Source organism: Vulpes vulpes, chromosome 7, assembly GCF_048418805.1.
Source record: "Vulpes vulpes isolate BD-2025 chromosome 7, VulVul3, whole genome shotgun sequence".
Classification (NCBI taxonomy): domain Eukaryota; kingdom Metazoa; phylum Chordata; class Mammalia; order Carnivora; family Canidae; genus Vulpes; species Vulpes vulpes.
The window spans coordinates 64,843,722-65,122,776 of record NC_132786.1 but is presented as its reverse complement, the minus strand read 5'-3'; the positions used below and the strand labels follow the sequence as shown (position 1 = coordinate 65,122,776).

The window sequence follows — 279,055 nt, the reverse complement described above, 5'->3', positions numbered from 1 at the left end:
TAGAGAATACGCGATTGAATAGAGAATAATCGAATCGAATCAAAAAAGGTTGAATCGAATCGAAAATACTTGAATCAAATTGAAAATACTCGAATCAAATCGAAAATACTCGAATTGAATTGAAAATCCTCAAATCGAATACAAAATAATCGCATCGAACCCCAAATAATCGAATCGAATTGAATCGAATCTACAATAATCGAATTGAATCAAAAATACTCGAATCGAATAGACAATACGCGAATCGAGTCGAGAATAATTGAAATGAATCGAAAATGCTCGAATACAATCGAAAATACTCTAATCAACTCGAAAATAATCGAGAATACTCAAAACTAATTGAAAATAATCAAATGAATCGAAAATACTATTACTGAATCGAAAATACTATTATCAAATCGAAAATACTGGAAACAAATTGAAAATAATCGAATCTAATTGAAAATAATCGACTCAAAACGAAAATACTCGAAACGAATTGAAAATATTTGAACCGAATCCAAAATAATCGAATCGAATTGAAAATAATCGAATCAAATCGAAAATAATCAACTCAAAATGAAAATACTCGAAACAAATTGAAAATATTTGAACCGTATGGAAAATAATCGAAGCAAAGCGAAAATAATCGAATCGAATTGAAAATACTATTATTGAATCGAAAATACTCGAATAGAATTGAAAATAATCGAATCGAATCGAAAATAATCGACACAAAACGAAAATACTCGAAACGAATTGAAAATAATTGACTCGAATCGAAAATGCTCGAATAGAATTGAAAATACTCGAATTGAATCAAATCGAATCAAAATACTCGAATCGTATTGAAAATAATTGAATCAACTCGAATCGAATAGAAAATACTTTAGTCGAATTGAAAATCCTAGAATCGAATCAAACATACTCGAATCGAATCGAAAATAATCGAGTCGAATAAAAAATAATCGAATTGAATCAAATCGAAAATACTCGAATCGAAAATAATCGAATCAAATACAAAATACTCGAATCGAATCAAACCGAATCGAAAATACTCGAATCCAATCGAAAAATTGGAATCCAACCGAAAAATCAAATGGAATTGAAAATACTCGAATCGAATCGAAAATATCTTGTATCAAATTGAATCGAATTGAAAATACTCGAATCGAAAGTGCGTGAATTGAATCGAAATACTCGAATCGAAATGAAAATACTCAAATCGAATTGAAATGCTCGAATTGAATGGAATATACATGATCCAATTGAATCGAATCGAAATACTCGAATCAAATCGAATTGAAAATACTAGAATTGAAACAAAAATAATCGAATCCAATCATTAATAATCAAATTGAATGGAATCAAAATAATCGAATCGAATGGAATAGATTAGAAAATAATTGAATTGAATCAAAAATACTCAAATCGAATGGAAAATACTCGAATCGAATAATAAATAATTGAATCGAATGGAATGGAATCGAAAATATTCGAATCAAATCAAATCGAAAATACTCGAATCGAATCAAAAATACTCGAATCAAATTGAAAATACTCAAATCAAATAAAAAATACTCGAATCAAATTGAAAATCCTCAAATCGAATAAAATAATCGAATCGAATCCCAAATAATTGAATCGAATTGAATCGAATCGAAAATAATCGAATCAAATCAAAAATACTCAAATCGAATAGACAATACACAAATCGAGTCAAGAATAATTGAATTGGATCGAAAATGCTCGAATACAATTGAAAATATTCTAATTGAATCGAATTGAATTGAAAATAATAAAAAATACTCAAATCTAATCGAAAATACTCAAATGAATCAAAAAAACTATTATTGAATTGAAAATACTGGAAACGAATTAAAAATAATCAAATCAAATCGAAAATAATCGACTCAAAACGAAAATACTCGAAACAAATTGAAAATATTTGAACCATATGGAAAATAATCGAATCGAAGCGAAAATAATCAAATCGAATCGAAAATACTATTATCAAATCGAAAATACTCGAATCGAATAGAAAATAATCGAATCGAATTGAAAATAATCGACTCAAAATGAAAATACTCGAAACAAATTGAAAATATTCGAACCAAATCGCAAATAATTGAATCGAATCGAAAATAATTGACTCGAAACGAAAATACTTGAAACGTATTGAAAATACTCAAATCTAATCAAAAATAATTGTATTGGGGATCCCTGGGTGGCGCAGTGGTTTGGTGCTTGCCTTTGGCCCAGGGCGCGATCCTGGAGACCCGGGATCGAATCCCACATCAGGCTCCCGCTGCATGGAGCCTGTTTCTCCCTCTGCCTGTGTCTCTCCCTCTCTCTCTGTCTCTCTGTGACTACCATAAATAAATTTTAAAAAAATTAAAAAAAAATAATTGTATTGAATCAAAATGAAAATAATTGAAAATACTCGAATCGAATTGAAAAAACCCGAATTGAATTGAAAATACACGAATCGAATTGAAAATAATCGAATCGATCTAAAATAATCAGGTCGAATCGAAAATACTCGAATCGAAAATACTGGAATCGAATAGAAAATGATCGAGTCAAATCTAAAATAATCGATTCGAATCGAATTGAAAATACTCGAATCAAATAGACAATATGCAAATCGAATTGAGAATAATCGAATCGAATCGAAAATGGTCGAAACGATTCAAAAATACTCGAATCGAATTGAAAATACTCGAATTGAATTGAAAATCATCAAATCGAATAGAAAATAATCGAATCGAACCCCAAATAATCAAATCGAATTGAATCGAATTCAAAATAATTGAATCAAATCGAAAATACTCGAATCGTATCGAAAATAATCGAATCGAATCGAAAATACTCGAATCGAATCAAATCGAATTGAATCAAAACGAAAATAATCGAAAATACTCGAATCGAATTGAAAAAACCCGAAATGAATTGAAAATACACAAATCGAATTGAAAACAATCGAATCGATCCAAAATAATCAGATCGAATCGAAAGTACTCAAATTGAATCGAAAATACTCAAATCAAATCGAAAATGATCGAGTCAAATCTAAAATAATCGATTCGAATCAAAACGAATCTTAAATAATCAAATCGAATCGAATCGAAAATACTCGAATCGAATAGACAATACGCGAACTGAATCGAGAATAATCGAATTGAATCGAAAATGGTCGAATCGAATTAAAAATACTCGAATCGAATTGAAAATACTCGAATAGAATCCAAAATACGCGAAATGAATCGAATCGAATCGTTAATAATCGAATCGAATGGAATCGATTTGAAAATAATCGAATCGAATTGAAAATACTTGAGTCGAATCGAAAATACTGGAATCGAATCGAGAATAATCGAATCGAATCAAATCAAATCAAAAATAATTGAATTGAAATAATCAAATCGAATCGAAAATACTCAAATCAAAAATAATCGAATCAAATAGAAAATACTCGAATCGAATGGAAAGTAATCGAACTGAATAGAAAATAATCGAATAGAATAAAAAATAATCGAATTGAATCGAATCGAATAAAAAAAAATTGAATCGAAAATAATCAAATCGTATCGAAAATACTCGAATCGAATCAAAAATAATTGCATCGAATCAAAAGTACTAGAATAGAATCGAGAATAATAGATCAAATCAAAAATACTCGAATTGAATCGAAAATAATCAAATTGAATCGAAAATTATCAAATCGAATCAAATAAAAAATAATCGAATCGAAAATAATCAAATTGAATCCAAAGTACTCTCATCGATTCGAAAATACTCGAATCGAATCAAAAATAATCGAATTGAAAATAATCAAATCGAATCGAATTGAAAATAATCGAATTGTATTGAAAATAAATGAATAGAATAGAATCGAAAATAATCAAATCGAATCAAATATACTCGAATCGAATCGAAACTACTCGAATCGAATAGAAAATAATCGAATCGAATGCAAAATAATCTAATCGAATCGAAAAAACTCGAATCTAATCGAAAATACTCAAATCGAATCAAAAATAATCGAATCAAATCCTAAATCCTCTAATCGAATTGAAAATAATTGAATCGAATCGAATCGAAAATACTCGAATCAAATCGAATATAAGCAAATCAAATCGAATCAAAAATAATCGAATCGAATCGAATCAAAAATAATGAAATCGAATCAATTCAAAAATAATTGAATTGAATCGAAAATACTCAAATAGGGTGGATTCAAATCGAAAATATTCGAATCGAATGGAAAATACTCAAATTGAATTGAAAATTATCGCATCGAATCAAAAACAGTCGAATGGAATCAAAAATACTCGAATTGAATCGAAAATAAATGATTCGAATCAAATCGAAAATAATTGAATCGAATCAAATCGAAAATACTCGAATCGAATAAAAAATAATCGAATCAAATCGAATCAAAAATAATCTAATTGAATCGAATCAAAAATTATCGAATCGAATAAAAAATACTCGAATAGAATTGAAAATACTCGAATCAAATCTAAAATACTTGAATCGAATCATAAACACTCGAATCGAATTGAAAATAATCAAATTGAATCGAATCGAAAGTATTTGAATCGAATCGTAAATACTTGAATTGAATTGATAATAGTAGAATCGAACCGAAAATACTCGAATCGAATCAAATCGAAAATACTCGAATCAAATCATAAACACTCAAATCGAATCGAAAATAATCAAATCGAATAGAATCAAAAGTATTCGAATTGAATCAAAAAAAATTCTTGAATCGAATCAAAAATCCTCGAATTGAATCGAAAATATGTAAATCGAATCGAAAATACTCGAATCGAATTGAAAATACTCGAATCGAATCGAAAATAATCGAATTGAATCGTAAATACTGAAATCCAATTGAATTGAAAATACTCGAATCGAATCGAAAATAATTGAATCAATTCGAAAATACAAGAATCTAATCGAAAATACGTAAATCGAATCGAAAATACTTGAATCGAATTGAAAATCCTCGAATCGAATCGAAAATACGCGAATCGAATCAAATACTCGAATTGAATCGAGAAGTCGAATCGAATTGAAAATACTCGAATCGAATCAAATCGAAAATACTCGAATCAAATCGAAAATACTCAAATCGAATCAAATCGAAAATACTCGAATCGAATAGAATCGAAAATTATCGAACGAATAAAAAATACTTGAATCAAATCGAAAATATACGAATTGAATGGAAAATAATCGAAATGAATCAAAAATAATCGAATTGATTCGAAAATACTCGAATCGAATCGAATCAAAAATAATCGAATAAAAAATACTCAAATCGATTCTAAACTAATAGAATCAAATCGTAAATACTCGAATTAAAAAAAATCAAATCGAATCAAAAATACTCGAATCGAATCAAAATTACTCGAATCAATTCGAAAATAATCGAATCAAATCAAAAATAATCGAATCAAAACAAATCAAATCAAAAATAATCAAACTGAATCGAAATTCTCACATCAAATCGAATTGAAAATACTCGAATCAAATAGAAAATACTCCAATCGAATCGAAAATAATCAAACCGAATCGAAAATAATTGAATCGAATCAAATCAAATCAAAAATAATTGAATCGAAAATAATCGAAATGAATCGAAAATACTCGAATCGAAAATAATCGAATCACATAGAAAATAGTCAAATCGAATGGAAAATAATCGAACCGAATCGAAAATAATCATATTGAATCAAAAATAATCGAATCGAATCGAAACAAAAATAATTGAATCAAAAATAATCGAATCGTATTGAAAATACTTGAATCAAATCGAAAATAATCACATCGAATCAAAAATACTAGAATCGAATCGAGAAAAATAGATCGAATCAAAAATACTCAAACCGAATCGAAAATAATCGAATCGAATCGAAAATACTTGAATCGAATTGAATCCAAAATTATTGAATCGAATCGAAAATAATCGAATCAAATCGAATCGAATCGAAAATACTCGAATCGAATCCAAAATAATCGAATCAAATCGAAAATAATCGAATCGAATCGAATTTCACAGATATCTACACAACTTTCACAGATATCTACATCCAAACTCAACTGAATGCCCATTCTTCTCAAGTGCACATGGAACTTTCTCCAGACTAGACCACATACTGGGTCACAAATTGGGTCTGAACCGATGCCAAAAGATTGGGATCATCCCCTGCATATTCTCAGACCATAACGCCTTGAAATTAGAACTGAATCACAACAAGAAGTTTGGAAGGACCTCAAACACGTGGAGGTTAAGGACCATCCTGCTAAAAGATGAAAGGGTCAACCAGGAAATTAAGGAAGAATTAAAAAGATTCATGGAAACTAATGAGAATGAAGATACAACCGTTCAAAATCTTTTGGATGTAGCAAAAGCAGTCCTGAGGGGGGAATTACATCGCAATACAAGCATCCATTCAAAAACTGGAAAGAACTCAAATACAAAAGCTAACCTTACACATAAAGGAGCTGGAGAAAAAACAGTAGATAGATCCTACACCCAGCAGAAGAAGAGAGTTAATTAAGATTCGATCAGAACTCAACGAAATCAAGACCAGAAGAACTGTGGAACAGATCAACAAAACCAGGAGTTGGTTCTTTGAAAGAATTAATAAGATAAACCATTAGCCAACCTTATTAAAAAGAACGTGGATGGAACTGGAGGGTATTATGCTGAGTGAAGTAAGTTAACTGGAGAACGACAAACATTGTATGTTCTCATTCATTTGGGGAATATAAATAATAGTGAAACGGAATAAAATGGAAGGGAGAAGAAATGTGTGAGAAATATCAGAAAGGGAGACAGAACATAAAGACTCCTAACTCTGGGAAACGAACTAGGGGTGGTGGCAGGGGAGGAGGGAGGGGCTGGGGGGTGAATGAGTGACGGGCACTGAGGGGGGCACTTGATGGGATGAGCACTGGGTGTTATTCTGTATGTTGGCAAATTGAACACCAATAAAAACTAAATTTATTATGAAAGAAAGAAAGAAAGAAAGAAAGAAAGAAAGAAAGAAAGAAAGAAAGAAAGAAAGAAAGAAAGAAAGGAAGGAAGGAAGGAAAGAGTGGCACCTGGGTGGCTCAGTCAGTGAAGCTTCTGCCTTAGGCTCAGATCATGATCCACGTCCCAAGGCAGGCTCCCTGTTCAGCAGGGAACCAGCTTCTCCCTCTCCCTCTGCCCCTCTCGCTCATTCTTTTTCTCTCCTCTCTCTCTCTCAAATACATAAATAACATATTTGAAAAAGAAACAAACACCCAGAAGGAAGAGAAATCTCCCATGTAGAAGAATTTCAAACAATTTGTGCAGACATTCCACCCTAAAGTTGATGAGCATAGCTTCCCACTCTTAGGTGTGGAATACACATAGTAACTTCCTTCTACAAAATATATTATGAAAAAGTTAAAATAATAATAATAATAATAATAATAATAAAGAATCACTTTACTATGGAGAAAGCTGACAAACACTACCTCAGCAAGATGATCAGATCGGTACCAAGACTGATAAATCATGTTGATAGTATCTATCCTTTATATGATATAATAAAAATGGCAGTATATCTCTGTATATAATCCACAAAAAACAGTTCAATCATGAGATAAACGACAGACTTGTCCCAACTGAGGGAAATTTTACAAAATACTCTACTTCTCACAGTGTTCCAGTTCAACAACAACAAGGAAAGGCTGAAAGACTGTCACAATCCAGAGGAGCCTAAGAAAACATGAGGACAAATGGAATGTGATATGAGGGATGGTTACTTAGCAAAAACTAAGGAAATCTGAATAAAGAATGGTCTTTGGTTAATGCGAATATTTTAATATTGATTCATTAGCTAATATTTGTACCGTACTAATATAAGATATCAATAATTGGAGAAATTGCGTGCAAGTGCATGAGAATTCTCTGTACTGGGGTGGGGGCAGTAAGGGGCCCTGGGGGCCAGGCAGCATGGCAGTGGCTGGAGCAGGAAACACATCGATCCGATGAGGGTCAGACGGGTCAGGGTGACACCCACCCTCGGTGCTTTATATATTTCTACATTCTATGCATTTTATTTGAGACAATTTGCAATTTGTAAACATACATAGTATCATGACCCCCAGATAATGCCCCCGGTCCAGCCAGGGCCCTGCACTGACCACATGGGGCCCCAGGGGCAGGTGTCACAGCAAACCCCAGACTGGGGTCGCCTTTATCTGTAGACGTCTCCGTGGGCATCTTAGAGAAAGGGGATGCCCTGTGTCCGCAGGCCCCCCACGCCATCCTCTTCATTCCCCACCCCCACACCATCCCCCTACATCATCATCCCCCATGGCATCCCCTTTACACCATCCCCCTCACACCCATACAGCCCCACACAATCCCCACCCACACTATACCCCAACACCATCCCCCCTACACCATCCCCCCACACTCCACCACCATCATACCCTGCCCCCACACCATCCACCCCCACACCATTGGCCCCCAGCAAGGACTCGGTGCAGCTGCCCCCTGTGGGACATGCTCAGCCTCCCCGGGGTTCTCTGGATACCCTGCTCCCATCAGAAGCACAGGTGTCCCATAGAGTACCCAGGGGTTGCAGGGAGGAGGGGAGGCAGGGAGCCCCCGACAAGGTGGGTGCAGGTGGGTGGAGCAGAGGATGCACTGTGCCCTGCCTCCTCCCACAGTCCCTCCTGGAGGGCAGCACACCCTGCACAGGACACCAGCCCCTAACCCACAGGGACCTGGGCTGGCTTGGCCCCGGGCTCTGTAGGGGCTGGGGGGATTTGAGCCCCCCACAGGCTCAACACAAAGACTAATGGGATCCAGCCCCCCATGGCGCTGGCCAGGCCTGGATTCTGGCCCCGGGCTGAGCAAGCCCTCTCACAGCTGGATGTGGCCTCCTGGGCCCTGGGAGTGCCCCACAGATCCAGGTCGCTGACTGAGGGCAGCCCTAGGGAACTGGGATACCCCAGGGTGGGGAGAGCAGGGGTAGGCCTGTGGGCCACACCTGCACCCACACCAGGAGGCAGGCTCCTCCAGGTGCTGCGGCCCCAGGGGGCCCGAGGCCGGGGTCCAGCTGCCCTGCGGGGACCCAGTGCAGGAGCCCATGAGCTGCAGGTCCAGGTCAGCTCTGCTGTCCTCAGAACCGTCTCTCAGGCTGAAACCTCAGGACACACGTCCCCACCTGGAGTCCACACATGCACCCAGGTGGGGGACTCCAGCACCCGCCCCCCCCACCCCGTGTGATTCTTGCCCTCCCCTAAAGGACAGAAAGGTCTCCCTCCCCAGGGGAAGGTGTGTAGCCTCGGCTCTGAGCCCGTTTGCTGTAGAAAGTCAATAAAGTGTTGTGCAAAAATGCACAGCCAGCCTGTTTCTGTGTCTCCCAGAACTCTGTGCACGGGGCATGGAGAGACCCCCAGAGAGGGGGGGGGCACCACCCAGGCCCCAACCAGCCCCTGCAGGGGCACCGCCAGGCACACACAGCTGACGTCCCCACATGCCTTCCAGGGGCGGCCAGACACCAGGGTCAGGACCCCACTGACTTTACTGGGACTCAGCCTGTGCCCCAGGGGCCAGGAGGGGCTGGGACAGAGTGATAGCCAGGGAGCCTCAGGTCACCAGGGTCTGTGCAAAGCGACCTGGGTGGTCTGTGCTCCCTCTGTCCAGGGGGCCGGGGCTGGCCGGGTTCCGGGGCACTTCCTCCCCTCCCCGCATCCCCATGCCTGTGTGCCTGGGGCACAGAGGGCCTGCGGGGCGGCCAGCGTGGCCCTGGAAGGGATGTCAGGACAGCAGGCCCTTGTGTTGTGCCCAAGATTGCGAATCCGAGAAACCACCAAGGAGCCCACACCCATGCAAACACATGAGAGTTTCTTTACAAGCTCGGGCTTGGGTCCAAGTGCACCCGACACAGCGGAGCAGGGACTTGGACCCCGAGACTAAGAGGCATAGCAGCTTTATAGGGGCCAGTGGCCCATGGGATACACAGAAAGTTGCACAGTCATGTCGGTCCACATGCAGGTGGCCGATTGAATTACACCTTACCCTATTGTATCCACTTGAGCTGGCCTATTACTGTGGTCAGAATCGGCGCGCAGTTTCAGCAGGCATAAGCAGGGTTACATTGTTATGAGCCGATTTCTGATTAGGGTGTGCCCAGCGGCTTGACTAAGGTGGGGCAGCGCCCTAAGCAATAAGCAGGTCATGTGGGGGTCATAGGGGAGGTGGCGGGTGTAGCACAAAATGGAATCAGTCCTGCTCAGCTTGTCCTGGGGTAGGGGATTTTTGTTAATTTTCCTGGGTCCCACACTTGCAGCTCACACCCCTGGGCCACCCTCACCAGGTGGACTCAGCGTGCACACCTTGTGGTGCTGGATCTCTCACACCAGCGTGTGGAGGGCACCCTCCTCGCCCTAGTGAGTAGGGGCTGGGTGAGCATGGGGCTCGGCCTGAAGGCCAGGCAGCACAGGGGACCGAGGAACCCCAGCCCCATTCCCACCCCAACTCTCACACACAGGCAGCCCCAGGGCTCCCCGCCATGGGCAGCCGGATCCTCAGGAGCTCCCCCCAGGGCGGCCCGAGGTCTGGCTCCCTGCTGGAGAGGCATCGGGGAGAAGACAAGCAGCCAGCGCTTGGCGGGACCCACTGCCGGACACGGGAATGTGGCCGAGCCGGACCTTCCAGCTCAGCTGACCCTCCAGCGGAAAGTCAGTGCATGAGCGAGCCCCGGGTCGGCCAGGAGAGCCCAGCTAGCTGCCCAGCGCCAGCACCAGAAATGATGTTGTGCCAACCATTTCGGCGTTTGGGTGGCGCAGCCAGAGGATCAGATAGCTGCACGTGATAGCTGCATGTGATAGACACACACACATCCCAAAACCAACAAAAGTCAGAATCCCCGCCAATGTTGTCAAACAGCAGCCGGATGGTTACATACACGATGCTGTGGTCCTAATAGGATACATGGAAGACGCTATAAGCCATGACTGCAGAGGTGCTGAAGGCACGGAGATGTGCCTGCTGGGTTCCAAGAAGGAGCTCAGAGGGGCAGGAAGCATCCTATGGAAGGGGGGGCCCCTCCTAGCAAAAGACACCAGGTCCCTGTGAAGGCTACGGATGGTGAAATCTGTCCTCCTCTCTTTCAGCTTCTGGTTTTCCTCCTAAATGGCATTTTCCTCAATCATAATAGCAAAAAATTTTTTTATGTTTTTAAATTTCTTTTTATTGGAGTCCAATTTGTATGAATTCTTTCTTCAGCAAGGGTGTCATTCAGGATAGAAGGAGAGATAAAGAGTTTCCCAGACAGGCAAAAAATAAAGGAGTTCATGACCCCTAAACCAGTCCGGCAAGGAATTTTAAGAGGGACTCTTCTAGTGGGGGAAAAAAAGAGACCAAAACCAACAAAGTCTAGAAAGGACCAGAGAACGTCACTAGAAACACCAACTCTACTGGTAACACAAAGGCACTTAGTTCATATCTTTCAATAATCACTCTGAATGCTGATAGACAAATGCTCCAATCAAAAGATATAGGGCATCAGAGTGGCTTAAAAAACATGATCCGGGATGCCTGTGTGGCTCAGGGGTTGAGCCTCTGCCTTTGACTCAGGGTGTGATCCTGGAGTCTGGGATCCAGTCCCATATTGGGCTCCTGGTGGGGAGCCTACTTCTCTATCTGCCTAATTTTCTGCCTCTCTCTCTCTCTCTCTCTCTCATAAATAAAATCGTTATTAAAAAAAACAAGATCCATCTCTATGCTGCCTACAAGATGCTCACCTTAGACCTATAGACACCAGCAGATTGAAAGTCAGGGGATGGAAAATCATCTATCACGCTAATGGACATCAAAAGAAAGCTGGAGGACCCATACTTATATCAGACAAACTAGATTTGAAACCAAACCCTGGGGGACACCTGGTGGCTCAGTGGTTGAGCATCTGCCTTTGGCTCAGGGTGTGATCCTGGGATCCCAGGATTGAGTCCCACATCGGCCTCCCTTTGGGGAGCCTGCCTCTCCCTCTGCCTATGTTTCTGCCTCTGCTTCTCTGTGTATCTCTCATGAATAAGTAAATAAAATATTTAAATTTCAAAAAAGAAAAAACAAATACTGTAAGAAGAGATGGAGAAGGGCATTATTTCATAATTAAAAAGACTCTCTATCAAGATCAAACAACTAAATATTTATGCTGCCAACATGGGAGTACCTAAATATAGAAACCAATTAACAACAAACGTACAGGAACTCACTGATAATAATACAATGACAGGGGATTTTAACACCCACCTATGGCAATGAACCGATCGTCTATGCAGAAAATCAACAGGGGAACAAAAGCCTTGACACACTGGACCACAGGGACTCAACAGATATAGTCACAACATTTCATCCTAAAGCAGAATGCACATTCCTTTCAAGTGCACATGGGATACGCAGAAAGTTGCGTCTGGGACGCAATGTCTGGGACATTCTCCAGAACTGATCATATCATGGGCCACAAATCAGCCCTCAACAGGTACAACAGGTACAAGAAGGTTGATATCACACCCTGTACATTTTCGGACCATGACGCTATGAAACTAGAAGTTGACAGTAAGAAAAAATTTGGACAGACCAAAAATATGTGGAGATTATGAACATCCTACTAGAGAATGAATAGAGCAACCAGGAAATTAAAGAGGAAATTTAAAACAAATGAAAGTGAAAACATGTTTCTCCAAACCTCTAGAATGTAGCAAAGGCAGACCTAAGAGGGAAGTACATAGCAATCCAGGCCTACCTCAAGGAACAAGAAGTCTCCAATACACAACCTAACCCTACACCTAAAGGAGCTGGAAAAGGAATAGCAAACAAAGCCTATGGCCTACAGAAGAAGGGAAAAAATAGAGATGAGAGCAGAAATAAACAATACAGAAACAACAAAACAGTAGAATAGAATAATGAAACTAAGAGCCGGTTCTTCAAAATAATTAATAAAATGGATCAATCCCTAGCCAGCCTTATCAACAAGAAAAGAGAAAAGACCTAAATAAATAAAATCACAAATGAGAGAAGAGAGATCACAATCAACACCAGAAAAATAAGACAATTATAAGGCAATACTATGAAAGATTATACGCTAACAAACTGGGAGACCTGGAAGAAATGGACAAATCCCTAGAAATGTGCAAACGAGCAAAACTGAAATAGGAAGAAATAGCAAATGTGAACAGACCCATAACTAGCAAAGGAATTGAATCAGCAAGGCACCTGGGTGCCTCAGTGGTTGAGCATCTGCTTTGGTTCAGGTCATGATCCCGGGGTCATGGGGGATCAAGTCCCACATTAGGCTCCCTGAATGGAGCCTCATTTTCCCTCTGCCTATACCTCTGCCTCTCTGTGTCTCTCATGAATACATAAATAAAATCCTTAAAAAAGAAAAAAGGTAAAAATATGAGAAAGGACCCAAATAGAATCACAAATGAGAAAAGAGAAATAACAACCAACACTAGAGAAATACAAACGTTTATAAGAGAACATTATGAAAAATTATATGCCAGCAACCTCGAACCTGGAAGAAATAGATCAATTCCTAGAAATATATAACATAGCAAAAATGAAAAAGGAAGAAATAAGAAACTTGAACAGACAGATAACCAGCAAAGAAATTGAATCAGCAATCAAGAATCTCCCAACAGGAGACGCTTAGATCAATAGAACAGAATGGAAAGCCGAAACAAGATAGAAACCTGTAACTCTATGATCCATTAATCGACAACAAGGCAGGAAGGAATATCCAATGGCACAAAGACAGTCTCTTCAACAAACCCTAACCCTGAACCCAGGATAAGAACAAATGGTGTTGGGAAAACCAGGCAGCCACATGCAGAAGAATGAACCTGGACCACTCTCTTATACCATATATATAAAAAATAAATTCAAAATGGATGAAAGACCTAAATGTGAGACCTGAAACCATAAAGAGAAGAAAAGATAGGCAGCACCGTCTTTGACATTGGCCATTGGATCTTCTTTCTAGAAATGCCTCTGAGGCGAGGGAAACAAAATCAAAAATACTCTTGGGACTTCATCAAATTGAAAATGTTCCACAAAGTGAAGGAAACAACCAAAGCTCAAAGGCAACATACAAAATGAGAGGAGATACTTGTAAACAACACATCCAATAAAGAGTTAGTATCCAAAATACATAAAGCAAATATAAATCTCAGCATCCTAAACACAAATTATCCAACTGCAGATGGGCAGAAGACATGAGTGGACTTTGCCTCTGACAAGACATCCAGATGGCCGCCAGACACACGGAAAGACACTCAGGGTCACCCATCATCAGGGAAATGCAAACCAAAACCACAATGAGATGTCACCTGACAGCCGTCAGAATGGCTAAAATTAACAACACAAGAAACAACAGGTGTTGGTGAGGCTATGGAGAAGGGGGAGCCCCCTTACACTCCTGGTGGGCATGCGAACAGGTGCAGCCACTGTGGAAAACAGTGTGGAGGGTCCTCAAGAAGTTCAAAGTAGAGCTACCCTACAATTCCAAAACTGCACAGCTAGGTATTTACCCCGAGGATACAAAGTAGTTTAGTAGATTCGAAGAGGGACACGCAGCCCACTGTTTGTAGCAGCGTTATCAACAACAGCCAAACTGTGCATACAGCCCAGATGTCCATCGGCAGACGAATGGGCAGAGACGATGTGGTAAATATACACACTGCGACATCACTCGGTCATCAGAAGGGATGAAATGAAGCCATTTACAATGACGTGGGAGAAGTGGAAAGGACTTATGCTAAATGAACTCAGTCAGTCAGAGAAAGATACCAAATACCATACAATTGCATTCACATGTGTATTTTAAGAAACCAAACAAACTGGCAAAGGGGAGGAGGGGGGGATGAGAGAAGCAAACCAAGAAACACACTCTTCACCACAGAGAATAAACAAATAAATACCAGAGGAAGGGGGGGATGGGGAATCAGGGGATGGGGATAGTGGAGGGCACCTGTGACCAGTACCAGCCGTTGTATCCAAGGGTTGAATCACTATGTGGTAAACCTGAAACGATTTCATACTGTGTTTACAAACAGGAATTCAATAAAACTTTAAAATGATAATTGGTAGTATTGACGAAACATGCACGCACAAGAGATAAAATCAGAAAGGCAAGTGAAAATCCAAATAAAGAGTATTTAGAGCCACAAATCCCCTCCTTAGCTCAGCTCAGGAGAAGCCTGCCATGTCTATTCTGACCCCAGCAGAGGCCTGGATTTTGATTCTCTGGGGAGGCCACTGACTTGGTGGAGTCAGGCTATCTTTGAACCCAAAACCTAAATAAAGTGCATAAAACTAAACTGCCCAAGATACTGGGAGTCCCAGTGCAGGCACATGCCAAGACTCAAACTCTAACCATACACAGACATAACCCTAACCCTACACTTAATCCTAATGTTAACCTAACCCTTAAACAAGACCTATCACTAATCGAAAACCAAACACAAACCCCAAGACCGAAACACATTCACTGAACCTTCCTGCCAACCCTCACCCTAACTCCTAAACCTATTCTAAACCTTTAACCCTGACCCCTACCTTAAATCTAACCCTAACCTTAACTTAATGGACTCAAATCCTATTCCTAACCTTAACCTTTACCCTAACCCTAACCCTCTAATACTATATAACCCTATCTCATACCCCAAACTGTACCCTAACCCGTGCCCTAAAAGCAACCCCTAACCCACTCCCTAATCCTATCTCTTACCCATTTCCAAAACTGTACCCTGACCCTGACCTGACCCTAACCCTAAACCCTAACCAAACACTAACCCTAACCCTAGCCATAGCCGTAACCCCTATCCTAACCCTAGCCCTCACCCTAACCCTAAACCTAGCCCTAACTTTAACTCTAACCCCTAACCCTAACTCACACCCTAACCCCTAACCCTAACTGCAAACCTGAGCCCAACCCTAACTCTAACCATTACCCTAAGACCAACTCCTAACCTCCTGCCCTAATCCCTAAAGCCTAAACCCTAACCCTAACTCTAAATCCTGTCCCTAACCCTTACCCCCATCCTAACTCCTAAGGACTGACCCTTACCCTTATCCCTCCCCCCAACCTCTAATCCGTAACCATAAGCATAATCACTAACCCCTAACATCTCACCTAACCCTAACCACCCACTGCCTCCCCTCCTCTGACCCTACCATTCATTCTACCCATTCACTTACCCTGTGGTTCTGAGGATCCCTCCTGATGTGGACGTGGCCCCCAAAGGCTCCTCCAGGGTCCTCCAGGGGGTCCTGAGGAAGCCGCGCTCCTGTGAGTGCGGACGTGGGCCCACATGTTCCTGAGTCATAGTCAGCGGGTCCTGAGGACGCCAAGTCTCTTGTCTCTGTGGACTCTGCCTCACATCCTCTGGAAGTCTCGCAGCAGGTCCGCAGGAGGCCGGGGGCTCCTGTCAGCATAGACGCAGGCCCATATGTCCCGAAGCCAAGGGCAGGTCCTGAGGAGGACGGGGGTCCTGTCAGTGTGGACGTGGCCCCACATTGTCCTCAGGCCTCACCATAAGACCTGAGGAGGCCGGGGGCTCCTGTCAGCATGGACGCGGCCCCGTATGTCCGGAAGCCAAGTGCAGGTCCTGAGGAGGACGGGGGTCCTGTCAGTGTTGACGTGGCCCCACATTGTCCTCAGGCCTCACCATAAGACCTGAGGAGGCCGGGGGCTCCTGTCAGCATGGACGCGGCCCCCAATCTTCCCAAACCTGCACAGTGGGTCCTGAGGAGGTCGGAGACTCCTGTCAGTGTGGATGCGGCCCCACATCTTTCTTAGGCCTCACCACAGCCCTGACAAGGCTGGGGGTCTTCTGTCCGCATGGACGCATCCCCATATTTCCCGAAGTCTACACCGGGGGTCCCGAGGAGGTCAGCGTCGTGTTGTGTGGACGTGGCCCCACGTCCTCCCGAAGCGTCGCCACGGGTCCTGAGGAGGCCGGGGCTCCTGTCACCGTGGATGCGGCCCCCAGCGTCCAGAAGCCTCAACTTGGGTCCTGAGGGGCCCGGGAGCTCCTGCCAGAGTGGACGCGGCGCCACACCTTCCTGAAGCCTCCGCAAGGGTCCTGAGGAGGCTGCGGCTCATCAGCGTGGACGCTCCCCAGCACCTCCTCAGGCCTCCCCCAGCACAGGCGGGCTCCTGTTAGTGCAGGCGGAAGTGGCCTACTGCGCATGCGCACCCCCTGGGCGGGGCTTGGGCTCGGGCGCCCCCTGCGGGACGCTCAGACACTGCAGGAGGCGGTGCAGGAGGCAGCGTTCCCGCGCGGGGCCGCACCTGCCTCCTTCCAGGCTCCAGCTGAGGCCTGTGAGCTTCGGAAACGTCTCACTGACACGGAGCCCAACACCCGCTTCCCCAGAAATACTTAAGTACGATGAATTGGAGCCACAGGACGCAAAATGAAATGTGGACCAGACTTTTACCCCGTCCTGCAAAACTCACTCAACCCTCTTCCACTGTGGGCGGGACCGCGGGCTGGTGCAGCCGCCCTGGAAACAGTGTGGAGGCTCCTCAGGACGTTACAAATAGATGCCCTGGGACCAGCAGGTGCACGGCCTGGAGCTCACCCCGAAGATAAAGATGCAGTGAGACTCGGGACACCTGCACCCCAATGTCCACAGCAGCCGGGTCCACAGAAGCCACACTGTGGGAGGAGCCTCGGTGCCCACGCAGATGATGGATAAAGATGGGAGACAGGTGATGGTCATAGAGAGAGGAATGGTACTCAGCTATCAAAGAGAAGGAAATCTTGCCATTTGCAATGACGTGGTTAGAACTAGAGGGATCGTGTTAAGTGAAATAATTCAGTCGGGAAAGAGAATGACCGTGTGGTGTCATTCATAGGAGGAATTAAAGAAGCAAAGCAGACGGACATCTGTGAAGGGAAGGAAAAACAAGATGAAATCAGAGATGCAGGAAATACAGACTCTTAATGATAGGAAACAAACTGAGGGTCGCTGGAGGGGAGGGGGTAGGGGAGGGGATAACAGGGGACCAGCATGAAGGAGGGCACGTGACGTCATGAGCACTGCTGTTATCTCCAACTGGTGAATCCCTGAATTCTTCCTCTGAAAGTATAATACACTATATGTTAATTAATTGGGTTTAAATTAAATTAAGTTAAAAAAAATCAGTTGCATCAGAGCACATTTCCTTCTGGACTCTCTGTTCTGCTCCTTCAGCTTATGCTGGAACCACCCCCTGTGTGTCTAAGTAGGCGCCACGCCTCGTCCGTGGCCCAGCCCAGGGCTGGAACTCACGACCCCGAGATCAGGACCGGAGGTGAGGTCGGGAGTCAGATGCTTAACCCACGGAGCCAGCCGGGGACCCAAGAACCACACTGTTTTATCCTGTGTCTCTGTGATGTCGTTTGAAATAGGAAAGTGCTGCGTCCTGCTCTGTCCTGCTTCTCCAATACTGATTGGATGTCCGGGGTCATTTGTGGGGGCGGACGGATGTTAGGGTTTTTTTTTCCTATTTCTAGGATCTGCCACCATGGTTTTGCTAGGAATGACATTGAAACTGAGGCTGGCTTCAGGAACTGCGGACATTTTCACAAGATGAGGCTCCCATCCCACGAGCCCAGGACGGCGTGCCAGGGCCACAAGTCTTGTGCTCCTTTGGTTCAGTCTCATTATTTATTCTCTGTGATGCTCCTGAGAAGGGAGTCACGTCTTTCATTTCCTTCCTGAGTGCTCATTGTCGGGACGCAGCAAGGCTACTGAGCTCTGTAGGGTCAGTTTGTGTCCCGTGACCTTACTGAACTCACTCCTTAGTTCTAACAGGTTTTGGTGGAGCCTCTCGGGTTTCCTGTTTCTAGTACCGCGTCTTCAGCAAATAGGGACAGTGTGACGTCCCCCTTCCAGGTGTGGAACCTTTGCTGTTTCCTGTCTGTTGACTACATTAGGACTTCCAGCACTGAGAGGGGACCTCCTTGGCTTGTTCCTGCTCAGGGGAGACGATTTCAGGTTTTCACCCTTGAGGATGACGTCAGCTGCGGGCCTTCCTAGCGGCCTTTATTCTGTTGATAGACATTTCCTCATAACTCACTATGCTTTTGATGTTGTATTTTGTCAAATGCTTTTTCTGCAACTCTTGAGAGGATCATATGCTTTTTGTCCTTTCTCTTGTTTTTCTTTTTTAAAAAGATTTTATTTACATATCCTTGAAAGACAGAGAGAGAGAGGCAGATAGAGAGAGAGGCAGAGACACAGGCAGAGGGAGAAGGCGGCTCCATGTAGGGCACCCAACATGGGACTCGATCCCGGGACTCCAGGATCATGCCCTGGGCCGAAGGCAGGTGCTAACCTGCTGAACCATCCGGGCTGCCCCATGTCCTTTCTCTGGTTAATGTGATGGATCCTGCTGACCGATGGACAGAGGGGCCGTGGGTAGGACATGGGCAACATAGATGAACAATAGTAACAGCTATAAGCATCTTGTTCTCAAATAAATAAGTTACAGAAATTTAGAAAGTACAGCCTACGGAATAGAGTCAGTACTGTTGTGACAACTTTGTACGGGGACAGATGGTGATGCCACTTCTCGTGGGGGGAGCTGAGTAAGGCACAGAATTGTCAAGTCACTAGTTGTAGCCCTGAAACTACTGTCACATTGTGTGTTGACTGTACTTCAATAAATATCAAGGAAAAGGGGTTTCTGGTAGGACTCCCGGTGGGTCCGTGAAAGGCATTTACACAGTCGTTACACACACGATGGCACCTCTGCAGAGGGGTTAAAGATGCTCACATGTCTTCATTTTTAGAAGATTTACTTGAGACAGGGTGCAGTGAGGAGGTGCGGAGGGAGAGGGAGAACCTGGAGTGGACTCCTCACCCACCAGAGCCCAAGTCCCACACGAGGCTCCACGCCACAACCTCGAGATCCTGACCTGAGCCAAACTAAAGAGTTGACGTGGAACTGACTGAACCACCCAGGAGCCCCTCAAATGTTCCTAACTGCAACCCCACGCTGTGAACCCTGGGGGGCGGGGGGACATCTGTGACCCCCAGTCTGCCTTGAAGGGCGGTTGGCCTGCAGGGCCCGAGGATGGGAACTGAGGATGCGGGAGGCTGCCTGCATCACCTTCCCGCCCGGCGTGGGGACAGGACCCTCCCCCGGGACCCTCGGCCTTCAGGGTGAAGGGCTGAGTGCTGATTGGACCCCACCTGCCCACAGTCATGATGCGGTACCCCACACTGTGCAGAACTGTGGTGCCCCCGGGTTCCACCGCTGCCTGGTGCCCACTCTGCATCTGCAGACCTTCGGAGGCATTCGTGCTCCGGATCTGGCTCGCAGCGACCCGACTCTCCTGCTCTCCCCAGTAGCCCAGTACTTCTCTCTCCTCAGTACCCCAACTCTCCCACTCTCCCCAGTACCCCAACCCTCCCACTCTGCCCAGTACCCCACCCTCCCACTCTCCTCAGTACCCCAACCCTCCCACTCTCCCCAGTACCCCAGTGCATAAAGAGGAGGAGCTCACACAGCGACAGGGTCACAGGTGAGTGGCAGCTGATCCCTGATCCCCGCGGGCCACAGTGGGGCCTGTGGGTCCGGGTGGGGGCACAGGCCTCCGGGGCTGGGGTCCACAACACCCCGACCCCCCATGCGATGACCGTGAGCAGTTCCTACAGCCCTTCCACAGCCCCACGGGGTGAGAGCGGCCACCCTGCTGCCCCTGTCCAGGGAAGGAGGCTGCAGTCGGAACTCAGGCAGCTCCCCCGGGACCCCCATTCCCCTGTAAGCCCTGTGCTGTGCAGGCACCCAAGCCATGACCTTTCCAGCCTGTCCTAGACGCATGGACCCCGACAGGGGTGACTGACACCCCCCCATCCCGCCCTGTGCCCGCTGGGTCCCCCTGGCCCGTGAGCAGGCTTGCTCTTCACGCACTGGAATGTGGAGTCCCTCGTGCTCCCCCAGGCCCCCCTCAGGCCCCCTCAGAGTCACCAGGTCAGGTGAGACCCAGGTAGGGATCAGAGACACCAGGTCCAGCTGAGGCCCAGGTGGGGACCACAGTCACCAGGTCCAGGTGAGGCCCAGGTGGGGACCAGTCACCAGGTCAGGTGAGGCCCAGGTGGGGATCGTCACTGATAGATAGAAGCAGGTGAGGCTGTCAGGCTGCGCCCACCGGGCAGACAGGCCCTTCCTCTGGTGCCCAGCCAATCTCAGAGGGTCTGTGCTCCCTCAGGATTCAGGGGAGGGAGGAGCCCTTCTGCTCCCTCCTGTATGTCCCCAATTCTCTGCTCTGATCGGTCCCCACCACGGAGCCCCCTCTGTTGCAGGCACACCGAGCAGGGTCTCCGCAGGACCTGTCACTGTGCAAGGTCACCGACCACCAGGGCTTTCTGCAGTGAGTCCCCTGGACACCCCTCATCCATCTCAGGGGGGTGGCATTTGCAGGAACACCTCTCTGGAGGCTTACCCCCCCCCCCCCCAGGTCGGGACCTCGTCCCCTGGAGCCCTCTGAGGACCATGTCTGTGCTGGGCTGCAGCTGACACACCCCGGAGGACGACCCGGGACGTGGGCAGAAAGGGAGCTGGGCCCAGTGGAGGCCCCTGGACACTCAGAGGGGCCCCCACGCCTGCTTCGGGCAGGCCCAGGTGTCTGCCTCCTGCATCTGGGGGTGGTGGTGGGGTGGGGTGTCCAGTCCCTTCACCAGGGGATCCCGCCTCTGAGGGGCTCTGGGGCCGGAGCGTGCTCTCCGTAGGGGGACGGCCTGGTCTGGGGCGAGTCCGCAGGGGTGCTCTCACCCACACCCCCCAGCCAGGTCCCCCACGGTCCCGAAGGCTTCTCTGGCACTGCAGGTAGATGCTGAGGACCAGGCCAGGGCAGGGAGGTGGGGGGCCGCAGAAGGAGGGCCCGACCAGGCAGGAGGAGGGAAGAGGAGGATGGGGCTGCCCTGGGTGGGAACGAGGGAGGGGACAGCCCAGTGGCCTAGGTTGCAGGGGACGAGGCTGATGGGTCAACAGCCCCATGAGAACCTGACGGACCCTGGAAACCCCAGGTGGGGCCCCCTCAGCCCTGCTCACGGCCCAGTGGCTGCTGGGATGGTCGTGCTCAGGGGCTGGTCGTGCTCAGGGGCTCCGACAGGACAGGAGGTGAAATGGGCCAGGGTGGCAGAGGGGACAGCAGAGGGGTCAGCCAGGGGGCAGGGGGAGGCCGGCTGGACGCTGGGCAGTCAGGCCCTGGGGAGGCGGGGGGACCTCAGCGGGACGGTCACGGGGCACCCGGGCCACGCTGACAGCTCTCGGGCTGGTCTATCGAGTGGGGGGGCAGGTCACCCCTTGGGGGCGCCGAGGGGTCCCCGCCCAGCCCACCACCGGCAAACAACCTTCTCAGAACCCCCAGACGCTGCCCCCGCCCACCCTCAGGCCGCTGGCAGCCCCTGCCCTCCCTGGAGGAGCCCTGCCCTCCCCAGGCCCCTGGGTGCAGACGGGGGTGGGGGTGTGTGTGTGTGTGGCTGTGGCCTCAGGGCTCTGTGTCTCTTGCCTTCCAGGGACAAGGAGCTGCCCGGCCCCAGCCCCCGTGAGGCCAAGGTGAGAGCCCGTCCTGGGCCCCGGGCAGGACGTTGGGGGGGCTGGGGCCAGCTGTCTGCACCGCGTCCCCCAGGACATCCGCGGGCGTCTCCCCAGTCCCCCATCCCAGCGCTGCACGGGCTGCCGGGAACGCACCCCAGACCCGGAGCCATGGTCCGCGGGGGGCCCTGTGTCTTCCTGGCTCCTCCGGGTCCCATGGGGGACTGGACGCGGCCCGAGCGCCCACCTCCTGCGGCTGGAGCCTCACCTGCGGCCCCCGCTTGTCCTCTTCCAGAAGACCCGGCGCGCGGACAAATGGATAAAAATGCTCAAGCGATGAGACCACTACCTCCCCAGCGAGAAGGTGGGGTGCTGGGTGCCACCGAGGGTTCTCCGTCCTGACGGGGCTGGGGGGCCAACCTCAGTGCCCTCCTGCCCCGTCCTCGGGGGAGCCCCCTGCCTGGGGAGAGTCTGCTGGGAGCCCGGGCCTCCCCAGGCCCCGGGACGGTGGTGGGGGAGCGTCAGGTCAGGGCCACGGTCCCTGCTTCTCGTGGGGGACAGGACCCAGCTCAAGAGAGACCCAGCCTCTCTGCAGACACCCTGGAGCTGAAGCCGGAACCTTCTATTTTTTATTTTTTTAAATTTTTTTTTATTATTTATTTATGATAGTCACAGAGAGAGAGAGAGAGAGAGAGAGAGAGAGAGAGAGGCAGAGACACAGGCAGAGGGAGAAGCAGGCTCCATGCACCGGGAGCCCGATGTGGGACTCGATCCCGGGTCTCCAGGATCGCGCCCTGGGCCAAAGGCAGGCGCCGAACCACTGCGCCACCCAGGGATCCCAAGCCGGAACCTTCTAGATGCCTCACGCTCCCTGGGCTCCAAGGGGCCGCCCTGGGCGCCTCTCACCAGCACTGCCTTCCTCCCTGCAGCTGCGACGCTGGGTCTACAAGGGGGTCCCGGCCCAGGTGCGGGGACAGGTGTGGCTGCGATTGCTGAACGTCGACCAGGTTAAGGCCAGGAATGCCGGGAAATACCAGGTGGGACCCGTCCACTCCCCGTGGACTCTCAGTCCCCTCCCTGCCCAGGGCTCACCCTCCATGTCCCCTCCCCACCTGGGCTGATCCTCCATGTCCCCTCCCTGTCCAGGGCTGACCCCCTGTCCCCTCCCCTCCAGGCTGAACCCCATGTCCCCTCCCCACCCGGGGTGAACGCCCGTGTCCCCACCCCACCTGGGCTGAACCCCCGTGTCCCCTCCCCACCCGGGCTGGCCCCCCATGTCTCCTCCCCACCTGGGTTGATCCTCCATGTCCCCTCCCTGTCCACGATGGCTGGGCACAGGCCCTCATGCAGGCCCCGTGGGCACGGTGGGCACTCCCACCGTCCCTGGCCTCCCAGGGGAAGGGTGGAGGTTCCTTCAGGACACACTCCCATGGTGGCCCCAGGGCTCCCTGCCCAGGACGGCAGCTGCTGACAGGTTGGGGTCTGTGTCCCTGACGCCGGCTCCTCCTCCCGGTTTTCCCGCAGGCAATGAAGGAGGCGCCTGGTCTCCTCCCGGGACATCGTGCAGATCGACCTGGACGTCAACCGCACGTTCCGCAGTCACACCATGTTCTGGGACGGCTACGGGGTCGGGTGAGGCTGCTGGGCCAGCGGGGTTCGGAGGCCCGGGAGAGGCCCGGGGGCTTCTGTGCAGGGGACATGGGGTCTCCGAGGCCGGGGGGGAGCGACAGCAGCAAACAACACACTGCCACGTGGTAGGGTGCTGGGGATGACCCCCGTGCCCCCACCCCCAGGGTCTCGGGGATGGGGAGGCCCCAGGACGGGGCCTCCAGGGATCACCATCTGAGCTGAACCCCAAGAGGGTGAGGGGTGGCCCCGTGAAGAGCAGGGGGCCGGGGTGGGGGCGTGCGGGGCAGGAAGGGGACCTGGGGGCCAGGGTGCATGGCCGCGGCTGGACCGGGACACATGGACCCGACGAGGGTCGGAAAGGTCAGGGTGACACCCACCCTCGGTGCTTTATGTACTTCTGAATTCTGGGCATTTTATTTTATTTTATTTATTTATTTTTTTAATTTTTATTTATTTATGACAGTCACAGAGAGAGAGAGAGAGGCAGAGACACAGGCAGAGGGAGAAGCAGGCTCCATGCACCGGGAGCCCGACGTGGGATTCGATCTCGGGTCTCCAGGATCGCGCCCTGGGCCAAAGGCAGGCGCCAAACCGCTGCGCCACCCAGGGATCCCGGCATTTTATTTTAGACAATTTGCAGTTGGTGAGCACACACAGCATGACGACCCCCAGATGCCGCCCCGGTCCAGGCAGGCCCTGCGCGGAGCACACGGGGCCCCAGGGGCAGAGGTCACAGCAAACCCCAGACTGGGGTCGCCTTTATCTGTAGACATCTCTGTGTGCACCTTAGCAAAGGGGGTGCCCTGTGTCCGCAGCCCCCCACCCCATCCCCTCAACCACCGCCCCCACGCCATCCCCCTACGTCACCCCCCACACCATCCCCCAACCCCCAGACCCCCCACCCCTATATTATCGGTCCCACCCCCATCCCTCCCCACAAGGACGCGGTGCAGCTGCCCCCTGTGGGACATGCTCAGCCTCCCCGGCCACCTTGGGGTTCTCTGGACGGCCTGCCCCCGTCAGAAGCCCGGGTGTCCCGTAGAGTCCCCAGGGGCTGCGGGGAGGTGGGGAAGGCAAGGAACCCCCGACAGGGGGGTGCAGGTGGGTGGAGCAGAGGGTGCAGCTACCTCTGTGTGCAGCGGGTGGGGTGTGTGGGAGCCCGGGACCCCAGAGGTGACCTGCAGGGGCGCCAGGGGCGGGGCTGGGGAGACGCCAGGCATGGGTGGCTGGGCTTCCTGGGGGGCCGCTCGGACCGTCTCCCCACGAGAACTCGGTGCTCCTCCCTGCAGGGAACCTGCTGCCCCCCGGGGCCCCCGCGGCCCTCAGAGCGTGGCCGGGTCAGGCTGACCTGTGACCCCCGGCCCAGGGGGAGCCGGCCTCCAGCAGCCCGGGCCCGGGGGCCGCGGAGCCGGGGTGCAGACTCAGGCCACCGTGTGGGGGGCATCGGGCGGCTCCTGGCAGTGCTGAGGGGGCCGCACCCCGTACCCCCCGTGCTCAGATAGTGACCCCAGGGGTTCACAGCCTGTATGCGGGTCACACCTGCACAACGTTCCCTGCTCTCCTCACGGTGGCTAAGACCTGGAGCCCCAAGATGTGCTGGGATGGGCGGGCCCGGGGTTCCCCCCACAGAGTCCAGCCCAGGGACACCTGGGAAGGCCTGGGGGTGCGCTCAGGGCCACGGACGCCCCAGCTGAGTGGCCTCGGGGCAGGGGCCACGTGGGGCTGGTGGTGTTCCCGGGACACGGGGCCAGGCCAGGCCAGGGCAGCGGAGGAGAGGCGTCAGGGGCTGCGGGGACCGGGGCAGGGGAGCGCTGGCTCCCATGGGGGCGTGCGGGGGGGGCGCCGCTCCAGGGCTGGAGGGGGCGCTGGCGGCGCTGGGGGAGCCCGGAGCTGCACACCCCCACGGCGGGAGCCACTTGGAGGCATCGGACGCCCCAGGGTGCACTTAACCCCCGGAACGCTGCACGTGTGAGGTCGCTGCCTGTCCCCGTGCGCAGACCTGACCCCAGAGATCGGACCCCGCAGAGGGGCCCTGCGGCCCGCGAGGCCTATGGGGCAGATATCGGCACCTCGGCGGCCTCTCTGGGTGGGGGCTGACTGAGCAGAGCCCCCCCGCTGTCCCCCCTCCTAGGCAGCGAGCCCTGTTCCATGTGCTGGCAGCCTACTTGGTGTACGACACCGTGAGTGTCCCTGCCCCCGCCTCCTGCCCTGGCCCAGCTCCCCTCGTGGAACCTCCCAGGGGCCACAGTCAGGCCCCCCCCCCCCCCGACCTGCCCTCCGGGGGGTCTCCAGACCTGGCGGGTCCCCTGCAGCCTGGCACAGCTCATGGAGGCCCCTCCTGCTGGTCTGAGGACGGGGGCCCTGGCATGGCGGCTGCAGGGCTCGGTAGTGGGGCCCGCGGTGCTGGCACCCGAGCTGGTCCAGGTGGCCCTCACCTGCCCCCCCCACCCTCTGGGAGCCCCCTCCGGGAGCCCGGGCTGGGAGGGAGCCGGGGGAGCCTGACGCCCGCGGGGAGGGCTCAGAAGGGGTCTCGGGGCGCACGCCCTCCGTGGGGCTCTGGCTCTTGCAGGAGGTGGGCTACTGCCAGGGCATGAGCGAGATCGCAGCCGTCCTCCTCATGTTCCTGCCTGAGGAGGACGCCTTCTGGGCGCTGGCCCAGCTGATGGTGGGCGACCGGCACGCCATGCACGGTAGGGGCCCGCCGGGCCTCCGGGCAGGAGGGGAGCTCAGGAGGGCCTCCCTGCAGGCTGCTGCACCGGCGGGCAGGCGGGGACCCCCCAGCCCGCCCCCCCACGGGCAAGGCCCCCGCCTCCCCGGTGGCCTCGGGGTCCCGGAGCCATGGCCACCAGCCCCACCGTCTGCAGGCCGGGCTCGCACTCCTGCTGCTCCCCCAGCCTCCCGCCCGGCTGCCTGCTTGCCCCCCAGACCCCCCTGCCATCCCACGGCCACACGGGGCCCAGGGGGCAGCGTCTCCGCCTCCCAGGGGCCCCCAGCCTCACTCCCAAGCCCCACAGAGGGCCGTGCACGCCCATCACCCTCCCTGTGGCCTGCACCCGCTGCCCCTCGGGGCTGGGGACCCGCCTGTCCCCGCGGTGGCCCCTGCAGGAGAGAGGGTGCTGGGTCAGCCAGGCCTGGTCCTCAGCCCCCAGCCCACGCCCCACGGGGTCTCTGTGAGGATGAGGGTCCCCGGGCCCCGCGCCCCCGGCCTGGGAGGCAGCCCTGCCCTCTGGGAAGAGCAGGTCCAGTCAGGGCTCCGAGGGCGGTGAGCACACGGGGGTCAGGGCGTGGGGGGGAGGCCCCTGCCCCGACACCCCCCACCCCGCCTGGTGCAGGAGGAGGCCCTGACCGTGGTGGCCTGGGGCCTTCTCAGGCTTCTTCGTCCCGGGCTTCCCAAAGCTCCTCAGGTTCCAGGCTCATCAGGAGTGCGTCCTCCAAAGAGCTCTCCCGGACCTGAGGAAGCACATGGCGAGTGGGAGCTCCTGAGGCTCCATCCCCGGGGCCCAGGGCAGGGGGTGGGGGGCATGGCCCCCTCCCTCCGAGCTGCCCAGAGTTGGGATCACGTTCCTCCCCCTGGGGCCCGGGGGCGCCCTCGGGGCTGGGCTGGGCTGGGCTGTGGGGAGCACGTCCACCCGGCTCCAGGGGCCGCGGCGTGGGGCCTGAGCACCTCCTGCCCTCCCGCCAGGATGAGGAGCAGATGTCCACCGGCATCTACACCCCAAAGTGGTTCCTGCAGTGCTTCCTCGGCCAGGTGAGGCCTCCCCAGGACCCCCACTCCCGGACCTGCCCCCTGCCCCCAGGGAGGGCCCAGCTCAGCCCCACCATCCAGACGAGCCAGGCCCGACCCCAGGGCCCTGAGGCTGAGGCTGAGGCTCGCAGCCCAGCCCATCCTGGAGAAGCCCAGAGGGTCCCTGGACGAGGTTCCGGGGGGCAGGCCATCTCTGCCTCAGCTCCCCCAGGGGAGGCCAGGTCAGCCCGGGGTGTGGACAGGCCCTCGGCCCATTGGGCGGCCAGCCTAGGGTCCTCTCGAGGCGTGGTGTCATCAAGTGCAGGCAGAGTCTGTGCCCCCAGGGGTGCGGGAGGTGCTGGCCGTGGTCGGAACCCGGAGCAGCCGGAGCCTTGATCTCCCTGGGAGGAGGGCACACACAGGGGGGCTGTGGGGCCTCGTCGGAGGCAGCCGGGGGCCAGATGGTAGGCCTAGCCTAGCCCCAGCCGAGCCCCCCAGGGGCCCTGCTCAGGCCGCTCCTCCCACCCCGCTGTCCCCTAGACCCCCTTCTCGCTCACCCTGAAGCTGTGGGATGCCTACGTACTCGATGGGGAGAGGGTACTCACGGCCATGGCCTACACCATCCTCAAGGTGCACAGGAGTAAGTGAGCCCCTGGGAGCCCAGGAGTGCCGGGGGCGGGGGGCAGGGGTGGTGACCCTGTGCCCTGAGCAGCACCCAGACCTGGGGCGGGGGGACAGCGGGGCAGGCGGGTGCAGCGGGGCTCCCCGAGTGGAGCAGCGGGCAGCGGCCACCCCGGCCAGCGCACTGCCCACGGCGCTCCTGGGCACAGCAGGACCCCAGCCACTGGCCTGTGGGCACCGGGGGCCCCAGGGCGGGGCCCTCTGGGTCTGACTCTCGCCCACCGCCCAGAGCGCCTCCTGAAGCTGCCCCTGGAAGGGCTCCGGGAGTTCCTCCAGGACTCTCTGGCCCAGCCCTGAGCCCTGGAGGACGAGGCGGTGCTCAGACACCTTCAGGGCTCCATGACCCAGCTCCGGAGGATGCGGTGCGACCTGCCCCCCCCAGGTGGGCTCAGGGCCCCGGCCCCTCCTGACTCGGCCTGCTGGGACCGCCCACAGGGGACAGAGCCCCCGGGGCCCCCGTCCTCATCTCTGGGGCTCTCCTCTTCTGCTCCAGCCTCAGGGACCCCAGGCCAGGGCTGGGCAGGCGGGCACCCACTGCAGGGCCCGGGCACCAGTGTGGGGGGCTGAGCACAGGGTCAGGCTGGGGGGCCACGCGGGAGCCATGAGGACCCCTGGGGCCCCCAGGGGGGGACACACAGCCTGCTGGAGACGCTGACCCCGTCGGCCTCTTTTCAGTGGGACCTGAGGAGTTCCCCACGAGGCCCCTGGGCCTGGAGCGAGTGTCCCCGGCGCCCGGGCCTCTCCTCCCTTCTCCGGCCTCTGAGCCACCACCCAGGGTGGAGGAGCTGGCCTCCCCCGGCCCAGCCACCCAGCCTGAGCCGCCCCGACCCCCTCCCGGCCAGGCCATCGTCCAACTTCCCCCCCCAGCCCCAGCGGTGGAACTCCCTCCCCACCCTCCCGGTGCAACAAGACGGTGCAGGCAGGCGGCCCCGGGACACAGCGGGCTTCAAGACAAAAAACAGGGTCTCCTTCCATTCGGCACCTGCCTGGGCCACCCCAGAGGCCCCACGACGGACCGGGCCCTGGAGCACCCCCGGGACTCCCATCACGGGGTCCCCCCAGCCCCCTAGGGATGACGCTGTTGGGCCCAGGACACCCTTCCTGCCCCGCGGCCACTGCAGCTCGTGTCCCTCGCTGGGCAGTGACGGGCACAGCCAGGGCAGAGCCAGGGCGGCGCTGAGCCCGCTGCCCCGAGGCCCCGCACAGGCCCGGGACCCTCTGCCCTCCGCGTCCACGGGGCAGCTCGATGCTCGCGGGCCTCGGGGGCAGAGCGTGGCGGTGAGGGCGGGGGCCCGGAGGCTCCGGCCCGCCATCACCGTGCCCTGCCTTGTCTTGCTGTCCCTCCCGGAGGGCGGCACCCCCAGCACGGGACACCAGCCCCTGACCCAGAGGGACCTGGGCTGGCCTGGACCCGGTCTCTGTGGGGGCAGGGGCAACTCAAGCCCCCCCAGGCCCAGCATTAATGGGATCCAGCACCCCCAGGCCCTGGCCAGGCCTACATTCTGGCCCCGGGCTGAGCGAGCCCTCTCACAGCTGGATGTGGCCTCCTGGGCCCTGGGCGTGCCCCACAGATCCAGGTCGCTGACCTAGGGCAGCCCTGGGGATCCCGGGACACCCCAGAGCAGGGCAGCAGGGGCAGGCCCGTGGGCCCCACCCGCACCCACACCAGGAGGCAGGCTCCTCCACATGCTGGGGCTCCAGCAGTCAGTCACCCGGCCCCAGGGGGCCCGAGGCTGGGGTCCAGCGCAGGAGCCCATGGGCCGCAGGTCCACGTCAGCCCTGCCACCCCCAGAACCGCCTCTCACCGCCCCGACCTCAGGACACGCGCCCCCACCCGGAGTCGAGTCCGCACAGGCTCCCAGGCGGGGGACTCCAGCACCCGCACCCCTGTGGGCTTCCCGCTTTCCTCTAAGGACAGGAAGGCCTCCCAGGGGAAGGCGCGCACCCTCGGCTCTGAGCCCCTGTTTGCTGTTGCAAGTTCAATAAAGTGTTGTTGTGTGAAAATGCACGGCCGGCTCATTTCTGCGTCTCCTGGAGCTCTGTGCACGGGGTGCGGAGACACCCCCAGAGAGGAGGAGGGGGCACCGCCCAGGCCCCGACCAGCCCCTGCAGGGGCGCCGCCAGGCACACACAGCTGATGTCCCCACGTGCCTTCCAGGGGCGGCCAGACGTCAGGGTCAGGACCCCACAGACTCTACTGTGACTCAGCCTGTGTCCGCGGCCAGGACGGGCCTGGGACAAAGTGACAGCCGGGGAGCCTCAGGTCACCAGGGTCTGTGCTAAGCGCCCTGGGAGGTCTGTGCTCCCTCTGTCCAGGGGGCCTGGGCTGCCCGGGCTCCGGGGCACTTCCTCCCCTCCCCGCCCTGGGCCTGTGCGCCTGGGGCACAAAGGGCCCGCAGGGCGGTCAGCGTGGCCCCAGAGGGGACGTCAGGTCAGCAGGCCCTTGCAGCTCTCACACCTGGTGCTCCTGGATCTCTCGCACCAGAGTGTGGAGGGCACCCTGCACGCCCTGGAGAGTAGGGGCTGGGTGAGCATGGGGCTCGGCCCGGGGGCAGGCAGCACAGAGGACCGAGGGACCCCAGCCTGACTCCCACACACAGGCAGCCCCAGGGCCCACCCCCATGGGCAGCCGGCTCCTCAGGAGCTCCCCCCAGGGTGGCCCCGAGGTCTGGCTCCCCGCTGGAGAGGCATCGGGGAGAAGAGAAGCAGCCGGCGCTCGGTGGGGACCCACTGCCACCCACGGGAATGTGGCCGAGCCGGACCTTCCAGCTCCGCTGACCCTCCAGCGGGACAGCACGGCACGAGGGAACCCGGGTCAGCCAGGAGAACCCATCTAGCCACCGAGTGCCAGCACCAGAAATGATGGTGTTTCAACCATTTCGGCGTCAGGGCGACGCAGCCTGAGGATCAGATCGTGGCACGGCGACAGACACACACACACCCCTAACCCAACAAACGTCAGAATCCCCCGATTGTTGTCAGACAGCAGCCAGACGGTTACAGACACGACGCTGGGGTCCCCGGTAGGACACACACAGGACGCTCCAGACCACGGCTACAGAGGCGCTGGAGGCCCGGGGATGTGCCTGCGGGTGCCCACGGGGAGTGCGGGGTGGTGGGAAGCACCCTACAGAGGGGGCCCCCCCTGGGAAAGGATGCCAGGTCCCTGCAAAGGCTCCAGATGCTGACATCTGTCCTCCTCTCCTTCAGCTTCTGGTTTCCCCCCTATTTTGTTCTTCCTGATTTTCCTTCGGCCTCCACCCTGCATCCGAGCCACTGACCACACGGGCTTCTTTACGACGTCGGGTCCCAAAAGGAGGCCGAGCTCTGGCTCCTGGGATTGGGAAGGACCATCGCCGAGGTTTATGCTGATCCCCCAAGCTCGTGCCTTCCCGACTCTTCTGTCCTGCAGAATGAGGGGAGGCACGGGCCTTACAGGGAAGGAGACCCACTCCCACTCGGGCGGACCATCCCTCGTGGAGGACGTCATCTGGGCCAAGGAATGCAAGCGGGGCAATCAAGAACAGGTCGCATGTTAGACATAGTCCACTTTGAGGTTTGTCCTGAAGCGAGCACTCACCTTCCATGTCATGCTTTATTACTTCATCCATTTATTATTTGTTAAAGATTTTATTTTTATGTCCTCTCTACACCCAACATGGAGTTCAAACTCACAGTCCTGAGATCAAGGTCCCCTGACCAGGCCAGCAGGCACCCCAGGGCCATGTTTCTCATCTCTTTGCTGGCTCGCCTATCTCTGCACCCAACTAGGACATCGAGTCCATGACGGGGGAGCTTTAGCTACCTCCGAACCCAGAACGTTCTCGCTGTATCCCCATCCTAGAACGACCTTCGCCATTGAATAGCAATTTAAATAAATCGGCATCCAAATGACTCCTGGTCAAGGAAATGGCCAACTTATCACGTGTGTGGGCCCCGCTCCCTGGGCTCCCGGGGAGGCTCTGCTTTCTTTAACATCGATCAAGGTCCCAATGACTCCACCGCACCTCGACGCGGGGGCTCAGTTTCTGCCCTGACACAGGCAGCACGTCGGCTTCAATTAATACCTATCAATCAGTCAAAGGGAGCCTGGCCGCTCGGTGTGGTTCGTAAGAACACACGACTCTTGTTCTTGGGGCGGAGAGTTCAAGCCCCATGTGGGGGCAGCCACAGTGGCGCAGTGGTTTGGTGCCTCCTGCAGCCTGGGGTGTGATCCTGGAGACCCGGAATCAAGTCCCACGTCGGGCTTCACATGGAGCCTGCTTCTCCCTCTGCCTGTGTCTCTGCCTTTCTCTCTCTCTCTGAATGAATAAATAAATCTTTAAAAAATAAAAATAAAAAAAAAGCCCCATGTGGGTGTAGAGATGACAGAAAAATAAAATCTTAAAAAGAAAATCAATCAGTCGGTCTGGGGGAGACACAGCCCCGGATCCCACAGGGGCAGGGAGCCAGCTGACGGGTCTACGCACAGTATTAGAAGCAGCAGAGCACAAAGTCAGAACTTCCAGAAGTCTGCTAGAGGGGGGGACACGCCGGCCTCGACGGTGCTCGGGAGGCGAAGTGGGGGGCGGCCCCTGGAGCGACGGGGTGGGCTCAGGGTCCCCGGGGTCCCAAGGACGGTGGCGCCAACAGTTCCCAGGCCCAGGAGCGGGGACCCCGGCCGAGAGCCGCGGGACTAGGCCAGCTGTCTGCCCTGTGTGGCCACAAACTGCAAACCCCTGTGCAGTCACGGGGCCGCGTCCCTGGGCCGGGCCAGCAAAGGCCAGAAGTGGGAGGAGACCCTCCCGGGCGGGAGAAGCACGGGTCTCCCCCAGGGCAGCCCCTAAAACTTGGAGGTTTGAAACTCAGTCACTTGTCCGAGATCAAAAAACAAAACAGAAGCTGGGACACAGGCAGGGTGAACGCAGGGTCTGCAGAAGCGGAGGAGGCCCGGGCCCCGGGGGGTTCCTATGCGGAGGCCCCTGCAGACCGGGGAGCGGGATGCTCAGCCCCAGGCCCAGGGGACCCGGCGCCCCCGCCCGCATCCCGCCCTCAGCGCTGAGGCTCCGGGGCAGCACAGCGCCGCCTGCGGGAGGCCAGACCCCGCCTCTGACCCGCAGGTGCATGGCCCCGGAGGCAGGTGCATCGCCCCCGAGGCAGGTGCGCGCCTGAGGTCAGCGCCGCGGCCCCGCCCCCAGATCCCGCCCCGCCCCCTCGCTGCCGCCAGGTGGATGGACCGCAGAGGCTGCAGAGCTCCAGCTCCGTGGGGAGAGCTGGGTCGAGCTTCCCCTGTACTTTGTGCATGCTTTATTTTCATTTCTTTTCTTCGATTCTTTTTTATTAATTGCTTGATTTTAATTTTTATGTATATACCTTATATATTACTTATTTTTGTTTACTTTCATTGTAGTTTGATTTTCTTTCTTATTTTGGAATTTAGATTCTTTTTTTTTTCCCAAGCCAAAATCACAACTGTTTAATTACTACGATTCTGCATACAAGTTAAATGTTCTATTTGCATTTAAAACTGGCATTGCACAATATACAGATAAATGGTAAAATATATGCTAATATACATTAAGTTTTCTTTGCTTAGAATGACATCAAATATCACAGCACCATAGGCAAAAAAATCAATGGCAACAATAAAAGCAAAATAACAACAACAACAACAACAAAACACCATATCAATTAAGAAAGAGAGCACAGAGGAAAGAAACTTTATATTTAGTAACATTAATGGGCTTTTATCCCCCTGCTCTTTGAACAAAATATTCTGTGTTTTGGTTTTCCCCTGGACTCCACAAAGATTTAACCACTCCTGGGTGTATGTAGTTTCTTAGTCACCCCAAATCAGAGGGGTGGCTAAGAAACGAATGTTTTCAGAGGTTGTGGAATAAACTTGAATGTCCAAGCTTAATTTTCTGTGGATGAGAGCCCTGTCTGTAGAATCTAGCAGGGTGGGGGTGAAAACAGGAGGAGGCAGGCTAAAACCTGGCAGCTATGGTCCAGGGGCAACAACTTGGGTCTTTCTTTGCCATCATAATTTACTTAACCATATTTAGAATATTTTAGATTCTTTTAACAAGCAGGCCAAAACACACACAGGATCCAGTGGTCTTTTTTGGGGGGTGAGGGGGCGGTTGCTGTTGTTGTTTTTCTTGTTTTTTTCTTTTTCTTCCTTCTTTTTGGATAAAATAATGAGATGGAGAAATTCACCTCCAAAAAAACCTCCTGGTACTCACAGCTAGGAAGTTCATCAATACACATATATGATGTCTGACTAGAGTTTAAAACAATGATTATAAAGATAGCAGCTGGGCTGGAAAAAGAGCACAGAAGAAAACTTGAGAATCCCTTACTGTAGAAATAAAAGAACTAAAATCTAGTCAGGCCAACGTTAAAAATGCTATAACTGAGATGCAGTCCCAAGTGGAAGCCTTAAAAACAAGAAAGGTTATGGACCACAGAGGCAGACGTAGGGAACTCAGCCACTTATTAAAACAATAACATCCGTATCATAGGAGACTCAGAAGATGAAGAGAGAGAAAAGGGGGCAGAAGTTTTATTTGAACAAATTATGTAAACTTCTCTAACCCGAGGAAGGACACAGACACTGAAAACGAGAGCACAGAGAACTCCCACTAAATTCAACAGAAGCCGACCATCGCCAAGGCACATCGTAGTCAAATTCACAAAATACACAGACAAGGAAAGAATCCTGAAAGCGGCGGAGGCGAGGTTTGTGTGTGTGGGGGAGTCCTTAACCTACAAGGAGGATGAATCCAATTTGCAGCAGATCTGTCCACAGACTTGGCAGCCCAGAAAGGAGTGGAAGGAAATATTCAATATACTGAATGGGAAAAGTATGCAGCCAAGAATTCTTTCTTCAGCAAGGATGTCATTCAGGATAGAAGGAGAGATAAAGAGTTTCCCAGACAGGCAAAAAATAAAGGAGTTCATGACCCCTAAACCAGTCCGGCAAGGAATTTTAAGGGGGACTCTTCTAGTGGGGGAAAAAAGAGACCAAAACCAACAAAGACTAGAAAGGACCAGAGAACATCGCCAGAAACACCAAATCTACCGGTAACACAAAGGCACTAAATTCATCTCTTTCGATAATCACTCTGAATGCAGATGGAATTAATGCTCCAATAAAAAGATATAGGATATCAGAGTGGATTAAAAAACAAGATCTGGAAAAAAAAAAAAAAAAAACAAGATCTGGGATGCTTGGGTGGCTCAGGGGTTGAGCCTCTGCCTGCGGCTCAGGGTGTGATCCTGGAGTCAGGGATCCAGTCCCATATCGGGCTCCTGGTGGGGAGCCTGCTTCTCTCTCTGCCTAATTTTCTGCCTCTCTCTCTCTCTCTTTCATGAATAAATACAATCTTTAAAAAAAAAAAAAAACAAGATCCATGTATATGCTGCCTACAGACGCTCACCTTAGACCTATAGACACCAGCAGATTGAAAGTCAGGGGATGGAAAATCATCTATCACGCTAATGGACATAAAAAGAAAGCTGGAGGACCCATACTTATATCAGACAAACTAGATTTGAAACCAAACACTGGGGACACCTGGTGGCTCAGTGGTTAAGCATCTGCCTTCAGCTCAGGGTGTGATTCCCGGGTCCCAGGATCGAGTCCCACATCGGCCTTCCCTTGGGGAGCCTGCCTCTCCCTCTGCCTATGTTTCTGCCTCTGCTTCTCTCTGTATATCTCTCATGAATAAATAAATAAAATCTTTAAGTTAAAAAAAGAAAGAACAAATACTGTAAGAAGAGATGAAGGGCATTATTTCATAATTAAGAAAACTCTATCAATCTCTATCTGATTATCAGATCAAATAACTGTAAATATTTATGCCACCGACATGGGAGAACCTAAATATAGAAACCAATTAACAACAAACATACATAAACTCACTGATAATAATACAACTCCAGGGGATTTTAACACCCACTTACGATCATCTATGCAAAAATCAACAGAGGAACAATGGCCTTGACTCTCTGGACCAGAGGGACTCAACAGATAGAGTCAGAACATTTCATCCTAAAGCAGCAGAATACATATTCGTTTCAAGTGCACATGGGACACTCTCCAGAACAGATCACATCATGGGCCACAAATCAGCCCTCAACAGGTACAAGAAGATTGAGATCATACCATGTACATTTTCAGACCACGACACTATGAAACTCAGTCAAGAGCAAGAAAAATTTGGACAGACCAAAAATACATGGAGATTATGAATATCCTACTAGAGAATGAATGGAGCAACCAGGAAATTAAAGAGGAAATTTAGAAAATATATAGAAACAAATGAAAATGAAAACATGTTTCTCCAAACCTCTGCAATGCAGCAAAGGCAGTCCTAAGAGGGAAGTACATAGCAATGCAGGCCTACCTCAAGAAACAAGAAGTCTCCAATACGCAACCTAACCCTACACCTAAGGGAGCTGGAAAAGGACAGCAACAAAGCCTAAAGCCTGCAGCAGAAGGGAAATAATAAAGATGAGAGCAGAAATAGACAATACAGAAACAACAAAACAGTAGAATGGAATAGCGAAACTAAGAGCCGGTTCTTCAAAATACTTAATAAAATGGATCAAGCCCTAGCCAGCCTCATCAACAAGAAAAGAGAAGGGACCTTCTCTAAATAAAATCACAAATGAGAGAGGAGAGATCACAATCAACACCAGAAAAATAAGACAATTATAAGGGAATACTATGAAAGATTATATGCTAACAAACTGGGAGACCTGGAAGAAATGGACAAATCCCTAGAAATGTGCAAACGTGCAAAACTGAAATAGGAAGAAATAGAAAATGTGAACAGACCCATAACTAGCAAAGGAATTGAATCAGCAAGGCACCTGGGTGCCTCGGTGGTTGAGCATCTGCTTTGGCTCCAGTCAGGATCCTGGGGTCCTGGGGAATTGAGTCCCACATCAGGCTCCCCACATGGAGTGTGATTTTCTCTCTGCCTGTGTCTCTGCCTCTCTCTGTGTGTCTTTCATGAATAAATAAATAAAATCTTTTTTTAAAAAAAGAAAGTTGAGAAAGGACCCAAATAAAATCACAAATGAGAGAAGAGAAATAACAACAAACACCACAGAAATACCAACGATTATAAGAGAACATTATGAAAAATTGTATGCCAGCAACTTAGAACCTGGAAGAAATAGATCAATTCCTAGAAATAGATAACATAGCAAAAATGAAAAAGGAAAAATAAGAAACTGGAACAGACAGATAACCAGCAAAGAAATTGAATCAGCAATCAAAAATCTCCCAACAAACAAAGTCCAGGACCAGATGGCCTTCCCAGAGCAATTCCACTGGACATCTAAGGAAGAGTTAATATCCATTCTTCTCAAATTATGCACCCCCTAAAAAAAAAAAAAGAAGAGGAAGGAAAACTTTCAAATTCATTCTATGAAGCCAGCATTACCCTGATACCAATACCAGATAAAGATCCCATTACACAGAGAGAGAGAGAGAGAGAGAGAGAGAGAACTAAAGGTCAATATCCCCGATTAACAGAGATCAAAAAGTCTCAATAAAAAGCTAGCACAGTGAATCAAACAATACATTAAATAAATTATTCACCATGATCAAGTGGGAGTTATTCCCGGGTTGCCAAGATGGTTCAATATTAACAAATCAATCACGCGATACACCACATTATTAAAAGAAAGGATAAGAACCAAGTGACCATTTATTTTTTTAAAAGGTTTATTTATTTATCTATTTGTGATAGACAGAGAGAGAGAGAGAGAGAGAGAGAGAGAGGCAGAGACACAGGAGGAGGGAGAAGAAGGCTCCATGCCGGGAGCCTGACATGGGACGTGATCCCGAGACCCCAGGATTGCACCTGGGCCGAAGGCAGGCGCCAAACCGCTGAGCCACCCAGGGATCCCCCAAGTGACCATTTCAACAAATGCAGAAAAAGCACTGACAGGGGATCCCTGGGTGGCTCAGCAGTTTGGCACCTGCCCTAAGCCCGGGGCGTGATCCTGGAGTCACTGAGTCCCACATCGGGCTCCCTGCATGGGGCCTGCTTCTCCCTCTGCCTGTGTCTCTGCCTCTCTCTCTCTCTCTCATGAATAAATAAGTAAAATCTTAAAAAAGAAAAAAAATTTAAAAAGCACTGACAAAACATAACATCCAGCCATGGTGAAAACCCTCAACAGGTTAAGTTTAGAGGGGATGTATCTCAACATAATAAAAACCTTAGATGAAAAACCCAGAATATCATCCTCAATAGGGAAAAACCAAGAACTTTTCCTCTATAGCCAGGACCAAGACAGGGATGTCCGCCCTCATCACTCTGATTTAACACAGCCCGGAAGTCCTAACCACAGAACTGAGACAATAAAAAGAAATAAAAGGCATCCAAATCAGCTAGGAAGATGTCAAGCTTTCACTATTTGATGATGAATGATTTTCTGTATAGAAAACCCAAAAATCTCCATCAAAAACTGCTAAAACTGATAAATTCAGTAAAAGACACAAAGTGAACTTGCAGAAATCCCTTGCATTTCTATGCGCCAATAACGAGGCAGCAGGAAGAGAAATTGAGGACCAGGGGGCTTTTCGTCCACAGAGGGGGTCACTTTTCAAAATATCACGTGAGACATGCTTCTGGGTGCAGGCGGTTCATCGGGAGGTGAGTCCAGGTGGAGGAGCACCAGGAATGGGGGGAAAGTTGATCAGACGCATTACCACGCTGGCCACCCCTGTAGACCGGGTGCTCCGCCTGGCTGGGGTCCCTGGAGGAACCGTGTAGACCTCACCTCAGAATTGTTTGAGGTTTGGAAAGCAGGACAATCTGTTCATGTGACTTCACCCCCTATACCAATCGGTGTCTCCCCACCTGCCCACAGCGGGTGCCTAGTCTGAGCAACACCTGTACCTTCTAGAGGCTGGCCAGCAGGGTTTGGGGTGCCAGCCAGTGAGTGGGGCACAGGGCAGCTTCTGTCAGAGCCCTGGAGAGGCACTGGGATTTGGGGAAGGGGATCTAGGAAGAAGGAAGACCAGTCGTGAAGCTCCAGGGAGACGGAAGGAAGGGCAGGTGGAAGACCCACCCTTGGTGCTCTGCACGGTCAGGGAAGTGGAACAGAGCGAGCAAGGGACAATGCGGCCAAACATGTCTGCAGAACATGGGGCTTACGTGAGAGTTTAAGGACTCCAAGGTGTATCCTGTATTCAATACAATTTGATGTAGGCATTGAGCGCGGAAGTGAGATGTCCTACATGGACCATCATGACACTTGTGGACAAAGATCTTTTTACTTCTCCCTTCCCAAGCTCCATTCCTTTCATTTCCTTGTGCTATTCTCGCGCCAGGACTTCCAGTGCGTCCTGGGAAGGAGCGCTGGGAGGTGATACCACTGAGACAGGGTTTTTGTGGGTGCTCCTTATCAAGGTGACGGAGTCCGCCTCTGTCCTAGTCGGACGTGAGTTTGTGTCATGAACACGGTTGGGTTCTGTCTAACGCCTTCTCCGCTTCTATTGATATGTTCACGCGATTTTGTACTTAGCTTGTGACAGTGGTGGATTAGCTTCACGGATTCTGACTGGCAGTGGATTTTTAAGACATTTTGGCTGCAATCCGAAGACTGGAGCGGAGTGGGAGTGAGGAAACGAGAGTGGAGGTGGGGAGCTCAGCCTAAAATGCCTGGAGGGATTCTAGGGGGATGACGAAGGCCGTGGACACTAGGCATGCTGCAGGTGTTCTCACAGCTTTGTTGGGTTTCTGTGGGCAGGTTACGAGGGGAGAGAGAGGCAGGAGAGGAGGCACAGCGGTCCCACGTCAGGCTCTGTGCCTGGGCCGACAGCACTTCTGGGAGGGCACCAAGAGGCAGGTGCACATGGATCAATCTGCCCTGGGCCCCAGGACACGACGTCCTGGGACTCAGGAGCAGGTACTGAGGGCGTGGGTGTAGGACACGTGCTGCGGATGACAAAGTGGGTGCTGACACCCTCCTCGATTCTTTCAGCTTTGGGTGTGAAGGAGATTAAGGATTTAGGGCAGCAGGAAAATCTGTGGTTTCTGGGAAGATTTGTGATAAAGCCAGCAAGTCCAGGGTGGGCTTGAACTCTGGTGGGATGTTGTAGGGGAGAAGGAACGTTCACCATAGGCCTCATGAGGACGTTATTCCAGCAAGCATCCCCTCCTTCTCCTGCACCGTGTTTTAAAGAACTTGACTTCTTAGAGCACTTCCAGGCTCACAGCAAAATCGAGGGGAAGGTGCAGAGACCTCTCAAGCACGGCCTCCCTGCCAGGCCTCCATCGCCACATCCCCGCCACACGGCACCTTTGTTGCAACAGCGGCCCACCCTGCCCCAGCGGCACCCCGAGTCCACAGGGAGCCCCGCCGGGGTCCGCCCTTGGTGTCGCACCTTCTGGGGGTTTGGACGAGCGAGTGCTTGCCTGCACTCTCCCGCCCCTGGGCTCTGAGGTCCTACCAGCTGTTTAGGGGATGCCTGTCAAACTTCACGGGGGTCCGCGGGATGAGCCTCTGGGGGCTCCCCGCCTCCTCTCCGGGCTCCATCCCTCCGGCTTCCGGGGCAGCAGTGGACACGCGCCGCTTCTCTGCTTCAGGCCCACGCGGGTCAGCGTGGAATCCCGGGACCGAGAGCCCACAGGTTTGCGTCCGCGACCTCGGGTGCCGCCGCCCGGCTGCTGCCACCACGGCCCTGGGGGTGCGGGACGCACACTGCTCGCCCGGCGTCCTCAAGGGACCTGGTCCAGAAGGTGACGACTGTGGCTGGTCACTGGGTTGCCGTAACCCGGGGGGGCCATCGCCTGCTCTGTGCTGGGCGCCGGGGCCTTGCGCCCTGTGCGGCCTGCGCCTGGCCCGGGGACCTCCCTGCGCACCCCCTGCCCCCCGCACTCCCTCAGACTTCGCGGCCCGCCTGGTACACGGGCTCTGGGCTCCGGCAGGCAGACAGATGCCCCCGAGGCGGCTCAGGAAAGGGACGGGGACGGACGGGTAAGTCGAGGCCCCCGGAGGGGGTGGAGCTGGGTGGGGTGCGGGCGGGAGAGCAGCCAGGGGAGGCGGGCGGGGTGTAAGGGGTGGCCGGAAGTCTGGGTCCCCGGGTCGGCGCCTTGGGGCACGGGGCGGACGGGGCGGACGGGGCGCACGGGGCGCACGGGGCGGACGGGGCGGACGGGGCGCACGGGGCGGACGGGGCGGACGGGGCGCACGGGGCGGACGGGGCGCACGGGGCGCACGGGGCGCACGGGGCGGACGGGGCGGACGGGGCGCACGGGGCGGACGGGGCGGACGGGGCGCACGGGGCGCACGGGGCGCACGGGGCGGACGGGGCGGACGGGGCGCACGGGGCGGACGGGGCGGACGGGGCGCACGGGGCGCACGGGGCGCACGGGGCGGACGGGGCGGACGGCGGCGCTGCACTGCGGTGGGGCCACGGGACTCCAGGCGGTGCCAGGGCGGTCACCCAGCCGCACACCCGGCAGTGCCCCCGCGCCCCACTCCCCCCTGCCCTGGGGCCGCCTCCTCAGACCCGTCCCGGAGGACGCAGTCACTGATTGGCAGCAGCCAAAGCGCGCCTGGCCCGGATTGGGCGCCGGCCCGGGGGGCGGGCCTCGGAAGGCGGAACCGGAAGTGCCGCCGCGGGCCGCCGGGGCGTCGGGGGGCGCGGCCGGGGCGGGACGCGGTCGTGGGCCCGCCCGGACGCCTCAGCCGCTCTCCTCCGCCAGGAACACTCGGCCCCGCCCTGCCCGCTGCGCTCGGGAGCCCGGACGCAGCCCGCCCGCCCCGGACCGCCGCCCGCGGGCTTCCGCTGGAGGGGGGCTGCTCGTCGCTCGCCCGCCCCGCCCCGGCCCTGGGAGGGGGGGGAGGGGCACCGGCGGCGCGAGCGGCCGCGGCGGTGCAAGCTCCTGGGCCACTGCGGCCCCCGCCCGCGGCCCCGCCCCGCGCCCCTGAGCCGAGGAGGGACGGATGCGGGACACCGGGCCTGAGGGCGATGCCCCCGGGTGCCGCTGCGGAGGGGAGCCGCGGTCAAGGCCTTGGGGCTCTGCCCGCCGGGAGGGAGGACGCCCCCGCCTCCGCGCCACGGAACACTCAAGGGTCCTGGGGCCCAACACCGGGCCACGACCTTGACGTGCCCTCTGCTGCCGCAGCCGGCGCCGTGCGCCTGCCCAGCTCCCACGGCCCGCGGCTCCCCTGCCTTCCCCGCGCCGCCCCAGGGCCGCCCCCGGGGCCCCCAGCTCCCGCGGTCACCGGGGTCACCGCCCCAGGGGCCCCCCAGCTCCCGCGGTCACCGGGGTCACCGCCCCAGGGGCCCCCCAGCTCCCGCGGTCACCGGGGTCACCGCCCCAGGGGCCCCCCAGCTCCCGCGGTCACCGGGGTCACCGCCCACCGGGATCACCACCAGGCGCTGCTTCTGGGTCACAACCCCTGTCACTAGGAACGCACATTCCCGTGTGTCTGACCCCTTTCACTTGGCATAATGTTTGCAGATTTATCAATACTTTCCATTTCTGTTACTGAGTAGCAGCCTATTGTATGAATAGAACAGGATTTATGTGTCCACAGGCGGCTGCGTTGTCTCCAGCTGCGGCTCCTCCAAAGAAAGTGGCCAAGCTAATGCTCCTGCAAGACTTCAGTGGACTCACATTTTTATTTAGTTGGGGTGAACGCCTGGGAGTGGAAACCCTGAGCCAGATGCTCAGTGTCAGCCCAAGGTACGAGACACTGTGGACTGTTCCGGATAAGACCCCCGTAGGGGCTTATCTGCTGAGGGCTCAGTAGTGAGCCTCTGCCTCCAGCCCAGGTCGTGATCCCGGGATCGAGTCCCACATCAGGCTCCCCGCGTGGAGCCTGCTTCTCCCTCTGCCTGCGTCTCTGCCTCTCTCTGTGGGTCTCTCATGAGTAAATAAAATCTTTAAGAAAAAACCAAACTCACAGGTGCTCCCATAACCAAGGCATGAAGATTCTACTTTCTCCACAGACTTGTCAACTCCTGGTATTGCAGGCTTCAGTACATCTTCATTCTAGTGAGTAAACACCTCATCCTACAGTATTTTTTAATGATTTATTTATTTAAAGAATCTCTACACCTCACGTGGGGCTTGAACTCACAACCCGAGATCAACAGTTGCCTGCTTTACCGACTGAGCTGGGCAGGCACCCCCGCCTCATTTAACTAACTTAACAGTAGGGCTGGAGGGTCCCAAACAGAAGGAAGAGAGCCATACAGGGACATACGGAGTCCTGGAAGTCACTGGGGGAAAGGAGGGCGAGTGCTCCTCGGGTGCAGAGGTCCCTCTGGTGGACACACAAGTCCTGGGCATCCGTAGGGCCCGCTGCCCCGCAGGCGGAGGACGGGTCCAGGAGCTGGAGCTCCCTGGAGCAGGTGGGATGAGGGGCACCAGGGGTGAGAGAACACCCTTTGGATGGCAGCTCAGGTGCAACATCTGTTGGGACTGTTTGGCCTCATCTCATCAACTGCTGGCCTTTCTTGCTCTGCAATGATCTGCATCCTAGAAGTCTTTTACAGGCAAGCTTTAGGATTGCTCCAGTACTTAAACTGTAGTGTGATCGGCTGCCACAGCCAAGTTTGCCTTGGTCTCCACAGCCTGCAGATAAAAGCTGGAGACAGAGTAGCAGCCACAGGCTCGGCCCTGCTCCTCCCGTGACCTCGTATGCCCACGGGCAGAGCCCCGGCCTAGATTTCACGGCAGGCCGGTGGGAGACCCGTGGGGTTCTGAGGGTCGGGCCGGCCCACCCCCGCTCCGCACACGGCCTCACCACTGGCTACACCGGCCTGGAGCACACATTTAGGAAGGAAACCGCCCCGTGAGCCCGGGGGCTGGCACTTGAGGAAGCGTCGCACGATGCAGGAGAGGGCCTGGATAGTGGAGGGCAGATCCCAGGAAGCGTTCAGCAGAGCAGCACTCGGCCAAGGCCAAGAGGGAAGCAGTTTCAAGCAGAAAGGAGGAGACCAGTCCCACCCAGGCCCGTGGGCCAGAGCCCCGGACTCCACGGGTCCTCCGCGGGATGCTGCCTCGGAGAGACGTACCAGGAGCAAACGCTTCCTACTCCCAGCACCTCTGACACCAACTGTGCAGATTCCCTGCACCGGCCAATCTCTGGGGGCAGCTGGGAGTCCCACTGTGTGGGGGGCAAACGCCACAGCCCCACAGGCGCCGCCCACACGCCAGCCGCATGTCCAGCCCCTGTGCTGTTGACCTGGTGGCTGTAAGTTGGGGCTCCTACCACCCCCTCCTAGGGTTCAGTGACTTGCTCTAGAGGCTCACGGGAAACCCTCACACATACCAGTTCATGCCATGATGCAGGTTATGAGACAGGATACAGATGAACAGCTGGATGAAGATGCACATGGGGTGAAGTCTGGGGGGACCCCGTGGAGTTGGGGTGCCCCCACCTGGGAGCTCCCCGAGCCCTGACTGCTGGGAACTCTATAGGGGCTTCCTCACGTAGGCACGATGCATCACTAACTCCATCTCCAGCCCCTCCCGCCTCCCGGAAGATGTGGGGTAGGGCTGGAGGTTCCAAGCTTCTGCTGACCACACCGCAGCCTGAAGCAATGCCCAGTCATCTTATTCCAACCAACATGGTCTTACCACTCTAGAGATTTCAAGGGATTTCGGGGTCCCGTGTTGGGAATTGGGAGCAGACGAATGAATGTTTTTTATTATATCACAAATGTGTGACAAAAACCATGCTTCAGTAGGTGGAGGAGTGGACAGGGCAGTTTGGGAATTAGAAAACGTGAGCACGCAGCATTCCCTGGAAGGGTCCCCGGGACAGAGGAGAAGCCCCACCTGCCCTCTCTGTGTGAGTGTCTGCCAGTTTGAGTGGGGATCTGCGGGAGGTCAGCAGAATTGGCCTGTTTGATGCACCGAGATAAAGGTGTGTAAGAAGCCTGAATTCTGGGGAAGAAAGTTGCCAAGATAGGGTTGAGCAGCAGCAATGGCGCCCTGTCCCGGATAAGAGCCGAGGACTGCTGGTCCTTCTGCTTGCGGATAGGAAGGGGCCAGGGGTAGGTCACCCCCAGCCTCAGGATTTCTAGATAAGATGAGAGGGGAAGGGAGCTGTGTGTGGAGGTTGGAATCACCGTGGAGAGTGGGGTGGGGGGAGGTTGTGTGGTCCCTGTGGGAGTGTGCAGGCCTCCCAGGGGCCCTCAGGAGCCAGGCCCACCCCACCCCTCCCCCTGCACTCATGCTGCCGCTGTTTGGTCCTGGAGCGGCTGGCTCCCCTGACAGCTCTCCCCCTCCGCGTCTCCTTCCACTGGACATGCAGCAGAGCAAGAAAACAGCTTAGTCCTTGTTGTGAGGGCTCTGGGAACAAAAAAGCCCCTGTTGCCCGCTTGGAACAATGCTTCCTTCTCCTCAGCAGATTCTGGTGATCTGTCTGAAACAGAGGGGCAGTGTGAGCCCCTGATCGTCACCAGGCCCCCCCTCCACTGGGCTCCGGGCTTTCATCTCCCCCACCCTCACTGCAGCGCTCATCCACTCGGCCTGCCAATCTGCCGAGGGGACATGGGCGGGCGGGGTGGGGGGACGCAGTGACCAGGGCACGAGGGCACATGGAGAGAGTGGCCTCTGCACTTAAGGCACCCACGTGCTGGTTCCCCTCTCCCTGCCCTCCTGCATCACCTCCCGGCCCAACACGCCTTTCCAGTTCAGTGGGCAGGATCCTGGGCTGGGGTTGCGCCTCCGTGGACACACTGCCCTGGTCAGTTATGTCCTGTTGTCCATCGGGGGCAGTTAGCAGGTCAGGGCCAGGGATGCTTGACGTCCTGCGGCTCATGGGGTGGCTGCACCATCTTGGAGGCCAGTTTCGTCCACACCCCACACTGCCGACCAGAGCTCTGCTGGGCTGTCATAAATTTATATCTGACTCTGAAACCCAACTCTGCCCAACATGTGGGCACTGGAGTTCCCCGGAGTACAGCCCCGAGAATCAAGGCCGGATGGGCAGCCTCCGGTGAAGCCTGGGCAGCCGCGACGCGGGACTGTCAGGAACTCTAGCAGCATCACAGCCCAGGCTCCCGCTTTCCCCAATTCATTTCTCTCCCTTTTCTTTTTCTTTTCTTTTTTTAAAAGATTTTATTAATTTATTCATGAGACACACACACACACAGAGGCAGAGACCCAGGCAGAGGGAGAAGCAGGTTCCATGCAGGGAGCCCGATGTGGGACTCGATCCCAGGACCCCAGGGTCGCGCCCTGGGCCGAAGGCAGACGCTCAACCACTGAGCTGCCCAGGGGTCCCTCCCTGATTCATTTCTAACAGCTCTGTGGCTGTATACCTGCCCTACGACACACGGGGTGTGATCAAAGTCGTGACTCAGTGGGTTTGGACGTCTGCGCACACGTGTGAAGCCATCACCCAAGTCATCTCCACCCAGGACCCCCTGCCCAACCAGAGCCAGGCCTGATTGATTCTGGAATGGCGTCCGTGGTAACATAGTTGCTTTTGTTTTACTGTAGAACTTTATAGAGACACAAGCTGATGAGTTGATAGGACATGAGGTCACAGCAGGAAGTGAACCGTGCCCCACCTCAATGTGTGTCTTTGGCTCTGTCCTCAGGGAGCAGGACACACTTCCCCAGCAGTGGCGGCCCCAAGGCCATCTGCAGCCCCTTCTTATCAGCCGGTCCGTCCCCTGGTGGCCCACGGCAACTGGCCCACCCCCTAGTAAGTCCTCTGTACCCACCGTGTGCCAGGCACATCGGCAAGGATCTGAGGGTGTGTGAGGGACTGGCACAGAAACACAGTGGGGACTGTCCCTGGATCAGGGCTTCCAGGGTCAAGGCTGGCATAGGAGGAGCCGGGGTTATAGCGAACTTGCTGGAGGAGATGGGAGGAGGTGGGGCTGTGGTTGGGGCAGAACGTGAGACAGGCCATTGTTGTGGTAGTTCCACCACCTGAACTCGTGATGTGTGTCTGGCCCTATATTTGGTGTTGGGAGGCCCAGATGAAGCTTGAGGACCCTTGGCTCAGAGCCTGCTATGGAAGAGCCAGGCACACAAGAGCCCCGGTGGGCCAAGACCTCAGAGCGGTCTAAGCACAGCTGGAGGCATCGGAGGGACTTTCCTCGAGCCAACAGTGTGGCGTCCATGTCTGCTGTCCATCTGAGACCCTGGAACTGCCCCAGTGACCGCCCTCACTTCACTGGGGTGCTTGAGATGAGAGGCACCGGCTGTGATCCTCCCTGTTTGACTCCTCTCCCATCACACCATGTACGCTGTCACTTGACCACTGACATCACCTTTAGCACACACTCAAATTTTCAGCTCTGGGCAGAGTGCCAGGCAGGTGTGTGCCCATGGCCACATTTAATCTCCTCCCCAAGGGCATTCTGTGCTGAGGGTTGTAGCTAAGCCTGTCTACATAGAAGAATAATGGGGCCTAGTGAAGGGTCATGGCGTGTCCAAGGTCACCCAGCGGGGAGGTAGCAGAGACCTGGCCCTGGGGAGTTTGGCTCAAAAGCCCTTTCTGTCCTCTTACCCAGAACAGTACTCGCCAACCTCAATTGAGTTCCCACCCCCAGGAGCCAGTGCTCTATCCTTGTGGGCCGCTCACCTCTCTTCTAGTGACAAGTTTCTGTGAGTAGGTCTATTGACAGGGTCAGCTGGTGAAATGGGGCCACTAGGGGAGATGTTAAGAGACCCATTGCAGGTGGGATTTCAGGGACAGCTGGGGGTCAGATATCCTCAGGGTGGGCTGTGAGGCAGCTGACTGGGGCTCAGGCGTGAGCTGAACCTCTGCTTCTGCAGAGGTGTCTCTTGAGTTCTCTGTCTCCGGAGAACCTTGGCTATACAATCGTTCCTGCTGCTCAACATCCTCATTAACACTTCCTATGGTCAGTCTAATTTTAGCCATTCTTGTATGAGTGCGATGATATCTCCTTGTGGTTTTCAATATTCCTGAAAATTATACTGCTGAGCACCATTTCCTGTTCTTATTGACCATCAATAAATCTTTTGTGAAGTATTTTTTTTAAATACACTATCTTTTCTCATTGATCTGTAGTAATTCTTTGTTAGCAAGTCCTTTGTCAGTATGTGTATTGCAGATCTTTACTCTCAGTGCGTGCCTTGCTTTTCATTTTCTTAATCATCACAAGATAAGCAGGAATGTCACATTTCATTGAAGTCCAATTCAATCCTTTTAAATTCTTAGTGCATTTGTGTCCTACCCCAAAACTGGTATTTTCTACATTTTCTACATTTTTTTTCCAGGACTTTATAGTTTAAGGCTATGATCTATCTCAAATTTCTAAATTCCATTTTTAATTCTAATTATTTGTAGATTATTTTATATTTCTTATGTACACAATCCTAGTATCTGTGATTAGTCACATTTCCCTCCCCTCACTCCTCATGCTTTTGTTTTTCTTATAACATTGGTTATAATTTCTAATATAATTTGAATAGAATAGTGATGTTTGAAGATTTTAACACAGCCCTCTCAGTATCCGTTAGAAAAAGTAGACAAAACTGGTACGACTGAATTGACATATATAGAACATGACATAAGTGCAAATTCATTCTTTTCAAGTGCTCATAGAACATTTACCAAAATAGACTATATGTTGGGCCATGAAGCAAGTCTACAAATTTGCAAAGCCTGAAATTATATAGATTATATTCTTAGAGCAAAGGAGAATTGAGCCAGTCATAATGGAAAGAAACCCAAAAAGTCTTTCAATGTTTACAAATTAAACCTAACTTTTCTAAATTTTCTAAGGGTCAAAGGAGGAATCACAATGGAAATTCTCAACCTTTCCCATATCAGGGCTCACAGAAAATGGCACTGTATCTGTGAAAAGCACTGTCATGAGTTGAGCCTTAAATCATATTTCCACCTGCCCTGGCTGCACGGGGCAGCCTTGGTCTGTGCATCCCCCCCCCCACCACCCAGCTACCCTGTCTGGTGGCCTTCAGTTACGGGGGTCAACATTGCCAGATGGGAAGGGAAATCTCCAATCTGTACTTCTAGTTCTGATGGTGCTCCTATATTGTCCTCATAGGTCTAAAACCACAATTTCAGAGTGAAACATGACATTTTTGTGTCCTATTTCACTTTGTGATTGTCCTTAAGTTTTTGAAAACAAGCCTGTGAGCCATCTATTAGAAGTATTGATTCAACCTGGGAAAACACACTTCTGGGAAAACAAATAGAGCCAAATATTTATTAGGATTTACTCCTGAGCACCTGCTTTTGCTGGACATCACACTGGCTCTTTGTGGAGTTCTCTGTTCTGTGATACGGATATTATTAGCCACATATTTATATGGTTGGAGACTGTGTAAGTTACATGGGATTAGATCAGTGTCAGAAACCAAAGTGGGATCCCGAAATGGATTCCACATCCCTTGTTTATACACAGTACTACTCCCTTCTGAACTCTGGTCTACTTGATCTGGAAACATAACAAGTATCAGGATTTTCTTGTTATGTTGCAAACTAAAGGATATCAGCTGGCCTTTTTACCTTTGTGCACCATGACCATTTTAATTATCTGGATAGAAGACCGTTGAGGAAGGTACTCAGAACCCTAGGAATAGAGACATAATATTTTTTCTTTTTTAAAAAGATTTATTTATTTACTTATTTATTCATTAGAGACAGACAGAGAAAGAGAGAGAGAGAGAGAGAGAAGAGAGAGAGGCAGGGACACGGGCAGACGGAGAAGCTGACTCCCTGCAAGGAGCCTGATGTGGGACTAGATCTCAGAACTCTGGGATCGCGCCCTGAGCCACCCAGGTGACCCTGTTTTTCTGATATTGAAGTCACGAAAGGAAATATGCTTTGTCATTGATTCAGGCACCAGTATCTTCACAGCCAGCAGCAACACAGGTCTGATAGAGTATGCTCAGCCTGTTCCACACAATGAGCAAATGCTAATAATAAAAATTGCTAAAATATTCCCTTCCCTACTATTACTTGTTTCCCAACCATGGTAGTGTTTGTGCGTCATGACTGTGGTTTACATCAGTCACAACTGGCAGGACTTAAATAGAGCATCGGAGCTTCAGGGACAGGTAATGTTTAATTAATTGTGACAATCAGCTACTTGGTTTTATTCTAGAAGCCAAGTGAGTGGGGCCAGAGATCTCTAAGATGTCTGGCAGCTAGTTCGACAATTCTGACTTTAAATTACTTCTGTGATTCAGAGCTTGGGCGGGAGAAGGGGAGGCCGGCTCTGGGAGCACCTCTGTTCCTGTAACCAGGTAACATTCTGTAGGTGTCATTGTGGTTTCTTTGTATTCCTGTTATTAAAGCTTTTGTGCCACGTTCCTCCCTTCAGAAGTCATTATAACAAAAACCCGTCTTTTTAAATTATAAATGCTGCCTGTTAACCCCGCCAACAGCACAGAGGGGCGTTGTCCACTGGACGCCGGTGGGGATCTGAGCCTGTGCTGCGTCCTCGCCACAAACAGACCCGGAGGCCACGGTGCTTTGGGAGCCCGGCACCAGCCACTCGGGGTGAGCCCGCAGGTGAGGCTCTCGGTCCCAGAGCACTACTCTTTGGCTCCCCAAATTGCCTGGGAAATGTGTGAAATCACTGCATCTCCTAGAGGCCAAGCCTGGGCGCCTCTGAGAGCAGCTGACCTGCGGAGCCAGGACCGCCCTGCAGGCAGGACCGGTTCACCAGGGAGGGGCGGTGCTCTGGGGGTGGCCTGCAGCCCGCGGGGGCCTGACCCCGACCCCACCCGCCAGCGTGTCGGGGGTCCTGCCCACGAACCCCCACGTGTGCACAGCTCCAAGGTCGCGAGAAGGTCCCCCTGTCTGGGCAGGGCGGGGGTGGTGGTCCTGCCCACGACCTCCCACGCGTGCACAGCTCCAAGGTCGCGAGAAGGTCCCCCTGTCTGGGCAGGGCGGGGGGGGGCCGTCCTGCCCACGACCCCCCACGCGTGCAAGCCCGAGGGTCCGCGGGGTCGGGGGGGGGTCCTGCTCACTGCGCAGCCCACGCAGGCAAGCCCAAGGGTCCGCGGGAGGGCCGGGCGTGGGGAGGACTCTGCCCCCGGCCCCCCCACGCCTGCGCAGCCAGGCGGGGCGTTGGGCTCCGGAGGGGCCGCGGGCGGCCACGTGGCCCCTCAGGAATGCGCGGGCGTGGGGGCAGAGCGCGGCCGGGGACGGGCAGGCGCGCGGTCCAATGGGCTCGTGGCGGCGTCGGGCCCGGCCAATCAGCGCGCGGGGGCGGGACGGCCGCCCTGTGGGCGGGGCCGGGGCGCATCCCTGGACGGCGGCGGCAAGGCAGGGCGCGGGGCGCTCGGAGGGACGGCGGGCGGGTCCCGGCGGGTGAGTGCGGGCTGCGGGCGGGGCGCCCCGGGGCTCCGGGGGTGCTCGGGCGGGAGCCGGGAGCCGGGGCCCGGGTGGGGCGGGGGCGGGGGCGGGAGTACGCGGGGCCCCGACGAGCGCTGCTGCTCCTCCCAAAGCCCCTTCGCCGGTGACTCCCGAAGTCGCTGAGCCCCAGGGACCGGTGGCTTCTGGGCTGCCCGCCCCGACGAGCGCGGGATGGGGCGCAGACGGCCCGGGTGTCCCTGGTGCCCCGGGAGGAGCGCAGGGCGCGGCCCCGCGGCGCCCCAGCGGCAGGGGGTGCCCGTCCTCGCCGCAGCAGGCAGGGCAGGCAGCAGGCCCGGCGGCGCCCAGGACCGTGCGGGTGAGGCCCGGCGGCGCCCAGGACCCTGCGGGTGAGGCCCGGTGGCGCCCAGGACCGTGCGGGTGAGGCCCGGCGGCGCCCAGGACCGTGCGGGTGAGGCCCGGCGGCGCCCAGGACCCTGCGGGTGAGGCCCGGTGGCGCCCACTCCAGCACTGCGCCCCCCCCTCCCCCCGGTGGTGAGCAGGGGCTGTCGGCTGTGCGGGAGGTCCCCCAGGTGGGGAGCTGAGCTGTTGGTAGGAGGCCTGACTTCTCTCCTGTGAAGACAGTGTCGGGTCTACTTAGGAGGAGGAGTTACCGCTTACAAGCAAGCGTTTGCCCTTCTCCCAGAGCATCACTGCTCCAGAAACCGGAGCAGGTGTGCCGGCCACAGGTCAGGAGGTGGGTCACTCCCACCCAAGGACACTCCCCTCTGGACCCTAAATTCTCAACATAAACACCCGATTCCGCTCGTCACAGGGAATCAACAATCAGAAAAAACAGATGTATTTGGTTCGGTGTGCTATTCATGTCCGTGACTCACTTTTGCTGGAGGTAAAACTTCTCATTAACCCCAAACCTCATGGGCTTTTGTCTTTTCTCTAGTTGAGCCGCAGAGTAAAAAGTAGCTGCTGGTGTTCTGGGTTTGGTGCAAGGGTTACATAGTTTCCCTGCAGGTGGAACATGGCAGGGGATAACTTTTTCACTGTTCATTTATTGCTTACAAAATACATTTTGGACATTGTTGCATAGGAAATAAGTATCAGAAAGCAAAGATGAGATTTACTGTTTCTGTTTTTAAAATCTAATTCGCAGCATTTCTTTGGCCCTCAGATAGGATTTGGTGGCCAACATCTGGGGTCAGGTGTACGGTCACTTTCTGTCATCAGATACAGACTTTGGTGATGTCGTGTGAGATGCTTTTTCCTGATTCATTGGTCTTTCCATTAAACAAGTGACAACTAGGGAAGAGGGCAAATTCAAAATTATTCAAGATGCCTTCCTACCTTTTAAAAATTGAGCTTGGCTTTCTAGTTGGACTAAATGCATGCTCTTGATATTTTGAGGTGCCCTGTTTTCTCGGTAGTTTCTTTAGTGTTGAAGTCAGAAGGAGAGTCTTTGGGAATTCTGGATAGAGGCGTGCTGGTGGATCAAAGGGCTTGGGGTCAGGAGCCCTGGTTGAGTTCAGGAACTGCTTGCCTGACCCTGGGTGAGTCAGGGTATCCTACAGAGGTTCTGTTTACTCTTTATGAAATTGCTGGAAGGGAATGTCTGTGGAAAGGCTTTTTTTTTTTTTTTAAGATTTGCTTTATTTATCCATGAGAGACACAGAGAGGCAGAGACCCAGGCAGAGGGAGAAGCAGGCTCCATGCAGGTAGCCTGACGTGGGACTCGATCCCAGGACCCTGGGGTTACACCCGGGGCGGAAAGCAGTGCTAAACCACTGAGCCACCCAGGGATCCCCTCCTGGTTGTCTTACAATCACCCAAGTGAATCGTACCTGCTGGTGGGAGGGGCTATCTCTGGGTTTTAATTTCCTATTTTAATTAAGCGATGGGAAAACGAGTTTTTGAGATATTATAAAAACCTTTTTGAGTGTTAATATTTTTCTCTCCCAGGCACCACCTTGTGATATTAGAAATTACTTTTTAAAGTAGAACACAGCCTCCGAGCTGCCATGGGGTGCGGTAGGTGTGTGTTGGAGCTCGAGGAGTAGTGCATCATGGTCGCCAAGGAAATCAGCCCCTTTAGCTTTCCTGAGAGGCTGCTGCCCTGCTGGCCCCTCCTAGGCTCTGGAAGCTTCACCCGGTGAGTCCCTTGCCGCTTGACTGGGCAAGTGATGAAGGGAAGAGAAGAAATGGTGAAGGGTGTCTGCGTCCCTGTACTCGGACAGCTGCACGTGGCAGGGGAACTCCGCCGCCGTGAGGAGAGTGGGGATCCCTGGGCTTTGCTTCGGGGGCTGAGGTCATGTCTTCATTCTCCATGGCCAGAGCCCGACCCTTACCCGAGGGTGTTACTATTTTTAAGGAAGAACTAGGACACTTGCTCTGAGATGGGAATACCAAGTGGAAGGCTGCAGAGTCTGATGGAGGCGTGATGATTGACCTTCGGCCTCGCTGGCGCGGCTCCTGTAGCTGCCGGGGTGGGGAGGCCCCGGAGCCATCGTGGATCACAGCTTGCTGTGCGCAAGGAGCCTTTGCTTCTCTTCTTCGCCCTGTTTCTCGGAAGGGGAAGTGGCGGGGTTCTGTGAGCTTGCTTTCACGTGCGGAGAGTGTGGTGGTCACGCTGACGCCAAGGTTCGAGGCAGGTGTTGGGGACCACCTGGCCCGAGGCTCCGGCACATCAGTCCCTCGCTGCTCTGCCATCAAGCTGGGTTCTGCCTTTCTGAACAGCTGCTGGAGGGGCGAGGGGCCCGGAGGCTTAGGGCGTTGGCTGAGCCGTCGGTCCTGAAGGGGTACGTGTGGGGCCGGTGGGACGAGCCCAGGGGATTCCAGGGCTACGAGGACAGCATTTCTGAGGCCGTGAGAACATGCACGGGCGGAAAGAACTCCCTGGCTCTTTTCCCTTCCTGGGTGAGCGGGTCTGGGCCTGGTGCGGCCAGTTGATCGGAGACTGGAGCTTGCAGGCTGTTGCTTGCTGCCTCCCATGGACGGGGACCACCCCCCCACCCCCCCCCCCCCCGCCCACCTCGCTGCACAAGTGATAAGAAGGTTGCTTCGTGTTTGGTTCTGGAGAGCCCGGCTCGGCAGGGTGGTGGGGAGTGGCCTCCTCCTTGGAGGCGCGCTTGCGGTGTGCTCTGCGTGGGCCTGTGAGTTCTGCCAGCACACTGGCCGCTGCAGTTCCCTCTGCGTGGAGCAGGCCACGTTTCCCTTGGAGCTGAAATCTCTGCTCCTGCCTGTAGGTTCCGAGGATCACATGGGGCTGGGTCTCCAGGGTCTAGTTCAGGTCTTGTTCCGCATGGGCCTGCCGTGGGAGGGTGGGTGAGTGGCCCACTGGCACTGCTGCATGCTTCTTCCTGAATTATCTGCGGACAGAGCCTGACTTGCGATGACTTAGCGGAAAAGAGGGACAGGTGCGCCTCCCCGCCCCCCCAGGAGGATGCGGGGCAGCAATCCCCGTGGCTGGAGCCAGCGGGAGAGGAGTGTGCTTCCCGGGACCTTGGCTGGACGGAGATCTGGATGCTGGGATGCCTCTCAGCTCAGCTTTCTCGGGTGTGGACGGCAGGCAAGGAGAGGAAGTGTAATCGAGGCAGGTGTCTGGTTTCATGTGTAGGTGGATTCCTTGTATGGCTCATTTTCTTGGGGGGGGGGTCAGGATACAGAGGGCCGACCCGCTTGTCCCGGGCAAGCCTGCTCTCAGGCATCCTGGCTGGGGCACCTTTCCCCCAGGGCTCAAGTCCATGCTTAGCCATGCGTTTAGGCCATGTCTCCTCTGCCAAGATGACATGGAAACCGATAACTGCTGTACAAATAGCAAGAGACAGGGCTGCTGAAGGTGAGGGGGTTGTAGTGCTTGTTCTTCACACGGGTCAGGTAGGACTTCATGGGAAGGTGATTCTTGAGTCGAGATCTAAAGAAGGTGAGTGATAGTGCAACAGGAGCATTCTAAACAGCAGGACAAGCATGTGCAAAGGCCCTGGGGCTGGAGCATACCAGATATGTCCAGGAGCAGCAAGAAGGAGACAGTGGTAGGACATGAGCTCAGGGATGTGACAGAGGATGATAGCCATTGCAGGGCTGTGACCACGTGGGCCCTGTTTAGCTGGGCCATCTTGGCTGTAGTGTTGAGAAGAAATGACAGAGGGTTGAGGATGGGTGAGGGGGGTTGCTAATGGAGCTTTTACAGGAACTCAGTTAAGAGATGGGATGCAGCATGGACCAGACTGGTGGTGGTAGGGCTCATGAGGGGAGAGAGGAGGGATCGGGGACCCCCAGCTGTGGTTGCTTTGTCCTGAACGAGGGGAAGGGGTTTCTGGTGGCAGGAGGTAGTGAGTGTGGGACATGCCGAGTAAAGTGGCTTTCACGCTGGCTCTGCTGATGTTCTGTTCGGGAGAACATCGAACCTCTGCTCCCGTAGCGGCTTTCACGTACCCGTACCCCCGCTGTCGGAAAGTCCACGGCGAGCCCCATGGCTCCTGTGAAAGATCTATGCCGTCCCCTGGTTTCCCTAACCAGAAGGAATCCGAACAGGACTGCCCTCCTCAGAAACAGTGGCCAAGTGGAAATTGCGACGGGGTGTTCTGCAGTGCGCCAGCCCCGGGGGGGGGGGGGTGGCACCTTCCGACTCCTCCCTGGGAGCTGTGCTTGGCCTCTGGCGCGGAGCTTTGCCGCGTGTCCCCAGCCTCCGCCGTGTTTTAGCTCCATTCGTTTCGGGCTCCTCTTAGCAAGTTGCATCCTGAGGCCTGAGGGAGGCCAAAGAGAAGTGATCTTGGGGTCACTGATTCTCCCGCATGAATGAATGGGAATTCCTGTTTGGCTTACACCATTTCTGCTATGAAAGGTTTCCGAGGAACACGGCACTTTCGGATATTAGGGGAACCTGCTGTCATCCCGCAGGGTTAGCTTGAGTCTTGTGCTGCACAGAACATTCCATGACTTGTGTCTCATACCCGTGGAATTTCGGCTCTCTCACACCCTTCCCTCCTTTGCCCAGCTGCCACCCCGGCCCCTGGCACCGCCAATCTGTTCTTTCCACGTATGAGCCCGTTTTCATTCCACGTAAGATGAGATCTTATGGTACTTGTCTTTCTCTGTTTGTCGGTCACATTCAAGTCGCTGTCAGGTCTCTCCATGTTGCTGCAAATACCAGAATTGCTCTTTTTACAGCAGAATAATATTCCACTGTGCTTGTATTATACTGTATTGTCTTTTTCCACGGATCCATCAGCGGCCCCTTAGGCTGATAGCCACGCCCCTTAGGCTGATAGCCACGCTGTTGGCTATCGTGAATAATGCTGCAGCGACCCTGGGGGTGCAGATTGTCTTTTTAAGGTAGTGTTTCGTGTTTTAGGATAAATACCCAAAAGGGGGATTGTTGAATCACGGTAGTTTTTGTTTTTGTTTTTTGAGGAACCTCCATGGTATTCTCCCCCAGTGGCTGCAGCAGTCTGCATTCCCCCCAACAGGGCTCCTCTTTCTCTGCATCCTTGCCGACACCTGTTACCCGTATCGTTTTTGACACCCGCCATTTCAGTAGGTGGGAGGTGATTTCTCACTGTGGTTTAGATTTGCCTTTCCCTGATGGCCAGTGATGCTGATCATCTTTTCATGTACCTGTTGGCCACCTGTATGTTTTCTTCAGAAAGATGTCTATTCAGAGCCTCTGCCCATTTTTAAATTTGTGTTTTGGTTGCTGTGGTATGAATTCTCTATGTATTTTGCATATTAACCCTTTATGAGATACATGATTTGCAAATACTTTCTTCAATTTGGTACGTTGCCTTTTTGTTGATAGTTTCTTTAGCTCTGAGGAAGCTTTTTAGTTTGAAATAGTCCTACTTGTTTTTTTTTTCTGTTGTTGCCTTTGCTTTTGGCGTCAGATTCAAAAAGTCATCACCAAGACTGACGTCAGGGAGCTTACTGTTTTCTTCTAGGTGTTTATAGTTTCAGAGCTTATGTTCATGTCTTTAATCCATTTCAGGTTAATTTTTGTGTATGTTGTGATGTAATGGTTCACTTTGATTCTTCTGCACGTAACTGTTTAGTGTTCCCAGCACCATTCGTTGAGAACACTGTCCTGTCTGCATCCTTTGTCGTAAGTGAAGTGAACGTGTGTGAGTTATTTCTGAGCTCTTCGTTCTGTCCTGTGTCTGTCTTTGTGCTACCACCAAACCATCTTACTGATTTCCATAGTTTTGCAATGTAGTTTGATGTCAGGAAGTGTGAGCCTCTAGCTTTGTTCTTCTTTCTCAAGGTTGCTTCAGCTATTTGGGGTCTTTGTGGATTTCTACAAATTTTAGGATTGTTCTATTGTGAAAACGCCATTGGAATTTTGATGGGGATTGCGTTGAATCTGTACATTGCTCTGAAGTCAGTGGACATTTTAACAATGTTCTTTCAATCCATGAACATAGAATATCTTTTTCTTTATTCATATCTTTTTCAAGTTCTTTCATCTGTATCTTAGAGATTTCGTTGTATAGGTTTTTAGTTACATTGATTAAATGATTCCTAGACTTTTTTTTGGATGTGGTTATAAATGAGAGTATTTTCTTAATTTTTCTGATAATTTATATAGAAATGCAACAGATTTTTGCACATTGATTTTGTGTCCTATAACTTTACTGAATTAGTTTTAACCTTTTTTTTTTTTTTTTTGCTGGAGTCTTTAGGGTTTTCTTTTTTTTCTTTTCTTTTTTTTTTTTTTAAAGATTTTATTTATTCATAGAGACACAGCTAGAGAGAGAGAGGCAGAGACACAGGCAGAGGGAGAAGCAGGCTCCATGCAGGGAGCCCGACGTGGGACTCGATCCCGGGTCTCCAGGATCACGCCCTGGGCTACAGGCGGTGCTAAACTGCTGCGCCACCGGGGCTGCCCTCTTTAGGGTTTTCTATATATATAGTGTCATATTGTCTGCATATAATTACGGTTTTGCTTCTTTCTTACCAATTAGTTGCCTTTTATATCTTTTCTTGCCTAATTGCTGAGGCTAGGGCTTCCAGTACTATGTTGAATAGAAGTGGCCAGAGGACATTTTTGTCTTGTTCCTCATCTTAGGGGAGAAGCTTTTAGCCTTTCATTGTGGGCTTATCGTGTAGGGCCTTTATTATGTTGAAATAAGTTTCCTCTAGATCCACTTGTTGAGAGCTTTTTTAAAAATCATAAATGGATATTGAATTTTGTCAAATGGTTTTCCTGCCTTGATCATAATCCTATGATTTTTATCCTTTTTTTTTAGTGTGGTGCATCTCATTGGCTGGTTTGCAGATGTCGAGCCATCCTTGCATCCCTGGAATAAATTTCGTTTGCTCATGGTGTTTGATCCTTTTAATGTGCTCATTTTGGTTTGCTACTGTTTGGTTGAGGATTTTTAAATCTTTGATTATCAGGGCTGTTAGCCTGTGATTTTCCTTAATTGTATTGTCTTTGTCTTGTTTTAGTATCAGGGTAATGCTGGTCTCCTAAAATGCATTTGGAAGTGTTTCCTGTTCTTCTGTTTTTCTTGAAGAGTTTGAGGAGAATTGGTATTCTGATTTTAGTGTTTGGTAGACCTCATCAATGAAGCCATCTGACCTTGGATATTTGTTTGTTGTGAGGTTTTTGATTATCGATTCAGTCTTCTTACTAGTAATTGGTCTGTTTAGACTTTCTGTTTCTTCATGATTCAGTCTTTGAAGGTTGTTTATAAGAATTCTCCATTTCTCCTAGTTTGTACAATTTATTGGCTTATAATTTTTCATGTTAGTTTCTTGTGATCCTTGGTATTTCTGTGGTGTCCGTTGTAATGGCTCATCCTTTACTTCTGGTTTTATTTGAGTCCTCTCTCTTTTTTTCTTAGTAGGTCTAGTGAAAGGCTTTTCAATTTCATCTTTTCAAAAAACTGGCTCTTCATTTTATTGATGTTTTCTATTGTCTTTTTGTCTTTATTTCTCCTACCCCATCTTTGTTAATTCTGTGCTTCTGCTAACTTTGGGCTTAGTTTGTTCTTTGTTTTCTAGCTCTTCAAGTATAGAGTTGTATTGTTCATTTGATATTTTTCTTGTTTCTTAACATTTTTAGCATTTATTGCTACAAATTTCCTTTTCAGAGTTGATTTGCCTGCATCCCATAGGTTTTAGAGTGTTGTGTTTCCATTTTCCTTTGTCTCAAAGTATTCTTTAAAATTTTCTTTTGATTTCTTCTTTGACTCATTGCTTAATCAGTAGGATATTGTTTAATCTCCACATATTTATGTTTTTCCTCATTTTTTGGGGGATTGATTTCTAGTTTCATACCATTGTGGTTGGAAGAGGTGCTTGACAGGATTTCAGTCTTTTTAAATTTATTGAAACTTGTTTTGTCACCTAACATGCACTCTCCTGGAGAATGTCCCATGTGTACTTGAGAAGAAGGTGTATGCTTTTGAAATGAATGTCCTGTGTATGTTGAGCTCATCTTGTCTAATGTGCCACTTCAGGCCGATGTTTCCTTATTGATTTTCTGTCTGGACCATCTGTCACACCTACTCTACCTTACGATTTGGTGGGGTTCAAGAAGATGCCCACCACTTTGGAGGGCTGCAGGTTAAGGAGTCTTTAGTCTTCTAATCATCATCATCTTCATGGTCATGAGCCTTTGCTCTTGCCTTGTGGCCTCCCGAGTCTTGCCCTCCATCCCCTTGGCCCTCTGCCCCAGTGCCCCATGCACCCTGATTCAAGAATAACCTTTTCAAAAGGCAGCTCTGAGCTCATCAGTCCCCTGACCAAACCCCGCTGTGGATCCCCTCTGAGCCAAGGATGAAGCCCTGTCCTGAATGGGGGCTGCCGGTCCCATGGCAGGTGAGCTGTCTCTCCTTCTGTACTGGGGCCTTCCTCCCTTCCTGCTCCCCTGCTCTCAGTCTTCCTCTGGGAAGTACTCTCTTCTCCCCAGCTCTGGGCTCCTTCTGTCCTAGCAGAGTCTTAGCCAGCTCTGTTTCTGACTCCCTGCTACAGGACTGCTGTGTGGGCAAAATGACAGTGCCATCTGGATGCCCTCTTCTTCCTCTTCCCGGGGTCCACAGTGTGGCTTCAGCCAGTGTTGGGCGGGTGGGCAGCCCTGACATCACGGGATGGGGGGGGTCGTGTCTTGGAGGGAGGGAGCAGGTGGGGCTGAGCCACCCCCCAGCAGGCTCCCCTGCTGCCCCTTGGTGTGTGAGGAGAGAGGCTCACTGTGCTCTGGGGTGACGGTACTTATTCTGGATCTGACTGATGTAATAACACATTTGCACGGGGCCTATTCTTCTCTTTGGGAGCCTCATCAGGACGACGCTTCCTGTGGTAACACCCTCCCTGCAGGACTGGGAGTCTGGGACCAGCCCCTCAGTGTTAGGCTCGCCCCCTGAGCTCAGTGGTTGCCCTGCGGGGAGAGCGGGCACAGACTCAGGCTCCAGGGGCTTCCCAGGGGACTGCCATTGGAGGCTTGACGTCCCTGTCAGAGAGGATGATTTTTAAAGTTGGAGTTTACTTTCTGCAGGAAATCTCTAGGCATGTGGGTCTTTTTTTTTTTTTAATTTTTAATTTATTTATGATAGGCACGCAGAGATCGAGAGAGGCAGAGACACAGACAGAGGGAGAAGCAGGCTCCATGCACCGGGAGCCCGACGTGGGATTCGATCCCAGGTCTCCAGGATCGCGCCCTGGGCCAAAGGCAGGCGCCAAACCACTGCGCCACCCAGGGATCCCTAGGCATGTGGGTCTTAGTGGAGGGACTTGGGGTTTCCGTCTGGGTCACGTCCTGAGCTGACCCTTTCCTGGGATGCTCTGTAGCTGTGCTTGGAGCAGGCACAGGGTGATGTGGGGGATCACAGGGAGCCTGATGAGCTGAGGAGGGGGATCAGCCCCAGAATTAGAGAAAGGGATGCTTGTCGGACTGTGGGGGTTGGGGGGCACAGAATGTTTTCAGTAGAAGCAGAGACAAGTGTAGCGTTTCTTTCTTTCCAGGAGTAACTTTCTGTTCTTTTGTTTTACGAACGTAATATTAATGAAAACATTTCTCAAATACATTGTGTGTTAAAGACAAAATTACTCCTCCATGCATTTGTCCAGGTGACTTTGAGGTTTAGAGAAAAGTGGATTGTTCCAACTCGGATGACCCACGTTTGTGCGTTCACCGTGGGCAGGCCTCTAGGAGCTTTCCGGGGGATGTGCTCTCTGGTGGTGAAGCATTTGCCCTCTGTCAGTCTCCTCTTGGTAAATTGATCCTCCGAGGGTAGGAGGATCGCAGCCTCGCTGCTCCTGGCAGAGCCGTGTGGACCCCAAGCAGGGCAGGCCCCCATCCATCCTGTATCCCAGACTCCGCCAGTCAGCAAGCAGCCCATCCAGTTCTGTGGTTTGGGTATTTAAGAGACAGAAGAAGAGGCCAGTGGGAGTGAGCGGCAGGGGGAGGAGGCATTGTGCACCCTGGAGAGGTGAGGGCAGGAGGGGCAGCAGAGCAGGGTACAGGTCCTTAGTGTTCACAGTCCTGTGACCTCCCCACCTGCGTCTCTGGCTGCCCACACTGACCAGCCAGGAGCTCCTGCTGCACCCAGCTGCTGACTGCTGCCGCTTCCTCCCCCCACCCTGCTTCCCTGCTTCTTCCTTCCTCTCTCCTCCGTCTTCATAGTTTTGTTGAAAGTGAACTACATTCTGGATTTTGTTCCGGTAGTAGGCCCTAAATAATAACTAGGTGTATGTTTTTCCAATTCCATACGTTTGCAGGGTATGGCTCGGGCATTAGCTAGAGGTTACGGGCTTTCCTTCTTTAGAAACCAGCGTGTAGTGGCCGGCAGCTTTTATAGTGAGCCCCTGTGGACAGGCTCCGTGGTGGTGTCTGTCCTGAGCCGTACTCCTCTGGGGTGGGCTCAGTGGGGGAGGGCTCCTTCACTTGCCTTTCTTTCTCTCTCTAGAAAAAAGTGATGGTGCTCTTGTCCTGACTCTGGGTTAGGAGGAGTGTAGAGACTAGAGCAATAAACAAGAAGGTGGACATACAGAAGAATTCATCTCAGCAGGTGTGGAGGGGGAGGTGGGAGGCAGGGGTGCAGAGGTCCCGGGGGTGGGGGGGAGGAGGCAGGGGTGCGGAGGCCCCTGGGGGCGGGGGGAGGAGGCAGAGGTGTAGAGGTCCCTGGGGCGGGGGGGCGGGGGGGTGAGGAGGCAGGGCTGCAGAGGTCCGGAGGGTGTGGGGGAGGAGGCAAGGGTGTAGAGGTCCTGGGGGTGGGGGGGAGGAGGCAGGGGTGCGGAGGTCCTGGGGGTGGGGGGGAGGAGGCAAGGGTGCGGAGGCCCTGCAGGGGGACATGTGTGCTGAGCTACAGGGTCCAGGCAGTGGGGCGGGGCGGGAGGGCCTGGAGGATGGGCAGGGCCTGAGAGCACAGGTGTGGGAAGCGCCTGGGCCCAGTGGTACCCGTGGCTTCCCTGTCCTGTGAGCTGGGCTCCATTTCTGAGGCTTTGAGGCAGGCCCGTCCCTGCTGGATGGCCTCTGCTCTACCCCGGCAGCCTAGGGGCCTCACCAGGTCATTGCCTGACGCCCCAGGACTCTGTTCAGGGTGGTATTTTGTTTCCTGGAGGCTGGATATCGTCATGCTCCACAGCCACTTGCTTCCTGGGAAGAGGTGTCCTTTCCCTGTGGCTGGGAGGAAGCAGGGCACGTGGGAGAGTGGGTTTATGCAAATCTGCAGCCAGTGTGGTGATGGCAGGACCACGAGCTGGGGACAGCCCATGGGATGCCCTGTCCCAGCTTCTGGCTGGAGGAGCACACCCTCTGGGTTGAGGGGCGGCGGGGGCGGGGGTGGGGGGTTCTCACACGGATTCCCTGGACTCTGGCTGTTTGGGAAAGAGCTGGTTGACAGCTGGTGGCCGGAGGTTTCCTAATGGCCCTTGACACAGAGTGAATGTGCTTCTCTTTTAATTTTTTTTTTTCTTCTCGGGCCTGGGTGAAGGAGAGGATGAGATCTGGGCATCGGCGTCGGTCTGACATGAGCACATTGCTTATAGTCAGACACGGACACCAGACGCCCCCGTGTAGCCCTAGTGACATGATGCCTCGCCACGGCACCGGCAGTAAAATCCGGTGACCACAGGTAGAAGTCCCAGATGGCTAAGTTCCCTGCACGCATCTGGGAAGGTTCTCTTTCCTTCCTTCCTTGCTTTTGTGAGCACTGCCTAAATCTCTGAAAATGTTCAGTGCAGGGGGTCTGCCGTGGAACTGGATTAAACTTAGACGGTGCCGTCCCAGCAAGGTGTGAGCCCTGAGGCCTGGTGTGCTTTCCCTTTCGTGGTCTCTGGATGGCGAGCCTTGCTGATGTGGTGTTGATCTAGAGGCTCTTGCTTTTAGGTAGGCCCAGACTTGTGCACCTGCTGTGGGTCCTCGGGAGTTCCTGGCTCACACTGACTGCTCAGCATCCAGCTCCCTGCCCCCTCGACCCCAGGCTCTGTCCTTGGCATCATCCCCCCTTAGGCATGAGGACTGGGGCCCTGAGGCTCCTTGCTCTAGCAAGTGTCTTTGCTGAGATGCTCCAAGCCAGCCCCTTGGTCTAGGCCACAGGGTGCCGTGTGCCTCTGACACGTCTTTGCAGGTGCTCTGGTTCTGGTGCAATCCATGGTGGTGGGTTTGGGTGGATCTGGGCCGCGCATAGGCCCAGCCACCTGCCACCCAGATTGTGGGGGGTCTGGAGGGTGGATGTTAGGGAGCCATCCGGTGCATGACATGCTGTGTGCTCCACAGAACTGAGCCTGATGTGCGGTGAGCATGTCCCCTCGGGGTGCTGGCCTGGCCTCAGGGACGTGGGGTCCTCTCCCGCCCAGCAGCCCTGCAGGAGGGTTGCCAGCTGAGGACACAGACACGGACTGCAGGCAGAGGTTGGGAGAACAGGGTGTCCCCAGCGTCCAGGCCCCCGGCCCTTGTCAGTGGAAGGGACTTTGGTGGCAAGTGTCCTGCCTCCCTCAGAATCCAGAACTCAGAGTGCAGCTGTGGTCCCAGAGAATGGGCTGTGAGAAGCACCAGTCCTCCTACGCCTCAGCAGCCGGCTGCACGCCTGCCCTGGATGTGCACCTTGCACATCTCCATGCGTGTGCGAGAGGCAAGAAAAAAATGCCGTGAGAGTAAAGGTCAGCTCTCTCTCTGTGGTGTTGTGAAAAGCACAAAACGTGATCTGGGGTGTTCAGCAGCTGCCCTGGCCTTGGAAACCATCTTATACCAACCGGAGCCTCACAGCCTCCAGACGTGTCCCACGAAAGCATCCTGCAGTCCTCAGCCTCTCGGCTGCTGCTCTGACCGTGTGCGTCATCTTTTTGTTTAAAACCACAATCTGGGTGCATAATGCAATCTTTCATTAGGATGCCTAAATTGGAAAGTGACAGCAGTGACACAGCGCAGACTGGAATTATGTCATGCAGCCTTGGTCGGAGGACAGTGTTGTGTAAGCGAGTCTCGTCCTTTGTCCCTGGGTCATTCTCGGGCAGAGTGGGCTGCAGCCGCACGGCTCCCAGAACCCTGTGTGTTGACGTAGAGGGTACCCGGGGAGGGCGTCAGGCACCACCCGAAGATGGGGCAGAGCAGTGCGTTCTTGGCTGCGGGAAAGCGGGGTTTTCAGAGAGGCCTGAAGGGGCCAGGGGTGCAGATGTGTTATCTGTGGTGCCCAGTGGGCTGTTGGTGGGGCGAGTCACGCCGGCCTCTCAAATCCAGGAGCGGAATCGTGTGTGCGTGTCGGCTGCCCAGACAGGTCCCTTCTCAGGAGCACAGCTTCCTGCAGATGCCGATTTGGGGAGAAAAAACGTTCACCGGGCACGCGGTCATCTGCTGGCCGCTCCTCAGGGATCCAGAGCACAGATGGTGGCTCGGCCACGTGGCGAAGCGGGCCCTGGCTGGCTCGGAACCGGCCTGGCACACGCACCTGCCCCGCGGGGTCAGCCAGCAGAGTCGCAAAACCCTACGCGGCTCCTTCCGTGTCGGGCCGGAGTCATCCGTGGGAAAGGTAGGCTCTGCTGGGATGTGTTCTTATGTGTTTTAAGTCCAGACAATCAGCATTAATGAAATTTGTACCCCGTGGTCTTTAGAAAAAAGCGTTGAAGGCGAGTAAACAGTGTGAGAGAAGAGAAAATCGCGTCAAGGCAGGAAGAGCTGTGTGGCAGCCGGAGTCAGGCTGGTGCACGCCCAGCTGGTCCCGGAGGAGCCCCAGGCAGAAGCGCCCCGCCTGGTCCCGACGGGAGGGACAGCGCTTCGTGGCCGTGCCCCCAGTGGGCCTCACGCCTGAGCAGAAGCCGCGCTGAGACCGTACTGAGTAGAAAGCTCTGCTCTGCTCGAGAGCTGGGGACCCCGCTGGCCCTGGACTCTGCTCTTGGGGGTGTCGTGCACGCAGCTGAGAAAATGCAGGGTGTCTGTTCCCCTGGCCCGCGGCAGGAATGTTAAGTGGCTGCAAACACTGGTCCTCACCTGTCCGATTGCTAAAAATACCAGTTTCCCTTCTTTCCTCACTTCCTCTCGTGACTGTGGTGTCCATTGTCCCGTCTTCCTGCGGATGTGTCGTGTCTTTCCTGTTCCCTGCGGTGCCTGCGGGGTCTTGACAGGCGCACCGGGAGGGGCTGGATCTGGCGTGGGGACCGGCCAGGCATTTCCCTGTGACACCGGCATCCGAGAGCAAACCCAGCATCCTCGATGTGCCCGTGTGTGTGCAACATGCCGTTGTCGGCCTGGCTCTGTGTCATGTCTGCAAGCTCGTGGCCTAGGCGCGTTAACGTTGGAGCCTCTTGGACTCCTGCCTTGGGAGATGACTCGGTGGCAGGAGGTGACCCCTCCGCTCGCCTCTGAGGCTCCTGTGATGCCCGCGGGCCTGGCGGGCGCCCTGGCCCTGGTGTCGGGCTCCGTCCCAGAAGAGGCAGACCGTCCTGCGTCCGTGCCGAGTGCAGTGTGTGCCTGCAGACCGAGTGCAGTTGCGGTGCCTCCAACACGGTGGACGTGGCTGGACGTTAGCTGAACATGTGGAGCAGTGGGCACAGTGTTGGGTGCTGAGGACCCTGCCCTGTGGCCCGGAGACGCCACGGCTGCGTCATTTCCTCCCACAGCTGCCGTTGTCCATGCGTGTCCAGCTGTGCGCTTTGGGAACAGAGCAGTGGTGTCTGGCCGTGCCCGCTGTTGACCCCACCGGGTACCATTCTGTTGAGTCTGGAGAGGGCAGGGGTGGCCCTGATAGTGTGGAGGATGGGGCATGCGCCTGGACCAGTGCCCCCACCTTCAGGTGTGGTACTGCTGCCGTCCCTGTGCTCCCGGTGAGGGGCTTGTGCTCGGCGGCTCCTGGCGGCCTGTGGAGGGCCGGGAGCCGAGACGCAGCCCCAGCGTGGGCGCCCCTGTCTGTCCTGCGACCCTCCAGGGTGGACTCCCATAAGCCCTCCACGCCTTGGTCTCTAAGCTGTGAAGCTATAGGGGAACCCGTGTCATGGAGGTATGAGGTGACGGAGCCGGCAGGGGGTGGCCGGGGCAGGGCTGCAGGGCAGCGCCCGTCTCCGTAGGTGGAGAGAGCTGGCAGGGCGGGTTGGCGTGACGGGCTGCTGCTGGGGGACCCGGAGTGGCACCCTACCGGCTCCTACCCGCCGTCCTGTGCACCGTGGGTGGGTGGGGGCCGGGGTGTCACCCCTGCCGCGCTGACCCTCATGGTGCCCTTGCTGCCTCGGAGACTGGGCATTTGAAGCCTGGCAGGGGGCGGTGCTGCTGGCCTGGTGGACGGGGATCCTCCCCCTCGGAGCCGGGGACCAATGTCCTCGCGACTGGGCCGATTTCACACCCATTCGAAGACCTTTCCTCTGAAAGCACATAGGGAAACAAAGTGCAAAAAAGAGACGGAAAGAAAAGAAAGCCAGGGGTGCAGAGACCTGGCCTGGACCCCGCAGTTCAGCACAGGAGGTGTCCGGGCCCGGGCAGGGGGTTCTTCGGCTGAAGCTATGGCTGAGGGACGAGGCAGGGGCTGTCCTGCCGGGTGGGAGGGGTCGGCCCGCGGGGACCCTGCTCCCTGTGCTCGCGGGTGTGATTTCAGGGGAGACGTAGAGGTCTTGGGGGTGGACCTCAGCCTTGCAGAGCGCCCCGTGGAGCTGAGGGCGCTGGCCTGCCCATGGTGACCGCGGTGTCTTTCCTTCCAGGGGTCCCGAGGACTGAGGCTCCCACCGCCGCACCATGGACCAGCCAGAGCCGCCTGGCCCCGCTCCTGCAGGTAACAGGCGTCCTCGGGGAGGGCCGGGAGGGTCTGGGTGGCGCACGAGGGGTGGGGTCTGGGCCGTTCGCCGGCCCGGCGCCCCCCTCACTCTGGGGTGACCTGGCTGGGCCGCCTGCCGGCCCCGGGCGCCCTGCGAGCACTGCCCCTGCCCTCCGACCATTGGAGGCCCGCCTGGTGACGGACGGTGGACTTGCTCGGGACAGGCTGCGCGGGGCCCTCGGCTGCTCCCGACACCTGCGGGGGCAGGAGGCAGTGTTCAGGTCTGCCTCCCGGCACCCTGGGCTTGTGCACGGCAAGTGTGGACCCAGCGTCTGCCTGCCCCGTCCCCTCACCAGAGCGAAGCTACTGCTGGGGCGACCGAGGCGGGGCATCGGGGGGCTTGGTGGGGTCACCCCCTGCTCTCAGGGCAGGGCCTTCCCAGGGCCCCAGCCCAGGCTTCCTGGACAGACCGCCTGTGCCCTGATCACCTTGAGGTGTGGGGAAGCCACAGTCTGGAAGGAGCCTGTGTGGGTCAGAGACCATCCCGTCCCTCTCTGCAGGTGCATGCCCGGGAGACATGGCCCCTGGCTTCACCCTGCCCGTTCGGCCCTGTGCCAGTGGTGGTGCTTGGGGCCGCAGCCTTACCTCGGGACGGAGGAGGGCAGCCTGCGGGTAGGGCTGATCTAGGGCCGATCCCAAAAGGAATCTGGGCTTGGGCCAGGGGACGCGTGTCCTGCCTGTGCTCGTCGCCAGGAGGGATGAGCTCCAGCGCAGAGCCGCGCGGTGACAGGGCTGTTCCCAAAAGCCAGCGAGCTGGCTCCGTGGTCACGGGCTCCCGCGTGCCTTCCCAGACGTGGCCCGAGCCGTGCGCCCTGGGTGGGGGCGGTGTGCCGGAGGGCGGCCCGGCTTCTGCGGGCACCTTGGTGCAGGCTGGCTCCCCTGCTTGGCCATGGCCGGGGGGCTGCTCGGGGGTCCCTGGGTGGCACCCTGCCACTGGCTTGGTCCGCGTGTAAGCCGGCGTTCGGGCTCTTCCAGGGCAGGCCTGACTCTGATCGTGTTGATCGAGGAGGCACTGCTGTCCCTGTTGTGCCTGCGCGCCTGGAGGGTCTGGCTCCGTGGCCTTCCCGTGGGTGGAGGCCAGCGGGGTGTGGGGCTGCCGCGGTGGTGATGGCCCGGCTCCTGCCTCGGCCCCTGCTGTCTGTCCGGCCGTGCTGACGGCCTCCGTGGGGGGCGGGGCCCAGCAGTGCTCCAGGTGTGGGCGCCTGGCAGCTGTCAGAGAAAAGTCGGAAGCACAGGGCCCCAGGGCCCTTTCTGCATCTCTGTTTGTAGGAACAAGGGTGACGCACGACCTACTCAAACCCTGCGGGCGACACCTGCTTTCTGCAGCCCAGGGAACCCAAACCTGTTCTTCCCCTGTTCCGTGGGTCCCGGTGTGCGGGCAGTGGGTGTCCAGAGCTGGCTGAGGCCCGTCTGGGCATGACCTGGACTCGACAGTGACGCCCGCCGGATGCACCTCAGCACTTGGTCGGGGATGGGGAGGGGCCCGGGCAAGCGGCTGGGGGTTGGGCAGGAGAGCTGGTGACCCCGGGTGAAGGCCTCGGGCCTGGGAGCCACAGCCTGAAGCCCAGGGCACCAGGGGCTGCCAGCCGGCCCTGCGAGCGTCCAGTCAGGAGGCCATCCAGAAGTGGTGAGCAGGATGTGACGGGAAGGGGGTGGCTGTCCCTGTGGAGCCTGCTGCGAGGGGAGGCCGGACATGTCCCCAGCACAGGAGTAGAAGGGGAGGGGGATGGTGCTTCGGTGCGGGCTGCACAGCAGCTGGCCCGCCAGGGGCGGCCACATCTCGGGTCCCCCGGTGCAGTCCTCAAGGGGACACAGGACTGGGCCCGGAGCGCAGAGGCCCCAGGCAGGGCACGAGCATCGCACCTTCCCCGCACGCCCACGCCGTCCCCTCCGCCCGCCTGTCCCCCTTGGCACCCTATGCGCGCCCGTTCAGAGCTGTGAGCAGGCCGACCGGCAGGCCTGGCGGTGTTGGGGCCCAGCTGTCCCCCCGGGCGTTGTCCACAGCCGGGCCCTCTCAGCTGGGAGCTGGCTCGGGGGCAGGGGCTGGACGGACCCTCTGTGGTTCCCGGTTCCCCTGGGGGTGTGGCCTGTGCCTGCAGCGTGGATGGGAGGTCCCCATTTCCGTGGGGTGATGTGTGCTGTGGCCTGTGACCGAGTGTGGATTCAGGCCAGCGTAGAGAGGAGAGTGCCGTGGTTCTTGTTGACACGGGCACCGGGTCTAGGCAGTGCGCTCTTGGGTCGGGTTGGGCGCAGCGGCGGCAGCGCTTTCGGATGAGTCTGTGGTGGGTCACCTCTAACCCCCCGCGATGGAAGCGTCTGCTCCCAGATGCCCTGGGGCACAGGGGCGGCAAGAAGGACAAGGTCCGACCTTACCGGCCCCACGGGGACGTGGATCCCGTCTCTCCTCTTGGCTTGTCTTGTCTGCGGGACCACAGACCCCAGATGGACGTTCCCTGCTGGGGCAGAGGCAGGCCGGTGCCGCGGGGCGAGGAGCTGACCTGCGGGGCGTGAGCAGGTGCGTGCCCCCGTCCTCAGAGCAGTTCTTGTGTGGCCTGGACCCGGCAGGTGGTGTCCGTCGCGGGCACTCGGTGGACCCGGCGAGGGGCTGACGCTCCCGGGGGGCGGAGCACGGAGCCCCCAGTCCCACGCTGTCCACGCGGCCGCCACCCCGACGTCCAGAGCCGGGAGCAGGCTGGGAAGGCCGGTGGCCGTGATGGCCCCTCGGTGCCTGCTGCTTTGCAGAGCACGTTTGTTCTTCTTCTCTGATAATGGCACAAATTACAGCGGGAGTACTCTTGTGCTCTGACACGTGTGGTCGTATCCGCCCCACGGACAGAATTGCAGCCTCCATCTCTGAGCTTAAAAATGGGTATTCTCTGATTTCCTTTTCCTCAATGACTTCGTTTGTCCGCGGGGTGTCTGCCAACCCAGCGGTGGATGTTCAGCAGCCTCCCCCACCCCCGACCATGCTCCTGAGCCCCGGAGCCCCGTCCCCCGTCCCCCGAGGGGTGAGGGGCCCCAGCCTGAGCCCAGGCCGTGCAGCAGCGGTGTAGACTGATGTGTGTGTGGGGGGGTGTGGGGGGGGCCCATGGTGTCTCCCTACCTCCTTCCCTCCCTCTGCTTTCCCAGCCGGGACCCCGTAGCCAGTACTGACCTAGGGTTTGTTGCAGTTCAGGGGAAACTCAGATCTTTTTCCCGAGATCCGTGGTGTGAATTCTCTTTCCTTGGAAGCGTGCTGGCCACACGATGTGATGCAGCCGTGGCAGGCGTGGCCCGCAGCTCCGCCTGCATCCCTGGGTTGTCGGGGGTGTAGACCACAGGGCCAGCCTGGCTCCTCTGCCTGGAGCACCAGGGGGAGCCTGCGTGGTGCCGGGGGATGCGCCAATGCACAAGGGACGTCGTTTCCTCCCTCATGGGAGACAGACCATGAGCAGGGCGCTTGGGGTCCCAGGGTCACCCAGGGCAGGCTCGGGGCTCCCCAGGGGAGTCGGAGGTGCGGCCCGAGGTCTGGAGGCACCTGCAAAGACTGGGAGCAGGGGTACCTGGTGTGGTGTCTGTCCGTGGACGCTGCAGGAGTCGGGGAGGGGAGGTCCCGGGTGCTTGAAGCAGAAGGACTTTGCTGCGGGTTGGTTGGTGGCTCTGCAGCAGGTCGGGGCCTGGGGCGATCGTCGGGCTCCTGCCGTGAGGACCTGGGCAGACCGAGTGTGCAGGGATGGGGAGGGATAGAGGCAGGGCTGAGTCGGGACGGGCCTTGTGGGAATCCACGCAGGGCTCCTCGGATGCGAGTCCAAAGCTCTGGCAGGGGGTCTGGTGTAGATGGTGGGTTTTGTGCCGATGAAGGCCCAGGCCCCGGGCAGGCCTCTCGTGTGGGGGCCGAGGCAGGGGGTCCGGCAGGGGAAGAGGAGTCGGCTCGGGCAGCCAGCCCAGTGCCAGGGACGGGGCCAGGCCTGCATGTGTCGCAGCTGGGGGGCAGGGAGTGGGGGTCTAGGTGTGGGCACTGTGGGCTCCTCAAGGCCTCCCTCCTTGCCGTGTAGACGCCGGCTGTCCCTGCACAGACAAGCCTTCCTGGGGTCGTCCCTCTGCGTGCGTGTCCTGACGCCCTCTCCTCATGAGGACACCGGTCATGCTGCATTAGGAGCTGCCCTGGGGACCACCTAACGTGGCTGCATTCTGAGGGTCTGGGGCTTCGGCCTTCAGCTAGGATTTGGGGGGCACACAGTTCTGTCCCCAAGAGGGACTAGGAGCAGTAGCCAGCGAGGCAGGAGGAAGCCAGGATCGCGCAGTGTCGTTGATGCCAAGGAAGGTCGCGCTGAACGGGGTAAACGGGGCAGTGGAGGACAGCCCGGTCACTGGGGGACAGCCGGCAGTGACCCCTGGGCATTGGCTTTGGGGACATCACCCAGCATCCCGTGAAGCCGTTTGGCTGGCAGGTGGGGAGGCCCTGGCACTCCCGGGGTGCTGGGGGAGGGGTGCAAGCAGGCAGGGCTCAGAGGGTCCCCAGGGCTGTGAAGCTTCTCTGCAACCCCGTCACGGTGGACACGCGTCATTGTACATCCGTGCAAGCCCACAAAGTGCACATACCTGTCGGCGCGGGTCGGTCAGGGGTCCGGAGATGAGCGTGAGCACCTCCTCCCCGTGGGTCCCCTGTGCGTGGGTCCCGCGGGTCCGGGCGTCATCAGGCCTTTTTAAAAAGCGGTGTCTGTGCCATCACTTCCAGGGGCATCTTCCCTAATTTCAGCATTCCGCAGCGATAACGCGTCACCTCCGGGAGAGGCCGAGGTCCCGGGTGCCCGCTGTGCCGAGGGGACGCGTGCCGGTGCGGTCTCCTCTGTGCCTGAGTCTGGATGGGAGCCTCCCCCCTTCGTTCTGCGTCGTGTGCCTCATTGTCCGACTCGGGCCATCAGGAACCTGAAGCGCCGGCGAGAGTTGCGTCTGGACGACCGTGCGCCCAGGTTCGGTTTCCTGCCGGAGACCTTGCTGCCCTCGCCCGCGTAGTGCGTGGCTCCCGTGAGGAAGCTGCTGCCTCCACCGGCTTCCTGGCACTCGGCGGTGAGCGGCTGCCTGGCACCTGGGGCTGGGGTTCCGTGCGCCCCAAGCCCGGCCCGTGTCTGGGGGCTTGTCCCGTGAATTCTGCTCACTTGCGGGAAACGGGAGTCGCACGTGCGTCTTTATCCAACACGAACCTCAGGAGTCGTATGCCCCACAAACGTGTGCCTACAACAGAATGGCCGTGAAGCCGACAGGAGTGTCTGCTGACGGAGGACGGGCCGTCCCTTGGGGCAGCCCTGAGCGCCACGCGCACGTCCGTCTCTGTGCGATGTAACCGCTCCGACCGTCTCTCAGTGCCCTGTTCGGCAGCGTGACGTTCGTTCACGACCTTGCTGTGCGCCCACCACACCACCCGTCTCCAGAACTTTCCATATCCCCCCGTGAGGCTCCGTCCTCCCTGAACACTCACCCCACGTGATGGGGCCACACCGGGCCTACCCCTTGGTGCCTGGCTCGTTGCACTGGGTGCAGTGTCCTCAGGGTCGGGCCTGGCATAGCAGGTGCCAGGGTTTGTCCTTTTCCAGACTGGATACGTCCCGTTGTCTGTACAGAACACATCTGATGTGTCCGTTGTCTGTCCGTGGACTCGTGGGCTGTGTTGTGAATAATGCTGCTTGTAGGGTTGCACACATGTCCACTCACACGCTTGTAGGGTTGCACACGTGCAACTGCACACTGGTAGGACTTCACACGTGTCCACTTGAATGCTTTTAGGGTTGCACGTGTCCACTTGCACGCTTGTGGGATGGCACACATGTCCACTCGCACCCTTGTAGGGTTGCACACATGTGGTTGCACACTTGTAGGGTTGCACACGTGCGGTTGCAGACTTGTGGGGTTGCATATGTACACTTGCACACTTCTACGGTTGCACATGTGCATGGGTGTGCAGGTGTCTGCTGGAGTGCCTTGGATGGCCGGAAGCTGTCTGGCATCTGGGAGCCTCCACAGCTTCTATGCTGGCTGCTCCGTGGAATGTTCCAGCAGCAGCGTGCCAGGGTTCCAGTCCCTCCCATCCTCGCCAGTATGTGTTAGTTTTTTATTTAATGAGTGTGAAAAGACTAATTAAAAACACTATTAATATGTCAGGAACCTCTTTCCAAATTATTGGATAAACTTCAACAAAATAATTTTAATGGCTTCTTTAGTATCTCATTGTATAAAACTATTATAATTTGGAAAATCTATATTCTAAGACATTTAAGTATTCTAATCTCAGATTATTTCTGTAAGATAGATAATTTGTAATACAGACTCTGAGACCGAGGACATACAAAATGATAAGGCCTTGATAAATATCGGCAGCTCACCCTCCAGAAGGTCCCCAGTGCACGCTCTTATCAGAACTAATGGTTTTAGAAACAGATCTTTCTGAAGCCTTTTCTTGATCCCGTTTCGGTATTTGGTAGTCTCCTACCGTGAGCAGATGTAAACTGGGGTGGAGCTGCCCAGAGTGCTGCTGGGGTCCCGTGGGTGCCGTGCACACGGGTGTGCCGGAGGCAGGGGTGTCCCGGCTGCCCCGGCAGGAGGCTCCAGCCTGACCTGTCAGTCATCACCGCCAAGAACGTGCTTCCTTTGGAGGACCCATTACATATTCTAATTCCAAAGATTCAGGGAAAAAATAACCCCCCTGGTGTTTTGGAACCCATTTGTGTTTTTGGACCTTCAGAGGTTCATGTGGACAGCGAGGCCCCAGCTGGACAGACGGTTTCCAGACTAACTCAGGCTGACACATGTCTGTCCACTTCCCGCCCTAGAAGCGACCTCACCTCTAAACCCCTAACTCTGACCGTCCCACCTCCCCCCCCACCCCCCGCTGCCCGCCACCCCCCTCCGGCTCAAGAGCTGCCAGGTGCCCACGTCCTTCAGCTGCCCTCTGCCCCTGAAGCTGGTTTGTGCTGCTTGGCTGTTGCTGACCTAACCCTTGACCCTGGATTGAGAGGCACAGAGGGCTCTGAGCAGGGCTGGAGGGGCAGAGGTGCCCACCTGGTCTCCCCTCGCGCCCGCCCCCACCCAGGGGTGACTGCAGGCCATCCCAGGATCGCACCTGGACGCCAGCCCCCGCGGCCTCAGCAGAGTGGGTGGAGAGGGCGGGGTCCCTGCTGGCTCCGTCACCCCAGGGCGGGCCTCCCACTTGGCTGGCCCATCGGGTGGGGCCCCGGGAAGGGAGACGGCCTGGGGCCACGCGGCCTGTGTCAGCAGATCCCTCCCCGGCCTCCCTAGACGGCGGTGCCAGGCCTCCCCAGAGCTGATGCCCCGAGCCCGGGAGGAGCTGCCCTGCAGGGAGGGGGGCACGCTGTTTGCAAAGTGAGTGATTTTGGCTCGTGGGAACCTTCCGTTCATGCCTCTCAGGAGATCATGTTCTCCTCTCCTTACTGCTCATTTTTTCATGGCGAACCACCCTGGGGCCTGGGGCCCCTGTGTCCTGATGGAGGGTCCCCTGGAGTGTGGGGCACATTCTGTTCGCCGACCAGAGCTGCTCCCTGGAAGGTGGCTGGGTTTTTGTCATATTTCTGAGCCCTGGACACCGGCTGATCTGGCACCACTGGACAGACGTGTCCTACTGGGGAGAGTTCCATGTCCTGACTTGAGCCCCAGTGTTGGGCACAGTGAGCAGAGGAGGCTCCTCCCTCCGGGCTGTCGCTGCACGTCCTACCCTGTCCCCTGCCCCACTCTGTAGCCTGGGCCTTGTGACCTGGGCATTGTGACCTGTCACGGGATGACCGATGGCATCTGTTCTCTGCCCCCCAGCATGTGGCATCAGGCCTAGTCCCTGTGGACAAGTCCCAGACGGCCCTGCAGGTGTCACCCCAGGGCCTCCCTGGGGGTATCCGTGAGCCCAGGCCCCCTCTGCCCTGCACGCATCCTCGCCCAGGGACGTGTGGCAGGACGGGCCTGGAGGGTGGGCCTGGGTGGGCAGGGGCCACGAGGTCCTGTACCCTGGTGGTGATGTCCCTGCAGGTGATGGCATGGGCGGAGCCCAGTGGTGACTGGGGACCCATGGGGCTTGAGCCACATCCGTTCGTGCTGAGGTTGAACTTCTCCGGTTTCCAGATCTTTCCTCTCCTCTCCGCCCCATGACTCTGGCCACCCGGACGTCCGAGGCCCTGACCCTGAGCGCCTCTGGGTGTTGGTCCCGTGGCGTAACTTGTGTTCTCTTAACCTCTAGACGCGGAGGTGAAATGCGACCCCAACAACAACGAGGAGGACGAGGGCGAACAGTTCGACTTTGACAGCGGAGATGAGATCCCGGAAGCGGATCGAGCCGCCATGGACGCCCCCGGGGACAGCCGGCCGGGCACAGACGCCGCCCCTGGCACAGGTGGGTCCCCAGGCGCCCGGCACCCGCAGCCACCTCGCTCTGCTGGGTGGGAGGAGTTAGCGTCCGGGAGCAGGATGCTGGTGACCTCCGTGACGAGAACCCAGGTGGCGGCTTGGAGTTTGGGGGAGTTTCCTTCACTTGACCTTCCCTCCGTATTCTGGAGGGAGTCGCCATTGGCACCTCAGGAGCACGGCCTCCCGCGTCACTGTGTCACGTGGTGCCTCGCCCTTTGGGTGACTTAAATCCGGGTCGGACCTTGGAGGGGGTCGTCTGCTGTTCCCCGACCCTGGGGACCGGTTGGGACCAACCCTCCGTTTCTTCATCCCCAATGACCACCTCTCCCCGTAGCTGCCGACCCCCCGCTTCTGGCAGCTTCTGTTGCTCGCCTCGGGGGGAGGCGGCCCAGGAGCTGCGCGTGTCTCAGGTGCCCGGCGTTGCGCGGGCCCTGGGGGCACCCGGTTCCCTCTCGCCTGCAGCCAGAGGGGGGCAGGTCCGCGGGCTCCCCACCCATGCCCTGCGTGTTTGCCTCCAGGGGGTGACATCGGGATGGGGACAGCCCCGGATGCCCTGGTGGAACCCGCGCCACCACCCCCCAGAGTCAACCCCTACTCGGTCATCGACATCACGCCCTTCCAGGAGGAGCAGCCCCTGCCCGCAGACGCCGAGGCCGAGGCCGAGAGCGCGAGCCCGCCTGTGCCCAGCGGGTACTCGGTGCCCGTGCCCTGCGGCTACGCCGTGCCCTGCAACCTGCCGCTGCTCCTGCCGGCCTACAGCAAGCCCGTGGTCATCCGCCCCCCGTCCTTGGACGAGGAAGGTAGGGGTCCTCCCCGCCCCGCGCGCCCGGGCGGTAAGGGCTGTTCAGCCGCTCTGTGGTCCTTGCTGCTGTCAGGGCCAGAGGACAGCGACGTGGGTGCCCGGTCACCGTCCCCGGCCGAGGCCACGGGCACCCGCGCCCACCACTGCAGACCAGCAGCAGGGGGCCCCGAGAGCAGTGTTCTCTTCGGGGTGGGCCCCGTAAAGGCTGTCCAGCTGAGTTCTCCCCTGGAAGTCGCGTTCTGGACCCAGGACACGCCAGGGTCTGCCCCGGGCCCCAGGCACAGAGGTTCTGAGGGACGGAAGCCCCTGAGGACGATGCTCTTTTAGATGCAGATTTGTGATTTAGAGGAGATTTCAGTGAATAAGTTATTTCCTTCCCAGTTAACAAGCGAGAAAAAAAATCTTTAAAGAAAATCTTGAATTTATGTTTGGAAACCATATATGGTTTTCAGGATTGGGGTTTCCCCATTTGTTTTCTTGGAATTGGCAATAATCTTGGAAATTCACCACAATCGACAATGCCGTTCATACTGTGCCGCCTAAAGAGTAAGAATTATCTAAAAATAAGGGAGTACATTATACAGTTAAAAGATTCAGGAGCACATTCTTATATTAATTTGCTTATTTTCAGATAATTTGGTGATCTTTAATAATTGAACATTTACTTTTAGGTTCTGTAGCATACTTGCACACCATTGGCTGATTTTTGTCTGTCACCCTAGAGCCATTAATAAAACACTATGATAAATGCTATTGTAAGTCCCCAAATCCGGGAACGCGTGTGGATGTTTGTCTCTTGAGTGTTTAAAGGCAAACAGGTGCACCTCCCTGTTTCCTGGGGTCACGAGGAAAGCCTGGATTTTGGTGTGAGGCTGGGCCCCGGGGCCTGGACCCGCAGGGAGTGCCAGCTGCTTAACCGTTTGCAGAGTCTGGTTCTCCTGGGGTCGTGGGGTGGCCTCCTGGTCTGCGGGGCCGACGGTCAGGGTGTGGGCCCAGCATGGGCTCCTGGCGCAGAGGCCGCCCCGCCTGGAACACGACTTAGAAATAGGGACAGCCGGGACCCACGCACCCTCCCACTGCCCAAAGCCAGTTCTGAGGTTCCCCTTCTGTTCATTCGTGGTCCTCCACGGGCCAGAAGTTCCTGGTGCTCTGCTTCTGGCTCAAGCTTCCAGATCTTTCCAGAATAGTAAGAGACGAGCAGATGCTCATCATCTCCTGACCTCTCCTTAGCAAAGGTCTCACGGGGGCACCTTTTTTCTTGAAACGGGGAGAGAAAGAAGGCATTTCGTGTGGGCGGTGGAGACCAGGCCTGTGAGGTGTGCGTTCAGGGACGGGACGTGCTGCCCTTGACACAGACGCAGGGGGCTCATCATGGTGTGAAGCGTGTTTGCCGTCAGTCAGTGTCTTTGTTCACTGACTTTGCTGAATGGCTTTGCCTTGTAAGAGGTTGTGTGGGTCGCCCTTTGGGGCCGTGTGGTGTGGCGGGAGGAGCAGTCTGGAAAGCCTGCGGTTCAGTGGCCTTGAGCACACGGTGAGCGACTGCGGCTCCGGTCCCCGGCTGGCGAGTGCCCTCCACTGCGTGGGGCTGTGGTTGGTGTTTAGCGGGGTTGGGGCCGTGTTTGAGGGTACAACATTGGGCGCGGCTGAGCTGGACCAACTGTTGAGCAGCGTGAGCGTGTCAGGCTGGTTGTGTAGCACACAGTCCGTTCCTTCTGGAAGGGTTTTGTGGACAGTTTGCCAGCGTAGCAGTTACCAGCTGGTCCTTGGTTGAGCACGTGGCCTTTTGTCCTGAGCTCATCACCCTCTTGGTAAAGCACACCCCAGAGGTGGAATAGCAGTCAGCTGGGACATGTGCGACGGACTCTGTGAGTGTGTGCGCGTATGTGTGAGCGTGTTTGTGTGCACACGTGCATGAGCAAATGAAAGTCTCGTTGTCAAATACCATGAACGTGACTCTTTCTCCTTTGAGAGTGTTTGGAGGCTGCTTTTAAGACACATTTTCAAATAAATCACAATTGTAAATTCCCATGACAAACTTTGAGAGGTTTGCTACTCTAGCTTGATTTCTTTGGCTACCATTTTAATTCTGGCTATTTCAGAGGACCTTTGGATATTGCTTTTTACTGTGATCCCATGTCAAAAACATTTTATTTAAAACCCGAAGACACTATCAGGTTACCGATGTTTATGTTAAGATAAGCTTATCATTAAAAAACTGAAATCATTTTAAAGCTAAAAATGCATCTCCTAAACGTTTTCTACTAAGCCTAAAACTGTGAATTTTTTTCTTTCCTCACAGAAACACAGGAAGTAGCACAAGACAGCCAGTTTAATTCTTTAAGTTCTGAGGATCCAGCTAACAGGTATCTTTATTAATCTTGCACACGTGCTCTGAGTTCAGGACCGTCTCCTGAGAAGTGGAGTGCAGTGATCCGAGGTGCTGCCCTGGCGGCCCCCGGTGCTCGGGCCCTCCCCTCCCGGGTCCCGTGCCCTCTGCGCTCTCACCCAGGGCTCCTGATGGGGGTTCTGCAGAACACAGGGAGGCCGCGAGGTGTTCTTGCTCTGCGGACAGACGGCAGGTAGACCAGGAGCACGCGGCCCTTCTCCGTTTCTGTGTAGATGAGGCTCCGTGTGCTCCAGCCCCATACAGGGTCTCAGAAACCTGTTGGGGTCCAGGGAAATTTTTCATTGTGTTCCACCCACCTTTCCTCCAGAATCCTCCAAACTGAGTTGACTGGAGATCTTTCTTTCGTGCCACTTGCCTTGAAAAATGCTGTGTCGTCTGTTTGAGAGCCCAGGGAATTCCATCCCCCGGGCAAACTCCTTCCACCTCAGAACCCTGCGCAAATGTCTCATTTTATAAACTCCCTCTTTCATTCTTCCAGAGCTGTGTGGGCACACCTGCTTTAAAACTGAGCGCTTTGTGTCCTCGCTGTTACTTCCTTCTGCTGCTGGTCTAAGAATTCTCTAAAGACCAGGTTTTTCCAAGGCTCAGGATGGCAGTGTGCGGGGAGCATGCTGGGTGTGCCTGTGTTTTGTTACCAGGCAGTCGTGCTGATGCATCATGCACACACCTTGCCTGTTTAGAGCGTACTGTCCTGCAGGTTTCGGCACATGCACCATCCATTTAAAAATTGTGTTAGAATCTATACAACATAAATGCTGCCATTTTAACCACTTTAAGTGTAAGATGTAGTGGCATCTCGTGCATTTACTGTGTTGTGCAACCATCACTGCCATCTCCTTTCAGAATTTTTCATCGTCTCAGACAGAAACTCTCCCCGTTCCATGTAATCTATCTTTCCCTACCCCAGCCCTCGAGAACCTCTGTCCTGCGTGCCGTGTCTACGGCCTTGCCTACTCTAGGTAACTCATACAGTCGAAATCACGGTAGTTCACTTTGCATCATGTTTGCGAGATTCCTGTGTGTTGTACGATGTATCGGGGCTGCCTTCCTTTTCGAGCCTGAACAATATTCCTTTGTGAGCACGCAGCACATTTTGTTTACCTGTTGACCTCTCGATGGATGCTTGGGTGGTTTCCTACCTCTGACCTGTTGTGAATAGTGCTGCCGTGAGCACCCGTGAACGAGCGTCGGAGTTCTTGTGCTCACACTCACTTGACTTTTCCTTTCGGGCAGTAGTCGGTCCTCTGAAAGTACAAAAGTACACTCCTCCCGGAATGCCTGGGATCTCTGGAGAAAGGTACACGCTTGTGAGGCCTTTCTACCTGGTTTTCGTTACATACGTTGCCAGGTAGATTCACCCAAGACCCTTCATTACAATCACAATCCGCGTAGAATGGAAGATGGTGGGTGGCGCATTATCGCTGGTAACCTACACTTCACGATGGGAAATACATCAGCTGAAAGGGTGATTTGTTAGAACAAAAAGAATGTGAAATGACATGAGAGGGTAGCCTGAGACCGTTTCCCAAAGTGTGGCCTTGTTTAAACATATGGAAACACTCAGGAATAGTTTAAAATATCATCTGTACTTCAGATTTTCTCTTTTTTGCTTAACTTTTTTGTGATGTAATTTTAGACTTAAGTGTAAGAATATTTATTTAATGTGAGAGGTCCTTCAACTAAGTGCAGGGCTGATTCTGCTGATTTCCTCACGCTCATCCACGACACGGCACGTTGCATGTCCTCAGGGAGCTGATGTGTCTGTGATCTGGGTGCTTTCAAGACCTTGACCACCTGCCCTGGCCTCTAAATCTTGCAAATCTTTAACTGTGCATTACAGCTTATGGCAAACAAACAAAAATGTTGATAAAAGAGACCATCTTGCAGCGACCAGTGCCATCTGTCACTTACTGTGAAGTGTGGCATTAACTCTGTACTAATGATTCTTTTTTCCATGCATATGGTTTCCAGAGCTTCCCATGTTGGTCTCTGGGTGCTCACGTCCTCCCGGTCTCTCTCCCTTCCAGCGAGGTGCTTGGCACCACGCTCACTTCCTTGCAGAGCGCTCCCGTAGACCACATGCCCCTGAGATCCTAATCAGGGCTGTCCCTCTCCCTGAGGAGGCACTCCAGGTGTTGAAGGAATCTGATCTTGTTCTTCCAGATGAAGCATTCCAGTGGCTTGCCATTGCTGCAAAATAACGTCCCCATCCCTCTGTGTGAGACCCGTGGCTTGGCCCCCGGGACCATCGCACTGTGAGCGTACCAGCAGTTGTGTCATGAGCATTTTTTAAAAAATTTCTGGTGGTGCGATGTCTCTTTCCCATTAACCTGTTCCTAGAGGCCATGAAGGCCTGTTTGTCACTCCGGTGTGTCTTTACCACTGGCACAGTGTGTGAGACACGTAACAGACTCTCAAGAAGTTCTGGTGAAAAACCAGAGGATGATTCAGGTCTTCTGGAGCAGACACTTCACTTCCTCTTATTTCTATGGTGCCAGATCCTGTGCATGTGGTGGGCGTTCAAGAGCACTTCTAAATAGCTGGGAATGAAAGTTTGAACTTGGGCTCTATGTTGAGAAGCCGCAGCTGGTGTATTGGATTGTGAACGGGCAGACTCTGACCTGCTGAGTGCGGGGCTCCCTCCGCATCCCAGCGATGGGTCCAGGGAAGTGACAACCCCAGGGTCGTTTTGATGGAAGGCACAGCCTGAGTATACCCACACGAAGGAAGCATGGTCACCGGCTTATTCCTTCTGCATCCCAGGCCCAGGGTGTGTGTAGAGAGAAGGGGAAGGGCGTCCCCGCAGCAGTAGATACACAGCAAGGTCACCAGCACCCATGACTTACTTGATGATGGGAACAGAGGTCACTGACTTTGTGAGGGCTTCACTTGAAACATTTTTTTTTATAAGTAAAAAGAGCAAAGTGGGAAGGTATGGTGGGGGGGGGGGAGTCCTAAGCTTGAATCCTCATATGTACGTCCAGACTGTGGGTGTGAGCAGGGTTGTCATAGTGTAAATAAAATGCGCAGAGACTGTACAATTCGTACTGTAAAATGTAAAAGCTCAGAGCACATTATTCTCAGCACAGAACAGCTGTAATAATATCTGGGGAAACAGAACTTACAGACATGTACCCTCTGCGGACATCCGGCCGTCTCTTTTCAAGGACTCACTGTTGTGGTCTTGTGGCTCCTTTCCTCTTAGTGAGGACCGCGTGCACAAGGAGGACAGCGCGCTCGCCCGGTGGGTCGCAGACCCGGCCAACACTGCGTGGATGGAGAGTAAGTACCACTGGCTGCCGGGGTCCTCACCGGGCTCACGGAGGACGCTTCCCGGGGGGATGATGGGTTTTCGTCAGGTTCTGCTGATCATTCTCATGTCCTGGTCAGACCTAAAACTTCAGAAACGTATTCACTTGCGTAACGTACTAACTGGGGCTGTGACCGCTGTCCCTGGCCCTCTCTGAAGCCCTTCCTTTAAACCCTATCAGAACATCTCTGCTTACCCCATCCCAGCACATATTTCCTTCTGACTGTTTCTTCCTGGGACGGTTTTTGGGTTTTGTCATGACAGTCATGTACTTAGGGAACTGGTGCTTTGACCTGGGCCCACGGTCAGCAAATCCCCACTGAGACCTCAATCAGGTTATTTTTCTCGTGATTCTCACTAAGATGCTTTTTCATGCTACCATGTTGAAAAGGGGGTGGGTGGCTGGTTAAGCCAGCCCACCATCCAGATGGCACGCCAGATCTTCTGTTCCACGTGTGGCTTAGAAAGCTGAGCTATTTTTAACCAGATTTGATTTTTAAATTTCAAAGAAAAGTAAAGATGGCTTTTCTAATTATCCCTTTATTATCCACACTGGCTCTCTAATTTGTGTATAATTATGTTATATGATTAACTTCCAAGAAAAAACCATCTTAATGGTTATCTAATTGTTAAATTACCTCCTGGAATGTGTCATTCTGATTTTAATTATGACATTGTCAAACAAGGAACTTAGCATAAATAGATGATTCTGCTAGGGGGGGCTGTTAAATCGAGATCATTACAGGATGGAATCGTTATCTTATTTTCTAGCAAATTCCTTTCCAAAGTAAAATTTGTCTGACTTCCTCCTATTCCTTGTTTTATTACACAAGTGGCAGTTAATTAGAGTAACACAGAGGTTAAGGGTGATGACCCTTAACACAATAAAAGATTTGGGTGTAACTTTTTTTAAGATTTACTTATTAGTGCACAAGCAGTGGGAAGGGGCAGAGGGAGAAGCAGACTCCCCACTGAGCAGGGAGCCTGATGCAGGGCTCAGTCCTGGGACCCGAGATCGTGACCTGAGCCAAAGGCAGCTGCTTCACTGATGGGGCCACCCAGGCTCCTTTGGGTATAACTTTTGACTCCCCCCAAGACGTAACTACTTAATAGCCTCCTGTTGACTGGAAGCCTTACTGATGACATATGCAGTCAACTAACTCCTATTTTATGCACCTGTTATATACTGCATCCCTGTAATAAAGTAATCTAAAGAGAAGAAAATGTAATTAGAAAGATCATAAATCCATGAAAACACAGTTGTGGTATGTACTGCAGACATCAAAAACAAATCTGCATGTCAGTGGACTCACGCAGCTCCCAGCTGTGTTTTTCAAAGGTCCACATATGAGCGTCCCTCATGTTATCTAACAGGAGTAGAAGTGCTTATCGTGAATGCAGTTAATTTTCTTGCAAGGAAGCAAATGTGTCCCATATGGGGACTTGACAGCAGCAAGAGAACGAGGAGCATTCCTGAATTTGCTTCCCCCCCTCTTACGTAACAGTAGCTTGATATCAGAGGAGGAGTTCAGAGTATTTACCTCATTTTCTTGTTGTTGCTTAGTCACCAGTGAGCTCTGTGGCTTTCATTATGTAAGACTTTGTAGTGTGGTTGATTTCCATGTAAGGCCCAAACTCTTACAGATATTAAATGCGTCTCTAGTTTCACTGCTGCTCTTGTACGTGACCCGCTCATACAGGATGCACTGAGTAGTTTGCCTGTGGGAGATCCCCACTTTTTCTTAGGAAAACTTGTTACAGCTTCAGAGGACATGAATATAGTTGGAGAGATTTTATCCTAACAGGTGTACCTTCTCACCCTCGCCTATGCCTACTCTCCTATCCAGGGGTTTAGAATATCACAGAATGATGGGTTTATTTTAGCAGCGTCCTGTTAATATAGCCCCAGTTGAGCTGTCTCTTTACTTCTGAAACAGTGTACTCCACCTTTGTGTTTCTTTGCATACCAGAACACATTAACTTCATAATTATAAAGAGCCACGTAGAGATGTATAGATGAACACAAAATAATGGACTAAGTTGGCCTAGAAGCCACAAAACTCTCTGTTGGAGAGATTTCACAGCTGGTTCAGGTAGAGTGTCATCCTTCAATCCCAAGAAAACATCCTGTCCTAAAAGTAACGCTTATGCTTCAGTAAGGTGTAATGAATTAGCCCTTACAAACTTTTAGAATAATTTTAGCATCATAGGAGACTGTGGCCCTAAACAGTGTAAATTATACTTGGTTGGTCTTGGTCAGTTTTTAAACATTTCCCTCTTTTTATTCCAGATCCAGAAGAAGCCATTTATGATGATGTGCCAAGAGAAAATTCTGACTCTGAACCAGGTTTGAATTGCCTGTAATTGAGTTTTTGAGGATTCAGTTTTTCAGTGTCTCCATTTGTGTGTAAAAAAAATAGCTGGTTTCTACACAGTCCCTAGATACACAGCTTAATATGTGTTTTATGTTTCGTATGTTTATAATATCAATGATATTATGGGTTAGAATATGGGTGCATGCACATAGGTATGTGCAGTTATAGCACGTTACATAGAGTGATTGGTTAATGTAGAGAAGCAGAAAGAGTTAAAGATGTGAAAAATAGGAATGGGAAGGTAAGAAACATGAAAGCTGTTAAGTGCCAGCATATACCTAGTAAGTTATTTAAGTGAGAAAATTGAAGAAGGAACTACTAATACTTTTGTACAATTAAAGACTGATATAAGTTCTCAGATTGTAGAAATACAAAATCAGAGTCCAGCACGAATCCATGCCTAGGCACATGCACTTAAAACTGCTGAGCACAAGTCGATGCTCTAATACCAAAACACGAGGGTTTAAAAAGAGGGAAACAAATGCAGTATTAGATAAATATTGGGGAGATTTACCACTCAGGCTCTAAAATCTATTTCACCTTGCATTTCAAGGAAAGGTGTACTGAACCCAATGAAAAAAGAATAGCGTGCAAATAATGACTTTGTGAATGAATCTAAACAAGTATCGACTAAGACAGTACTAATAGTATTGTTTCATTTCACGAGTGTAGCTGCAGGGTGGGGCTACAAGCCCCTAGCAGTGGTACCTGTCACCTGATGGTGGCAGATCCTCAGCATCTAATATCTGCATTTTTCACAAAGAGGGTATAGATAATGCTTGTGGGTTTTTTGCTGTGATAGTTTGGGTCTGCATTTAGGGGCAACCACTAAAAGAACAGAAATAGATTATTTAACTTCCAAACCAGTAGAGAAAAACCCAATCTAGTAGAAAGCAAGAAAATGTAAAATAAGAAAGAATGGCAAATAATATGAAAAAAGATGGCAAAATTAGCCCAAATATATTGCTATTTATAGTAAATATAAATGGAGTCCAGTTGCCCATAAAAGAAATTCTCAGGTTGGATTAAATAACAAAGCTATATGAGATACAAAAGAGAGCTATATAAGGATACAAAACATTTGTAAGTAAGTGGATGGAAAAAGAAATATAAGTCCAATTCCAACCAAAATATAGCTAGTATTACTCTAATATATTGAATGTTAGGCTATAGAGTCCTTCACAGGAGAGAACTATAACAGTTTTAAAGTTATGTGCACCTAACAAGACCTCTCCAAATTTATATAAAGCAAAATATGACTGAGATATAAAAAGCAATAGTTAAGTACATAATTGGAGTGGGAGATATTTACAAAGCTCCTTCCACTGTCATGGATATTGGATGTAAGATTAGTAGATTGCAGAAGAACGCAGCATACGATCAACCTGAAGAAACTAATAGTTTCAGAATACACATTTTTTCCCCAGAAACATGGAATAATTATAAAGATTATATAGCATTTATCAAAGCAAATCTTAATAAATGCCAAGGAATTGTTACCCAGGCCTCATTCCCTGATTTTAAAAAATCAATGAAAAGAAACATTTGAATATTAAGAATAACACTAGTTCTTAGCTCACAGAAAAGGCTGAAAACAAAGAAAATTAGAAACATTTTGACTTAAATAATAGTGAAAACATTACATAAGTTCTTATGGGATGGATTTAAAATAATGAATTATAGTCACAATGGCATCTGTTAATAAAAGAAGATAGAAAAATAATGAGCTCAGCATCCATCTCAGTCATTTAAAAGAATAGCAAAGGTGAGGACAGAGAAAATAGAAGGAAGTGAAAATGGTGGCAGCGAAAGTGATAAACAGAAAACAAATAATAGAAAGTATCGACAGAACCAAAGAGTAGTTCTCTAAAAATAATGCAAAAATAGATGAGCCTTGGGTAGTGTTGAGAAGAAAGGATCTGATTGGGAGGAGAGAGAAGGAAGGAAAGATGGATCAGGAGCAACAAACTACAGTAGAAACTCACACCACAAAGGGATTCTAGAAACAACTTGATAGCATTCAGTTGAAACACTCGGACTGCTTTTGAAGTAGAAAACGTTAATGTATGATGATTCACGATATAGAATTAGTTGCTTAATAATCTACCAGACGGCCCACTAAGATCAGAGTCCTCATCTCAGAGTGGCTAACCCATTAGGGGACAGGCAGTTCCTCTCCTCTACACACAGTTCCAGTGGGCAGTAGAAGACAGGAGCAGGTAACTCACTCTAGGGTGTTAGTATAAGCTTAAACCCCCTTCACCCAAAGGGGTGATGCTGAACGTCCTAATGAAAATGTAAAGAAATAAAATCCAGCAGTATCCCAACAAGCAAAAGCCACCCTTAACCCTTTAGATTTGTCTCAGGAGCTTATGGATCAGGTAGGTGGACAGCTACAAGCCAGGCCTGATTCTTCCCAACCTGGGGGAGGGGACAGGGCTCTGGCTGTGTGCATGTTGCTTTGCGCTGCGGCCTTTATAGGGGCAGACGTTGCATCAGTTCAAACAAACATGCCTGTTTGGTGCTTTTTGATGCATTTAAAGTATCTGAAAATTAAATATGTTCAGTGAAATAGGTGCAACTAGATTTTTGAGGTTCCTTGTGAGTCTGATTGTAGAATTCGAGCTGTCTAGGATATCAGCTGCCTGGTAAACGATGGAGACACAGACGCATCCGAGGGAGAGCAGAGGCCTGTGTGCTTTGTGCAAAATACAGTCATTTAAGGTGAAGTTCTATCACAGTACTGGGTGGATACTGAAGAATTTCTCATGAGACATGATGGTGACCATCTGTATATTTTTAAAATTGTGGTAAAGTGCACACTGCATCAGACTGATGATTTTAACCAGTTTAGAGCAGTTTAGTGGGACAAAGCACATTTGCGGGGTGATGTAGCCATCGCCACAGTAGCACTTCTTAGGCGCGTCCTGGCCTGGGGCAGGTAGCACGGTTACTGCCCAGAAGAATCTCAGCCAGGTAGACCAGCTCTCCTTCGCTGGCTTGTGGGAGAAACACCTGCCCTGTGGTGGGTTTACTTTCCAGTGTTGGAAGGCATCAATCTGTGCATCCAGGAGCTCTAGAGGGCCTCATAATTCACAAACCGTCAATCATCTGTAGTTCACGAGACACTGTAGAGAGGCCTTGAAAGTTTCAGGATGCAGGGGAGGCCCAAAGAGCCCTTTCCAGAGCACAGAGGAGCATTATTCTCACACATTCTGACCACTGAGTGGTAATGTACCTAAGTTAAAGGTCCGTTGGGCCTGCGCTTCTGATGGCTCTTACTTCCCCAAAATGGACAAGCCATCCAGCCCACCCTAGAGCAGGGCTCACCCGAGAGCAGGACCCTCCACTGTCTCCCCGGAGCTGGGACCAGCTGGTGCACCTGCAGCTGGCTCCCGCAGTCTGGAGGTCTTGCCGTAGGCATGAACGACACCTGCCGTGCTGTGTGTGCAGACTGTTTCCTGCAGACACACTAGCCCGACGTCCAGAGGGTGAAGGGAGGAGGGCGTGCTAATCTGGCAGCTTCAAGGTTTATGAACCGCACTGGGGGGACAGCACACAGGCACGTTTCTGCATGTTTGGGCACCTCATTGCTGACCGGTCCGTGGAAGGTCAGCGGGTGCCTCCACTCGTGGCCAAATGTTGTTGTCGGCATGGCTCTTGGCCCTGCCTCACACGTAGCCGCTAAGCCGGAGTCCGGCCGCACCCCCACCTGCCCTGTTGCCCCAGTTGCCCAGCAGGTGGTCAGTTGCAGGTGTCCTTCAGGCACACTGAACCACACCACTGCGGCTTCTGGAAAGTGAACTCATTTTCAAATATTGGGCGGTTTTATCCAGATGACATTTACTCCATAGATCTTTTAACCAGAAATTTGGATTTCTGTTTTATGTTGTGGAATTAATCTGAATCCAGTGGAGACGTAATGCGAGGCCAGGGCAATCTGAAGTATTACAGGAATTTTCAAAGTGACAAATTCGTATCTACTTTTCATTTCCAGTGAAAACAGATGTTTTCCTTTAAATGTCCTTTTATATGCAAAGCTGGCTCTCAGCCCTAAAGAATCTATCCATCAGGGCTTAATTACTGAAGATTTTTAAGGCCAGGTTTTATTACAGAGGACAGTTGAGGATGCCTATGGGATAAATCTAATCAAGAAACGTGAATGTATTCTCGGGTGTGGAAATGCCGTCTTTTATCTAACTTTGTACTGTCCTCCGGTGATAATTTAAGCAGAAATTATTCTTAACAAGACACTTGTACCTGAGAAACTCCAACTGAAATAACCATTTATGCTCGTGTGTTTAATAAGTAATAGAAATCAAGACAGTGATACCTTAGAAGTTTGTAGACATTTTCCTTCCCAGAAAGTCGGCCACCAGCCACATGGCACTGCAAATAGCAGATCCATCTGTATTTTTTTGTTCCACTGGTTTTTTTTTTGCATTGGTCAAGGCATATCACAGTTACTTGCTGTGGATCTGTGGCCTTTGTATCTATTAGAAAGATTAATTAATTGTTGGTGAATGTCCTTGCCGTGGGAGTGCCCGTAAGGCGGCTCGGCTCGGTGAATTCACTTTTGCAGAATACAGATTACTAAGTGAACGATGGGGGAATCAAAGCCTTTGCAACTTTTCAACCCAAGCTCCCTTGTTCTTGTATTTGGTGGCATAGACATGTGTTCTTCACTGATTCTGGAATGACTGATGTGATTACGACATTTTAAAAGCAGTAATAGGTTATACGACTTATTAGACCATTATTAGCACAAAGGCAAAATTCAGTTGTTTCCCGTGAGCTTCACGTGTGTTCATATTTGAGTATTTCTATCATTGATACGCCCGTCGCCTCCTTGTCTACTCTGCCTGTATTCCGTACATTTATCTTCTTATGGCTGGTAAGTTGTTTGGCATAATTCTGGTAGATTCTTATAGACCAGCGGCCCTCAGGAGATGCTGGGATGGGGGCTCCTGAGCGCTCGGTCCAACCCTGCACGTCGCCGTCCCCGACCCCTGACCCGGAGATATTTCATTTTGGCATTTTTGCCCTCAGATGAAATGATTTATGACGACGTGGAGAATGGAGAGGAAGGTGGAAACAGCTCCTTGGAATACGGATGGAGCTCGAGTGAATTCGAAAGTTATGAGGAGCAGAGTGACTCGGAGTGCAAGAATGGGGTCCCCAGGTCCTTCCTGCGCAGCAACCACAAAAAGCAAGTAGGTGTTCAGTGTGTGTGAGAGACAGAGCATCTCACGTTAACATGCAAACGGGACAATAAAATTTGTGTTCTGTAATATCTAAGTGTTTTTAGGATGTCGCTGTGTGGTGTGAGGAAGGCTAAGCAGTAGGGAAGGGTTCCTGACTTTACATTGTATGTATAATCATTGTGGGGAGTTTTTATAAACAGATCCACCGAGAAGGCCCTAAGTAGCCGTCCTCTGCGTTGTGCTGCCTACACGTCCTGCTGTCTGTGCACCCTCACGGGGTCTGTGCGCCCTGAGCGGTCGGAGTCGGGTCTCTGAGACACGGATGATGGTGAAGGACAGAGCCCCGGGGGTGTGTGTGCATGCGTGTGCAGGCCTCATGAGATGGAGGTCTGAGGAGGAACTTCAGACATCAGGAGCGTGACTCCTGGAGTTGGGCGGATGTGGGCCTGGGAGCACTTGCATTGAGGCAGATCCTCTGGTGGAGACTTGTGGTTTTCAGTGGAGAGTGGCTGTGCCCTTGCTCTCGGCTGCTGGGCTCTGGCTGTCGGTGAAAGGAGTGATCCGCACTCGCGTTCACAGACGTGCTTTCTGTGTGGGGCTGAGTGGCAGGCCACAGGCAGACGGAGGCTGCTGTGTGACCCTGTGGGTGCAGACCGTGACGGCATCGATGCCCGGCCACTGTGACTGTGTGGGTGACGCCTGCACCCAGGAGGCAGCGCGGTGGGTGGGGCGGGGCCCCTGTGTGCACCCGGCTTACATGTGGTTACAGGTCACCTAGTGTTCTAGTCTGTGAACGGGCTTCACGAGACTCAGGAAGAACCTACGGCGTCGTGCAGGTCGCCCGAGCCCCTCACGTCATTGCACGCCCTCTGGCAGCGGGCAGCACAGCCCAGGCTCGTGAGGGAAGCCGTCCTGGGATTCACTCCCTGCCGCCCCCCCCCCCGCCCCCCGGGAGAGCTGTGCACAGGCCCCTCGGAAGAGTGGGGAAAACACTCTTCAGTTTCCTTCCGGTGGTGGGTTGGGTGTTGGGTGCCCCCTGACGAGCCAGTCACACGCTTACTGGACAGACCCTGCCCTCCTCACCCTCCGAAGGGACCCCCTTTCCTGGACAGGCCCCCCTGAAATGCCAAGTGAGAGGCCGCCCCCCAGCGGGGAATGGCCCACAGGGTGGCTTGGGAGCCGGGTGATCACACGGGCATCCTCGTCGCTCCCTTGCCCTGGCCTGGCCGCCCCTGGGGCAGCTGAGAGCAGGGCCAGCAAGCCGGAAGGGCCGTGGAGGGACCGGGCATGCTGGTGCAAGTCACGGTGTTGAGCCGGCCTACTGGTCGCCTGTTGACAGGTCAACTCAAGGAGAGTCCTTTTTATTTTTAATCGAAATTTGCTTAGAGTGTCTTTGCCTGGGTTGATGTGGGAAACACGCTAGAGAAGCATGAGGCCTGGGTTCCCAGGTCCGAGCCGTGTGTGTCACGTGGAAGGTGTTGGACCTGCATCTCCCCTCCCGTCAGTGTGACAGGTGACCGCCCGTTCCCTTGGCTTGGGGACTTGAGCCCCTGTTCCCATGGCGACACCCTGTCTGGTGGGCGGCCTTGACCTCGGGTGTCTCCTGCCTTGGTGCCACCCCAAGAGGATACTTTCATACATATTTGATTTACCCGTTTGGTCCTTTTAACGTCCTCAGAACGCGTGTGAATGACATCCTGGGTCGTCTCGTTTCTGCATTTGCCCGTCTGGCATGGAAAAGTCCCCCGTCTGGCTCATCCGAAGCCGCCTCCTTGCTCCACGTGTTTGACTTCCTCGTTTTTATCTCTCAGGAGTTGGGCCAGAACTGGGGGCTCCCCGTGATGCGCCACCGCCGCCACCACGTCCTCTCAACATCAGATTGTCGCAAAGTACTGAAAGGAGCGTCTTTGTGAAAAGATTGTGTCTCTTTATGCTGTAGCTTTCCCATGACCTAACCCGTTTCAAGGAGCACTATGAGAAAAAGATGAGAGCTTTGGTGGCAGACGTGGTGGGAGCCTCAGAGACTCAGCAGCTAAAGCAGAGGCATGAACCGAAGGTAGTGTGGTCCCTTTTCTGACCAGCTGCACTGAAAACGCTCATTCAGACGTAGGCCGTGCTTTGGAGCGAAGCGCCAGGGCGACCAAGGCGGCCTTTACGTCTGAACGGTGGTTCTCAGTGTGCTCTTGGGCGTCCGGTGGCACCACGGCCCACGTCCCGGGTTCCTATGAAATCTGAGACCCTGCTTCCCTGTCTCCTCCTCTTACCCGGGACGGGGCTGCTCTGGGGCCCGCGGCGTGTGTGACGCCACAGCCCCCGGGGTGGGATCCGCTGTGTCTCGGCCCGAAGCACGTTCCACGCATGCACGACGGCAGCACCCCTCTTGCTGTTTGGAAAACACAGGAACTTTCCATGGATGTGCTACTTGGATAACATGGAATAGCTTCGTTATTATTTTTAAATGAATATTCATAAAAGCTTGATTACCGTTTTCAGTTTTAACTCTTCATCCAGTAAATGTGGGCCAGCGAGAGCCAGATAAACGGAGCTCGTGGGGCCCTTGGTATTTTTAGGAGCGTAAAGGGCTCCTGAGACCAGCACATTCGAGAGCCGCTAGGTGTGCAGGTGGCGGCGGCCAGGCCTTGGGGGTGTGTTTTAAAAGGGCACTGTCAAGTAGTGTTCAAGTCCACGAGGTCGTCTGTTCTTCCCACATTTTGTGATTCTGTGCGTATGTGTTAAGTGGCGTCTAGCTGAAATAGATGTTCACTTAGAAAGGTCTTCGTCATAGTCACCTGCTCAAGTCCCGAGTGTTTGTGCCCCGGGCTCCCCCGGCAGGAGCGAAGCCCTGGGGTCCCGTCACTCAGGTCAGCCTCTGGCTGGTTCCCGTGCAGCGTCTAAGGCACAGGCCACACGGTCTGGGGCCTGGCGCGATTCTCCCGAGAAGCGTGAGCTCGGTCGTTGGTCATGGGGGACACGTGACGGAGGCCAGCTCGGGGGAGGAGTTTGCAGGCAGCAGGGAGAGGCAGGGCGAGCCGCCCACGTTGGGCCACAGGGAGCAGCAAGACGGGACAAGTAGCCAGGGCCAGGCCAAGCAGGCCCCTCCATCCAGTAAGAAGCGGACGTTAGGAAGGGGCGGGGGCCTGGCTGTCTCCTGGCTGCGCGTGACCTGGGGTGGCACCATAGCTCCCCACACCCTGCGCCTCTGCCACTGCTCGAGGACGGGGCGTGCCGCCACCCTGCAGGCTGCCTTCTGGTCACGGTCCTCTGCGTCTCACTCGAGGGACCCTGGCCGGGGCCTGGCTCAGCGGGCTGGCACGGGGTAAGGAAGGGTGGGATCTGGGAGGCCGTGTGGATCAGGAGACGAAGCGGAGGCACCTTGCAGACGAACGAGCCCTGGGCGAGGGGACAGGGTGCAGGCCCAGCGCGGCTGGGGGGACGGCACATCCTCGAGATGGGGAGGGAGGACACGGGGCTCTGGAGTGGGGCACGTGCAGCTGACAGGGTCCTGGCTAGCAAGTGGGCACGGGGTTGGGGGGCAGCCGGTCGAGCCTCGGGGGAATAGAGGACGTGCAGGAACAGCCAGGGCCGCAGTGCGTGTCTGACCCCGACGCGTCCCTGGGGAGCGACCGGGCGGTGGCCGGGTGGTGCCCCAGCCCCGAGACACAGCGGCAGGGAGGTGGAGACGAGACAGCTAGCAGGATCGAATCCATCCTGTGTCGGGAGGACCGGGGCGGCAGGCAGCGTGGATGTTCCTCTGGTGTGTCTGGAAGCCACTTGGGGTTTCTCAAAAAGAATTACTGGGGGCCCGACGGCCAGGACCTCAGACCGTAGAATTTTAAAGAACGAGGAATGTAAGATGCCCAGGAGGTCGTTGGAGCTCTGGGCACCGATGGCCAGTGCGTGTCCCCGGGACTCCGGGCTCAGGGAGCCAGGGCCCGACGCTGCGCTCCCTCGGGAGGTGGGCTCCCTCCGTCTGTGGCCCTGGGACGGCCCCTGGCGGCGGCTGCACCTGCCCCTGCCCCTCCCTGCGCCCGCCCTGTGGCCTGGGCCGCCCTGTGCCTTGTGACGTGCGCGCTCCCTTCCTCTGCCTCTGACGTCTGCAGAGCTCTCTGTGTCTGAGCCACCACTGCAAGATGGACACTGACGTTCACACGCAGCCGGGGACCATCCCCCCAGGTCAAGGAAGGGATCTCGTTAAAGTTCGCCCTTCTTTCTGTCTTTCTTTATTCAACAAACAGAACGTGGCCCGAGCCACACACGTGTACACACAACGAGCGAGCAAGCTCCCCGAGATCACAGAGCCAATTTCCGGGGACGTTAAGACCAAGCTACTTGACAGTATTCTTTTAAAATAAAATAAATGCGGAAAGTGGGTTTTTATCGACGGCGCGACTTCTCACGTTTCCCTGTCTTTGTGCAGATGCAAAAGCTTATGAAGGCCGCCAAGGAGGGCACCAAGGACGGGCTTGAGAAGACCAAGGCTGCCGTCAAGAGAGGCCGCTCTCTCATTCGGACCAGGTCCTTCATGGCTGCAGGTGTGTGGCCCGGCTTGCACCCGAGCTCCCCTCCGCCTCGCAGCGTGTGGGCGGCGCCGAGTGTGGCCGCGGGCACCTCGCACGCCCCCAGCACCGTGCTTGTCGCCAGGCCTCCTGGGTCTCCCCTGCCACGCGGGCCGCGGTGTGCTCTCAGCTGAGGGCGCACACGGGTCTGTGCAGGGGCTCGGGGCACATGCCCACCGGGCACTGGAAAGTGACGGGTTCTTGTGGGTGGGATACGTCACTCCTCTTCTGATGTCTCCCCTCAGCACGTGGGCCCTGGCGGCTGCACTCTCTGTGTTCCCTCCCGAAATCCCATTGCGTATCCCGGGACCCCAGTCACTCTGGATTCTCAGCAAGTCTAGTCCTTAAAAAAAAAAAAAAGAAAAAAAAATTTTATTTATTCATTTGAGAAAGAAAGAGCACGAGCAAGGGGGGCAGGGAGACGGAGACTCCCCGACGTGGGGCTCGCTCCCGTGACTCCGGGTCCAGACCTGACCTGAAGGCAGACCTGTACCCGACTGAGCCACCCAGGCGCCCTGCAGATTTATTCTTATGATGCATAACTGGTGATCCGTTCAGAGTGTCTGTCCTCGTATGAGTATTTCCCACAAGGACATGAGCTCAGGAGGTCTTGTTCTAAGCAGGGGGTTTAGGAACCCTTGTGCTGGTGAGGAAGGATCTGGGATGATTCCGGGAGTTTCAGGCTTTCCGAGACCCTGGCCGGGGCGCCGGGGCCCGCGCCTTCTGTCTGCCTGAGAGAGCGGTGGAGTCTGGTGTGCTCCACGTGGACAGCACGCTGCGGGCCAAGGACTGGCTGGCGTCTGAGAAAATGCTGGTTACCCACAGGGTGGCTGAGCCCCCTCTCCGGGGGTGGCACCCTGATGCTGCTGGGTCCCCTTAAACACGGCTTCATTGTTTGCATGTGTGCCTGGAAAGCACCGTGAAACGTGCCTCCCCGAGGAGCAGCCTCGCGAGACTGTGCTGTTGGCGTTAAAACGAACTAGATTCTGGTATGAATTTGCGTCCCAGTGAAGTCTTAGCGTCTCAAAACAGGACGCAGGAAGGGTGGGCGCAGCCCCAGCAGGTCACTTGGAGAGGAGACGGCTGGGTCGGGGGTTCTGACGGGGTGTGTGCCCGACGAGGTGCAGAGCGCCTGCCCGGTGCCCCCAGGATCAACACCTGCAGAGCACGGGCAGGGTCCGAGAGGTGCCGAGCTTGGGATTTGGGCCGTGGTGGTCCGGGTGGTCCCGGTGGTCAGAAGGGCTGGCTGAGGCCCCGCTCCAGACCCTGAACCAGGATCGGTGGATCCGTGCCGGGCAGGGTGGGCTGACTTAGTGGTTCTGCACCTTGGCTGTCCTCGTGCATCAAGTGGGAGCTTTTAAGAAATCCCACGTGCCGAGGTCCCGCAGCCCTGGGACCAGTGAAGCCCGAGGTGGCTCTGCTTACTAGAAGGCCTGTTTCTATTTCTTTTTAAGACTTTATTATTTGAGATCAATTTTACATTCACAGCAAAACTGCAAAAACAGTGCAGAGATTTTCCATATATACCCCGCCCCCTGCTGTCACAGCCTCCCCCCAATGCCAGCTCCCCTGCTGCAGCTCCCCCACCAGCCCCTGCACCATCCTCCACCAGCCTCCCCCCCAGCACCCCCCCCCAGCTGCTCCCCCACCAGCTCCCCCCTCCCCCCGCCCAACCAGTTGGTACCTTTGTTAGAACTGATGAAGCGGCATAGACGCGTCCTCATCACCCAGAGTCCTGGTGTACGTGGACCCCTTAGGTGTCAGGGTGGTGCGGGCTGCAGGCTTGGGGACAAGCCCAGGGACAGGCGGTAGAGCTGCCCCCAGCGTGGCTTCATGCCCTGCGCCTCCGCTGCCGCCTGCACGGCCCACCCTCCGCCATAGCCCGGTGGCCTCTCATCTCTGTGCCGTCTCTGCGGCGTCGCCGGCCCAGACTGGTCGGGGTGGGCATCATCAGGAGCGCACACTCGTCACGCTGGCCTCTTCCCCTAGGGACCTGTGGTCCAGGCTCCCCTGTCCTTTCATGGCTTGAAGGCTCTATGTCCCGCGTCTGTCCTGCGTGTGCGCGGACTGTGGCTTGTGCCCATCACCTACCGAGGGGCGTGCTGGTCACTTCAGGCTTTGGCCGCCATGGATGAATGCGGTCGCGTCCGTTGAGCTTTCATGGGGCAGAAGGCAGCAGCTGCTTTGGGTAAACACGAAGGAGCGTGGTTGCTGGGTCTTAGGGCAAGAGGACATGTAGCTCTGTGCGAAAGCAGGGACCGTCCTCCACGGGGCCGCCCCTTCCGCCTCGTGGGTGCCGAGCAGGGCTCCCATGGTCCCGGCCCCCCAGTAGGAGGTGTGCTGGGCGCTCAGGGCCTGGGCCCGTCTTGGGGCCGTGTAGACACTGGCCAGGTTTTTGATGCTCCTCAGGGACTTTTTTGTGCAGCCGGGTTCTGGGTATTTGGATTTGGTCATCTCTGGCTCTTACTACCTGAGAATTCCTCTGCTTTCCAGTTTTCCAGCCATTTTGTGGATTCTGTATTTAGCTACAGCCCAGTTTTTGAAAGTGATTTTAGTTTGGGTCTAAATGTTTTGATTTGACGGAAGCCGTGCTTTCCCAGTGAGAAAGGCCAACAGAAAGTCAGGAAATCCACCAAGTATTTGGCGGATTACTGAGGGTGGGTCTTAGCCTCCCTTCTTTGCTTCTGAACGCAGTATTTTGGACATTTATTTATCTGTTCTTCTAGGTTAAAAACTTAACCTTATTTGATAGCAATCTATTTTTTTATTTAAAGTAACTTAGACTTCTTGTAATAGAAGATTTCAAGCCAATAATGAAAACCCAACGGTAAGAAACCCACGTGACCCCACGCTCGCAAGTATCGAGCCGTTCGATGTTAAGCATTGAAGTGTTTATTTCTGAACACCAGCCAGCTCTTCAGGGGGCACCTCTGCCGTACGAAATTCGACTTCAAAGTATTGAAAATTCCAAATCTAGGTGCACCCCGTGTTCCCCTAGTGGAAAGGATATTTTCTTGGGTTTGCTAAAATGGCAGTTTCATCACTGCCAGGTGCAAAGCACACGCGGAAGATTGGAGTGTCTGCCCGGAGCATTGATTTGACTGCTCTTTTTCTTTTCTTTTTCTTTTTTTTTTTTTTTTATCACACTGTACCATTAGGACTATATCGCGTCAAAAAAAAAAATAAAGGAATATATTGCGTCAATGTGAAATTCATGCCTTCTGACTCTTTTTAAGACCACAGATCCTGTCTTGAAGAGGAGCAGAATTTGTTCATTGACGTTGAGTGCAAGCATCCGGAAGCCATCCTGACGCCGATGCCTGAGGGCCTGTCTCAGCAGCAGGTAGGAGGCGGCGTCTCCGGGCTCAGCCCCTGCCCCTCGGCCCAGCAGCCGCCTGAGCTCAGGGCAGGGTGGTGGCCTGGGAGGAGGGGGTCCTAGAGGCTGCCTGACCGAGATCCTGCGCTCGTGTCCGTGTCCTGGCGGCCGTCACGGCTCAGACTCCGCAGGCCCGACGGCGGTGCCCAGCGCCATGCCCGGCGCGTCCCAGGGATGCGCATGCGTGTCTGTGGCCTGAGCAGCCTCACTTTGCCCACTGGCCTCTGCCTCCTGCCTGGGTCTTTGGCCTAAAGCTCTGGGCCAAAATAAATAATCGACTCTCCCACCTTTCAAGGGTGTTGTCTTGTGCGACATCAGAATCCTGTCCTCATCATACACGTCGCTGCTAGCACGGAGTCAGCTGGAGCCACGTCCTCACCCTTCACCCAAACGCAAGCCGCCCCGCACCTCTGCGTGCTGCTGTCCTCACGGCTTACCCTGTGAGGTTTATGGTGTCCGTCGCCACGGCAGCGGGCTTGTACGTCTTGCGTCTGTCACCTTAGCTAATAGGCCACTCGAAGTACCTTGGAGGCCTGCGGAGGTTCCCCCGCCTGCGGTTTTGGAGACAAAGCACCAAATGAGCCAGTTTATCAGCAGCGAGCACCGTCCCCCCGTCCCCTGCCCAGTGGCCACAGTGTGTTTTCCGATCAACAGGTCGTGAGAAGATACATCCTGGGCTCGGTGGTCGACAGCGAGAAGAACTACGTGGATGCTCTTAAGCGGATTCTGGAGGTACGTGTGTCGCGGGGTGGACCCGGGTCACCATGGCCCTTCGCCTATGTGTGTGGTCATGCACAGACCGACCGTGGGCAGCCTCCCCAGAGACGCTGAGCTCCGGGTCTTTGTGTTTTCATGCGTGTCTTTATCAGCAATACGAGAAGCCACTGTCGGAGATGGAGCCAAAGATCCTGAGTGAGAGGAAGCTAAAGATGGTGTTCTTCCGAGTGAAGGAGCTGCTGCAGTGCCACGGCATGTTCCAGATTGCGCTGGCCAGCCGCGTGGCCGAGTGGGACTCGGTGGAGACCATCGGGGACGTCTTCGTGGCTTCGGTGATCGCCAGCGCGCCCCCGCCCCACGGAGCTCGCCCGTGCCCTGTGCCGTTTGCTGTCCTTGCGGGTGGGCAGAGGAGGTCTCCCGCCGGGCGTCCCGGTCAGCGGGCCGGGTCCGCCCGGGGCCCTCGGAGGCCACGGCGCTCTGCTCAGGGGCACGTGCTCTAGAGCACCGGGGGCACCGCCCGAGGCCGGCGGCAGGGCGGCAGCATCCCCGGAGCGTCCCCAGGCAGTGGAGCGGGCCTTCTGTGGCCGAGCCGGGGCCCTGCAAGCAGTGTGCCGCCCTGGCCCGTGTGCCCCCGGGGTCAGGTCTCTGCCCACGCACGTGGGAGGGAAGCACGACTGCGTTAACCTTTCCTGGCGGGGGAGCCTCCGGCGTGCGTGGACGTGACAGGCCGCCCGCACAGGAACGGGAACGGGAGTTCTTACTAAAGTACTTGTGTGATCCCGTTCAGGGCCCTTATGAAAAACAGAGGAGGAAGACGCGGATGTTTCCTGTGCTGTGACGTTTCCTGGCTATTTTATGCATTTGGTGTCTACATTTACTTTGTCTTGAAATATTTCTTGAAATATTTACCCGGGGGATGTTTTTTTTAAAGGAAAAAACTTTAAAAACATCCACTTCAGGTAAAAGCATTTTTTTCCGTGACAGTCACATGAGGCACCTGCTTACAGATAGGACTGTTTATCTTGAGAACGTGTGGGGTCTTAGGAGAGTGTCAGAGGGAGGCCCTTGGTGTTAGGAACCCGGGGCAGCAGGCCGACGTGGCCGGAGAGGATCGGTCTCTGGCTGCCCTGGGGAGTTCCCAGGGGAGGCTCCGCGCCCGCGGGTCAGGGTCCTGGGGCCTGCGTGGCGTTCTCTCCTGGGACACCCTCCTCTCTGGTCGTCTGTGGTCAGGGCCACTGCTTAGCTGAGGGCCAGACCGCCAGCAGCCTGAACGGCAATGCCGGCAGCGCATCGAGGCCACAGTTAGGTCGTGCAGCTGCGTAAACAGTGCCTAACCCGTGGGCTGAAAAAAAAAAAAAATCACACACGTTTGTGATGAAGTGGGTCCTGTGGAAACCTCCCAGGGCCCGAGGGGTGGTCTTTGGGGCAGTTTTCAGATCTTCTGTTGCAGCCGGGTGCAGGGAGCCCCGGGGCCCACGCGCTGCTGATAGTTCTCCATTTGCTCCGACGTTCCAGTTTTCCAAATCCATGGTGCTGGACGCCTACAGCGAGTACGTGAATAACTTCAGCACCGCCGTGGCCATCCTCAAGAAGACGTGTGCTACCAAGCCTGCTTTCCTCGAGTTCTTAAAGGTAAGCACTTGTGTTTTCCTTCTGGGTTCCCACACCCTCCAGTGAAAGGTTCCACGTCAAAATGCTTCTCAGTGAAATTCTCACCACACTCTGTCTCTAGACATGTAACGTTATTTATCATAAAGATTTTGACCAAATGTTGGGTCAGTTCTAGAAATAGAGATGAGTCTGCAGCGGTGGCATCATTTTTTGGAAATAAGCTATGTTTTGCGCATCCTTGGAACAGTGTAGGTGGATGGACAGATGGAAAGGTAAGGTCTGGCCCCAAAGGAAGCTGCTTTGGCTTCCTGTCTGTCAGCATGACGTTAGGGGCAGCAGACAGAGTTTGGGATTGGGGTGGAGTCTTCGCCCCCTACAAGTCAGAGCAGTAAATGGGCCCCTCCCTGGGCCGGGGGCTTGGTCCCTGGGCTGGTGTCAGGTGCACAGCGAGGGGAGGTGCGTCGGACTTGGGCGATGGGGAGTGTCTGCCGAGGGCTGTTGCTGAGCTGGGGTCTTCAGCCCACGGCCCCTCACCGTGACCAGCCACCCACCCGGACCTCGTTTGCACGAGACCCCAACTCCGATCGGGAACCTTGAGCCAAGGTTCGTGCGTGTTACCTGAGCTGAATTCCCAAAGCTCCTGCTCCCTGCAGCGAGCGGACTTGGGCGGGAGTCTCGCCGGCCGTCCCTCCCCCGTCAGTCCGCCCCCGGCGGTGGGGCCTCGGTGCTCCGCGGCCTTTCCGTGCCGCAGCAGCACAGCTCCTGGAGGAAGGCAGTGCAGGCGACTCGCACGTTTACCTCCGTGGAGGAGGCTGTAACGGTCCTGTGGACGCTGACCGAACCCGAGATGTCAGCCGGGGAGGCGGCCACAGCCCCCGCTGGCAGGCGACCTCCTTCCTACCGGGAGGCCTGGGGATGGGCACGTGTGTCGTCAGGGCCCAGCCCGGGATCGTGTCAGGAGGCTGGGCTGCCCTCGTGGTGCTGGGGCCGGTCCCTCGCTCTGCCATCCGACCGCACAGCTCCCTTGGCTGGAGAGACCCGACCCTGGGTGTGCAGGTGGTCCAGCCGGGTGGGGGTCCCCGGCTCAGGGACACGGGCCAGGGGATGAGCCTGCCCCTGGCACATGAGAGAGGGGCCCTCGGGCTGGATGCCCTGGCCGCAGCCGCTCCTGGGCCAGCTCGGACAGGCTCGGACCCAGGGACACCCCACTGCTCACCCCGAGACCCCACAGCAGAGCCGGGTGAGGCCGGCAGCGGCCGCTGCAGAGAACTTGGCGTGGGGTGTGGGGCAGGCTTCCTCTAGGGGCCCTGGCTGCTCTTGTTTGGGAGTCCGTGATCCTCTTCCTGTTTAAGTAAGTGCACTTTTCAGTACCTAGAGGATTGCAATGGCTTCATAAAGGGCCGAACCCTGCCTGGCAGTCGGAGGTGGCTCTGAAAGCCTCCAGCGAAAAACCCCGAAGATTCCGGTGCAGAGCCTGCCGCGACAGGCTGCAGACCTGGCGACTCGGGTGGGCATGTCCTGCGGTGCGGGGTGCAGGACGGGGCGGGGCTGCGGGTGGGGGTGACCCCGGCCCCGGCGGCGGAGCTGGGGCCAGCACTGGCCGAGTGCGAGTAAGCGAGCTTCTCTCCACAGCAGTGCCAGGAGTCCAGCCCCGACCGCGTCACGCTCTACAGCCTGATGATGAAGCCCATCCAGAGGTTCCCGCAGTTCATTCTGCTGCTGCAGGTAAGGACACACCCCTGCCCATGACTGTGGACAGCAGTGTCCCTTCTGCTTCTGTCTCCGACTTCCTGTCCTCCCCCAGCACTTCCAGGAGGGCAGGGGGAGGGCGCCGGACCTCCACTAGCCTGTCTCCCACTAGCCAGGACCCCCTCCCACTAGCTCAGACTCCCACTAGCCTGGAAGCCCACTAGTCTGTCCCCCACTACCCGGGACCCCCCCTTCTAGCTGGGATCCCCTCTAGCTGGACCCCTTCTAGCCGGACCCCTTCTAGCCTGGGCCCCCTCTAGCCTTGACCCCCAGTAGCCGGCACCCCCACTAGCCTGGATCCCCTCCAACCCGGATCCCCTCTAGCCAGGATCCTCAGTAGCCGGGACCACCCCCACTAGCCCAGACCCCCTCTAGCCAGCTCGTGAGCGGCCAGGCGGGGCGGGGCTTTGCTCCCCAGGGCCAGAGCGGTATCCGCCCCCTTCTGCCATGGTCAGGGCCTGGTTCTAGGATCAGGTGGAAAATGACCCACGCCTGTGCTGCACGGGTCGGTGGGTCGGTGGGCTCGGGAGCCCAAGTCAGGACTCAGACAAAGCGTGCCCGTCGTGAGGGGGCTGCACAGACGGTGCAGGGGGCGGGGACGCCGCGGCAGGAGGCTCAGTGGCCGCCCCAGCATCGTCAAAAACTAAAGATGCGCAGAGTGGTGGGTGTGGCTCCCAGCGACAGCGGCTCTGAGTGCGGATGATGCGCCGTCTGTGCCCACTTGGTCCCCCTGGAGCCTGGGTCCCCGCCCGTGCCCGGGACAGGTCTCCTGTGATGCCCAGCCTGCTGCTCCCGCGGCCCCAGTGTGGAGTCGCAGCGCAGATCGCGGTGCCCTCCCTGCAGACGAGGGGCGTCTCCCTCGGCATCAAGCCCGCTGCCGCCGGCAGCCGAGTCTGTGGGGAACGTACCTCGTGACCCACGATGCCCTGAGACCCTGAGAGGAGGGTGCCCACGGTTATGCGTTGGTCTCTGCTGTTTCCGATCCGAGGCGCACAGGCCGTTTCTGGTGCCGGTTGCCTGTGTACTTGTCCCATCGGGTCCTGGTTCCCAGCGTAGGCGTTAGAGTCTCAGTAACAGAAACTGGGTTTGTTCTGCTTTGTTTTTTTACCCCTAGAATCAAAATATCCAGAAAATGTGTTTTGCTCCAGTTGTTGGGTATTTACTAAACTCTGAACGTAGGAGGCTCCAGGCAGGCGGTTTGGTGAGGAAGACGGTGGGGGAGGCGATTAGACACTCTCTTCTTCGGCTACGTGGAGACGCAGGGACCAGGGGCAAAGGCCTAACCACCTCCCAGTCCGTGCGCTGCGCGTGCAGACCCTCGTGCAGACCGTGCTTGGCGACGTGCCCGCAGGTGCCTGGCAACCCCTGGCCGCCCACGTCGCACCTAGACGCCTCGCTCCTGGTGGTTTTCTGTTCTCACTTAGCTGGAGTTGGGTGTGATTTTCAGTGTAGCTCGTCAGCTTTCGGTTCACCGTTCGTAAGTCGCAGCAAACCCTTGACCCAGGTGTTCACCGAGGTGTATTCCTTAGGGCGGGAGGGCCGTGGGAAGCAGAAGGAGCCATCAGAGGTTGGGCTCCGAGCCTCGTGCCGGTCAACCGCAGGGGCCTGGGCCTGGCGGCGTATCTTGGATTTAGGCCCGAGGATGCTCCGTGGACGTTGTGGTCACCGCCCCGCCTAGTTCCCTCGGGCTCCATGAGGCCAGTCCCTCTGTGGGTCTCCCTCCTCCTCCCGCCCCGTCCGTCTGGGCCCAGCAGACTCACCTGAGAACTCTGGGATTTGGGCGAGTGGTTCCCTGGCCAGTGAGGGGGCGGCGGAGGGTTGGGCACGTGGGGAAACGCGCGGTTGGGCGCAGGGAGTCCGCGGTGTGTGCGTCTGAGAGGAGGGCGAGGGCCCCCCAGGGCCCCAGGGCTCCCCGGAGAGGTGCTCCGAGGAGAGGTGGTCCCAGGAGCTGTCCCTGGGGGGGGGCGGGGCCCAGGGCTCGGGGCTCGGCTGGCCCAGGGTGGGCGCCCTGCTCTGTGCACGCGGGTCGGGTGGCCGTCACCGTCTGCTGCCTCCTGCTGTCCCGGGCCCGTCAGGTGCCCCGCTGCCCTTCTCTGCCCTGATGCCCAGCTCTCCGGGCCCTGCTGGGGCTCAGACCCCCGCAGCCCTCCCTGAGCCCCGGTGAAGCTGAGCCCCGGCTCTCGGACACGTGGTCCTCCAGGAATCTTTGTGTCACTTCCCACGACCGTTTCCTGTCCTGTGTTGGACGCACGTGGGTCGGGGCCTGGATGCAGCAGCAGACTTCCCGTCTTGCTCCCGGGGTGCTCTCCCGGCATGCGGCGGCCCCAGCCGGTGGCCCCGCAGCTGCGGTGCGTGTCCTGATGGTGCCAACGGCGGCAGCCGCCAGCTGTGACCTCGGAGCCAGAATGCGCTGTCGGGTGCTTTACTCGCCTCAATAGGACTTGAAGGGACTCTGAGGGAACGCGCATGTAGCACGGTACATGCAGCTCGCTAAGACCAGAAACGCTGCCTCGTTTCGCAGGGTTTTGTTTTCTCAGGTAAGAAGCAGGTTACAAGACGAGGGTGCTGTTGGATTGCAGGCAGGTGGGGCTGGCATAGCCGCGGGGGGATGGCGGTGGGCTGGGCTAGGTCTGAGCCGGCGAGCCCCCGACCGTGTGCCCCCTTGAGCAGACAAGCGGCCGAAGGCCAGCGAGCGTCCTCTGTACGAGCGAGGGGACAGTGCTGTGACTGTCGCTTCACTGTTGCTCTTTTTTTTTTTTTCTAAACATTTTACTAGAAATGGGAGGGGGAGCGGCGGAGAGAGAGGGAGAAGCTGAGCAGGGAGCCCAATGCGGGACTCGGTCCCAGGACCCCGGCATCGTGACCTGAGCTCCCCGCGGAGCCACCAGGTGCCCCTGGATGTTGCTCTGGGAATCCTGCGCCCAAGTGACGCACAGGGCTCCGTTGTCTGGGTGACCGTGTTGCCGCTGCCTGCTGTGCGTCCTCCCTGCAGCCTCCTTGTGCCTTTGCGCCCCTCTGTCATTGGCAGGAGGGGGAGGGGCGCCCCCGGGAGCGTGGCGAAGCGGGGGCGCGGGCTCCGTGTCGGTGGGAGCAACAGGCTAGTCGTTAGGCTGGACGGAGTGCGGAGGGCAGGACCCCTCTGAGACCTGGGGTGCAGCCAGTTCCCATTCACGGAGCCCTTTATGGGGAAGTGCTAGTTTTTTCCATTAGCAAAGCCATTTAGTGAGTTCACTTTGTTTTTGCAAAAGGAGCTGCTCCGTGTTTAGCCGAATCCTGAGTTACTTGGCTTCTTCTCTCCCCGGGGCTGGTCCATCCTCCCCCAGAAGCAGGGGCGCAGCGGCCGGCTGGGAGCGCGTGTGTGCCGCCGCCTGCACCCCCGCACCGGCGGTCATGCGTCCCCTCCTACCGTGTTTCTCCCAAGGACATGCTGAAGAACACCTCCAAAGGCCATCCTGACCGGCTGCCGCTTCAGATGGCGCTGACGGAGCTGGAAACGTTAGCGGAGAAGCTGAACGAGAGGAAGAGAGACGCCGACCAGCGCTGCGAAATCAAGCACGTCGCCAAAGCCATCAACGAGAGATACCTGAACAAGGTTGACCGAGGTTTCTCTGTGCTGCGATTCCACTTGCTTCGCACTAATAAGCCTCCGTTCTTTCTGCCGCTTGCTACTAATCTTCTGGAAGCTGCAGCGAGGCCGCGGCTCAGGGCCCTGCCTCGGAAGCCGATGGAGACGTCGGGCGGGTTGGGGCACGTGTCCCTGGGGAAGGGGCCGGGTTCACAAGACCCTCGCCCGGGCCGGGACCCCCACGGAGGTTCAGACCGGCTCCTGTCATGGAGTCTTTCGGCCACCACGCGGTGTCTCATGTTAGATGGTCAGAATGGCACCGGAGGAGGTCACGTGCGGCGTAAGTGGTGGTTGTCACGGAAGCTGAGGGAATCCCCGCAGGAAAGCAGCTCCTAGGCAGAGCCATTTCCACTTTCTATCACAAGTCTTTCCTGCGACAACGAGTGGATTTTATGTAGACCTCCCCGTATTTATTTACGGCCCTGGTCCATAGGAGGAGAGTAATCGATAGGAGTGGTTTTAAATAACCACAAATCCTATTTATCGTTGCTAAAACCATTTTCTGTCTGTAGGGACATTTTCTGTCTCATCTCCTATCAGATGGTGACCCTCAGTGACCTCGCCACAAGAACTTTACCATTATACAGGCTCTCCCTGATTTCCTGAGTGATTGACGTGGGGTTTCTATGAGCTGAAAATCGCAGCCAGTGATGGTCATGCTGTTTAGAATCGTGCTTGCCTGTGGTTGCGGTGTTTGCACGCCCGTGAGGCACAGAGCGACGCAGGCCGACGGGGAAGTGCTGTGCGTCGCTCGCTCCCGGTTCTGTGCCCGTGCGCGCAGCCTCGTCACCCCCGTGAGCACGTCAGGAGTAGGTTGGCTGGGAGCTCGGCCGCTGCAGATTTAGAGTCAGAATGCCCCCTGAACTTCGGATTCCCCCATGTTCTTTTGGGCCGAATAGTCACAATCAGTCTAGCTTCTACATGATTGGTCTCGTCTTATTAACACAAAGCATCTCTGCAAAGGTTTATAAACCAAGTGTTGTGTTCAGCCCCGTGGGACGAATTATGACGTACCCCAACAAACTAAGACGTTTTCTTAATTGGGAAAACAAAACCCCCCGAGTCGCTATCGTGCTCACGAACGTTCTCGGCTGATGTAGCGTCGCACGTAAGAGAACGACTGTGCGGCCGGGCGAGGCAGTGTAAGGATGGAATCTGTGCTCAGGCAGGTCATCCGAGGGGAGGAGGGAGAGTGACAGGTGCAAACAGAGGAGCCCCCCTTTGCTGGATCAGCGTCTCAGCTGGAGAAGGCGAGTTTACAAACAGAGGGTTAGTCTCCCGTCACTGTTGAGGATGATTCCAAACACCGTCTGTACAACGACTTACTTAAAAAAAACCACTTTCGGGATTCTTCGTAGTGTGCACGTGAAGTGTGACGGGAAGTATGCAAATCCTCCGTAAAGAGAAAAGTCTGCCGAACCGTGACGCGTTCTGCTCCTGTGTTGTGCAAGACTTTGGCTCACGCTTTCTCTTCTTTCGGGGGAACTTGGTTGCGGGAACCGTGTCAAGCGTGACTTTGAATGTTCAGCTTCTCAGCAGCGGGAACCGGTACCTCGTGCGGTCCGACGATATGATAGAAACTGTTTACAACGACAGAGGAGAAATCATTAAGACCAAGGAGCGCCGGGTCTTCATGCTCAGTGATGTGTTGATGTGCGCCACGGTCAGTGCACGGTGAGCGTACGTGCCGCGCCCCACATGAGCGGTGGTCCCCTTAGTACCCCCCGTTCAGGGTGCACCGATCTGTGTGCGGAGCTTGGTCGCCTCATCCTGTGACCAAGGGAACAGACAGTCTGGTCCCCCCTGACGCGCTCTCAGCGACGCTCCTGGAAGGTGGTGAAGGGAGGATCCGCTTTGGTCGGGCTGAAATGTGAAAAGAGCCCCTTGGTAGCCTCAGAACATCAGGAGTGGAGATTTGAGATTCAAGCAGGTTCAGTAGAAATTTGGGGCCAAGTTCCTGGGTTCTCTGTTGCTAGGTGTAAAGCCCGCCTCATGCAGCAAATACGCAGTCTTGCACTTGTTACTCAGCATCTGAGCCTGCCTCCTGCCCCTCCCCACGCGGGCTGGAAGTTGAAACGTGAGGGGGACGTCGGGTAGCTTGGGTACCAGCTGGCTCCCAACACGTCAAGTATTTCAGTTTCTTTTTCCTTTTTTTTTTAAAGTATTTCAGTTTCAAGTACAGTGCCCAACATTTTGGCTATTGCTTTCTACATTTTGATTGGGGCGGGGGGGGGGGGGGACTATATCTTAAAGAAAGCAAACTGTGATGATCACTTGTAGTAAGGAGGGGTGAGGTCCCTGGGCACGCCAAGGGCCTCGGGGCGCTGGGAGCCCTGACGCACTGGCCTGGTGGTGGTCGCACATGTGTCTGCTCTAGCTTTTCCACGTAACCAGTTAGGTGCATGCGTGTGTGCTCCATTTTATGGGGAAAAGAAAAAATACCTGGGATTTTTTTTTCATTGTTACATAATAAGTAATTTGATCATGGAGCATAATGGCATGATTTAATTTTTTTAAAGATTTTATTTATCCATGAGAAACACAGAGAGAGGCAGAGACACAGGCAGAGGGAGAAGCAGGTTCCATGCAGGGGGCCTGATGCTGGACTGGATCCCCGGTCTCCAGGATCACGCCCTGGGCTGAAGGTGGCGCTCAACTGCTGCGCCACCGGGGCTGCCCACGTGATTTAATTTTATTGAAATAGTTTTACTATATCCAAGAGTAGAGAAGGAACTTTGGTAAGAAATGGTCAGAGACTGCACAGGAGGTTGTCCCTGCTAACAGTATTTGCCAGGACACAGGAGCAGCTTTGCCCAGGGAGCCATCCGGGAGCATCCGGCCTGTTCCCTTCTGCCTCTGTGGGACCCTGAGCGCTTTCTGGGACCTCGCAGTCCACGCTCTCCCGTCGCCCTGGGTCTGGCAGTGAAGTGCCTGCCCTCACCTAGTGGGAGGCCTCTTTATGGGACCAAACGGCAACTTTGCAAGCAAGTCTGAAGCATCCCGAAGCTTCCTCACTTGAATTATCTAAGGGATAGACAGTACCGTGACTCACGCGGGTGATGAATCCTAAGGAACGGTTTCTCCCTGTTTCAGCACCTCCGACAGCAGCACCATAATGTCATCGAGCCAGAGGTATTTGTTGAAGTGGAGTGTTCCTCTTGGACATGTAGAAGTGATCGAGTACGGCAGTAACGACAGTGCTGGAGAAAGCAGGTGTCCCCCCGTGCACCCGCCCGAGAGCCTGGCAGTGGTCGCCAACGCTAAGCCGAGTAAGTGACATTGTTCTGAGGTGCCCGTGCGGCTCGGGGCCAGCTCCTTGGCTGCAGCGGTGCCCGAGGGCCAGGGAGGTGGCCGGGCTGTGGGAGGCCACCCTCTTGGGAGCCTGTGTTGTGTCGGCTGTGAGCCTGCTCACCCTCCTCTTGCGGCTTGCCCCTGCTGCTGCGCGTCCTCTGGGTTTAGGGGGAAGCCCTGCCGTGTGGGGATGCCTCAGTGTCCCGGTGTGGTTTCTGGTTCAGCACTTGGGGCTCTGGCCCCTGTGTCCCGACCCCGCAGGGGTCTAGGGCCTGCCTGTGGACCTGCTGTAGGCTTGGCTCTGCTGCACGGCCCCCTTGTCTCTCCCCCAGGCTCCCTGCGCAGGGGGGGAGCTGGGCCGTGCTCCTGTCCGGGGAGATGAGCCGGGGCTGCCCTGATACTTTGCCAGCGCGTCAACAGCTGTGTGGCACTTAGGGTTTCTGTTACCAGCGGGGCCTCTGCACTGCAGATTTTGAACTTGGCTGGTATTCAGGACTTCCTTCTTCCCTCTGCCTTTTTTAATGCAAATAAAGCCCCGCTGAGCTTCGCTCACTCGCTGGCCTCTGCCTCCCTTTGGAGCACACAAAACACAGTGAATGGGGACTTTCAGGGAGGGAACCTTTTCATACATGAAACGAGCCTTTGTGTTAAATATATAAATGCTATAAACATATCGGACAACCTTCCAGATTATTTTGTCTCTGACGTGCTCAGAAAAAGGTGCCTTTAAACCCTGTAACTTTTCTGGCTGCGTAGGCACGTCTGTTCGGAATCACAGGAACGTGGCCTGATGAGCATCAGGTCTGATTTGCTGTGGGGGTCTCCCGTTGATCCCGTTTGTGTAACGTTAGCAGTCAGTCGTTCCGTTGGGTAATTGGCCTGGTAAGCTACGTCCCCGGGCGTGTGGTGTCACAGTTCCCACACCCCCGGATCACTGAGCGCTAAGTCCTTCTTGCAGGAACTGCCCAGTCTCAGCTAATAAGGAAAATAGACTGTGTCACGGGTTTTCCACGGCCGGAGGCGTCCTGAGGAGTGGTGCGGGGAGGGGAGGCGAGGGTGCTCTCTGGGCGGACGTAGGTCGGCAAGATTTCACTCAGGTTCAACTTGTGCATCTCATTTGTTAAAAGTTCTTAAAAACCGAGCTAAATCGCTAATATTGATAGCAAATCCTGCCTGGGACTCGGTTTTGTGAACAATATGACGCCTTTGCGTGTTTGCAGTGGTAGCCGTGTTAAAAGGCGCCTTCCTGTGCTCAGGTCACCAGGGCCGGCTTTGACCCTCAGAACGGACGCTGTATTAAGGCCCCAGTACGTTTTCTTACTCATCTTTATGTTTTACAACTTGTATTTAGCTGACGTAGAGGGAGATGTGAACGAATCAGTAATATTCAAGAGGCACATAGCAAGAAGAGTTAATTTTTAAAACACGACTGACCCTTAAAGAACGTGGGGGTCGGGGCGCCGACCCTCATATGTCGAAAATCCACATATATCCTTCGACTCCAAAAATCTTAACTGCCAGAAGCTTGCCGTTGCCCCGAAGCCCTAGCGGGAACGTAAGCGGTCGGCTAACCCGTGTTTTGTAGCCGAATCCCGTGCTGTGTTCTTACGATAAAGACGCGGAACAGGAAGCCTCGGTGAGGAGGTCCCGGGGACACGTCTGTGGCACTGCCGTGTGTTTACCAAGGGAACGTGTGTGGAAGCGGGGCCCGCATAGTTCAAGGCCCTGTCGCTCAGGGGTTGGCCGTGCACAGAAGCAAGGACGCGGGGGCCGTGCCGTGACTGAGCCCACGAGCTCCCGTCCGTAGCGCAAGGGGGCACGGTTCTCATTGGCGGCGAAAAGAAGACGTGTCACTTGGGAGAGTAGCTGGTTTTTCTTCATTTTTCAATTTCAGGGGAAGTCTGTTATTGTACCTTCAGTTTGAAAGCCTGGGAAATACTTGGAAACGGGGGTGTGGGTGTGTTTTGCCGACTTGCCTTGACCTTTTCGCTCTCGCAGGCAAAGCCCGCACGTAACCTCGGGGACAGCACTTGTTCAGGGAGCGCGTTTTCCTTGTTGAGGTGACGCTTGCTCCGCCTCCCCAGACGCCCGCTGCCGTCGTGGGGGGCGGAACGCTTGCCTGGGGTGACTGCGTCATCTTCACGTGCTGTTTGGTACCTTTCAGGGTGGTCTGTGGGGACGGTGCCTCAGTCTGAGGAACCAGGGTGCTGCTAGCTGACGAGCGCGAGGGACCTTACGTGAGGGCGACCGCTCATCGTTTCCCTCCCTGGCGTCGTGACCGGGCACGCAGCAGGCGCTCAACAAGCATCTGTGGATTGAGCAGAAAGAAAGATGGAACCGCCGACCACTGTCAAATTTTTAGCTAAACTGTGTCCTTCCACCGACCTGTTTATCGAAGGCCTTTTCTAACTGAGCACCGCGTTCTGGTAACCCTCAGATGGCTGCGGTGTAGACGCCGCCTCCCGAAGCCCTGGGGCTCGGATCTGAGAACACACGTGCGGCACCATGTCACACAGTCTTCAGCACAAACAAGGGCAAGACGCTTTGAAAGATCAAGGGTGATGGTTTTCCCAGGGAAGATGCTTCCTAAGCTAGGTTTCAACGCGGGAGCAGGATTTTAGCAGAGAGCGAGCGAGCGGTCCTCGATCGATCGATTGGTTCATTCATTCGTTCAGCTGGTGTTGGTCCGACATGTCGCCCTGGCACACGGGGGGAGGAGCGTGTGTGCACGGGGAGTGGCGAGTGCTTTTGTGACTAGAACCTTCCCAGCCTGTGGCGGTTGGGAAGCGTGTGTCCCTCCAGGTGCTGGGGACCCACGGCGGTCTGCTCTGGGGTCCAGCTCCGTCCGCAGGAATACGAACGTTCTGCAAGAGGCTTCTAGGTTATGGTGGAGACCTGGTGCTGGGCAGCCGGCCGGACTGCTGCGTCTGAGGGCAGCGCCGTCCCACTGTCACGTGGTGCCAGTGAGAGCCCGGGAGCTGCTCCAGCCTGGGGACCCTCGTTCCACCTGTGTCTGACGGTCCCCGTACTCTTGTGGCTCCAGTCATAAGCGTGGTGACACGCGAGGAGAGCAAAGCGTAGCATCAGGGCAGGGAAGCAAGAGCCACTACTCAGCTGTTTCTTGGGTGGCAGAGCAGGATGGAGGTGCCTGGTCACGTGTAGGTCATGCTCGCTCCTCCAGGAGAGAGAACCGACGTGCTGTCCATCCAGGGAGGGACCCTCCATCCTCGACAGATCGTGGCCGAGAAGTGCACCAATTCTGCGTGTGTCGGAAGACCGAACTCAAGCCAGACCCCAGGGGCATGTCAGGCTTCGGGTTGGGGAGTCGGGGGCTGCCCAGCGTCCCCAGGGTGCTGGCAGGGAACAACGCATTCGCCACCTAGGCCAGACGCCCCAGGAGCGAGGGTCCCGCTGCTGTCGGGGCTGGACAGCGAGCCGCTCTCTGCGTCAAATCCACGCTGTGCATCCTCCCAGCAGCCAGCGGCCATTGTCGCCGTCGCTCATGCAGAGGAAACCGGTCCCGTCCGCGAGCCTCGGTGTGGCCAGTGTGGCCGGCTGCCTCCTGTGTCTCAGAGCTTTTAGGGAAGGGCTTCTCATTCACCCATAGCGGTTTTGTTCCTTCCAATTCTCCTGCATTTGTCATCCCTTAATTGTTTTGAGAAGCTGAGTAGAGACTCCTGTGCTCCGCCTGTGACTTTCGAACAACTGAGCTCTGGAATCCAGCACTGGAGCCTCGGTCTGTTGTTCAGCCTGAAGACAGCGTGGGCTGCGGCGCTGCCTGGCAACCGAGGCCTGTGGAGCTGCCTGTGCAGCCAGGAGGGGAAGGAGGGGAAGGAGGAGGCGGCCTTGCAGGGGAGGGGGCCGTGCAGGGGAGGGAGCTGCCCACTGAGGGAGTGCAGGGGGAGGGGCTGCGCCCAAGGCCAGGAAGGACCCTGGACGCACCCCCCAGCAGGGCCCCTGAGGAGGGCACTGCTCCCAGCGCCTCCTTGAGCTGTGATATTTCTCTGGCATTAAAGCTCGCTCTTCGGGGCCTGCAGGCTGGCATCTGTGGGTTTGCTCAGGGTCCCGGGTCCCGCGGGCTGGTGTCCGCTCCCAGATCTTCTAAAGTTACTTTGCCAAATTCTCTGCCTTTTCTGGGGGGTGACAAAAGGTTTTCACTGATTTTGCATGCTGGGGACAAGGAAGCCCCAGAGCCCCGGGGCCGTCGCTGCCCTGCCCCTGCCGTGGCTGCGCCCCATGCACCCCCAGGGCCGTCGCTGCCCTCCCCTGCCGTGGCTGTGCCCCATGCACCCCCAAGGCCGTCGCTGCCCCCACCTTCACTGTGCCTCCCCCTCTGTGGGGACTGGGTTTACCAGAAACTAAACTCGCCTGTGGCCAGAGATGAGCGGACTCGAGCGGGTCTGAACAGCCTCAACTCCGTCCCGCAGTGGACTCGAGCACCCCCTGCACTCAGGGAACTGTGCTGCACCGAGCTTGGGGAGGGGACGGGGGTCTCAGTGGGCAGGAGCCTTCCCTGGGAGAGGCCCGTCACCGCCTCTCTTCACCACGTCCCGAGGAGTCGTCTTTGGGCGTCTGGAGGACGGGGTGTGTCCGAGGGGGGCGCACGGTGTACACGCAGGTGCCGATCTGAGGTCACCTAGGGTTTTCGTTCTGGGGTCCTTGCGGATGACGGCGGGGCCAGCCTGGCCGTACTTCTCTGTGGTGGGTGCGCCGCGAGTTAGGAGTGCAGGGCAGGCCTCGGCCTGTGGGACCAGCGTCTGCGTGGGAGCTTCCCGCGGGGCACCAGCAGGCCCTGCACCCGGAAACCTTGCTGCTGCCCTGGGGAGCAAAGCCGGCGCCCCTGCTTGCCACCAGCAGCCTGAACAGAGGCGGAGGGCCAGTGTCCCCCCCCATCCCCAGAGCATCCGCGGAGCGCGCACAGAGTGCCCAGACCTCCTCCTACAGCGAAGAGGGGCCAGGGGAGTGGGGGCCACATCATCTTACAGATGAGCGGGCGGAGACCTGAGCATCTTCAAATTCTGAGCATGAGAGTCCTGGAGGCAGAGGCTGGGCCGACGGAGAGGCGGGTCCTGGGCAGAAACACAGCGCAGGTGCCGCACTGGGGGGGCGGGTTTGTGGGTCTTCCCCCCCCCGCCCCAGAAGGGACTGCGCAGCAGGGCAGCAAGGTGGGAGAGACTTCCGGGTCTCCTCAGGCCTACGTGCTGAGGTCCAACCAGAATACAGCCTGCCCGAGACACCTGGAGACCGGCAGCAGTGTGTCTGCACCTGACCCTCGGCCCTGGCCTCCCCGTGCCCCGGCCTTGCCCCACCCCGGCCTCCCCGTGCCCTGCTGCGGTTCAGGTGTGACATACTGCCGCAGCTCGGGCCTCTGTGTGCCCAGAAGGTGCACTGTTGACGCGGCTGGAAGACTGCAGCGGGGGAGCATGTGCTGCTCCATGACCTGCTTGAGAAGACGACGCAGAGCGGGGAGGCCGTGGCTGCTACGCGAGGCTGGGGCGGTGAGGCAGTCGGGCCGGGGCCTCCGGGGTGACGCCGCTGCTCCCCTCCCGGGCCACGCCTGCCCCTGTTAAGGTTCAAGGGCCATGTGCTCAGCGTAGAAGGGTCGCTTGGCTGTAGGACAATTTGAAGGATTAAACTAAAAGCCAGACGCGGCCAGGCTGGTAGGCTCTTGTCGCCGAGTGATTTTATCACCGAGGCGCGCCCGAGGAGTGTGTCGGGGTCTGCACGTGAAGGCAGATGCGTGGGGTCGCCGCAGGGGTGTTAGGTGAGGTGAACATGCTGTCGAGGGAAAATAAACATGATGAACGTACAGTCGTGGGACAGTTCATGCCCTTTCTTTGTAAGATTTTATGAGAATACTTGGTAGGGGGTTGAGTGTATAGTTTGCCTGGATCAATCCCCAGAATCCGGCCTGGGGCGGGCGTACAGATCCGAGCGAGAGCGTCTCGAGCGCCGTTTCTGCAGGATCACCGATGGTTGCCGTGCTATGCAGCGAGGTGCCCAGCGCGGCTCGAGGAGCAGCGCCCGAGGCTCCGACGTTGGAGCCGCACATTTGCTGGCAGCACCGACGCGTGGTCATGGGCCGGTGCAGAGCCGTCCCGTAATGGGCCGTGCCCCATGCCCGCCGGGAACGCAGGGTGCCTTGGTCGCCTTGGTCCCACTTGTGACACCTGCAGCACAGCCTGAGACCCGCCAGGGGACGTGCTTCCTTCTGGCGGCCCTGCGGAGCCGAGCGGTCCCAGCCGCCACGCTTGCCAGCTGCACTTTTTATTTTTCCCTTAACCATACGTTTGTCCCTTAAAAGAGTCGTAGCCGGTGACACACACGTGTGCTCCTGCTCTGCACGCTGTTGGTGAGGCACCCGGCAGGGCCTTGGCTGCGTCCTGCGGGCAGCGTCCGCCTTACCCCCAGCCGGATGACGCCCGTGGGGCCGACCCCAGGACACTCGCCGCATCCAACCCAGGTTTGCCGGCCACTGGCTGGGGGACCTGGGGCAGCCCTTGTGCACAGACGTGGGAGAGGAGTCGGCTGTCTCCGCGTGTCCCTAACGCTGAGCTCCAGTGGGATCGTGCGTCGGGATCCGGCCTGTGTGTCAGCCGTGTCCTCGCCGGGAGGTGGGGGACGGGGCACCTTGTGTGGCAGGCGGGTGGCCCCAAGTGGGGGCTCTTCCCCGCCTGTGGCCGACCTCCTCTGTTCCCGTCCTTCGGCGTTGGAGGAAGGGCGCTGTGGGTGACCCCGGTCTCGGACACTTGCTTTACGTTAGTGGCGTTTCCAGCTACCTCTTAGCAACCGCAGTTACGTCGACGAGGCTTAGAGAACGCCCCAGCGGCAGAAAGCACGAGAGGCTCTAGGGTAGGACTCGCGGGCCGTGGTCCATGCGCTCAGCTCACGGGCGACAGGCCCTCTGGAAGGGGATGGCAGCCAAGGGCGTGCGGGACGGCGGGGCCCAGGGCAGGGACGAGCTCAGTGGGCGAGCTGGCGACACCTATAGGGCGTGCGCGTGAGCCGGCAGCGTCGTGTCCACGAGACTCCGCGGCTCTGACGAGGGGGCCCGGGGCTGTGAGACGTTAACGTCCCGGGCGCTGCACGAGGGCCCCACACGGGGGGCTCTTGGTCTTTTCTCTAAGTCTGATGTCGTCCCGGATTTAAAGGTCAGAAGAGGAAAGAGACCCCTAAATGCTGCAAGGGATCCACTTTTTAAAAATCCTAAGTCAGCCGGAATTTTAACCCTGGTGTTTTCGGCCTCTGGCGCCGGCGCACGCGTGGCTTCAGGTTTCCACTCTCGCTTCTTCCGCAGACCAGGTGTACGTGGGGCCGGGGCAGCTGTACCAGGACCTGCAGAACCTGCTGCACGACTTGAACGTCGTCGGTCAGATCTCGCAGCTGATCGGGAACCTCCGAGGAAACTACCAGGTAACGTCGGAGCCTCGGCTCCCAACTCTGTTTCTGGTCCCGCGTCGCCGCCGGCGTGTCCCGTGGGGCGTGACAGTGAGGCTGCTCCTGAGAACCGGCCTGATGGTGTGTTTCCTCCCGTTTCCCGTGGGGTGAGACTGTGCGGGGGTCATTTCGTTTGGGGCGGACTCGAGGAGCAGTCTGGTCCTAGGCAGTCCCGCCCTGTGCGACCCGGGCCGCGGGGGCCTCTCGTCTGCACCCTGCTCCCCAAGGGCCCGGGGGCAGGGCCCAGGCTGCAGCACCGCCTGCTTGGGCCTCCCCGACGCCAACACGGGCGTGCGATCCCCCCCAGAACCTGAACCAGGCGGTGGCCCATGATTGGACGGCAGGCCTGCAGAGGCTCATCCTGAAGAAGGAGGAGGAAATCCGGGCAGCCGACTGCTGCCGCATCCAGCTGCAGCTTCCGGGGAAGCAGGACAAGTGAGTGGTGACTCGACAGGGCCGCCGGGCCGGGCCTGAGGGGGCGGCGCGCGGTTCGGTGGCCTGTGGGACCCGGCGGAGCGGTGGAGTCCCGGGGTGCAGCTGTCCCCGTGCTCCTGGCAGGTCCGGGCGGCCCACGTTCTTCACGGCTGTGTTCAACACCTTCACCCCAGCCATCAAGGAGTCGTGGATCAGCAACCTGCAGATGGCCAAGCTCGCCCTGGGTAAGAGCGGGTGCTGTGGGCCACGCGGGGCTCAGCTGCGGGCCCCGGTCCCCGGCTTTCCTGCCTGGCGGGGGCGCCCGTGCCCGAGCCGAGAGTGCCCTGAGAATGCCCTTGACCGTAGACTCATCCTTTAATACAAAAGAACGTGTTCATTTTATTTATTTGAGAGCGAGCAAGAGACTTGCTGTTGAGTGGGGAGCCCGACGTGGAGCTCAGGCCCACGGCCCTGAGACTGTGACGCTTCCCCCACCAAGCCACCCACCTGCCGCCCCTGCCCCCGCACGAGTGATTTTTAAGACGTCACTGTGACGACCTAGGGGTCACACATGAGAACACACCCTTGCTTTTACTGGGAGAACACGTTGACGCCAGCTCAGCCCACGAACAGCAGCGGAGAAGCCCCGTGAGCTGCGGACTGGGGGCCCGTGACCTGGGGCGGGTCTGTGTCCGGCTGCGGCTCTGGCGCCACAGGCGGGAGGAAGTCCTGCTTCCCCTCCGTCACCCGCGGGAGGTCCAGGGCGGCTCCGAGTTGTCAGCGGAGGCCCTGCCAGCGTGGAAGGAGGTCCTGTGGTTCGGCCGGGGACCGGGTGAGGTCTCCTCGCTCCTGTGTCGGCCCCTGAATCAAGCCCCTCTGCAGTGTAGACGTGTGCCTGTAGCTCATTCCCACGCAGATCTGCTACTTAGAAGGCGCAGGGCGTCGAGAATGCGTGTGCTCTGGTCCCCGAGCTGCACAGGGTCCGTAGGCCTGCGATGCTCCCAGCCCACAGGACACCGTGGCCCCCCGCTTGCCGAGCGCAGCGCCCTCCTTCCCCTGTCCCTTTCTCTGTCCTGAGGGGCTCCCTGGGTTGTGATGAGCACGACAGGAACGGCCCAGCCCGTCTCCGACGACAGCGGGCTGACCCGGAAGGCAGCGCCTTTGCCGTTACAGGCCGGACACCTGCGGAGCCGGGGCGCCCAGCTCGCTTGGTGCACGTTTTTCTCCTGTAGTGACGCCACCTGTCACTGAACGGCCCTAGGTGTCTACGTGCGACTCTCGGTGGTTACGCAGGGGCCCCGGGGGGGCGGGGTGGCACGCGGGCAATCAGGTGCTCTTCCAGAACACAGCGCTCAGCGGGCAGCCTTTCCATGAGGGACAGACAGTTGTGTTTTCCAGAAACGGTATTTGGCCCTGAGCCTCGTGCAGGAGTTCCCGTCCGAGGCCGCGGTCCGCACGGTCCCGCCCAAGCAGGAGGCGGCTCAGGTGCCCTTCCCCTTTCTCTTTGATGTGACCGCAGAGGAGGAGAACCACATGGGCTGGTTCTGCGTGGAGGATGATGGGAACCAGATTAAGAAGGAGAGACACCCTCTCCTCGTGGGACACATGCCGGTGACGGTGGCCAAACAGCAGGAGTTCAAGGTGATGGGCAGTGGGCCTGGGGGTGGAGGCAACATTCACGGACACGGTGCTGCCTGGGGGGGGGGGGAGCAGAGTCCCACATTGCCCCAAGGCACCCGCTGTGACACTTCTCTGGGAAAAATGTTAAGGACTTAGATTGTTAGAACATGAAACAGAAAGCCTGATTTTCTGCCCAGTGGTTGCCCCACTGATAGGGGTCCTTGCTGCCCCTGCTGCATTGCGCCCAAGGGTCATCCGGGTGCTGGGGTGTCCTCACCGCCCCTGGTGCATTGCGCCCAGGGGTCATCCGGGTGCTGGGGTGTCCTCACTGCCCCTGGTGCATTGCGCCCAGAGGTCATCCGGGTGCTGGGGTGTCCTCACCGCCCCTGGTGCATTGCGCCCAGGGGTCATTCGGGTGCTGGGGGGTCCTCACTGCCCCTGCTGCATTCTGCCCTGTGGTCATTGAGACCTGGGGGTCCTCGCTGTACCCGGTGCACTCCAGGAATTGTTAGTTCAGAGAGGACACAGGTCTCATGTCTGTCCGCCGGGCCGCCCTGCGCTGGGCATATTCCGTCTCCTTAGTGTGTCCCAGTTAAAGGCCCGTGTTTACCTGGAATGCCTCGCCCTCTTTTGCTAACGCTTGTGCCGATGTGGCCGTTTATTCATGCCCGTGCTCTCTGTTCGGGGACCACAGCAGGTGCCTTCAGGTGCGGATGTGTCTTTGTGTAAGAAGCAAGTTAAGACCTTTGTAGCTCTGCTTTCTGGCCTCTGGCGACACTCAGACCTGGAGCCAGGCTCCCTGGAGCTTCCGGGAGAGGAGGGCGGGCGGGAGGGACAGGAGGGCGTCCATCCCCCTCCTGCCGCTCCCGGGGAGCTGCCCCACCTGCGTGCTGCGCTCCGTGACGCAGGTTTCCGGCAGGAGCTGGGATCTGGATACGGGAGTAAAGACCGATGTCGCTCATTAGCGTTCGCCTCTCAGGAGCAGATTTCTGAGGCTCGTACCTCCTCTCCTGCTTTAATCTGCAGCAAGTAATAACCTGCGGCTTCTGTGATGTGCTCAAGGGACTGTGTCATTCAGACGCCTCCGGGTCCTGTTCTAAACGAGGGCGTCCGGTTTTCTTCTCTGATAGATCGAATGTGCCGCCTACAACCCTGAACCTTGCGTGACCAGTGAGGCCCAGCCAGACTCGCTGTCCACGGTGCACGGCTTCCTGTGGGTAAGACAGGGCGGCGCCTGCGGGTCCGTGTCCACGGCCAGCGTGGGTTTGACAGGTTCCAACGTGCAATCCGCTATCGGTGTCCTGGGTGTCCTGGGCTGTTTATAAGCATGCGAGTCATGAGCCGTGACGGGACTGAGCACTTTTGGGAAAGTTGTGTAATTCTCAGGAATTGAAATGTTTCTGTCTTGTATTTTGCTTTGTTTTTTTGTTTTTTTGTTTTTTTCTTTTAAAGCTTTACTGGATTAGATTCAGCACAGGGACAACCCAGTTAAGTAATAGGATAATTTAAATGTTTCTGCAGTTTGGGTGGTTAAGTTGCATGGGATCTTTTTTTCTTTTTCCCCTTCCAAGACATTGCTGGCTTTTTACCGTGGAAACTTGGCAATCCAAATTAATTTGCTCCAAATCAAGTATTTGCATTTCGCATGCTGCAGTTGCAATGGGCACTTCCAGTCCTTGCAGACGGGGAGAGGGTCCCACGCACCGTGAGGGCTCCCGTGTGCCCTCCTGGGCTCCCAGCCCTGCTCCGCGGGGGCACCCTGCTGTCTGTCCTCCAGCGCCGTGCCCCGACCACCCGACCACCTCTCCAGGCTCCCTGCTCTCGGGTGACCCCTCCACCCCCCACAGCGGAGCCTCTCCCTGGCCGGCGCTCCTCCCTGCATGCACCCAGCAGGAAGGACGGGATGGGCTCACTTCCCTGAGCAGAGAATTGGGGCAGAGAAGGTTTTCTGTCACGCGCACCGTGTCAGTGCCTCCTTGGTCCCCCAGTCGCCGGCGGCTGGCGTGGGCCTGGCGATCCCGCAGCCTTCACCGAACGGCCGTCTGAGCAGGACGCTTCTCTGTAGCACAAGAGGCTGGGGCGTGACGGCACTCCCGAAGCTGGCATGGCGGCGATGGTACCTGGGGCCCCACACCTGGGGCTCCAGCCAGCGCCGACGCCCTGGCTGGCTTCGCAGACCTCACAGGCTCTGCCCCAGGCATTCTTCCTGTTGGCAGCATCTGACCCTTTCCCGCGTGAGGTGGCCGCACTGCATGTTGGGACGGAGCTTGCAGGGTGTCCGTGGGTGTCCCGGTGGCACGCCTGCGGCCCAGGGCGACCCCAGCGCCTCCTGCTTACACGCTACCGGCCGTGTGGGGGGAGGCGCCCGGTGCTCGGGTTCCTTGGGCCTTGCTTTTCTAGCTGAGCCCATCACACAAGTAAACGTCAGCGTTTACTTGTTGGGAACCGATGCTCACCCGGTTGTTAGCCTCTCAGTCGTGCCCGAGCCGGCCGCCACCGTGGCAGAGTGCCCGGCAGCTGGTTCCTCAGGGATAGCAATGGGAGCTAGGAAGAAAACCTCGAAACCGTACTCTCGTTATGAAAATTAAAAGGGAAAGTCACCCCGTAAGTTGAAAAGGAAGCGCGGGCTCCGGTAGCAGATGGTTTAAACCCCGTGGATTCTGTGAAGTGTTGGTTTCCGTGGCAACAGTGGTTCCCGTCCCGCCCTCCCGCCCGTGGCCTCGGAGGTTGGGGTCAGTGTGCCGTGGAAGCTGCAGGTGCTCCTCTAACCCCTCCCACCCCCCATTCAGATCGGCAGCTGCACCAGCCAAATGGGCCAAGTTGCCATCGTCTCGTTTCAAAACTGCAACCCCAAAGTCATCGAGTGCTTCAACGTGGAGTCTCGCATCCTGTGCATGGTGTTCATCCCCGCGGAGGAGCGGCCCGCGGAGCCCGAGGCCACTGCCGGGAGGGCGTCGGGCGTGCCCACCGTCTGCCTGGGCACCGAGGAGGGGAGGTGAGCCCACTGCCAGGGGCGGCCACCGCCCCACCTGCTAGGCTGCGCCCCAAGGCTGGGTCACCGCCCTTAGAACCAGTCCCCTTGGGGTTGCTGCAGCCCCCCGCCCCCCGGAGGCACAGCAGCTACACGAGGTGGGTGTTCACTTGTGTCCCTCACCTGCCCCGACTCCCCATGCCTTGGAGTATAGCAGGGCCGCGGTCTGTGCCCCGGCCTCCTGGATACTGCACCTCGTAAAGGAACCACGGTGGTTCCCTGATGTGAAGCTGCTTATGGAGGGAGAAGTCCTGTTTCTCCTTTACCGTGCAAGGAAGAGATGCGGTGGGGGTGGCGGGGAGGGGCGGAGGTGGCCGGGGCAGGTCGGAGCTGGGGGGGGGGTGTGCTGGCGAGGCCCCGTCACTGAGCAGGGGCGCTCACCGGCCCGCGTCCTTCTCCCGCAGCATTTCCATCTATAAGAGCAGTCAGGGCTGCAAGAAGGTGCGCCTGCAGCAGTTCTTCGCCCCCGACAAGTCCACAGTCCTGAGCCTGGCCTGCACGCCCCAGAGCCTGTACGCCGGCCTGGTCAATGGGGCCGTGGCCGTCTACGGGAAGGCAGAAGGTAGTGGTATCTGTACGTCCCCTCTCCCCGGGGCTTCCAGGGACTCTCTCAGCCTCGGGAGGAGGAGGGCGGTGAGGGAGGGTGGGAGGATGGGGCAGGAGGATGTTGGGAGGATGGTGGGAGGACAGGATGGGAGGATGGGGCAGGACAGGATGGGGGGACGGGGCGGGAGGATGGTGCCCAGCGTGAACATGCAGCCGCACAGGCAGGAAGTGGTTTTGGACCATCGCTGTCCCGCTGACGCCTCCCCGTCCAGGAGGTGGGAAGTCCATGCACATCCGTCCCCCACGGCATGGTCCCGTCCCCCGTGGCCCCTGCGCTCCCTCGGGGCTGGAGACTCCCTCGGGTGGTGGGGATGCAGGCCGCCCACAGGAGTGGCCGGACTCCATCTGCCCAGACACTCCACGGGCTCCACCAGGACCTCGGCAGGTTCCGGGGACCCAGAGGGCTCAGCGGGGCTCTGCAGCCTCTTGGGGACGGGGCGTCCCAGCTCTGTCCACCTGCTCAGCCCCCGTCCCGCCCCTGCAGCGTAGCTCCACTTGGACGAGCTGTCCCGCCCCTGCCGGGGGTCGCCCTCGCTTCAGGGCCCACTGCCTGCGTTCTGGGGTCGACAGGGTCGGGGGCTTCCTCACCCGCTCCCCGCGGCCGGCCTTCCTTCCTCTGAGCCCCTCTCAGGGGGCGGCTTCCGTCCTCAGCTATAGGATCGAGCGTCTCCTTGGCTCGGGCACCATGGCAGATACCCCAGACCGGCCCGGCCAGCCGTGTGCACCCTTCCCGGGGCCTGGGGGCCGCAGCTGAGGCGGGGTCAGCAGGGCGGGTCCCCGGTGCTCCCCTCCCCTGCCTCCCCGGGGGCGCCGCCTCGCATCCCTCCTGGTTGTGGGGTTTCGGCAGCCCCTGGGTGGCCCCACCAAGATGGGGTGCATGGAAGTCAGGGGCCGAATCCCCTTGGGGCGGACGGTCCCCTTGGTGGGGGGAGCCTGTCTGCCCCCGACGCCTGCCTGCCTGCAGCCCCCCCGCGACCTCCCGGGCACTGTGCCACCGTCACTCACTCTCTTGGGGACAAGCTGAGCGTTGGCTCGGTGCAGGGGACCTGGGGCTAGTGCCAGGGGCTGCCGATGGGGGCAAGTCCTAGCTCTCCCACAGGGCTGGGGGTGGGAAGGGGGGGCGGGGGGATGAACACGTCACGGGGTAAACGTGCTCACGATGCCCAGAGGGCGCTGGGGGGTGCCGGGTCAGAGCCCTCTGGGGGGCCAAGGTCACTAGGGGGACGTCAGGGCAGCTGCAGGTCCCTGGGGGTGGGGGGCGGCCAGGGCAGGAAGCAGGACCTGTGGGCGGCCCGGACGGTGGGGTAGGGCCGGGGCAGCGGGTGTGCCCCGTGGGGTGAGTCGGGCTCAGAGGCGTGGCTTCCGCGTGAGCTCGCCGTATGTGGAATGAGGTCCGCGTGTACTTAGACCCACGGGGTCGCTCCATTTCCTTCTCCCGCGTCTGTGTGGCGGGGGTTGGCTTGCCTGGGGTCGAGCTGTGCTGCTGCGGCAGGGACTGAGGTCAGGGGCATCGTGCACAGCGTGCGGGTCTGAAGGTTCCGTGATTCCGTCCCGTCTGCCGAGCTTCCCGCACGGAGTCGGGGTGTTGACGTCCGTTTCTCCCAGTTCTGTGGCCTTATTCAGGGCTTATTTATATTTGTCTAACCTGGGGCTGGTGACTCCTCCTTTCTTGGCTTTACTGGCACATCACCGACCTGGCCCGGGGGCGGCGGGGTGTCCTTCGCACCCATGGTGCTTTGCAGAGCCGCCACCTGCGTCCCCATCACGTACAAACCGTCGCTGTGTCGGTGCTGAAGACGCTCGGAATCTGCTCTTAGCACTTGGGCGCTCACGTGCGGGACGTGGACTGTCCTCTGGGCGGGCGTCAGGCCCCCGGCCTTCCTCTCTCTGGTTGCGAGGCTCCCCCACCCCTCCCCACCCCACCCCACCCTGGACCCCCGTCCGTTCTGTTCCGGTGACGTAGAGGTCTTAGCTTCCACACGTGCGTGAGGATGCATCTCGCTTAGCATGGCGCCCTCGAGGTTCACCCCGTCCTGACGGTGGTGGGACGTCCTCGTCTCTGTGGCACACGGGGCTCCCTTGTGCGTGCGTGCACACCGCATCTCTATCCCTCTGGCCGTCGACAGACTGGTGGCTGCGATGCTGCTGCAGGGCTGCATGGAGGTTCTCGAATTGATGTTTCCGTGTCCTTAGGATCAGTACCCAGAAGTGGGCGTCCTGGACTGTACGGTCGCTCTGTTTTAATGTCTCGAGGGACCTCCACGCTGTTTGCGGAGTGGCCTTCCCACTGACAGCGCACACGGCCCCCTTTCTCCCGCCATTGCCAGCGCTGGTGACCTCGCGTCTTGGCGATGACGGCCATCCTCATGGCTGTGAGGTGATCTCTCGCCGTGGTTTCCGTTTCTCCGACACCGACGGATGCAGAGCATGTGTTCGCCTACCTGTTGGCGTCTAAATGTCTTCCCCGGAGGGAGGTCCCTCCACCGCTGTTGTGTTCTCCGAGGTGGGAGGACTGGCCTGGCTGGAGGCCGCCGCCCTTCCGCCACGGCTCAGCATGCATCATCGTTGCAAGTCTTTGACCTTTTAGGGAGCTTGAAATCAGGAAGTCTGGGAGAAATTTCCAGATTTCCTGGTGCTGGCTCAGAATGTAGGGAGCATGTGCTGGGGCCCAGCCGCAGGGGGCAGCCTGGGAGGGAACTCAGGCCTGGATGAAGCCTCCAGGGAGAGGCTGTCTGCAGTCGGCTGGAGCCGAGGCCCACGTCCTGGTTGGACCCCCACCCCCACGGAGGACTCGGGGCACTGAGCGCATCTGCAGGAGTAACTAGGTGCTCAGAACAAAGTTCAGTCGCTAGAAGTTGATCCTTCCAAACAAAATGTGTGCAGCAGTTTCTTGCTCCAGAGGGACGAGCACAGTCAGGGTGGTGGCCGTGCTGGGGCGCAGACGCCGGGGGTGTAGGTGCCGCGGGCATCCTCAGCCCTGTGCTCTCAGCCCCTGCACGTGTGGGGGAGAATCGGATCTCCACTCCAAAGCCCTGTGATCCCGTGGGATGTGGAGGTGCAGAGCCTCTAGGACTGTGAGTCCCTGATGCAGAGGCCTGTGTGCTTGTGTGTGCACATGGGTGTGCACGTGTGACTGCACCTGCGACTGCGTGCATGCATGCACCTGTGACGGCTTGTGCACGTGATTGCTTGTGAATGTGTGCACGTGACAGTGCATGTGTGACTGCATGCATGTGTGCACGTGACTGTGCATCTGTGACTGCGTGTTTGCATTCATGTGTGACGGTGTGTGTGTGCATGTGACTGTGCACATGTGACTGTGCGTGTGTGCACCTGCTTATGCACGTGTGACTGCATGTGTGCACCTGTGACGGCTTGTGCACATGTGATTGCGTGCATACGTGCACCTGTGACTGTGTACCTGTGACTGTGTGTGCACGTGTGACTGCATGTGTGTGCACCTGTGATTGCACGTGTGACTGCATGTGTGTGTGCACGTGACTGCTTGTGCACATGTGACGGTGTGCATGCATGCACGTGTGACTGTGTACCTGTGACTGTGCACGTGTGTGCACCTGTGATTGCACGTGTGACTGCTTGTATGTGTTCACATGACTGCACACATGTGTGGCTGCTTGTGCTTATACATGGTGCACATATGACTACATGTGTGTACACATCTGTGTGCACATGTGCCCGTGCCACTGCATGTATGCCTGCACATGTATGCACGCGTGGCTGTGCATGTGTGCACGTGTGACCGTATGTGGCCACCTATGAACATGTGCTCGTGTGCACTTGTGACCACACCGCGATACCGAGTCCAGTGCAGGTCTACAAGTGGATGGCAGGTTGGTGTCCGCGGGAACCGGTGATTGTCCTGCAGCTGCAGCTAGAAACCCTCCACCTGCACCTGAGCCCTAACTTCAACGCGCCTCGAACCCCAGACCTTAACCTGGTTGCCTCTTGGCATCCGCGTGCCTCAGCCTAAGACGGTTCATCATAAACAGGGTTTGGATGAAAAGGTCCAGATACGGAGCGTGGAAGCGGCACTGGGTTTGCAGCCAAGGCGTTCCCGTCTCCTCAAGCAGAGCGCTTCAGTGAACTCGGTCGGAGGCATTGGCCGACTCAGAGTTCGCTGCTTTTAGGTGTGGTGGCTTAATTAACGGTCACCTTGAAAATCGAAGAATGTGTTTTTACACAGGGTAATTACGCAGTCACTTTGAAAACGTATGTTAAGTCTTCCTCTAAGTATCGTTTATTGCCATCCCGGCGCCGGTTGACTCACACGTCGTCTAAAGCGTGACGACCCTCGTCCGTAGGTCTCTGAAGATAGTTTCAACCGAAGTATTTCCTCACCGCGTGAGCTTCAGGAACAGAGCGAGCTCCTGAGACGGGAGGAAAGCCTCCTGCCTCAGTTCTGACTTTAATCCAGGGGTGACGTGGTCGGTCCCGACGCGACAGTAGCTAGAAGGCGTCTCAGAGGTGGCCTCAGGCGCTGGGTCGGACGCAGACCCTTGGCTACAGCCATCATGTCGCATGGGGTGGCCGTAGATGGCGGGACTTCTGGGCCCCGCACGCCAGGCGCTATGCTGAGCAGCCCGACCGCCTCATCACCCCTCGCGCTCCCACGGCAGCCTCGGGGGCACGGGGTGGCATCGCCCCCAGCTCACAGAGGAGAGAGCTGAGGCTTGGCCTGGGCCGCGTGGGCCACCCACGCGCTAGGTGGGATGGGAACGCGGCTGTGTCTCCATTGCTGGACTAGATCCTTCGTGGAGATGGCGCCCGGGACCAGGCGTGCGCGTCAGACTAACAGCGTGCTTGTTAGAATGGTCGTGGGGCGCCTGGTTGGTTTGTGAGTCTTGACCCCGGGCAGGAGTTCCAGCCCATGTTGGGTGTGGACCTACCCCCCCCCCCCCCCCCGAAAGGACCTGGATGAAGTGACGTCTGGTCCTTTCCCCTGATCCGTGTGCGTGGATAACTGAAACTAAAATATATATTTTTTAAGATGGATCCTGGAATTCCGAACCTCAGAAAGTGATAAAATTAGGCGTCTTGCCGGTTCGCAGCCTGGTGATGGCGGAGGACATGTTATGGGCGGCTTCCGGAGGCCAGGTGTTCACCGTCAGCACCGAGACCCACGCTATAGAGGTGAGTCGCCTTAATGAGCGTGGCACTGCCCCACTTGCCCCCCGAGGCTGGCGGTCGGGAGCGCCTGGCCTGTAGGGGATGCAGGTGCCTGTGCCCCGCCTGCCCCGAGGAGGCTGCCCTGGCTTGTCTGCGGATGACAAGACACCCTAGATGAGTCCACTGACCGCGCGGCCACGTCCCTCGGGGTATTGCTGGTGCTTTCCTGCCAATCCCACAGACGCGCTCCTTTGAACACGTGCCCAGCGTGAACGAGGGCGTCTTCGGGGCCCGGGGTCCAGCGGCCTTCGGTCAGTGCAGGAAGGGTCGGGAGACGGCCGGCCGTGGGGGCCGCAGGGCCGCCTCGGGCTCCGCGTCCTCACCCTTCCAGACCTCCCGGGTGGAGGTGATTCTTAAAGCTTACGCAGAATCACAAACTTGGAAAGCTGGAGAACGTTCTCTTTACTTTCCGGGGGCGGATCTCCTGCCGGGACGCAGGCTTAGAAGTTGCCGTAACAAAGGGAACAATGAATTTCGTAAAGTCTTAGAACTTTCCTGTTCGTGTCCAGTGAGCGTGCGTGTGCTTGTACAGAAAGGTTTGTAAGTGACAGGTGGAGGCGTTTCGTCTGCCTGCGACCCAGAGTCATGTCCTCGCGGAGCCCCGCCGCCCGCAACCCTCTGTGCCTTGCCCTCTGAGCAAGCTCAGGTGATAGAGCTGTTTCCTGAGCTGGGGCAGTGAGTCAGAGCCCGGGTTCCCTCGACCTCCACCCGCACAGTAAAGTGGTCTCTGTGGGCTCTGAGGCTCCGTCCTGGGGACTCCGTGGAGGAGCAGCGGCGGGTCAGCGGGTAGGGCCCTGGGGCCGTTGGCAGCACATGCAGGGACACGCGCGTGAAAGCTGTTGGGACACACTTGGCCTGGTCTGTGCTCGCAGAAGGTGGGACGTCAGCCTCGCGCCCGGGAGCGCTGTAATGGGGTAGCGGGCGGCTGACCGTGGGGGAGGCCGAGGGGCGTCACCAGGTGCCTCCCCTGCACACGCGGGGCCTGCGCTTCCCGTCGGACTGACGAGCGCATCCGCACCTGGCCCTGGAAGTGCCTCTCCGCGTCCAGCCGGGCCCTGCCTCCCTAAAGCCTACGAGAGCCAGCCGCGGCCCTGCCTGAGGGCAGGTGGCAGACGAGGAGAGTTGCGGCCTTGATGCCATGAGCACGGAGTGCAGAGCCGCAGGAGGCTGGCCGGGTGAAGCGGGCATCCCGAGAAGGCGGGTGTGGTGCCTCGCCGGGGGAGGGTGTGCGCCAGGCCCAAGGTGAGGCGGGAGGTGAGGTTGGTGCAGGTGCACCCAGAGGGCACCTCACGCTCGGTACCGAGGAGCTTGGAGTAATGTCCCTGGGGTTACCCGCTCGCAGCGGCCTGCTGGAGGCGTCCATGGAGGGCCGCACGTGTCCTTTCCTGCTGGGACCCCCTCCTTGCCAAGTGCGATGCTGAGCCCCTGAGGGATCTTACCGTGTGGCGGGTGTCACAGGGCCGCGTTCCCCAGGGTCACGACCGGCCGTCCAGGGGGAGCTGCCGGAGACCACCCACGAGGAGGAGGAGTGAGGCGGCCGCACGGACACGCACCACCCGCCACGAGGTGCAGAAGGCACAGCCCCCGCAGTCCCGGGCAGTGACCCCGCGCGGAGCGCTCCTGCGGCCTTCAGGGCGCTCGTCACGGAGGCAAATTATGGGACTGGAGGACCAACAGGGAAATGAGAAGCAGCAGAAGGTGGGCGCGCCCAGCAGCAGCTCCTGGGAACGTTCTAGAAAGCTGGCTCTGGCCCCCCCCCCCACCTGCTGGTTTCATCGAGGGCTGGAAACCTGTTGGGGAGGAGACACCACGGCTGTGCTGCCTGATGCCCGGGGAGCACCGGGAGGTCCTTCCCACGCTCCCCACGGCACTGCCCTGCCTCCCCAAGGCCGTTTTCCAGGGAGCAGTGACCGCGTGGCCGTGAGCCTCTGGGGAGCGGCTGTGGCATGGGCAGCGATCTCGGCGGGCAGTGATCATGGCAGGCAGTGCCGGCCTGTCCTCGCGGGGCGAGGGGCACATGCAGGGCTGCTCATCGGGCGCCCCGTCCTCCCCTGGCCCCGCGGGTGGACACGCGGCCGTGGGCGGTTGTCCGTCCGCTTCCTGCAGGCCTCGTCTGGGGAAGCCTGTGCCCAGAAGAGAAAAACAGAACTTCTTCCCTGAGAAGCCCGACCGGAGGGTAGAGCCTCGCGTGTCCCGGTGGCAGCCGTGGGGGGTGGTCTGTGCCCACACTGACTCTGGGGCCCACGCTCCCTGCTCCCTGCGTGCACGAGGACTGTGCCACCCGCCGCTGATGGACATGCTCACTGTCAGCTCAGCTTGTGGCGTGTCACACGGGCTGCGGGTGCGGGGTTTAGCCTGGCGCCCCCCTCTGTGGGCGTAGGCATGGCGTGTCCTCGGCTCTGCACAGCCCCGAGCTCAGAGGAGGAAGCCCTCCACGTAGAGGATGTTGTGGGGCTTGGGCCGCGGACCCGGGCAGCTCCGGGGATACCCGTCTTGCAGCTGATCCTCCGGGTGTCCCCCCGCGCCCCTTCTCCACAGCTGTCAGGCAGGGCCGGCCCCTGCCCAGGGCTGGCCTACCCCTGCCCGGGGCTGGCCCCTCTCATGGGGCCTCAGAGCCGCTCGCCAGGGTGAGACACGGGGCAGAGTCAGCCGGAAGCTCTGGAAGGAAAGGCCTGGTCCCACAGGGAGTAGCAGGAGCCTTCAGGACTTGGCCGGGGTGGGCGGGGACCCAGAGACCTGTGGGCGGCCAGGGAGCGCTCGGGGCAGTGGGGACGGGCACAGCGGGCTTCGGGGAACCCAAGTCCCCAGGGCCCTGCTGGCCTCCTGCCTGTGGAGCTTCACCTTCCCGGACCTTCCCCCGCGCGCCCAGAGGCCCTCCCTCGCCTTCCTGCTCTGGCCAGCCTGCCAGGCCCACAGGCCTTCCAGTGGGCTCTTTGGGGCTGCGTGTGCGCCCACACGGGTCCGACAGATGCCGTCAGGCTCCGGGAAGCACTTGCACCTGCTGGGGAGCCATAACGGGCGGGCTGACTGCTCGTGTGTCTGTGGTTTCCATGTGCAGCGCCCTTACTGTGGCTCCCTGGGTCGCGGCGAGCCCCTCTGGGGTGCCCGCTGGACGCCCGTGGCCGGTTCAGCCGTGTGACCCGGCAGCTGAGTTGCGGCTCGGGGCCGGGGGCAGCTGCTCCAATGCCGGGTCAAGGCTCCGGTGCCCCCAGACCCCATTGACTGTGTCCCTTGACCTCCGCAGAGCCAGCTGGAGGCCCACCAGGAGGAAGGCATGGTTGTGTCTCACATGGTCATCGCTGGCGTGGGGATCTGGCTCGCCTTCACCTCTGGGTCCACGCTTCGCCTCTTCCACACCGAGACGCTCAAGCATCTTCAGGACATCAACGTAGCCACCCCCGTCCACCACATGCTCCCAGGTGATCAGACCCGGACGGGGAGGGTCCCGGGGAGGAGAGGGCGCGGGGGTGGGGGGGCACAGAGCACAGGCGCAGCCCCCTCGGGGTGAGGGCACGGAAGTGCATTGTGCGTTAGCTCAGGCCCGGGTAAGGCCCCGTTCTTAGAGTCAGAAGCCCTTGACCATGGACGTTTTGTTGGACCCTGGCTCACGGGTGCCAACATGTCCCGGTGGACGCCCCAGAGACTCAGATCCCAGACAGGCAGATGCAACAAGCAAGAGGGTTTATTGGACGTTTGCGCAAATGGGCTCTCCGCCTCAGAGGTGGCAGAGCAGAGCGCCGATTAGCAATTACAGGCATCTTTTAAAGGCAAAAAACCGCGGGAGTAGCATAGCATTCGGGTTATGACATGATTGATTTCTTTGAAGGTCAACACGACCATGTTCAGGGACTTTCCCAGTCAGGGCGAGGGGGGATAGTTTTTTTATCTCGGAAAAACAGAATGTTTTTGTTGCTTGAATTCATGGGAGGCGCCTGGATGAGCTGCCTCAGGGTTAGGCCTGGTCCCACTCACGGGGGGCGGGGGTGTGGGGTTTCTTCAGTTTCTCGTACTTAAAGCTGATGAGACCGGGCCCTGGGAGCGGGGCCTCGAGCTGAAGAGCAGAGAGAAGGAAGTGCAGCGGGGCAGAGCGGGCTCCCGGAAGCCAGAGGGGCAGCCTCGCGGCCGAGCCCACCAGGCCCAGAGCAGGAAGGAGGCCCCGGCAGGGGGGGGAAGACGAGCAGAGAAGTGGGACTGCGGGAGTGGCAGGTGGCTGCTGCATGTGCGGGTAGCTCGTGTGCATGCATGTAGCTGCCGTGTTGCTTGTAGCTGGTGTGTGCGTAGCTGGCGTGTATGCATGAGCTAGTGCGGGTGGACGCATGTGAATGTGCGTGGCTGTCGCATGTGAGCACATGCTGGTGTGCACCTATGCGCGCATGTGGCACGTGTGCCGCATATGTATAAGCATGTGGTTACCTTGTGCGTAAGTGGGCAGCCAGTGGGTATCAGCAAGCGCCCGGTATTTACAAGTGTGTTGGTGACGTGTATATGCGCGTAGGTAGCGTGCGGTCCTGCGGCCGGTACCTCATGTAGCTGGTGCATGTGACCTTGTAGTTCGAATGTACTCATGTGTCCAGTGTGCATAAGTGTGTAGTTAGCACACGTACATCATGTGTAAGCATGTGGCTGCGGCATGTGTGTGGCACGTGGCTGGTGTGTGCGTGCACAGAGGGGTACGTGTGAGCATGTCACGGATGCATGTGGGCACACGGCTGGACGCGTGTAAGCAGGTGGCTGCTATGCAGGAGCTGAGGGGCAGAGGGGGGAAGAGGCCAGCAAGGTTGTGGCCGAGAGTGTGCAAGGAGCAGCCTGCAGGGGACAGAAGGAGGGGCCGTGGGGACCTGCCTGTGTCGGGAGGGACCCGCTCTGGCCCAGAGAAGCAGTGGCCTGGGGCACAACCGATTACGGGGAAGGAGGGCCGGGAAGTCTGAGCCTCAGGGCCTGGGTTGTGGGGCCACAAAAGCCCCGTACGTTGCACGTGGTGCTGTGGAGCAGAGCGGCCCCGTAGGAAGTTGGGAGGAGCGTGTGGCATGTGGCCGAGGAGTCAGGAAAGGGGTGTAGTCGGGGAGATCATCACCTGGTGGGCAGCGAGGGACGGGGATGGAGCAGAGGGTGACCGGTCAGAATCAGGCCCCACCCTGAGGAGGTGAGAGGAGGCTGCAGAGTTAGAGGGAGCCCTGCAGTGCGTGGATATCCACGGGGTTGGGATGGGGTGGGGGTGGGGGCCAGGTGGGGGATGGCCAGGGGAGGGGGGCCAGGTCGGGGGGCTAGGCAGGGGGGGCCCAGGGGAGGAGGGGCAGGTGGCCTGAGAACCAAGCACGTGGCCTGAGAGCGGGTGCGTGCCTGTGTGAACATGTGTGTATGCACCTGCAGGGTGCAGCTGTGTGCATGGGGCTGTGTGGGCGTGTGAGAGCGTGTGCACATGCGTGTGCGTGTGCGCATGTGAGGTGTGACTGTGCAGATGAGAGCGCCTGGGTTTAGCGTGGGGCGTGTGTGCCCGTGTGAGGGAGGAGCTTTGCAGCAGAGATTGAGTCTGGACTTCGGCTTGGCGGAGCCCGTAGCCCACGGCAGAGCCGTGCTAGGCGCCTGGTCAGGTTGCCTCGTAATCGACCGCACGTGTTCGGCAGCGTCTGCGTCCTGTAAACGCGTGAGCGTGGAGAAAACCTCTTAGAATGGTCGGGGCCCCTGCCCCGCAGGTGGTGGAGTGAGTGGTCAGAGTCTCACACGTGCAACGCGAGTTCTGTTCCGACCGGGTAGCCTGTGTGTACCCGTGTGCGTTTAAAAGTGGCGAGAGTAATGGTGTCAGCGGGAGGTCTTGCGCTGGTGTTGGTGTCCATTGGTTGGTGCTTGTTGGGCAGCTGGTGGCTGGTTGCTGGCAGGTCGGTGGCTGGTGGCTGGAACATGGTGAAGGTGCCGTGGCTTAGGCAGAAGGCGCTAGAGGAATAGTCACCGTGGATGCAGGAGAAGCAGGGTGGTTTGGGGTCGGGTCTAGAGAGCCTGGATGAGGGGAGGACCGTGGAGTTGGGGACGGGGGAGGGGGGGACCTGGCAGCGGGAAACAGGCCGACGTTGGGGCTGGGTGAGGCCGAGAGCTGTTCCTCTGCTGTTTGACACACAAACCGCTGCAGGCGTGCGGCTCACGTGAAGGCGCACACTCTCCACCTCGTGGCCGTGTGTGCACGCATGTGCGTGTGGCGAGGAGACAGTGCAGGCGTGACTCTGACAAGCGTTTCCTTGGAGAACGCAGGTGCTTCTGTGCTGTGAGGAGACCCGGTTGTGTAAGGTCTGGGTTGGCAGCCAAGTGGCCCACGGCCGCCCTGGGCCTGTGAGCACACGGGAGCTGCGCTGGGGCTCCGACGGCCTTTCTCTTGCACACGTGTTGGTAGGGCGGGTGCTGGTGCCGGGCTCTGCCGTCACGGAGAGCATGACACCGGGCCCATCCTGGGGGCAGTGCTGGGAGCCCCGACCCGCTGTCACCTCACGCTCGCTCCCCGAGGTCGCGGCGGGTTGTGGCGGGTCCGGACCCCCAGAGGCCAGCACCCCCAGGGCCGCCGTCCACCCAGCCCTGCCCCCTCGTCCACACCACTCTCCTTTTCTCACGCCCTCTTCGTGGTGGTTTCAGCCTCCAGCCCACGGCTCCCGTGTTTGTGCAGCCGCGTGGCTCTGCGAGTGCTGGTCACGGCCACGTGGGCCCTGGCGGGGCCTAGCGGGTGTGCAGCGAGCTCCCCGAGTGCGGCCTCCCGGTCACAGCGCCACCCCCACTGCCTGGTGCCCCTGCCTGGTCTTCACGGCAGTCTCTCTCCGAGGCCGACGCGCCTGTCGCTGACCCCGTCCCCCCGAATCCCTCGCCTCCGTGCTCCAGTGCATGGGGGTGTTTTACGCTGGACCTGCGTCTCCTGCTCCCATTGGAGGTCATCGCCCCCGCAGCTGAGCGGCCTGGGGGGAGGGTGGGTGTACAAGTGGGATTTAGCTCTGCTCAGGGCCGGGTGGCGTCTGTCACGCCTCCCACGGCAGCCACTGGACTCGACCCTCTGGAGGGCAGGACGCGGAACTGGTCTGATTTCTGTGGCACTTTGTGATTCAAGAGCGGGACGGCCGAGCAGCCGCGCCTCCCCTTCCGTCGTAGCAGCTGTCTCAGCCTCGGGCCGGGTCCCCAGCGATGGGCCCTGGTGCGCCCCACTTTCCCCCAGAAGTCATGGTGCGTGTCTCTCACGTGCGGTGGCGCCCGGGGGTTGGGGGGTGCTGGGCTGTCGCTCACGGGCACTGCTGGTGGGGACGGCCCAGCAGCTCACCCGGACACCGCGTCCTGCACGTGTCGCGGCACCAGCCTCCCCGAGGGCCATGTCCTGTGTGTAGTGGGCACGGGAGGCAGCCTCTTGTGCTGTCGCTGGCCGGCGAGATTCCGGAGCCTTCTGAAGGTGAAGCCTCTCCAGGCAGGAGGAGCAGACGTCAGGGGTGAAATCGAGGCTCTGACTCAGGCCCTTCCCCAAAGTCGCTCCGTGGAGTTGGTGCCGCTGCTGGGGCCTGAGCCGCGGCTCCAGGACGTCGGTGCAGCGCCTCCTGCTCACAGTTCAGTGCTGCGGACCCTCGCGCCCACGCTCCTCGGCACAGGCCGCGTCCCACTTCACGCCGTCTGGCAGGCGACGGGGAGCTGCTGGTCAGGAGCACGTGGACCCCGTGGAGCAGGCTCCAGGTTAGAAGGCGCAGGGTTCCCCGCAAAGACGTCGGACGGACCTGCTGCCTGTGGGTCGCGAGCAGTGGCAGCTGTTTCCCCTGTGACGTGGGCTTTCCTGCTTTGTCCGGAAGGTCCAAGGGAGAATATTTTGGCGGAAAAGTTGTTAGAGGTCGTGGTAAGCGAGCCCCTCTGTGTCCCCACCGCGTGGGCGCCTTGCCTCCCAGGAGGGACCTCGCCGCATAGAAAGGCCAAATGAGGTTTTTTTTAAAAAAAAAAAAAATCAGTGTAACTTTAGAAAGGATGTGCGTGGACCACATCAAGAGGAAGTTGAGCAAATTGGAGCAGAGTCGGGACCAGCTGTGAATTGGGAGCAAAGCCGAGGGAGGGGCCTGGCGTCATCCTGGCTCGGGCCAGCCTGGGCCCACCAGCAGCAGCCCTGCCGGGTGCCGACCACGCTCTGAGGCTCGGGCCCCGTCCGTCGCCCGTCGGGGTGTCCAGCACGAGCACGGAGGTGAACCTCCCAGCAGCTCCCGTCCCACTCGTAGTCGGGGTGGGAGTTGGTTTCATCCGCTTCAGAAACTGCCTGCGCACGTGTCCCTGTAGCTTTACACGTATTTGACCCCGAACAGAATCGCATGCAGCGCCTGCCCGGCTCCAAACCCAGTCCCCCGAACAGGCTTCTGGGGAACAGAAACCCCGTTAGCTTTCAACCAGCACGTGAATCTACACTGACAGACAAAACTGAATCTTTTTGTTGTTGTAGGTTTAGTTTGGGGTTTTGGAGGGTTTCTGGGTGTTTTTGTTTGTTTGTTTGTTTGTTTTTTGCCATCGCAAGGGAAGTCGTAAGAGCGGCCGTGTCGCTCTCCCTGTGGCCTCGGTGTTGGCCCGTCTGCATGTGTTTTCAGCAAGGTGAGCTGCAGGTGGGCCGCAGACGCGCAGAGTAGCCGTCAGGCCTGCGGGGAGGAGAGCACACTGACCCTCGGGGCCGCGGGCAGGCTGGACCGTTCTTGCGTGTGCCCGACCTGAGAGCCCGCAGGGAAGTCTGGGAGCCCCTGAGCATCCTGGAGGTGGGGATCCCACCCGGGAGCCCCCCGCGGGGCGGCACTGCGGGGCCTTGGCCGTCAGACCAAAGCGCAGGAGCAGCCAGAGCTGGGAAGGCCTTTCCGGCTGCCCTGTGTCCTGTGAGCGTTGCCCAGGCCGCTGCCCGCACCGAGCCCGGGGCCGCAGGAAGCCACTTGCTGGGGCACGGGGTGCAGGGTGCAGGGGCTGCTCTCCCAGAGGGCGTGGCCACCACCGGGGTGCCCAGGATGGAAGCGGCGCCCGGCCCTCCTCTCTCCCTGCTGCGGTCATGGGCACAGCGCGTGGTTGAGGCCCGGGGGCCCGGCGTGCGCCCCGTCTGCAGGCGGTGGCATTTCCAGGCCGGGCGCCCAGTGCCTGCCCCTGTGCAGCGCCACTGCCGAGACCAGAGCCCACTCCCCTCCCCTTTCTCCCCAGGGCACCAGCGCCTGTCCGTGACCAGCCTGCTCGTCTGCCACGGCTTGCTGATGGTGGGCACCAGCGTGGGCATCGTGGTGGCCTTGCCCGTGCCCCGGCTGCAGGGCATCCCCAAAGTGACTGGTGAGTGGTCGCGGCTGCGCGCCCTGTGCCTCCCGGCCCCGGCCCGCCCTCCGGCCTCCGGAAGCCCCGCGGTCTCCGTCGCGCTTTCATGTCCCGGGAGCTGCTTTAAGCAAATAACGGCGTCAGTTATTTGGGCTTTTTTCCCTTTTCGCATACTCTGTAGCCTGTGTCTGTTCATTTGCATCCACAGTTCTTTCTTTTATTTTTCTGCTTCTTGGGGCCCGGGGAGAATTTTACCCCAGGAACATGTTTTCATGTCACCTGAGTTGCCACGTATTACCCTCCGTCATTTACATATGGTCTTGCTCAATGGCATGGATGCTTTTTATGCTTCACACCGCAAAGAGGGAAGCTCAGCGTCCAAACAAGCTGCGGTGCCCTTTTTCTGCAATGTTGGTAGGAGTTCAAACGGGCGCAGTCTCTTCGGGACACAACTTGGCATTTTGGATCCTAAGCCTGAAAATGCTCTTGTGTCTGGATTCAGGATTTTTCGGTTGAGAAATCTGCCCGGCGAAGCAGCCAAGTCCATGAACAAAGCAAGATGCAAATAGAGATACTTGGCACGGCTTCAGTTTTCCGTAGCACAAAATAGGACACGACTTCAAAATCAGGGGTGAAGAGATGTGTAAGAAAAGGCTGTAGTGGGTTTTAGAACATAACGAGCCGGTGCAGGTGATGTTTGAGTGATCACAGAGCAGTGTCAAGTCTATAAGGAAAACTAGGATCTCAAATTTTTTTTTTTTTAAGATTTTATTTATTCATGAGAGATCCACAGAGAGAGGCAAGAGACACAGGCAGAGGGAGAAGCAGGCTCCCTGCAGGGAGCCGGATGTGGGACTTGATCCCAGGACCCTGGGGTCACGCCCTGGGCCGAAGGCAGGTGCTCAACCGCCGAGCCACCCGGGCTGCCCAGGATCTTAAATTTTATATTGATTACATGGTATCAGCCACATGGGAAAAAAAACTCAGAGAAAAAAATTTATGGGAAACTCACCAGGATGTTCATGAGGTTCTGTTTCCGCAGTTTCTTCCTAAAGACAACTCTAGGACATTTCATGGGACTCCTGTTGTGAACAGGTCTGTGCTTCACAGAAATGACCAACCTGTAGGGCTAAGGATCCCAGTTTTGTTCATTCGTCTCCTGTTTTCTGTTTTTCTTATGATCTATATTTTGCACACACACAACATTGCGTGGAATGGATGTGCGCAGGCTCCGTGGTGGTGAAGGGGTCACGCCCACCTGCAACTGGTGAGGGATTGGGGTGTCACCCCGACCCAAGGTGCCCCTTCCCCCCACGACCGTGCTTAACTCTCCTCTGCGGCTCACGCATGCCCTCGTCATCATGTGTCTTACCTGCATGTTTACGAGCTGTTTGCAGCTCTTCATGTTGCATGAAATGTCTCTGCTCCAACCGGCCTAACGGCGTGTGAGGTGCACGTCAGGTGTGGAGCCGGGTGTGTAGGTACGCACGTGCTCTCCTTCCCTAAGTGGCAGGGAGAGGTGTCCCCGGGTTGTCAGGTCGGTGACACCTCCTGCACTGGTGTCCAAGCCTTCCCACCCCCGGGGTTCCCACCGGCACCTGCTGTTTGCAGCCATGCCCAGGGGAACAGCAGCTCGCCCTGCACCCTGGCTAAAGAATCCTGTAATTTGATCTGCTTTGGACAAGGTGGGATGAAGGGGAGGGCTCAGGCCCGTGTCAGCCCTAAAGCATCTGGTTAGAAGGGCACATGCTTCCCATGTCCCTGTTGCCTCACCCTGTTGTCCCTGAAGCAGTTGAAAGCCTGGACACTGTGCTCTCCCAACAACATGGAGCCAGGGCACTCGGGGAGGGGGAGTAATGGATGTTTCAAAAGAGACCTCTGGGTGGTTTCTGACATGTGCTCTTCAGGTTAGGTAAGGATTTTAAGATTAACTTCACATCGCTCTTAAATCCCCCCTAGATAGCTGGAGGGATGGATAGATGGATAGATGGATGGATGGATAGATGGATGGATGGATAGATGGATGGGTGGGTGGACGGATAGATGGATGAGTGGATAGATGGATGGGTGGATGGACGGATAGATGGATGGGTGGATGGACAGATGGATGGGTGGATGGATGGATGGATGGATGGGTGGATGTGTGGATGGATGGATGGGTGGATGGGTGGATAGATGGATGGGTGGATGGGTGGATGGATGGATGTGTGGATGGATGGATGGGTGGATGGATGGATGTGTGGATGGATGGATGGGTAGATGGATGGGTGGGTGGATGGATGGGTGGATGGGTGGGTGGATGGATGGGTGGATGGATGGATGGATGGATGGGTGGGTGGATGGATGGATGGATGGGTGGATGGACGGATGGATGGATGGGTGGATGGACAGATGGATGGGTGGATGGATGGATGGATGGGTGGATGTGTGGATGGATGGATGGGTGGATGGGTGGATAGATGGATGGGTGGATGGGTGGATGGATGGATGTGTGGATGGATGGATGGGTGGATGGGTGGATGGATGGATGTGTGGATGGATGGATGGGTAGATGGATGGGTGGGTGGATGGATGGGTGGATGGGTGGGTGGATGGATGGATGGGTGGGTGGATGGATGGATGGGTGGGTGGATGGATGGATGGGTGGATGGATGGGTGGATGGATGGATGGATGGGTGGATGTGTGGATGGATGGATGGGTGGATGGATGGATGGGTGAGTGGATGGATGGATGGATAGATGGATGGGTGGATGGATGGGTGGGTGGATGGATGGGTGGGTGGATGGATGGATGGATAGATGGATGGATAGATGGATGGATGGGTAGGTGGGTGGGTAGATGGATGGGTGGATGGATGGATAGATGGGTGGATGGATGGATGGATGGGTGGGTGGGTGGATAGATGGATGGATCGATGTGTGGGTGGATGGATGGGTGGGTGGGTGGATGGGTGGATGGATGGATGGGTGGGTGGGTGGATGGGTGGATGGGTGGATGGACGGGTGGATGGATGGATGGTAGGTAGATAGATGATAGTCAATGATAGATGACAGATGATAAATGATAAAAGGTAGATGGATGGATGGATGGATGAGTGATTGATCAATCCTCAGGTGAATTAAAACCATGGAGGGAGCTCATTCTAAGCCATGGAACCCTCTGGTACTGAGACATGGCAGGAAGCTACTGGCCCTTTAGACCTCTTGTGTCTAAAACCAACCCATTTCCAGCATTTAATTTTTCGGTCAAGACTAGGTCCCTGTCTGCAGGGAGTGGGCAGGGAGGCCCCTTATGGGGCGCAGGGCAGCGGTGCTCTGCGGGGCCCATGTGGACATCAGGATCTTAGACCCTCTCTGTGGATGCTTCCGTGGATCCGCTGCAAGTCCATGAGAGTGCGCAGCGGGCGGCTCTCCCCACTTGACGCTGTGCCTGGTATCAGAGTTCCATGGGGGTTGGGGTGGCTTGGACGAGAGAGGGGTGCCTGTTGATTTCTCTGTGATTCCGTCTGTTGCATGCGGCCATTGCCGACTGATCCCCACTCAGGAAGAGGCATGGTCTCCTACCACGCACACAATGGGCCCGTCAAGTTCCTGGTCATGGCCACCGCCGCCCTCAAGACGGACAAGGACAAGCCCACGGACAGCCCGCCAGCCTGCGCGGACCCCCAGGAGGAAGAGCAGAAGGACGTGCCCCCTGGCGAGGGCCTGAGTCAGGGCAGCCCGGACGCTGTCTGGCTGGGCGCCTCGCTGGGTGCCGGGACGCACAGGAGCGAGGTCTCGTCGTCGTCCGGGTCCCTGACGCCGTCGCAGGGCTCGGGCTCCCTGGAGCCCAGGTCAGAGGAGAGCGTCGTCTACGATCTCCTGCGGCTGCCCAGTGTCCTGCCGGGCAGAGGGCGGCGGGCCAGGAGGGCGAAGGCCAGCTCGGTGCTGGTGGTGTGCGGGGGCCAGGGCCACCGCAGGGTGAGCCGGAGGTCCCGGCAGCAGCGGCCCGAGGAGCTGGCCGCCTCCGTCATGGTGTGGCAGGTGCCGCTGCTGACCGCGTGAGTCCAGGCAAAGCCGTCGGGCCGCCTGGCGTCCTGGTACCTGTGGGCTTGCGGAGAGTCCGGCGCACTCGGTAGCACGGAGATGCCTTGACCGTTCTTAGGACGTCTCCCTCGGCTCAGAGCTGCCGTCTTTACTTCTCCCGCGTGTCTTCAGATTCCCGAGTAGAGCTCGTGGCGGCGAAGGGGGCCAGTCCGCCCACGGCGGGCTCCGCTTTCTGTGGTGAGCTGGGATGTCCGACGTGCGGGGTGTGCTGTGTGTATATTTTAACAAAGTAGTTTTTTATATATTTTTTTCTATTAAAAATTAACAGTTAATGTTTTAGGGAACCAAACGATCTGTAACGTTTCACAAATAACGTTTGCTTCGAACCAAAATGCTCACCCCTTCACCTGCGTGTAGACTCCAGCATCCACGCCACAATCCTTCCTCCTCATGTCAAGTGTGTGGGTGCCCGTGCTGGAAAGCCCACGTCCCCCGCGTGCGCCGGGCGGCCCCTCCGTGGTGCTCACCGGGGCTGCGGGCGGCTGGCCGTGGGTCTCAGGCCGCACAGCTGCCTGCGCGCTGGGTGTTCCAAAGGTGCCCCGGGGCCCGCGGGCATCTTGGGGTGTGCGGTGAGCGTGAGTCCCCGATGCTCCACGTGGTTTTGTACTTACCGAGTGGTTTACAAACGTTAATGCGGGCGTCACCGGAAGTAAACTCCTCAGCACTTTACAGATAAGAATGCTAACTTTATGACTTGGCCAAATATTCTCCAAGGTGCACATGTACCCCCACGTGAAAGTAGTATCTCCTGAAGCTTTCTTAAATTGTTAGCTGCTACCTTAAGTCATAAATAAAGTTTTTATTTAAAAATACAGTACCCGGATTGCCTTTTTTTTTTTGCTGCCCACAAAACACGAAGGAGGGCCTTAGGTTCTGGTGAGTTCGGGGCTGGTCCGCTGCCCCCCACCCCCACCTGCTGGCTAGGGAGGTGTGAATCCTGGAGACCGTCCGAGTACGTGGAAAAGCACGCGTGATTGGAGGTAGGTGCTGAGAAACTGAGACTCACGTACTTGGCAGTTTGAACTATGAGTGACGTCCTGAGTTGAATGAATTTAACGTCAGATATGAAGAGAAGTGCCTGTTGTAGACCAAACCTCCTGATTTTTGTGCCGAGTAAACAGTGGCGTTTCTTGGCCTTTTCGTGGGCCAAATAAAACAGAAGTGCCCTGATGTGTGTTCTATTTAAACCTTGATACTCAGAGATTTTTGGTCTTGATCGATATCTCCAAAAACTCAAAAATAGCAAGTTTTCTTGTGTCAATAAAAAAAAAGTAACGGTTGAGGTTTGCATGTGTAATGCTGATGTATTTAGGAAAACCTCCCGCGATGCCACATATCATACTCACGTGCCCGAAGCCTTGCAGGGCCTGTTGGGCCCCTTTGGGGCCGTAATTGTCTCCTGTCCCCACCGCCCAGGAGCCCTGTGCACCGCCTGCTGCGCCCTGAGAGCTGGTGAGCGCACAGTGCCTGGGACTCGCCGGCCTGCCTTGGGGGACGCTGCGGCCCCTCCGGCCCCTCCGGCCCCTCACACGCCCTGGGGCAGCAGCCACCACCGCTCCGGGGCCCAGGAGGCCTGAGCTGGGGTCCATGTGCCTCCGCGTGGGGTTGGCCCCTGGCACCCCAGTGGCATTCTGGGACCTGCGGTGTCGACCCACAGATGCAGGTGAGTGTGGACCAGAGCTGTGCATGGGAAGTGTGCCCCAGGGGAGACCACAGATGCCAGCCCAAGTGATGCCAGGGGTGCCCTCCCGACTCCTGGGGCCTCCAGCCACTTGTTCTGATCAGCCACCCCCCCCTGCCCCCCACGGCCCCCCCACCTCCTAGAGCCCCCAGCCTCCCTCGGGCCCTCCCCGTCCCTTGGGGTCCTGCTCCCCACGTGCTCCCAGCCCCCCTCGGGCCCCCGCCTCCCTCGTGCCCACTGCTCCCCTCAGCCCCCCCCATCCCTTTGGGTCCCACTCCCCACATGCTGTCAGCCCCCCTTGGGCCCCCTGCTCCCCTCGGGCCCCTGCCCCCCTGGCCTAGGGCCCAAGCTGATGAGGGACCCGCTCCAGCAGCTGTCCAGGGGTGCTGGCTCAGCTCTGAAGCTCGGCAGATAAGGGGCTGCTGAGGAAAGTTGGGGCGAGAAGCCGGGTGAGCGGACAAACTGCCTTGCCCCTGGCCTGTGCCCTCTGGGAGCCCGCAAGGCCTCCCCACCCCAGGCCTGCGCTGCCCTCCATCGCACCTGCCTGTGAACGAGACATTGGCCCAGCAGGAGCCTCCCCGAACCTATCTATGGGGAGTGGGGCCCCCCCTGGGCCGACTTGGCACAGAGAGGGGTGATCGGAAGTGAGAGGAGCCCTGGTGGAGTCAGGGAGCAGCTGGGCCACATGCACACTGAGAGGACCGTGAGCCTGGAGAACTGTGGGGTCCTGGGGAGTCTGCAGACCTCGTCCTGATGGTCCCTCAGCGGGACTCCTCCAGGAGCTTGCCCTGGGCCCTGACACTAGGTCCCCAGTGAGGTGGGGGGCTGCCCTGGAGGCCCACAGGCACGCAGTGGGGGGCGCCCTGACAGGGCTCTGCTCTGCTGGGGCGCTCTCTGCACCACCTCCCACTCTGTCCTGGCTGGGGACACCCCACCTCCTCCTGTCTCTGCCCCCTGACCTCCAGGTCAGGGCTGGCTGGACCAGGTCCCCCTCCCTCTCTGAGCTGACAGGTGTTGCAGAGCCCCCCCACCCCCACCCCCACCCCCTCCCCAGGACCTAGTTCTGACTTGATGCACTTGGACTCCTGCAGGGCCTCCTGGGTCCGGGCACAGTCCTTTCTGCAGTCTGAGCCTCTGGGAGGCATTTTCCTGAGCTCACGGTTTCCTCTGCAGCCCTGCTTCGGGCGGGGTGGGGCGGGGGGTCGGGGTTCCGCAGGGAGGCAATGTCCCAAAGCCCAGGCGAGGCCCCCAGGCCCCTCCACCGGCAGAGGGTCCTTTCAGGCCCTTTGGGGACTCGGGGCCTCTTCTGGTTCAGGGCACCCAGTCCTGTGGGTTTGCTGGGCGGGGGTGGGGGTCCTCCTGGTGCTTGGCTGCAGCACAGCCCGTGGTCAGCGGTCAGGTCGGCCGAGCCTTCCCTGCGCCGGGGGCAGTCATATGCTGGGCTGTTTCTGACAAGCGGCAGAAAAGTGGGATTCCGGCAAATGGAGTCCTCTTTTTTATTATTATTATTATTATTATATTTATTATTTTATATTTATTCTATTATCATTACATTTATTATATTATTATTTATTATTTTTTATCGGAGTTCCATTTGCCAACATACAGCATAACACCCAGTGCCCATCCCAGGTGTCGCCCTCAGTGCCTCTTATTTGATTTTCTGAATCGTGCCCTCAAGCATCCCGTGTCCATCAGCATTTTCTAAATTCAATTGGATAAGCGTGTCCTAGATCCTGAGGGAAGTGGGATGATTTCTAGCCAGTTTTCTGACCCGTAAAAGGGACATGGAAGAACTTGCAGATTTTTGGCAACTTTTGGATTTTATGTGCACGAAAGTGCTTCATAAAATTGGATATTTTTATGGATAAAGGGCTCGGGAGTATGGGCATCGCTAGTGACCTACGACTCCGTTACCCGGGACACTGGGCTGTCTGAGGGAGGACAGTGCAGGCTGCCGTCCTGGCCCCGAGCTGCGATGGCCCAGCGGGTGTCTGGACCCTTCGGCCTCCTCCCTCCGCTGACAGTGGAACGTCACCGCCCTCCCCGCCCGTGTGGGCTGACTCAGGGCAGAGGCGCTCCCGCACGGCACCCCGCACCCCGCACCCCGCACCGCGCCTGCACTGCCTCCTCCGTGCTGGCTGCGCTCGCCGGCGAGGGGCCAAGTGGACAATGTTCACTCAGGCGGAAAACGAGGGCGAGAGACCGAGAGCGAGTGACAGCCGGTGGGGCCGCCCCTCTGCTGGGCCCTGGCTTCGGCTCCCGCGGCCTCGAGCTCGGGATTAACCCTTGCAGGGTGCCTCGCAGAACCCTCGGCCTCCCACCGCCCTGGCTGAGCACAGCTCTGGGGCCTTGTGGGGTTCCCCGTGCGCCCCTTGTCCCGGGGACCTGCAGTGGGGCCACGTCCCCTATTCCTCCTCCGAAGGCGGCCAGCCCTGGGTCCCCGTGAGAAGGTGCAGGCGGGGGCAGGAGGCGGTGGCCTGGGGAGCTCAGCTGACCTGACCTGTCACCTGCCACCTGTCGAGTGAAGGCTGTGACCTCGGCCTGCTCCACACGGGGTCCCATGGTCCGGTTGTGCGTCTTGGAGCTGTCCGGCTGTCGGCGGATGCCCTGCGGACACAGCTCCGGGAGGACGTCCAGGCACCCCTGTGTGATGAGGCCACTGTGGCGGCCTGAGGGGACCTGATGGGAAGTGGGGGACAGGGTGTGGGGGGTACGGGGTAGGGCGGGGGGGCTGGCTGGGGCTTCTGGGCGGCTGGGGTCGGCGGGTCTGGGGCCTGGCTGCACGGCGGGGCCAACACACGAAGGGCTGGAGCCGGAGCTTCTCTGCGACGGGGCAGCTTTCCCCGCGGTGCCGCCGCCCGCCCGTGACCGCAACATCCTGGGGGCCTCGCGGAGCGCGTGGGCTGTGGGCCGTGGGCGATCTGGAGTGGCCTCGTGCCAGCCGGTGCTCGAGGCAAGGGCACACGTGCTGGTCCCCGTGGTCCTGCTTCCCTCTGGTCATTCACGGGGCTGGGGACACAGGAGCGTGACGAGCAGCGGCGAGGTGTGTGGGTCGCGCTGCTGGCAGGTGACCCCTCGAGCTTCTGCAGGGCGTGGTGCGGTGTGGGGTGCGGAGTGGGGCACAGAGCAGGGTGCAGAGCAGGGTGCAAGTGGAGGTTGGTGTGGGGTGCAGAGTGGGCGCGCAGTGCAGGGTGCGGTGCCCGGCGTGGAGGGACAGCTCTGGGCACCCAGTTCTGGGTACATAATGGAGGAGTTACTTTTTTTTTGCTTATCAAAAAAAAAAGATCATTGCGGACTTACTCTTTCCTCGTGCCTGACTGTGGGATTCTTGTCCACGTGGGGCTCGGGTTCTCAGGTGGGGGTGCTGTGCCCTCCCCCGGGGCCATGGCAGCGTCTGGGCTGTGCCGGGGAGTGGGGGTGGGGAGTGGCAGGGGAGGAGGAGCAGGTGGGCAGGGAGGGAGGAGCTGCGGGCAGGGGTGAGGCCTTGCTGGCTGAGGAGAGGAGACCACTGGAAAGCAAGGGGCGGAGAGCGGGTCTTAGGGCCATGGGCTTGAGCGCAGCCCCTGGGAACTCGTCCCTCACAGACTCGTCCAATGTCATTGCGTGTATTTTCTCTTTTCGGTTTTAAGAGCAAACGATACACTTTCCAAGGGGAATAAACGGCACCGCCGAGCCTGCTGTGCCCTGTCCCCTCCTCTGCGGGGCCTGCTCTGAAGTTCTGGCCCCCAAATCCTCCGGGTGAAGCCCTAACCCCAGACAGGTGGCACTTGGAGAGGGGGCTTTGGGGGGCGAATAGGGGCAGATGAGGTCAGGAAGGTGGGGCTGGCCTGGGATTCGTGGCCTTATCGAGGAGGGGACCCCCGGGCTCGCTCTCTGCCGCGTGAGGACACAGCCGGGACCCCCCCTCAGCACCCACCTGCTGCCTCCCTTCCAGCCCCAGAGGGAGAAGGATCAGGGGTTGCACCCCGTGCCTGCGGCGGGGCTGACTGAGGCGGCCGCTGAGGCGCCAGGCCTGCTGGGAGCCAGTCCCTGCGGGAGACCCTGCAGGTGGAGTGGGGTGGCCCCCCAGCAGAGGCTGGCAGGGGTGCTGGGGGGTAGAGGCGGCTCCAGAGGGGCGCCACACACAGGTGGGAGAGCTCTCGGGACCTGGGGGGGTAGAAGGACTGGCAACTCAGGTGTGGGGAGGCCCCCGGTCATGCTGCCTCCTGGGTGAAGGGACATTTCACCCCAAGACCCCGTGTGGCAGCTGCAGGAGGCTCCGGGGTGGGGGGGTCCACTGGCACCCACGGGTGGTCTCCAGGAAGGACTGGCCCAATACAGTGGCGCTGCAGGGAAAGGGGGGAGCGCAACCCCGGGGTCCCCGCCCACTGACTCCAGAGGCGTCCCCCCAGGATGCCCCGGGTGGGGAGACGCCGCAGGAAGCAGAGACCCCTCAGGGCGCGGCGGGGACAGGTGGAGGCCAGTCCCAGCTCCCGCCCTTCCCCTGCCCCCGGCCGCCTGCACCTGCCGCATGGAACAGAGCAAGGGGCGTGGAGGGTGGGGGCCAAGAGGAAGGGGCCAGCAGCCTCCCCCCCCCCCCCGGGGGTTCACAGCGGCTGGTCAGGTTTGAGGCTCGTGGTTTTCAGGAGAGGGTTCCTGGCACCCGCGGGACCCCGGAGAGCCGCGGGAGGGCCCCGTCCGGTGTGAGCTGGGGCGCCTGCCTGGCGGGCTGTTTATTGGAAATACTTTAGAGCCCATTTTCAAGCATTCCGCCCCCCAAACTAATAATTGCCTAATTCCACAGTAAGACTTTGTCTGGAAGAGGGCTGGGCGGTCGTCGCCGTGCCCTCCCGGTGCTGGGGTCCTGGGCTCGTGCGTTGGCAGACGGGGACCAGGAGCCGCGGGCTCGGCGCCCGGGGGCAGGGGGGGTCCAGCTGGGGCTGCGGCCGCCCCCCCAGACCCGCCAGACCCGGAGCGCGGGGCTTGGTGCACAAACGGGGGGCGTTTTGACAGCATGGATGTTGGCACATTTAACTCCCTACTGAGGAAATGGCTTTGTATTTTGAGTGTCGTTTCTAAATTCACTTTTTTTTTTTTTTTTACCAATTCATTTTTACTGTATTTTTTTAAAAGGCTAATCCCTAAGCAATGAAAAATAAGAAAAGGCAACAGCCCTGATTCATCACAGCAGACAGTCTGAAAGGCTCCATTTTCACAGAGAAGACACAAAACCCTTGTGTTAGCTCCGTGGGGCCGCCAGATTGAGGCACCACGTGGGGCTGCAGACCACAGGGACTCGGCCCCCCGCGGCCTGGAGGCCAGCCTGAGGTCCCGGTGTCACGGGGCCTCGCCACCTGAGGCCCGAAGAGCCTCCGGCCTCCGCCCGCATCCCTGGCACCCTCGCTGGCACGTCCACCATCCCAACCTGGGCCTGCCCACGGCTTCCCTCAGCCCAGCCGTACCCGTGACGAGCCTCCGTGGGGACACAGCACGCTGCCCCGGGGCCCGCACGGCCTCGTTGCAAGAGGGCCGCCTTCAGAAAGGCCCTGTCTCCGCATCAGGTCCTGTCCTCGGGGGCCGGGGGCTGAGGACTCTAACCTATCTCAGGCGGGGGTGGGGGGGGCACAATTTAGCCTTTAAGTTGCGGTTAACTGGGTAAAGTGCCCTTTATTTTTTCAAGATTTTTTTTTTACAAGATTTATTTATTCATGAGAGACACAGAGAGAGGCAGAGACACAGGCAGAGGGAGAAGCAGGCTCCATGCAGGGAGCCCGATGTGGGACTCGATCCTGGGACTGGGAATCACGCCCTGAGCAGAGGGCAGATGCTTAACCTCTGAGCCACCAGGTGCCCCAAGTGGCCTTTTTAAAAATAAAACAGTTTTTTTTTTTTTTTAAATTTTGATTGGTGTTATTTCCTTTTTGTTTTCCTCATTGTTGCTGGGTTTTACTATTACAAATTCCTTTCCTGCTGTTTTTTTTTTATTTATGATAGTCATACAGAGAAAGAGAGAGAGGCAGAGACACAGGCAGAGGGAGAAGCAGGCTCCATGCACCGGGAGCCCGATGTGGGATTCGATCCCGGGTCTCCAGGATCGCGCCCCGGGCCAAAGGCAGGAGCCAAACCGCTGCGCCACCCAGGGATCCCAAAATAAAACAGTTTTTATTTGACAGAAAGAAAGAGAGAGAGAGAGCGAGCATGAGCACAGGGAGGAGCAGAAGGAGCAGCAGACACAGGGAGAGGACGCGGGACTCGATCCCAGGACCCGAGATCATGACCTGAGCCGAAGGCAGATGTTTCACTGACCGGGCCGCCCAGATGCTCTGGATGAAATGTCCTTGTTTACACTTTTGAGGATTTACTAATTAGATCTTTACTATGTTAAAAAAAAAAAAAAAAAAAAGCTTGAAAACCTGCTGTTTTTGCGACCAGTGGTGAGGGCCGTAAGTGATGCATTTAGATTGGGGTTTGGTTTTACGGAGCTGCGGGTGTGGGGCCTGGGGGCGAGGCTCGGCCAGGCTGACGCAGGATGTGCCAGGAGGCACAGGGCTGGCAGGTGAAGCTCCGAGGGCGGACCTTTGTCTCCCAGCATAGAGCATTTGGGGGGTTGGGGTGGAAACCAGGGGGGAGGATGAGGCCAGCTGGACACAGTGACTCCTGTTCCTCGGAGTGTGGTTCTCGCGCACTTGAGGTTTACTCAAGTAAAGGGCACTCGAGCCCCTTGAGGTTTACTGCGCAGATCAGGCTCATTCATTTGAAATGACAGGGCTGCAGTCTGGGGCCTCACATGAAATAAGAGCGTCACGTTCAGCTGAGAGCTGAGATTCCTCAAGTGCAGAGGAGCATTCCCTGCCCCTGCGGTGCCTGCGTGCATCCGCCCCGAGGCGTTCTGCACAAGCGTACGTCCATACGCATGGAGGGCATGGATTTCCGTGAAATCATATTTAATTGCAAGCAGCTTGCTCGGACATGACGGACACATACCTTGAAAATATCTAAAAACGACTATTAAACTTGTCTTTTCTGAAAGAAGGCTTACCGGAACCAGCACGAGCGACCTCGAATGGCCTTTCAGTGGTTGCCGTGTTTATTGCCTCCCGGTGGCCTGTGGCCTTGTGAGGGCCGGGCCACCAGCCCCGGCAGACCGGGGTGGAGGACTGTGGGAGGTTCCCGACCACGAGGCCTCATCGTCCCGTGGGCTCAACAATCACTGGTCCTAACTGGGTCTGGGAGGCTCGAAAGACAGGTCCCTGTCGTCCATTCACACCAGGGACTGGCCATGACATCACTAGCACATGGTCAGTGTCTATGCACGGTCCACACTCCAGTGTCCACGCTGTTTCAGGGGACGTGGGAACCTACTCTGAGTGGAAAACTCTCAGGCACTGGCGAGCCAGAAACTTGAGAAAACTTGGGAATGAGGGAAAGAGCCTCACCCTAGTAAGAAGCAGCGAAAGTGGACCCAGAGTCCATCCAAGCCGGGGCGGGGGTGAGTTGGGAAAAGGCGGATCTCAGGGAGCCGGCCCTATGGGGACGGTGGCTTCACGCTCGTACCATGTGGGCAGAACTTTTAAACGAAGCAGGGAATATTGTTTCCACACCAGCACACAGATATTCTAATTAATTTTTCATGCCAAGAGACTCAAACTACTTTGTAGCACTTGGATCAATTCCTGACAGCTACCGGAGCTTAATTGCTGTTTCTTTGGAAGGTGGGAGTGCGTAAACTCTTTGGGGCTATTAAAAGCTTTGGGGAAAAGATACAAACCCAGTGATCCGAAGGGGCACCTGCACCCCAGTGTGCACAGCAGCAACGTCCGCAACGGCCACACTGTGGAGGGGCCTCGGTGTCCGTCGGCAGATGATGGACAAGGAAGATGCAATCATCATATGGTCCCACTCCTACGGGGAAGATAAGAAACAGTGAAAGGGATTAAAGGGGAAAGGAGAGAAAATGAGTGGGAAATACCAGAGAGGGAGACACAACATGAGAGAGTCTGAGACTCTAACTCTGGGAAACGAACAGGGGCCGTGGAAGGGCGGTGGGTGAGGGGACGGGGTCACTGGGTGACGGGCATTAAGGAGGGCGCGGGATGGGAGGGGCGCTGGGCGTTACACGCACTGAATTACTGAAGTCTCCATCGGAAACTAGGTGTGTATAGGTGTTGGCTAATCGAATTAAAAAAAAAGTTTGGGGGAAAGATCTGCTTTCTGGTAATAGCACCCCAAACAGTATCTTGCAATCTCGCATCCAAACAGGGCGCAGCGCTAGTGGCTGGCTGGCAGCCGTGTGTCCTGCATGCGTACGACGCACGACCCGGGGCAGCACAGAACTGGAGACGGGAGACGGTCGACAGTCACCCCGGGGGCCGGAGTGATGGATGGAGCCAGCCAGGGCACGCAGGCGTCACCCGGCCGTCCCGTGGGAGGGTGCCAGTACCCCCCCACTCACTGAAGAGGACAGCGGAGCACGAGCGGCCAACGGTCCTGTTCAAAGTTGTCGCTTGCAGAGGGTGAAGTGCTGTTTGACACCCCAGCTGCTCAGCCCCGGAGCTGGGCACTCTCCGTTTCCTCTTGCAGCTTCCAAGTGGGGTTCCCAGTGCCCCAAGCGCAGAGCCCAGGCCCCTTGCCCCGGTGTTCACGGCGCCATAGACCGTCTTCCCCAGCACAGTTTGGAGGCTCAGTCATGCTTTCCACAGCCCCGCACCGTGATGTTGGCCCGCTTCTTCGGGGTTGCCGAAAATCCAAATATTAAATGATGTTATTGTTGAAGTTCTCTTGAAATAGACGTTATTTAATGTTTAAGACCAGTCCTTCTTCTTCTTGGTATCATCATGTCCCACGTTCTATTTCAGGAACCCTGGAGGTCCCCGTAGTTTGAATGAATGAACTAATTAAATGCGTGGACTGTTCCTCTGCAATTTCCATTCACTATATTGGGACCATAGTACATGCTTTTTGAATAAAACATGTAAAGTCTGAAAATGGATGGGGTCCCCCACACACCTTATCTACCAGATGGTGTAGGGGTTGGACGAGTATTTCAAGTTAATTCATTTATTTTACGGCAAGCAGTGTATAGTGGAAAGAAAAGTTAAGTATGACACCACCTGACCTCTGGAAGTCTGCAGAATGATAGAAAAGATGGGCCAGTATTTCGTTGGCAGTAGCACATGTGGTTGGGGGAAGCTTCGTGGCCACTGGACACTAATCCACGGAGGTGGGAGGGGAGCCAGAGGAAGCCACGAATCCGTGGCTCAGCCTAAAGTTCCTCTTGATAAGAATGGGAGTGAGGCCTGGAGGCCCCGCTGGCAAAATAAATTTAAACTCTACTCCAAGCGACGTTGAGTCAGTGGTGGTGAGCTAGTGACCAGGTTTCCATGTAAAGGAAACAGACATCCACTAATAGGATCCCAGTAGATTTTGGAATATTTTTGGAGTAAATAGAACATAATGAAAGTGGAGCATGACGGGAATGCTTCAGCCTCCAGAAGATCTGTTTCTGGGAGAGTTAACTGATAACTTAAGAATATATCTCCCAATAGTTTGCTTGGTTTCTGCTTCCTCTGATGCAAACCCCGATGTAAAGTATTCTACTTGGCAAGTGAATGAAATAAGATTTTTTATTTTTTATTTATTCATGAGAGATACAGAGAAAGAGAGAGAGAGGCAGAGACACAGGCAGAGGGAGAAGCAGGCTCCATGCAGGGAGCCCGACGCGGGACTCGATTCCGGGCCTCCAGAATTGGGCCCTGGGCCAAGGGCAGTGCTAAACTGCCCAGCCACCCGGGATTCCTGGAAAACTGTTAAGGATGTTCTCAGAGCCTGAGCTATGGTCCTGAAATCCGAAAGGCCCAGGGCACAGTAGCCGGGCAAAGACTGTCAAGTGCAAAATTTGAGCCAAGTCAAGTGTGAGGCTCTCTGTGCCTATGGAAATCGAATCAACCTTATTTTGCACAAAATCTATAAAAATAGCACGTACCGTGGGAGGTCCAGTGTTAATCAGCGCTGAAGGGGGCAGGAGGCAGCTGGAGGTAGGGAGAGCATCTTCCCTTCCTTCCCGGGAGCCCAGGGGTCCCTGCAGGGCCTGCGCCCCCACCCCCGGGCCACCCCGCGGTCGGAGGACGAGGTGCCGCGTCTCCTCCAGCGCAGAAACCTCTTCTTTTTCACTGGGGAATCTGTAAGGAGGGGAGCAGGGCTGTCGCCCCCCAACGTGTCGGCAGGGCACCGTGTCCTAGCGCAGAATCGCCCGCGGTCCCCGGAGGACAAGGGGGCGGGGAAGTTGGACACAAAGAGTGTGGCCTCCCCCGGGGCCGTCCGGGTGCGGGTGGCCCCTGGCGCCCCGAGCTCCGCGCCTGCGGGCCTCGCGCGGTCCCGGCGACGGTGGGCGAGCGGCGGGGGGCGGGGGGCCGGGCCCGGGGCCCCGCGGGGCCGAGCCTGGCGGCGGCGCGCGCTCCCTCACCCGAGCTGCGCGCCCCAGTGCACGCGCGCCCGGCGGAGGCGGAGGCCGCTCCCGCCCCCGCGGCGCGCTCCTCCGAGCGGCTGGGCCTCCGCGGACCGGGTGAGTGCCGGGCCCGCGCCCGCTCCGCCGCCTCCCGGGGCAGGGCGCGGCGGGGGGACTCGCCGGCCCGGGCCTGGCGGCGCCGGAGGGACCCTGGGCGCTCGCGGGGGCGCGGGGAGGGGGACCCCTGGGCGCTCCAGGGCGCGCGGGGAGCAGCGGGGGACCCCCCCCAGGCGCTCGCCGCCCCCAGGCCCCCGCCCCCGCGCGCGGAAGACGCCTGCGAACCCGCCGGGCGCTCGCACAGGTGCGCGGGAGGCGGCCGCCCCGCCCCGGGCGCTCCCACAGGTGCGCGGGAAGAGGCCCGCGCGCATGCGCGGCGGAGACCACCGGCTGGGGCGCGGCGTCCGGGCGCGGGTGGGCGCCGGGTGGGGCGAGTCGCCGGCGGCGAGGTAGGGGCGCCGCGGACCGAGGACAGCGGCCGGTGGGCCCCGGAGGCGCAGGCCGCGGGAGCTGGGGCGGGGGCGGCTGCCGGGTGGCCCTGCCCGCGGGGGCGACGTGGGCAGCGCGGTGGGCGGACCCCTGCCTGGCCCCCGGGCGCCCCCGTGGAGGGGGAGCCGCTGGGCTGCGGGGCCTCGGCCGCTCCCCGGGGCCCGGGCCTCCCCGCGTGTGCGCGCCCGCCGGGCCCCCGCCTCCGCCTCCGCGCAGGGCCGTGGGGGAGGCGCCCTGGCCACGTCTGCGGCTGGCGCGCCCAGGGTCCCCGCGCTCCGAGGGCCCCGCCTGCGCGCGCCTCCGAAGCGGGGAGCGGCCCCCCCGGGCGGGGGCGGGGGCGGGGGCGCTCCTGGGGCGTCGGGCGGCGAACGTGCCCCGCATCGCGATGGGCCCGGCGCCTGGGGCGCGCGGAGGGGACTCCACGGCTTTCCGCCTGCGCCCCCGGGGCTGGGGACCTCACCTCCTGCGGCGCTGGGCGGCCCTTGGGGAGGGGCCCGCCGTGCCCTGTGCGCCCCCGTCCCCTGTGCGCCCCTGTGCCCGTGCCCTGTGCGCCCTCCTCCCCTGTGCGCCCCTGTGCCCTGTGCGTCCCCCGCCTCCTCCCCCTGTGCGTCCCCCGCCTCCTCCCCTGTGCGCCCCCCTCCCCGCCCCCTGTGCGCCCCCCGCACCTTCCCCGGTGCACCCCCGCCCCGCCCGTGTGCGCTCCGGGGGAACAGAGAACCAGCCAGTGGGAGAAGCTGCCGCAGGTCTTCTCCCAGCACTAGCGGCACGTGACCAGCAGGTCTCGGGTGGATTCGCCTGTCCCCTGGGCCCCGAGGGAACGGAGAGGTCACCGTGTCCGGCCTGCTCTCCCCCCCCCCCCCCCCCCCCCCGCCACCTCCCTCCATCTCGTTAGCAGCCCTTCTTCCCGCTAATTAGAGCGCCTAATGGATGCCAGCCCTGCCCTGGGGCCTGCTACCCCCAGCTAATGGCGTCCTATTACTGGAACACCCCTCCACACCCCAAAGCCCCCGAGGACAGCCGCCCCGCCCCGGCAGATTCGCCCGGGGCGCCACTGTCTGCAGGTGTGAGGTAATTGGCATCCGGCCCTCTCTCCTGGGGATAAGTAAGCAAAAATTTTAATGGTATAAAAAGGTTTTTTGAGCTTCTGGTGTCAACTGCACAGGCGTTGTGGATAATGTAATTAGAACACGATGGAAATACTTATAAGATTTTGCCCGTTTTTAAGGCAATCTCAGTTTGGGGTTAAACAGTAAAAACGTTAGCTGGGTGGCTCTTAGCCTGAGGCTAAATGCAAGCAGGGCGACTTTCCCAACTTTCCCGGAATCTGCCTTGGTTCAGGGAAGGCCCTGCCTTGACCCTCGGAACAATTTGCCAGGTACTGGGAGGGTGGAAGGATCTGGAACGCGGGGATCACCTCTGAACATCCTCTGGCTGGCCCCTGGCTTCTGACCTCAGGTGGGAGGTCCCAGGCAGGCGGCAGCTCTGGCAGCGGGGAGGCCGAGGTCTCCGCAGGTTAAGGACGCCTCTGCAGCCTGTGCTCCTCTACCGGAGCCCGGCTCTCCGTGCCTCCATCTGGAATCATCTTCCTGTTGTTCTCTAAATGTAAACGGGCACAGTGCACGGTGACACTGGCTTTGCAGGGAGCCTGCGGTCACGTAGGCACCGTGATCCCCTCAGCCTCCCTGCCCCTGAGCGGGGACCGCAGGGGGCAGCTGCTCCGTGGGCCTCTGAGGGCCGGGGGGGGGGGGGGGGGGGGGTCTGCTGGCGGATGGGAACCCCGACCTGCCATCCTGCACAGCTTCCCCGGTGACTCCGGGAAACATCTGCCCTGCTCTGGAGTCGGAGGGGTTGCCGTCTCCACTGCGGCCCAAGTGGGGTTTTTCTCTTGCAATTACTGTAATTATGCTCAGATCACAGCGTTGGTATTCAGCGCATATTTGCAAAATAGTTCAAACAGAGCAGCAATAACTTTTGGGGTAAAATGAAAACTTCTAGGAGTTTATCTTTTGCCAAGAACCTGGCGTTGGCTAGAAAGGATATTAAAACAAACAGTGCCTTGGAAGCTGCAGCCAGTCCACGTCTTGTGCAACGTTTCACCAATTAAAAATTAATTTCTTTCTTTCGCAAATATTTATTGAGTGCCTTCCGTGGGTCAGGCGCGCTTCTAGGTGCCGGCGTGGCGGAAGTCGACCCAGTCTCCCTCCTCTCGCGGCCTGGACTCCGTAGGGCAGAAGGCAGCAAACGTGTGGCCACAACCCCCACGAGCGTCTGGAGGAGGCGGACAGCTGGCGGAAGCCTGTGACACGCGTTGAGCTGAGATCTGAAGGCTGAGGTTCCGGGAGGTTCCGGGGAAATCGTGTGCAAAGGGCCTGTGTTGAGGAGCAGGGCCCCTGCAAGCACCGAGGAAGGCCAGGAGGAGCACGTAGGGCGAGAGCGGAACATGATGTCATCGCAAGTTCCTTGGGGTCTTTCCTTTAGGGCAGTTCATGGGCTTCCTACCTTCGGGCTCCACGGAGTAGGATGTGGATTCATCTTCAGAGCTGAGCGCTCCCGAGTCCAGAAGGGAAATCACTAAAGAAGACGGTGTGTACGGCGCTCCCCCAGCTGGCCGCAGTGGCCGCGTCAATGCTGTCCTTACTGCTCTGTGATCCGTGTGAGGCGGTCCCGTGGGGTGACAATCTGACCCGCCGCCTTTGGGCCACTGCCGGCCGCTGCTTCCTGTGGCGCCGGGGTCCCCGGTGTGGGCCCCGCAGGCCTGGGCCCCTGGTCACTGTCCCTTGGGCGGCAGGTGGCAATGTGCGACACAGGCCTGCTCGCAGCGCCCAGACGTCCTCACCCGGGCTCGGTTGGTGCCCGCTGCACAGACGTCCCCCCAAACCCGGGCTGCTGGGGAGACCTGCCCACGGCATGACGCTGGGGAGGGGCCGTGCTCCTGCGGGTGCAGCCTGGTGCCTTGGTGGGTCCTTGGAAGAGGCGGCCGTGTGCGGGCGGCCTTGCTGCCCCCACCAGGGGAGGACCCCTCCCCTGCACCGTGCTGGCCCTGACCCTGGACTCCCCAGCTTCCCCCCTGCACCGTGCTGGCCCTGACCCTGGACTCCCTGGCTTCCCCCCTGCACCGTGCTGGCCCCCGACCCTGGACTCCCCGGCTTCCCCCCTGCACCGTGCTGGCCCCCGACCCTGGACTCCCCAGCCTCCCCCCTGCACTGTGCTGGCCCCTGACCCTGGACTCCCGGCCCCCAGAGCTGTGAGAAGCAGGTGTGTGTCGTGTACAGGTCGCCGGGTCCAGGTGTTGGTGACAGTGACTTGAGCTAAGCTCGTGGCTGCACACTGGCACGTGTCCCGCATGTGGCTCTGTGGTCTGCATCGGGCTCGATGGGGCTGGCTCAGCTGTGCCCAGCGTGACGTGGGGGGACCTCTGCTGTTGGGCTGGGCGGCCCCAGGCGGGGCCTGTCTCTCTGTGGCCCCCGGGGCCCCCGCCATGGGCAGCTTCCGCGTCGCTGGGCTTCTTCCCTGTGGCCCAGTGGCCCCAAACTGTGTCCTGGGGGAGAGAGCCGGGAGGGTGCTCGCCAGCCTTCCTGCCTGCGTGGGTCATTCCAGGTCGCCTGGCCTGCCCGGATTCCCGGGGACGGATGGGACCTCACCTCCAGGAGCAGCTTGAGTGCACATAAGGGGACCATGCTGGACGGGACCCGTCCGTGGGGCCGTCTTCGGAGAGGCGACACCTGCCACAGCCCACCCTCCGGCCACTAGGTTCATATTGCCCCGTGTGCGGCGACAGGACCCCGCGTCCCCTCCCAGTTGTCGTGCTGCGGGGCTATCGTTCAGCCGTGAAACCTGGTCCAGGAATAAAGAGGCCGCGGAGGTCTGGTTCCCGTGAGGACCCTCGTGGCGGGGAGAGCCCGTGTGCGCGGAGCCTCGGCTCGGAGGCAGAGGGTGGGTGCCTGAGCCACTCCTGGCGCCACCTTGGCTGGCGTGACGTGGCCGTGGGGCTGGCAGGTGTGCCGCCCGCAGGCCCTGTGGGCCCGAGCCGTGGCTGCGCTGGAGCCCTGGGGCTGTGGGAGGCGGATCCTCTGTTTGGGGGCCCCCCGCCCACCGCCTTTCCTCCTGCCTCAGGGCGCAGCCTTGGCCGGGCCTCTGCATGGAGGTGACTGCCCAGAGCCAGCAGCCCCCCGCAGCGTGGCCCGGTGCTTGTGGGGTGCCCGGTGCCGAGCAGGGACGAGCCACGACCCCACTGGGCCCAAGGCAGGAGTCGCCGCTGCCCCGGGGAATCCAGGCCCCCCACCAGCCGTCCTTCCTTGTCCCTGAGAGATGCCCAGTGCCTGCCGCCCGTGGGCTCGTCTTGGCCACGTCTGTCCCGCGGCGACCTCGCAGGACCGGCTCCTCCCACATGACGGTCCTGTGGGCGCCCTGGGGTCCCCGGGCCGTTGGCTTGGACCAGCGACAGACGCCGTGGACGCGGGCCTCTGCCCGCCTCGGAGTGGACGCGGCCGCGGGAAAAGCCGGTTTTATTTTGGACCCCGCTTTGTGCCTCCGGCCCGTTCCCGTCCTGCATCCCCCGCAGGCTGTTCTCACTGGCAATGGGGGTGTCTGTGCATCCCCTCCCTGTGGGCATCCCTGGGGCTTGGCTGCTGACTGGGCGGGGCTCCCCGCCGGGTGGCCGGGCCCTGGGGTCCCGTTCACCGCATGCATCTGGCGTTCGGTTGGCGTTGACCGTCTGTGTTTGCGGAATGACGGCGTGAGGTGACGACGGCAGGCCTGCCCCATGAGCCCTGGGCAGCTCAGCGGTGGGACTGTCTGCAGGGGGTGCGGGCACGGCCCGGGGCGCGGAGGTTGAAGTGCAGCCCACAGCTGAGCTCCCGCGGCCCTGGCCCGGCAGGCGGACGCCTGGTGTGCGGCCTTCCTCGGGCGGGATGGCAGGTGTGCAGTGTGGCTGCGGCCCCGAGCGTGTGCCTCGGGTCATGTCACTGGGGAGCCCGCCGTGGTGTCCTGGGGCTTGTGGGCATCTTTACAAATAGTCGGGTCTTGGCGTTCCTGTTCCAGCCCCGTGGAGTTGAGCCCGCCTCACGGGGAGAGCCGGGCGCTGGGGTCCTAGGTCCTGCACCCCGCTCCTTGGCTGTGTGGCCCGAGCACTCCCTCCTGCCCGCTGGTCTTGGTTTCTTCTATTTCTGCGAAAGGCAGGGACGGTGCTCCGGGGCCCCTGAGGTCCGGGGTTTAGAGCAGCTTCTGGCGCTGGGATTCAGGCACTCAGGCCTCCGTCCACATGTTTCCCCTGCAAATCTACAGCCTAAGTCAGGCCCAGGATTTAGCAAAATTTGACTTTGAAAAGTGATGCCTCACCTTCGGACTCCGTGCAGAGAGCCTGGGGCTCACAGGATCCTTCACCAAGCGCCCTTCCTCCTGGGGGGCCCACGGGAGCTGGCGTCGTTTTATTCTGTACACAGACGCGCTCACGTGAACACTCGTGCACGAGGCTGCTGTGTGTGTGGTTCTTCCGATATGTGCTGGGGATGAATGGTTTGAAGACAACAAAAATCATGAAAATTCACCCGGCAGCTCACCATCACCAGCCTTTTAGCCTTTGTGGCAGTTTCTCGATGCCTTTCTGTGTCCCCTGTGTTCTCGCTCGCTCTCTGTCACGTGCTACCCTTTGATCCTGGCCTTTAAGTCAGCATCGTGATGGAGGCCCTTTTCACGAATGCCTGGAAACTTTGAGAACGTAGTTTTCAGTGATGGCATGTAAATATAATGCGACTTATTGATCATTTATCGATAAAACTTGTTTATTATTTCCATGCTTTGCAAACAGGAATGCTCTGGAAATTCAGTGTCCTCAAATATCTGGTTTTCCAGGGTGGAGCTTGCATCCCAGGCGCTGAGCACCCCAGAGTGCTGGACGAGGGCTCGGTGAGGTGATCGCTGTCACCCGGGACCCATCACCCCAGAGCCCCTCACCCTCGCCCGTCACCCAGAGCCCCTCACCCTCGCCCATTACCCAGAGCCCGTCACCCGAGCCCATCTGAACAAAGTGCAGCCCGTAGGTGCTCATAGCCTGACCCACTCCTACCAGGTGGTACGCACTGGATCAAGGAGGACTTGTACTGTGGTTTGGTAAGGCCGCGCATTCCCCTGCCCAGGAAGGTATCAGGAGTGTCCCGGTGTCTACAGAAACTCCTAAAAATCCTGAAGCCCTTTCCAGGAGCTCCTGTTGCAGGGGGCTGGGCTGTGTGCACCCACTGGGAGAAGGAGTGGCTGCCAGAAGCAGGCTCCATGGCAAGAGACGAGGCTGAGCTCCCTGTGTGGGGCCCTGGCCCTCGGCGAGGATGTGCTGTGACCCGCGGCAAGGACAGGCCGGGCCAGCTGGGCAGACGCTCCTCGCCCTGTGGTTTCATGGCCTCCAAAGCGCCTTTTCCACTCAGCAGCTCTCCACAACTCCGTGGAGCTTCAGACGCCAGGCAGATGGTGGGAACATGGTCGGGTGCCTCGGGCTCCCAGGAACTGAGGTCTCACTGTATCTGGCAGTTGCAGAGCGGGGCTGATTTCTCTCCCAAAATCATCATCTTTGTAAGCCTGAAGATTCCTCTCTCACCCTGACGTGAGGTTCAAGCTCATCGGGAAAATATGCAGGACAGATGGAGATGTTGGGGACTTTCACCCATGAGCCTCGTTCAGTCTGTTGTTCGAAGAGTTCGCAGAGGCAGGAATCATCAACGCAGAGGACCCTCGGGGTCGGCTCCAGGTAGAGCTACGACACCTAGTCTGAGCCTCTGCCCTCATGCGTGGCCCAGACCACCCTGGCAGGACGGGCCTGTTGTCCACTCGCACACGTGGACTTGGACCTGTCAGGCCGCCCGGCCTGCAGCCTCCCCCAGGCACAGGGGCCGGGACACCCAAGAGTGTCCTTTAGTGATGCATCGCCCTCCCCTCCACCCACGCCTCTTAGGTCGGGAAGCAGGCCATCACGAGAGGACCCTGGACGTGCGGAGCCCAGGTGATGGGCCCTGGGTGACGGACTCTGGGTGACAGGGTCCAGGTGACGGGCTCTGGGTGATAGGCCCTGGGTGACAGGCTCTGGGTGACGAGCTCCAGGTGACAGGCTCCAGGTGACAGGCCCCGGGTGACAGGCTCCAGGTGACAGGCTCTGGGTGACGAGCTCCAGGTGACAGGCTTTGGGTGACGTGTTCCGGGTGACGGGCCCCGGGTGACAGGGTCTGGGTAATGTGGTCTGGGTGACAGGCTCCAGGTAACATGGTCTAGGTGATGGGCTCTGGGTGACAGACTCCAGGTGATGTGGTCCAGGTGACAGGTCTTGGGTGAGGGGCCTCACGCGGCTGTCAGTGCTGCACCCCCAGCCCGGCCCTGGGCCCCATGGGGTCCGCGCTCCTTGTGGGCAGCTGCTTGGCCCAAGGAGGAAGCGCAGGCTTGGTGGCATCCCCCGCGGAGGGCTGTGGGACCGTGCAGGGACGCTGGAGGCGGGGCGGGCTCTGCGGCATCTGGGCCTGAGCGGGTCAGGGCAGCAGGGACAGAAGGGCCTGTACCCTCCCTTCCGTGTGTACCACCGGCAGCTAATAAGCGAGCAGAGAAGGTGGAGGGGGGCTTCCTGAGCTGTTTTCTCTCAAGATCTTCTCTGAGAGGAGAGAGCACGAGGCAGAGGGAGACGCAGACCGCGCTGGGCGGGGAGCCCGGCCTGGGCCTCGACCCCGGCACCCCGAGATCGTGACCTGAGCTGAACGCAGGCCGTCACTGACACAGCACCTAGGCGGCCTGGGACTTTCATGGGTTTTAATCAAACCACATAAGCGGCGCGTGATCTTGGACGAGGCTCTGCTGGGAAGCCAAGAGCTTAAGACGTTGAGAATGACACGATGGGAGTTTTTGTGTGACTTTGCCATGTCCCAAAGCCCCTGGAACTTTGAGCGTCCTGAATCAGGTGTCGAAGGCTCCAGCAGCAGGAGCGAGGACCTCAGGGGCCCCGAGATGTGCGCGGCGACCTTGACGGACCCAAATTGGTCCGAAGCAGCTGAGTGAGTCCCTGATGTGCAGGAGGATGAAGCTGTGGTTCTCACACTCAGGACGGATCACGTGACTGCCAGGTCGCCTCCCCCTCACTTCCCTACCGGCGTCCAGGGATTTGCACCGCGCGCGAGACGGAGCAGCTCCGGGGCCTGGCCAGGCCCTGACCCGCTGACCCGGGGACCCGCATCCAGGACTGGCCTCGCCGGTTCGCTCTGAGGATGTGCCCCTGGCTGGCCGCCCTGGCGATCCCTGCCTAACCGCCCTCCTTGCGGGGCTCGGCATGCGCCCCCCGTTCTCAGAGGAGACTTCCCTGCCCTCTGGTCCACGCGTCACCAGCCGAGCCGTGAGGGCTCCCCGGGTGGCACTCCGCGGGTTGCTGTTCCCTCGGAACCCGTAGAGCGGCGGCGGTTGGCCTTCCTCAGCAGGCCGCGGACTCGGGGGGCTGAGACCACACCTGCCGGGTCCGAGGAGCTTTCTGGCACCTGCGACGTCGTGGGTGTTCGGGGCATATCTGGCCAATAGGCGAGCACGTGGAGAGGGCATCCGGGGAGTTTGGCCGATGGAACAGTCGAGAAAAACTGGGGTTTACTTGGCTCGGGTGGTCTCTCACCTCTGACCGTAGCCGTATTTCCGTGGATGTGCAAACGCGCATCCCGACTTTGGTGGAGGCACCCGACGGCTGGAAACGGCAGCATGGCCTGGATTCACGGGCCTCGGTGCTCCTGTCTGTGACCTTCGTGTCCACACTGAGCGTTCGCTAAGCCCGTAAGTCTTGAATCATGACCCCCAGGGAGGGACAAATGCATCCCCATATTCTGAGTTTGTGTCTGAAGGCCCTTCTGGAGTGCCCCCCCACCCCCCAGGCTGGGGCGGGTCCTCAGGACGTGGGCCCAGGCGTGTGCTTTCTGTGTGCGCCACTCTTAGGGCCGTGACTCGAGCGCGGGCCCACGGGGGGGCAGCGAGCGGGCGCCGTGGCCATGGGATCCCACGGCAGGTGCGGCGGCGGACACAGGCCCGAGCATGCCCACCACGGCTCCCGTGTCCCCCGTCCACTCCCCGGTGTGGTGGCTCCGTCCCCCAGAAGAGGCTGATGTGTGGCACACAAGGGGTGGTCGTCTGTGGAGCCGAGCCCCGTCTCCTCTGTGCATAGACACGGGGCCGCGAGGTGGGCGGCACCTGCCAGATGAGGCCGGGCCGCTGGAGCTCAGGGCGGGCGCAGCAGGACCCGGGGGCACGGGGGCTGGGACACGCGCATGACAGGCGGGCACGGGGGCTCGCTGCCCCTGCCGCCCCCGGGCCTGGACTCCAAGGGAAGCTGTTGTGTAAGGTCTGACTTGTCCTCGGCGACTCCACGCGGCGCCTCCCTCAACCGCCGTTACAGCGCATGTACTGGGCGGCGTCTCGAGACAAAGAGGCCTTTGGTGAGGGAAGCTCCCGTGGCTGGCTCTGACCTCCTCCGAGGCTGGCTCTGCCCCGCCAGGGTGCTCGGGGCCGAGGGGCACGGGCGTGGGCATCGGCCAGCCTAGCCAGGCGGCCTCCCCGGAGCTGCCAGCCCGCCCTGACCGGGGCCCCGATCAGGGGCGAAACCACCTTGAAAAGCGACGTCTGTGTGAACAGCCGGGGCAGGCCATTGCTCTGTGGCCACGGGGGGCCGGGGCACCCTGGCACGCTTCGAGGGCGCGGCTGTCAGTTCACAGCCTTAACAAATGTTTTTATATATATATATATATTTATTTGAAATAGGTTTTTCAAAAAGTGTGATTATGTAAAAGGAAGATTCTTTAAAGCAGTATTCCAGAGCCACATTTAATTATAAATAAACCAGTATCCACATCAGATACATAAATAATGTCCACGTTAGGAGATCATACAATCATTTTAAAGAATCAGTATTAATAGTGAAGAAGTTGATGTGAAGAACCTGAAAGTTCTGTTGAGGTATTTATTAGGCCAAGCAGAAACTCCTGTCCTTCAGAGGGACATGCTGCGCGAGTCATCTTCAGATAATGGATCCTCCGTGGAACATCCTCTGACTGCAGCTGGGAAGCCCACTGGCCTCCGTCGCCCACATCTGCGGGACGCTGTCTGCGGAGATGCCGCCGCCCCCAGAGCCGTGCTCAGGGCAACCCTTGGGGAAGCCAGCCTGTCCAACGCCGCGACCTGCGACCTGCAGGGACCGGCCCGGGCGCCCTACAGGAACCCCCCAGGAGCCTCCCCGTGGAATTCTGGTCTAGAGCCACCCACAAAATGGGGGAAAGCCCTGACTGCCCGTCCAGAGACACTTGGCACGGAGCATCTTTTTTTTTTTTTTTGGGCACAAAGCGTCTTAGCAGGCGAGCCGGGGTCTCCCGTTGGTGCAGAATACCGCCCCCCCCATCAAGGGGGCACCGTGGCACTGGCCGCCCAGGGTGGGGAGGGGGCAGGGCTGCCTCGAGCTACTTTGACACCGCCTCGGGAGGGAAACAGCTCCTCCGCCTAATGTCTTCATCTGTCTGCTCTGAGAGGTGGCGGGCGACACGCGGGAGAGGCCGGATGCTCGCAGCGCTGGGGGCCGTCCTCCAGACGCGCTGCGCGGTGGCCTCCCCGCCCCGGGGAGCATCTCCAAGCCTGGCGGCAGGGTGGCAGGGGCCTCCTGGGGCACCTGACTGCGGCATGGTCACCCCAGGGGGGCTGGCTGGGTCGCTGGGGGCAGGACTGGGGCGGGGAGGGGCAGGGAGCCTGCTGAGGGTGTCCGTGGACGTGCAGGCCGTTTCCAGCAGCAGGACACAACCTCCGACGCTCGCATGCACTGGCAAGCGCACGTGGTTTCACTGCGGGAACCTGAGAGGCGTGATAATGGGGTTCCTCTTTGTCTGGCTGGACGGGAACCAGCTGTGTCCTCAGGCCACCAGGCGGCTCCACCCTCTGCCTCAGACCCAGGGGGTTTCCTCGTGGAGCTGTGGCTGCTGCTGGGTTGTAGGGGCAGCGGGGTCCGTACGCACCAGCCTGGGGCTTGGGGCTCACCCTGGTGCCGCGGGGATTGAAAACACGGTTTCAAACTTAGGCTTCAACACCGTGTCCTGCTCTAGGCCTTTTCTTCCAGTCTGTGACGATTTATGAGGACAACCCTTCGGGCTTAGGGTTTTGCTCATTCTCAGGGGTCAGGCCCGAGACAGAAGCAGGAAGTCCTAGGACGACTCCTCAGGCCACAGCGACACGAGCTCAGTCTTCTGAGGCCTGAGGTCCCATGGGGTAGAGAAGTGCTAGTGCTGAGCCACGTGCTGGGCTCTGTTTGGCGTTAAGGTTCGCATGTGTGGGTTTGCCCTTCAACGCTCTTCACCCTTTCCTCCCACCCCAACCCTTCAGCCTCTGTTCTCTGTATCGATGACTTTTTTTTTAAAAAGATTTTATTTATTCATGAGAGACACAGAGGCAGAGACCCAGGCAGAGGGAGAAGCAGGCTCCCTGCGGCGAGCCCCATGTGGGACTCGATCCCCGGACCCCGGGGTCATGCCCTGGGCTGAAGGCGGCTGCTCAACCGCTGTCCTGTATCCGTGATATTTTGCGTAAGATGTGTTAGTGCATCTCAGTTTCATCAGTTTCCCCTAATGGCCTCGATGGCTGAGAAGGCACCGCCGCGTCCTTGGGAAGACGCCATGAGCCTTGCCTTGCACTTGCACTGCTTCCAACTCTCCAGTGCGTTGCCACTCCCTCGCCGGGGCGGGCGCTCACGGCCACCTCGCTGGGGACAGGATGCCCAGCCCTGAGACCGCACCGCAGCGGGGCTGGGCGCCAGCTGAGTAAACACCGGGGCCGTGTGTCCTGCTGCCTCCTCCCCAACCACACACCCCGGCAGCCCAGGGTTTCAGCTCACTCAGCGTTTCATAGCCCGGCATTTCCATGCGTCCCGGGATGCGCCCTTGCACACAGCGAGTGTGCCGTGGACATTGCTGTTAAAGATTTCTGGAAAACAGACGGGGGGGGGGGGGGTCAGAGAGAGAATCGAATGTTTTGAGTTTCCAACCAGAGGACGCTTACTGCTAAAATAGCGGGAAAGCTCTTTAGTGACTCCAGGGAGGGAGGGCAGGGAAGCAGGGGTACGTGCTAGAGCCCGAGCAGGGAGGTTGGGGAACCATCTCAGGCAGCAGAGGCAGAAAGCAGGGGTGCTGGGGGGCTGCTTAGGTCTCCACTCACCGGAGAGGCTCGCACATCCTACCCAAATAATAATGATCAAACTAAGCGGTATTTGGCGTCTTTCTTGCCCGTACGCTCTGCTTTAGAAGCTAGAACACACCTGAACCCCCTCCCCTCACGGTCGCGGTGAGACTGCTAAGGCCCCTCTCAGGCTGGGGCGTCTCGGAAGGTTTCGCCAATTTAGGAAAGGTCGTACTTTATCCTTCATCCGCAGGTGCTCACGTCTGCTCCCATCTCACGTGTATCCGTGTGTGTTGTTTTGTGTTTGTTTGGCTCCAGCTTCTCTTCGGCCGCACGCGGGCCATGTGGAGAGTCGCTTCCCTGAGGTTTCTTGGAGGCACAGTTCCAAGAACCAGCGGCTCACAGATTGCAGGGTTGAGCCTCCGAGGCCAACTCCACAGAAGAGTCCTCAGCTCCTTCCTCCTAATATTTGTTGTAACTTAATTTGAAATCGACTGGAAAAGACTGTAGGAAAACTGTCACATGTTAATACAGTGAATGATGTTAATTATGCTTTCCCACCGGACGTTCTTCACACACACATCTCATTCCGTTGAAAATAGGAATTTGTTGGTATCTGACTGCTTTTTTTTTAACCTGCAGAATGAGCTGTTTTGTTTGGAGGAACCCAGTGTTTCTAAAGCCCTTGGCTGGGGGCACCTGGGGGCTCAGCGGTTGAGCGTCTGCCTTCAGCTCAGAACATGACCCCGGGGTCCTGGGATTGAGTCCTGCGTCGGGCTCCCTGCAGGGAGCCTGCTCCTCCCTCTGCCTGTGTCTCTGCCCCCCCACCCCCCGTGTCTCTCATGAATAAATAAAATCTTTAAAACCAATAATAAAGCCCTGGGCTGAACTGGGGTCTCCGTCATGGGCCCACAAACAGGGCAGGAACAGGGAGAGGGCATTTCTAAGACCCCTGAGTTGTTCTGTTTGTCTCACTCATCCAACTCTCCGGCAGTGAATAGTCACGATCCCCTTTCCTGCCATGTGAGTCCCTAACCTGGAAGTGGGGGGCAGGGGGGGGCAGACCCCCGTGAGTGACACAGAATGACCCCACTGAAAAATGCACATTCAAACACCCTGTCTCTCTCCCACAAACAGGAACAAGAAGAGTGTGGTGACACCATATGGAAACACCTGATGTTCCACAAAGGAAGAGGCCCCTGCCCCTACGTGAGGAAGGCCAGTTCTCCGGCAGTCATGGTGTTTTCCTAGCACCCAGCCCCCCTCCGCAAGCGAATCATCGACAGCCCTTCCCACGGGGGTGAAGAGTGGATGCCCGGACACAGACTACCGTACACCCCAGTCGCCCATGTGAGTCTTACAAATAAAAGGGAGCTCTGTGGGGTGGGCTGCACGGGGCGCGGAGTTAAAATCCCAGTGCTGAGGTTTAGAGGCAGCCTGCCCTGGACCTAACTGAAGGGTGTGCCCTGGCTCCTCTTAGCCCTGCTGGTAGCTCAGCGCCGGAGACCGACCTGCACGGGGCCGAGAGGCCAAGGCTCGGCCCGGAGGGAGCATCGGGGGAGCATCTGCGGAGCATCCGGGGAGCATCGCGGCCTGGAGGGAGCCTCGGGGGAGCCTCGGGGAGCCCCGCGGCGCGGCCTGGACGCCTGGAGGCGAAGCCCACGGACCCCGCGTCCGAGGCTGGCGGCGGTGCGCGCCCGGCGCACAGGCCCCTCCTCGCGGGAGCCTCGGGACTGTGCACCCAGAATCGGAGCCCGGGAGCCGGGCCCAGGGGCCGCGGGGCCTTGAGGCGCGCAGGGCAGGGCCGGTGATGCTGGGCTGCTGAGCGGGCCGGGCGGCGGCGGCCAGAGCGAGGCGCCCATGGAGCCCCCCCTCCCGGGGCGCGGGCCCGAGGCCGGGGGCGCGGGGGCGCAGGGGGCGCGCTGCCAGCCCGGGGTCCGGGGCGGCGCTCCCGCAGCTCCGGGAGAGGACGCGCAGACACCCTGCAGCCTCGGCGCGTCGCTGTGCTTCAGCTCCGGGGACGGCTCCCCGCCGCAGTGTCGCGCCTCCGCCGCGGAGGGCGCAGCGTCCTCCCCGCCCTCGCGTCGTAGCGGCCCGCGGGTGGTGGAGCGGCAGGGGGAGGTCGGCAGCGCGGGCGCCGCGGCCCCCGGGGACCCCGAGGAGTGCGTGTCCCCGGAGGAGCGCGCGACCCCGGCGGAGCCCGGGACCCCGGAGGAGCGCGCATCCCCGGAGGAGCCCGGGACCCCGGAGGAGCGCGCGACCCCGGAGAAGCCCGGGATCCTGGAGGAGCGCGCGTCCCCGGAGGAGCCCGGGACCCCGGAGGAGCTCCTGTCGCCCGGGGAGCCCGTGACCCCAGAGGAGCCCGCGTCCCTGGAGGAGCCCGCGTCCACCGAGGAGCGCGCATCCCCGGAGGAGCTCCTATCGCCCGCGTGCACCGAGGAGCTGCTGTCGCCCGCGGGGCCCGCGTCCCCGGAGGAGGCGGAGGAGCCCGGCGACCTGGCGCCCGTGGCCCCCGGCGTCGGGCCCGTGCACGGGGAGCCCGACCTGGTCATCGAGGTGTCAGGCCGCCGGCTGCGGGCGCACAAGGCGGTGCTGGCGGCGCGCAGCGACTACTTCCGCGCGCGGGCGTCGCGGGACGTGCTGCGGGTGCAGGGCGTGGGCTGGGCGGCGCTGCGGCTGCTGCTGGCCTATGCCTACAGCGGGCGCCTGGCAGGCGTGCGGCCCGACAACGTGGCCGAGGTGGCGGCGGGCGCGCGGCGCCTGCAGCTGCCGTGCGCCGCGCAGCGCGCCGCCGAGGCCGTGGCGCCGCAGCTGAGCCTGGCCAACTGCCTGCAGGTGCTGAGCGCGGCCAAGCGGCAGCGGCTGGCCGAGCTGCGCGACGCCGCCTACCGCTTCATGAGCGACCACTACCTGGACGTGCTGCGCGAGCCCGGCGTGTTCGGGCGCCTGTCCGGGGCCGAGCGCGACCTGCTGCTGCGCCGCCGCCTGCGCGCGGGCCGGGCGCACCTGCTGGCCGCGGCGCTGGCGCTGGGGCCGGCGGGGACCGCGGGGAGCGCGGGGGTCGGCGCGCGCGCCGTGTTCTGGCTGCACGAGGCGGCGGGCGAGTGGCGCGAGCTGACGCGGCTGCCCGAGGGCGCGGCGGCGCGGGGCTGCGGGCTGTGCGTGCTGCACAACTACCTCTTCGTGGCGGGCGGCGTGGGCGCGGCGGGGCCGGACGGGCGCGCGCGGGCCTCGGACCGCGTCTTCTGCTACAACCCGGCCACGGGGCTCTGGAGCGCTGTGCGCCCGCTGCGCCAGGCGCGCTCGCAGCTGCAGCTGCTGGCCCTGGACGGACACCTGTACGCCGTGGGCGGCGAGTGCCTGCGCAGCGTGGAGCGCTACGACCCGCGCGCCGACCGCTGGGCCGCCGTGGCCCCGCTGCCGCGCGGAGCCTTCGCCGTGGCGCACGCGGCGGCCGCGTGCAACGGCGACATCTACGTGTCCGGGGGCTCGCTGTCCGGCCGCCTGCTCAAGTACGACCCGCGGCGCGACGAGTGGCAGGAGTGCCCGAGCAGCAGCAGCCGCGAGCGCGCGCTGGGCATGGTGGCCCTGGGCGGCTCCGTCTACCGCTTCGACCAGGGCGCGGCGCGCGGAGACCCGCAGGCGGCGGGGGCGGTGACCGTGCTGCGCTACCACTGCCTGGCCAAGCGCTGGAGCCGCTGCGCCTCGCACCCGCCGGGCTTGCCGCCCTTCCGCTGCGCCGCGCTCGGCCGCGCCATCTACTGCGTGGGCCGCGGGGGCACCTGGCGCTTCGTGCCCCCGCAGGACGGCGAGGGCGCGGGCGAGGGCCAGGGCGCGGGCCGCGGCGCCACCTTCGAGCCCGCGCCGCTCCGCGCCCCCCTGGACGCCCGGGGCGCGCTCGTCCCGTTCGTGCTGCACCTGCCGGAGGAGAAGCCAGACAGGGGCGAGGACGGCGCGGCCTAGGGGGGCGGCGGGGGGAGCTCTGGGCACCTCCCCGGGGGCGCCCCTGGCCAGGACGGAGGCCTGCGGCGGGCGCTGTCCACCGGGCCATCTGGAGCTGGAAGCTCGTGCGCGGGCGGGGATTGTTGCAACGCCCTCGTGCCGAAGGTCAGCTGCCCTAACCTGCCCCCCCTGCAGCCCTGCTTTGCTTAGCGCGGTCCGCGGCGTCCAATGTCTGTGCAAATAGGTGAGCTGCAAAGAGGACATGAGGCGGGCATCTGGCGGAGCAGGAGAAGCAATCGGAGCATCAAGTCTCAGGACACGGGGAAGGGGTGGGCTCCAGAGTGTGCCCCCGGGGAGTCCGCAGCCCGCCCGACTGTCAGTAGTTGCCCCGAGTGTGTCCCCGCCCGGACAGGGCCCCTTGCACCCAGCTCGCGTCCACCAGCACCGGGAGACCCCGAAGCAGGCCACGCACTGTGCGCTGGGGGTTTAGACTCCTAACACGTAACCAGAGCTCCTCACATGTTCCTAACATAGTCATTTTGCACTCAAATGTGGGTTGGGTGAGTCCCGGATGGCACAGCAGGGAAGGTGGGGCCCTGGGTACAGTGGGTCTCTGTCCGGCAAGCAGTGGAAGTACCTTCCCTGCCGCACGGAAGCTGCAGAGTGGGCCTCCCGGCCTCAGGAGAGGAGCCACCTCACCTGTCAAGCGGCTTGGGTCACACGTCGTTAGGGAAGGGTGTTAATGATTATGTCGGACGTCCTGGGGATGATTTACTCCGGGGAGCCCAGCTTGAGTAGGAAAAGCTGCCCCACAAGGATGCTTGTCTGTTTTCAAAAGAACCTTGGCCAGGTACCCATAGGTGCTCAGCCACCTTCATGGTCTATAACGAGCTCAAAGACACAATTACCACCCCCCCACCACACCGCGGAAGAAGGTTAAAACCACTCCTGACACTTCTAAAGACGAAGGCGTGGGCACATTGGGAACCCACTGCTTACTACGTTCTTTCTTTTTTTTTTTCTTTTGCTTACGATGTTCTGAGTACATATTAGGTGACTCTGACCAGGGAAATGGATTTTTACAAACGTGACTCCAAGAGTCTGTGGCGAAGGGACAAGGAGCATATTGACATAAGGGGAAGTAACTATAACACAATCGGCAAGGAAAGTATGTTTTTCTAATTGAATTCCAAAGCAGCCTGATAGAAATTAGCAGGAAACTCGCTACTTCGAGAGGACAAAGCACTAACAACAAATCAAATGATTCTTCCTCATTTGTTATTAACATTTTACTTTCCAAGTAGATGTAGGCAGAGCTTACTATTTACTACACATTTCTGGCTAAAACACATGCTCACAAATAGAGGCGAACTGATTTGGATTCTGAATCCAGTCTTTTTTTTTTTTTATTAAAATAGGAAAAGTGCGCGCTCAATGAGTCTGTGGTGCAGGGAGACGGAGTCCGGCACCCTTAGTGCTGTTCACTTCCTAACCCAGCAAGGGGGCGCTGACGTCCTGTAGTGTCGTGGGTTTTGGGAAATATGTCCTGCTTTTTTTGAGAGTCTGCGGTTATGAAAGTCACCGGTTGAGTGTGTTTAGAAACGGCCAGCTCGCATCTTCACGCGTGTGCCAGAGGAACGGAGTTCCCGATTCCCGTTGGAGCACATCCTGGCGACCGGCGTGGCGGGGAGACCCCGGCAGCCTGGCTCACCTCATTGTCTTAGGAAAGAGGGACACACTTCCCACCGCCTGCCTTGGTCGGCCTTCTGCGGGAGTAGAAAGCAGAAATGGCAGGAGAAAGAGGAATTTACAGCAAAAGGGGACAATGTTGTTTTAAGGAAAACATACGCCTTGTATTGCAGCACGTCTTCCTCTGGAATGTTGTTATATTTGTGGCAAAGCTTTTATATGAGATAGAACCAGGCTAATATTTTCATCCCGTAAACCTCGAATTCATGAAATACTATCACTGTGATTTTGCTTGAGAAATCGTCCCTGTGATGTTTGCTGTTTGAAAGCGAAGTGCGGTGTGGGTGGGCCTGCAGGGTAGAGCCGCGCCCGAGCTCAGGGAAGCGCCGGGGGGCAGGTGCGCACAGCCTGGCGGCCACGTGCCCAGCTACACTGCTGTGTGCGGCGCGGGATTTCATGGAACAGAGGCCCGTCCCGGACATGGCCTCACTGCCTGCGGGGCTGGCCTTGGGGTGCCGGGGGTCGCCCCAGCGGAACACCCAGGGAGACCGGGGGAAGCTGAAGGGTGAGTGGAAGGACAGGGAACAGTGTGTGTCTTGTTTCTAAATAGGGGCACCTCATGAAGACAAATGCCAGGGGGCCTGCCATGCCCTGGGGACCAACCCCTTTGGTGTTGGGGGCCATTATTTGGAGTTGTAGGCACAAGGTTTGCACCAGTTCCACGAGCAGAAAAGCCACCCCTCTGGGGTCGTGATGTGGGGCGCGACTTGGTGGCAGGCGGAGGGTGAGGGGCAGGCCGTCCTGGCTGAGACTGGCCCCTGACGGCTGGCGTGCCAGGGACGGGCCTCTTCCTGCACGGGGTTCCAGGGGTGCGCCCAGCACTGCGAGGGGTGCCTTACGGTTGTTACTCACTTGTGTGTTTGGTGTAGACGTGTTCCCGATGAGCGATCTCTCAGAGGCAAATGAGCCTACGGGGTGTAGGACGACCGTCCGTAATTCTGGTGACATTAACCCCGGCACGAGGACACTTGCACGGACCTGAAGAGCAGCGGTGTTGTCCGGAGACCGCCTCTGTCAGCAGGGGGCCCACTCCGCCCCCCCCCCCCCCCCCCCCCCGGGATGCGCTGGAAACCTGGAGACGCTGCTCGGGGCACATGTGTCTGAGGCTGTGCCCGAGCTCCCCGACTGTGTCCCATAGCCAAGGCGGTTTCAGGCCGCAGTGCGCTGCACCCCTGCTCGGGCCGCGTGGACGCACAAGTGCTATGTCGTGTTTGCGCTCGTTTTACTTGCTTTCCTAGCTTCGAAGGCGTCGTTTTTGGGCATTAAAAACACTCGCTGTTCTCGGTTTCCCGCCCCTCCGATATGGTGTCTTTGGGAAGGTGAGGGACCGCAAGCAGGGTGCCCGGGCTCCTGCGGCACCCGCTTTCCTGTGGCTGCTCCCTGCACCTGCCGGCGGGGCCCAGCCTCGCCCCCCCCTGCATCCTGGGCTCGGGGCGGCCCGTGGGGAGCTGCGCTGTGGGCGGGTGCTCGCTCTCCAAAGACCACAGCCCGCCAGGCGCTTGCAAGCTGTCAGCGGGCCGCAGCGCCACGTCCAGGACAGACGTCGCCGCGCGTGCAGGGAGCGTGTTAGCACTTCGGGTTTTCACACCCAGGCCTGGTTGCTGTGAACCCCTGTCCATGTCCGCTTATGCCGAGACGAAATAAACCATCGGAAATGCAGTGCTCCTGAGTGTGCGTGGTTGCTGGCTGTCCCCGGCCCCCGCGGGCGAGCAGTGGTGGGGCGCCCCCTCCCCCGTCCCGTAGGAAACGTGCTCCCTGCAGCGAGGCCCGCCAGCTGACTCCCCCTCTGTGAGCAAGGAGCGTGGGGACTCCCGAGGGTGCTCCGGGCTCCCACGTCTAAGCTCGGGGCTCTCCATCTCCGTCGCCGGTCCCCTGGGCCCGCAGGTTCCGTGCCAGCCGCACCTCCCGGGCCTTGGGGCTCCCTTGGCCCCAACCAGCAGGAAGTCCTAGAGCCAAACATTCCCCTTCACAGTCTGCTCTCCCCATGAGCACGGACCTGTGTCACTGTTAATTTGTAGCGTTCTTTAAGAAATTATTTCTATTCCTCTCGAAAATATTGTTTCATAGGGTGGGGGGTGGGGAGGATGCTGCTCAGAGAATTTCCTTAGGCCGTGCGGTGGAGGCTCCCTGGCCCCAGCCTGCATCTGCAGTTTCCTTAGGGCTTTTTCCTCTGCGAAAATAGAATTAAATCTTTTTTTTTTAATTTTTTTTTATTTAAAAAAATTTTTTTTAATAGAATTAAATCTGAACGTTTTCACAGCTGCAGCTTTCCCCTGGGTTTTGGGATTTTGATACTAGATCGGAATGATTTTCTTGGCCTTTCATGTCTTTTAAATTAGACCTAAGGCCACAAAACACATGGGCTTTGCGGGCTGAGGCGATGAACTTCGTAACGGAGCTGGAGGCCGGCGAGGTCACAGGAACAGTTTACGTTGCGAGCCGAAGATTCTCGGCCCGTGAGAAAGGAGGATTTCTTAGAGCCATTTCCGACGGGACATGAGATGTATTTTTGCAAAGGACAGTGTGCGGGGTTCAATCCCTCAGAGACCGCAGGGGCCCCAAGGACCATCCTGGGGGACCCGGTGGCCATGGCCCCGCCCACCGGCGCCAGCACGACGGGGAGCCGGGTGCTGTGGGCCCCGGGCTGGTCCGCTCGCTCCAAGCAGATGCTTCCAAGCATCCCAGCGGCCGGGAGCCAGCAGCTGGGCCCCCCCCCCCAGAAGCTGCGATGGGCACGGTGCGGGGACGGCGTCAGAGGGTGGGAGGCCATCACCGACAAAACGTCCCCAACAGCTGTCATTAACCTCCGTGGAGCTGTCCCCTGCACAGCCGGAACCCTGTCCCGGCTGACGGGTCGTGTGGACCCAGAGCTCCAGGACATGTCACATTGCCTTGGTTGCAAACCCCAGATTGAAGCACCTTACAGGGGCTGGCATGGGCAGCACCTGCGCAGGCCCCCGGGGCAGGGCGTCCCACTCCTCCGAGGTAGGACAGCCCCTTCGGGAGCTCCGGGACCTGTAGGAATTCCTGGGCCCCACGTGACATGCCCAGCCAGGATGTCCGGGGCGGGGCTGGGAGTTTGGGGCAACAAGGGGCACAGCTCGGTCGGGTGCTCGTGGGGGGCGTGTGCCGCAGCCCAGATGGCGGGATGGTCCCTGCAGAGCCCAGGTCCCCGGAGAGCGGGGCCCCTGCCGAGTGTCCCCTGCAGGTGCCCGTCCCGCACCTGTCCTGGCCTCACCTGTGCTGTTACATTCAGTCCCGGAGACGCTGCTCCTCACAAGCCCCGGGTGAGCCGGGGGCGGGGGGGGCTAAGGAGGCGCCCACTTGTGTCCTAGCAGGGAGTCCCCGGAGTTAGCGAGGCTCCAACCTGGGGGCACTGGGCGGAGGGGTCTGGGGGACCTCCTGCACCCGAGGACGCCGTGACCCTTCCTGGCACGTACGGTATGTCTGCTTCTGGCCCTGGGGGAGGGGGCAGGGAAGGAGGCAGCTCCTTATGCTTCCCCCCAAAGCTCCCCCCCACCAGCTCCCCCACCAGCTGCCCTCCAGGCCCCCTACACTCCCCCATCAGCTCCCCCACATGCTCCCCCCACCAGCACCCCTCCCACCAGCACCTCCACCAGGTCACCCCACCACCTACCCCCCACAAGTACCCCCACTGGCTCCCCCTCACCCCTTCATCAGCTCCCCTACAAGCTCCCCCACCACAAGCTCCCACCAGATCCCCCCCAGCTCCCCCCACCACCAGCTCCCCCCTACCGGCTCCCAACACCGGGTCTCCCCCCACCTGCTCCCCTACCAGCTCCCCCACCAGCTCCCCTAGCAGCTCCCCCACCCGCTCCCCCCACCATGGACCCCACGGACACGTCCCCATCGCCCAGAGCCCACAGCCTCCATCGGGTCACGGGTGTCACACGCTCTGTGGCCTGCACACGTGTGTGACCTGTACTCCCAGGACAGGGTCCCTCAGAGCCATCTCACTGCCCCAAGTACCCTGTGTGCCCAGCTGCTCGGCCCCTGGCCTCAGCCCCTGGCAGCTCCTTATCTCGTTACTGTGCCCATATCTGCCTTTTCCAGAAGGTCCCAGAGTGGGAGCCCCAGGGTCGGTGGCCCCAGCGCGGTGCTCCGCCCCATGAGGTGCTTCAGGTTGGGGAGCTCACTGCTGCGTGGCCCTAAAGCCTCCCCGTCCCCGCATGAGGCACCTGTGCAAGGGCCCCTTGGCCGCTTCCAGGCTTCGGCAACGATGGATGAGGTGCAGGGGCCGTGTGTACGGGAGTTTGCGATTTGTTTTATTTTAACAGCTGTTTTATTACGATATAGTTTACGACAACCAGATCCACTCGCTTCCAGCGCCCGGTCCCCGGCCTCTGAGGGAATGTGCACAGAGGGTCGCAGTGACGGTGACGGTCCTCCCCGCAGCCGCCCGGCCTCAGCTGCCGACCACACCCCGCGGCCACATGCGCCTCGTCCCCGCGGCTCAGGGTCGTCGTGGAAACGCGCAGGTCTGCTCTTCGCCGTCCCGGGCTGCACTCGGTGTCTGCAGGCCCGTCGATATGGTGCCAAGCAGCCGCCTGGCTGTTTTGTTTGTCGGTGGGTTCCTTTAGGTCATGCTTGGAGCAGACGCAGACGTGTGGATGACAAGGGCACCCCGGGGCCGTGCCCGCTGTCCCGGCTGGGAGCCTGGGGACCCTGGAGCCGGTGGCCGCCGTCAGCCCCACGCGGGGACTCCCCAGGTGGCCTGACCTCGCCTAGCTCCTCCTTCCTTTCGCTCCAGGGCCTTGGGGGAAACTGGCCACACGTGGGCAGCCTCGGAAGCACCCCAGGTCCTGCGAAGAAAGGGCGCATGAGCCCAGCCGCACGTAACCCTGGGAGCCCAGGCGGAGGTGACCTCCCGGCCCAGAACACGGCCAGCCGCGCAAGCGTCCTGCCGGCCACCCACTGGGGCACGTCACCGAGTAGCCGGCTATCAATCGGCCACTCTGCGGTTTGGATGGACGCTCTCGCTGATGGGATGCCTGCAGGCAGGTGCCCTGTCGGGCGTCCCAGGGGGCGTGGTATGGTCCCCAAGGTGACACTCAGGGGGCAGGGCCATTTCAGAGCCACTCGACTCCTGCAAATTAGGAAAGCTGCCCTCCCCTGCGGTCCCCGTGGCCCTGCCAGAGCCAGGCCTGACTCGGGCGGCCCCACTGCCCTGCAGGCCCGGACGCAGGCCCCGAGCGGAGGGGACTGTTCCAGCGTGACCCGGGGCGGCCTCTCCTTCCAAGTGCCCGAGGGCCTCTCCAAGGGTTGGCTGACTGGTGCTCTGAGCCACGTGGAGCACCGTGTACGGCCCAGGTGTGTTCTGGGGGTGCCGCAGGGAACCCCGCCAGCAGCTCACAGCCCTCCTGGCCCAGTGTCTTGGGCTGAACCCACTGCAGCAGGAAGGCGACATGCGCTCCCTCCCAGGATGGGCCTTGGCAGCCCTGGGCGTGTAGTCACTGCTCTGCACCCCGCGGGGAGTCCGGAGACCCGGGAGGCTCCTGCTGTCGCCTCCGCCTGGGCTGGGAGCTCGGGCCAGGCTCTCTGCTGAGCGTCGCCAATCGGTCGGCCATTCCCCGCCGCGGCTGTGTGTCTTGAGGGTCAGGCCTGAGCTCTGGGAGGCCTGGGCCCCCGACCGACGCAGAGCGCGTGCCCACCTGGCATGGGTCCCAGAGGCAGCACGACACGGGGCCGGTGGCTCCACCAGGATCCCCTTGTGCTCCCATCGGTGGGGATCCTCTTCTTGTCCCCCGGGCCCATCGGAGGCCCTTCTGTGCCCCAACGGCCCCACTCCAGTGTCTTGGAGGCCCCGCCCCCTCCCCGGTGGCCTGGGCACACCCCACTGCCCCTCCCTGGTGGACAGTGTGCACCCCCGATAACTGCTGCTCTGAGCAGCCCCTGGGCAGTTAGACCTGCATCCCGGCCTCCTGGGGAGCATCTGCCCCCCGGTGCTCCTGTGGCGTCCTCCCGGTGACCGCCCCGACCCCAACTCTGTGTCTGTCCTCCCCGGGGCCCTTCCCTGACCCTGGGCTCCACGTCTGTGCTCCCAGTGACCTTCCCCGACCCTGGCGTCCCAGTGGTGACGGCAGATTTCATTGGCTGCCGCTGGCAGACAGGGGGCCGAGGCCAGTGCATCTGTGCAGAGGGGATGACATTTCCCTGGGCGCCGAGTGGGGAACGCCCAAGAGGGCTGGGCCAGACACGCGCAGGGGGCCGCGTGGCTGCCAGCTGGCAGGGACCTGAGCTGGGACCCACCCTCCACGGGGATGGGGCATGCGTCCTTCCTGATGGTTCTGTCTCAAACCAACGGCCCTGGGGTTCTTGGGGAAGACGCGCCCGCTTGTGTGAGGTGCTCAGACGTCCCTGGGGACAGGAAGCGTTCACGGTTCTGCGTCCTTTCCCGTCCAGGCTCCACGCTGGGCCAGGTGTTGGCTGAGCAGAGAATTGTCCTGGCAGCTCCACGCTCTCAGGGGTCTCCCGGGGCCCAGGGCTGTCCTGGGGCTCGCAGCTGAGGGGGCCTCCATCTGGGGTCCCGGGGCCCTGGGTTTGGGTGGAGTCCGCGCCTGCCCAGGGCTCCGCAGTGCTCTGGCTGACTGCGCCGGAGGCGGAAACCCAAACCCTCCCGCGTCCCTGCAGTGGGCCCCTAACCCGCGTGGTGCCCCTGAAGATGCGTCCTCCGGCCCCGCCCTCGAGTGCGCCAATGCTCTAAAATCTGAGCGGTGATGAGGGAGCTGGGCTCATGCTCACAAACGACCCAAGAGAAAAATGCTTTGACGTATCAGAATACACGGTGTGCCCGTCACCACCGTCCGGGGGTCCGACGAAGCAATAGTGTGGCCCGGTGGGCTGCTTTTTCCTGGGCTCAGGCCGCGGGCGTCCGGGGGGCACGGGAGCGTCGGGCGCAGAGGGCTGAGTGTCTGTTGTGTGTGTGCGTGTGCAAGTCCCGTGGACAGAGGCCCTTTCTCTCTGCCGGCCTGGCCCTCGATCTCCTCCTGGTCCCCCCTCGGCGGGACGGCGTCCAGGAAGGGACGGGAAGACGCGGCGCTGCAGGAGGTCGAGCCTTGCACAGCAAGGCCTGTCGATCCTCCCGCTTCTGCTCACAGGACTCGTCTCTGCTGCGAGCTTTGCAAGAGGTCAGGGCACAGCCGATTGTGACCGGAGACACGGACGTCTTTGATTCCCGGGCCGGGCCCCGTGTGTCTCCCTCTGTCTCGCTGCCTAGTGACTGCCCCGTGTTTGGCGCCGTTCAGGGGCCCCGTGCCTGGGTTCAGGCCTCAGAGACTCAGGCCGCAGAAGGAGGGACGGTCAGCCTGTGTCCGTGCACATCGTCACTCAAGCAGCCATGGAGGTGAGTGTGTCCTGGGGGAGCCGAAGGGGGAGGAGACTGTGCACAGTGAGGGGCGCAGAGGTGAGGACCCCCCACCCCAGGCAGCAGGAGTGGGGCCAGCACGGCGGGCCGGGGCCTTAGGGTTGGGGAGGCGCCCGAGAAACCCTCCGATGGTTCACCAGTTGGAAGGAACCAGCAGATACAACTCAAAGTGGAGGAATTAAAACATCGCGGCGCTTAATGCAGCTGCGAGGGCGGATGATGCTCAGGCACGCACACACACGCACACATGCCTGCACGGTGGGCGATCGTCATGTGCACACATGCTCGGTGGGCAGCTGTCACTCGTGTACACACACACGCACCCACGCGCACAGTGGATGGATCACAAGCACAGACACACGGCTGACAATCGTTGTGCATGCACACGCGCTCGGGCACATGCACTGTGGACGGATGTCACACACACGCACGTGTGCTCCCAGGGTGCGCCCGGCCTGCAGCATGCTGTGCGTTCGTTCCTTACTACACGTGTGCACACAGATGAGAAGCCGCCGCTGGGAGTGCAGAGACCCCGCCGGGGCCGGTGACGGGGCCTGCCTCTCGCCCTGTCGCGGCCCGAGTCTGTCCATCTTCCGCCTCCCGTTCCCAGATGTGCTGCACAGCTCCCGGCGCCCCCAGTATCCGTTAGTTCTGCTCCGTGAGGGGGGGTCTGCCGTGGGTTCCCCAGAGCAACAGACCCCTGCTGGCCTCCCCGCTGCTTCCAGGTCTGTCTGGAACTGGAAGGACCTCGCCCGGAGGAGCGCCGTGCCGCCCCCAATGCCACCACCCGCTGGGGAGCACAGAGCATCACGGTTCGGGGACAAAGGAAACAGGACGTGGAATTAGGGAAATGTCGAAGTATGTAAAGGACACTGCAGCCTCTCTGAACCAGGGCACGGCCCGGATCTTCGAAACCCTTTTCCATGCATTTAATATCATTTTAAGTAGCGTCACATGCGATACGTGCTTGTGAACTAAGGCACTGATATGCATTTTATTTCCGAAGGTCATACGTGCCATTGCCTGGACGCCCGGAGGCCTAGGGTGACACATGTTTGTGTTCAGAACCTAAGAGGCGACAGGCACCCCCGCGCACCGACTCTGATGGGCTCAAGTCACTACCACGAACGAGTGGGTGAGTGCGCTGGGCCGCAGGGACCCCCCTCCCTGGCCTGTGCGTGGAGCCCTGACTGCGTCCCGGGTCAGTTTGTCTGGCTGGAGTCCTGGGCACCTCTGGCAGGAAGACCTGGGGGTTTGGGAAATGCCGCTGCCCTGACTCGAGCGTGGACGTGGGGCCGACGTAGCACACGGTGGCGCAGCAGCCTGAGTCAGCTCAGCACCGGGTTCTGCTGCTGGAAAGATCTGGAGAAGGAGCCAGCTCGCCTGCAGGAAGGATCGAGCGCTGGGACCCGGCCGGGGCCTGGGGGCCGCCCCGGAGCCAATGCTGACTTAGCGCCGGGACGGTGGTGCCCCTGCTTGGGTCACAGAGTGCTTGTGCGTGTGTGTGACATGACGATAAGTGTTGACATATTGTGATCTTTTTTCTGACTTTACATCATTTTATTTGTACGTCAGAAGCAGTTAATGGCTGATGCTTATATTTTTACTGTTTCTACTTTTAAAGCGGGTTCCCTTCCTGACTTGATCATGTCTCGACTCCGTGTCAAGAGGTCAGGGTCGCAGGAGCCCGAGGTCGGGGTTCGGAGCCACAGGAGCCCAAGGTCAGTGTTTGGGGCCGCAGGAGCCTGAGGTCAAGGAGTCAGGGCCGCAGGAGCCCGGTGTCAGGGTTTGGGGGCAACAGGAGCCAGAGGTCGGGGGGTCAGGGGCAGCAGGAGCCTGAGTTTTGGGGGTCAGGGGCCGCCTGAACTGAGATCAAGGGGTCAGGGCTGCAGGAGCCCAAGGTCAAGGGGTCAGGGGCCTGAGAGGCCCGAGGTTGGGGGGTCGGGGGCCGCAGGAGCCCGAGGTCGGGGGGTCAGGGCCGCACCTTCACTGTCTAACGATGACGGGTGAGTCTTGACCTTCGTGTAACCCTGGGAAGAAACCTCCTTCCCCCCACATCCTCGTGTGCCCGGAAGAGCCTTGGCCGTGTTGTGTCCGAGACGGGACGGCTGTCTGAGGCGCTCGTAAGGTCTCCGGGAGCAGCAGTGCCCCAGCTTCCTGGGACGGCGGGGGGATGCTGCAGGAACCCCCCGGCAGGCATTTGCAGCCTTCCTCACGCAGAGGCCCCGCCGTCACCACCCGGCCCTCTGCCCTACGAGGGCGCCGCCGTGTCAGCGGCGAGGGCTCTCCGTGCAGCGAGGACGGGAACTGCCCCAGTGACCCTGTCAGGCCAGCGTGGCTCTGGCGTTGGCCCGTCGAGCTGGCGTCGCGGCTGACCCGGCCCGCGTGTACACGGCCCGGACCTCACCCGGGGGGCTTGGCCGCCGGCCTGCGCTGGCCTGGACTGTGGCCTGCACCCCGGCCTTGACCCGGGAGCCCCCGTCCCTTGAGGTGGCCGGTGACGGCGAGCATCCCACGTCCTGCTCTGCGCCCGTCCACTTGCAGCGTATCGGGGCTTGCACGGGGCTCCCGTCCCCAGACTCCCACTTCACGGACGGGGAGGCCGCGGCCCGGGCGGGCGAGCAGGTGCAGGTGGCTTTGACGCCGGATTAGTGAGGTCGCCAGCCGGGCCCGCAGCCAGTGCCCTTGACGCTCGGTGGCCAGGCCCCAGCGCGGCCTCGCTGTGATGAGTTAATGGCATCGTGGAGATGACTTCCCTCGCGCCGGCCCGTGGCTGTAAATAGAAACCTGTAAATAGAGCCCACGGGATAAAAAAAGGGACTCGTTGAGTTTCTAGGACGTGCCAGGCGCTATTTCAGGCAGACTCAGGCGTGGATGGGAACCCGCGTCTGTCTCCACCCCGGTCCTCGCTCCCGGGCTGCAGCCGGTGTAGAAGAGGGCACACGGGCGCGGCCCCCACATGTGCACAGGCAGGCACGTTGCATGAAGGGGCACATCTAACGCCGCTTGTTTTCACTGAAGTACAGTCCGCACCGTGCTGTGTGCCGGGCTACGTGCCCCTGAGAGTTCAGGGGTTCCAACAGCTCTCCCCGTTGCTCAGTGCGTATCCCGACTCTCACCGGATGTGGGGTCCGCGGCTCTGCCGCAGACCGTTGGAGCCGTCCGCAGCCCGGGTGGTTGGGGCCCCGGGCTTTCCTGTCTGTCCATCCTGTCACTGGCCCGGGAGGACTCGGTGAGGCAGGCAAGAGCTCGTGCCTGCACATGAGGGGCTCCCGACACCCATCTCGAGGACGAGCGCCATGGAGCTCACGCCAGGGAGAGCGCCCGTGTGACCCGGCTAGGTGCATAGGGCCTCCCGCCAGGTTTCCTAGGATCATGTTTGGATTTACGGAATATGGAAAATCTTCAGGCTCCGTGACGGAGATGTTGAGTAATGCCCAGATGCCAGCCGTCCGGGTGCTGTGATGCGCGGACACGCTCCGCCTTGTCACACTCAGGGTCCTGTTGATGGACAAGTGGACCCGTTGCCGACTGGTCCCTCCCTTCAGCGAGTGGGTACCTGTTCACCTGTGACTCGGTGGGGCTGTGCTTGGCACGACAGCCCATGTCCACAGTCTGGTTGGGGAGGTGGGCCCCGGGCCGCCAACACGGGAATGTGGGGTCTAGACGGGAAGACAGGCAGCCCCAGGGAACATGGACGGAGAAGCCCACCTGGACTTGGGGGCGGAAAAGGCATCTGAGAAGTTGGTGGAGTCTGAATGGGGGCTAGCGGGAGGGGCGTGGGGCCGCAGGGCGAGGCTCCGGTGGGGGGCGGCCCCAGCACACCCCGCGGGACCGGGGTCGCAGAAGGCCTCGCCGGAGCTGGAGCCCACGGGAGGGGCAGTGTCCAGGAGGGACGGGGCTCGGGGTGGGCGGGCGCAGGAAGGCGTGCAGCGGGGGCTGATGGGGAGCAGCAGGGAGACCCCAAGGTTGGGCCTTGACTCAGGGCGTTTGAGGGTTCACGTGACCACCAGGAGGGGCGGACAGGTGGCTTGGCGTCAAGGCTGGTGCTGCTCGCTGGACGAGGCTGCCCGGGGGTGGACGGGGTGACAGGACAGCGGCACGACGGGTGCCTGGGGGGCGGAGGCGGGGGGCACAGGGTGGTGAGAGGCCCCGGGGCCCCCAGCACGGAGCAAGTCCTCTGGGTGGGTGACACGAGGTCATGGGTGACTCGGAGCTATTTTGGGGCCTGATGTGGCAAGAACGGAAGGCAGGCCGGCGACACAAAGGGCTCGGGGGGTGAACACATGGAAAAAGGTGACGTATATGCCTCGTTCCAAAGTCTTGCTGGAGGACAGGTGGGCGGCTGCAGGGAGGGTGTGGCTGAGGGCGGGGACATGGGGCGTGGAGTGGGGAGCCGGGGCGAGGGAGGCCCATGCAGGTGGGGGGCCGTGGTCCCTGGGCAGGTGTGGGGACCTCTAGACCCCGGGCAGGTGTGGGGGCCGCGGCCCACGGAGGAGTCCCGGGCAGGTGCGGGGACCACAGCCCACGGAGGAGCCCCGGGCAGGTGTGGGGACATAATGGTGCAGACAGGAAGTGAGCCCTCATCTCCAGGCGCCGCTCTGTGTGCACCCGAGCTTGACTGCGAGGGACATACAGGCAGGAGCGTCCTTCGAATGTCGCACCCTGTCGTGCTGGTCGGGACCAGCGGCCTGGAGGAAACGTGGTGGGGGTCCGGGTGCAGGGTCGCTCCCTCCTGCCCGGGGCCTACATCTGTGCAGCAACGGTGGCTCGTTCCCCTGGGCCGGGGGCCGGTGCTCCTGAGGCTCAGGGGACAAGCAGGTGCGCGTCCCCCCCTGCCCGGCGGGGGACAGACTCGGCCGCGGAGCGCGGGGTGGGCCAGCAACTCGGGGCTGCCTGCGTCGACCTGAGCCGGGGGTGGTTTTGAGCGCTCAGGAGTCCTGGCGGGTGCCGGGAGCCTGCGAGCGCGGACAGGAATTGGGCACGTGGCCCGGGGTGGCCCGTGGGCTCGGCTGGCTGCGGTGGCCTGTGCTCCCACGCGGTGCCTGCGGCCTTGCCCCTCCACGTGCCCCCAGAGCTGCTGGCTCCTGGGTGGTGGTTGTTGCCGTTTGACACCAGCAATTGCGACGGTGTGAGGGGCATCTCGCAGCCGTGACTTGCATGTCCCTGCTGCTGGGGGATGCTGAGCATCTCCGCGCGTGGCTGCTGGCCGTTTCTAGCTCTCTGGAGAAATGCCTAGTCGGGTCCATTTTAAGAATCAGATTGTTTTTGGTGGAACGACCTTTATTTAAGACCCGATGTGCAGAGGTCCGATATTTTAGGCCGATTACAGTGAGGCTGAGCAGAGGTGGCCGCCGGGCCCTGCAGACTGCTGGGGCCTCTGCACAGGGGGCGCGAGGCCGTCTGCGGGGCCCGGGGGATGGTACCGACGCCCTCCTGGAGGCGATGGGGCGTCATGGCCCCGGAGGCCGTAGGGCGGCAGCTCCCGGGGGGAAGCCGGGCAGGGCCGTGCCCGGTGCACAGGCTGGGGCTGGGGGCGACTGGGCTCGAGCCCCTCACAGCAGCAGGACGCCAGGCTCCCGGGGTCTGGGAGGAGTGGACACCGTGCAGGCCGGGGAACCGTCCAGGAGGCCGGGGAGCCTCCACCAACGCAGGGGCAGGTCCTGGCGAGCGCCGGCCACACGTGTCCCTGGGGGGCGACAGGGGACGCCCACGTTAGAGTTGACGGAGCCCAAGCGACGACCCGCAGCCCCGGCCGTGGGGGCCGGGATGCCCACCCGCATCGCCCTGCGTGGCGCCCTGGGGCCCGGAGACCCGAGGCTCCTTTCTCGAGAGGCCCCCCTTGGTGACGCTACGCGGCCAGGGACAGTCCGCCCACTGGATGGAACTTCCCGGCAACGCGTGAGGCCGTTTCTGCTGCTTCTAAGACAGGATGGAAGCCAGCAGGGCACCCTAAGGACGGTTTTGATGTTTCTGAGATACAAATAGACCTTTCTTTTCCTTTTCCTTTTCCTTTTCCTTTTTAAAGATCCTGTTTATTCACAAGAGACACCCAGAGAGGGAGGGAGAGACGCAGGCAGAGGGAGAGGCAGGCTCCACGCAGGGAGCCCAACGTGGGACTTGATCCCGGGACCCCGGGGTCATGCCCTGGGTCAAAGGCAGCCGCTCCACCGCTGAGCCCCTGGGCGCCCCCCACATAGATCTTTCTGGACTGAGGGCCACCATAGCCCAGCGCCACGACCTAATGAGGTACGAGGGCCCCTCTGTGCCCCACGGAGCGTACACCATCCTGGGGTCTCGGTGATGCTGTTTCTCCCGAGCACCTTGCAAACTCCAGTCAAGGATTTGGAAATAAAATCACTGGTTGTTCTTTCTTTGCATCAGTCGGGCTCTTCAGGTCACGGGTGTTAGAAACCCTGCACCAGGGGCTTCCACAAGGAGCGGCCGTGCTGTTGTGCGATGGGGACATGCCTGAGGCCGCTGCACCGTGCGGCTCCGAGCAGACGGGACGGTTGTACGGCCCCGTGTCCTATCAGGTGGCATGTCGGCCACCCGAGTCCTGCAAACCACCACCTCCCGACTAAGCAACCTGCCTTGTGGGGAGAGACCATCTTCTGGAGGCCCCCCACGAACCTCAGGAGGGCTCAGCCCCCCGGGAGGCAGCCCCCGCTGCTCACCCCCAGAGCAGCCGTCCGGGGCGGGGAGCGACCGCGCGGGGGCCCCTGGCGGTGGCGGGCAAGCCCCTCCCCGTGAGGCCTCGCGGGTCTGCCGGGGGGCGGCCGGTGGTCGTTGTGGGTGCCTGTGGCATCCCCCGGGGGTGCCCACATCCAGGTGACACGCCGGCTGCCTGCTGTGCTCGGTGCCCATGCAGCCGACGTTTATTAAAGCGAAAGCTGGGCCGCCGGCGTGCGAGCGCGGAGCAGGACTGGACCTCGAGTCCGTGGGCCCTGGTAAGTCAGCCACGCGGTGGCACGGGTGCGGCGAGGCCGAGCAGCTGGCCGGCCGGGCCCTCTGGTCTGAGGCCCGGGCCCCCCCGCGGCCCCGGCTCTTGGCGCTACGTGCCTGGTTCCGGCCCTTGGCTGTGCCAGGCGGGTGTTATTTATATTTGGACACACGCCGTGCGGAACGACGGACGCGCTGTGGTGATCCGCTTGTTAGGTGCAGCATCTGTGCTAATGACTATAAATAAGATGTAACTTGCCGACCGGGCACGGCTCCCGTCGGAGGGCAGTCCCGCTGCACCAGCCTCGGGAGGAGGCCAGCCAGTGCTTGGGCGGTTTCTGGAACCAGGACAAGACAAAAGCTCCCCCAGCGCAGACCCCAAGCGCCCAAGGCCCCCTCCTGCCCCCCGGGACCGGCCGCGTGTTGTGATAAAATGCGCACGAGACTGGAGCAGTTCTCGGACTCCCTGGACGCACCCGCGTAGGCGCCTGGGGGCCTGCAGCTCCGCAGGCTTGGAGAGAGGTCTGGGAACTAGTGTGGCAATGTGCACATGGGTGGGAGGAGAGCCAGGCCCGGCGTGGGGGCTGCCCGACTCCCCGGGCATGGGGTGGCTCAGGACGGGCGCTTGGCACCTTCCGACTTTCATTTTTTCCAACCCGTAGACTTTTCCCTCCTCGGATGGGGCTGATGACTGACGATGCAGGTTGTGAGTTTGGGGCGAGGCCGCCCGTACTATATATAGTGCCTTCCCAGGCCATAAATGGGAGGGAGGGCCGGGCGTCTGGACGGACAAATAGCCTCGCCGTCCTCAGCCGGAGCTGCGTCGGGGCTGAGCCGGGCAAGGCAGGGCTTCTCTCCTCTGGGCCTGTTCCCTTTCTCTCCAGGTAAGTTCTCTCCCCTCCTTGCCTCATCCAGTTTGTCTCTCCCCGAGGAGAGACAGCGAGCGCTGGGGCCGGGCCACCCTGAGGCCCTGAGATGGGGGGGGGCGGCGGCGGCTGCAGGCTTCGGGCAGCACGGGGAAGCCGCAGCACCGCCGTCTGGGGTCGCGTCCTGGGGGCCATCCTCATGTGCCGCCGAGGCCCGGGGCGTCTCCGCAGGGCCCGAAGCCCATTCACTGGGGTCGGCAGTTTCACAGGGTCCGAGGCAGGGCCGCCAGGCAGCGGGGTCGCTCCGGCCGGGGGGTTCGCGTCCCCACCGCCGGGCTCCGTGCTCCATGCCAAGCAGAAGCAACACGGGCATCAAAGAGCAGGGGCAGCGGACGTCATTGCAGTGGAGTTTTAAATAAACCAGGTCTGGGTCACCCTTGCAGCGAATTTACGGGGCCTGGGGCTGGAAGCGGGGCCTCCCCGACAGGCCAGCTCCTTACAGAAGTGAGGGGTCCGCGGGGCAATGTGAGGGGGCGGGCTGCTTCCCCACGGCTGGTCATGCAGCCGCGTGGGCCGCGCAGAGCTCTCCGGTCCAGGAAGCTGCACATGATCCTGGGGCTCGATCGAACTTGATCCTGCTGAGGTGTCAGCACAGAAGGACTCAGGCTCCTTGGAAGCCCGGGCGCTCCGGGGCGGCCAGGACAGCCCTGCCCCTGCTGCCACCGCCCGGAAAGGGTATGGGGAGAAGCCCTGCAGGAAGTCCGCTGCCAGCAGTGACACGTCGCCCGAACTGGGTCTGTCACTGATGATGATTTAAGGGGCATTTTGTGCTCAATGACCTTTTCTTTCGGGACGAAGTGGTTTGGGAATAGCTTCGGGGCAACGAGCCTGGGCAGAGCAGGTCCCGGGCCAGGCCAGCTGCGGGGGCCAGGTGCCCCCTTTCTTCCTCTGGAGCAGCTTTCATCCGGCGCGTTCATCGCCCGAGGTCTTTAGCTGCACAAATTGCTGCATCTCTTACCCAGTGGAAGGCGGTGCATCATGGCTGAGACGTTCCCGTGAGTTACCGTCCTTGGAGGCTTGAAAGCTGGGCTCGGGTGCCTTCGGGGGAAGGGTAGGTGCCAGCCCGTCACGGACGCGCGGCCCCGGTGCTTGAGGACAGGCTGCGTTTCATGTCGGGGGCATCACTCACAGACGTGCGGGAGCCTCCGTGCTGTGGGGGGGCGGGGGACCACGGGGGGCCGGGCCAGTCAGGAGGGCCGGGGCCGCTGGCTCCGGGCGGGGCGGGCGCCGCTGGGCCACTACCAATTCTGGTTGTTTGATGCTCCGCGCCAAGCACGGCGCCGAGGGGCCCACAGGGTCAGTAGGAGACACTGGCGTTCGGGGTGAGTGAGGTGCAGGGGCTCCCGACCCCATCCCAGGTCTGCTCTCGGCCTCAGCGGTCTTAGAGCCTGAAGGCTGATGGCTCGGGGTGGGCCGGCGCCGTCTGCGGGGTTTTAAGGAACCCCTTTCCCCTCTCCAGCATCGTGTCCCACCCCCAGGGCAGCAGGGTCCGCGGTAATCCCCAGGGAGCTTTCCACGTTCCGTAATTCTGTGACTCTGGAAGGTCTCTGTCTGGGGACCGTGGCTGTGAGGAGTCCGCGTGGAGGACATCAAGTGTTTGGCAGGACTGTCTGGTCCGCGCAGGGCTCGGAAGGCTGGGGCGGTGGAGGGTGCAGGTGCGCTGTCCCGGGGCGGGCCTGTTGCCCTCCCACCGTCCCTGGTGCGGGGCCTTGCCTCAGGCTCCTTCTTGATGATTCTCGTGTAAACACCAAGAGGAAAGCAGAGCTCCGCTGGGAATCCCTTTGCCCTGTACCCGGAGGTCGGTGATCACGGACATTTAGGAATCCCATCCGTGCACGTGTCAGAGGCTCCCTTGGCCCCGTAAGCCGTGCCGCGTTCCCTGTGGGTGGACGTCGGCCCCACTGCCTCGCTGCCCCGCATTCTGACCCACCCTGCAGGACGGATCTCAGCCGTTCCTTGTTTCCAGACACTTTCGTCAAAATGTGCCTCCTGGCCCGCGTCCCCCGCTTCCTGTGGTCTCGGCCCTGCTCCCTGCCCTCCCCAGCCCTGCGAGTCTACACGTAACCTGTGAGGTGCAACTTTAGAGGATTGGATCGGAGCAGTGTCCTGGGGATAGGTTCCCTGTCCAGCTCCCCCTTGCCAGCCGAGGCCGACCCCCAGAGCCCCGCTGTCGGGCCAGAGCGACCTCTGGTTAAGTGTTCGGGTCTCTGGAGCCCCTGTGTTTTCCTGCCTCCCACCTGTGCCCCAGGGGTGCCTGCCCCTGCCCGTTTCCACCTGTCAGCCTGTCTGTCGTCAAGGCTGTTCTCCAGTGTCACCTGCTCCAGGCGACCCCACTTGGCTGCCCTCTCCTGTTACATGTGCCTCCTGCGCGCTTCCCTCTGCTCTTATCTTGTATTCTAAGTATTTGTTTACGTCTCTAATCTGTGTTTTATTTTTATCCTTATCACTCACATTGCTTTCCGTTGAGCAAGCTGCATAGTCTATAAATATTTGTTGACGCACAATGAAAAGAAACATATAGCCCAATCTTCTGATTCCATAGAGGCAAACGGAAAATGGCAACCGGTCCAGGGAACTTACTAGGCCTCCAGACTCCTAGCCTCACATTATTTTCACTTATATAATCTTTCTTCCATCCCCCCGCCCTGCTCACCCCTGACCCCAAATGAGTTTTTACCAATCGAAGTTGATTTTCCCCTTCGGAACAAGTTGCAGTGGTGGCGTAGACATTGCGGGAGCAGGACGGCCTCTGGGAGGGAGCTCAGCACCGCCTGACACCATCTTTGCTCATAGGTGTGCACGAAGATGTCTATTGTCACAGTGCCCTTCTACCAAAAGCGACACAAGCACTTCGACCAGTCGTACCGCAATGTTCAGACAAGGTACCTTCTGGACGAGTATGCTGCGAAAAAGTGAGTTCAAATTCAGCGGTTGGATCTGTAGAGCTTTGATTGTGGGCCTCTAGCATTAAAGCAGCTTTTCCCAGTCCTCTGGAAACCGGTTTGGGGAGGGTCAGGGACGGCATGCTCCTAGGACCAGAGGGGAAATCTGGCTCTCCTGGCTGCACAGCAAACTCCGTGTGGAGCGTCTTAGGCAACCCAGTGGATCCTGGTAGATCCAGTGGATCCCAGTGAATCTTAGTGGATCTTGGTGGATCCTGGTAGATGCTGGTGGATCCCAGTGGATCCTGCTGGATCCTAGTGGATCCCAGCGAATCTTGGTGGATCTTGGTGGATCCTGGTAGATCCCAGTGAATCTTAGTGGATCCTGGTAGATCCCAGCGGATCTTGGTGGATCCTGGTAGATCCTGGTGGATCTTGGTGGATCCTGGTAGATCCTGGTGGATCTTGTTAGATCCTGATGGATCACAGTGGATCCTGGTAGATCCCAGGGAATCCCAGTAGACTGGCTCTGAGCCTCTCATTTAGATGATAAAGTCAGAGACTTTTTAACAAATGTTTCTTGATTTGCTGCTCCTCATACATCTTTTTTTTAACAAAGATTTTATTTATTTATTCATGAGAGACACACACACAGAGAGAGAGAGAGAGAGAGGCAGAGACACAGACAGAGGGAGAAGCAGGCTCCATGCAGGGAGCCCCACGCAGGACTCGATCCTGGGTCTACAGGATCAGGCCCTGGGTTGAAGGCAGGCACCAAACCGCTGAGCCACCCAGGGATCACCCCTTTATACATCTTTCAGAACTAGGACCTGAAACGCCACCAAAACAGAAGGGCACTGAGAAGGGGCAGTGAGAGAGGAGCTCGTGGGGGCAAAGGAAAGATCACTGGAGCAAATGTCAGTAGTTTTGCTGCAATCATAATAAATATAGCGATAAGGTCAACACATTCAGGCCTCGGGGCTGGTGTGAAGCCACAGATCTTCGGCCAGCTTCTGAAGCACGGCGCTCTGGGGGACGTGCCCCACACACCCGTGGTCTGTGCTGATGGACAGAAGATGCTGCTGGGCGTGCCGAGCCGTGGCCAGGGGAGCTTGTGCGTGTCACCAGCACCCTATATTTAGACCTGCCTATGGCCCTTGTGTTGCCTCCCCGTTGCAAACAGCCAACCCCGCACAGCCCTCCCAGCAGCCTCTGGGAGCCTCAAATCCCTGGAGATATATATAATCGTGGCATTAGGCCAGAAGGCACCCGAGGGCACGGACGGAGAGTGGCAAGGGGAGGAGAGGTGCTCCTGTGTGAAGGGGCCCCTCTGAGGACGCGTGTGTGCAGATGGGGGCAGCGCCTGCGCAGGGGCCTACACACGAGCTTGTGTGCTCCGGGAGGTGCGAACACTGTGTGTCTGCACCCACGTGTGCCGTGCTCACTCGTGGTCGTGTGGCTGCACGTTTCAAGGCACAGGAGAAAGGTGGTGCGTGTGTTGGGATAAGTCCGCACACGTCTCTAACACGCGTGACCATCTCCGTGATGGCCCAGGCACACCTCCAGCCGGTCGTCTTCCCAGAAGTCTCTCTCTCAGAAGTCATCTTCCCAGAGAGCGTCGGACCAGGGATCATTTGCAGCGACCACCTGCAGTATCTGCGCAAAGCGGGTGAGCACCGCGCAGGAGGAGGAGGAGGAGCACGAGAAGAAGAGGAGGTGAGACTGTCCTCCTCCCGCGCGCCCAGCGCAGAGCCCGGGGCGTCAGGGCACCGGGGCCAGGGGCGGGAAGGATCCGAGGCCACGGAAGGGCCGGTGCCACGCGGGGAGCCTGGGGCTGCGCGGGCCTCTCGTGACGGTGAAGGTGCCCTGCAGGGGTCCCGGGGTCGGGGAGTGCTGCAGGCTGGCTGCTGGCTGCCCTCTGCTCCTTCCAGCTCCTTCCGGCAGCAGACCCCGGCATGCCGTGTCTGTCCCGTGCTGTCCCCGTGGAACGGGAGGGCCCCCGACAGCGTCAAGTTAATGTGGGGTTCCCACCGGCCGCTGTTTCGCCGCGAGCGCCCAGCTGGGAGGGCCGGGAGGGGGACAGCGGCGAAGGCCCTGCACGGGCCGAGGCTGGCGGGCAGTGCGCTCCGCGCACGGGGCCGGCCACGGGGAGGACAGGGACTACTGAGGACGCGAGTCTTCCCGTTGCTTCCCGATCACGGAGAAGCAGGTGCGGGCTTACAGGACAGAACAGCTCAGCCCCGTGAAAGCCCCTGCTGTCCTACCTGTGCTCGGTTCCCCTACTCCCCTCACTGTTTCTAGAAAGTTTTCTCTATCGTCTGACACACTTAAAGCCTGAGGGAGGAAGCTGAGGGTTTGGTGGACGGGCTTCATTTTGAACCCTGAGCTGTGACTGAAGGGATCTGAGTGACAGGAATGTGCAGCCGAAAGGACCAGCCTTGCTTTGGTCAACCTTGAACGACCTTTCAAACGCTTTCTGGGAATTTTGAGTGCAAATTTTATGGCAAAGTAAAGACTTCTTTTGTGAGAGAATCACTTCACAAAGGGCACCTTACCCAAATCTGGATTTTCTGGTGCTGGGGTATTTAAAAAAAAAAAGGTTCTATGTTTATTTAGGGTTTGGGCAGGAGGAGTGGGAAGACTGGACCTTTTTGTATAATTTTATCAGCTTTTCCTTCTTGTGATCTTGAACATGTCCCAGAAACTTCCTGTGCCTCCATTTGCACAGGAGGGAGTGGAGGGAAGTGGTGCTAACTGCGGAGGTTGGGGAGAGGGTGCCGTGACTCCCGTGGTCTTGGCACGGGACAGTCCTCGCACGAAGCCTCCCTCATTCCCGCCAGGCTGGGCCCCGAGGCCGGCAGCTGAGCAGCGGGTAGGGCGTCCGCCTGCGTGTCGGGCTCGTCCGGTTCCTCACCTCCCGTGGCAGATGCTGGTTTAACGTAGGGGACGAATTGGTCCTTCTCGAAAGATGAATCCGTGGCTCCGTGGGTGGGTCCGTTTGAATTACTGCTACATCTTCGTGTAAAATAAAAACCAAGGAGGCGTCGGCGAGTCCCAAGATCCCAGCACGGCCTCCTGGAGGCGGCGCAGACCCAAAACACCGCTTTGGGGCCTTTCCTCCTTCCCAGCGAGAGCCAGGCCTCCGTGTGGCGTGCCTGGGCCGTCCGCGGCCTTGTGCCCCCGGGTCCATGTGTGAGGCAGACAGTGGGCAGGAGGGGCCCAGGCAGGCACGGCGGCATTGGGGCACTAGAGTGCACTCCGGCCGGGTGGACGGCACCTCGTTGTCCACCATTACAGGTCGAAGAAGCCCGATTTTGTATCTAATCCTTTTTACTCTCCTGGAGCGCGGAGGGCAGCTCCCCCGGGGGCCCAGCGTGGGTCCCACTTGAGGAGCGCCTGGGGACAGCGTGTGCGGCACCCGGGCCGTCTGTGCCCCCATGCCCCTCTGCAGCCCTGGGAACAGCGTCGCCTCTCCACCCCTGCAGGTACCAGTCCCTGGTGGCTTCTTACGGAGAAGCCAAGCGGGAGCGTTTCCTCCGGGAGCTGGCCGAGATGGAGGAAAACGTGCACCTGGCGCGCTCACAGGCCCAGGACAAGCTGGACAAATACGCCATTCAGGAGATGGTACGGGGATCTCCACGGCTCCCGGAGACGCGTGGCGCTGTCGTGGTGGTCTCACGGCGTGCGTGTGGCCTGCCGGCACAGAGCCTCGCTCACCCGTCACGCGGCTGCTTCCCACGGTGCACTGACCTCTGCTTGCTTCCCGGGACAGGTGGAGGACAAGCTGGCCGGGGACAGGCACTCGTACCTGGAGCGGATGCGCAGGGCCCCTGAGATCCTGGTGCGCCTGAGGTCCCACACCGTCTGGGAGAGGATGTCCGTGAAGCTGTGCTTCACCGTGCAAGGCTTTCCCACCCCCGTGGTGCAGTGGTGAGTGTGCGCTTCTCTGTCCCCGGGGTCCTAGGAGGGCCACACGGTACTTTCTCCCGAGGACCTGGTAACAGTTGGTGCAACGTGCGGGTGCAGAAGACCCACGTGAAGGAAACGCACGGCACACACCCCATTCCTTGTCCACGTCGTGTGCATTTCCATGGGGGGCAGGTTTACGCTCCCGTGTGTCCACTCCCAGCACCTGCCGGCACTTCTGCTTTAGCGAAATTAACTCAGCTGAGTTTTTAGAGGATTTTCATGTAAGAACAAGTTCCTCCAGATGCTCTGGGTTTACATGAGGGGCTCTTTCAAGTCTTGGAAGACCCGCGGGGGGAGGCCTGAGCAGCACGCTGTGGGACCGCGTGTGGTGCTGCGGCTGAGCCAACCTGGTGACGTCAAGAACCAAGAGCCCAGGCCGCAGACCCTCTGTGTTTGTCCGTGTGTTGCATACATGTTTGTTTCCCCACTTGCTAGGAGTGATATTAACATTACCAAAGTCTGTAGCTTGCTGCCAAAACCCAACACATTTTGCTCAAAACCCGATTGGGGCCCTCAGTCCGGATCAGAAGATTAGCGCCGGGCTGTGTGGCTGTTTGCCCGGCAGGCTGGGGAGGCAGAGGCCCGCGGATCCCAGACCCCAGGGAGACGAAGTCCTGCTGTCCTGGTGGGGCGGGGAGGCCAGCTTCCTGCAGTCGGAGTCGGGATCCAGCACGCTTTGATCCTCTGGACTCTCCAGAGAGGCTGGCCTGGGACCTGCTAACACTGGCAACTTTTTTTCTTGGGTAACGATTTATCCCCAATTCCTCATGAAGCCCAGGGCGGCGTCTGGCCCTCCCTGTCATAGGTTGGGAGCGGCCCAGTGAGGCTGAGGTCTGCAAGTGCTGCTCTCTCCCGCACATCGGGCAGACGAGCCCGCGGGCCCAGGTCCTGGAAGGGGCGCTCGCAGGCACAGAGCGAGCCTTACCGGGGAGCCGCAAGGAGGCCTGGGACAAGACGCAGACTCCACTCTGCCCGTGGCCTGAGAGGAGGGTTTCCCTCGTGCAGGTACAAGGACGGGAGTTTGATCTGCCAAGCAGGAGAGCCGGGGAAGTACAGGATCGAGAGCAAGTACGGCGTGCACACGCTGGAGATCAACAGGTACGGGCTGGGCGGGCCTGGCGGGCAGGCCCGGAGCTCAGGGCGCCCCAGATCCCCGGGTTCCCGGGACTCCGCTGGTGTTTCTGGGTTAGTCTGTGGGAGGAGCTACCTTTGTCGTGCTCCGTGTGGGGTCCCAGGGGCTCTTCCAGCCTCCAGGCAGAGGGAGAAGCAGGCTCCATGCAGGGAGCCCGACGGGGGACTCGATCCCGGGACCCCGGGGTCACGCCCTGGGCTGAAGGCGGCGCTAAACCGCTGAGCCCTGGGCTGCCCAGATTTGTCATTTTTAACCAAAGGAAGATGCTGCATGTCTTTCCCTGTTTCCTTGTAGACACAGATTTTATTTCTCAAGGAGACCGTGGCACCCTGCAGGGCGCCCCTTCCCCAGCGCACCCACCCCTCCCGCGGCCCGGCTGTGGCCCTCAGGTCAGGGGGCCCCGCAGGGACCCGAGGAGGGACTGTCGGGGTCGTGCAGCCACAGAGGCCTGGCCTCGGAGCCCTATCTGCCGCGTCCCTCATGACTTCGCACGGGTCACTAACTCCTCCCGAATCGTGATATTTTCATCTGAGAATCACTATCAACAGGGAGATGATAAAAATGTCACCCCTATCGGCGTCACGGGAAGCACCGTGAGGAGGCAACCAGGCCACGCAGATTTTGGCCTGTTCCATCAACGCGTGTGTGCGGGTGCAAGTGGCACAGGCTTTCCAGGAGGGGGGAGGGAAGCTGGCGCAGGCAAGCAACCGGTAAGATGTCGACGCACAACTTCACCGAGTGCTTCACCGCTGACGAGCAGAGCGGCCACATCCCCATGGGGCTCGGTTCACTTAGGGGAGAAATAATCCGCAGTAAAATAATTCTCGGTGGAGACGCGCCCCGGGCTGTGGACAAGTCGCAGCTCGACCGGCAGAGCCCGCGGCTTCTCCCGATGTGCTTTCACCCACGGGAGTCTTTCCCTTTCTAGGAACACCTTCCAGTCGGTTCTGTGAAGGAAAAGGTCAGGCCGACGAGCTGCATCCCGAGACCCCTGGGAAGGAAGTGGGGTGTGCACCCCAGGAAGGAGAGGGCGGGGGCCAGGCGGGGAGGCCAGAAGGAGGCCAGACCCGCTGCACAGATGTGGTGGGGTGGGGGTGAGCCTGACGACCGGGTTCACTGGGTGGTGAGGTGCCTGCTGGGCCCTGGGGGGGGGGCCCTGAGCTGACCTAGGAGGGTCCCTGCTGGGCCCTGGGGGGGAGGGGCCCTGAGCTGACCTAGGAGGGTCCCCGCTGGGACCTGGGGAGTGGCCCTGAGCTGACCTAGGAGGGTCCCTGCTGGGCCTTGGGGAGGGGGTGGCCCTGAGCTGACCTAGGAGGGTCCCTGCTGGGCCTTGGGGAGGGGGTGGCCCTGAGCTGACCTAGGAGGGTCCCTGCTGGGCCTTGGGGAGGGGGTGGCCCTGAGCTGACCTAGGAGGGTCCCTGCTGGGCCCTGGGGAGGGGAGGGCTCTGAGCTGACCTAGGAGGGTCCCTGCTGAGCCCTGGGGGGGTGGGGGAAGGGGCCCTGAGCTGACCTAGGAGGGTCCCTGTTGAGCCCTGGGGGGGACCCTGAGCTGACCTAGGAGGGTCCCTGCTGAGCCCTCGGGGAGGAGGGGTCCTGAGCTGACCTAGAAGGGTCCCTGCTGGTCCCTGGGGGGGAGGGGCCTTGAGCTGACCTAGGAGGGTCCCTGATGGGCCCTGGGGGGGACCCTGGGCTGACCTAGGAGGGTCCCTGCTGGGCCCTGGGGAGTGGCCCTGAGCTGACCTAGGAGGGTCCCTGCTGGGCCCTGGGGGGGAGGGGCCCTGAGCTGACCTAGGAGGGTCCCTGATGGGCCCTGGGGGGGACCCTGAGCTGACCTAGGAGGGTTCCTGTTCCAAGGTGGGGCTGGGGTGAGGTTCAGAGCCTGACCCCGTTGGCCCAGGGGAGGCGGCCAGCCCCCACCCCACCCGCAGGAAGTCCCTCAGACCTCTCTGTGCTTTTCCTCCTCACACTCACTGGTTCCACCGCTGCCTCCTGCTGGTTCCTCAGCTTCGGACTTGGGGCCGGCGCCAGGCCTGAGCCCCCCGTGCTGCCCCTGTGCCTCCCCCAGGACGGCAGCTGCTCGGGTGGGGCCAGCCCCTGCACCAGGCTCAGGGCCTCCCCTCCCCACCTGGCCTGGCAGGTTCCCTGTCACCAGAGCTGTCACCTCCCCTGCACATTGCTCACGGCAGGTGTTACCACCTCATGATGTGGCTGAAACTTTGTAACAAGTTATTATCCTGCCTTTTCTGGGTAAATTGGAGGCTCTTTCAAAAAGCTGGAGGGCCTGGCGTCTGGGCCTCCTGGTGCTGTTTACTGAGAACCTACTGTGGGTCAGGAGCAGGTCCGGATGCTTGAGAACAGGCCCCAAAACCAGGTCTTTGAGGTCTTACCACCCGGCATAAGGAGCTGAGCCGGAAGCACAGGAATACAGTGAGCCCCACGGTAAATCAGGAGGCCGTGGTCGCAGGCTGTGGGGGGATGAGCCCTGGGCCTCAGGGTGGGCTGGGGGGGTGAGCCCGGGTCAGGGCCTAGTGGGGCGGGGGGGGGGGGGGTGAGCCCGGGTCAGGGCCTCAGGGTGGGCTGGGGGGGTGAGCCCTGGGTCAGGGCCTAGTGGGGGCGGGGGGGCGGTGAGCCCGGGTCAGGGCCTCAGGGTGGGCTGGGGGGGTGAGCCCTGGGTCAGGGCCTAGTGGGGGCGGGGGGGCGGTGAGCCCGGGTCAGGGCCTCAGGGTGGGCTGAGGGGGTGAGCCCCGGGTCAGGGCCTAGTGGGGGCGGGGGGGCGGTGAGCCCGGGTCAGGGCCTCAGGGTGGGCTGAGGGGGTGAGCCCCGGGTCAGGGCCTAGTGGGGGCGGGGGGGGGGTGAGCCCGGGTCAGGGCCTCAGAGTGGGCTGGGGGGGTGAGCCCGGGTCAGGGCCTAGTGGGGGCGGGGGGGGGGTGAGCCCGGGTCAGGGCCTCAGGGTGGGCTGGGGGGGTGAGCCCTGGGTCAGGGCCTAGTGGGGGCGGGGGGGCGGTGAGCCCGGGTCAGGGCCTCAGGGTGGGCTGAGGGGGTGAGCCCCGGGTCAGGGCCTAGTGGGGGCGGGGGGGCGGTGAGCCCGGGTCAGGGCCTCAGGGTGGGCTGAGGGGGTGAGCCCCGGGTCAGGGCCTAGTGGGGGCGGGGGGGGGGTGAGCCCGGGTCAGGGCCTCAGAGTGGGCTGGGGGGGTGAGCCCGGGTCAGGGCCTAGTGGGGGCGGGGGGGGGGTGAGCCCGGGTCAGGGCCTAGTGGGGGCGGGGGGGCAGTGAGCCCGGGTCAGGGCCTCAGGGTGGGCTGAGGGGGTGAGCCCGGGTCAGGGCCTCAGGGTGGGCTGAGGGGGTGAGCCCGGGTCAGGGCCTAGTGGGGGCGGGGGGTGAGCCCGGGTCAGGGCCTAGTGGGGGCGGGGGGGGGGTGAGCCCGGGTCAGGGCCTCAGGGTGGGCTGGGGGGGTGAGCCCTGGGTCAGGGCCTGCAGGCTGTGCAGGGAGAGGCGGGGGGCAGGTTGGGCTGCCGGGCAAGGGCGCCCCAGACGAGGCCGGTGGAGGCTGCGGGTCTGGGCCCACGCGTGTGCCGGGCCGGGGGTCCTCGCCGTGGGGTTGGGCGGCCCTGGCCCTGGCTGAGGCCTCTGAGAAGGAGGTTGTCTCCTCCGTTTCCCACGCCTGTGGGATCTGAGGGCCTGGAAGCCCCGTGTGGGAGAGCGTTGCCCTCGGCGTGGAGGCTGCGCCCGCGGCCACAGCTGTGTGTCCCCCTAGTGCAGGGCCGTTGGGTCCCGCGGGTCAGCTGGGGTCTCAGCGGGGCGCCCGGGCAGCCGCGGCAGGGACTCCACTCCCCGGCGTCAAGTATGAAGCGTTTCCCTTAGTCGTGGGGTGGTCGCCGGCCCTGAACCCCGTGGGTGTGGGCTGTACCTGGGGCCACAATGCCGTGGGGCGCGGCTCGGCCCGACCTGGCGCTTGCGTGTCCCCGACCCGACAGCGGCTGCCGGGGGGGCTCCCTGGGCTCAGCTGTTCATACCGCAGTGCTGAGTGGCCGTCATTCGATCCGGGCGGCCGGGCGGCGTGGAATGTGCTGGCCGCGCCCTGGGCCGCGCGGGGGCGGGGGGGCCCTTCCTGCTGCTGCCGGGGGTGACGTGAGCTCCGGGAATACTCCCTGGCCGCCTCCTGGATTCTTCAGGTGCTTGTGACCCCGAGCCACCCGCCGTATAGGCTCCCGGCATCATCCCGGGCCTGCGGTGCGAGTCCTGCGTCTCCTCGGGCTGGATGTGCTCCTGCCGAGCGGCCCCTGGGCTGCTGCCCATGCCCCTGCCCCGGCCACAGCTGTCGGGCCCGCTCAACGCCCCGTCCAGGGGGACGCTGGGCCGCACCAGGCCAGGCCCCAAGCCCCTGACACGCGTCCCAGTCTCTTTCACGGGGACCCCACGGTGTGCGTTTGTCCCATTCAGGCCGCGTGTGGGGACCCCGAGATGCAGAGGTGCCCATGGGCTCTTCACAGACCGAGGCCCCTGCTCGCCGGGAACCCGTCCTAGGGAACACGAGGCCTCCCAGTCACCCGGGGGCCATGTCTCTGGGCGCGGCCTGGGGGGTGGAGAGGGACCGGGTCCTGCTGGGCCGTGGGAGGCCCCTGGGTCCCCAGGCTCCCCCGAGATGCAGTTCTGAGTGGGGTGCGGTCTCCTTACACCCCGCATGCCTGCCGGCCCCCGTGTGCTTCGCGTCTGCACCAGCGTCCCGGTCCTGTCACCTGCTCAGGGGGCACAGGGCCAGGCGGGTGCGCTTGCTTATGATCCGAGTGAGGCCCGGTGCGTGTCGGGGAGCAGAGAACACGCACAAGCCGTGAGACGGGGTGACTGTCCCCGAGCCCCGGTCAGGCCCCCCACTGGGTCAGGGCTCCCCACTGGGTCAGACCCCCCCCCCCATCCCATCAGGCTCACCCCCCGTCAGGCCTCCACCCCCGTCAGCCCCCCCACGGGCACCTGGGCATCCGGGTGATTGCAGAAGTCAGTGGGTCTGAGCGGGGCCCGTGCACCCGATGCCCCAAGGACACCGCCCTCCTCTCGTGGGTGATGGCACGGAGCAGGGCACAGGCACCCCGAGCACAGGGCAGGGTCCAGCTCCCCGGTGCAGCCCTGTCCGCCGGCTAAGTCCTAGGTGCTAAGAGTCCTGTGGTGCTCACGTGCGAGCCGGTTCTGCCCGGATCATTCTCCACCGGAGCAGCCGCTCCAGGTCTTAGGGTAGACGCTCCGGGTGGGGGCCGCCTCCGCCCGGACTCCCGCGCCCCTGGCTCCCTGGTCCCCACCCTGCCCCTTTGGACCTGCTCTGCAGACACCGCTGGGTGCACGCGGGCGAGGGAACTGTTGGCACTGCAGGTGGGAAGGGGCGCAAGTGCAGGATCCCCCAGACGCCGCGTCCGGGCCCTGGCTCCTCGGGGCACCGTGAGCTTTGGTTCAACCCCAAGCCTCCAGTAAACGTCCTGTTTCCCGAGAGTGGGATTTTCCGTGTTACTTCGTCCCGGATGGATGTGGTTCCGATGCCGCTTCCCGGGTGGCCAGGGGATGGCGGACGCCGGCTTTGTGCGCCTCGTGCACCACACGCCCCAGGGGTCACTGCCCCCCCGCCGGGTGCAGGGCGGTGCTCCTCTCCTGGGGCGCTGGAGGCCGTTGCTCAAAGGCCCCAACCCACCTGCCAGACAGCACCCGGCGTTTAGTGGAAGCTCCTGCTCCTCATCCGGGGTCCCCACCGCGGGGTCCGGGGGCCGTCAGTCATGGCCAGGAAGTGAGCTCCCACGTCTGCAGGGTGGTTTGGGGCCGGGCTGCGCAGGGGCTCCACCCGGGGTCGCGGGGTCAGCTGGCCGCAGGCGCCGGGTCTCTCCGGGGGGACACGCACCCTCCCCGTGGGTGCTGCCTGCGATGGGCGCAGCTCGGACACCTCAGGGCACCGCCGGGTGACCGTGAGCTTTGGGGTTGGGCCGTAGTGTCCCGTGCACACTCGGAGTCCCCGTTGGGGGGGGAGGATTCCCTGGACGTGGAGGTGACAGGCGCCCCCTTGGCCCCTACAGCCGGGAAGGCGGCCCAGTTGGGGTGGCCCGCGGGGAGCCCAGGCCACCCGGACGGCGGCAGCTTTCAGGAGAGCCGCGAGCGTCTGCAGGGCGGAGGGAGGCCAGGCCGGGCCGCAGCAGACCCGCGTCTATATAACCCCCTTCCCAGGGTGGACCCTGTGTCCGTCCTATGTCACCCCCGACAGAGCGTCGAGGCCACACACGGGGCTTTGGAGGACTGTGCTCGGATCCGGGGGACCCGGGCCCTTCCAGACGGCCGGGCCTGAGGACGCCGCCTCCCTTTCTCTCCCCCAGGGCAAACTTCGACGACACCGCGACCTACTCGGCCGTGGCCACCAACGGGTACGGGCAGGTGTCGACCAACGCCGCCGTGGTGGTGAGACGTGAGTGGTCCTCAGGGGGCGGGGGGCGCCCCCCACAGCCCCCACACCCGCCGCCGCCCACGCCGCTCACCCACCTGTCCCACAGGGTTCCACGGAGACGAGGAGCCGCTCCGCTCGGTGGGACTCCCCATCGGACGTAAGTCACCGTTCCCCCCTCGCTCCGAGAACCTGCAGGGGACGTTACTTCCTGGGGGTCCAGCCTTTCCTTAAGTCCCGTTTCCAAAGTCCCTGCAAGTCCTTCCTGGCCGGGCGAGTGCGGCGATGGTTCCGGGGCCAGGGGAGCCTGGGGCCCATCACCCCTCTCCCCGCTGTGCGCGCCCCAAAGCACAGGTGACCCCGTGCAGCCGCCCCGTGAGGGGGAAGCCGGGTGACGCGCGTCGGGTGAGCGGGGACACGTCGCTGTGCTGTAGCCTCTCGGGACCAGGACTTGGTGCACGGCCCGGCGCCAGGGCTGTTGGATGGTCTGGGCACGCGGCTCAGGGCGGAGCTATGGTGGTGGTGATTTGGGGTCCAGATGTCGCAGGTCCGGGTTGGTGACGGAAGCGCTGACCCCGGGCCTGCGGGGGAACCGGCGGCGCCCCTGGCACCAGCACCCTGTCAGCCGTCGGCCTGTCTGCGCCCGTTGTGGGGTTGTCCCGGGTCCCACGCTTGCGGCTCCTGCAGGAGCTCGGACGGGAGCGCAGGCCGAGTCGGGTGACCCCTGCCTGCTGCTGGGAGGCGGGGCGTCGGGAGCTGAGGGCAGTGCTGGCAGAGGGGACACCAGCCCCGGAGGTTCCCGCTCCCGACAGAGAGCTCCCCGCAACGCTCGTGTTTCCCAATCGTAGATTTTTTTTTCTGTTAAGACTTTCCTGCATTTTCTTCTGGAAGCTTCTCCTTCCCTGCTAAACATCATATTTTTGAGACTTACTTTTTGTGCTGGGGGCCTGCGCCTGATCGGGTGCCGGTGCATGCGGCTGATCGGGTGCCGGGCCTGCACCGGAATCGCGCGCACCGGTGTGTGCGGCCCTGACGTGGGAGCCCGCCCCGCCCCAGCGCCCCCGCACACCTGTGCCCCCGGGCAGGCCTCAGTGTCTCGCAGTGCGGGCGGCCGAGGTCACCTGTCGGCCCAGCGGGCAGCCGTCTTCCTGGGGCCGAGCCTCATGGAGCGCACCTCCGCCCCCACCCCCCGATGCCTCCTCACTGGGCCCAGGGCTTGGACGTGACCGTGGGGACACGTCCGGGGACGCGGCTCCGAGGGGCGGGGGGCGCGGGGGAGCTGCTCTGGAGCCGGCCCCTCCCGCTGTGACCGTGTCCCCTCCCCGCGCAGTGCCCCCCTCGTCGGTGCTTCCATACATGCACTTTGACGTGCAGTTCTTGGAGAAGTTCGGGGTCACCTTCCGGAGAGAGGGCGAGACGGTCACTCTCAAGTGCACGCTGCTGGTGACGCCGGAGCTGAAGCGGGTGCAGCCGCGTGCTGAGTGGTACAGAGACGGTGAGTGGGGGGTGGGGGGGCGGGGGTCACTGCCCGGGGCTCGGGGGGCTCTCCCGCGGGGGGTCGCTGCCCTGGGGCTCTCCAGCGTGGCTGTCCTCCCGCCTGGGGCGTGCGCACCTTCACCTTCTCCGGGCGGGGGTCCCGCGAGGAAACCGGGTCCCGCAGAACAGCGGACGGTCCCGCTTGCGTTTACTCGGGACCTGACACGATGCAAAACAGGACGAAGAACCGTCAGCCTGCCCACCAGGTGCTGAGGGTGTCGGGGGAAACAGAGTCACAGAGCAGGGTGTCACTAAGGTGCAGGAAGCGTCCCAGGACAGGGTGCAGGGTTTGCCCCCAAAGTGGCGGCGACCACGCGTCCTGGAGCGGCAGACACTCTCCATGGCCCGGGGGGCCGTGGTGCCTCGGTGGCCCAGGGTGTGCGGGGCCCGCGTTCCAAACCACGGACCAGCCCCTCCCTGCACCGAGCGGGCTTCTCGGAGGTGAGGGGTTAGGGGTTAGGGGTGCAGGTGCCCAGGCCCCACACCGTCAGGCCGCCAGGCTGGGGAATCCCCGTGGGGACAGCGGAGACCACCCTCTCTGGCCTCTCTGTAGATGTTAAAACGCAAGGGGATTTTTTTTTTTCTTTTTACTTTTTTTAAAATCACCGAGCCCTGAGGCAGCAGGGGGCTGGTGTGCCCGAGGGGACGCTGGCCCCGGGAATGCCACCCCCGCCGGGCGCCCGAGGTGCAAATGGGCCAGGATGCGGGGGCGAGTCCAGGACCCGGATCGAATTGGGAGAACCAGGGCCGCTTGTGTTAAATCCCGGGGCGCTTGGCTGTGGTTTGCGTTTGAGGCCGATGGGGCCGTGGACAGGTGACCCCGCTCAGGGACCGGCTTTGGGCTGGGTGCTCCCTCAGGGGACCCGCCTGCGGCCGATGGCCTGTGACCCCCGTGCACCCCGGCTGCACGTTGCCTTGGGTGTGTGACCTGCTGCGGAGGGCGGCAGGTGCCCGGGCAGGGCCAGAGCCGCAGGCTGCGCGGGGACCCGCGTCTCACCCCGCCCCGGCTGGCACCCCCACCTCGCCCTGAACCCCCCTGCCTCGCCCTGACCCCCATCTCGCCCTGACCCCCCACCTCGCCCTGACCCCCGTCTCACCCTGACCCCCCATCTCGCCCTGACCCCCCGTCTCACCCTGACTCCCCATCTCTCCCTGACCCCCACCTCGCCTGACTCCCCCCAACTCGCCCTGACCCCCTGCCTCGCCCTGACCCCCCATCTTGCCCTGACCCCCCCGCCTCGCCATGACCCCCCATCTCGCCCCGACCCCCCGTCTCACCCTGACCCCCCCGTCTCACCCTGACCCCCACCTCGCCTGACTCCCTGTCTCGCTCTGACCCCCTGTCTCACCCTGACCCCTGCGTTGCCCTGACCCCCCAACTCGCCCCGACCCCCTGCCTCGCCCTGACTCTCGCCTCGCCCTGCCCCCCTGTTTCGGCCCGACCCCCCGGCCTCACCCTGACCCCCCCCACCTTGCCCTGCCCCCCCCGCTCCCTGCGCCCCAGGCTGGGGGTCGAGGTACAGGTGCCGCAGACCCCGTTCCCTGAGGCCTTGGGAGCCGTCGTCTGCACTCCGAGCCCATGGCCTGGCGTCTGTCTGTCCTTCCTGGGCTGGGACGCACTGGGACGGGACTTGGCTGCCCGGTGCGCTCCGATTTACGTCTGGCGTCCTTGGCTGCACTGTGGGCCTGGGCTGATCTCTCCGGAAGGCGAGAACCTGGTAAAGCACCTCCAGGGGTCTGCTTTCCCGATGCCTCTGCACCTTTGGCTTTGCCCCCAAGGCGCCACGTGGGGAAAGTCACGGTCTGGGACCCGCATGGCCCAAGCCTGGAGGTGTAGTGCCGGGCACGACAATCACAAACACGACACTTTCCTTACATGGACGTGGTTTTTATGGCAAAAGCTCCAAGTTATGATGTCGTTCACCAAGCAATCGGGGCCACCCCTTGGCTGTAGAGGGCGTGTCGGCGCCGAGCATTCACGCTAATCCGGGAAGGCGCATCCACGTGTGACCCGGTGCCAAGCCGTGTCTCGGCGACAGAGGCCGTGACGCTGCGAGCTGCAGGGCTCCACACCGCGTTCGGCCGGCCCTCGGCCCCGGGGGGCTGGAGCTGCTCTATTCCTTCCCTGCTGGGCACGTTCTCGGGTGACATTGCCCTCAGGCACCTGCTCCCTCCCGCGCGGCCCCAGCGTGCTGGGCACCCAGACAGTGCACCCGCCCCAGGCTTCGGGCTGACGTCCGGCCTGTACCATGTGTCTGCGCTCCTGCGGGACGGACGCGGGGCATCTGTCCGCCCTCTCCGACCCTGGACGTAGCCCCGGAGGGCACGGTGGTCACCCCTCGTCCATCAGCTGTCCCTGGCTCCCCGCCTTCCGGGCTGGCTCGTTTTCCCGGGCGCCCATGGGGCTGCTGGGCGCCTTGGGGGTCCTCCGCTGTCAGTGGCGACAGCACCCAGCAGGCTGTTGGCACAGGGCAGAGGCGGGGGCCCAGGGGGGCGACCCGGGGCAGGCAGGTAGGCCCAGCCGGCTGCCGACCCCGCAGGCAGAGACGCGCTGTACCTGTGGCTGCGGTTGCTGAGCGTGTGCTGGCCTGCGGACGCCTCCCCCGTGGGGTGGCCCACGGTGCGCGTGCCCCGGTCACGGAGCTGAAGCTTCCCTCGTCGGCGTCGGGCCCGCAGGTGCGGGGTGACCGTGCGGCGACCGCTCTTTCAGATGTGCTGGTGAAGGAGTCCAGGTGGGCCAAGATGTTCTTCGGGGAAGGCCAGGCGTCCCTGTCCTTCAGCCACCTGAACAAGGACGACGAGGGCCTGTACACCTTGAGGATTGTGTCCAGAGGGGGCGTCAGTGAGCACAGCGCCTTCCTGTTTGTCCGAGGTGCGAGGTGGGGGAGGGCGCGGGAGGGGGGAGGAGGCGGCGGAGGAGGGGGAGGGGGGCACGTGTTGAACCAGAGCGTAAAAGAGGGACTATTATAACTTAGAGGAAAAGATAAAGGAACAAATGCATACGCACTCGCCCTCCCCGCCCCCGCGAGACAACACGAGCTTGCAGGCCTGGGTTCTAGAACCTCCCCCAAGTCTCTCCCCATGTATTAGGTTGGCGTTGAGTGTCCCTTCCGTTCTCCGCCTACGCCCTCTGGCAAGATGTTTTGCCCCATAAAGATGCAACGGGTGCAACGTGGTGAAGCTGCAGGTGCTCGCTCAGCTGCAGCGGGGGACGATAATGCACATGGGGCTCCGTGATGCTTGAGAAAGATCATTTGTGGCTCCATGTCAGGAAATCCCTAGCTTTTAATACGCGGAGGAGAATGGAACGAGGCAGTGCCGCGGTCATGGTCCCGGGGCGACCGCAAGGTGCATTGGGGTCAAAGGTGCGGCCAGGCCACCTTCCGAGGAGCCCGGCCGGCCTTCTGTGCCCTGTGACGTGCGGCGGAAAGCAACGCTCCCTGCAGCCTGGTCTCCGACAGGCTCGTGGGGTGCAGGGCCATAGGGGCCCGGCCGGTGCAAAACCCTGAAGGACAGACGAGTCTAAGGTGATATTTCTCAGGCGTTAGAAAGGCCACGTCACCCTCATTTCTTCGGTCAGTTGTTGACGTGACGTTACGTGACCTTCAATTTTGGGATTGATCATGAAAAATCGTAGACTTGAGTGTTTTATGGAGGATGGAACGTCTTGGCTTTCAGAGCTTAGACACACGTTCGCTTCTCGTCGTCGAGTCACGGAGACGCGAGGGTTAAGCAGAGGGTCGCCCGGGGTCGAGGAGGTAGCCTGAGTTAGAGACGCAGGCAGCAGGCCTCTCGGCGCCCATGCTGCATGCCTTGTCTGTGCTCCCGCCACTGTAGACGCCGACCCGCTGGTCACCGGGGCCCCGGGCGCGCCCATGGACCTGCAGTGCCACGATGCAAACCGCGATTACGTCATCGTGACCTGGAAGCCGCCCAACACGACCACCGAGAGCCCCGTCATCGGCTACTTCATTGACCGGTGGGTGCCCGCTGCCCCCTTCCAGGGCCGGAGATGTCCCTGAAGTCAGTGTTGGCACGTGCACCCGCTCGTTTGGATATTTGTCTAAACTCAAGTTCGTGACACTGTCGTTGACGAGATCAGGTTCCTCACTCCGGTTCTTTGGCGCTCCAGGGTGTTGGACCCCGTCCCAAGTGGCGGGGCCGGGGTGGGTAGCTTTCTCGGTGTTGTCTTCATTCGCTGGTTCGACACCCAGCGCTGAGTCCCCTCCAGCTTCTCCAGGCGCGTTGAACCCTGGTTCCGGGTTCTGGGGGGTGTTCGGTCCCGCTCTCCCTCTAGAGGAGGGGAAAATGGGCAATACAGAAGCACCACTGGGAAGATTGGCCCCGTTCATACGTACCCAAGGTCCATTCTTCATTAAATTAGGTGTTGTTGCTTCCAAGCAAAAAAAACAAAAACAAAAACAAAAAAAAACAAACCAAAACGCTGACATTTCAAAACATAAAATATTGGAATTTACCTTTGAGTTACTGACGTCAGTGTGGATCATCACTAAACCCTTCACGTCCCGCTCCTTGGCACGGCACTCAGGGCCTGGGAGGAACCACACAGAGCCAGTGAATTTACTGGACGTGCCATTTATGCCCCAATTACACAGTCCGACCACCGAGGGAAGCGTCGTCAAAGAAAATGGGTTCAGATGTGAGAAACAGGGTCTAGGAGACTGGGGCACGGGACGGTGGCTCGGGGGAGGGGTTTAGGATGCCGTATGTATAAAGCACAGTAAAATAAGGTGTTTATTTCAGAAAAATCAACGGAGTCTGGCTGCCCTTTGGCATCATGCTGGTCTTGTTTGGGTACAATGTTTGCCATCAGGATGATATTTGGGGGATGCTAAGGTCAGATATGAGGGATGCATTGGTCAGGTTTACCTTGGATTTTAAAAAAACAACCATCAAAACAAGGCCATTTATTTTCTGTTTTCCTGGGGCTTTTGAAAAATTTTCCAGCCATTTGGCAAAAACGATTTCATGGCCCTTCTCAGTAGTGATCCGTTCCCCTCCCTCCTTCCTTGAACAAGAGGAACACCACAGGACGTTCGGGACGGGGCGCCAGCTGCCCCTGCTTGCCCTCCTGCCCTGCCACAGCCTGGGCGGGGGGCGTCCCGCTGCCAGACTCGGTGCTGACCACGTCCTGCCGCCGGTTGGCACAGGTCGGTCGCGAATGTGCACAAAAGTCCCGAATAATCCGGAGAGAGAGCGCACGGGTTCTTTCTAAGGCGCATGCACAGCCCTGGCTCAGAGCTGATTCCCCAGAGCTTGCCCTGTTCTCCTGGGGATCTGACATGACGTTCTGGTGCCGAAAGTTCTCAGCCTGGGAATAGTGGAGTCTGATCTCGTCTGTGTTTCCAGGTGTCCAGTCAGGACTTAATGTTTTCAAAAGACTCCCAAGTTCCACGTGAGACGTGCTGGGAAGAACGGACCGAGCCGGCGTTCGGAGACATTGGGATCCTCGGGCGTGGCCCAGGGGCGCCCGCAGGGGGCAGGCAGGGAGGCCGCCTGTGCCTGTGCGTTGGGCGCGCGGGGAGCTCAGGGCACCTGCTGATTTTGCCTGTAACTTGGAAAAAGGACCATCCCGGGTGCATCTCATGCGACCTTTGGAGGAGATTTTGGCTAAATATAGCTGAAGGCGGGGAGCGACCTTCAAGCTATAAATTATAAGGCTTTTAAATATACAAATAGATATATTTTACGTTTCCTAAATAGCGCTGTCTAGGAATAGAGTTTGTTTATGCTGCTGCTTATAGAAATGTCGATTAACCGTGTCGATCTCCACCATCCCTCGGGGTAGTTTCCCGTTACGGTCGCTTTCCGTCCACATGATGTGTGTACGGTGCACGCAGAGGCCTGTGTATTTGCCATCAGGCTGACGTATTTGTCGCTCTTCCTCTTTTATCTGAAGATGTGAAGTGGGAACGGACAACTGGGTTCAGTGCAATGACGCGCCCGTGAAAATCTGCAAATACCCCGTGACTGGACTTTTCGAAGGCAGGTCTTACGTGTTCCGCGTGAGGGCGGTCAACAGTGCAGGCATCAGCCGGCCGTCCAGGGTGTCCGAGGCCGTGGCCGCCCTCGACCCCGTTGACCTCAGGAGGTTGCAAGGTAGGTGGCGCGGATTCCGAGCCTCGGATCACGCGGTGGGCTCTTTCTCTTCCACACTCAGCCATATACGGGTCCTAAGAACGTCTTCAGAGGCTGAGTGTGGCTCGGCGCCCTTTCCCCACGGCCGTCTGTGCGCGGAGCCGCGTTAGGAGTGGGCACGGCCAGGCCGGCTCACCACATTTCCTGGTGCTCTTGGCCGGACTCCAGCCAGATGGGTTCAGAATTAGAATTTTCTTGGTCCGTTGGTGATAGAATCTCAACACATAATGAGACTCAGAAAGCTTTGACACCGATCCACTTGGGTCCCTAATGACGTGTTCACGTGACGCAGATTCCTGAGAGGGATCGGCCCCTTGGTTGTGGTGTGAAGTGAGCCGCGACGTTTTCCTTACCCGCGGGGACTTTTGCGCCCGGACACAGCTCTGAGGAGCATCCCGTCAGGACATCCACCCTGGTGTCTTTGGAGTTGGGGGTGTGGTGTGATCATCACCTACGGGGGGTTTGGATCGCGCACACACTCAGGGAAACTGGGGCTTTCTTAGGGGACCTTTGGATGCCAAAGTCCACATCAGCCTTTCTCTCCGCAGCGGTCCACTTGGAGGGGGATAAAGAAATCGTGATCTATCAGGACGACCTCGAGGGTGAGTGGTCCTGCTGCATGCCCCGGGGATCCGGGATGGTGGTCGGAGGCCAGAGCGGCAGACGCAAGACCCAGCGGGTGGGGACCGCCCACGCGCGTACACACGGAGCCGCGGGTCACGCCTGCAACAGGAGCGAGGCAGGTTGAGGGAGGGTCGGCCCCGGGGTCCTACATGTGGCTTCATCACCTCCACGAGGGATCTGCGTCCTCTGGGGGCCGCAGGGACGTCCACGCTGCCAGGAGCCCTCGCCTCCGGCCAGGCTGGGTCCTTTCTCTGAGGCTCCGTGACCAGGGGACGGGTTCAGGTTTTCTTTTGAAGCGAACATCCCATCTCTAGCATTTTAGCAGAAGTGGACTGAGTTCCTCCTGCCAGTATCCCTGGCCCGAAAGTTCGCACTTTCCCCACTTAGGCTGGGTTTTATGAGCCCTTCTCTTTGCTGCTCCGTTCAGGGATGGCAGAGGGTCGGCTCATTGAGGAGGGGAACCTAGCGTGATTACTCGGCAAGCCGAAGATTTTAAATAGACGTATGCAATGAGAGTTCACAGGGGGCAACAAACTGGTTGGAAATTAGGAAACATGGATTTGGAGCTAGTGCCCCAGGAGGTGGACTTTGAAGCTCTCCTTTAAAATTGCTGCGGACCTCAAAAAATATACATAAATAATAATAATAATAACAACAATAATAATAATAAAACCTCCTGAGGTCCCAAGCGCTTTCCCCGGAGAGCTGAGGACTCAGGGGTTCAGTGGTTGATCTTCCTATTTGCCCCCAGATGGTCCCCAGACATGGGCTCTTCTGCACCTGTAGCGGCTCTTCTCTAACATCTCGAGAACACGTCATTCTCCACCACGTTTAGTCTTCCTTAACTCCTCCACTTCCAGACATAGAAATCGGGGAGGATGCCCGGTTAATTAATAAGTAATAGAAATAATTCAGGAAAGGGTGACTCACTGTGACTTCTAGATAACGGGTTGAAATGTCGTTATTTGCGTAATATCTGGCTCTGCTCAGCGTGGACGCCGTGGTCTCGTAGCAGACGGGCCTGAATAAATAGGCGTGTTTGACACGAGAAAGAAGGACGTTCCCTCTGTTACCTCCGGGGTGGATGGGGTCCGTGAGGAGGGGACTACACAGCTCTGCTGTGTGGGCCTCTGGACGTTCAAATAAAATCACCCCAACGAGGAGGCACACGTTGCACACTAGGGCCGCCAGCGGACGGGGCCGCGGGGGTGCGTGCCCTGCTGGGGAGGACAACGTCTTCATCCATCGTATCCACGACACATTGGAAAAGACCTAGCGTTCCAGTCGATGCAACGGAAGCGTAGTTCACAGACACGACAGATCCCATTTCCAGCTGCAGGGAAGTCACGGATGCCCCGTGTCGTGTTTCTGCTTGCGTTTCCTCTGATAAGGAGGCAGGTTGTCTGGCTCCCTGGGGCCCGGGATGCATTCTCGGGTGGGGCTGCGTCACCATCACGCTGCTGAGGCTCCGCTTGCGCAGAGGCCAGGACACCCAGAGGCCAGGCAGCTGGAGACGCCGGCAGGCGCTGAGCCGCGCGGGGCTTGCACACTGGGGCGAGGCTGTGTGTGCAGCGGCCCGGCTATTCCCGGGGCCTGCGTAGACCCTGGGGAGAAGAGGGGCTCCTGGGACCTGCTCTGCTTTGCAGAGGTCGAGGGTTTATTTTACTCAATTTGCACAACAAACGCCTTTTCTAATTCAATGACAATCCGTAGAGACAGGGATTCCCTGCCTCATTCAGCCCATTTCTGAGCCCCAACAGGTGCAGTTAGGAGAGTCTCCGGGTCGCCACCCTGACGTCCTTCCTTCCTGGAGACCCGTCTGTTTCCTGTTTGAGCTAGGAAGGAGCTGGCAAATGCCATTTGTTTTAATGAAAAACAACGGTTAAAAAATCTGTTGGTTAAAAAATCTGCTCCTCTGCTATTTTACAGGTTTTTTAAAAATTTATTTTTATTTTTTTGCTCAGTTTTTCTAACCAGTTTAATTTTCAAGTCTTCCTCAAATGGTTTAATCTGCCAGTGCTCTCCTCTTAATAGCATCCAACGTGTCCAGCCTTTCTTGAGTTGGTCCCTTGAGAAATGCACGCCCTGTCCTGGGCCTGGCCAGAGCCGGCTTGTGCAGATCCCTTCCACTAAGTACCGGTCCCAGGCACTCAGGGGTCGAGGAATCACGCGCTCGTCGACACACCTGCATTCTCCCAAGCTCTGTCACCTCGAAGATTCTGAAAATCCCAAATAGAGTTCGTGTCTCATTGACTTAGAGGAAAACCTGCTGGCAGCCCGTGGAGGCTGCGGTGTCCTTGGGTGGGTGGAACAAAAGGCAGGACTTGCAAATGGGGGACCGAGGCCCGGGCCCCTGTTCCACAGCCCGGGGATCCTGGGAGAGCCCTGCAGCTCTCTGAGCTCCGTCCTCGTCCCATAGGGATGCAACTCACAGGGCTCCAGGGAGGCGTCGTGCTCCTGAAGCAGAGCACCCCCGCCCCGTACCCATCACTTAGCGGCCCCCGGTACCCCAGGTTGATGCATTCGGACTGTCCTCTCATCTTGGCTTGCTTTCTTTGTTTCTTTCTTCCTTTTCCTTTTTTAAAACATACTTTATATTTATATATATATTTTTAATATTTATTTGAGAGGAGCAGAGGCAGAGGCAGAGGGAGAGGGGGAGGATCTCAGAGACTCAATCCCTCGGAGAGCTAAGCACGGAGCCTGACGCAGGGCCGCATCCCATGACCCGGGGATCACGACCTGAGCTCCACTGCTGCACCATGCAGGTGCTCCTTGGTTTTCTTTCTCTTGCTTCTTGGTCCGTGCTCTCATTTCCGCTGCTAGGAGGGTCGGTAAGAGCTCCCATCACCTCCCTGGCGTCTGCTCAGCCCCCAGGGCCCCTCGAACCCTCTCCTCTCTGTCAGAGGTTGGGGTCATCTGTACATCTCCAGTGCTTCTGCTGCTGTGTGGCCCAGGGTGGTCTCCAGAGGCTCCAGGACTCGAGCCTCTGACCCCAGCCAGGGGTTCCCTGCAGACAAAAACTGGGCTCTTCCTTCTTCCCCAGCATCATTTGAAATATGCTTTTTATTCCATTTTCTCTGGGCCTGGGAGCTACGTGCCGGGTCTGAAAGCAGCAGGTGGCTCAGACCTGGAAGGGCGTGGAGGGCAGCTCTGTGTGCAGGTGCTCCCGGGTTCTCCCTGCCTTCGCCGCCTGCCTGGCCCCCCTCAAGTCCCTGGGTTTGCTTCCTGTGCCCTCCGAGGCCCCTGGAGGAAGCCAGGGTTCAGCAGTGCATCGCCCCGGGCGGACCTCCCTGCGGCTTCTCTCTGCAGGGCCTGTGTCGGGATCTCTGCAGGCGAGCGTGCAGCTCTGGGCCCGAGCAGGCCTGTGGGGTGTCCCGAGGCCCCGCTCCACCTGGCCCCCGGTGGCACTTCGCGGCACAGACACCCTGACTCCTTGTTTGAAACCTGACCCACTTGCCAGAATGCTCCTAGATAAGGCCGCCCGGGTCCCTGCGCCTGTAAAATGGGATGCCCTCTGTAACAGGACTCCGCGAAATGCAACCCCGGCTTGTTTGTGCTGGTCAGTTCCTTGCCTGCAGCACAGTCCTGAGGGAGCAATAGGATATTGAGAAGGGCTCAGAGATGTCCCGGGGACGTTCAAACCATTTTAATCATGTGCTAATCTAATTGGAAGCTCGTAACATTTTGTATCACCGCTGCAGGGACTGCGGTCTGGAGAACCTCCACCTCTCCGGAAACGCTCTTGTATCCAAACGTACCGCCCCTGACACCTTAAGTCCTTTTAAAACAAGATGTGTGTCTAGCGGACGCCTCTGAACGCAGATATCCCGGCCTCCTTATTTGCAAAAAGCTTGTTGACCTCACTCCAGAGGCTCCGACGTGAAGGCGTAGATTTCAGGGCTCGGGCACGTGGCACCAATCCACCCGTGGAGGGAAGAACCACGTGCCTTAGAAGTCGGCGTAGGGTTTCGGCGCTGTAGGGCACGGCGTGAGGAGTGTAACCCGAGAGGGCATTAGAGGAAGGATCACCGGGTTCCAGAAGGCTCTGTCCTGCAGAGCGCACCCAGGACCTTCTCTGCACAGATTCCCAGCACAGCCAGAGCCCCATTTCTGGCTAAATCTCTTGTTTCTCTGTGTAAATTTTCCCACCTCCCCTTCCAGCTGAAACTCTGGAAGATTTTTAGATTGGACACCCCCCCCCCCCTTTTTAATGAACTGGCTTATATTAAAAACAAAAATAATTAGGGGATCTTAGCCCGTGCGTTATCCTAGGCTGGGGAGATGGTTTGGTTGCTGTCCCAGAATAGAAACGCAGCGAAGGCCGGGGCTGGCGCGGCGGTTCCTTGCGGCCTGGCAGGAGCGCGGGGCTCGGTGCCGCTGGAGCTGGGAGCCACCTGGGCCCGCGCTGACTGAGTGCACGGCTCCTGCAGGCGACGTCCAGGTCCCGGGGCCTCCCACCAACGTGCACGCGTCGGAGATCAGCAGAACCTATGTGGTGCTCAGCTGGGACCCCCCCGCTCCCCGGGGCAAGGAGCCGCTGATGTATTTCATCGAGAAGGTACGTGTGTGCCCGTGGTTCGAAGCCGCGGGTCCCCCTGGGACTTGTCACTGGGCCACCCCGTGTGCTCCAAACACGAGCGTCTGTTAGGGCGTCGCACAGACCGGGCCCCGTTACTTGCCGTGGAGCTGGGGTGCCCTGTCCTGTCCGCACCTGGCCGTCAGGGCACAGCATCCCTCTGCGGGGTTGCTGCCCTCGTGTGAGCAAGGGGCACCTCACGTCCCGGGCTCTGGTGAATACACCACGACGGGGGATCTGAGGTTCGGGGCACAGGGAGCAAGGGGCTGGGGGGGAGGGCGGGGTCTGTAGTAAGCCGCGGCCACTTGGGGGCGGGTTCGTGCAGGGATTCACTCCAGGGGCAGCCGGATTAGGATCCGGGTGTGGAGACCTGAGTGTGCGCAGGGCAGCCGTGCACACACACCGTGAACACAGGCACACACACAGCCGCACACGCGTCCTTCCTGCTCGCTGGGACGCCCCCGCTGTGGTCCACCCTGCGGCTCTAGGCCTGGGAGTGACCAGCTGCCGGGTGGGGCTGTGCCCATCCGCGCCTGCTGTTGTGACCCCAGGGTCACTTGCAGGGTCATCACCTTCAGGGGGTCACCTGTAGGGTCGTCACCCACAGGGTCATCACCCACAGGGTCATCACCTTCAGTGGGGTCATCCGCAGGGTCGTCACCTGCAAGGGGGTCACCTTCGGGGGGGTCACCCACAGGGTCGTCACCTTCGGGGGTCACCTGTAGGGTCGTCACCCGCAGGGGGCATCACCCGCAGGGTCATCACCCACAGGGTCACACTCAGGGGGTCACCCACAGGGTCGTCACCCACAGGGTCTCACCCGCAGGGTCACACTCAGGAGGGTCACCCACAAGGTCGTCACCCGCAGGGGGGTCACCTGTGTGTAGGGTGCAGGCAGGAACTCTGCAGCTGCGGGAGCGTGCAGGGCAGGCACGGAAACGTGAGGCGCGCCCAGCAGGCCCCAAGGCGCACCGCCCCCCCCCCCTCCCGCACCTGTGCCCGAGGACGCCCTTCTGGGGACGCCGGGCCGCGCACTGCAGGGTGCAGGGCTCACTCCAGTCTGGGTGGTCCCGTAGGTCCTCGGGTCTTGAGAGCACAAGGGGCAGTGCAGACGTGGGCAGTCACCGTGGGCCGGGGTTTCCTGTGGCCTCTGCGGAGGCAGGTCCCTGTCCATCTGCCACCAGGGCCCGGGGACACTTCTGAACGGACAACCAGGTCACCGGGGGCTCGTCTGCTTCGCCACCTGCTGCCCGCGGTGGGGAGCGGCTGTGGGGCCGGGGCACGGAACACGCTGGCATGGACGAGGCCAGGCCACCGCGGGGGCAGCCTGAGCGGAGCCGCGGGTCCAGGGTTCCCAGGCTGCGGGGGCAGTGATGCTGGGCAGGCCGGGCGGGCATCTCCCATGCCACCGACCCCCAGTCCATCCGGGGCGCTCCTTCGGTGCCGGAGGTCCTGTCAAGGCCCAGCAGGAGCCCTGGGAGGGAGCATGGCATGTCCTGCTAAGCCCGGGATGACTGGCGGGACCCGTGGCCCAGCATGGATCCTGCTGAGACGGGGCAGTGGATCTCCTGGGGGTTATTTACATCGCTGTCATCCTATTAACACAATAATAGCTGCAAAATGTGAGAGCTCCAATTAATTAATTCATTTTTCAAAGACTTATTTATTTATTTGGGAGAAAGAGAGAGAGTGGGCGGGGGAGGGGCCGAGGGAGCAGCAGACTCCTTGCTGAGTGCAGAGCCCCAGGCGGGACTCGCACCCAGACCCTGAGGTCACGACCGGGCCGTAAGCCTTTCCAGCTTCCAGTAACCTCTTACCTGCGTTTCCAAACGGGCTTCCTTTTTCATACAATCCAGGAAAGATTTGTCGAGGGCCTGGGGTGTGCTTTGGCTCCCGGGCGTCCCTGGCGGGCGGCGTGCTGGTGTGCGGGGGGTTCCTGGCCCCCGCCAGCGCCGCCTGTGTCCCTTTGCAGTCCGTGGTCGGGAGCGGGAGCTGGCAGCGGGTCAACGCGCAGACAGCCGTGCGCTCCCCGCGGTACGCCGTCTTCGACCTCGCCGAGGGCAAGCCCTACGTGTTCCGGGTCCTGTCGGCCAACAAGCACGGCCTGAGCGAGCCGTCGGAGATCACCGCCCCCATCCAGGCTCAGGACACCATCGGTGAGTGCCGGCGCCTCGGCGAGTGGCCGCGGGTCGGGCAGTGGCCAGGCCCGTGCACGGGGCCTCAGATGCCGTCCCTCGTGCCCAGAAAGACACCAGACGGATCAGAGTCAGACTTCAAGCTGCCTTAGGAGTTCAGTTGACGAGAGATGGAGAAGTCGCCGCCGTGTCTCGCTGCCGGCGTCCCTCCAAAGTTCCATCCGATTTTCATGAAACGAATGAATGCCTTAGAAGTGTTGTTAGGCTTTGGTCGCTTTTTGAAAAAACCCGAACCCACGGGGGTTTCTTGCCTGCTGGGCTTCAAGGTCCTGCTCCGCAGACGCCACGCAGGAAGGACAGGAATTCTGAATCGCCCTGGGGCGAAGATCAGGGTCAAGTCATGATTGCATTTTGAATCTCCTTACAGATTTCTGGCCAGTCTGATAGAAATGTGTCTTATTTCCTTGAAATCGCTCCTACCCTGTCAGCCAAAGCATGTGTGTCAGGAGAAGATGCTCTTGGGTGTTTCTGGGGGGGCGGGGACAGGAGATTGCCGGGTTGTAATTCCCTGTGTGTGGGTCAGGTGGGACTTGGGACGGCCCGGCAGCTCCCGCCCCAGCCCCGGGGCCGCCCCTGCCCCTTCCCCTGCTCTTCCCTCCCCATCCAGATTTCAGGGTGCCATGCCCTGCGGACCAAGGGCTTCAGGGGCTCCGGTGCGGCTCTGGGGACTCTGACGCTGCGTCTCCCCTGCGCAGCGGTCCCCTCGGCACCGGGCCGGGTGCTGGCGTCACGGAACACGAGGACGTCGGTCGTGGTGCAGTGGGACAGGCCCAAGCACGAGGAGGACCTGCTCGGCTACTACGTGGACTGCTGCGTGGCGGGGTCCAACGCGTGGGAGCCGTGCAATCACAAGCCCATCGGCTACAACAGGTGCGGGGCCCCAGAGCCGCCGGGGGGCGGAGGATGCCCAGGCTGCAGACGCACCTGTGAGCGTCCGTCTGTCACCCACACGCGGGGCCGGGGCCTGAGAGCTGCCGAGCAGCCGGCCCGGGCTGGAGGATTAGCGTGTAGACGAGGAACGTCTGGAACCTTGGCCCTCGGGCGTTGTTAGCGGAGGTTCCCTCCCAACAGGGAGCTTTACACAGCAGCCGCCCCCTCGAGAGGCATTTCATTTGTACAAATTGATTTTTCTAACATTTAAAATTGTTCACATACCTGGCAGTTGTGCTCCAGCCGCCGACTGAGACGAAGCCAGGGGTGCCCCGCCCCGTAGCACCTTCGCCCGCCGGGGGCCCCCGCAGGGATTTACACCCACCCCGAGTGTGTGGTGTCTGACCTCGGGGTGCCCCAGGGTATCTGCGCACCTAGACAGCGGCAGTACTCGGGTTCTCCACTGTGCATGAGTTGCAGGGACGGCTCAGCCATCTTTCCCTTTTCAATCTTCTTTAAAAAAAAAAAAAAACATAAACAATCGATAACGTGGAAAAAGCCATGGCTAGGAAGGAAGCGATGTTGCTGCAGAGAACCCGTGAGATGTCTCTTCAGGCCCACGGGCAAAGCAGACGCAGGAAGGGATCTCAGGACACAAAGCTTAAAGTAGCACTCCCGCCCCGGAGCGTGGTGGGTGGTCCCTGGACGATCTGGGGACGGACGCTGGGCTGGGGGGCTCCCTGCGTGCTCCTGGGGGTGCTCAAGACGCCGGGAGGTGGGGACGACTGTCAGGCTGTGGAGGTGGGAGGGTGTGCGGGCCTGAGCCGCTCTGCCCCCCGTGTGGCCGGGCCACGGCTTTCCGTCCCGCCCCAGCACGTGGGTTTGCGTCCCCAACCCCCGCGGAATTGGGAATCTAAGCGGAAGGCCCTAGGGAGTCAGGCTCCTCCCAGTCCCTGTGGGAAGCCCCCCCCCCCCCCCCCCCGCGGCGCCCTGACCGCTGTCTCGCTCAGGTTTGTGGTGCAAGGGCTGACGACCGGCGAGCAGTACGTGTTCCGGGTGAAGGCCGTCAACGCCGTGGGCACGAGTGAGAACTCTCAGGAGTCGGACGTCATCAAGGTCCAGGCGGCCCTCAGTGAGTCCCCACAGCCGCGCTGCTGCCGGGGGTGGGGGGCTGTGGCCTTGTGCGGGCGAGTGCTCCTGGGGTGACCCCGTTGCTCCGCGGGGAGGTGGGGGGCCCTCTCACCTGCGGGCCCCTGGTCTCAGAAGCGCAGGGTGGAGGGAGGGTGCCGCCCGCTGGCAAGGCTCTGGGGGGAGGACGTGTGTGCCTGTCGGGAGGTGGCCCAGGCATCGGCTACGCTTAGCTCGGGGGGCTTCGGTCCTCCCCGCGAGCCCATGGGCCCGTGTGAACCTCGTGGCTGTGTCACCCACCTCGTCTGTAAACATTCCTTGCATCCAGCTGAACGGCTCAGGACCTAACTTCAGAGGCGGGCCCCGGGACCATGGCGTTGTCCTCACCGCCTGCCGACTTCCCCCACACGGCCCCACGGCAACGGCAAACACACAAATGTTCCTCATTTTGAATCGTGCTGAGCTCGTTGCTCCTTGATCATTTTTGTCTCCAACTGATTTTTTTTTAAAAGATTTTATTTATTTATTAGAAACACAGAGAGAGAGAAAGGCAGAGACACAGGCAGAGGGAGAAGCAGGCTCCATGGAGGAGCCCGATGGGGACTCGATCCCGGTGCCCTGGGGTCACACCCTGGGCTGAAGGTGGCGCTAAACCGCGGGGCCACCAGGGCTGCCCTGATTTTTATTTTATTATTTTTTAAAAGATCTTATTATTTGACACAGAGAGAGAGAGAGACAGAGAGGGAGAGAGAGGGACGGGGAGGGTAGAGGGAGCAGCAGCGGGGAGCCCGACACGGGACTCGATCCCAAGACCCGGGGTCATGACCTGCCCCGAAGGCGACGCTCGCCCACCGAGCGCCCAGGGGCCCCACGTCCATCTACGTGTTAAGCGCGTGTTTGGAAGCTGTGCTCGGTGTCCTGACCACACTGGTGTCGCGGAGCATCCCGGGGGTGGGCCGTCCCTCGCAGGAATGCAGTGACACCCTTGTCCTCGGCTGTCCCGTCCCCGGGGACTCCCACATGTTCCCACGCGTACCTCATACAAAGCGGCCGTCCGAGGTTTCGTTCTCCGGTGAGAACAGGTGCTGCCGGCTCGTGTCCCTCAGGCCCGGAGGACGCGGTGACAGCACACCACGATGGCCCATGTGGGGCGGGAGCGGCCCTGGGGGCGGACATCCCGGCTGGGGCCCCAGGCCAGCTTCTTGCTCCGTGTCCCCGTAGCCGTGCCTTCTCACCCCTATGGGGTCACGCTTCTCAACTGCGACGGCCACTCCATGACCCTGGGCTGGAAGGTGCCCAGGTACAGCGGGGGCGCCCCCATCCTCGGCTACTACCTGGACCGGCGCGAGGCCCAGCACCGGAACTGGCACGAGGTCAACTCCTCGCCCATCAAGGAGAGGATCTTCACGGTGGGTCCTTCTGGGTGTCGTGGGGGGGGGTGCATTCTCATTGGGTGCGCAGCCCTTCCCTCGGGGACTCGGGCTTCAGGGGAGTCTGACGACGCGACACAGACACACGTGTGGGCTCAGGAGAGTGTGCGGCCTCCGGGGAGAGGCTGTCGAGCTGGACCCGAGGAGCCCAGTCCTTCTGAGAGGCGGGGGCGGGCTGGAGGGGATGGAAGGACGTGGGTGTGCAGGGCGACCCTCCCCGCTGGGAGTGGCCCTGGCCCCAACCCTCTGTGCCCTTCGTCTCCCTGAGCCTCTGACGTGCCAGCTGCCGCGGGGTCACAGTGCCATCACCGCACCTGCCGCGGGGTCACGGTCCATCACTGCACCTGCCGCGGGGTCGCGGTGCTGCCTCCTGCAGGGCAGTGACAGGAGGGCGGAGATGATGTGGGGGGTTCCCGAGCGACTGCAGCGCGGCAGCCGCGTTCCCAGCGCCCGGCCGCCCCGGCCCAGTCCCAGCCTCACGTTGGGTCGGACGCGTCCGTCCTGCGATGTGTTCGCCGCCCACGGGCCACACGGCTGATCCTGCCCGTGCTCATCCCGCACAATCCACCTCGCAGGTGGAGGGCTTGATGGAGGGCTCCCTCTACGAGTTCAAGATCGCCGCCGCCAACCTGGCGGGCATTGGGCAGCCGTCGGACCCCAGCGAGCTCTTCAAGTGTGAGGCCTGGACCATGCCTGAGCCTGGTGAGAGGCCCCGTGGGACCTGAGCGTGCTCGGTGCCTGTCACCCACCCTCAGAGCTGGCGGGGCTCCGTCTGCGGGCGCCGGGGGTCTCCCGGCTGTGCCAGGCCGTGGGGCGGAGCTGGATCGGGCTGCTGAGTGCCTGGCCCTGGGCCGTGTGCAGAGGCCGAGCGGGTGATGGGGTGAGGGTGGCATTAGCGGGGCCGCACGAGGGCTTGGGGTGTGAGCCGGGGCTGGTTCTCCCTGCGAGACGCACCTGCGGGTCCCGAGTGCCGCAGTGACTCAGGGTCGAGGCCAGGGGGACGCCGCAGGGACGGGCTGCCGGGTTGGGGGGCGGCCAGCGGGCGAGCAGGGCTGTGCGCCTGTGGTGCCGGAGGCGCGGGGCGTCCCCCGCGGCACGGGCTCAGACATTTCACCTTCCAGGCCCCGCGTACGACCTGACGTTCTGCGAGGTCAGAGACTCGTCCCTGGTTGTGCTCTGGAAGGCCCCTGTGTACTCGGGCAGCAGCCCCATTTCTGGCTACTTTGTGGACTACAAGGAAGAGGACTCTGGGGAATGGAGCACCGTGAACGAGGCGCCCACCGCCAGCCGCTACCTAAAGGTGAGGCTGTTCCCGCCTCCTGGGCCACAGGCTGACAGTCCCACGGACGGCTTCCCGGGGGGCGCCCGGCCCTGTGTCCATGGGCGGCCCCCGCCGACCCTGTGTTGTCCACGCTTGCTCCTGGGATCACACGCACAGACACGCGTGCACACACGGCCTCCACGTGTGGGCCGGGCAGCGCGTCCATCCCCGGTCCTCCGGGGTCTCCGTGTGCGTGCGGCACCTGCGGCTGGCCCTCCGGGGGGGCTGCCACGTCCCTGCACCCTCCCCAGCTGCCCTCACCCAGGGCCTCACCCCTGCGGGTGTGCGCTCCGTGGCGTGCCGCAGACAGTGGGGTGCCCCGCACATGCCCCGCACACGCTGCAGCCTCTGGGCCACAGACCCCACGACGCCAGAGCGGCTTCCTCTCGGCGAACGAAGCGCCGCTGGGATCCAGTTCAGCCTCCGGGAGCGAAGAGCGCTGGTGTGCGGCCCGCGCTCCCCTGACCTGCGTGCCTGCGAGGCAGACGTGCTGTGGCGCGTCCAGGGGACAGGACGGCTCGCTTGCAGGCCGCGTGTAAAACCCCTGAGCCCCGTAGAGTCGGGGCCCGTGTGAGCAGTGGGTGCAGCCTGGACGTGGGGTCTTCACTCTGCGGAGGAAGGAAGGAGCGGCGAGTACATGGGGACCGAAGGGTGTGTCTACACTGCAGGCGGGCCGCATGGCTCCGAGGGGCACCGTGCGGCTCCTCCAGCTGGAAGGGTGTCCCAGTCGGACGCGGAAACATGGCCCTCGTCATGCACGCTTCCCCGCCGCCGCTCTCTGTCTCCCTCAGGTCTGTGACCTGCACCAGGGCAAGACCTACGTCTTCAGGGTCCGTGCGGTCAACGCCAGCGGGGTGGGCAGGCCGTCGGAGACGTCCGAGCCAGTGCTGGTGGAGGCCAGGCCAGGTGACATGCGGCCGCCGGGCTGCGGGGAGGGTGTGTGCTCTGGGTGCGAGGCGGTGCGGGGCGGCGGGCTCCCATCGGGTGGAGAGCCGGGGGCCGTGTGGCACCGTCACAGGAGGGTGACGCCGGCCCCTGACGTCTCTGCTGACTGTGATGGGTGGCCATCGAGCCGTCGGTGCCGCTGTCGGTGGCGAGAGGTGAACGTCGGCAGGGGGCGCTTGTGGGGGCGAGGTCCTTGCAGGGCACGCGGGGAGGGGGCGGAGAACCCGGACACATGCGCTGTCCCCGTCTCTCCGCCCCCCGGGGACTGGCGTCCAGGCGTCTCCCGTCCTCCCGGTGACCCGGTGTCTGTCAGTACCTGCCCCGGGCCCCGTGTCCCCACGGCCCCCGCATCCCGGGCGCGGTTCTGACGGCTGGTGTGGGGCCTGCCGTGCACCTGCTCCGAGGGAGCTCGCGGCGCCCTTCCCAGCGCCCGGGAGGAAGGGCGGCGAGGGGAGCCCGAGTCCCAGACACCAGCAGGGGCTCCCCGGCCCACACGCTGCCCAGGGTGCACCTGTCCGCCCGCCAGCCCTGTTCCTGCTCCGGCATAGCCCCCCGACCCCCCCGGGTGTGGCTCAGCATCCCGAGCTGGGCCCGGAGGACGCGCTGTCCCTGAGCCGCCACCGTCCCCTGGCTCGCAGGCACCAAGGAGATCAGCGCCGGCGTGGACGAGGAGGGCAACATCTACCTGGGCTTCGACTGCCAGGAAATGACGGACGCGTCCCAGTTCACCTGGTGCCGAGCGTACGAGGAGCTGGCCGAGGACGACCACAAGTTCAGGGTGGAGACGGCCGGAGACCAGTAAGTGCCCGGGAGCGGCCTGGGGCCTGGGCGGCTGCGCGGGGCCATGACAGCAACGCGACCCGTGCCCCTTCCCTTTCAGCTCGAAGCTGTACTTTAAGAACCCGGATAAAGGCGACCTGGGAACCTACTCTGTGTCCGTGAGCGACACGGACGGGGTGTCGTCCAGCTTCACCCTGGACGAGGAAGGTAACGTCCAGGGGACGCACACGCCGAAACTGGGTGCGTTTGCGGGGGGCTGGGGCGCCGAGCATTGGCAGAGGCAAAAGTCGGAACTTTTTTGTTGAGGATTTTATCTATTTATCCCCGAGAGACACAGAGAGAGGCAGAGACGCAGGCAGGGGGAGAGGCAGGCTCCCTGCGGGAACCCCGACGCGGGACTTGATCCCGGGACCCGGGGATCATGCCCTGGGCCAGACATCACCTGGTCCTTTAAACTCGGGTCTTGGCGACGTGTCGGCGCGTGAGGCTCTGAGGTCGATGAGCGACGCGGAGGGAAGACCCCCTCCTTCCCAGCACCGGATAATCAGGGGGACGTGGGAAAGCAGGATCGTCCTGGGTGTGAAATAGGACGTAGGAGGCTTGGCCCCAGTCCCCTGCTCCCCTCAAACAGGACACAATGGTTGTGAGGGCGCCCGGGGAGCCGGGTGGGGTGCCCGGGGTGGGCTCCGGCCGAGCCCCTGGCCCTGGTGACCCGTGTCCTGCTGGGCGACGCGGTCGGACGTCGGGGCTCCGGGGTCGCTCAGCTCTCTCTGCACCTCGTGCCCCCAGGGCGGCTCCCCCCAGGCTCGGGGTCGCAGGGGTGACCCTGGGTGTGTCCGGGCGTCCTCCTCGGAGCTGCAGGTCACCTCAGCAGACACCCCCCAGGGCAGGCGAGCCAGTGCTGGTCTGTCAGGAGAGGCCCGGCCCCGTTTCTGGGCTCCAGCGAGCGCGTCCCTACAAACCCTCTGACCCGATCTCCTCTGGGCTCTAATCAGGAGGAAGGACCAAGAGTGGCCCAGAACCTGGTTTTCCACACTCGCTCTGGGGACTCCTTCAGGAGCGACGCGCTTTGTCCCTAAGCCCCTGGCAGGGACACCTCGCCGCCAGGTCCTGGGGAGCAGAGCCGTGATGACGGGCACCGTGGGGGGCCTCAGGGCCAGGTTGCGGGGCGAGGTCGTCCGGCATCCAGGCTCCTACGGCTCCTCCAGCACAGCCCACCTGCCCACTGCCGGCCCGTCCCGCCCCTGCCCCGTCCCCCCTATCCCATCCCGCCCCTCCCCGTACCCCTCATACCCCTCCCTGCCCTGTTTCCTCCCCCCATCCCCTCCCCCTCTCCATCCCCTTCCCCCTCCCCTCCCCTCCCCTCCCCATCCCCTCCCTTTACCCCATCCCCTCCCTGCCTTGTCCCCTCCCCATCCTGTCCCCACCCCATCTTGTCCCCATCCCCCATCACCCTCCCTGTCCTGTCCCCTCCCTGGCCCTTCCCCGTCCCCTTCCCTGTCCTGTCCCTGTCCCATCCCTGTTCCCTCCCCTCCCATCCCCGTCCTCCTCCCCTCCCCCTCCCTGTCCCGTCCCCTCCCCTCCCCTCCCATCCCCCTCGTCCTTCGTCCCTCACCTGCCCCTCCCCTTCCCCATCTCATCCCCCCTCCCCCTTTGCCCTCCCCCTCCCCACCCCCCTCCCCATCCTGGTCTCATCCCCGCATCCCCCTCCCCTTTTCCATCCCCCTCCCCCTCCCCTCCCCCTCCCTGCCCCTCTCTCCCTGTCCCCTCCCATCCCAGTCTTGTCCCCCCATCCCCTCCTCCTCCCTGTCCTCTCCCCTCCCCATCCTGCCCCCTCCCCCTCCCCTTCTCTATCGCCCTCCCCCTCCCTGCCCTTCCCCCTCCCTCCCCCTCCCCATTCCCCCCCCTTCCCCCCCCCCCCCCCCCCCGCCGGTCCCCTCCTCATCCTGCCCCCGTCCCCCTCCCTCTCCCTGTCCCATCCCCCTCAGCCCCCTCCCCGTCCCCCATGTCCCCCATCCTGCCCCCTCTCCCGCTCCCCGTCCTGCCCTGGCCTGCCACAGGGTTATTCATGGTGAGGGGAGCCCGAGGAGGAGCCTTAGCTCCCACCTGCCTTTCGGGTCTCGCCAGTCGTGCGTGGAGCCTCGGGGCACCGCTCTGCCCGCTGGGCCTTGCCGCCGTCCGCAGCCCCGGAGCGCGCGGCTCAGACTCAGGGTGTGTCCTTCTTCATTTCAGAGCTGGAACGTTTGATGGCCCTGAGCAACGAAATCAAGAACCCCAGTGAGTGGCGGGGCCGTGGGGGACGGCGGCGGGGAGGGCGGCGGGGGAAGGCGCGGGGGGCGGGCCCCCCGGAGTGCCCTGGGGAGAGGGCGGCTTCGCCTCACATAACCGGCTTGTCCCAGTTCATTTAAAACAAATACGAGTCGATCACGCACCGGGTGGACGTTCTTCTTGCGCAGGGAGGGTTTGGATGCGGGGCTTGGTGTAGCTGCCGCCTCGGAGCGTGGGTCAGCCGGGCCCTGGGTGGCCGGGTGCCACGGGGTGGGGAAGAGCGGGTGTGGGGGCCGCGGGATGGGGGGCAGGTGCGCCGCGGCGCTCACATGCACTGGCCTTCGACTGCCCCGACGGGCCGACCGGGGGTATATCTTGTGTTTGGCTTTCCCGACCCAGTGCAACGGGCCGGGGTGTCCCGCCTCAGAGCCCCGGACGGCTGGGGTGCCGGTCCCCCCCACCGTCAGCGGCCCCTCAAGGACTGTGCGGCGCTCACCTCCGACCTCTCTTGTCCCCCCAGCGATTCCTCTGAAGTCAGAACTAGCTTATGAGATTTTTGACCAGGGCCAGGTCCGCTTCTGGCTACAGGCCGAGCACCTGTCGCCCGATGCCAGTTACCGGTTCGTCATCAACGACAGGGAGGTGTCTGACAGCGAGGTGAGCCCGCAAGCGGAGCCTCTGGCAGGCTCCCACCGCAGAGGGTCCGGGGCCTCGGGTTACTGTCCCGCGTGTTTTCTCCCCCGTGGGCCGCAGTGCCGGGGCGTGGCCGGCTGCACGATGGCCGTGTGGCCACTGGTCCTTGCTGTGCTCGGGGACCGGCCTGGACGGTGGGGGCTGCGTGGGAACCGCGGGCCTGGGGTGAGGATGGACGTGGTTCCGCTGACGCGGGGCGGGGACTGTCCTCGGTGCTGCTGACTTGTTGACCATGGCTCTGGGGGCAGCGTTTTTGCCCTATTGTCCGTGGGCCCTCGCGCCCAGAGCCTCCCCCGGGGGCGTCACGGGAAGATCCTCGCCCTGGGGGCTGCTCTGTTTTCTGGGGAATCGGGGCAAAGAGCAGCAGAACTGCCAGGACCGTGTGGGGTGCTGGGAGGCAGACACGTTGGCCCGTGGTCACCTTGTGAGTCCTGCGCGGGCTGGAGACGCTCCCGTCTGGGCTGCGGGACAGGGAGCGTGTTTCAGCGCCGCTTCTCGTCTGAGAATCATGGCTCGGCTGCCGAAGGACAACCCGATCGAGGGCCTCTCCGTCCCGTGGAGAGTCAGGGTGCCCGCCCCCCTGCTCTCTTCCCCGGGTGCTCGTTGGGCGCTGCCACCGCTGCGTGTAGCAAACTACTGACGCCAGGCGCCTCGGTCGGGGGCAGTTCGTGGGCAGGGATCGCCCAGGCCTCGCAGGTGTCTGCTCGGGACCCCAGCCCCGGCCCAGGTGCCTCCAGCCCCAGCACAAGGCTCCCCAGCCCTGGCCCAAGATCCCCCAGCCCCTGCCTGAGTCCCCTCCAGCCCTGGCCCAGGTCCTCCCAGCCCTGACCGAGGACCCCCAGCTCTGACCCAAGGCCCCCCACCCTGGTCCAGGCCCCCACAGCCCCAGCCCAGGCGCCCTGGCTCAGGACCCCCAGCCCTGGCCAAGGATCCCCAGCTCCAACCCAGGAACCCCCACCCCAGCCCAGGACTCCGGTCCTGACCCAGGACCCCACAGCCCAGGCCCAGGTCCCCCCCAGCCCTGGCCCCCCAGCCCTGGCCCAGGATCCCAGCCCTAACTCAGGGCCCCCAGCCCCTCAGCCCCGGCCCAGGACCCCCGGCCCAGGCCCCCCAGCCCCGACCCGGGCCCGTGTCCTGCGGGGGTCTGACCGGAGCAGCAGGTGTCAAGGACCACGACCCCGTGACTTCCTGGCCCTGAAGGCCGGTGCCGTCCTCGCGGAGCCGTGGGGCCCTGGCAGCAGACTGCAGGCTCCTTCCTCCTGGCCCGGCAGAGCCTGCGGGCTGCGCCCCGTGGGGGGACGACTGAGGAGTGCTCCAGGGACAGACGCTGCGCTGAGCGGGGTGGCGTGTCCCCCTGCCGGTGTGCCTCGTGTCCTGTGCTGTGGTGACCGCAGGAGCCGCGTGAGCTCCCCAACGGCCCAGACGCCGGGGGGGGGGGGTGGCGGGAGCCGAGACGGTCGGGGAGGCTACTGAGCGGCCAAGAGGCCGAGGGTCCTGCGCCCCACGTCGGGCCTCGCGGCCGCCCAGGTTCCCACCTGCCAGCCATCGCCGTGGGTCGCGGCCGTCGCTGGTGGCCGCTCGCTCGTGTTTGCTGGTCCGCGGGCGGCGGCCGGGGCCCCTTCTTGTGTTTCTGCGGCTCCGTAAGGGTCTCGCTCCAGACGCTCGTTCCCGGGCGCGTGTGGGCCCTGCCGGGGCCTCCCTGCTGGAGGCGGCTCTGCACGGGGGGCGCGGCGATGTCCCCGGGTTGTGAGCGCCTCCCCCGCGCCGTGTGGGTTCCGTCCCGTGTGCGGCTGGAGTAGGTCGCGGCGCCCAGACGCGGTGGTGGGTGCGGGCCGGGGGCGACTTGGCGTGGCCGTGAGTTCCCTCCTCCCCGTCGCTTCCAGAAACACAGGATCAAGTGTGACAAGGCGACGGGTGTCATCGAGATGGTCATGGACCGCTTCACCATCGAGAACGAGGGCACCTACACCGTGCAGATCCGCGACGGGAAGGCCAGGAGCCAGTCGTCGCTGGTCCTCATTGGAGACGGTAGGCGCTGCGCCTCGCCGGGAGGGCCCACGCGGCGGCAGCGCCGAGGGGCGCGTCTCACGTCTCTCTCCCTTGGCTGTGGCTGCAGCGTTCAAGGCTGTGCTGGACGAGGCTGAGCTGCAGAGGAGGGAGTTCCTCAGGAAGCAAGGTGGGTGCCCGCGCCGCCCGCTCTAGGCTCCTGGGGGAACGCGGCGTCCTGCCGCTGCCCTCACGTCTGCTCCACGCGCTCCCCGTCTCGCCTCCACCTTTGCCGCCACCACCACCGCGGCCTGTCTCTGTGGCTGCGAGCCTGGGGCAGGGCGGCCAGGTGGGACCCACCCTCGCTGCTTGCTGCCCTGAGGCCCTGAGGCCCCATCGTCCCGCCGCGCCCCCCGCCCACCGCGTCTCCCCCGCGTCTGGCGTCCCGCACAGTGTGGCTTCCCGAGCCCCCCGGAGGCGCCTGCTCTGTCGTCCCGTCCCGCAGGCACAGCTTGGGACTCGCCCATGATGCGGGCTGGTGGCGCGGGGGGGGGGGGGGGGGGTGCGTGACCGTCACCACGCCCCGGTGCGCCTGAGCTGAGGGCGCGCCCCCAACCGCAGCCCCGTGAGCCAGTGCTTCTGTTTCTCCAAAAACCTTTCTGTCCCGTTGTCCCGTCAGGCCCTCATTTTGCGGAGTATCTGCACTGGGACGTCACGGACGAGTGTGAAGTCCGGCTGCTTTGCAAGGTGCGGCCTGGGCCCCGGCGAGAGGGCAGTTAGCCTCAGGTGGGGCGGGAGGCCCCTGGGCCGGCCTGAGGGATAGGAGGGGGCGGGTCGGACGTCCTGAGGGGCTGGTCTGAGGGGATGGGAGGGGGCGGCAGGCCGACCGTCGTGTGAGGGACGAGCCCGAGCTGTGCAGACGATGACACCACAGAGCGCTGTCGCTGCCGAGCGCTCACTGACGCCCCTGTGGCTGTGTCCACGAGAGGTACAGGTGCAGAGCCGTCAGCTCGCGCCGCTCACACATCAGATCACGTGACTCAAATGCTTCCAGGCGTTGGCAGTTCTTCGAAGCTCCGTGCCACCTCTGAGCTCACGTCGGGGGTTGGGGTGTGAGGGACCCTGGTAGAGGGGCGTCCCCATTGCCACTGGACTTATTCGGTCCTACGGTTTCATCCCCTTATATGGATACGTCCAAAATGTCACCCTGCCTGGAAGCGGCCCCTGGACAGCGTTGTAGACCCTACAAAGATTTCCCATGATTTATGCTGCTTCCAACTTGTTTTTATTGCTGACACGTCACGGAGGTCACCACTCCGCACCCTCCCTAGAGACTGTTTTTCCTTAAAAGACAGAGGGGTTCGCCTCAACCAGGTTTGTGCCTCTCAGGTCGCAAACACCAAGAGGGAGACCGTGTTCAAGTGGCTGAAGGACGATGTCCTGTACGAAGCGGAAGCGCCGGACCTGGAGAGGGCCGTGTGCCAGCTCCTCATACCGAAGGTGGGTCGTGCCGCTCGGGCAGGGGGGGCCAGGCTCCCGGGGCTTCCCGGCGATGTGCCTGTCCTGCATCCGGCCCCGTTCTTACCCCCGCATTGCCGCGGCCACAGAGGGAGCGCACCTGCGCTTGCCGCATCCTTTGTCCTGACGCCGATGCTACACAGATGGCGTCTCATGGTGGGATGTTTCATTCGCAGTTGTCGAAGAAGGACCTCGGTGAATATAAGGCAACCCTGAAGGACGACAGAGGTCAGGACGTGTCCGTCCTTGAGATAGCGGGCAAAGGTAAAGCAACACCTCCGGGTCCCCCCTCCCCCCGCCGGCGGAAATCCGCGTTGCCAATGGGACGCCGCGTCCTTCCAAGGCGCGTCCACCTGGACCCGGGTGGTGCACGCTGTTGGCTCAGCGGGAACGCGGCGCAAGAAAATCTCTGCCTTCAGACCTGCTTCCGCGTTCTGGAAAACTGCCCGGTGTCACGTGTTTACAGGAAATGGTGTTTCGGTCCGTTGTCAAACGCCAAGTGTTCCCCGTTACTAACGTAGTCACGGGGGGCGGGGCGGGGATCCAATCAAACAGAGCGTTGCATTTGTGTGGAGTAAGATTTTCTCATTCCTTGGGTAAAAAGTGAACGGGTTCGAGGGATTTCTGGCCCCCGTGAGCCTTTTATGGGTAAATGTCGCCGTTTTAATGTGGCATTTTTCAAACGACCATCGCGACTTCCCGTCCCAGTTGAATTAAGTGGGAAGATGCTGCTTTCTGGCGAAAGTGCGCCTCGTAACGGCGCGTCTCCCTTCTCCCTGCAGTGTACGAGGACATGGTCTTGGCGATGAGCAGAGTCTGTGGTAAGTCGGTGCCCGCCGATCTCCGGGAAGGTTGGTGCCGAAAGCCCCGTTTCCTGGGGGGGCACCGAGCGCTGCCAAGGGCGGCCCTGGCGCGGCCCGGGGTCCTCGGTGCCGTACTTAGCACGTGTACCCCATTGAGGCCCCAGCTTGCACTTGGGATGAGCCACGCCGTCCGTGGCCTCGTTTCCGTGAGGCCTTTGTGCCTACGCGCCCTGAGCACCCGCGGTACCCGTGCTGGACGGCGGCAAGGACTCCTAGGCCCGGGCTCTGGTCGGGGGCTCGAGGCCCTTTCTCAGCTTTTCGAACACATTCCTCCTCTCGCTTCCCCCCGCAGAAATGTGAGAACCAAGACACGGGTCAGTAGCTGGGCCCCGATCGCCCCCTCGGGTGGGGCCTCGTGCTGAGCGTGCCGCTTGAGGGCGGCGGCTTTCCCAAGGCCCCCGCGGCATGTTCGGGCCGCGGCCCTAAGCAGCAGTGCGCTCGGCCTCCCGAGCTTACGTCAGCTCACCCAGGTCCCTGCCACCTCCTGAGCACCTCACCCCGGTTCCCCTCGTTGCTTCCCCAGAACAGCGCTGCGGGGCCCATGTCCCCCGTGGACTTCCACGTGGTCAGACAAACATGGCCTTGGCCTCGATGGTCGCTGAGGGGCCGCGAAGGCGCGGAGCTGAGGGCGCCACCCCCCGGGAGGAAGGCCCGGGCCAGGGAGCCAGCGGGTGCCCAGCAGCGGTCCCCCTGTGCTACCCTGTCCGGGGGCAGGGGACACCGCATGACGTGAGCCCGCCCAGGCCAGAGGCCTGTGCCCGGGGCCGTGAGCCCAGCCTGACCTCTGGGGCCGCCTCCTGCCCGGCCGTCCTCGCGGCCCCCACAGGCCCCCCATGGGGACACTGGCCCGGGCGTCCTGGGGCCTGCGTGGTGGTCTGGCCTTGGTCTCGCAGCGACACGTGCGGGTGCCCACAGCGCCCGTGTGTTCCTCCCAGAGCGCGGTCCCCGCCGTCCCCGCTGGGGGACATCCCTTCGCTCTTGGGCCTGGCGGACGGCTCCTCCTCCATCATCCTGTGGGCTCTGCACCTGCCTCCTCCCGCTGCTTGGGAGAGCGTCGGGACTGCGGGCGCACACGCACGTTACACTCACGCAGGGTCATGCAGGGTCAAGTGCTCACAGGCTCACACACAGTCAACACACAGTCGCACGTGCAGACTCACACTCACACGTAGACACACTCAAAGACACACGGGCTCAGACTCGTGCAGACACATGCAGACTTGCAGACTCACACGCACGTAGACTCACGAGATCCACACACAGGCACACGCATGCAGACTCACAGACTCACACGTGCACACAGACCCACGCGTACTCACACACGTAGGCTCACACAGACTCACACTCAGACACAGACTGACACACGTGCACAGACTCACATGTGCAAACACGTGGACTCACATGCATGTAGGCTCACACTCAGACTCACACTCGCAGATTCACACCCAGCCTCCCGCTCACACAGATACTCTCGCACTCACTTGCACACACTCCCACACTCACCCAGAACACTCTCCGTTGAGCCCCCACGGCCTGGACGTCTTGGGCACTGGTGCTCCCTGCCCCTTCGCTGCAGCCTGGAGGCCCCACCAGGCCGTGCTCTTAGGCCTCAGACATTGTGCTTGATCCCGTCGGGTTTCCCATGAGCCCTCGTCCCGTGATCGGGGGCCTCACGGGGTAACGGGGCCTTGTTTCAGTGTGAGTTGTCGGGACACGGGAGCTGACTGGGTCGGTGCTGGACGTCCTGTGCTGCGGGTTTACACGCCCCGTGCAGGGTGCCTGCCTACGGAAGCAGCGCCCGTAGTCGGGGTCTGGGGCGATCTGGAGCAGACGGAGGCAGCCCCGGCTCCAGAGAGGGTGCTCCCTGAATGCCTGCGGCTCCTGGCGTCCTCCCTCGGCCTGGGCCTGGCCTCTGTCCACCGCGTCCCCCCTCGGCCTCCCTCGGCCTCCCTCGGCCTCCCTCGGCCTGGTCCTGGCCTCCGTCCCCCATGCGGGCTCCTGCCGTGGGCTCCTGCTCCTCTCCCCGTGCCGGCCTCCCTTCTGCCCCGGGCCCAGGCTGCCCCGCTCTGCTGCTCCTCCTGCTTGTCCTCCCTGGTCCTCCTCCCCGTGAGTGACCTCCACAGAGTCTCACGCCCCTGGTGTCTAGGGTCCGAGCAGAGGAGGGGCTGGCAGAGCTGTGGGAGCCACACGGGGGGGTCGGGTGCCCTCAGCTTCCTGGGGGGAGGACCAGCCATCCGGGTGCTGGGCGGGGGCGTCCCTGGGGGCCATGGACACTCGTCTGCCACGTGGGCCCCCCCTGACCAAGCTGCCCCCCCCGTCTGGAGGGCTGGGTCTCAGGTGGGCAGAGAGGCAGAGGTGATGGGGTGTCTGTGCCCGTGCGGGGCTTCCGGGGACCTCCCTGGGCCGCCCCTGCCCCCCCGGGTCCCCACGCCAAGGACTCGTGCCACTTGGTCATCAGTCCAGCTCCCTCCACCGCCGCGACCCCTCACCCCTGCTCCCTGCCTTCGAGGGGGACCCGAGGTCGGTCACCATCGCTGGCGTCTGGGTTGCCAGGTGCCGCGTGTGCAGGACCGAGGTCACAGGGCTGCCCTGCGTGAGCAGGTTCAGCCACGGCCGGGGATGCTTCCAGCCGCCCCGTCAGGGGCCGTGCTCACCGTGTGTCTGCGGGACACTCTTCCCTTACGCTCACGTGGGAATAAGCGGAAACTAAAGGACGCCACAGTCACCATCGCCCTTATGTTGGTTTCTGTGTCTTCACACAATGTCATAAAAACAATTCGCTTCTCGCTGTTTGCCACCCGTTTTACGATCGTTATCCAGCTTCTGCTTTGAGGCTGCATCCACAGTTTCTCATAATTACGTGGCGGTTCCTGAGGCCGTGGTTGGGGGTTCGGCGTCTCCCCACATTCAGGGTTGTGTCCTTGGGGGGTTCCCAGCGGTACCAGGACCGTGGGGACACGTGGACTCTGGAGGCTTCAGGACACGGGTCTCCAAGTGATTTTACCGCCATTAGCGTGGGGCAGCCACCGTCCTTCTCCGCAACACCTGCCAGTGGCTCCATCAATCGTGATATTTTGCTGGTTATGTGAATCGTACCTTCTAGGAGCCGGGGGGGGGGGGGCGGGTGGACACGTCCAGCAGAGAGAGCTTCGGGGCTGCCGCAGGCGGATAGGCGTGGGGCAGACGGGGAGGCCGTGGGCGCGGGGCGGTGGTGGGGGGAGCAGCCCCCTGCGGTCACACCTGTGCTCTCGGAGCGGAGGCTCGGTGCTGCTCCTGGTCTGACTCGTTCTGTTCCCCGCAGGAGCCTCTGCTTCTCCGCTAAAGGTCCTCTGCACCGAGGAAGGGATACGGCTTCAGTGTTTCATGAAGTATTTCACTGAAGAAATGAAAGTGAACTGGTATCACAAGTGAGTAGAGGTGGGGCTGATGGGGCCGCAGGGGGGGCACGCAGGCCGTCAGGCTCCGTCCCTGGCTGTGTCCCTGGCTGCCCGGCCCTCGCGGCCTCGACGGCAGGGCCCGCCCGTCCTTACCCGGCCGTCCCGAGTGCAGCGCTCTCCCCTTTGGGGACCACGTATTTGAACTCGTGGAAATAAAGGCCCGCGGAGCGGCTGGCGCAGGGGGACCCCACAGGGCCTGCCATACGGGTGCTGCCTCTCGGGGAAGCACTGAGCCGCCTGCAGGGGGGACACGCTCCGGCACCCCTTCTTCCCCCCGCGGCCTCCGGCATGGGCCGGGGTACAGAGCGCAAGTCCCCAGCGTGGCGGAGGGTGCCCCTTCTCAGCAGCAGTGTCCGGGTGCTGCAGGGAGGGAGCTGCACCCCGTGTGGGGCTTGTGCCATGGGCATCCTGCAAGGGGCTGGCGCTGGAATCCCCGCCCCGTCGGGGGTCACGGGCTTAGTGAACTCAGACCGCGTGCACGTGCGGCTGGGGGATGCGGAGCGGGCCGGGCGGCTGGGTGCCCCTCCCCGTGGTTGGAAGGGGCTCCCCATCGGTGCTAGGGAGACGCTAGATGCATCTGCGGGTCCAGTAGCTCCCCACCCGCCTGCAGAGAGCCATGCACCCATCAGCCTCTGGAAATACCGTGGACGCAGGGGAGGCTCCTCCCTGCGGCTGTGCTCTTTGTGCATCGCTGCCCCTTTGTGTCCAGGCGTCCACACACCTGGGCGGCTCCTCATGTTTCAGGCTTGGGGGGGATCGGCCGACCCCCGGCACAGCACGCTTTTCTCTGCAGCCCCGAGAATCTCTACGTGAAGTAGGATCTTGTATGTGTGCGTGGGAGCGAGGAGGCCTGAGCACGGAGTCCTCCCCCCCCCGGCCCGCCTGCCCCCGCCGCTGGCCACCACCATCCCTGTCTCCCTGTCACCTCCACTCCTCCCAGTCGAATCCCACCGTCTTTGTGTTTTGGGGCGCGACTCCTCCCGCTCGGCATAGTGTCCCATCCCCCGGGTCTGTCCACATCCGCAGGTGTCAGAATCACGCCCTTTTTTGGGCCGTGACCCTTGCGTCCCTGCTCTCAGTTCCGCGGGGTCATATCCAGGAACTGCCAGTGCCGGGTCACGTGCTAATCAGAATGTTTTGAGGAAAGAAATGCCGTACGGTAAAGTGTTCTCGAGTCTACTATCCTGTAGTATCTTTACATAAATAACGTTAATCACAGTCATTATTTTTACATAAATAATGCAAATGATCGTGAAATAACGATGCATCTTTAAAAAGTAGGTATTAAAAAAATAAAAAATAAATAAAAAATAAATAAAAAGTAGGTATCAGGTCTGATTTTTTGAAGGTTTGCAGATATGAGCTACTGATGTAGCTGATAAACCTCTAACAGCCAGAAAAATCTGGGACGTGAGCGTCCGCAGGCTCGGCAGGCGTCCCACCAGACGTGGCTCTACTGCCCCATGGCTCCCTTGCACGTGATACGAGGTTCTCTGTTGACATGAATTTCTTTCCCTTTTTTTTTTTTTTTAAAGAGATGCCAAGATTTCGTCCAGTGACCATATGAGGATTGGGGGCAGCGAAGAGATGGCCTGGCTGCAGATCTGTGAGCCCACAGAGAAGGATAAAGGGAAATACACCTTTGAGATCTATGATGGCAAAGACAACCATCAGCGCTCGCTGGACCTGTCGGGCCAGGGTAAGACGGTCGTTCCCCAGCGCCTCCTGACGTTGCGTTCCGTGATCCACCGAGAACCCTAGAAGCCGAAACGCTCTGATCGTGTGGTTTTCGTTCAGAGAAAATGGTTTCTCAGTAGCCGGTCCTTTCCGTCGGCTGTTTGTCCGTTCCCACCGGGGCCGGCTCACCGGGGAACCACCCGAGTGGGTGGACGGCGAGCCCAAACCATTAACCGGCACCACACGTTTCCTTACAGCGTTTGATGAGGCCTTCGCAGAGTTCCAGCAGCTCAAGTAAGACTTGCATGGAGTTGCGTGGATTTGCACGTCCGCGTGGGGCCCTCCCCGGGGGCCGCTCGGCCGGGCGCAGCTTACTGGGTGTGGGGCGCAGAGGGCAGGCGCGCTCCTAAAGGACGCGTGCTCGCGATGGACTTTCCGGGCCCATCGTGACCCTGGGTTCATCCAAGTGGCGAAGGTCTGAGTGGGCGAAGTATTCAAGATCTCCCCGAGCAAGCGACTGTTTAAATGTTATACATTTAGGTTCTTTTTAAATACTTAATTTCTTTTCGAGTGATTCTATCCCAGCAAAATTGAGATGAAGGTACAGAGCTGCCCCGTGTGCCCCGGCTCGCGCCCCACACGGCCTCCCCTGCCCTCCGCACCCCCGACCGTGCCATTGTCCGCAGCTGTGAGCCTGCACGGACGCCGTCACCCGGCATCCGCGGTGTCCCCGGGGGTTCCCTCCAGCTGTGGTTGGTTCTGGGGCTTGGACGGGTGAGCGCGCCATGCTCCGCCTGCTATGCCTCCCTCCGCCCGCCCTTTGTCGACCACTCTTCAGGGCCCTGCTCCCATCTCCGTCTCCGTGGTTCTGATTTTCCCCGGAATGTCCTGGAGGCAGAGTCGCGCGGCACGTAGGCTCCTCAGCTGGGCATCTTTCGCTTTGTCCTCTGCGTTTAGCCTCCTCCGTGTCTTCGGGGGGCCCGAAGGCTCCTTTTTTTATTGCTGAATAATATCACTGTGTTCCCAGCAACCCTCTAAAGATCCCCTCACGGCTTCTAAATGTGTATCTGAGCCTTGCAAGCGCCCAAAGAGGAAAGCGGCCACTGGCCTTGCTTGGTCAGTAGGTGTCTGTTGAGCGATGTCCAGACACCCGAGGCCAAAGCAATCTGGGGAATTAGGGGAAAAAAGAAATCTCCAACCTACGAGCTTGAATCCTGAGCTGGTTTCCCTGGGTTTCACCTGCTGAAAGGCAGGGACCGGCCCCAGCACCCGCGGGGGAGTCATTGGTGGAAGCGCCCACCGTGCGTAGCTCCTCGGGTCCCGCCGCGAACCCGCTCTTCTAGGACGCAGCCAACACTGGTCCTCCTTCCTTTCGCTTTCGTGGCCAGCAAAGCTCTGAAGTGTGTGGCGCTTGTTGTGGCAGCGTTTTCTCAGGACTGTCTTTTCATTCTCCCCCCCGCTTTCATTTTTAGGGCAGCAGCATTTGCAGAGAAGAGTAAGTACATGTTGCATTACGGTCACTGAGGATTGTTCGGGGTGGACAAGGGCCTCGGCTTTAGCATCCCGGTGCGGGGCATCCGACGTCCATCAGCACCCTGCGCGCCCCAGGGGAGAACCTTGCGTGACTCCCGGCACCCACAGCCCGTTCTTTTGCGAGGTGCTCGGGCAGGTGTGGCCATAGGTAGAGGACGCACAGCAGAGGCGCAGGAGACCAGTTGGCCACACTCGCAGGTCCCAGGGTGGCTCGCCGCCCAGAGCCCCACAGAAGCCGCGGTCATGAGGCAGAGGCAGCAGTGAGGGCAAGTCTAGACCATGGCCTTCGTGGGGCATCCAGGGGACTGGCGATGCAGAGGTGGCTCGCTTGAATGACTTCAGGGAGCTTTGGTCCGTGGGGAAGGCCCGTGGATGGCTGGCCCCGGCCCTGGGATGGTCCAGGCAGCGAAGTATTGCTTTGGGTGTGGGGACAAGAAGGGGGAGGCTGGGGCTGGCCGGGGCAGGTCGGGGAGGTGGGGCAGGTCAGGGAGGCCAAGGCAGGTTGGGGAAGGCCGGGGCAGGTCGGGGAGGCCAGGACAGGTCAGGGAGGCTGGGGCTGGTCCGGGAGGCTCTGGCAGGTTGGGAAGGTGGGGCTGGTCAGGGGGCTGGGGCAATTCGGGTGGGTCAGGGCCTGGAGGCAGGCAGGTCAGGGAGGCTGGGGTTGGTCTGAGAGGCTGGGGCAGGTTTGGCAGGCTGGGGCAGGTCGGGGGGCAGGGGCAGGTCAGGGAGGCAGGCAGATCAGGTTGGCCGGGGCAGGTCGGGGAGGCCAAGGCAGGTCGGGGGAGGCCGGGGCGGGTCAGGGAGGCTGGGGCAGGTCAGGGAGGTGGGGCAGGTCGGGGAAGGCAGGGGCAGTTGGGGAGGCCGGGGCCTGGGATGCAGGGGCTGGTCCAGGAGGCCGGGGCAGGTCTGGGAGGCCCGGGCAGCTCAGCACTGGCTCTGGGGGGCCGTGTCCTCGGCCAGGTTAGATATCACAGCGTCCTCATATGCAGACAGACTAGGCTCCCGGCAGCCCCCGCCCGTGGGAAGCCCCGGCCCCCAGGCCCAGGACCCCCCTCCCTGCAAAGCAGGTCGTAGCTGTGTGTGGTTCCACGGGTGGAGCCTGGTGAACTCACGCCAGGCCCTCGCTCCCCGTGGGCGCTCACGGCTGCTCCTGCACACGGCCCGCGACCCCTGGACCCTGGCTGGGGCTACCCCGCTCCCCGTTATGGGCGCGGTCGTGGGCACCTCTCCCTGCATTTTGGTGCTGCCCCGCATGGGACCCTCCCCAGGGACACCCCACCCGCCCATCGTGTTCTGAACCGAGCCGCCTTTGTGTTACAGATCGCGGCAAGGTGATCGGTGGCCTGCCTGACGTGGTGACCATCATGGAGGGCAAGGTAAGGCCGGGCAGCAGGGCATGCAGTCAGGGCCCGCGGGGTGTCGGCCGTGCAAGGCGGTCCCGCTCCTGGGCGTGGGGAGCCTGCGGAGGGGACTGCGTGTTGCTCAGCGCCCAGGGGCAGTGACTGAATGGGGCACAGGCCAGCCCCCCACACCCCGGAGGAAGGGGGCACCACCCGCGTCCAGGGCGACATGTCTGCTCAGCTGTCGAGGTCATTTTGGGATTTATAACGGGGACCCCTGGCTGGAGGGTTAGGTCGCTGGGGTCGGTGGAGATACTGACCCGTAGGTGGTACCTGTGGCCTCGGGACCTCGGTCAGTGTCCAGGGGACACGGCCAACATTCTGGGGTGTTCAGGCCTAGAGAGCGGCCGAGACGGGGCGGCCGAGCCTTGGGGCTCAGCCCCTGGGGCACCTCAGCCTCCGTGGTGCGTTCACGGCGTCCCATCTGCTGGCCATAAGGCGACGCCTCCTCTGGGTTCGCCGGAGGAACCGGGCAACGCAGATGCGTGAGTTGGAATAGGAAGGAAACTGAGCCACGGGCTCGAGTGTGTCCCGCAGGTGTGGCGTTCAGGTGCCTGTATGTTGTTTCACGGGCTGAGCCGCGGATTAAAGCCGGGGACACGCAGAAGGACCCCCGGTCGTCCCTGGCAGTGCCCCAGCCCTGCCTGCCGTATCCCCCGTGGGTGGCAGAGGGTCACCGAGCCCCGGGGCGTGCCCCTTGACCTCTGTGCCCCTAACCCTAACCCTTCTCCCCCCATCTGCCTCCCAAAGACCCTGAACCTGACGTGCACGGTGTTCGGGAACCCGGACCCCGAGGTGGTGTGGTTCAAGAACGACAAGGACATCGAGCTCAGCGACCACTTCTCGGTGAAGGTGGAGCAGGCCAAGTACGTGAGCATGACCATCAAGGGCGTGAGCTCCGAGGATTCGGGCAAGTACAGCATCCATGTCAAGAACAAGTACGGGGGCGAGAAGATCGACGTCACCGTCAGCGTCTACAAGCACGGGGAGAAGATCCCGGAGGTGTCGCCGCCGCAGCAGGCGAAGCCCAAGCTCATCCCGGCGTCGGCGTCGGGCCCGTGAGGGGCGCGGGGTGGGGGGGGCCATGTGCTTGCTGCGAGGCCCCGCGGCCCGTGCCCGGCTCGCATGGCCCTTCTGACCGGGCACGGGCGCTGCTGCTGTAGGTCCCCGGGCGGAGTGTGGGCCGCTGGCCCCGTGGGCGTGGATCCCGTGGCCGGGCGGGCGTGGGGGCCACGGTGTCCCCGTCCTCGTGGCTCCGGGTCTGGGTTGTAGAGCCCTGCACGCGCCTTCCTGGCTGCGCTCCACTTTCCCACACTGTACACCAATAAAATGTTGAACGGCACCTGTGTGGTTCCCGTCAGCCTCACACGCCTTGTCCCGCTGGAAGGCGCGGCCTGCGGTCCACGGAGGGGAGGGGGTCCACCCGCGGGCCCTCCAGCGGCCTCGTCCCCGAGGGCTGCGTTCCCGCTGGCTGCGGGGCCTTCCCAGCTCGTCGCAGCAGCTCTGCAGAGGAAGGCAGATGTGCTGGCGGCCGCGGTCGGTCCCCTGTGCCGACGGCCTGGTTGGGGGTCTCGATGGGGTCGGGCGTCCTCCGAGGTGACGAGCGCGGGGCCGGGTGGCCGCCCTGGGCCTCCCGGGGAAGGTCAACACGTGTAGCTGCGCAGAGCCTCTCTTCCAGCTCCTTCTCCCTTTCTTGGGAAGAGGCTGAGCTCCCTGGGGTGCCGCGTTCCTATGTCCATGGTCCAGTGTTAGATTAGACGTGTTGCTTACACGAGACACTTTGGTTTTCAGAACATCTCCTCTCCGTCATCGGGGCCAATCCAAAGTCCATGAGGTCGTGTCCTATTCTCCTAAGGTCGTAAAAGAAGCTCTGAAATTTAAAGGCGTCCCTGATAACACCAGCTGGCCCAGCAGGGTTTCACTGCAGGTGAAGGGAGATTTTATTTTATTTATTTATTTTATATTTTATTTTATTTATATTTTATTTTATTTTATTTTATATTTTATTTTATTTTTATTTTATATTATATTTTATTTTATTATTTAATTAAATTTAAATTAAATTAAATTAAATTAAATTAAATTAAATTAAATTAAATTTTAAAGATTTTGTTTATTCATAAGAGACACAGAGAGAGGCAGAGACACAGGCAGAGAAAGAAGCAGGCCCCATGCAGGGAGCCCGACACAGGACTCGATCCTGGGGCCCTGGGGTCACACCCTGGGCTGAAGGCAGCGCTAAACTGCTGAGGGATCCCTGTTTCTCAAATAAATAAATCAAAGCACGAAACGCACAGCTGAGGGCTGCTACGAGAGTCGGCCTCAGTTCTCACTGCAGAATGGATGTAATCGCGGGCGGGGGTCGCCCACCGTGAGTAGGCGTGCTGGATCAGCGCGTGCACACCCCATACCTCGTGACGTGTCGGGAAGGCTCGGGCGGCGGCGTGGGGAGCAAACGGTAGCCGGGTCAACTCAAAATAAAGATTTTACGTCTTCTAAAAGTAAGGTTCTAAGACTGCCGTCCCCTGTGTCTTGAGACTGGGCTCCTGGGCTCCCCCCTGCCCTCAGGCCCGGCCAGCACGAGCCGTGTGGGCTCAGACGAGGGGTTGCGTCTTGTTCTTGGTTTAAGCACCAGAGGGGTGCGTTGGCAAAGGGGAAACGTCTGTGGGGCGAAGACCCGGGAATGGGGAGGTGCCCCTCACCGCATCGTGCTCAGTGCACTCACGGTGCATCGTGTGCATCCCATCACCCAGACGCCTGGCCGGGTCACGTGTTTACCTGGACGCCCTTTGCAGGGAGCTCAGCGCCCCCAAGGGACACGCAGTGGGCTCCTTAGTCCACAGACACGACGGCGAGGCCTGCGTCTCACACGGCGGCCTTGGACCCGTGTCACCGCTCCTGGACATGGAGGCCCATCCTGGGGATTTGCTTCGACAGCCGGGAGTGTGACAGACACCCCGGGCGGAGCTCAGACGTGGCCCGCGGGCCTCACTCTCTGGGCGACAAATGCGTGGCTTTCAGAAAACATGTATTTTTTTTGCTCCCTATGAGACGTTTTAACCCAGGAGCGCAGCGGAAACCCACATGTCAACAGTAATGGCTTAGAAAGTTAAAAACCACAAATAGATTTAGAAATCACGTTTCGTGGAGCACGTGCACCATGACAACGGCCCTAAGCAAATACACAGATGCGTATTCGTGGCAAAGGTACTGAGATTCTTTTACTGGAGGGTGGATATTTGTCATTAAGAGTTTTTTTTTTTGCAGGGCGGACCCCTGGGTGGCTCAGCAGTTCAACATCTGCCCTCAGCTCAGGGCATGACCCCGGGGTCCTGGGATCGAGTCCCGCATTGGGCTCCCTGCAGGGAGCCTGCTTCTCCCTCTGCCTCGGTCTCTACCTCTCTCTGGGTCTCTCATGAATAAATAAATAAAATCTTTAAAAAAAAAAAGTGTTTTTTAAGAGTGTTTCGCACTATTTGTTAATAAAGGTGGGAGTGTGTGTATGTGGTTTGTGGTTTGGGGAACGTCTGTCGCCAGAGAGCCCCCAGGCTCAGGCGCTCTCGGCTGAGCGGCTGTGGCCCCATGATCCCCTCCCCCCGCCCCCCCCCCCCCAGGCGTCCCTTCCCCGCGCACTGCGCTCGGCTCCATGCCCGCAGAGAGGTCCCCTCCTTCCCCGGGTCTCAGGCCCCGCGAAACCTCTAGATGGCACTCGGAGAACAGACACGGAACTTGCGCCCCCCCCCCCCCCCCCCCCCCCCCCCCCCCCCCGCTGCGGCCCAGATCCATCTTTCTGATGCAAACACATCACTTAGCGGAGGGAGGACTGGGGAAGGTATTACACTTACCCAGGGACAAGGACAGGTCTGGCAAATTACTGTTTCCAGGAAATAGCAGGTCATTTTGAAGGCAATAATGTAGGCTCTTAATCTTCACGGGATACACACGAGAAGGAGTAGGACACACCTGGTGAGATATTACAGGGCTCCCGTCGCATCAGTGAAGTCATCGGAATATGTGATCTATCTGTATGTTACGTTGGGGTATGAATTTTAAATATTCCATGTTTCAAAGAGGCATGTCAAGCGCAGCCAGCTCACTCATTTTTCAAAGCAGTAAATTATACAGCGTTGAGATTTTTCACATTAAGCATCTGATCCTGCAGAAGGAGCCGTCGGGGACGGAGGTGGTGAATCGTAGGAGTTTCTGGGTCTTCAGGGTGCGGTGCTCCACCCCAGGTGACCTTGTGTGTCCTCGGGTATGTTCTCAGTGGTCTTTCTGCATCTTCTTATTTTTATTATTTATTTATTTATTTATTTATTTATTTATTTATTTATTTACTTACTTCCTTACTTTTGCATCTTGATTTTTAAAGGCATCGTCATCCTGGGTATTTGGGAGAAGCTTTTGGGAGGCATTAGGGGGCCCTGCCGCCCCATCTTTCACATGAAGAAACACAGTTAAATGTGTGGTCTCTGTTTTTTTTTTTTTTTTTTCCGAATTTTAATTGCCTCTTGGAGGGATAGTGAAGCAGTAGGAAGAAAGATTACATGTAACAGTTGCGTATTTCACTGGCTTAAAAACGGATCAAATGTCATTTTATGCGTGGAACCGTGATGATGCTTTTTAAGCCAAGGGGGCATGTGGAGGTGCACGAACGAGCACGCTATGGGTTACAGTCCCCGGGGCTCCAGCTCTGCAGCGCCTGGGCCGCCTCTGGTCGCGCCTACTACGTCAGGTCTGCACCATCGCTCCAGCAGCCAGCCTGCCTTCACCTCGGTCACCATGCTGGCCTGTTTCCCCGGGATCACAGGCGTTTCTCTCATTTCCTCTAATGTAGCCCCATCAAGAAAAGGTTGACACAGCGGGGTGGGCAGGGAGGACAGAGAATGTGGCTCCCGTCCTGGCTCTGGACAGACTGGCACCCGCACAGCCCCGTCCATGCTTCTGTGCCTTGGTCTCCTCTTGGCAGGGGGACGATGAGCCCCAGCCAGGTGTAAGAGCATGGCCTGCACCCAGCGGCAGGAGCGGCCACCTGTCTGGCAGAGGGGCCTTTCTTGGAAGGTTCCCGGCCAATGGGTTCTTAGCCTCAGTCGGTTGTTGTTGGGGTCAGCAGTCCAAGGGCTTCCAGAAACCCCTGTCAGAGCTGAAGTGTTAGGACCTCAGCACGTTTGTCTGGGGCTCTGATGCACAGTCCGTTCCAGGTCTCAGGGCTGAGCCTCAGGGACAGCCCGGTGGGCAGAAGCCTCGTCCCCCCGGGCCAGGCCAGGCCAGCCCAGCTGCATGCGAGGTGAGCCCTGCATGGCTCTTCTCCTGGGTCAGCGCCACAACGTCAGCTCTGGCCCCTGTCCCTCCTGTTGGCTTCCTTCTCATACCCTAATCTAAGTCTTGGGAACGTTTGCAGAGCCCGGTCATCGCACAGTAAAGGCCGGCTGCCCTCTCACCCCGCCGGGTGGGAGCCTAAGACCGGGGCCACACCCCCAGGGCGTTTCCAGGACTCACCGCCACCTGCGGAAGCCACCCAGAAAGGCGGAGGGTCCGCAGAGGCTCCACAGGCACCTGCTGATTGAGCACTCGCTTGTCTGGGCGGAGGGGACGCTGCAGGGCAGTGCAGGACAGCGAGGACCCCACGCATTCCCGCACACAGCCCCACGCCCCGCACAAGCACAGGTGGGCTGAGGCCCAGGCCTGCGGGAAATGCACGGTGTTCTGCTGGGCCGGAGCTCCCAGGAGGCGGGCGGGGCCTGTCCGTGGTGGGCGGGGCCAGCCCCGGTCGTGGGCGGGGCCAGCGCTGGAAGTGGGCGGGCCAGCTCTGGCCGTAGGAGGGGCCTGTCCCAGCAGTGGGCGGGGCCAGCTTTGGCCGTAGGAGGGGCCTGTCCCAGCAGTGGGCGGGGCCAGCTCTGGCAGTAGGAGGGGCCTGTCCCCATGGTGAGCAGAGCCAGCTCTGGCAGCGGGCGGGGCCTTCCCCCATGATGGGCGGGGCCGGCTCCAGCAGCGGGAGGGGCCTGTCCCCATGGTGGGCGGGGCCAGCTCTGGCTGTGGGCGGGGCCTTCCCCGTGATGGGCGGGGCCTGTCTCCGTGGTGGGCGGGGCCAGCTCCAGCAGCAGCCAGGGCCAAGGTGCCTGGGCAGCAGGTGGTCAGGGCTGGGACGCCTCCTCCAGGGTGGGCACCGTCTTGGCGCCTTCAAGGCCCTCGAGACCAACTTCACTGGCATGGAGGGGTTTTGTTTTATTGATACCCTGCGTCTCATTTGGTTTCCAGCAGTTAGCACACTGTGTGACACTGGTTTCCCGTGTACAGATAGGGATCCAACAGTTCTGTACGACAGCTGGTGCTCATCACGGCAGGTGCACTGCATTCCAACCACCTGTTTCCACATCACCCCACCTCCCCTCTGGTGACCACCAGCGTGTTCTCTGTAGTGAAGGGTCTATTCCTGGGTTTGTCTCTCTCTCTCTTTCTCCTTATTTTATTTTGTGCATTTGTTTTATTTCTTAAATCCCACATAGGAGTGAGATCAGATGTATTTGTCTTTCTCTATCAGATTTATTTTATTTAGCACAGTACCCTCTAGCTCCATCCATGTCATTGAAAATGCCAGGATTTCATTCTTTCTTGTGGCTGAATAATTTGCCCTAATAGAAAAACACTAACTCGGGGCAGACCGGGTGGCTCAGCGGTTTAGCGCCGCCGTTGGTCCAGGGTCTGATCCTGGGGACCCGGGATCGGGTCCCACGTCGGGCTCCCTGCGTGGGGCCTGCTTCTCCCTCTGCCTGTGTCTCTGCCTCTCTCTGTGTCTCTCATGAATAAATAAATAGAATCTTTAAAAAAAGAAAAAAAGAAAAACACTAACTCAAGGGGATAAATGAACCCCTTGTCCACACAGTGGTACCAACAGTAGCCAAATCATGGAGGCAGCCCAAGTGTCTGTCGCCTGATGAATGGATAAACATGTGGTGTATGTGCGCAATGGAATATTAGCCATCAAAAGAATGATTTTGTTTTTTGCTCACTGGAAAAACCCTTATGGGCATATATTTCCATGCTTCCTCTACTAAAGATTAAGAGAAGAAAAAGAAAAACAACCTAAGTAAAACGATGCTCTAAATGTTTTCCAGCCCCAGGCGATTGCTACCTGCCTTACAGTCTCATGGAAAAGTATGTCCTGCCTCTACCAAGTGGTCATGACACCATTCATTCACCCATTCATTCCATCACTCCTTCAGCAAACATCTGGGCCCATAATGCATCATGTCCCTTTACTGCTGAGCACAATCAGCACACAGCATAGCTGCTCACTGGACATTTGCAAAATAAATAAATAAATTAATTAATTAATTAATTAATTAATTAATTAATTAAAGGGGGTGAACATTGCATTTTTCACTTCATTGTGAAAAGTGAAATGAAGAAGTCACTTCATTGACTTATACAACAAAACTGGTAAGATCTGGGGAGCCCTTTAGTGAAATAGCCTGGTTTGGCACCAAAAGAGTTCCTATTTGGAGTTATCCACGAGCAGAGGCTCTACTATGCAAAGGAAGGAATGTGAACAAGAGAGTGGGAGAGGTACCTGCGCTTGCTCGCTCATCTGCGTCCCAGTGACCTGAAGCCTGCTCTGTAGCCGTGCAAGCGCTGAACCCAGGAGGCCCTGCCGGCAGGGCGTTGCAGCTCCCCACGGGCAACACACCCGGGTTCCCCGCTGCTGCATCCCGAGTCCAGAATGCCGGGCCCGGCACATGGCAGGTGCTCCATAGATGTCGCCCACCGTGCGGATGAGCCGTGGCAAACCACACAGGCCTCTGCGAGACGCTTCCTACCCTTCCACGCGGCGGCGTAAAGCCAGGCAAGGGAGCATCTACTTGGCCATTGTTACAATCCAGCCCTTGTGCACGTTAATAGGAACCTAGTTGTGGATTATGGTTTATCAACAAGTGGGGCTGGTGTCTGTGTCACCAAATCAAGAAAAATCGTGCTCTTTGTAAATGTTAAGGGATAATCATGGCTATTCCTGGATGGGTTAGTCTCCTCCCTTCTTGCCTCTCGTGTTTACTCTGCATGGATCAATTTTCATTTTATAGTTTCGTAATTAGGGATCCCTGGGTGGCGCAGCGGTTTGGCGCCTGCCTTTGGCCCAGGGCGCGATCCTGGAGACCCGGGATCGAATCCCACGTCGGGCTCCCGGTGCATGGAGCCTGCTTCTCCCTCTGCCTGTGTCTCTGCCTCTCTCTCTCTCTCTCTGTATGACTATCATAAATAAAAAAATATATATATATAGTTTCGTAATTAAAAGTTTAAGACACCCACAACACTTCGGGTGCCCACGTGCTACCCTCCTTCTCCCCCTACCCTCCCCCTCCAGCGAGAACCACTGTCCTGATGTCAGTGTAAATTCTCTTGACTATTTTTATTCTTTGTGGTGCGACATTTTCCTACTGAGGAATAACCGGGGCTTTCTGACTTTGATGCTGTGAACTGTGTTGAGAGGACAGTCATGCACCTCTGGTGAGTTTTCTAGCGTACGTGCGTGCAAGCGGAATGGCTGGGCCGCGGGAACCAAGCGCCATCACCTTTATTAGCCATTGTCACCCGGCCTCCGAGGTGCTTAGCAAATGTGGGATGCGAGCCGCAGCACGTGGGGCTGTGTAGCGCCGAGTTCCCCAGGATGTCCCGTAGGATGTGATGGGATGCGTGGCGGCAAAGTGCAATGCTGTTGTGACTGCCTCGCTCCGCGTTCTCACTGGTCCGTAGATTTGCTGGGATTTTCTAGGTTGGAGCCTCAAGGCTGCAGGTGACATCATTCTCCTTCCTTCGTGGCTCCTGGTGCGGTCACAGCGCAGCACCGCAGGGAGGGGAGGAGGGACGGGCTGGCGAGCGTTGCAGGGAGAGAGTGTGGAGCCACCGAGTCCCTCCTGTGGATGAGCTGCATCTGCTCTGGGCCGTCCGGCAACAGGCCTGGGCCTGGCCACGACCTCCTACCTGCCCGGGCTATCAGCCGGCTGCCTATGTGGCCGCCCGCCACTGGCTGCCCATCACCGTGCCTGGCACTGATAAAGAACATCATCCCGTGTCCCCGCTGCCTGCAGGCTGTCGCTTTCTGAAGCTTGGCCTGAATGTACGATGATGCATCAGGTCGCCCTGTGTCAGGGGGCCCGCAGTGGCCTGCCGGGGTGGCCTGTCACCCTCGTCGTTCCCACCTCTCTGCTCTGGCAAAGACGGTTTGACCCTCAGCGGCCCCTGCCCCTTCCTCTGGGGGAACTTCCTCGAGCTGCTCTGTCCCCTGAAAGTCCTGCGCCCTCTTCCCTTGGGAAGGACCCAGCGCACACCGCGCCCCGTCCGTGCAGTCAGTTTTTGATTCTTTACGAAGCTGAAGCAACTTCACGCTGACCCTTCCTCCGAGGACAGTTTTATGCGCTTCATCTAATCCGGTGGCGTGGCGCTGACCCCGGGCTTGGGTTCCAGGTAACGGTCCCTAAGCCGCCGCTGAGGGAGGGAGACTCAGCCCTCTGACCCAGCTCCTCACGATGGCATCTGCTAATGACACCGGATTTCCTGCCTGAAAGGAGCCTTATTCCGAGCGCCACCCACAGCGCTTGAAACATCTCAGAATTCAGATCAATGTCTGCGTCCCTTCCCCGTGCCACTCCCGCCCCCACTGCCGGCGGCTGGTGCCCACGCTGACCTGCCACACCTGCGGCTCCTTCCGTTCCCGGGTCTGTTTTCCTGAGATGACACTTCTCTTTCCCGCTACATCATGTTGACCATATATATATATATTTTCCCTGAGAATGTACTTTCTCCTACTTGTATATCGAAGTGGGCCAGCAGCGCTTCTACAGCGGGGTGGTCTCAGTCTAACCCAGTCAAAAATGAGATTTCTTCCCAAATGCCGTCAGAGGTTCCATCAAGGCCTCCCAATGTGGTTACCCAGGAATCGATTTCTTTATGGATAAATAGCCACTTAGACCTTAAGAACTACTCACTAAATACATAAATAAATGAACAAGAGGAAGAAAAATGCAGGGGAGGGAGCTGTAGCTCTTCACGGGGCAATGGATGTGCTCACCAGCTCCACGTGTTGGTTTTTCCACAAAGTGCTTGCGCATCAAAACACGTAGTTGTATATACCTTTGATACATGCGATTTTTATCAGTTATTCCCGGGAAAAGGAAAAGAGTCAGGAACTATGGCCCAGCATCAACTCTGCGCTTCTTTCTGGTGAAGCGCACGTGGTCGTTAAGACGGACACTCTGACGACTCACTCTCCTCCTGAGAGCGCTTATTTTTCTTCCAGCCTGCTCACCCTTTGGCTCAATGTCATGCTTTATTCTCACATAGTATTTTTTGTTACCATGGCTTAATGCAACCTCTTAGGATGAAGATACATTTTAAGTCTGATGAAGTCTTATTTCAGCTATGGAAGGTGGGAAATAAAAAGCAAATGACTGACAGTTCGTAAGGCAAACAGCTGGGGCCTGGCTCTCCCTGGACCCCTGTGCTCACCGGTACCAAGCGTCCCCACCCACGCTTTCTCCCAACGCTAAGCTGCTAGGGTCGCATTCATGTCACAGACGGACGCTGTGCCTCCGTGTAGCCCAGGGATCCTGCCGGGTACTGGAGGGTGGCAAGCCTGAGGTGCATCGGGGGCTGGTCCTGGGGGGTGGGGGGTAGGGAGGTGGGTGGTCCTGGGGGTGAGGGGGTGGGGAGGGAGCACAGTCCTGGGAGGGCGGAGAGGTGGGGAAGGTGCACGGTCATGGGGTGCTGGGGGGTGGGGAGGGCTGCATGGTCCTGGGGGGGTGGGGGGGTGGGGAGGGTGCACAGTCCTGGGGGGATGAGGGGAGGGGGAGGGTGTGCGGAGGGGGCGTGGTCCTCCGTGCACCTGCGTCCACCTGGCTTCTCCATCAGAGGCTGCCCTTGGAAGACGAAGGTCACTGCTCCCTGGGGTCGTGACCCCATGGCATGAGCTCCACTCTCCCCCTTGGCTTTTGAGAAATGGACAGATCACCTGCCTTCCAGGGACTTACGTGGGGAGGCGCTGTGTCAGGGGCCGGGGTGCCCCGGGGAGGCCCCCCTTGCTCCCTGGAGCCCACCAGCCCATGGGAATCAGGCCTGCAGCCTCCATGCACGACTTCCGCCCTCTGTGCGTGGAAATGGATCATTGCAGTTGATTCTGACGTCCGTTGATTGATCTGAGTTGATTTTGAACAGATTTCTTAAACCAATGCAAATGAAACGGGTTCTATGTGATTTTTGACATCTGTTTGCTTATAGAAGAGTACATACTAAGTAACATTTCCCTCTTGCGATGCCAAGAAGCAGGTTCTCCATGGGACGCGGCTCCTAATTGGGGGCATACTAGATCCAGCGCTCAGGGACAGGTTTTCTCGCCCTTTTCACTGCGGAGGAAACATGGCAACACTCTTCCCTCTTGTAATTAGGTTGAAGATCAATTCTTGATTTTTTTCTCATCTGTCAGGAAAAAAAGCCGATGAGTCTTGCCTTTCCTTACATTCCAGAAGTACTGCCGCTGAGGAAGGGTGACGGTACGAGGCGAGTCCAGGGACCTCGGCGTATGTACGGGAGCCCGAGTCCTCTATCTTCCCAGAAAGAAAACAAGATCCCAACAAAACCCCCAAACCCACGTATACAGACCACAAAAAATCTGCTTAATCTTTCAGTTGGACGGATTGAAAAAATACAGCTCTTTTCATCTAGTTGTGGCAACCAAACACCAGAACCCGTGTATTTCCCGTTGGTTTAGACACTTTTTTAATAAACAAGGAAATTTGAAAACCCAGTGATTTTTTTTTTTTATCCTCAGTGGAGGAGTTAGTGAGAAACAAAGGATCAAATCAGGAAACTATTTCAAAACAGCAGTTTTTCACACCAAAAGGAGAAGGTGCCCTGAAGTGTTTCTCTGGGAGTCGCGTGTGCTCTCATCTTGCATCTTCTCTTTTTGCTGTTGGGGCACCAGCTGTGGTGGAGGTGAGGGCGAGGGGCAAGGTGTGGGGTAGTGGGGTCGGGAGGCCTGCAGCTCCAATGGGCACGGTCGTGGGGACACTGGAGGACCTTGGCTTCCTCCGCGGGGCGGGTGGTGGTGGTGGGCCTGTCCCGTCTACACGGCCTGATGGCACTGAATGATCCAAGTGAAATGAAGCTGCCCAAGGAGGGGATCTGAGAGGAAGCTCGTCTCACCTCCCCCCATTGCATCCGAGCACGGCTGCAAGCTCTGCACATGCCTTTTAACCCCAGGGGGCACCAAGTAGGACAGGTCTTCCTGGAGAGCGTTGTCGGCGGTGCAGCGCAACTCATCATGGAAGGGCTGCCTGAGGCTCCCGGGTTTGGGAGATGCGACCTCATAGACATTTGTACAATATCTGAGAATAGTGGGTAGATTGCAAGGTGGTGTCACTTGCTTGGGTGCCCAGGCTGACGGGGAAACTGAGGTCATGTTGTCCTCTGGCCCCGGGGAACTCACCTCCCCCCGAGGAGTCTCTGAGGCCGCCCTGTCAGAATCCAGGACCACCATGGGGCCATCTTCACCCCCACCCCGGCCAGGGCAGGCTCTCTCCTCCGACCTGCACGTCCCCGTTGGGCGTCCTGTGTGGGCACCCCGCAGCGCACCACCCTTTGCTCGGCCCCTGGGAACATCTTCCAATTTCAGTTCCTGACTTTGAAGGGCCTGTGGAATCCTTCCTGGCGGGACGCCTTTGGGCCGTGGGTGTCATTACTGGCCCAGCAGCACCGGCAGGAGCAGTTGGCCTCATCAGCCAACAGTTGAGATACTCTCATGTTCAGAATGTTCTAAGAAGCTGATTTATCCCATTTCTTTGAGGAGCCTCTCCGTCCAGCGGCGAGGGGCCTGCCCGCAGGAACGCGGGAGGTGAGCTAGCGGACGTCCAGGGTCGGGGCCTGGGGCACAGGCCGGGAGCCAGTGACCTCCAGGATAGTGGGCTGCCGCAGGGAGCGGCCGTGAACCGCAGGGCGGCTCCGGAGTGCACGAGGGCCGCCGGGTCGGTGGGAGAAGAGACGTTTTGGCCCAGGCTGAAATACTGAGAACATGCTCTTGTTTTATGTATTTGCTCTTCTGGGATAAAGTTACATAATATCGTTTTAAGTTCAGGGACTTTTATTTTTTTATTTTATTTTATTTTATTTTATTATTTTATTTTATTTTATTTTATTTTATTTTTTAATTTCAGGGACTTTTAGAGAAACAGAGTCCATGTCATTTTCTGCCCCTGTGGCTTCTGTACGGAGAATAGAACAGAAGCTTGAAGGGTAAAGGACATGAACAGAAAACCAACCGGCACGTTCCCGGCACCGTGAGAAGTATGCTGTAGGGTGCTCGCGCCGAGCGCTAGGCCGCTCGTGCTCGTGCGAGCACGAGCCGCAGAGGCCCTGGTGAGACAGTGGCTGTATCCCCAATGTCTAGCAGGTGCTCGTAAACCTGTGAAAGGGATCCAGTTGTTGGCGCCTCATAAAGTCTGGCATTTTCTGGGCATCACGAAAACGAGCAGTTGGTTGGTTTGTTGTTGAAGTTGGCAGCGCAGCCGGCTCAGCGACCACGCCGACGGCCTCGGGCGGCCTCGCTGAGCACCTGACTCTCCTGGTCTGGTCCCAAACCGGAGGGCGGACAGCGTCCCGGGGGCCCCAACGGTCGCAGGAGCAGCTCGCGTGTCCGGGTCTTGGTGGGACGGCAGGGCTTACACGGTGATGTGTGCCCCACGCGGGGAGCGGGATATGTTTGTGTAGAGGTGGAGGGACTGTTTGTGGAACCTTCTGGAGCCTGGTCTGGCTTCAGCACCTTGTTGGCTGGTAGATGGGAAGTGATCCGAGTTTATAGACCGTGGCTGCCGTCTGCTGTTTTCTGTTTCAAGTTCCAAACGTCGGGAGCGGGTGGTAAAGCTGCTTGTGTTCAGCGCTGTGTGTGCTGCTAACGAGGTGCCCTGGGCTGGAACCATTCGTCCGGTCGTCAGGGGCCGGGGTTCGCAGTAAACATCTCTGTCCCCTCTGGCTTCAGGTCCCCATTCGCCAAAGTGAGACTGTAAGTCCTTGCACGGGTATTACGCACTGGGACGATTTTTTTTTTTTAAGATTTTATTTACTTATTCATGAGAGACCCAGAGGGAGAGGCAGAGTCACAGGCAGAGGGAGAAGCAGGCTCCATGCAGGGAGCCTGACACGGGACTCGATCCCAGGACCTTGGGACCACGCCCTGGGCCAAGGCAGACGCCCCACACCTGAGCCCCCGGGGCCCCTGTAACATGTTTGCAAGTGCCTTGAACTCTAGATCTTCCCTTGTTCCGTGAGGCACATCTGGGGGCGGCAGTGCCCGCAGCTGGAGCTGTTTCCACCGAGAGCAGACACTAGCCTTCTGAGAAGGAGCGTGACCTCTGACTTGCAGGAAGTGTGGGCCACTTACAGGGGCCGAGCTTGCTCCCTGGTGATGGGCGCGTGAGGGCGTGGGGTGCTGCCTTTGTGTGCGGGGCATCGGCGGTGGCCAGTGGGGGCCGGCGGAGGGATGCTGCAGCATACAGTTGGCGCCAACTCTCTGCGGGGAGTGGGGGGGGGGCTGGTGCCACCAGAGGAGCTTATGCAACATGGACAGATGACCCCGCCCCCGCCAGGTGCCGGCCGGTTCCCACGGACAGACTGTGCGGTCAGCGCTCTCCCCTAATGACATTTCCATCTGCGGGTCTCACGTAACCCGATATTCCATAAACACCCCTCAGGCCCGGGCCTGTGATAGCCGGTGTCCCCTGAGCCTCCAGGATGTCAGGACTCTGCTTTTGACTCCAGAACTTCAGGATAATCAGGTTTTAAAAAGCAAATGCAGGCGGCCTGGTGGCTCAGCGGCTTAGCACCACCTTCGGCCCAGGGCATGACCCCGGGGTCCCTGGATCAAGTCCCATATCAGGCTCCCTGCGTGGAGCCTGCTTCTCCCTCTGCCTGTGTCTCTGCCTCTCTCTGTGTCTCTCATGAATAAATAAATAAAATCTTTGAAAAAAAAAGTGACAAGTGTGTGTGCACCATATTCAGATTCTACATTTTGTTTATGCGCCTATTTGTTCTATTTATTGATTCTATGGACCACATTTTTCCTAGTGATATCATTATTTTTCATCATTCATTCAAAAATAAATCAAGACACCCACCCAATGCATAAACATATCTATTCCTAAATTATCAATGTATTTTATTTTAAAAACCTCATGGACTCCAAATCTGTCATAAGTCATCTATTCTAAAGAAAAGCCAAATAATTGAACAAAAATAGCTAATGATCGCGCTATTGATATTCACCAGAACTTTACAGGCAACTGCAAATCTCTAAACTCTTTTGTGGAGAGTGGGTTAGAAGCCATTGTGGTCCTCCTCCCGCTCTGCCTCTGTCTCAAATAATCCATTGATGTTTGTATCTTCCAAGTATGAAGTGAGCGTATAATGAAGGTACGTTTTGAGGCGTGTTGCAGTGGATCAGAGATTAGCTCATCAGCAGGTGCCCCTGTGGGCACCAATAATGGGGAACCTGCACCGTTGGTGGGAATGCACGTTGGTGACTCCTTCACAGCATTTCATACGTGAAATTTAAGACCGTATTACGTGGCGACCTGTATTTACTTCATATTTATTTGCATCCCTAATGTTTCATTTATGTTTACAGAGCTTTTGTGTTTCCAATACTCTGCACTTTTTTAAAAGATTTATTTATTTATTTATTTATTTATTTATTTATTTATTTATTTATTTATTTATTCAGAAAGAGAGAGAGAGGCAGAGACACAAGCAGAGGGAGAAGCAGGCTCCATGCAGGGAGCCTGACATGGGACTCGATCCCCGGACCCCAGGATCACACCCCAGGCTGCACGCAGTGCTAAACCACTGTGCCACCAGGGCTGCCCTACTCTGCACTTTTTAGGTATTGAACATAACAAGTGCTCATTGCAAAAAAATCAAAGTGGGAAAAAAGAACCAACGTCCTGTTCACTTTTATTCCAGTTTCCTGTCTTCCTCAACCCTCAGATCGGCAATTAGTGTTAAGAATTTTGTTTATGGGGATCCCTGGGTGGCACAGCAGTTTGGCGCCTGCCTTTGGCCCAGGGCGCGATCCTGGAGACCCGGGATCGAATCCCACATCGGGCTCCCGGTGCATGGAGCCTGCTTCTCCCTCTGCCTGTGTCTCTGCCTCTCTCTTTTTCTGTGACTATCATAAAATTAAAAAAAAAAAGAATTTTGTTTATGGTCTTCCACATGGAAGATTGATAATATCTTAGGTTATCCTATCTATCTCATCCATCCATCCACCCATCCATCCACCCATCCACCCATCCATCCATCCATCCATCCATCCATCCACCCATCCATCCACCCACCCATCCATCCACCCATCCACCCATCCATCCACCCATCCATCCATCCACCCATCCATCCACCCATCCACCCATCCATCCACCCATCCATCCATCCATCCATCCATCCATCCATCCATACACCCATCCACCCATCCATCCATCCACCCATCCACCCATCCATCCACCCACCCATCCGTCCATCCACCCATCCATCCACTCGTCCATCCATCCATCCTTCCATCCATCCAATCTGTTGCCAGCAGACAACCAGCCAACCAGTCTATCCTGTCCCTCATTTCAAAACTATCGAGACATAGTCTTAAGAACGTGCTCAGCACAATGGCAAGGGTAAAGGGAAGTTGGGTCACAGAGAAATAGGACGGGATATTAAGATTTCAAAAAGTGCACAGAAGTGAATGCCATGGCGTAGGCTCAGTGGCAGGGAAATACGGAAATGAATTTATCTCTGAGCTCAGGAGTGCCCAGAGACAACAAAGAAATTGGAACAAATCTTTTTTTTTTTTTTAAAGATTTTATTTATTCTTGAGAGATAGAGAGAGAGGCAGAGACACAGGCAGAGGGAGAAGCAGGCTCCATGCAGGGAGCCCGATATAGGACTTGATTCTGGATCCTGGGATCACGTCCTGAGCTGAAGGTGGTGCTAAACCGCTGAGCCACCTGGGCTGCCTGAAATTGGAACAAATCTTAAGGAAATACTGAAGAGACTCTGGATGCTGAATGTCTGATGTATTGGGAAAAGTAACAGAAGGGAAGGTAGCGCTGGTCCCCGCTGGTTTGGTGCCTAAATAAAACCCCTGGATGGTGATTCCCTTGAACCAGGGTCTCCGTGCCCAAAGACACAGGCTTAACCCTCAGCTACAGAAACATGAAATAAGGAGCAAAGGAACCCCTTTTCTCAACTCTCTGGATGCACTTGCTTGCAGGTCTTTTTCCTCCTTATAAATACACGTTCATTTCCTCTGGGTCCTCTGCGTCACGGTCCTCTGGATCCCGCTAGGTGGTGTCGGGAGGCCTGAGCCGCAGTCTTAGAACATTGTCCGCAGCAGCACTCGGGACTTCTTGCAGAAATGCCCATCACGGAGCCACTTGACAGTCAAGTCTTGGCAGAGCTTCTGGGAGCTTCCTAACCCACCACAACACCGTTAATGATGCTCCCAAGTGCTGGGTGCAGAGGACTTCCTGCCCGAGCTGCAAACGGTGAAGTATTAAGAGAGGGAAAAAAAAAAAAGGGAAGGAACCCCGCCGCCCCCCAAAGCTCTCCAAGTGTGTAGCTCAGCAAAATCTATGCTCGGCACATGCACCCTCAAGGCCAGCTACAGCTTATCTGACTTTGAGAATATGACTTGAGGCCTCCGAATGCACCTACGTCCAAAGAACAGACGACGTGCATCTGTTTGCACAAACGGCTGCTTCCCTCCAAAGCTCACGGTGGGTGCTGGCTGGATGCGGACGACCTCCAGGTGCGGCCCCCCACCCCCCGGGACTGCTCAGTGCCCCTGTGAGCTTGTGCCGGACCCACGGGCCACTCCGACTTCAGCGGCGGCGGGAACCAGAGCCCTAGTGGCCCACGACGGGTCGATTCACCACTCCCGGCTCTGGTGCAGTGAGGCTGCGGACATGGGGCCAGTTGGGGTGGCCACGCGGACGCGGGGGAGGCCACTGCTTTACTGCCGGGTGCAAAGACCCTTCCCCCGGGCTCCGCTGGTGGAGGACTCGGGGTGGCTCCCTGTGTCCCAGCTCGGGTGCCCCCAGCCGGCTGGATCGGGGCAGGGGGACCGACCCACGGCCGCCATTGTCCCCTCCTGGTCCCCAGACACACGGGGGCCCGTGAGGCTTTCCTTCCCCGGCCTGTTAGCTACTCCGGCCAGCCCCCAAATGGAAGTCACTGTTCGGTGCTCAGAGGTGACCGACTCCTGAGCGAGACTCCGAGGTGGTCCAGGGGGCCTGGCCCTCCCTTCAGGAGGGTGGAGCAAGGAGCCACCACGGTGGCCGCGGCATCTCTCCTGCCAGCACACGGCGGGGCTCCGGGGGCCGTGCTGCCCTTGGGTGCAGACAGGAGCTGCCTGGACCTCTGCCCTGACCTCCCAGGCTGCTCCCCACCCACAGAGTCAGACAGACGTTTCCATTGGGGCCCTCGGCTTCTCTGACGATTGGTCTTTGCTCTCGAGATTCTTGGGCCTCTTCCCTGGGTCCTTGTCTCTGTCACAAAGGCCCCCGTTTATAGGGATGAGCAGGTGCATAGAACTTGGGTGATCGGGGTGGGTGTAAACATGGTCGTGTGAGGCCCTTGCAGGGTAGGAGGACCCCGGGGTGCGGAGGCCAGGGAGACAGGCGAGGCAGGGCCCTGGGGACCTCACAGCCTACCCTCGCCTTCTAGATATGCCTCTGTGGACGATGGGCCTCAGGAAGCAGCAGACCTCCCTGGATATTGTGAAAGTACATTTGCAAAGGGTGGGGCTTCTCGCTGGGCAGCTTGACTTTAACTTTAAAATATTTAGTGGCACGGCCCATGGATGTCCACTTCTGCTTTTGCTCCGGCTTTGCAAGTTCTAGGAGAGGGCGCGTGCAACCGTACAAAAAACCCTCATTTCCTGAAACAGATCTGTAGCGCAGCCGGAGCTTGTGCCGGGCACGAAGGACTTAGTGGCCTGCAAGCTCTGAGCCAAGTGAGAAGAGCTAGGATTTAGTGTTCCTCCAACTACTGCAGGGAGCAGACCCGACTGCTGGCAAAGGAATAATGTCAAGCCAGGCGGGAGGGACTTAGTAACCCAGGAGGGTGGCCACGCGGGGATTCCAGAGGCCCTTCGCACCTGCAGTGTCCGCAGGGTTCGTGGACGGGCCGTGGGGGGATCACAGCGGACAAAGTGGCTGGGAGGTGTCAGGACTGCAGCCCCAGATTTCCCAAGGGGGCGATGAGAGAAGTCGCAGGAGCATTGGAGGATCCCGAAGGTGTTCGTGGGCTAGGCCAAGTGTGGACAAGTGACGGTGGGACCGACGGGCGGAACCTGGTCTACAAGGCTGTGGCTCACGTCCGGTGTCTGGGGCCGCAAGGGCACGGGAGGTGACGGGGCAAGGAAACTCCCGAGTAGGGCTCCTGCTTTCCCGTCCCACCCGCAACTGGGCATCCCAGACCCTGAGCACGTCCCTTGTGGACAGAGGACACTTTTCGAGCAGGTGAACCGACGAATGAATGATTTCTAACAAGGCAACTAGTTAACATCTGGGGACAATTTTACCCTCTGAAATGAAGGCAGTGACAGCTCAGCAATATGGGTGACATTTGGGGAGAGCGAGATGTGGAAATCCAAGAAATAAGTCATAAATGTGCTGCTGTGGGGACTGCACCATCATCCATCCGGCCCTGAGCTAAGAGACCAGGCAATGGCCGGAAGGAGACGGCCGGAATATAACCACAGTTAATCCAAGGCCTCAATTTACCGGTGAGTTTTGAAGCCACAGTTTGTGAGGAATAAAGAGGCACAATTTCCTGACAATCCCTTGTTGAGAGACACCCATCGCGCAGGAACCAGGGAGAGGAGCCTCGCGGTCTCATTGAATCCCCAACTCACAGCCGTGGTGTTTTTATAGGAATAGCAACGTGGGGATGGTGAGGAGGATGATGGAGGTGGTGAAGATGGTGAGGAGAATGAGGAGGAGGAAGGGGGTGAGGATGATGAAGGAGGATGGGGATGCTGAGGATGAGGATGCCAAGGGGGAGGGGAGGAGCAGAAGGGCGGCCGGTGCATCTCCTGGGAGGATCACAAGGACACCCCTTGCTGGGCCTGGGCCTGGGTCCGCCCCCCCCCCCCCCCCCCCGGGGATGCTGAGCACAGAAGAGACGCGGCCCTGCATGTGAGGACGCTGGTGGCTGCTTCCCCTGAGCCTGGGAGGGTCCCAAGCAGCCTGCTGGGCGAAGGGCCTGGTTTTTATGATTTGCCTGCAGGGGGAGGAGGAGGAGGCCCAGTAAGTATTCCGTCTCTGTTGACGGCAAAAAAAAAAAAAAAAAAGAAAAAGCTGGTGGTGTCTACACAGCTTGACTCGGGAAAGGTAGCAGAAGGCCCCGGCTGGAGTGGTTAGCGGGGTGCGCGCCGGGCCGAGGGGTCTGCTCCGTGACCCTGGCCTCTCCTGGCTCCCTGTCGGCCAGCCTTCACACTCGGGGCTGCCGGCCTTGACCTTGCGGGGTCTGTGTGTGCCTCTTGCTGATAAGGGTTTCCTCCCCGGTAGCGGTCAGTTCCTCCTGTCATCCTGAGTCACTGCGCTGCCCTTGGCCAGCGGGCGTTCCCATCGTGCCCCGCACCAGGCGGCTGTCCTGTGGGCGGCGCGGCCCCTAGTTACCTCGTGGAGCTGGGGACACAGCAGAGAGCAGGTGCTTTTGGGCTCCGTGTGGCCGGCGGGTGTCGGCTGCCCGACCTTGGTGGCGCCGTGTCGGGCGGGGACCCGGGAGCTGCGGCCTGGGCTCCTGCGGCTTGGAGCGGTGTGACCGCAAGCCCCTGCTCGCAGCACCCCAGCACTGCGCAGATGCCCCTCGGTGGCCTTGGGGTCCTTCTGTCCTGTCCGAGGCGCTTCCGTATCAGCCGCGTGTGCGACACGCCAGGTGGGCCCCACTCTCCTGTGCAGACCGATGAATAATGGAAGCGCCTATTTTACATTTCACTGTAAGGTCATGCAGATTTTATTTTATTTTATTTTATTTTATTTTATTTTATTTTATTTTATTTATTTATTTTTCGTGCAGATTTTAAATGCTGCCAGTAAGTCTCTGCAAATTAATACGCTGAATCAAAGAGTGGAATGATTAAAATGCCATTAAAATGAGCACTGGGTGTTATTCTGTATGTTGGCAAATTGAACACCAATAAAAAATAAATTTATTATTAAAAAATAAAATAAAATAATCTATAAAGCTTTCCTTCTAGGAAAGGGCAGCACGCACAGCACGTTATCTCCACAGTCTGAGTGGGAATGGTCAGCCTCCCTCCAACTACACCTTGGGTTACGGGCATGTGGGCACATGCAGGCTAACGTCCCCGTATTTTTTTAGAAGACGGTGGAAGGCAGGGAGTCCGAGAAGAGACGATTCGCCGCGGAACACGACGACTCCACTGAGAGCCTGTGGTCAGGGGGACGGAGCACCTGCGGGTGAGCTCCCGGGGTGCCTGCCCCCCCGTGCCCGGCTGCCCGGGGAGGGTCTCGGTCGGTCCTGGTTCCTGGTTCCTGGCGTGGGGGTGGCCCGTGTACGGACACGGGACTTGCACGGCTGTTGGCGGCTCTCCACCTGCAGGCCACCTGAGGCAGGGTGACCTCGCGTGGTGTCTGCAGGCCTCGGGAAGCCCCGGGTCCCTAAGGGGCCAGAGGTCACCTCAGGCATTGCGTCCCGTGGAGCTGGTGCTGGGGCTAGAAAGCAGGTGTTGTGCGAGAGGCAGGTGGGGGGCCGGGGGGCCGGGATCCACAAGGTCATTCCACCTAGGGCAGGAAGCTGCCCTGCATGCACAGGGGTGCCTACGGTGTGTGCATCCCCGCGTAGACCCCATGCCAGCCCCGGAGCCCTCCTGCCCCCCCCTCCCCCCCCCAGGTAGACCCACCTGGTCTAGGCACTGTCCTCTGTCGGGAGCACAGCGGCTGTCCTGAGCGTGCCTGTCACACCGGCCTGCGGTAAGAGCCATCCGCTGGCTGTAGGGCCAGAGGGCTCGGAGGACGGGGTGACCAGCAAGCGAATAAAGGGCTGTGGACGGGGAAGGGGAGCGTGAGGGGGCGAGGGGTGTTGTGCGGCTCCGGGACCCTGCAGGCCACCCCTTCCACCCCTTGTTCCACATCTTGGCTATTGTGAGAAGTGGAGCCATGAACACAATTGTGCAGATGTCTCTTTGACACCCTGATTTTGATTATTTTTTTAAAGATTTTATGTATTTATTCATGAGAGACACACACAGAGAGGCAGAGACCCAGGCAGAGGGAGAAGCAGGCTCCACGCGGGAAGCCCGATGGGGACTCGATCCCAGGACCCCGGGGTCATGCCCTGGGCCGAAGGCAGGTGCTCAACCACTGGCCACCCAGGGATCCCCTATTTCAATTCTTTTGAATAAACGCCCAGAAGTGGAATTGCTGCATCACGGGTAGTTGTACGTTCAACTTTGGGGGAGGCTCCATAGTGTGTCCACAGTGGCTGCATCCGGGAGATGCCCCGAGGCCGAGTGACACCCACGGCCACGTGGCTGGCCTGGCGCTGCCTGGCGGAGGCGTCCTTTGTCCCTCCGGGGAAGGTCCCTTCCTGAGTGTCACGGGGGTGCCCTGGATGCTCTAGGCCGAGTCACTTCCGACAGGTAAGCAGTTTCCTCCGAGGGTGGGTCTGCTCCCCTAGAATCAGGCCATCTCCCTGCGGCCCCATGCAGCTGCCCCATCGGCATGGGCTACAGTTAAATCAAGGTGCCATATATATTTTTTAACAACATTTTTTTTTTTTTGTGATCTTGCCCCCATAAAGTGCTCAGTGAAGGAGAATCTAAAAATAAAAACAACGGGAAGACACATAAAGGGCCATTTAATTTAATTAGTACCAAATCAAAATAGCGCCGAGGGGGTTTAGTGCAAGGCCTAGCATCCTGTGACGGCCGATGGCGCTCACGTTCGTGGAGAAATTACTGAAGTAATGACCTGTGGTCTGGTTTTGGGGGTGTGACGGCCTTCGGGCTTGAGCAGAGAACCCCAGGGAACACTTGGCCACAGCCACAGGTCTCCGTGGGGCGCGCGTACGTGTCTCAGCTTTGTCACGTTTGTGTGTGTTGGCAGGATGCCTCTTCGCTGAAAATTCATACACTTTCTAATTGAGGCTTCGCTTTGGGTCCTAGGGCCGCTTTTTATTTTTATGGTGATGAAAACCACGTAACAGGATGCTTTCTGCCATCACCATTTTTATGGGTTTAATTCCGTCGTGTCAGGTATATTCAGCGGTCGCAGGACAGACATGTCGAAATTACTCATCGTGCAGAGCGGAAGCTCTGTTCCCCCAAACGCTGGGCGCTCTTCTCCCCCCATCACACCGCCGGGGTGCTGGATGAGTTCTAGCAATCTTGGGGTGGAGTCTTTTGGGTTTTCCATGCACAGTATCATGTCATCTGCAAAGAGGGAGAGTTTGACTTCTTCTTGCCAATTTGAATGCCTTTTATTTCTTTTTGTTGCCTGATTGCTGAGGCCAGGACTTCTAGGACTATGTTGAATAGCAGTGGTGAGAGTTGGACATCCCTGTCTTGTTCCTGATCTTAGGGGAAAGGCTCCCAGTGCTTCCCCATCCTATGACTTTTTAAACAGGAAGACTTAGATCAGTTTTCCAAGCTCTAAAGTGATCTACAATCTGCTCAAGATCCCTAGTTCTTCAAAAATTTTTTTTGCAAAGAAATCACTTTCTGTTTTGAAATTTAATATATATTAAATATTTATTATTTAAGTAGATTATTTAATATATATATTTTTTGAAATTTAATATATATATTTATTTATTTATTGAAGTCCAGTTTAGTTGACATATTCTCTATCATTAATTTCAGGGGTAGAGTTCAGTGATTCATCAGTTGCTTATAACCCCCAGTGCTCCTCACATCACATGCCCTCCTCCATGTCCATCCCACAGTGACCCCGTCCCCCAACCCCAACCCCTCCAGGGGCCCTCAGTTGTTTTCCTAGGGTTCAACATCTCTTATGCTTTGTCTCCCTCTCTGTTTCCATCTTATTTTTCCTTCCCTTCTTCTAGGTTCATCTGCTTTGTGTCTTACATTCCACATGAGTAAAAACATATGGTATTTGTCTTTTTCTCTGACTTACTTCATTCAGCATAATACCCTCTAGTTCCATTCCACATTGTTGCAAATGACAAGATTTCATCCTTTCTGAGGGCTGAGTGATATCCCAGTGTATACAAAGACCACATCTTCTTTATCCATCATCTTTCGATGGACACTGAGGCTCCTTCCACACTGTGGCTATTGTGGACATTGCTGCTGTGAACATCGGGGTGCAGGTGTCCCGGCGTTTCACTGCATCTGTATCTTTGGGGTAAATCCCCAGCAGGGCAATTGCTGGGGCATAGGGCAGGTCTATTTTTAACTTTTGGAAGCAGGTCCCCACTGTTCTCCAGAGAGGCTGCACCTGTTTGCATTCTCATGAACATCTGAAGCATCCTTTCCTGATAAAAACTCTCTGCCATGTAGGGATAGAGGGAACTTATCTCAATATGATAAAAGCCATCCATGAGAAGCCCATAGTGAACATCCTCCTCAACAGGGGAAAACTGTTCTTTTGGGTTTTCAGCACAGAGTATTATCATCTGCCAGGAGGGAGAGTTTGACTTCTTCTTTGCCAATTTGAATGCCTTTTATTTCTTTTTGTTGTCTGATTGCTGAGGCGAGGACTTCCAGTACTATGTTGAATAGCAGTGGTGAGAGTGGACATCCCTGTCTTGTTCCTGATCTTAGGGGAAAGGCTCCCAGTGCTTCCCCATTGACAATGATGTTTGCTGTGGGATTTCGTAGATGGCTTTTAAGATGCTGAGGAATGTCCCCTCTATCCCTACACTCTGAAGAGTTTTGATCAGGAATGGATGCTGTATTTTGTCAAATGCTTTCTCTGCATCTATTGAGAGGATCATATGGTTCTTGGTTTTTCTTTTGCTGATATGATCAATCACATTGATTGCTTTATGAGTGTCGAACCAGCCTTGCATCCTGGGGATAAATCCCACGTGGTCATGGTGAATAATCTTAATGTACTGTTGGATCCTATTGGCTCATATCTTTTGAGAATTTTTGCATCTGTGTTCATCAGGGATATTGGGTATTATATTCTCCTTTTTGGTGGGGTCTTTGGTTTTGGAATTAAGGTGATGCTGGCCTCATAAAATGAGTTTGGAAATATTCCATCCCTTTCTATCTTTTGGAACAGCTTTAGTAGAATAGGTACTGTTTCTTCTTTAAACGTTTGATAGAATTCCCCTGGGAAGCCATCTGGCCCTGGGAGAAGATATTTGCAGATGACGTATCAGATAAAGGGCTAGTTTCCAAGATCTAGAAAGAACTTATTAAACTCAACACCAAAGAAACAAACAATCCAATCATGAAATGGGCAAAAGACATGAAGAGAAATCTCACAGAGGAAGACACACACATGGCCAACATGCACATGAGAAAATCCTCTGCATCACTTGCCATCAGGGAAATACAAATCAAAACCACAATGAGATCCCACCTCACCCCAGTGAGAATGGGCAAAATTAACAAGGCAGGAAACCACAAATGTTGGAGAGGATGCGGAGAAAGGGGAACCCTCCTGCACTGTTGGTGGGAATGTGAACTGGTGCAGCCACTCTGGAAAACTGTGTGGAGGTTCCTCAAAGAGTTAAAAATAGACCTGCCCTACGACCCAGCAATTGCACTGCTGGGGATTTACCCCAAAGATACAGATGCAGTGAAACGCCGGGACACCTGCACCCCGATGTTTCTAGCAGCAATGTCCACAATAGCCAAACTGTGGAAGGAGCCTCGGTGCCCATCGACAGATGATGGATAGAGAAGCTGTGGTCTATGTATACAATGGAATATTCCTCAGCCATTAGAAACGACAAATACCCACCATTTGCTTCAACGTGGATGGACCTGGAGGGTATGATGCTGAGTGAAGTAAGTCAATCGGAGAAGGACAAACATTATATGGTTTCATTCATTTGAGGAATATAGATAGTGAAAGGGAATAAAGGGGAAAGGAGAGAAAATGAGTGGGAAATATCAGGAAGGGAGACAGAACATAAAGACTCCTAACTCTGGGAAACGAACTAGGGGTGGTGGAAGGGGAGGAGGGTGGGGGGTGGGGGTGACAGGGTGACGGGCACTGAGGGGGGCACTTGACGGGATGAGCACTGGGTGTTATTCTGTATGTTGGCAAATTGAACACCAATAAAAAATACAAAAAAAAATAAGATCAGCTTATTTTTACTTAAAAAAAAAAGTCATAGGAGTTGGATGTTTTGCCAGTAATATGTAGCTAATTTTAAAGAGAAGATAGATATAATGTTAATTAAATGAATCTATATCATGCAAAGGAATTCATAAGTTCAGTGCAACTTTAATATTATGAGTTGATAAAAGTCTAGATTGATTTATTTTAAGGTGATAAAAGTGATCTTTTAGATAAAATTTTAATGAGTAGGATGGATTGGCAGAATACTATGCTAAGGCCTGTCATGACCTACCTCCAGAGTCAAAATGAAGTTGGTCATCAGGATACCTGTTAACATCGTGCACTCAGAAATAAATTAAGAGAAAAATCAAATGACCATGTGATAGATTGGATGCTAGGAATGTGTTTAAAAGATGCAGCAGGTAGTCCTAGAAACCTTCATGTGAGTTAAGAACACGGGATCAGATAGATATGAGGGCAAATGTCAAAAGTAAGTAACAAATATCATCTATGGAGGGGAAAGTCAGGCCGGTTCTCGGGTGGACGGGGCCAGCAAGGGGGAAAGCCGGGCCAATTCCCAGGTGGACGGGGCCAGCCAGTCCCGTCCAGCACCTGGACCAGTGCCGGAACCTCAGGGCAGGGCCGGGTCCTCCGAGCACCACGGAGAGGGGTCCCTTCCGACTGGGCGCCCCGCAGCACCGCCGGGGGTCAGAAGGCTGCTCCAGCCCGTGACCCCGTCCACCCCCACCTCCCACCCTTCCTCCACCCCCTCCTACACTCACCCCTCCCCTCTCCCATCCTCCACCCCTCCTCCACCCCTCCCACTGAAGCAGGGGACGGGCCCGAGGGTCTGCGGTGCATCCTGGACTCTCAGCGGCTTGACCCTCTGTGGCAAAGGCCAGGCCCAAGTGGGTTGCTCCTGTGAGCCGGGTGCATGGTGCCTGAGGGTCTCTGGGGACGCGGGGACCCTCACCCCGGGCCACGCACTTCCCCTTGAGTGGGGCAGCTTCGGGCAAGGTCACCAAGCAGTGAGCACAGGTGGGCAAGTCGGGGCTCAGAGGCCCTCGCCATCCACCCAGTGTGACTTTCACTCTGCTCCCCGCCAGTGAAGGCTCGGCGCCTGGATGATGGGTCAGGGCTCGAGCCTTAATTTCTTTCTTTCTTTTTTTTTTTTTTTAAGATTTTATTTATTTATTCATGAGAGACACAGAGAGAGAGGCAGAGACACAGAGGGAGAAGCAGGCTCCTTGCGGAAAGCCTGATGCGGGACTCGATCCCAGGACCCCAGAATCATGCCCTGAGCTCAACCACGGAGCCCCCAGGTGTCCCCCACTTTTTTTTGCCTCTAAAAATGTGTGTTAGCATATTTTTCTTCTTTCATCAACTTGTCTGAGATATTTAACAACGGAAAGGACTTACACTAGACCCTGCGGGGGCCCTGCTCTCCGCACTCTCTATGGCCTGGAGTCATTGCCACGACAGCCCCTGGGGAGGCACAGGGAGTGTTTCCCCCTCTGCAGCGGGGGGAAATGGAGTCCAGGGAGGCCTGTGCTTCCCTTGGGGCGCCGGACACTGGCTCCACCTGCTTGCCTGTCTCATCAGCACCACCCTGGGGTATTTGCATCGTATTTCTTTTTTGTTTGTTTGTTTTTGTTTTTGATAGCAATTTATTTGTTTGTTTGTTTGTTTATTTATTATTTTTTATACATTTATTTTTTATTGGTGTTCAATTTGCCAACATATAGAATAACACCCAGTTGCATCGTATTTCTATCTGGTGTCGCATCAGAGGGCAGAGAGGTGGTGTAGCCCTGGGGTGTAGCCTGTACCTGGGTGCTGTCGTGTGTCCCGCGGGAGTGCGTGTGGACTGTTTCCTCCCTGTCTCCAGCTGCCCCGGGAAGGACACCTACAGCAGATCGATGGTCTCGCACCATGCACCTGGGCCCCGCGGATCTGCCCCCGCAGCAGGTGGGATGGGCCGGCAGCTCCAGGTGCACAGCATCCTCCAGAGTCCAGCTGCGCCCACCAGCTAAGTGGGATGGGGTCGAGGCCCACCCTGTGTCCTTCGGGTCAGGAGGTGGCAACCTATGCCCCCTGCGCCGGGTCCCGCCCGGGCCCCTGTTGGTCACTGATTTCTGCCTCAACACAGCCGCACGTCGTCCACCTGCCCTCGCACGCAGCTACGCGGTGCACACCTGCTGCATGGGCCCGCGGTCTGCAGAACCTTGGATGTGTACCGTGTGCGAGAAAAGCGCGCCGACTCCTGCTTTAGGTCATCAGTTAGGGCCCTAAGCTCGGCTCTCTGCCCCCCGCCCTGAGGATGTGGCATCCGTTTTGATTTGACACCTTGGCCGGCGGCTGGGGGACAGCTTAGAAGTTTCCCGTTTGTCTGCTAGGGTCACCGTGACACCGTGACACCGGCGTCCTAGTCTGAGGTCTCCCCAGAACCCAACGCAGGAGGACGGGGATGGAGGCTGACCTAGACCACGGCAGGAATTCAGTGCACGTGCGACGGCCTGGGAACCAGGGGCTCCCGCGACCGAGGGCGGGAAGGGGCGGGCATCCAGCCCCAGAACAGAGAATTTGCCCTTTCTCTGCGTTTTGCTGCGAGCGCGCCCTGCAGAGAGGGGCTCACGGAGCACACACACTGCCCAGCGGGACCTTTACACTCAACTTGCTGATTGACAGGCTGGTCTCTGCCAGAAGCGTCCTCGCGGACGCCCCAAGGAAAATGCTTCACCGGCCCGGGGTTCCCCGCAGCCCCCAGGTTCACCCGTAAAACCCACCTCACGGCCGGGGACCCAATGGGGAGGTCACTGCGGTGCAAGCGTTTCCGACCTGCCAGCTTGGAGCCCGTGCCCTGTTACTCCCCAAGATCCTGGAGCGTCAGGGGGCGAGGTGCGTGGGACGAAGCTCCATAGATACCAACATCCCTGGGACAACACGGGTCAACAAACACGGCTGGTCAATGAGAGACGATTAGCGGCGCATTTTCTCCTTTGACGAAGGTGTGAGTGGGCGATCGGGACCCCGAGCCCCCCCTGCGGCCCGGCCCGCGTCCAACCTGAGCAAAGTTGGGCGTCCGGCGACCGCGATCCCTGCCTCTGGCGGGGTGAGCACCTGCCGGCCGTCTCAGCAGGTGTGGCCTCCATTTCCAAGCAATCGTGTCTCTCTCGGAGGTGGGCACCGTTGCAAAGGGCTCGGGCATGACCCTTCCGAGGGGCGGACTTCGCGGCCCGACACCCCATCTCCTTGCCTCTCGGAAGCTCGGAAATCGCCTTGCCAGTCAGGCTGCATTTACCCTTTACAAATGGGACCATGACCCCATCCCGTTTCCCCCGAGAAGCAAGATGATCATCCTCTGCCTTACGACATGTGCCCGAGTGCTCAGGACCACGTTACCAGCCCAATTTTTTTTCCTTATTCCCATAAAGGTAGGAAGCATCTGTGGGGGAGAAAGGTCAGCCGGACCCGGTGCTAAGTCATTAAATACTCATTTTCGCTTCCCGCCCTCAGCATCTTCTGAGGCCACGCGTCTCCTATTTTAGATCTGTCACAGTTCTGAGAACAAATTTGCGTCTCCCTAGGTTTAAACGGAAATAAGGTTGAGTGATAAAGTTGGCTGTTTGGGTGATTCTCCACCAAGAGCACGTTCCCACCGCCCTGGCCCGTGGGTCTCCAGCTGCCGTGTCAGCCTCCCACGGGCGGGTGGCTGAGCGGGGACCTGTGCACCTGCTGGACGGGCCGCGGCTGAGCACCGCCCAGGCTCGGGGTCGGGATGCTCCCACGGTGAAGAGACCCATCCCCCAAACCGCAAAGGACTCAAGAAGTCATAATTCCTGTTAGGATTCAACTGAGGATGAATTTCGACGGGATGACTCGTGGCAAGCAGGGAAACCGTCGCTCGTCCCGGGCACGCCGCACGACCGCGGTGTGGGAGGTGGTTGGAGGCGGTTGGAAGCCGTGGCCTGGGTGAGGACCTGCACCCCGGGGGGCACCTCTGACCCGGGAGGAGGGAGCCCGGAGTGGAGCCTTCCCAGGCTGCCAGGCCTCCCTCAGGACGAGGATGCCAGCTACTGAGTCGTGGTTTTACTTGATGATTAAAACATGATTTTTTCCAACACATGCAGATATCACCTGGTTTTACATTCTGAATCTGTAAGGATGTCTGATTCCTCGTTCATTATGACGTAGATTCCAGATTCCAGAGACGCAGCACATTGTTTGGATATTTTCATTTTATTTTTAAAAGATGTTATTTATTTAAAATACAAGATGTATTTTATTTACAGAGAGAGGGGCAGAGACACGGGCAGAGGGAGAAGCAGGCTCCATGCAGGGAGCCCGATGAGGGACTCGATCCCGGGACCCCGGGGTCACGCCCTGCGCCGAAGGCAGATGCCCAGGTGCCCCAAGATTTTAGTCTTTAGGGCAGTTTAGGTTCTCAGGGTATCAAGGGGGAGATGCCTGCATGCCCAGTCCCCCGGCAGCGCTCCCCTACCGTCAGCATCCCTCCAGGTGGTGCCTTTCTCAGTGTCCGCGAGCCTGCGCTGACACCTGCCGTCCGTCAGAGTCCGTGCGTGGCGTTGGGGGCCCCCTTTGCTCCCGGGTGCCCTGTGGGCTCCGACGGGTGCACAGTCAGCATGTATGGAGGACTCAGCTACACACTGAGCTGTTTGGAGCTGGGCCTGTGTCATCCGGCCTTGCATGGGCGGAACCGGCGGGGAGGGGCCGCTCCTGCTGTAGGACAGACCTGGGCCCTGCCCCTCCTTGCAGGCAGTGGCTGCTCAGGCTGACCCGGCGCATCGTGAATGACCCCATCATGGAAGGGGAAGGGGTGCCCGTGGGCTCCGCTGCCGGCCCCGTGTTCGTCGGGGAGAGTGCGTGTGTCCTTCCCTCACTGAGCTGCAGGGTCCTGCCCTGGTGCACCTGCAGACGCAGGCGAGGGAAAGCGCGGTTGCCCTTACCTACCACTCTCCGGGCACAGCCAGCACTTCTCAGGGTCCCGGGTGTCCTGGCTGCGTGTCCCGTCCTTCACCTCGCTGATTGCCCAGAGTCAGCACAGACCCACGGGGTGGGAGGGGGGACTCAGCCCCCATTGCAGGGGCGGCTGGCAGGTCTGGGGCTGCATGTCCACGGATGATGTGCAGATCGGGGTCCCCACGTGCCTCCAGGGGCTCGATGATTCGCTACAGCGGCTCGCAGAACTCAGGGGACACTTACTTACCGAGGGTGTTTGTAAAGGAAACCACTGGGAAGCCCCCAGATGGTGGCCTCGCGGGCTGGGGATGGGGTGCACCAGCCTCCACGGCGTCCAGCGCCCTGTGCCGGCAGGCGGGTGAAATCGGTCTCCTCTGCGCCGGTTCCGCTGTGGAATCTGGGGCTGCTGCCCTGGCCGTCTGGGCCCAGCGGGTCACCCAGTTCTCGTCAGCTCAGGCCTGATTGACGTGGGCTCTTGTGAGTGGCAGCTCGAGGGATGCCGGGGGCTCGGGGCTCCGCGCCCGGGCCTGATGAAGACCTCACACCCGCCTGTGGCTCTAGCACACGGGGCAAGGCGGGGAGAGCTGAAAGTGCAAACACACCGACGTTAGGCAGAACCACCCTGGAGCCAGGAGTCGGCTGCCCTCCGTGGCTGGGGCTCGGGCGTGGGTTCCCTTTGTCCCCCGAGGAGGGAGAGCCAGGAGCCCGGCCGCCCGCCTGCCTGGGGCCCTTCTACCGACCATGCGGTGGGTGCCGCCGCGGGCAGGGCCAGACGGGACCTCGTGCAGGGGTCCTGCGGGACTCGGCGTCCTGTCCCTGCACAAGCTGAGCCACTTGCCTCAGGACACCTGGGGCTCTGGCCTCCGGGAAGCCCTGGCCGCGGCCCGTGGTTCAGAGCGTCCGGGAGCCGCCGTCCTGACGCCCTGCTGCAGTGCAGTGACCGGGAGGCCTCTTGGGCCGGGTGGCTCGAGGCCTAATACTCTACGTGCGGTCCGTGCGTTTCAGCTTTCCGAGCCGCGCACAGCCAGGTGTACGCCTGGGCCCTCCCGGCCACGGACGACCAGCAGGGCCGTTTGTTGAAATGCAGCTGGGGGCTCGCGTCTGCGGACTCCGGGCTCCCTGCTCCCCTGACGGCAGCCCCTCGGCTTGCAGGTGGGGCGCACCTGGGACCATAGGTATCGTCTCGTGCTTCCCTCGGGGTGGGGACGATTGGCTCCCCGGCATATTAAGTGCCGTTGGATGGGTTGTAAAGGAATCTCGTGCTTCACTTATGCTTTTAATGTGTCTTCAGTTAGAGTGTAAATGCATCTGCTTTCTCAGGGGTCCTCCCTGAGAACAGGAAAATTGCCTGCTTTGCAATTCTCTGATAGCTGAGTCTCCCCCCACCCCCGTAACGGACTAACAAATATCTTCATTAGCGCTTCTCATTTCTGCTTCTAGTTTGCTCAGAATTAGCCATGCACGGCTTCAGAGGAAGCTCTTTCCGAGAGTCTAAATAGAGATGCCTGGGAACCAAATTCTCATTTCCCCGTGGATTGGCCGATTATTTAGGAACGAACGCAGCCACCTCTCAATTATCCGTGCTGATGGGGGCAGGGGTGACTTGAGGAAATGAGATCAGAAGTTGTCCCCCCAACACTTATTTCAACCTCTGCCCCCCCAGACGTTTGACAAGCAGTGAAACGCCCGGCTCCCACTCCATCGTCTCTCCATCCTCTCGAACCCGGGCTAATGAGCGCCCAAACCACGCACAGGAGGAAGGGAGAAGGACAGGATGCCCCCGGAGCGCCCCATCCCCGAGGAGCCACTCACGGCGCCCACCCGAGGTGGATCGAAAAATCCGTTACAAGATTCACTCCACGAGGACCAGGATTGAAGCGGTGTTGGGATCGGGAGAGAACCTGCCGCGTGCCATTCCTCCCTCCAGAAAACCTGCCTCATTATAGACGCAGATGCAGACGCATCGCACAAGACTGGTCCCATCCCGGCGCCGCCGAATCCTACGGCCTGGAACGGTCCTCGCTTCCATGTGATGCTTCCCTCGCCGTGTTTCCATCATATTTCAGCCTATTGTTTTCCCTCTTAAGCGGTGATCCCGCAACGTGCTTTGTTTTCAAATATCACGGGTTCGCCCTTGGCCTTGGTCCATGTGAGCGCCGCCGCGTTGACACCTTTCTCTCCAGCTCAAGAGGGATTGTCTCTGCGTTGAGGTAGTAGCTGGTTCCCGGGGGTGGAATTCAGGTTTCTTCATTCCACGATTGTCACGGCGAGTGGGGGGAGAGAGGCGGAGAGACAGACGGCGAGAGCGGGAAGTGCAGTCAGGACCGTCTCAGAAGCTGCCGAGAGGGAGAAGACGTTCTCCAAGAAAGAGCTCAGAGGCTCTTGTTGAGCTTGTGCATGCAGAGGCCGGGAGCCTCGGTGTGGTCACGCCGTGACCCGCTAGTGAGCACTTGACGCGCCGGCGGGGAGCACGGTGGAGCTACGCTCGTGTTACCTCCTCTCGGGCCGGCGGCCGCAGCGTTCCAGTAAGCAGACGCTGCTTCAGTCCTCGTTTTGTTGACGAGGAGGCCGAGGCAATGAGAGCCTGACCTGCTGGCCTGAGACCCGCCAGGCCGCACGCTCGTCCTCTGGCTCCCACGTGAGGGCTCTCGCCCACCACCAGTTGTCATGAGAAATATGGAAACCTGGACGATGAAACCAGATTTTTAAAAAAAAAAAAATGACTAGAATTGCGTCTTTCCACGTAGAGCAGACCTAGGCATGCGGACAGAGGACGAGTCAGTCCAGAGGATGCAGGTGAGGGCAGCAGGAGACGAGCTTTCTTGAGAAGTTTCTGAGGACGGCAGACAGATGCTTCTCAGGGCCCATGAGGGCACGGCCCCGGGAGCCTCAGTCCCCGCCGCTGGGGAGGCAGCGAGGAGCGGCCGCTTGCAACACGGCAAAGCATCTTCTTGAAGAGCCGAAATGCTCCTCCGTTGATCCAAGAGGGACGCTGCTCCGTATTTACCCAACGGAACTAGAAACCCAGACTCCCGCAGGTTGTTGACAGCAGCTTTATTTGTAATTGCCCAAACCTGGAAGCAACCAAGACCTGCTTCTGGCATAAGCTGCGGCCCAGCCCGACAGCGGGAGAGCACTCAGGGCCAAAAGGAAATGAGCGATCGGCGCAGGAGGATGGGGTGGGGGGGCGGGGAGACGCACACACACGGCTGTAGGTGAGAGAAGCCAATCTGAGAAGCCCGCGTTGCGTACGATGGCAACCCTGCCATCTTCTGGAAGAGGGAAGCCTATGAACAGGCAGAGCATGGATGGTTCCGGGGGCAGAGAAACACCGCGTGAGCCCACAGTGATGGACACGTGTCTTCTGCTTTTACCCAAACCTATAGGATCAACGACACCAAGAGTGAGCCCATGGAGACTGTGGGCTCTGGGACGTGAGGACGAGTCCCTGGAGGGTCATCCGTGGTGACAACCGCACCGTCTGGTGGGGGCGCTGGCGGAGGGGGGGGAGGCTGACCTCCGATCACGCTCGTGAACTCACCCGTCCGTGCGCCGGGCACCACGAGACGCCTGCACCAGAGATGTAATTTCCAGCCTAAGAAGCAAACGGCTCTTAAGAAGCAATGAGCTATGACTCACTCATAGGCTTTTACGGTCGACTTAAAGCACAAACAGTGTTTTCAAATGACCTGCGTGCTATGGATTTAGCGACGGGGACGTGGATCGTGTTGTAAAGGGTGAGCACGCGACCCCCTCTCCATCCCACTCCCTCTACGGACGGAGTCAGGCCCCGGAACTCATACGGTCACGTCCTAACCCCCCAGTGAGACTGGCTGGGATGGAGCCTTCGAGGAGGTTCATTAAAATCACATGAGGTGGGGATCCCTGGGTGGTGCAGTGGTTTGGTGCCTGCCTTTGGCCCAGGGCGCAATCCTGGAGACCCGGGATGGAATCCCACGTCGGGCTCCCGGTGCATGGAGCCTGCTTCTCCCTCTGCCTGTGTCTCTGCCTCTCTCACTCTCTCTGTGTGACTATCATAAATAAGTAAAAAAATAAAAATAAAAATAAAAAAAATAAAATAAAATCACATGAGGTCACGGAGTGGGGCTCTGGTCCAACAGGACTGGAGTCCCTGAAGGAGGAGGAGAAGTCATTTCAATATTCCAGTGCTGTGCATGGTCCACACCTGGTGACGGACACGTGGGAGAGGTCTGAGGAAGGTCGGCCAGACCTGAGTGGCGGTGCCCCCTCAGGCGGAGGTTGGGTGGGGGGTGCTCAGTGCTCTGAGTGTGGGCGCCAAGCCACAGCCACACACTGGGCCACTGTGAGCCGCCCTCGTGGGACCCAGGCCATCCTGCTCCCTCGTCCCTCCCGCCTGCAACGGGCCGCGCTCTAAATAACGAGACCCCTCGGTAATCCCTTTTATATGCGTGTTCCCCGCGCGCACGTGGGCACCAAGCATGTCCGAGGCGGGCCTTCCTGTGTATCTGGGGACCCGCTGCGCGTCTCGGAGATGATGAGCTCCGCTGTGCTGCCTTGCGGGGGGAAGGAATCTGCGTCCTTTGTCGTGTTTGATCCGTGTTCATCATTCTCTCCAAGTTGAAGTCATCTATCCAAGCAGTGCAAGTGCAGGGCTGGGAGGAAGGAGGATTAAAATACAAAGGATGTTCCCTGCTTCAGAAATGCAGCGCCGAGCGGGCACGCGTCACGGGATGAAGCCAGGCCGCGTCGGCCCGGTGGAGGACGGATTAATTAAAACTCTCAGCTGGGATGGGGAGTTTAAAGTGTGTAAACTATTACTTTTTTTTCCCTTTTTATACAAAAAAATATATATATTATTAGCAGGCAATGAGGCCGAATGGACAAAAGGACGGCTTCTCCACGTCTTTATGAAAATAATCTTTATTTAGATCTCAAAACAGGCCTATGTGCTGGGGGCCCCATGGGAGAGGAGTTGGTTAAAGCGGCAAAAGTAAATTTAGCCGTGTGTTTAGGATGGTGCCCTTGGTGACGGTGGAGATGGGTTGGCAAGAAGCATCTGCCTGGGACAAAGACAGGAGCCAGCATCTGCAGTTCCAAGCTCCTCTATCCCACATCGCCGCTGCTGGCGCGTGCCGAGACTGTGGGGTTCTTTTATCATTGACTAGTGCTTCCTCCACTTCTCCTGGCAAGTGGTGTTTGTTCCAATTTGCTGGTAAGACAGCGATTTAGGGAGACAATATTGGTACAACAGTGGAGCGTGCCAGGCACATGGTGGGCCTTGGCGCAGGACCCCCGCTCCTGTCGGGGTTTATCCTTCTAGCCGTGTACCCGTAAAAATCGAATACTTTTTTTTTTGGTTGTTGTTGTTTTCCTCTAAAGTCTACTGGAGGTGAGTCCCAAGAAGGCAAAGCCCAGATCTGTCCCTTTCTGAAGTCCCTACATCTGACCCAAGGTAGACGCTTGCTGTTGAATGACTTAGAATCAATTTCCAATCAATAGAAAAGAAGTCCAGATGTATGTTTTTGACTGATGAAGAGTTTGCGTTGTAGGATTTAGTGAACTTGGGGATTCAGTCCTGGGCCTGGATCCAGTTCCTTGAATCCCAGAGCCGTCCTGTAGGATGTGCACGAAGGGCTGTGTCTTGTCCAGCTCACAACACGTGTCGTGCTGTATATTGTACATATTTGTGTGCTTCCCCTCCTGTGACCTACTAGTGTTTATGTCCCACAAACGAACCTACTGTTTCCGTCGCCTGCCGCTAGAGCAGAGTCAGGACAATTCCTTGGGTGAAAGACCCCGTAAAGCTGTAGCGAGGTGCTTCACAGAGGGGCTGGGGCAGAGCGAGTCCTCCCTCAGCGGATGTGCGACCACCACTTCCCATCGGCCTTAGCAGGCGTCGGGAGTCAGGACACTGAGGAGCACGAACATGAGACTGCTGCACCCAGACACTTGAAAGTAGGTTAAATGTGTTTAAGGTTTGAGTCAACAAGTGCATAGGATTTGTTTATGATAAACGTGTGAATTGCTTGTATGCAAATCAGAACTAGGAAAGTGTTTGCTCTCCTGAATGGGAGTTTAGTCATTGTTTTTGTTTTATATACATTAACTGAAATACTAGAGTCTTTTTTTTCCCGGTATTGAAAACCATCAGATATTTGAAGGAAAAGTCCACTGATGGGCTCAATGCCCCCACTGCATATGCTCCTGATTCCAGTTTGAGCAGAATTCTAAATTAGAAAAAGAATTAGATTTTTCTTTTAGGTGACACTATTTCCACAAAGATGACTGACTTTCAGATTCTTTACCACTTCTGAATCCTTAGTAGGAAAACCCTGTCACTCAGGCCACTTAAGCTACATTGTAAACTTGTAGTTTTTGGAATTCAGGCACTAAGTTTTGGTGGCGGAAGATGGTGATAACAGCGTCCTTGAGGAATGCCGGTCGTGACATCACCGAGCATTACACTACATTTCAATGAGACTTTTGAATTTCTCTCAGGTAGTTAAGCATCGCCTAGCTGTTGGATGTCATCTGTCTTATAAGTCACTCAGTCCCTTGAGTTTTAAAAACAAGTTATTATTTCTATTGTGTGCTCTGAAAAAAATCTTGCTAGGTAAACATTGAAGGATAAATACTGTATTAATTATCTGGCTACTTAAGAATGACTTGATTATAATAACAATTTGCTACATGGTATATAAGGCATATTTCCTGCATTTATTAAAGAAGGAATTATTCCAATTATTCCAGCAGTGTATAATACAACTAACCTGTTTATATTGGAGCTGAACATATTTGAGTGTTTACTTTTATGTGCCCTCTTTAATTTTTAAGAATTTATTTCCCTTTCTTAATCAGTATTTTACAACCAGGTTTCCAGATTTTATACTAAGTGGTGATGACTGAGTCATTTGGTTGATAAAGTAGGCAACTTCTTTAATACATGGTGGGCACAAAAGAGATGAAGGAGGTTTTATTGGGTTTCAATTAAAAAGTATCCTACAATACAAACTCACCTCTGGGCATGAATAAGTTATTTTTGAAGACTCGCACCTGCCTGGTGAAGAGGCCCATGTCTACCCAGGTGAGGCCCAAGAGGAGTTCTGGTGGTTTTCTAAAACAGCCACGAAGAAGATGTAATTCCCACGTCCAACTTCACTATGACCAAATCCCTTTGTTTCTATTATTGAGGAAAACCTGGAAACTCCTCAAGGAGACTCTAACCATGGGGAGGGGTCTTACATGACTCTCACCTCATCCTCCCATTGGTGGGGGAGGGGGAGCTCTCATTTCCGAGGTACCAGGGCCTCAGGGGGCTACTGACCCCTTTGTGAGGTCTGGCCCAGGCAAGACAAAACACCCGTCTCTTTGGGAAGCTATTACAGGGAGGAGCGGCCTGTGGGGGCAGTCAGAGCTCCATGCTGGGTGGAGGGTGTCCTGCGTCTCCAGGGAGCCTCAGGGGTCTGCAGATGCTCTGTGGCCCTCTGTGTGCTGGACGGGCAGCTCCTGGGCCTCAGGGGTGACTAAGGGTCACAAAGGACAAGGAGGATTCCAGCCACTGCTGTGGACCAACACACCGGCGGTTCTCGGTGATGTGGTCCTAGTTTCTTCACCTGTACAGTTCTCGTCCTTTATTTAATCAGGACTTTTCAGAATCAGCTACAGTGAACCCTCATGTTTCTGAAGAGACCTCTGTGGGTCTCCCTGCATGGGCAGTGGCAGGAAGAACGGTTTGGCATCAAAGCCTCCTCCCTCATGGTTAAACTGGAGCAATCTCAGACTTAATCTCTTTAATGTTCAGGGTAAAATTTTATTTGAAAAGAGTAATCTGCTGCTAGGAAGAGAGAGAAGATCTAAAAACTATGTTACAGCTTTACTCTATGGGTTAGATGTCCGGGGACATAGTTTTAGGCTTCTGCTCTGTCTGCCTTCCTACATAAGAAGACAAGGTGTGTCAGACATGGGGCCCTTCTCCCCTGGGCCTTGCCTGCTCTGGCTCCAGAGAAGAAAAGCACAGGCTTTTATTTTTTTATTTTTTTTTAAGATTTTATTTATTTATTCATGAGAGACACACAGAGAGAGAGAGAGAGAGAGAGAGAGAGAGAGAGAGAGAGAGGCAGAGACACAGGCAGGGGGAGAAGCAGGCTCCATGCAGGGAGCCCGACGTGGGACTTGATCCTGGATCTCCAGGATCAAGCCCTGGGCTGAAGGCAACACTAAACTGCTGAGCCACCCGGGCTGCCCAAGCACAGGCTTTTAATTATTGCATATCTCACTTATAAGCACTGCAAATCCAGTAGGACTTCTAGAAATAAAATCTAAAATGTTTTCATATTCCATAGCATGAAATTTCTTACTCGTATAAGACGCACTAACACTTCCCAATTTGTGAAATATGAAGAAAATGGCCTTTTCATAAAAAAAGACTTTAGGATGCAGACCATGATGCCAATGACGCAAGAGGAAATCACTCAAATGTGATGAAACTCTCTCCTCTCCCTTTCAGACTTTCTTGAAGGCATTAAACAGTAAACATTTTAATAAAGAAAACAAGATTAGATTCCAGCAGGAGAAGACCATTACTTTTAATGAGATTCTTTGAAATGAAGCATGGTAGCTTAATTGGTTAAAAAAGATTAATAGGTAATTATTTGCTTAGGAACAAAAATAATCAAAATAAAAAACACCTGTGGTTGCTCATCAAGAGCAGGAATCCAAAGGGATTTTCATATTAGACCTTGTCTTAAATGATGCTCATTTCATCAGTGGCCTAAAGACGAGGAAACCCAGCTTTGAGTCCTGGCTTTGTCACTACTTAGCTGTGAGTGTGGGAACAGACCTTCGGCCGTGGGTCCTCAGCCCGCCCACAGAACCGTGGCTTGGACTGGGTGGCAGCTCCAGCACTTCAAGGACCTGCCACTCTGCACCTATAGTTATGCCGCTTCTTCTCCTTTCTGAGATTTTAATCAGAAACCTGCATCGAAGAGTCCCCAGGTCATGGCACCCACATGTTTGTGTTGTAGGAGGGGACCCAAATACATTAGTTTTTCTAATGTATTTTCCAGTCGCCGTTTCAATTCTAATCACTGTGGGAAAGCACAGTACAGCTTGGACTGACAGCGTGTCCTTAGCTATGGCGTGAGGCAGCACCCTCACCGCGTACCATCGTCCACCATCTGCGTATCCATCTATCGTGTATCTATCGTCATTAGCATCATCAATCTGTCTGATATGTCATCTGTCTCACCTGCCATCTACCTGTCACCAGGCTCATCTATTATCCTCTTATGCACAGCGTGACGAGGAACATCCTTGCGCATGGGTCCCGGTGCACACCAGAAACTACACGGAGGGGCTTGCCTGAAGATGGAAGTCCAAGGGGCCTGGCCCTAGTGTGCGGTGGTCATCGCCTGGCACTCCTGCCTTGCTCCTGGGTCGACCCCTTTGGTGGCAGCAGAGGAGACATGGCACACTCCGGGATGTGTGCTCTCTCTCTCTCGTCAGGACC

The 279,055-nt window shown here is 58.6% G+C and overlaps 3 protein-coding genes and 2 long non-coding RNA genes across 36 annotated transcripts; 4 read left to right on the top strand and 1 right to left on the bottom strand.

The window, feature by feature from the left end:
• The first annotated feature begins 51,834 nt into the window (after positions 1–51,834).
• ARHGEF10 (Rho guanine nucleotide exchange factor 10) lies at positions 51,835–142,008 on the top strand. Of its 30 annotated transcripts, XM_072763916.1 has the most exons (31): positions 51,853–51,909; positions 62,808–62,909; positions 68,023–68,093; positions 76,354–76,506; positions 77,039–77,320; positions 79,622–79,685; positions 82,935–83,011; positions 85,330–85,386; positions 90,464–90,627; positions 92,558–92,674; positions 95,036–95,150; positions 98,411–98,517; positions 99,205–99,282; positions 99,420–99,599; positions 100,783–100,899; positions 102,511–102,603; positions 106,049–106,219; positions 107,781–107,926; positions 109,346–109,521; positions 116,841–116,956; positions 117,288–117,415; positions 117,539–117,639; positions 118,914–119,035; positions 120,145–120,231; positions 121,804–122,009; positions 122,450–122,607; positions 127,660–127,802; positions 129,297–129,536; positions 131,083–131,257; positions 137,004–137,126; positions 140,653–142,008. In XM_072763916.1, exons 3-31 carry the CDS (start codon positions 68,057–68,059, stop codon positions 141,150–141,152), a joined length of 4,233 nt encoding a protein of 1,410 aa, XP_072620017.1. In that variant the 5' UTR covers positions 51,853–51,909; positions 62,808–62,909; positions 68,023–68,056; the 3' UTR covers positions 141,153–142,008. The 30 variants fall into 30 exon arrangements, with proteins under 30 accessions (XP_072620023.1, XP_072620024.1, XP_072620016.1 ...); XM_072763922.1 differs by lacking the exon at positions 62,808–62,909 and having other exon boundaries at positions 51,835–51,909; positions 102,514–102,603; XM_072763923.1 differs by lacking the exon at positions 62,808–62,909 and having other exon boundaries at positions 51,835–51,909; positions 129,312–129,536.
• A 4,258-nt stretch (positions 142,009–146,266) lies between these two features.
• On the bottom strand, positions 146,267–153,124 carry LOC112934477 (uncharacterized). Its single transcript, XR_003237956.2, has 3 exons — positions 152,840–153,124; positions 150,626–150,759; positions 146,267–146,386 (listed from the first exon to the last, which is right to left on the bottom strand). It is a non-coding gene; the product is annotated as an uncharacterized lncRNA (long non-coding RNA).
• Positions 153,125–153,565: 441 nt separating this feature from the next.
• KBTBD11 (kelch repeat and BTB domain containing 11) lies at positions 153,566–170,373 on the top strand. The gene is made up of 3 exons (XM_072763914.1): positions 153,566–153,703; positions 167,132–167,344; positions 167,475–170,373. Exon 3 carries the CDS (start codon positions 167,855–167,857, stop codon positions 169,955–169,957), a length of 2,103 nt encoding a protein of 700 aa, XP_072620015.1. The 5' UTR covers positions 153,566–153,703; positions 167,132–167,344; positions 167,475–167,854; the 3' UTR covers positions 169,958–170,373.
• Positions 170,374–179,866: 9,493 nt separating this feature from the next.
• MYOM2 (myomesin 2) lies at positions 179,867–239,612 on the top strand. 3 transcript variants are annotated; one of them, XM_026017939.2, is made up of 39 exons: positions 179,867–179,927; positions 180,076–180,204; positions 180,694–180,790; positions 189,731–189,849; positions 191,374–191,535; positions 193,305–193,443; positions 193,592–193,749; positions 194,794–194,886; positions 201,264–201,352; positions 201,438–201,488; positions 202,659–202,823; positions 205,575–205,736; positions 206,702–206,843; positions 208,785–208,984; positions 209,572–209,625; positions 214,081–214,208; positions 216,199–216,382; positions 217,117–217,291; positions 218,302–218,423; positions 219,641–219,828; positions 220,425–220,551; positions 220,971–221,149; positions 221,962–222,076; positions 222,754–222,913; positions 222,996–223,102; positions 225,128–225,172; positions 225,684–225,820; positions 227,740–227,884; positions 227,973–228,032; positions 228,522–228,589; positions 229,232–229,342; positions 229,537–229,624; positions 230,143–230,181; positions 233,525–233,630; positions 235,196–235,359; positions 235,595–235,631; positions 236,810–236,832; positions 238,191–238,246; positions 239,021–239,612. In XM_026017939.2, the coding sequence occupies exons 4-39, from the start codon at positions 189,743–189,745 to the stop codon at positions 239,330–239,332; spliced, it is 4,398 nt and encodes a 1,465-aa protein (XP_025873724.2). In that variant the 5' UTR covers positions 179,867–179,927; positions 180,076–180,204; positions 180,694–180,790; positions 189,731–189,742; the 3' UTR covers positions 239,333–239,612. The 3 variants fall into 3 exon arrangements, with proteins under 3 accessions (XP_025873724.2, XP_025873725.2, XP_025873726.2); XM_026017940.2 differs by lacking the exons at positions 179,867–179,927; positions 180,076–180,204; positions 180,694–180,790 and adding exons at positions 186,313–186,533; positions 186,674–186,895; XM_026017941.2 differs by lacking the exons at positions 179,867–179,927; positions 180,076–180,204; positions 180,694–180,790; ... (3 more) ...; positions 193,592–193,749; positions 194,794–194,886 and adding an exon at positions 197,179–197,359.
• Positions 239,613–240,061: 449 nt separating this feature from the next.
• LOC140599683 (uncharacterized) lies at positions 240,062–240,772 on the top strand. The gene is made up of 2 exons (XR_012002615.1): positions 240,062–240,197; positions 240,395–240,772. It is a non-coding gene; the product is annotated as an uncharacterized lncRNA (long non-coding RNA).
• The last annotated feature ends 38,283 nt before the right edge of the window (positions 240,773–279,055 follow it).

Excerpts from the sequence above, each read along its gene's own strand:
- ARHGEF10 (XM_072763915.1), top strand. The coding sequence starts at position 68,057 with ATGGACCAGCCAGAGCCGCCTGGCCCCGCTCCTGCAG. Across the intron at positions 76,507-77,038 it reads AGACGCCGCCCCTGGCACAG|GGGGTGACATCGGGATGGGG; the intron begins GTGGGTCCCCAG and ends GTTTGCCTCCAG. Across the intron at positions 77,321-79,621 it reads CCCGTCCTTGGACGAGGAAG|AAACACAGGAAGTAGCACAA; the intron begins GTAGGGGTCCTC and ends CTTTCCTCACAG.
- KBTBD11 (XM_072763914.1), top strand. The coding sequence starts at position 167,855 with ATGGAGCCCCCCCTCCCGGGGCGCGGGCCCGAGGCCGGGGGCGCGGGG.
- MYOM2 (XM_026017939.2), top strand. The coding sequence starts at position 189,743 with ATGTCTATTGTCACAGTGCCCTTCTACCAAAAGCGACACAAGCACTTC. Across the intron at positions 193,750-194,793 it reads CCCACCCCCGTGGTGCAGTG|GTACAAGGACGGGAGTTTGA; the intron begins GTGAGTGTGCGC and ends TCCCTCGTGCAG. Across the intron at positions 220,552-220,970 it reads CTGGACCATGCCTGAGCCTG|GCCCCGCGTACGACCTGACG; the intron begins GTGAGAGGCCCC and ends TTCACCTTCCAG.